General features: G+C 38.2%; 2 protein-coding genes, 2 long non-coding RNA genes and 1 pseudogene across 4 annotated transcripts; 2 read left to right on the forward strand and 3 right to left on the reverse strand.

Moving 5' to 3' along the window:
* Window positions 1–112: 112 nt before the first annotated feature.
* LOC125964964 (uncharacterized) lies at window positions 113–6,118 on the forward strand. Its single transcript, XR_007478321.1, has 2 exons — window positions 113–438; window positions 5,536–6,118. It is a non-coding gene; the product is annotated as an uncharacterized LOC125964964 (long non-coding RNA).
* Window positions 6,119–10,255: 4,137 nt separating this feature from the next.
* Window positions 10,256–15,022, reverse strand: LOC117200498 (oligosaccharyltransferase complex subunit OSTC-like; annotated as a pseudogene).
* A 48,345-nt stretch (window positions 15,023–63,367) lies between these two features.
* OLA1 (Obg like ATPase 1) lies at window positions 63,368–232,139 on the reverse strand. Its single transcript, XM_004267324.3, has 11 exons — window positions 231,939–232,139; window positions 230,568–230,668; window positions 208,103–208,246; window positions 202,640–202,767; window positions 128,646–128,821; window positions 109,827–109,907; window positions 109,428–109,525; window positions 70,139–70,279; window positions 69,353–69,449; window positions 67,182–67,304; window positions 63,368–63,883 (listed from the first exon to the last, which is right to left on the reverse strand). Exons 2-11 carry the CDS (start codon window positions 230,666–230,668, stop codon window positions 63,782–63,784), a joined length of 1,191 nt encoding a protein of 396 aa, XP_004267372.1. The 5' UTR covers window positions 231,939–232,139; the 3' UTR covers window positions 63,368–63,781.
* LOC125964965 (uncharacterized) lies at window positions 171,375–176,441 on the reverse strand. The gene is made up of 2 exons (XR_007478322.1): window positions 175,537–176,441; window positions 171,375–175,505 (listed from the first exon to the last, which is right to left on the reverse strand). It is a non-coding gene; the product is annotated as an uncharacterized LOC125964965 (long non-coding RNA).
* LOC117200487 (serine/arginine repetitive matrix protein 3-like) lies at window positions 231,880–243,079 on the forward strand. The gene is made up of 2 exons (XM_033423479.2): window positions 231,880–232,596; window positions 242,069–243,079. Exons 1-2 carry the CDS (start codon window positions 231,880–231,882, stop codon window positions 242,102–242,104), a joined length of 753 nt encoding a protein of 250 aa, XP_033279370.1. The 3' UTR covers window positions 242,105–243,079.
* The last annotated feature ends 27,866 nt before the right edge of the window (window positions 243,080–270,945 follow it).

Consider the following 270,945-nt stretch of genomic DNA (forward strand, 5'->3'; position numbering starts at 1 on the left):
GGAGGGCGTGGCCAGGAACCCTCGCCCCGAGCCCCGCCCCCCGTGGCTTGCGTTCCCTCCCCCCACCTCCGCTCCGCCTCCACCTCTCCCCACCCCTTCCGGCTCTCCCTCTTTCCCAGCGCCCACTCTCTTCCCACTCTTACTCCCTCCCTCTCCCTTCTTACCCTCCCCTCCCTCTCTCTTTGCCATGTCCCCTCCCCCTCCTTCTCTCCCCTCCTTCCTTCTTCCCTCCCCCGCGCCCTTCAGGGAACAGGGCACCCGGCGGAGCTGAAGACCCCTTCCCTCCCCAGGGAGCTAGAAGCCGTGACACTTGAGGCCCTGGCCGCGCTGGCCGCCTGTGTTTCGGCGCTTCTGGACCCGGAATCGGCAAACACTGAGCCAGTGACACCCGCCAAACGGGTTAAAGGCGAGCAAAGGTGTTTCGAGGAGGCTCTTTCGGTAAATCAAGTTTTCACGCGAATGGCTCCTCCCTTAGGGTCAGGGAAGTAAGAGGCAACATTGCAGCTCCTTAGAGAAAATGTTTGGACGCTCTCGGCCCTGAGGCATGGTGGAGAGTGGGAAAGATTTTAGGTGAAGGAGCAAAAGGCCCAGGTCAGGCCCAGCTCACCTGTCCTGGGCCTCTTCAAGGGGGTTTGAGCCCCTTGACGTCCCTGCAGGTGCCCTCCAGGCCCTCAAGGTGCTAGAACCATCGTCAGTGCCTTCCCCTGGTGATCCTCAAGGCTTCACTAGAAAACAGTATTTCAGATTGGGGGAGGGGATTACAACCCCAAATCCTAGGAATTTAGAGCCAACAGTCTGATGTGACCAAAAAGCAAAGTGGTGTGCTCAAGGGAAAAAAAAAAAAATTAGAAATACAGGAAGTTCGCCAGATCTGAAGTAAAAAGATTGACTTAAGCCCTGGCATTGCCTCAGGCTAGTTTTAGGCCTCGAATGAGTTACTGAAGCTCTTTGAGACCATTTCTAAATCTATAAAATGGAATAATAATCCCTGCCCTCAAGGTTGTTGTGAGGAGAAACTGAGGTAATGTATGTGATAATGTAAACTATAAAATTCCATACAAATGTAAGCTATTATATCTTCTGAGATTTATGGCCCAATCTAAGGAGAAAAGAAAACAGGATAGCTTAACCCCAACTTCCAGCAAGACCACAGTGAAAGCCATATTTCCCAACACTGTTTTAGCAATACCCTGGAGGAGACTCCAGGGACCTGTGGGACTGTCACAAAATTCTTGCAAAATTGTCTTTAACTGGGATACTTGTATTTCACCATCATTTTTTAAAAGCTTACCATCTGAGAAGAGGGAATGTTATGAATCAAAGATTGGGTGTCAAGATAGTGAAAATATAGTTGAGGATTAGGAAACATTCAGTTAAGCCAAATAAACCCCGTTGTTTCTTTGTTGTTTTACTACAGAATTCCTCAGAGCCTTTGGTATGTTATGCTCCAGAAAAAAAAAAAAAAAAATATTACTAATAGTTGTGCTAATGTTGATGGGATCCAAGTGTTTGCAGCTTGGCATCTTTGTCAGCCTTAAGCCTTTACCCAGAAAGACCCCCATCTTCCTGACAGTGGGCAATAACCAAAGCAGAGAGTCGTGCAGTGCAGAATCACGGGAACAGACTCTAGGGGCCACCACCTCATATAGTGAGCTCCTACCATAGTGCCCCTGAGATGGCTTTATAGGCCCGACGTGCCTGCCTCCACCCTGCAGACCCCTGACGCATTCAACAACCTTCACCCTCACTCTTCTCAGTCACCTCGCCTTTCACCCTCTTGGACCTCAGGAACCCTAATGTTTGTCAATGGTGAACAGACATGTGCCCGTTCGTGTTAGAAGGGCTTGCTGCCAGTGTCTTCTTATTTAGAGAAAACTGCCTCCAGGAAGAGAGCCCGGTTTCTCCTCTAGGCCCTTGTGCATTCCGCTCCTGTTCCCAGCCAGGCCACGGTGGATTTTTCCTCATTGAGAGGGGAGACCCCACCTAGCCATTGGCTGAGGTCACTGACCTCATGGTCACGAGAGACTTGTGGCTCCACAGATATTGTTGGTCAGGATGAGGCTAACTTGGGCATTATGTTTTACTAAAAGAAAAATAGTAAATAAATCATAATCCATATGGTTTGTGGATAAAGCAAAATCATGAGGGTTGTTCACAAATGGCTGTAGTTGAGGGAACATGCATCCAGTGAATAACTCACCTGGCATCAAGGAGTGCCCCGAGGGTATGAGGGAGGCCGGGCATGGGAGTGGGGGACTGAGACGGGTGAGAGAAAGGGGAGGGAATCCTGTGTGTCCAGCCTGAGCCAGTGGGCCTTCCCCCACAGCATCACACCTCCACACTCTTCCCTGAGCGGAGCTTCAGCTGCACTGTAACACTAATAGTGAGAAAAGCCTAACAGTTCTTGACGAGAAAACTCACTGGGGTTTTCAGCAGGAGGGCAGGAGTTTTCATGACACTGAATCCCACAGACAGAGCAGAAGGTACCTTTGGGTATTTGACTTCACGTGCTCAGAGGAGAGGGCCACGACTGTCACTCTGCAGTAATAAATTGCCAAATTAATTATCTACTAATGTCTCCTAAAAACTATCACTCTATTTCACTGTAACCTATTTATCAATAAAGACCTTCCCCCTCCCAAAAACAAGTCATTCAATAATTCGATATTTTCTCCAAGAAAATATCTCCAAACTGTCAGCAGTCTCCCGTGTGTCCTAATTATTGTGTCACTAACAGTGTTGGTTCCATTTCTTTTTTCCACAAGATGGGTCCCTCAGCATTGGCTGATCGTAGTTATCATTTTTTAATGTTCAACTCTGATGGAGTCACAAAGAGTTTCCCCAAAGCCGCACGCCATTTGAGCCAAATGCATCATCGCGAGATGAGTGTGAATTGAGTAATTCCGTCTCAGCCATTTGTGAACACCTCAGAGGAGAAAATGTCAGCAGCACATGACTGTGATTGAAATAGTTATGAATTCAAATTCAGCTATACTCCTTCTAAGGATTATAACTGCATGATGTTAACCACCTATTACCTTTACATTTCATAGTTTGTACATAGTTTAATTTTTCTACCATAATTCTTGGCCTACCAATTATGGGTAAGATAACACCAAAGGAACCAGAGATTTACTCAATAATAATAATAATTACAAAAACAATAATAGCTAACAGTTAGGGCTTCCCTGGTGGCGCAGTGGTTGAGAGTCCGCCTGCCGATGCAGGGGACACGGGTTCATGCCCCGGTCTGGGAAGATCCCACATGCCGCGGAGCGGCTGGGCCCATGAGCCATGGCCGCTGAGCCTGCGCGTCCGGAGCCTGTGCAACAGTGAGAGGGCCGCATACAGCAAAAAAAAAAAAAAAAAAAAAAAAAAGCTAACAGTTAACAAGTACTTACTATAGGCCCAGTCCTGAGTGCTTTGTGTATATTATTTAATCCAACAAAGACTCTATGAGATGGTTACTGTTATCCCCATTTTACAGACGAGAAACTGAGGTGCAGAGAGTTTTATTAAGGTTACATAGCTGGGCATCTGCCATGAGTCCATGCCCTTAAAACCGATTGCCCCTACCAGAAGCAGCAGCATCTTCATTATCATAAAAAAATATTTATTGAATACTTATGACAGGCAAGTGAACAGCTTCACATGCATTCTCTCATTTAATTCTCACACAAACCCCATAAGGAAGTGCGATTATTCCCCATTTTGTGGAAGAGAACACTGAGGATTACATAGTTGTGTGCCCAACTACTACGTGCCAGGGTAGGGACAATGATTCTGTCAGACTCTTTACCATTGTGAGAGTTGCCTGTAAGGAAAGGATTCTGATCCTGGCAAAGCAGCAGGCCCTAAATAAAGCCACTAGCATATCAGCAGGGAAATTTAAAATGCCCTGGAACACCCTCTGGAAAAATGGCAGATTCTATAGCTGGAGTAGCTGGGGCTGAAAATACAAAGAGACTGTGGGGCACAGAAAGTAAAGTACTGCTTAAAACAAAGCAAAACACAAAAAAGGATGAGGGCATGCCAAAAGGACACAAGAGCAAATCTGAAAGAGCTCCTAATGTCCAAAAGTGGAACAATTTGAGCAACAAAATAATAATATTATTAGATTATAACTCAAAGAAAAAATAAAGATCCATGAGTCCATAGTGGTATAAATAAATGATTGAATTCATTAATAAATGAGTAGAAGAGACGAACTGTCCTCACAGAAGGATTCCAAATTATAAATGTGAAAGGAATGAGGGAAATCAGAAATTACCTTTAAAGCCCCATTGCTGTAGGCAGGATCCACTGAGGAATGTGAAAAGTAGTGGGTGAAACTTTAAGGAGAAACAGGATCTTTGTATAGCCTCAACGCATGCACCCAAAGATATTAATTAATTACTGTGGTGTGTTTAACATATACCCACAAAGGTTTGCTACTCCTTCCTCCAGAGAAGGAGCTTAATTTCTTTCCCCTTGAGTGTGGGCTGGATTTAGTGACATACTGGTAACAAGGTTATGGAAAAGAAAATTAGTAACTTTATAGCGGCAAAAGCTGGCAGATACCACCTTAACTAAGTGACCAAGGTTCATATCATCTGTAATATGTCATGCTCATATCATGAGCCCCCTGATATGATGTCATGAGAAAGGCACTTTGCCTTTGGGGTCTTCTTCCCAAATATTCATAACCCCAGTCTAGTCATGAGAAAACATCAAACCCAAGCCCAAATTGAAAGACATTCTACAAAACTCCTGACCAGTGCTCTTCAAAAGTGTCAAGGTCGTGAAAGACAAGGGAAGTCTGAGAAGCTGTCACAGATTGGAGAAAATTGAGACAGGACAAGTAAATCCTACGTGGTATCCTGGATTTGATTCTAGAATAGAAAAAGTCAGATATTAGCAGGAAAACTGGTGAAATCTGAACAAAGTCTAGTTAATAGTCCCCTGTCAATGCTAGTTTCTCAGTTTTGATAAGTGTATCATGATATGTAAGGTATTAACAGTAGGGGAAGTTGGATGAAGGGCTGAAGGGACCCCTATGTGATGGCTTCAGGGAGGGGAGTGCCCAGAGGTTGAGGACTGGGTCGAGGCTGTCGATAATCCCTTGCACCTGTAGGTTGCTTTGTGACTGTTAGTGCTTCTAGATGTTCTCTCCTCAGACTGGAACAACTCACCCAGTTTCAGGATTTTCTCTATTAGCTTTTGAAAGCTTGGAGGAAGATGTGTGGAAACAGGTAGCCAGATTAGGGAGTACAGAGTAGGCATGGAGACAGCTTGGGTTGATGGCAAAAACTAAGAAAATTAGAATATAGTATGGACTTCAATTAATAATATATCATTATTGGTTCATTAATTGTAACAAATGTGCCATGCTAACAGAAGAGAGTAATAATAAGGGTAGTTGTTGGGTGGGGGTGAGGATAATATGGGAACTCTCTGTGCTATTTTCTCAATTTTTCTGGAAAATTAAAACTATTCTCAAAAAATAGAGCCTATTTAAAATGAAAACTTAAAAATTGCCCTGCCTGTGCTCCTAAGGTAAACAGAGCATGAAGATTCACCGAAGGTTCAGCAGAGCTGCCCTGCTTTGGCTCCAAGGACTTGTGACGGTGCCACAGAGAGGATGGGACAAGTGGCAGAAGAACCACAGAGATGATAGATGGACGTGGAGGAGGGGACACAATTAGTCAGAAGCAAACAGGGAAAGGAGGGCTGGTGGGAGAGTAAATGAAGGACACCCTGTGCTTCAGGGGATCTGTTTTACGTGGCTGCCCTGACCCATAATTCATCCCTCTTACCTGCTCCTCTTCCTCTTGCACCTGTTGCCTTTACTAGATACTCCGTTTGCCCCTTCAGATTCCCTCTCCACCCTTTTCCGCCCTGCTCTGTGCCCCAGGGGACTCCCCGCCTGTGGCCTCTCTGGGCCAGGTTACAGCTCCTCCCCACAGCTCTCACTGGGTTCTGGTGATCGCCTCTCCTCTCGGCCCGTCCAGCCTAGGTGTGGGTGTGCTTCCCCACAGTGGGTAATTCTGGGGTCCGGCACCATTCCTTGCTGGTTTCCTTGAAGTCAGCCCACATCTTGGTAAATCCTCCCTTTATTAAACTCTTCTCAGTTACTCAATTGAATGCATCATCTGTTTCCTGCTGAGACCACAACTGATATGTTTATTGTCTATTGTTTATCCTGCCCTTTAGAACAGAAACTCCATGAGGGCAGAGATTTTGTATGCTTCCCTCACTGCTGTGAAGAAAATATTTGTTGAGTAAATGAGTGAGTGTTCATTTTATCCTTACTGTAATTACTAAGCTGCATGTGGCTACGGAGCCCTTGAAATGCGGCTGGTGCGACTGAAAAACAATTTTAAATTTTATTTAATTCTAACAGCCACACATGGCTAGTGGCTACAGTGCTGGTCTAAGGAGACTTCCTGAGCTCAAGGCAATTGTCTGACTACTGAGGTCCACTCTGCCCCAACAGGGGTTGAACAAGAGTAACTCAAGGGCCTTGGCTGATTCCTTTGCCCGGGGTAACTGCAGCGCTGGGCTCTCCGGCGTTCTCTCTAGGCTGGCAAACTTGGGAACGTAGGTCTTGCTTTTATATATTTACATTTTTATTTCCTTGCAAACTTTCTGTTCCTTGGATAATAGAGTTATAGTGTGCTCAACAAGCCCTTGCAAACTTGCAGCTTACAAAAGAGCTCTGGCCCCTAGCCAAGGGAGTCTCCAGCTGCTGACTGACCCTGCCTGGAAAGTCAACTTGGAAGAGATGCAAATGTCCTAATCCTCTTCCAAACCACTCTAAGTAGGTTTTATCCAGTGACCTGTAAAACCAAATTAGTAAAGGGACACTTTAATTCCAGCTCATTAGAGAGCTTCTAAAATCTTTGAGAAAGCCAACACAGCAAATTTCTGTGCTGGGGGCTGAGAAACCCATCCCGGATTCAGAAGCAAAATGTCCTTGCTTTCCCATGGTTTCTCTTACATTATTCAGCATACAGAAAATATTTTCCGAGGCTTTCACAAGATCCCCGGTGAAGGTGGGAAGCAGTTCTCCAAAAGGAGACAAATATGGTGGCCCAGCGAGGTCGAGTGATTTTCCCCTAGTTCTGCCACGTTTGATCCCAATTCTGGTCTCCTTACTCTCGTACAGGGAACATTTGCACCGTTCTGATTACTACCCAGGAGCTGGCTTATTGCACAATATCAGGAAATAGTCCATATGAAATCCTGGCCCACAGAGGGTACATGTTCTGCTTTTTATTCTGCAGCTTTTTTATGAAGTGTGTTTTCCTTTCCCATAATGTCATCTGGAAGCAATCCCTCCCAACAGCTGGATTTGCTTTCACAATTGGTAAACATGTAAAATGGAAGGCAGGGGAAGATGCTGAGTGTCACTAGAGAGCCTTTTCCCCACCCGCTTGGCTCACGTTCTGAGGCTTATCTTGGGTCTCTGCACAAGCCTCATCAAAACCGAGAATGTCTTCAAACAAGCGACCCACCCTGCACTCCCTCCTTCAGAGAGTCAGCATGTTCTTTGGGGGAGAAATTTTCTGAATACTTCGCAGATAAAATGGATCAGATGCAGACCAGATTCCAGCTGCCAGGATCTCTGTGCTACATGTGGGGGCCGGCAGAGCAGCATCCCCCCAAAGTTCCCCCTGTCCTGGTTACAGTCAGAATGTCTGGGGTCCCCCGGGGAGCCTGTCTGAGAGCAGAGTGCTCCCAGCGCCGTGGTCACCAAAGCCAATAAAGGGAAGACAAGAGCCCAAAGAGCGCTAAGTGGGTCATTGAAGAAGATATGAATGTCCCCCAAATGCGCTCGGCAGGAACATTTCCACGCAGACACGAGCAGAGAGGCAGCCCAGTGCTCTGGAATGGCCTAGGCCCGGGGCACAGCTGTCATCTGGGTGTTGGCTCACACCTCTCCACTCTGTTCACCAACATGTCTAGCTCTGGTCCAAGAGGTCCAGAGGCACACTTAACGCTGCAATACCGCACTAGAGGACAAAGCTCAGGCTCCAGGCACTTCCTGCTCTCATGTAAGAAATGCTATTCTTTGGATCAAAGTTTCACATCTAGGGGAAATCAGCCTAGCATAAGGCTGAACTCTCAGAGGGAGCACGAGAGTATGCCAGTGACAAGGCAGCTGTACGAAGATGTAAGAGAGGGCCTGTGTGACCCGGCCCAGCTGCATGGATGACCTCAACTCGGTGCTGGCCAGTTTTGGGGTGGGTGAGGGGCTTCCTTCCAAGCACCGCTAACCCTCTAGGTAGCCAGGGCCCCGAACCCCATGAAGGAGCTTCCCTGTGTTGTGGGCCTTTGACTGCAAAGTTCTCCCGGCAGCTATGGGCGTCCCTTCCACTGAACACACAAGAGGAGAGTCAGGGGCAGTGCTCACCAGAGGACCCCGAGGAGGGTGGCTGCCTCGCCACTCAGCACAAGCTGCAGAGGGAGCCCCTCTGCCTGGACCCTCAGTGTGTGGAGCGCTCCCCCCTCAGTTCTGCTTCTATCCTGGGGTCCCTCTTCTCTCTCCCTCCTCCAGCTTCCTCCTCTTCCTCCTCTAGGTGGAAGCTGTATCTTGTCTGGAGCCAGGGACAGAAACTGCATCATACATTTCCCCAAATCTCATGGTCTCATACCTGGAATTTTGAAAATCTGCGATTCTGGTTCCGTGACAGGGCTGATACCTTCAAATCGTGGTCACTCTGGTCTGGTCAACTGAACTGCTCCAGAGGGGCCTCAGAGTACACTTGGAAAGAGTCACAGGAGCCTAGGACAGAGGGGTGGGTGGTAAGAACAACCCACTGGTTAGTGCTGCAGAATGATCCTCTAAATTAAAGCAACAGAAGAGAAATAACAACCAAATGCAACTGTGCACCTGGTTTGGATCCCGATTCAAACAAACCAATTATAAGAAGACATTTGGGGATAATCAGGAAGATTTGCATTTGGATTGGGTATGTCTACAGCCATACCACCTTGAATGTGCCTGGTCTTGAATCTGGACTGGGTATTAGAAAATATTTAAGAATTTATTGTTAATTTTGATATGTGTGATAATGGTGCTATGGTTATTCTATAAGAAAATGTCCTCGTCTCTTCAAAAGCATATACTGCATATTCAGGGGTGAAATACAATGTCTGGGATTTATTTTAAAATACTTAAGGAAAGAAAAAACTGATGAAGCAAATTAGCATTTTAGTCCATTTTGACTGCTGTAGAAAATACCATAGACTGGGTGGATTATAAACATTTATATCTCATATAAATGTTTTTACCTCATAGTTCTGGAGGCTGAAATTGGATTATAAGCATTTATAAGATATAAATGGATTATAAGCATTTATATCTCATAGTTCTGGAGGCTGAAAGTCTAAGATCAAGGTGCTGGCAGATTTGATGTCTGATGAGAGCCCCCTTCCTGGTTTATAAATGACTGTCCTCTCACTTAACCTCACATTGTGGAAGAGGTGAGGGAGTTCTCTGAGTTCTCTTTTATAAGGGCACTAATCCCATTCATGAGGGCTCCACCCTCATGACCTAATCACCTCCCAAAGGCCCCACCACCTAATATCATCACAGTGGGGATTAGGTTTCAACACATGACTTGGGATGGGACACAAACATTCAGTCTATAGCATATAGCAAGGTGTTAATGTTTAAATTTAGATGATGGGTATATGGGAGTCTTTTTTTTTTTTTTTTTTAGTAAAATGATTTTTAAGTTTTTAATGGCTGCATAGTAGTCTATCATATGGTGGAAGAGGAGTTTTTTTTAAATTGTATTTTTTAAATTAATTTTTAGAATTGAGATGTAATTGAAATATTACATTGTGTAAGTTTAAGGTGTACAACTTGAGATTCTTTGTACTTTTATGTATGTTGAAAATTTTCTTATAATAAAAAGTTTAAAATAGAGACTATTTTATCACAACAACTCACAGAACCAAACACCTATTTACCAACCTTGATGGTGGCTGAATTCTGCACTAAGTTTCTTAATCCGATGGTCAAACCAGGAGTCAGGTCTCAGATATAATGGGGAGATGACAGAGAGGGGCCAGTGGAAGATGACCCTTATAAGCTTTGACCAGGGGTTGTAGCATACCTCCCAGCTCGTCTGCCAGGTCAGAAGTGGAGGGAGCTTGTCTCCCAGGACAAATGCAGCCTCCTTCGCTCCAGCTCCTGCTGGCTTTTAGGGCTGTGGTTTCCTTCCGTGTGTGCTGCATTGCTACATGAGCAGTTTGGGGCCTGCAGGAGGGAAAGTAGGACACAGATCATAAGCCACTGGAACCACAAAGTAAAGTTCTGGTTGTTCCAGCTTCAGATGGCTCTTGCTGCCCTCACTCCCAACATTCCACACCATCCCATCAGTGTGCTGACTGTCGTCCTGCGCTGACTCCCTCACAGACTTGTATTCAGGACTAATCTTCTGCCTGTCTCCTCTCCTCCAGGGGCAAAGCGGGTGAGGCCTCTACTTAGAAGAGTCAAAGCAGGTGTGACACTTACTCTCTTCCTAGCTCTGGCCCTTGCCACCTTCCCAGCTTCTACCTTCCCATTCCAGGTTAGTCTACAATCTTTAGCCTTAACCTGGTCTTGGGAAGGAGATGATTCTTTGCTAGTTTCTGATCTCCTTTTTCTGGCTGAAATGCAGTCCTTTCTAGAAAACCATCTTTTTCCTCCTGCTCTGAAATATGCTGGATATTCTATTTTCCTTTAAGTCCTGAGTAAAAGGTAAGTGCATTTTCCTGGTGCCGGGCCATGCCTGGTCCTTTCTGGGTCCCTGCCGCAGACCCAGCCCTCCTGAGTAGAAAAAGGCCTGCCCGTGTAGAGGTGGTGCCTAGAGAGTGCTGTTGCCGAGAACCTGCCCAAACTGTTGCTAACACATGTTATAAGGAAGACTACTCTCACAGAAACAAAAAATACATTCTACTTTGTGAGACTCAATATGTGATATTCCTACAACATTTTAAATAGGTTCTCTCATTTTCCTTTTTTCCTTTCTAGTGGTTTCCATCTTTGTCTCAATTATAATAAGTTCACAAGAACTTATACACTTTCGTTTTTCAAATTTCTGCTCATTTTTAGTGAATAATAAGGGTACTGACACTACACAAATGGGGCTGGTGTGACATCACGCAATAGCTCAGACATTTCACTTGTTGGTGGGTACATGAAAGTCCAAATTCAGTCTACAAAAGGTGATTGGGGAAGGTCAATGGATAAAGTTGTAAGCCATTCAAAGCCAAATATACAAAAGTTGAAAATGTTGCCCCATTTTCAGCCCAGCCCCAACTAGAATATAAGCACCTTGCAGGCAGGAATGTTATCCATTTTGTACAGAGCAGTATCCCAGTATCTAGAACAGGGTCTGCCACATGGTAGATGCTTAATACTTACTGGAAGCATGAACGATCTGTGCTTTGGAATTCTTGTAGCCACCTGTCACATGCTACCATTACTATTACTATTATGTCATCATAATTCAAGATGGAAAGTTTTTCGGAAGCAGAAGTAAATCTTTCTGATTCATAACACCTACATCATCCATAATTAGGATTCAATATGGAAATTCAATATGGAAATTCAATATGGAAATATGTTCTATTGGGAACTAGCTAGTGATTAAATAATTTAAAAACAAAATCCCACATAGGTCATGAGAAAAGCCATGGGCCATGCTATAGAAATGAACGGTTGCTGGAACCCCAGAAGTTTCTAACGTACTGAGTGCCAGGGAAGTAAATTTCCTGCCCCAGAAATCTGGCGAAAGAATTCACTCGAGGATTTAAGTCTCAGAAAAAAAGACCGAGGGAAGGAAGCAGAGAAGGGGAGGTCTTTTCCAGGGCCGATAGATTAAGGGTATTTAGATACCACTTAAGAAAGGAACCAGATGCCAGCCAGGTTTGCGCTTCAGTTTAACCACATTCCCTGCAAAACTTGCTTATGGGAAGATCAGAAGCTCTGGCGATCATTACTGAAGAGGATTCAGAGAAATTATCGCCTACTCCCAGTTGAAGAGAGAACAAGTCCTGGTCTTTTTTTGGTGTCAACCTCTACTGAAATGTGCTGTTGTCAAATCAAAAAGGGGACAGATCTGGAATTTTACAACTCTGATGAAAGTGAAATAAAAGGAAATCTGTATCTTCTTGATCAAAGCGTGTGCCACCTGAGTCGGCTCCCTGTCTCGTCCCTTGGCCTTGGTGACTCTCCTGTGCTGGAGGTTAAGGATTTGTTAAAGAAGATGGGTTTTGATTAAGTGTCACATTTAGTGTGATGTGACATGCTCTTTATCATTGCAAGGGAAGGCTGGGGGCCAGGAGGAGCTTTACAGCTAGTTCCCAATATAAATTAGGAGTCTTGGGGAATGGGTGCTTTGCAGTTGGCCTTGATCTTTCTACGGCCCAGTAGAGTGTGCATGTGAGAGCGTGCACACATGTGTGTGCGTGCATGCATGTGTGTGTGTGCTTGGAGAGATGGCAGAAAAGTCAGTTTCCAGGTGCCTGCGCTAATAAGCTGGTTACCCCTCTTGGAGTTTGACTTGCAATTGTAACACAAGGCTCCAGCTCTAAATTTGTCCACGTTCTTGAGGTACCGGGCAAAGGTCTTCTGTGCCTTTCCTCCTTTGGAATTTCAGTGTTGCTTAGGGAAATCTCAAAGCCTTCACTCATCCCTCTTGGGGAACATGGCATGAATTTGAAGATGGAGAAGCAGGAGGAAGGATTCCAAGTGCTGCATGCCATTTCTAACCAGAGGCCATGGGTAATGGCTCCCCCAGTTTCACCTAGAAAAAGGAGAGTAGGCAGAGCTAAAGCTGCCTCCCTCCAAATCGAAGATTGTGCAACACACCTTCAGATTCTGATTCTGCTTAGTAAGGAGCAGCGAGAACACAAAGAAAATGGGGGCACAGAAAATCCTCAGACTGATGGAGAGGGCTCATGAGGTGGGGGACACAGGGGGTGGGGATCTAGAAAAATCTCCCAGAAGGGGCCACTCCCACCCGAAGGCACTCCACCTCCAGATTCATCTTCCTAAAATATTACGGGCATCAAGTACCTTCCCTGCTCAGAACCCGTTCCATAGTCCTTCGCTTCCCTCCCATTGTCTATGAAAGAAAATCCACACCTCTTATCCTGGTATTTGATGTCACACACCCTGGGTACCACCAAATCGGTCTACTCACTGCTTCCCAAATGATTTCCTTCCTCCTCTCTTCCAGCATTTTTGCTCATGTTGCTCCCCTACCTGGTTGTCTCCCCTGTTTCTCCTATGGAAAGCCTGCCCATCTTCCAAGGCTTGGCAAAAGCCCTTCCTGTTTTATGAAGGAGTCACAGCCACCTGGGAGAACTCCCTTGTTTTTATTCCAAAAATATGAATGGAGGGCCTGCTAGATGCCCACACGTGCTCTAGGCACCTGGAATAAGTCAGAGGACAAAATAAAGATGCCTGCCTTCAAGGAGCTTGCCATATAGTAGTCAGGGGGGAAATGTGCAGCAAACACCTAAGATAATGCATAAGTAGTATTACTTGCTTAGTGGCTATGACAGTTGCTATGGACAGTTGCTAGTGACAGTTGCTATGGAAAAAAAGAACAAAATAGAGCAGGGAAAGGGAAATAGGAGCCCCTGCAGTTTGGGGGCAGGGGGCCAGCTGCAGTATTACAGGATGGTCACAGTAGGTCTTACTGTGATGGTGGAAGACTCGAGGGAGGAGAGAAGTTAGCTAGGGAGACACCACAAGGGAGGGTTCTAGGCAATGGGCACATCTAGCGCGAAGGCCCCCAGGCAGGGCCACCCAGTCTCCAGGAGGGATGGAGGGCCCCTGCTTCCTCTTCACTTTCTAGGTGGTTCTGCAGGCCATATGGCTCTGGAAGAGTGTCTGTAGACAAAGGAAATGTAGGAAAATCCATAATGTCAAATATTGAACAGAAAGGCCCGCAGTGTTTGTTGTGGCCAATTCTGCATTAAGGAAGGAGACAGCAAAGCAATGGAGAGGTGCTTCAGTTTTCATTGATAGGTTCAGAGGTAATTTTTTTTTAATTCGAAAAAAATTATTTATTTCTGCTCCTTTCTTACTGTTGAGGAAACAGTCTTAGATACACGTCTGAAGTCATGTACTACCACCCACTGTTTAAAGGCAAAGCACCATAGGTAAAGTTGATCAGCCATCCAGGGTTCTCAGCATATGGGATCTTGCTTCCTGATTTTACCTTAACTTCTGAAAATCAGAAATGGCATCTCCAAAAAACGTTAAGGGCGTTGTAAGAAAGATCATTGTTTTTAGTAGCATAGTTGTAGAAATGGAGCATATTTTCTTTAAGAAACAAAAAACTAAGAACATGCCAGTTAACATCGTCAGTATGTCACCATAGGTCAGCAGGACAAAAACACTGTGATAAGCTTATCTCTTCCATACGCAGAAAGCATTCTAGTCCAAGCTTTAATGTTTCCTATCTTTTCACAGATGCTTCTTTTTCTGCTGCTTTTCATTCTTTCCCACATTTCATGTTAGAGGATTGATACAGCCTTTAAAACTTCATTAACAGGAGCAAATCCATTATCCACTGATTTCTTCTCAAAAGGCAGGCTAACATTCAGATAGCCCGGCAGTTTCATTCTCATGAATACTCTAGCCATGAAAAACTCAATAGGACACAAATCCAACGAATAGAACAAGAAATCTATTGAGTTTTGGAACGTTTGCTGCATTGGATCGGCCCAGGATTGTGAAACCTAAACCTCCCATTGTAAACAGGAAGCTGTCTGCAGTCCTTCATAGTATATCGTCCATTTGCTCTGTAGGCCAAGAAACCTGCAGGCCTCCGAGGCCCATGTTCATCAGTCACGGAGCCAACACTGGGAGGTTCCACAGTGATGTCATCAATTAATCCTCTGGTGATGAGACGTAAAATACCAGCGCGCAGGCCGCCGTGGCCAGGAACCCAGGGCGGCTTCTTTAGCTCAAGTTGGGACATCGGAGTACTAAGCATGGGACTCAGGACAAAGTCTCCATGTTTTTGGCAGCAGAAGCAGCTCTCAAATCCTACACACCACCCAAAACCAGCTAAGATAATTTTTAAAAGACATTAAAATTAGAAACGTATTAACTGGCAATCGCTTCTTGATAACAAACACATTCGTGAAATTGCAAGCCACCCTTCATTATACAGTCGCTTGCTGTCTCCTTGATCCCTCGCTGACTCACTAGTTCCCCTGCAGTTTGGCCGGGGCCCTCATCACAGACACTGCTCTGAGCCTTTCTAATACCTTCTCCTAGGGACACTCTTCCAGCCCCACTTGCACTTGGAGGTAATCCGGCGTTGTGATGGAGTCTGGAGCGGAGTCCCCGAGTCTTCACTTCCTTCCTCTATGTCTTTGGGCAACTCAGCCTATCTGTGCCTCAGTTCACACATCTGTAAAAAGGGGTTTATCCTAACATTGTCCTGCAGCTCACTTGAGATAATCCTCACAAAACACAGGGCTGGGGCCTGGCACACAGTCGACCCACACGAGTGCTCAGCCCTGTAACCGGCCTCCCGCCTGGGCTTCATGCCTCCTGTTACAGCTTTCTTCCTCTTTCTGCTGGAACCACTCAGACTTCACAGCCCCTGCTCTCTTTATCACGTTCCTGCCCACCCCATGAGTGCTGAGGTTTCCCAGGCTCTCTCTGCCCAAACTTCCTATGTGGCCTCTTCGCAGCCATAGCAGTGGCTTCAATTCCCTCCCTCCGCATATATGTTGGTGGCCACCACCTGATTTCTCTATCCCAGCCCCTCGCCTGCCCTCCAGACTGGAGTATTCCTGTGGACCAAGCACCTGTCTCGCAGTCCACTCAATCCAAACCTGTTTCAGACTGCCCTCGCCTCCAACTCCACATCACCAACCCCCCACCTTCTCCAATCCCTGTCTGTCTTTTCCACTCCCTCTCTCCCATCCTGTCATTCATTCATTTAATCCTCTCTGGAGTATTCACAAGGCTAAGAAAGATCTTTACAAAGTGGTCCCCACTCTCAGGGATCTCCCAGGTCAGGGGCAGATAATTACAACTCAAAGAAGAAAGAGGTTTGACAGAAGGAAGCACAGGACTTAGGAGAGAGGGCAGGAGGGGGCCTATCTAGTCTCCGGGGTCCGGGCTGACGTCTCTTAAGAGGGCGTGCTCAGCAGGAACAGACTTGAATAAATTTTCATCTAGGAGCAGGGCAAGGGTGTGGTGGAAGGCCTCTTAATCGATTGCATATTACCTGAGGGAAGAAATAAGGAGACCTCCAGGCCCTAGTCACTCTCGCCTGAGGAGACTCTGTCCTACTTCGGAACAGGCATTTATTATTCTTATTATTTTTGGTCGTGCCCCATGGCATGCGGGATCTTAGTTCCCCAACCAGGGATCAAACCCACGCCCCCTGCAGTGGAAGTGCAGAGTCCTAACCACTGAACCGCCAGGGAAGTCCTAGAACAGGCATTTAAATACATGTCTATCCCACAGGAAACAAGTATATTGCTGTTGCTGAGAGATCTCTTACCATTTTGCTTTTAAAAATTATATAGCTACCAAAAAAAGAATTTAACATTTATTACCTGTGAATTTCTCTCAAAGGTCATGAATAGTCCGAAACTCTTGGATAGGAGAGAAATTTAACCTACAAATTGATCTCAAATTTAATGACATTTTTATGGAATCAAAGGTAACGATGAAAGGAGCTGACATAATTTACATTTAATCCTCAACGCTCTGGAGCATTCACGAGGTTAAGAAAGATCTTTACAAAGTGGTCCCTGCTCTCAGGGAGAGTAGCCACTGCAATAAAAATCTGTAAATTTTAATTTTGCACTTTTCTTCTTATCTTTTTGAGTCCATGCTTTCCCCACCCCCGCTCCTCCAGATTTCAAGGGTCTTAGTAAGACCTTGGCACATTTGTAGCCCTGGTGATAAACTTAGGGAATACATGGGTCCTCAGAGACAAGCCCTCAACAGCCAGGACAGAAAGGACAGTTGGCTTTATGCTCTCCCCAGAGGTGACAGTTTTCAGTGCTGGTTCCATTCCACCCAGAATGGTGACATTAGGCACCTAAACACAGACTGGCAGGGGTGTAGGGGACCTGGGGGAAACAGAGGGCAGCACCTTCTGAAACTGAGTGGAAGGCACAAGGCTGACTTTTAAAACATTCCCTCCTTTACCAAAGTAATACAGCCTCATTAAATAAAATTTGGATAACATGGGAAAGTACATTAAAGAAATTTTATCCCACCTGAACCTGTTAGCCAAACACAAGCATTGCTCACTTTTTTATCTTCTGGTGATTTTCTCTGCAAAGAGTCATTCCTTTTTTTTTTTTTTTTTTTAATGTAGTTGTAACTGTGCCTACTATTTCATATCCTGCTTTTCCTACTTACTGTATTGTGTTTCCTTCTGTCATTACTCACTTCAGTTTACAGTAAGGGTACATAAAATGTCATCACGGGATTTATCAAAGTTTTCTTAACCATTGCCCTATAGTTAAACATTTAAATTGCTTTCAATGTTTTGCTATTATACATGTTTTTTTGTTATTTTCAGTGGTATTGCAATTTAAACCTTTTTTGACACTTAGGATTGTTCCTTAAGATAGATCTCAGAAGTGGAATTATTGAGTTAACAAATAAGAATATTTCTAAGAGTTCAAATCCATATTGCTGAATTGTTCCCCAGAGAGGACTGTATTAATGTACACTGCCTGTAGCAATACATAAAAATTCCAGCTACCTGATGGCTTCAACTGCATGGCTATTATCACTAATTCTTTTTCTTCTGCTAACTTAATAGGTAGAAAGTGAGCTTATTTCTTATGTAAACTTTATAATGTGGTTTATCACACATTCAGAGAAGTATACAAATCATGAGTGAATGTTCACCAAGTGAACACCCCCTAAGTAACCAGCACCCCGATCATGAAACTGAACATTACCAGAAGCCCAGAAGCCCCTGCTGTGCCCCGTTCACCCTCCTCTACCCCAGCCAAGGGTAACTGCTATCCTGACTTCTCACACCGTAGGTTAGTGTTGGAAAGTGGCATTATTAAGTATTTTCATTTCCTTGATGACTAGAGGAGTTAACCATTTTTCCATGTGTTAGTTGATGAACTGTAGTTCCTCTTTTGTAAATTGTCTTTTCAAGCTCTTTGTCCAGTAAATGGTTGACTCTTAAGCAATCTCCTAATGTGAGTTTGGCTGAGGTTGGACTGTAGTCATCATCACATTGTTCAAAAATGGAGAAGTGTGTGTATGTGTGTGTGTTTACGCTCCCATGATCTCACTCTGACAATACTCCTCTTATTTATTTATGCTTCTTTACTGCAAAGCAAGATGGTGCCTCTGTAGGCAACACCTGGCAGGGGTAACTTTTCGGTGACAGAGCTGAGCCTAAATAGACTCTACTGTTCTTTCGGTGTCTGTGAGAATAACAGAAATAGGTCACTGAACCTTTTTAAAAATAGAACTGACACATTTGGGGAAAGCATTTTTTCTGCTGAGATAGCACACAGTACAAGATGAAATGATCTCTAGAGGGTAGATGAATTTAGACACTTGATATTAAAAATAAATATTCTTCATGGCAGTAACTCACAGGAAATAGAGTGTCTTTCATAAGAAAGGTCTCTAAACGGTGCTACCTTATGTAAAGTTTTCCCACCTCAGTTCCGGTGTGGGCTCTTCTGAGGGGCAAGCAATAGCTGTAGATGGAGAGAAGGGCCACCTCATCAACTGCGGTCAGTGTTTGTTCCGTCACCAAAGCCAAGATCTCCTGTCTCACTGGGTTTGCTTTCTCCCCTCTTAAGTGTTACACAACCGCCTGCCCACCCTTGGATGGCTCTCCATAGCTGCAAAACAGGCAGGGACAAGGCCATCTCGTCACCTGGGTGCAGCTCCATTCCAGGCCTTCCAAGGGCTTCACTGATTGGTGGAAGGCCAGCTCCAGCATCTCTGCCCACAGGCTCCCCAAGAGCTGTCTAGGGGCCCCAGGCCTGCCCTGTGGGGGGTCCTTCTCTGTCTGCTTCTGAGACATCCTCAGAAATCTCTCTCTGGCTATTGCCCCAGCTCCCACCCCTTCTCACCCACCCACCCATCCTGCTACCTTCAGAAGCCCTGTGCACCTCAGAGGCAGACACTTATGTCTTCTCCAGGGATTACCAAGGTGCTGCCTACACCACCATGCTTGGGCTCCACTAATGAGAAAGGCAAGATCTGTTGGCTAGAAAAGCAGGGCCTGGAGTTACTGTGGGAAAGACACTTCAGTACAGCCCCCAAAATGGAGGATACACGAGGAGGTTGGCTATCGCAGGAGTTGGGGGGTGAATAGTAGCAAGGAAGGAGGATGCAGAGCTGGGACAGGGACACCTGTGTTTCAGGAAAGTCTGGCCGCAGGGAGAGAGAGACAGGGTAAGCAAGCAGTGGCTACGGGGGATTGGGGAGTAGGAGAGGACAGACAGACAGCTAGCTGTGAGGCATTTCTCAGAAGTAGAGCACACAGGCAGGACCTGATGACTTTGACATTGGCACCAAGGAAAGAGGAAGAGGAAGAAAGAGGAAGATGCTGATGCAGCCCTTGCTAATGAGAACACGGTTCTTTAATACAGCACGCATCCACTTATCCACTCACCTATCAAGTGTGTGTTGAGCGCGTCCCTATGTCAGATACTGTTGCAGACTCTGGGAATAATATGTTTCTGCCCATATCACATTTTCCCTCTGCTGGGTGGGGGGCTGGCAGTGCAGACAACAAACAAGTAAGCAAATAAAAAAGATGACTCCACATGGTGATGGTTGCTCTTGGAAGGTAATTTGGGCTGGGAAAATTGTGTGACTGGGTAGGACTTTTCTGAGGAATTGATATTCCAGCTGAGACCTGGATGATATGAAGCAGCCAGTCAGGAGAAGACCCAGGGCAAAAAGAACATTCTAGGTAATCAAAAATGCCTCTGCAGAAGGCCCCAAGATGGGCATGACCTTGGCTCATTTCAGGAACAGGGGGAAGACCGTTGTGGCATGACAAGTTTTGCAAGACAAAATTGTTTTCTGACTTATTTGCTGAGCTGTCCCTGGACCCACACTGCCTTAGGGTTTCATCCTTGCTTTCTAGACACTTCAGACCTCTTGTAGACCCTTCCTACATCTCTTTTCTCCTTCTCTCCAGACCAGCTCCACTTGGAAGTGAGACCAGTAGCTATAAGATCCAATCTGGGGCTGAGGAAAGAGCTAGAACCAGTTCAGTCCTTTCAGAGCCAAATGGGGAGAGGGCCCTGGGGCCAGCGTGGCTCCTTTTTTTCAGGTGGTTCTTAACCATTTTTCGACTAAGAACTCCTTTATCAATCTGATACAAGCTGTGAAAAATACACAGGTATGCAATTCTGCACACAATTTCAGGGGGTTTAGGGACCCTTAGGAAAGCTCATCATGGACCTCTTCTAGGGTTTCTACTTCGGCAGGTCTTTTTAAGCTAACCTTGTCCATTTTCTCATTAAGGCTGTGTCACTTCCATGAGAGGATACGTGGAAAAATCACCTTATATAGCAAAGTAGCCTATCACTACAAATTCTTTTGACCATAATATCTTCCAGAGGGATAAATCCATATATGATAAGATATAACCATGATGATAGTAAAAATGCATTTGTACAGTGTTTTTTACTTTGCACACCCATTTCCACTTATATCATTTTATCCCACTGACATCCTTGGCACACAGGTAGGGAAGGCGTTGTTGTCCCATTTTACAGATGAGGACACTGCGGCATGCTTGTGATAATAATGCCAGTTGGCAGTGGCTTTGGGCAGGAACCAAGGTCTTGTCACTCCCAGGCCCAGGCTACCAGAGAAGTACAGGTCAGGGCAGGGGCCATCGTGACCTCTCTGCCCACTGCCTCACCCCAGGGCCTGAAGATACCGAGGAGGTAATCTTTATGCACACACACTCTTGGCCCACATAGCCTTCCTGCTGGGAAACAGAGACTTGGAGGAAATGATACTTTCTAACATGAGGAAAGAAGCACGGAGCTGCCTATAGAAGTCAAGGTTGTGTGGATGGACGGGAACTTCCCACCAGAGGCTTCCTCTTGGCCAATGAAACCTAACCAGTCATTTCTTGTTTCTTCTGAAGACTTACATCCTTTCCTCCTACAGTCCCGCAGAAAAGAGTCTAGCGGAGCGCCACCTAGTGGTCAAGACCATAAGGATGGCCGCTTATTCCCCACACCGCCACCGCCACCCTCTCCCGCAGCTCTCCAGGGGCACCTTGTCGATCAGAAAATTGGACCCATACCTCTTACCAACCACCAGGAAAAACGCCAAATGAACCAGAAATCTAAATGTAAAAGATGAAACCACACAAGTATTAGAAGAAAATACGGTGGACTTATTTATACCCTGGGTGTGGGAAAAGTCTTTCTCTGACTCAGACCCCATGCAATCCAAGGGCAGCTATGGGTACCTGCTCCTCCAGTTGAGAGAGAAAATGTGAGGCAGCTTTCTCTCCCACGTAGCATCCACCCCTCCCAATGAGAGCTAAGCGACTATCCCCAACCCAGGCTCCTCGGGTAAAGGAGGGATGTGGAACTCCTGAGAGAGAAACAGATGAAAAACTAATCAGACTGTCTAGGCTCACAGACCCCATCTTCTCGGCAAAAGGGGAAAGAGGTCTCACCATGGTGACTCACAAAAGGGAGACACAATACCGACATGCACGGAAACCCAGTCCAAGCCCAGCCGAACTCCCAAATAAACTCTTTCTAATGAAAAGTAAAATATCCAGATACAGAAAAGAAAATACTAATAACTTCAACATTTTTAAAAACCCTGCTGCGTGGCAAAAACAAAAAAAAGCAAACTGAGAGAAAAGCTCTGTAACATTTATCATAGATACAGGCTAGTCTGTAATATTAGGAATATAAGGAACATTTAAATATTGAGAAAAAAAGAAAATTGGGCAAAAATGTGGATAGACAGTTTACACACATAAAAAATATGTAAATGAACCTTAAAATATGAAAAGATGTTCAGTTTCACCCGTAATGATACGGATGCATATCTGAACTACAATAAGATACTAGCCTTTATCAAATTGTCAAAAATTCAAAAGTCTGGTAATACACTCTGTTGTCGAGGCTGTAAGAAAAAGGGGATTCTCATAACGGTTGGTGGGACTGCAAAATGGTACAGCCCTTATGGAGGTAATCTGGAATATCTGGAAGACTACATATGCGTTCACCCTTTGACCCAGCGATCCTAATTCCAGAAATTCACCCTGAAAGTACACTTCCCCAAATATAAAACAATATATTTATAAATTCACTGAGACATTATTTATAATAACAAAATATTAGAAACAACTTAAATGCTTATCTGTTAGGTAAATACTAACTGAATAAACTATGATGAATTCACACAGTGGAGTAATATAAAGCTGAAAAAGAGAAATATTTCGATGAATTAACATGTGGTGACTTCTAAGATATATTAAGTAAAAATATCAAGGTGCTAGAGGGTGTTTTTAGTAGGTTACTTTTGGTATAAGAAAAAGAAACACAGGAAGAATAAATCAGAAACTAATAAAAATGGTTGCTTACAGTGGATGGATAGGAATGGAGTGGAAGGAATAAAAATGGAAGGAAGACTTCTGAGTATACTTATAGAGAGTTTTGACTTTTGAACCATGTAAAAGTTTTATAAACTTTTATAAAAAATATAAAATTTTAAAAGATTTGAAGGGCTTCCCTGGTGGCGCAGCAGTTAAGAATCCGCCTGCCAGTGCAGGGGACACGGGTCCGAGCCCTGCTCCAGGAAGATCCCACATGCTGTGGAGCAACTAAGTCCGTGCACCACAACTACTGAGCCTGCGTTCCAGAGCCCGCAAGCCACAACTCCTGAGGCCCGGGCGCCTAGAGCCCATGCTCTGCAACAAGGGAAGCCACTGCAACGGAAGCCCGCGCACCGCAACGAAGAGTAGCCCCTGCTCACCGCAACTAGAGAAAGCCCGTGTGCAGCAACAAAGACCCAACACAGCCAAAAATAAATAAATAAAACAAATAAATTAAAAAAAAAAAAAGATTTGAAGAAGCAAATCCTGAAACTAAATGCAAATAGAAACAAAGAAACCTAACTGCCTATCAGATCAGTATGGAGCCCCACCCATACACAGAGTCAATTTCAATGATTTGTGAATACTGTCCTCTGTATACCTTTAGTGGGATACATTCTAAGAACAAATAGAACAGCAAAGTCTTGAATTTTTCTTAAAAGTCTTCTTGTTGGAAATGGTATTGGGATAGTAATTCTGAAACTATTTTGAGTATGTTGTAGGACAGAGCAAATGATTAAATATACTGCTGTTGAATCAGGGTTCTCACTGTGGAGGAAGAGAGACACAAATTTGGAATGGGAAGGTGAGGAAGAACCCTACAGAGTTGGATTTGAATTGGAGGACATTTATTTTAGAAAAAATGCATTTCCTACCTCTGTCCACTAAAAGGTCTATAAGCAATGATATCCTAGTAACAATGAGCAAACCTAGGGACCAGAGCCCGGTTTCTGAATGCCATTCTCCACTAAAAGAAACCTTGGCGAGATGGCTGATTCCAGGTCTGGGGCAGGGAAAATAAAAAGTGAGCCAGAAAGTAAGAAAGTGCTCAAAGACTGATGGAAACCTGTCAAAAGGATACAGACCTCAGCTTGAAGGAACTTCTACCAATTTGGGACAGTTTGGCTATCAGAAGGAAATTATGATAGTCGATTATATCACTCAGGTGGCAGCCCTCTGAAGATTCACTTCCAAGATCACTCCTGTGGGTCTCTCCATATGGCCACCTCAAACACACACACACACACACACACACACACACACACACACACACACACAGACACACACACACACACACACAGAAGCTAACTTCCCCCAGGGCAAGTGATGCAAACAGAAAGCTCCCCAAATGAAAACCACGGTCTTTCTATAACCTAATTTCAGAAGGGACATTCTATATCTCCTGCCATAGTCTCGTCTTTAGAAGTGAGCCACTAAATCCAGATCACAGTCAAGGTGAGGGGGACACACAGGATGTGAATACCAAGAGGTAGGAACCATTGGGAACCATCTTAGAGGCTGCCCATCACTCCAAGTAATCAAACATAATAATATCACCAATAATGGGACAAACTGACATTCTATACCTCCTGATACAATACAGCAGGAGATACACAATGACACTATGTACTACTCTTGGTGAAAAAATGCAAGGGAAAAACAGAGAGACCCAGAATGTGGGACACTCTACAAGAAAATTTTCTGTACTCCAAAGTGTCAGTATCATGAAAAAGAAAAAAAAAAGTCAAACTGTTTTAGGTTACAGAAGAGCAAAGAGAAAAGATAACTCAGTTAGATCCTGGATCAAAAAACAAAAATAGCTATAAAAGGACATTCCTGAACCAGTTAGAGAATTTGAGTATAGACTATATATTAACTGTTAAGCATATGTTAATTGATTGGGTGTGATAATGGTGTTGTGACTATGGAAGAGAATCTTTCTCCTTAACAGAAGCATGCCAAAATATCTAGGAGTCTGCAAATTATTTTCAAATAGTTTAGCAAAACAAGCAAAACACACAAAAACCCTAAACCGCTAATGTGTAAATACATATATGAGTGTATATATATATATTTGCTAGCATGAAGGGTATACTCATGTTCATTGTCCTACTCTTTCAACTTTTCTCCAGGTTTAAAGTTTTCCAAATAAAAGGTTATGGGGGTGGGAGACAGGGTGGGGGAGAGGAGTGGTTACAAGGAACTCAGTGCAAATCTCTATGAAGAAGACCCTTGGTATTTGCTAGGCTGTTATGAAGATTCCAAGGAACCGATAAGCACTACAAAGGTCTCTTGGTGGTGCCCAGTGTATGTTCTTTGAATGAATCCTCATTCCATCATGTGGGTGAAAAGGTGGATTAAGGAGTCAGACAGACTTGCTCTAATCCTTGCTCTGTCCCTTCCTGGCTGTGTTAACTTGGGGCAAGTTACTAAACATTTCTGACCCTCAGTTTTCTTATTTGTAAAAAGAGAGATCATGCCTACCCTGCAGGAGTACTCAATAAATAATACTTCCTAGTCACACCTCCCAACCTGTCAAATCATTCATTCATTCATTCATGTATTCAATGACCATTTATCGCCATGCCCTGTAATGAGCAAGGGATACAAATATGACTCCAGTTACTTTAGGGAACTCATGGTCAAATGCGGATGGGGGCACATAAATACTAAAAGGTCAGTGCTGGCTGTGACAGGAGCACGTGGGTACATAGTGGGGGGTGAGGGGCTTCCCCAGAAGACTTCACAGAGGCAGTGCACTCTGGAACGGTGAGCTTGGTGGCCTGCGTGGATGATGGGGAAGGAGAGTGACCTGCACGGAGGGCTCTCAGGGACAAAGGGTCAAGAGAGTTGGGCAGAGTGGGAAGGGCCAGGTCAGGAAATGGGTGGTGGGGGCTTGTGAGCCGTGTGGGCCCTGGTCTAGGATGATGGGGTGCCCTTAAAGGATGCGTTTCCAAAGATCTTTTATTGTCACTGACCATGGGGGCCTAGATGTTTGGTTCAGAAAATAGAACCAGCAGAGCTCAGCTGTATTATATTAGTTTAAAAAACACTTGCAGGAGGACAGTTCCCCAATACAGAAAAGAAATAAGATAAAATAAAAATTAAAAATAATTGAATTGGAAGTCCCTGGTGGTTCAGTGGTTAGGACTTGGCGCTTTAATGCCAGAGCCCAGGTTCAATCCCTGGCTGGGGACCTAAGATCCTGCAACCCATGGTGGCGGGGAACACAACACTTGAATTGGCAAACAGAAGGAAGTTATGGACTCTAACCTTTTCCCTGTTGCCCTTCTCCCAGCCCTCTTCTCCGAAGGGGAAGAGAGAAAGTGATTGCCGAAGAGTAAAGCTCATCTGTCACCTCGTCTGCCGCCAACCCCTTATCCAGCCTCTGTCCCCAAGCACCTAAGACCGTTAGGTCCACGCACCACCCACCACCCAAGACAGCAGGGATTTCTACATTCTAAATCCCACGTTTCTGTAATGCATTAATATTCCCCCTTGCTGGGGGAAGCACAGAGAACCCCACCTGTGCCAGCGCTCCAGAGGGCTAAGAACTGGTCTCCTGTCCCAGCGGGTGGGTGCCTGGGCCCTGCTGTGGGCCCAGGCAGGGGTGGGGGCCAGGGAGCAGACCGAGGGCACACACGGGGAAGGAAGCTTCTTGCCTAATTCCAAATCATTTTTCTGAGAACAAAAACTATGTACAAATGAATATTTCCATCTTTACTTCAAATTCTAGGTTTCAACTGCAATATTAATGCTATTCCACAGTGTAATTTACTTGTAATACTATATCATTATTTCCATTTTACAGTTCTCTTCTTAAAGTAGTAAAGCAAATGTTTAAAACAGCACCAATCCACAGCCCCACAATTCTCCATTCAGGCTCAGAATTTGTGCTCTCCTTTCAGAATTGCACATAATTGAAAACAATGAAAACCCCCGATGTGCTAAATGCTCTAGTCATTAAAGCATTTTTTAACTCTGGAATAAAAGACCGTTCTTGTGGTTGTGGTTATTATTTATTTATTTATTTTTAGAAGCCCCAAACAAGCTGCTTCCTGTTCCCAGACTGACATCTGCTGGGGATGTCAGGCTGACCGGCTTCCCAGGCAGGCCCGCAGCCGGCTGCCAGTCAGCCCACCCTGGGAGGGCAGGGGGCTGACCCCGGGGGCCAGGGCTGTAGGGGCAGGCCAGGGGCAGGGGGCCTCTGCTCAGCACTGCTCTTCCCTTAGCTGAGATCCAAGCTCAGCAACTGGCCCCGGGGCCCCCAGTTTCTCTCCTGCTTCCAGCAGCGGGGTTAAGCCCCAGAATGGCACTGGCTTGGCACAGGGTCCCTGGAGTCGGTAGCTCAGACAAGGGGCTGATGGGCAGGAGAGAGTTTGGGGGCAAAAATAGGCAGGTGGGCAGGGTGGGTGTCCTCTGCGTGCAAACAGGCCCCCAGACTCTGTAGAGGCAAGCCCTGTTTCCTTGCTTTCTCCAGGATGTCTTCATGTGCCTCTTTCTTTTTTTTTGGTATTGGTTCTTTGGCCTTTGGTAAAACAGCTCCCTGCTTTGGCAGCCCTGGGCATCGTGTCCTCTAGGGGAGGGTCTCCATCTTTCTCCAATTAGATCCCGATTCCACTGGCATCACGATTAACAACCAAGGACCAAGCTTCCTTTTCTACCTACAATGAGGGCCCCTCTGCCTATTTCCTAATTTGTAAGAAGCCTGGGTCTCCTCCCCAATTTAAATCGCAGTTGGGGGGTGGAGGTGGGGGATGTAAGGGGTTGGGGGAGTGGAGTGCTTTTTTCTCTTTCCTGGAGATGTCCTCCAGCTCCAGGGCCCCATTATGCAGAAGGATGGCATCCATACTAGCATCTCTGGCTCTACGCTCTGACTTCCAGTCCCATGAGGGACATTTTCTGTAAGGTGCCCTTTGTCCCCTCAGAGTCAGCATCCCACCTCAACCAGCCCTCTGACACACTCTTCTACATACCCTGGCCCTGTCCCAATACCTCTAGTGGGCGTGGATCCCTACCCCTTTGAACCCTCCTGTCCTCCCATCGCTGCCCCACATCTGTCCCTTCATGACCACCAAACTTTCCCTCCCCCTGCCCAGCTTCTCCCGCTTCAGCTAAACTGTCTACCCCATTCCCAGGTGAAACTCTCAAAGGCACCCCCAAACCTACTTAACCACCATGAATGAAACCTCATCATCCACAGAAAAAGCCCAAGCCCTTGGCCTGATCTTCAGAGAGCATGGCCCAGCCCAGAGTCAGCCAGGGTTTCCCAAGGCAGGGAGCCTGCCCTGGCGATTGGCAAATCCATGGGTTGATTTTAGGTGGAATGAGGAGGGAGCATTAAAAAATGAAATGACGGGGACTTCCCTGGCGGTCCAGGGGTTAAGACTTCACCTTCCAGTGCAGGGGGTGCCTGCTCAATCCCTGGTCAGGGAGATAAGATCCCACATGCCTCCCGGCCAAAAAACCAAAACATAAAACAGAAGCAATATTGTAACAAATTCAATAAAGACCTTAAAAATGGTCCACATCAAAAGAAAAATAAATTTAAAAAAATACCCAGAAATGACTGAATGAGAAGGTGATTCTGCTTTTTATTCTCTTTCAGTTATCAATGTCAAGAGAAAGTTGACTTTTAAAAAAATTAATTTTAGAATAGTTTCAACTTTCTAGAAAAGTTGAAAGAATATCACTTAGAGTTTCTGTCTACCCTACACCCAGTTCCCGGCACTGTTAACGTTGCTGGGGGAGGCTGTGAACACCTACAGCAGGGAGGGTGAGCTGGACTTGAATCACACGGTTTCCTTTGCAATGAATATATCTTCTGTTACCTTCCATTTCCGGCAAGTGATACTACTCATCCACATTCTAAAATGCAAAAAACTCTGAAAAACGAAAGGTTGTAAGTCTGGAGCCAAAGTTGATTCAAGGCAAGCTATATATAGTCTTCATCTTAGTGTAAATATTCATACATTTCTCTGCAGAAATATTCATTGATTCTTTTGCCCCCTGGGGTGTGTTAACTAACGTTAAGTATATGCATTATATCACCTTTCTGAATCAGAAAAAAAATCTGAATTTCAAAACACATCTGGCATTTTGAACTTTCCACTTATGGCTGCGATATAAAGTTTCTTTGAAAAATAAACTGAAGTTAAAAGAGCAAGTCATTTAAAGAAAAACAGTAAGTAAATTGTAAGTACAGATGACCTATATTTTAAAGTTTCTCTTTCACTCTTTCCCACTCTTCATATAAGCACATAACTAACACCAAAAATGAGACAAAGAATCTGCAAGGCCTCAAGATCCAGACCAAACTCCTCAGCTGGTATTCCTGTGTGCTTTGCCCACTCCCTGCCCCCCATACCTCAGGTACCTCAGTTCCCCCAACATACCAGTCATGCTTTCACACAATCAGGGGGACTTCACACAATCAGCTCCATCTCCCAGAAATGCCTTCCACCACTGGCAAACTCTTGGCCCTTCTTTCAAACTCAGGTTGGATTCCACTTCCACAGAAAGCCTTCCTTCGTTGCACCCAGGCTTGACCTATGCGGTCCCACGGTACACTACGCCGTGTTGTGGGTGAGGAAGTGGTTTGACCCCTAGCTCTACCCCTTTTTAGCTGGCTGATTTTTGTCACTTAATTATAGTCACTAAACTTAATCAGCGAGATTAGTAATGATAGCTATTATTTATTGAACTTATGCACTGTTCTCAGTGCTTTACATGTATAAATTCATTTCAGCCTCACAAGCCTGAGAGGTAGAGACTGTTTTGATCCCCATTTAACACATGAAGAAACGGAGGCCAGTGAGGTTAAGTTCCTTTCTCCAAGGTCACAGTAAGCAGGGGCAGCTGGAATTTCTTCCTCGATCCCTCTTGCTCCCCACTACGGAGCAGCTGGGGCAGTACCCGAATCACAGGGTTACTGGGAGAATAAAATGGGAGAACCTTGGTAAGCTCTGTGTTTCATCCTTGCAGGGTCCTCCTGGCCGAGCCTGCACTCATACCCCAGACACAGTGGGCTCTTACATGCTACCGAGGGGAGCTCAGCGAGGGGCCTACAAGTCCCTGCTCCTGCTCTCTGCTGCTCCTCTTTGCTTTATCATCTCCTCATTGGAATCTTCTGGCCTAAGCCCAAGCTGGGTGGGGCCTGCCCACAGCTTTATACTGTAGTCAGAATTTACAATTTCGGCCTCTCCCTCTGAGCTCAGCAGAAAGCCGGACTCACATTTGTCTTTCATCTAGCGCCCCGCACAGGGTCTGAAACAAAAGAGTTTGGTAAACATGCAAAGAATAAATGATGAACTAAATGTATGGACAAATGGATGGATGAAATAACAAGAAGTGGACACATTTTTGTCTTTAGAATATCCAACACATTTGACATACCATGACTAAAGCAGAGTGAAAAATAACATTATCCAGGTAACACTGTTCCAACCAGATGTTCAGAGGCTGAAGAAGAAAGGAAAAAAACAAAAACCACCTTTCAGGGCTTCCCTTGTGGTGCAGTGGTTAAGAATCCGCCTGCCAATGCAGGGGACACGAGTTTGATCCCTGGTCCGGGAAGATCCCACATGCCACGGAACAGCTAAGCCTGTGCACCACAACTACTAAGGCTGTGCTCTAGAGCCTGTGCTCTGCAACAAGAGAAGCCACCACAATGAGAAGCCTGCGCACCGCCAGGAAGAGTAGCCCCCGCCCGCAGCAACTAGAGAAAGCCCGCGTGCAGCAGCCAAAAATAAATAAATATATTTTTCTTAAAAACCAAAAACTGTCACACTGTGTCTGCACTCTGTGTCTGCATTTCTAGTAAAATAATGTGGTAGTGATATTCAACCCATACGATTCTCACTTGAGATGGGAAGCTGTGAAGGGAACAACTGCATTCGTGATAAAGTTAAGACACATTAACTGGCATTGAATAAGTGTGATGGTATCATAACACTTGTAAGTGAATGTGAGGCAGAACCATAAATGGTAGCAAACAGTTGCAGTGGGCCAGCGGGCACTGAAATGCGCCGGGCCGCGGAGGACCAGAAGTGATGATTACCGCACTTCAGCACTGGAAAGTCGCTCCTTATGCAACAACTACATAGATGACCAGATATGATCCAAGATAGTCTGTATTTCAATGATGACAAAAGGATGAAATGTCATTGACATTTAACTTATTAGACTACTTTCCCCCCTTATCTTTTTTCTTCTCTTCTAAATGTGGCAGAGGAAGGATAACATATTCACTAATGAGTGCAGTTTTTAAAGGTAAAAGTGTCTAATTATGGGATAAGAGGAAGTTATTTTGCCAGGGTGCAGAAGAGCCTGGAGTCCGGGAATGGTACCCTCGGGCACTGCTGTTTAATCCATAAGCTATTTATCGCCTCACTTACACCTGGCAGAAACAATTAGCACTTGGTAATCTGTTGATCTTATCGAGGCCCTAGGACCTGCTATCATAGCTGCCACCAATATAAATGCTATGTGAAATAAACAGTATAGAAGTGGCCTGCTATTAAATCATGCCCGTTTAACCAGGTTTGAGTTTATTTTAGTCTGGTGGAGTCTTTGCATTTTGGCATCACTTCTAAGTCAATATGTTAATTTTCCAAGGGATATTAAGATGCTTTCAGAGCTCTGTGGGGATCAGCATCCTTTTCAAAAGTGCCATCGGCGCCTCAGAAAGCAGTACCGGTGTAAACACAAGTGTAACGGCGGCGAAGATGCAATCTTGTAAGAAAGTTTTCAAAAAGCCACCAAGAACAGCAACCTCCCCTAACTTGCCTTCTGCAGTCCTGGGACTCAGTACCTCCCGATCAACTGGGACTCCCTGGCCTCCACCCTCCCTCCTCTTTTGCACCTACTCTCCAGAATGGCCGACAGAGTCCGGAGATGAAAGCCTTCCCTACTGTCTGTGTCCGTCTGCAGACTGAGCCCTGAGGCCATCCCATGGCACTTGCTGGGCACCCGGCAGGGTACTCAATAGGCCACGTGGGAAGCTGCTGGCAGACTTTGCCTGAAATGTTCCAAAGTTCAAAGAGGTGTGATGGAGAGAAAGGTATTTTCAGACATGAACTTCTTCACCCCACCTCCCCCAATTTCATACTTTCTTACCCATATAAACAGATAGGGGGTACAGTGCCTTAAAAGAGGCTTCTGTTAGGATAGAAAACAAAACAGCCAGCCTTTATGGCTTTTGTTATTTAAAACCTAAATCCTTAGGAGAATTCAGCCGATTTTTAAGCAGAGACTGGTTGACTAGAGAGGGATTTCCCCAGCCGGGAAAGTATTTGAGTTGGGGAAGAGAGAAGGACAGGAGGAGGGAAGGAACGAGGAGAGGGGAGAGTGGTGGGGGGCCGGGTGGGGGGTGGAGGCGCGGGGCACTGGAAGGGGGAGTCGGGAAGAGAAGGAGGTAGGGAGGGATCCTGTGTCTGTGGTGTTGTGCAACAGAGCCCAGGGAGGTGGCGAAGGAAAAGGTCAGCACAGCCCGGAGACCAGGGTTTGCAGCTCAGAGGCTTTCAGGAGCCTGGAGAATGGGGGAGACCAGCCCGAGGCGACGGAAGTGGTGCTGACAGGTGAGCTGGAGAAAGTGCCTCCCGCCTACAGGACAGGATATTCCTTTACTTTGTCACAGAAGGACTAGCTCAGACCTCAGACCTGGCCGGGCTGTGGGCAGGGATGTGGGGCATCTGAGCAGTACCTGGGTGGACCAGTGAGTGAGAACCAGAACCACTCAAGGGCACCTCTCCTGCCACTTGGAACCAGTGTACAACCCTAGGGGGTAGGGGTGGTGAGGGAATTTCAGGAAGGAGGGAGGTTATGTTTTGTTTTCTCATCAATCTGAAAGAAAGGGATGCAGAATCAGAAATTAAATAGCTTCTTGTATACTTGAGCCTGTGCCTAAGATTTGTATCCATGTCATATGTTTGGGAAATGCTCATTTCACAAAGTTAAATACTTTTCCTTTTTGTAGGACTTCTCAGAATTTTAATTTTCTAAAATAATACATTCTGGACCTCAGAGAAAGGGATTCAGTAGATCACTTGTGTGCTGGTAAATGGTCAATAACCGACTCAAGGATCAGATTGGGGATTAAAAACTCTGACTTGTAGCTTTTGCCCATTTCCATGGTGTAAATACTCTGAAGGGCCATCCTAGCTCCAGAGCTCCCCTGGGCATTTGCTGAGGCCTTTGTTGTAGTTCAACAACTCCCTGATCCCAATCCTTCAGCTGGCACTCCCCACAGTGGGCGTGTGGGGATCCAGAGGGCTCTCCACAATAAAATGCTTGCATGCAAATCTCTGCCTTGCAGACCTGACCTGGGACTTGTCCTTTTATACATGTGTCATCAGTTTTGATTAAAGGAAACAGTGTCCTGATTCATTACTGTATTTGTGCATAATTGGGTTAAATGATTATACCAATGCCAAGATCTATGACCTATGAGGCACAACATAAAGAATGAATAAATGACAGGGTCCCCATGGTAGCCAGGCTTCAGGATGGCCACAAATGATTCTTGCCTCCTCGTATTCACATCCCTAAAAAGGGCTGATCTGTGTAACCAGTAGGATATTTTGCAAATGAATGTGTGACTTATGAGTCTAGGTCGTAAAAGCCTCTGTGGCTTTTGTCTTGTCCTTTCTTAGATCACTCATACTGGGGGAAGCCAGATGCCATGTCATGAAGACTCTTGAGTAGCTCTATGGAGGAGTCCACGTGGTGAGAAACTCTGTAGCATCAATTTGCCAGTCTGAGAGTGCACCATCTTGGAAGCAGATGCTCCAGCTCCAGTCAAGCCTTTGCTAATGGGACTGCAGCCCAGCTCCTGAACTTCTGACCTGCAGAAACTATGCTAGAAAATAAATGTTTATTGTTGTTTTAAGCTGCTAAATTTGGAGGTAATTTGTTATTCTAACTTATAACTAACAGAGTACTTAATCTATAGGAGCTTTATAATTAGCAGGGGAGAAAAGATAGATATGGGTATATCCAAATATGTGAAGCCAGTATGGGTATAATCATATACTGACTGTTACAAGTTCTGAAAAATGGAGGGCAGGAAGGGGAATGAGATTGTACAGTTGAAAAATAAGGAGCCCCATTTGGGAAGCTTTCAAGAGGTCAGTTTTGGAAGAAAAGGAGGTTTGACAAAAGGCAGGACCATATTTGGGGGTTTCTCCTTTTTGGAGAAACCAAATTCCTGAGGAGTTGATGCAAATGTTCTTTGCAAAATGTGAAATTCACTTGAAAATCAAGAATATAGCTTTTGGGACTTCCCTGGCAGTCCAGTGGTTAAGACTCCATGCTTTCACTGAAGGGGACCCTGGTTCCATCCCTGGTTGGGGAACTAAGATCCCAAATGCTACGTGTGGCCAAAAAATATATATATATTTATAAGTATAAATATATATTTAAAAATATATTTTAGAACATACAAGTCAACCTGTTTTTATTTTTTTAACTTTTTATTTTATATTGGAGTATAGGCAATTAACAATGTTAGTTTCAGGTGCACAGCAAAGGGACTCAGCCATACATATACATGTATCTATTCTCCCCCAAACTCCCCTCCCATCCAGGCTACCACATGACATTGAGCAGAGCTCCCTGTGCTATACAGTAGGTCCTTGTTGGTTATCCATTTTAAATACAGCTGTGTGTACATGTCAATCCCAAACTCCCTAACTATCCCTTCCCCCCACCCTTCCCCCCTGGTAACCACAGTTTGTTCTCTAAGTCTTGAGTCTGTTTCTGTTTTGTAAATAAGTTCATTTGTATCATTTCTTTTTAGATTCTGCATATAAGGGATATCAAAGGATATTTGTCTTTCTCTGTCTGACTTACTTCACTCAGTATGACAATCTCTAGGTCCATCCATGCTGCTGCAAATGGCATTATTTCATTCTTTTTTATGGCTGAGTAATATTCCATTGTATATACGTACCACATCTTCTTTATTCATTCCTCTGTCAATGGACATTTAGGGTGCTTCTACGTTTTGGCTATTGTAGACAGTGCTGCAATGAACACTGGGGTGCATGTATCCTTTCAGACCATGTTTTTATGCCCAGGAGTGGGATTGCAGGGTCATATGGTAGCTCTATTTTTAGCTCTTAAAGGAACCTCCATACTATTCTCCATAGTGGCTGTACCAATTTACATTTCCACCAACAGTGTAGGAGGGTTCCCTCCTCTCCACACCCTCTCCAGCATTTACTGTTTGTGGACTTTTTGATAATAGCCATTTTGACTAGGGTGAGGTGATATCTCATTGTAGTTTTGATTTGCATTTCTCTAATAATTAGCAAAGTTGAACATCTTTTCATGTGCCTCTTGGCCATCTGTGTGTCTTCTTTGGAGAAATGTCTATTTAGGTCTTCTGCCCATTTTTTGATTGGGTTGTTTGTTTTGATGGTATTAAGCCTCATGAGCTGTTTGCAAATTCTGGAGACTAACCCTTTGTCAGTCACATAATTTGCAAATATTTTCTCCCAATCTGTGGGTTGTCTTTTCGTTTTGTTTATGGTTTCCTTTGCTGTGCAAAAGCTTTTGAGTTTAATTAGTCCCATTTGTTTATTTTTGTTTCTATTTCCATTATTCTGGGAGACAGATCAAAAAACAGATACTGCTGCGATTTATGTCAGGAAGTGTTCTGCTTATGTTTTCCTCTAGGAGTTTAATAGTGTCCGGTCTCACATTTAGGTCTTCAATCCATTTTGAGCTTATTTTTGTGTATGGTGGTAAAGAATAATCTAATTCCATTTTTTTTTACATGTAGCTGTCCAGTTTTCCCAGCACCATTTGTTGAAGAGGACCTCTTTCTACCATTGAGTGGTCTTGCCTCCTTTGTTGTAGATTAATTGACAATAGGTGCGTGGGTTTATTTCTGGGATATCTATCCTGTTCCACTGATCTATATTTCTATTTTTGTGCCAGTACCATACTGTTTTGATGACTATAGCTTTGTAGTATAGTCTAAAGTCAGGGAGCACACTTCATCCAGCTCTGGTTTTTTTCTCAAGATTGCTTTGGCTATTCAGGGTCTTTTGTGTCTCCATACAAATTTTAAGATTGTTTTGTTCCAGTTCTGTGAAAAATGCCATTGGTAATTTGATAGGGGTTGCATTGAATCTGTAGATTACCTTGGGTAGTATAGTCATTTTCACAATGTTGATTCTTCTAGTCCGCGAACATGGTATATCTTTCCATCCGTTTGTGTCTTCTTCAATTTTTTTCATCAGCATCTTATAGTTTTAGGAGTACATGTCTTTTGTCTCCTTAGATAGATTTGTTCCTAGGTATTTTATTCTTTTTGATGTGATGGTAAATGGGATTGGTTCTTGAATTTCTCTTTCTGATCTTTGTTACTGTATAGAAATGCAACAGGTTTTTGTGTATTAATTTTGTAACCTGCAACTTTACCAAATTCATTGATGAGCTCTAGTAGTTTTCTGGTAGTGTCTTCAGGATCTTCTACGTATAGTATCATGTCATCTTCAAACAGTGACAGTTTAACTTCTTCTTTTCCAATTTGTATTCCTTTTATTTCTTTTCTTCTCTGATTGCCGTAGCTAGGACTTCCAAAACTATGTTTAATAAAAGTGGCAAGAATGGACATCATTGTCTTGTTCCTGATCTTAGAGGAAATGCTTTCAGCTTTTCACCATTGAGTATGACGTTAGCTGTAGGTTTATTGCATACGGCCTTTATTATATTGAGGTATGTTCCCTCTGTGCCCACTTTCTGGAGAGTTTTTATCATAAATGGGTGCTGAATCTTGTCAACAGTATTTTCTGCATCTACTGAGATGATAATATGGTTTTTATTCTTCAATTTATTGATGTGGTGTATCACACTGATTGATTTGTGGATATTGAAAAATCCTTGCATCCCTGGGATAAATCCCACTTGATCATGGTGTATGATCCTTTTAATGTATTGTTGGATTTCGAATGCTAGTATTTTGTTGAGGATTTTTGTGTTTATGTTCATCAGTGATATTGGCCTGTAATTTTCTTTTTTTGTGGTATCTTTGTCTGGTTTTAGTATCAGGGTGATGGTGGCCTCATAGAATGAGTTTGGGAGTTTACTTCCTCTGCAATTTTCTGGAACAGTTTCAGATGGATAGGTGTTAGCTCTTCTTTAAAGGTTTGACAGAGTTCGCCTGTGAAGCCATCTGGTCCTGGACTTTTGTTTGTTGGAAGACTTTTAATCACAGTTTCAATTTCAGTGCTTGTGATTGGTCTGTTCATATTTTCTATTTCTTCCTGGTTCAATCTTGGGAGACTGCATCTTTCTAAGAATTTGTCCATTTCTTCCAGGTTGTCCATTTTATTGGCATACAGTTTCTTGTAAGAGTCTCTTATGATCCTTTGTATTTCTGTGGTGTCAGTTATAACTTCTCCTTTTTCATTTCTAATTTTATTGATTTGAGTCCTCTCCCTTTTTTTCTTGATGAATCTGGCTAAAGGTTTATCAATTTTATCTTCTCAAAGAACCAGCTTTTAGTTTCATTGATCCTTGCTATTGTTTTCTTTGTCTCTATTTCATTTATTTCTGCTCTGATATTCATGATTTCTATCCTTCTACTAACTTTAGGTTTTGTTTGTTCTTTTTCTCTAGTTGCTTTAGGTGTAAGGTTAGGTTGTTTATTTGAGATTTTTCTTGTATCCTGAGGTTAGATTGTATTGCTATAAACTTCCCTCTTAGAACTGCTTTTGCTGCATCCCATAGGTTTTCAATCATTGTGCTTTAATTGTCATTTGCCTCCAGGTATTTTTTTATTTCCTCTTTGATTTCCTCAGTGATCCATTGGTTGTTTAGTAGCATATTGTTTAGCCTCCACAGTGTTTTTTTTATAGTTTTTTTCTTGTAGTTTATTTCTAATTTCATAGCATTGTGATCAGAAAAGATGCTTGATATGATTTCAATTTTCTTAAATTGAGGGGCGGCGTCAAGATGGTGGACTAGGAGGACACAGAATTCGTGTCTCCACACAACTAGGGCACTTACCGGGCAGCAGTGGGGGACTATGGACACCTAAGGGCATGGGAGGAACCCCCAGCAAACAGGTAGGACATGTGGCATGGGGGAGAGTGAGGGGAGAGGAGAAGTGGAGGTGGGACGAGACCAGTGCCCCTGAGGGGCGGCTGGGGGAGGGGAAGGGATCCCACGCCCAGAGGGGGAAAGCGGGGGACCATTGTGAGGGTAGAGGATCAAAAGGGAGCATGGAAAGCATTTCCCCTACTCACTTGGGCCCCTGGGAGCCTGCTGAGATCCCTGGCCTGATCCTCTGCCCACCAAGGCCCCCTCCAGCCATGCGAGTCCTGAGGCAGTGGGAGGGAGGGAAGGGGGAGCAAAAGTAAAGGCCGGACCTACAGGGCTGGCACCCCTGAGAGGAGGCTGGGGGAGGGGAGGAGTTCCTACATTCAGTGGGACCCAGCCATGGTGAGCGGTCCAGCGGCGACGGGGTGGACCCTGGGAGGGTGGGCAGAGGAACAGAAGGGAACATGGCCAGCACCTTCCCTATCCACTTAGGCATCAGGGAGACTGTTGGGTTCCCAGGCCTAATACTCTGCCCTTGGAGCCTCCCTCCTGCTGCACAGAGCCCAAGCCCTGCCCCTACACCCCCACCCAGGGCCCCACCTCTACACTTGGAGACCCCATCTGAGACCCCCTCCAACTACGCTGGGCTGAAACCCCAGCCACACACCCTCACCCAGGGCCTTACCTTCAAACTCTGGAACTCCACACTCTGGAGGTCCCCCTTTGGAGGTGCTGCCTCTCCCCTTCCGTGCAGGTCCTAAGCAGAGGCCTCACCCCACGCTTGAATATCACCCCCCCACACCTAGGCCACCCCCACCCTAAACCCCACCCTGCCTAAGTTCCACCCGCCACCTAAACTAAGACCCCCCCATAGCCAAGGCCGTTTTTTTTCTTCTTCTTTAAGTTGGGGTTCTGTTTTACGTTGTTGATGCATTTACTTTCTATTTTTTCAATAAACCTTTTATTTTTCTAATTTTATTCTTTACACTTTGTTATTGTTCTGCTCCTTTTGGCTTGTTCCTCCCCCACCACGCTTTTATACTTTTTACCTTTCTAATTTTATTTTATTTTTAATTTTTTGTTATTGTACTGCTCCTTTTTTTCTTTTTCTTTTTTGTTTTTGCTTGCTGCACCACACAGCTTGCAGGGTCTTGGTTCCCAGGCCGGAGGTCAGGCCCAAGCTCCTGTGGTGGGAGCGCTAAGTCCTGTGGTGGGAGCGCTAAGTCCAAACCACTGGATTAACAGAGAACCTCAGACCCCGGGGAAAATTAATCCAAGTGAGGTCTCCCGGAGGTCCTCATCTAAGCGCCAAAACCCGGCTCTACAACCAGTAAGACAGGAATACAGCTTCACACATCGAAAAAGAAAAAAATGAAACAACAAAAACATGTTGCAGATGAAGGAGCAAGGTAAAAACGTACAAGACCAAATAAATGAAGACGAAATAGGCAACCTACCTGAAAAAGAATTCAGAGTAATGACAGTAAAGATGATCCAAAATCTCGGAAACAGAATAAATACATGAAACATTTAACAAGGATCTAGAAGAACTAAAGAGCAAACAGTGATGACCAACACGATAACTGAAATTAAAAATACTCTAGGGCTTCCCTGGAGGCGCAGTGGTTGAGAGTCCACCTGCCGATGCAGGGGACATGGGTTTGTGCCCTGGTCTGGGGTGATCCCACATGCCGCGGAGCAGCTAGGCCCGTGAGCCATGGCTGCTGAGCCTGCACGTCCGGAGGCTGTGCTCTGCAACGGGAGAGGCCACAACGGTGAGAGGCCTGTGTACCGCAAAAAAAAAACCAAACTCTAGATGGAATGAATAGCAGAATAACTGAGGCAGAAGAACGGATAAGTGAGCTGGAAGATAAAATGGTAGAAATAACTGCCAAGGAGCAAAATAAAGAAAAAAGAATGAAGAGAATTGAGGACAGTCTCAGAGATCTCTAGGACAACATTAAATGAACCAACATTCAAATTATAGGGGTCCCAGAAAAAGAAGAGAAAAAGAAAGGGTCTGAGAAAATATTTGAAGAGATTATAGTTGAAAACTTCCCTAACATGGGAAAGGAAATAGTCAATCAAGTCCAGGAAGTGCAGAGAGGATAAACCCAAAGAGAAACCCACCAAGCCACATATTAATCAAACTATCAAAAATTAAATGCAAAGAAAAAATATTACAGGCAGCAAGAGAAAAGCAACAAATAACATACAAGGGAATCCCCATAAGGTTAACAGCTGATCTTTCAGCAGAAACTCTGCAAGCCAGAAGGGACTGGCAGGACATATTTAAAGTGATGAAAGGGAAAAACCTATAACCAAGATTAATCTACCCAGCAAGGATCTCATTCAGATTTGATGGAGAAATCAAAAGCTTTACAGACAAGCAAAAGCTACAAGAATTCAGCATCACCAAACCAGCTTTAAACAAATGCTAAAGGAACTTCTCTAAGTGGGAAACACAAGAGAAGAAAAAGACCCACAAAAACAAACCCAAATCAATTAAGAAAATGGTAATAGGAACATACATATTGATAATTACGTTAAATGTAAATGGATTAAATGCTCCCACCAAAAGACATAGACTGCCTGAATGGATACTAAAACAATACCCTTATATATGCTGTCTACAAGAAACCCACTTCAGACCTAGGGACACATACAGACTGAAAGTGAGGGGATGGAAAAAGATATTCCATGCAAATGGAAATCACAAGTAAGTTGGAGTAGCAATATTCATATCAGATAAAATAGACTTTAAAATAAAGACTGTTACAAGAGATAAGGAAGGACACAACATAATGATCAAGGGATCAATCCAAGAAGAAAACATAACAATTATAAATATTTATGCACTCAACATAGGAGCACCTCAGTACATAAGGCAAATGCTAACAGCCATAAAAGGAGAAATCGACAGTAACACAGTAATAGTAGGGACATTAACACCCCACTTACACCAATAGACAGATCATCCAGACAGAAAATAAATAAAGAAACACAAGCTTTAAATGACACAATAGACCAGACAGATCTAACTGATATTTTTAAGACATTCCACCCAAAAGCAGAAGAATAATCTTCCTTCTCAAGTGCACATGGAATGTTCTCCAGAACAGATCACATCTTGGGTCAACAAATCAACCTAAAAATTTAAGAAAATCGAAATCTTATCAAGCATCTTTTCTGATCACAATGCTGTGAGATTAGAAATCAATTGCAAATAAGAACCTGCTGTATAATAAATAAATTATTTTAATTTAATTTAAAAAACAGAAAAAAAGAATACTAAAAAAAGAAATCAATTACAGGAAAAAAACTGTAAAAATCACAAACACGTGGAGGCTACACAGTGCACTGCGAGATAACCAAGCAATCACTGAAGAAATCAAAGAAGAAATTTAAAAAATACCTAGAAATAAATGACAACGAAAACACAATGATCCAAAACCTATGGGAGGCAGCAAAAGCAGTTCTAAGAGGGAAGTTCATAGCAATTCAAGCTCACCTCAACAAACAAGAAAAATCTCAAATAAACAATCTAACTGTAAACCCAAAGCAACTAGAAAAATAAGAACAATGAAAACCCAAAGTTAGTAAAAGAAAAAATAAATCAGAGTAGAAATCATAGCAGAAATAAATGAAATAGAAATGAAGAAAACAATAACAAAGATCAATAAAACTAAAAGTTGGTTCTTTGAGAAGGTAAACAAAATTGATAAACCTTTAGCCAGACTCATCAAGAGAGGGCTCAATAAAATCAGAAATGAAAAAGGAGAAGTTATAACTGACACTGCAGAAATACAAAGGATCATAAAAGACTACTACAAGAAACTGTATGCCAATAAATTGGACAACCTGGAAGAAATGGACAAATTCTTGGAAAGGTACAACTTTCCCAGATTGAACCAGGAAAAATTAGAAAATATATACAGACCAATCACAGGTAATGAAATGGAAACTGAAATTAAAAATCTTCCAACAAACAAAAGTCCAGGATCAGCTGGCTTCACCAGCAAATTCTATCAAATATTTAGAGAAGAGTTAACACGTATCCTTCTCAAACTTTTCCAAAAAATTGCAGAGGGAGGAACACTCCCAAACTTGTTCTATGAGGCCACCATCACCCTGACACCAAAACCAGGCAAAGATATCACAAAAAAAGAAAACTGTAGACCAATATCACTGATGAACATAGACGCAAAAATCCTCAACAAAATACTAGCAATCAGAATCCAACAACACATTAAAAAAATCATACAGCATGATCAAGTGGGATTTATCCCAGGGTTGCAAGGATTCTTCAACATATGCAAAACAATCAATGTGATACACCATATTAACAAATTAAAGGATAAAAACTATATGATCATCTCAATAGCTGCAGAAAAAGCTTTTGACAAAATTCAACACCCATTTATGATAAAAGCTCTCCAGAAAGTGGGCATAGAGGGAACCTACCTCAACATAGTAAAAGCCATATGTGACAAACCCACAGCAAACATCATTCTCAATGGTGAAACACTGAAAGCATTTCCTCTAAGAGCAGAACCAAGACAAACATGTCCACTCTTGCCACTATTATTCAACATAGTTTTGGAAGTCCTAGCCATGGTAATCAGAGAAGAAAAAGAAATAAAAGGAATACATATTGGAAAAGGAGAAGTAAAACTGTCACTGTTTGCAGATGACATGGTACTATACACGGAGAATCCTAAAGCTGCCACCAGAAAACTACTAGAGCTTATCAATGAATTTAGTAAAGTTGCAGGATACAAAATTAATGCACAGAAATCTCTTGCATTCCTATACACTAACAACGAAAGTTCAGAAAGAGAAAGTAAGGAAACAATCCCATTTACCATCACAAAAAAAAAGAATAAAATACCTAGGAATAAACCTACCTAAGGAGGCAAAAGACCTGTACTCAGAAAACTATAAAACACTGATGAAAGAAATCAAAGATAACATAAACAGATGGAGAGTTATACCATGCTCCTGGATTAGAAGAATCAATATTGTGAAAATGACTGTACTAACCAAAGCAATCTATAGGTTCAATGCCATCCCTATCAAATTACCAATGGCATTTTTCACAGAACTAGAACAAGAAATTTTACAATTTGTATGGAAACACAAGAGACCCCAAATAGCCAACACAATCTTGAGAAAGAAAGACGGAGCTGGAGGAATCAGGCTCCCTAACTTCAGACTATACTACATAGCTATAGCAATCAAAACAGTATGGTACTGGCACAAAAACAGACATACAGGTCAATGGAACAGGATAGAAAGTCCAGAGATAAACCCATGCACCTATGGTCACCTTATCTTTAACAAAGAGGCAAGAATATACAATCGAGAAAAGACAGCCCCTTCAATAAGTGGTGCTGGGAAAAATGGACAGATATGTGTAAAAGAATGAAATTAGAACACTCCCTAACACCATACACAACAATAAACTCAAAATGGATTAAAGACCTAATGTAAGTCCAAACACTATAAAACTCTTAGAGGAAAACACAGGCATCACTCTATGACATAAATCACAGCAAGATCCTTTATCACCTACCTCTTAGAGTAAGGGAAATAAAAACAAAAATAAACAAATGGGACCTAATGAAACTTAAAAGCTTTTGCACAGCAAAGGAAACCAGAAACAAGATGAAAAGACAACCCTCAGAATGGGAGAAAAAATTTGCAAATTAAGCAACTGACAAAGGAGTAATCTCTAACATATACAAGCCACACATGCAGCTCAATATCACAAACAACCGAACACCAAATGGGTGGAAGACCTAAATAGACATCTCTCCAAAGAAGACATACAGATGGCCAACAAATACATGAAAAGATGCTCAACATCACTAATCATTAGAGAAATGTAAATCAAAACCACAATGTGTCACCTCACACCAGTCAGAATGGCCATCATCAAAAAACCTAGAAATAATAAATCCTGGAGAGGGTGTGGTGAAAAGGGAACCCTCTTGCACTGTTGGTGGGAATGTAAATTGATACAGCCACTATGGAGAACAGTATGGAGGTTCCTTGAAAACTAAAAACAGAACTACCATATGACCCAGCAATCCCACTACTGGGCATATACCCTGAGAAAACCATAATTCAAAAAGATACATGTACCACAATACTCATTGTAGCACTACTTACAATAGCCAGGACATGGAAGCAACCTAAATGCCCATCAAGAGATGAATGGATAAAGAAGACGTGGCACATATATACAATGGAGTATTAGTGGGCCATAAAATGGAACGAAATTGAGTTATTTGTCGTGAGGTGGATGGATCTAGAATCTGTCATACAGAATAAAGAGGCAGACGTAGAGAATGGACCTGAGGGCACAGGAGGGGTAGGGGAAGCTGGGATGAAGTGAGAGAGTAACAATGACATATATACACTACCAAATGTAAAATGGATGGGTAGTGGGAAGCTGCTGCATAGCACAGGGAGTTCAACTCAATGCTCTGTGACAACCTAGAGGGATAGGATAGGGAGGGTTGGAGGGAGGCTCAAGAGGGAGGGAATATGGGGATTTATGTATACATATAACTGATTCCCTTTGTTGTACAGCAGAAACTAACACAACAGTGTAAAGCATTTATACTCCAATGAAGATGTGAAAAAAATTATTTTTCTTAAATTCACCAAGGCTCGCCTTGTGGTCCAGCATGTGGTCAATGCTGGAGAATGTTCTGTGTGCACTTGAGAAGAAAGCATTCTGCTGCTTTTGGATGGAATGCTCTATAAATATCAATTAAGTCCAGCTGGTCTAATGTGTCATTTAAGGCCTGTGTTTCCTTATTGATTTTCTGTCTGGATGATCTGTCCATTGATAAAAGTGGGGTGTTAAAGTCCCCCACTATTATTGTTATAGGTGCTCCTATGTTGGGTGCATATATATTTACAATTGTTGTATCGTCTTCTTGGATTGATCCCTTGATCATTATGTAATGTCCTTCTTTGTCTCTTATACCAGTCTTTATTTTAAAATCTATTTTGTCTGATATGAGAATTGCTACTCCAGCTTTCTTTTGATTTCCATTTGCATGGAATAGCTTCTTCCATACCCTCACTTTCAGTCTGTATGTGTCCCTGGGTCTGAGGTGGGGCTCTTGTACACAGCATATATTCGAGTATTGTTTTTGTATCCACTCTGCCAGTCTATGTCTTTTGGTTGGTGCATTTAATCCATCTACATTTAAGGTAATTATCGATATCTTTTTTTTTTTTTTTTTGCGGTATGCAGGCCTCTCACTGTTGTGGCCTCTCCTGTTGTGGAGCACAGGCTCCAGACGTGCAGGCTCAGCGGCCATGGCTCACGGGCCTAGCCGCTCTGCAGCATGTGGGATCCTCCCAGTCCGGGGCACGAACCCGTGTCCCCTGCAGCAGCAGGCGGACTCTCAACCACTGCGCCACCAGGGACCTGATATCTATCTTCTTATTGTCATTTTCTTAATGGTTTTGGTTTTGTAGGTCTTTTTTCTTCCCTTCCTTGTTTGTTCTCTTCTCTTGTGATTTGATGATCATCTTTAGTGTTGTGTTTGGGTTACTTTTTCTTTTGTGTGTTTCTTTTGTAGTTTTGGGGTTTGCTGTTCCCATGAGGTTTTGATATAACAGTCTATATGCGTACAAGGTTTTTTGTTTTTTTGGGTTTGTTTGTTTAAGTTGCTAGTCTCTTTCCCGCCTAGAGGAGTTCCTTTAGCATTGTTGCAAATCTGGTCTGCTGGTGCTGAATTCTCTCAGCTTTTGCTTGTCTCTAAAGCTTTTGATTTCTCCATCAAATCTGAATGAGAGCCTTTCTCGGTAGAGTAATCTTGGTTGTAGTTTCTTCCCTTTCATCACTTTAAATATATCATGCCACTCCCTTCTGGCTTGCAGAGTTTCTGCTGAGAAATCAGCCGATAACCTTATGGGAGTTCCTTGTATGTTATTTGTCATTTTTCCCTTGTTGCTTTTAATATTTTTTCTTTGTCTTTAACTTTTGTTAATTTGATTACTATGTGTCTCAGCATATTCCTCCTTGGGTTTATCCAGCCTGGGGCTCTCTGCGCTTCTTGGACTTGGTTGACTGCTTCCTTTCCCATGTTAGGGAAGTTTTCAGCTATTATCTCTTCAAGTATGGGATTTGATTTTATCATGATTGTGCCCCTCCTACCGTCTCATTGCAGGTTCTCCTTTGTCATTGGGGTATCTTTTTTGTGGGTTCCAGTGTCTTCCTTTCGATGGGTGTTCAGCAGTTAGTTGTGATTTCAGTGCTCTTGCAAGAGGAGATGAGCACATGTCCTTCTACTCCACCATCCTCCAAGTCAACTTGTTTTTAGAAAAGTAATTCACTCTTATAAAAAGTGCAAAAAATGTACCAATACACACAAAAGTTGTTACCAGTTTGCTCTCTATCACCTTTTATGTTGGGTGAGAAATAATAGAATATTTATTTATTAGGTTGGCTTAAGTTAAAAAATAAAAAGATTCAGTTCTTGGTGGGTTGGTTTCCATGTTGGAGAAATGGATATAAGCTGAATTAAAGGGAATGAGTTCTATTTAGTTGAAAGGAATAAACAAATAAGCAAAAGCCCTTCAATCAACCACTGGCAAGAAGTACTTCTTTCCAGTATATCGTTTTTCATTTAGCTTAGCTTTTTTTTTTTTTTTTAAAGAAGTTTAAAACCATAGTGGAAGTCATGATGGTGTGGAATGCTGGCTGGGAAAGCATCTTGGTATCTTTTCATTTTGCCTGAGTCTTATTCAAAATAGTAGTTTCAAATCGCATGGGAAGTTTGCTTAAATCAAATAGAAAATTAAAGCACATGAATTAAGCAGCTGGAAGAAAAAAGTACTATAAATATAACATAAATGCATAAATATAAAAGAAAAAGATACCCAGCCTCACAATAATTAAAGAAATGCAAAGTAAACTGAAAGGAGATGCAATTTTTAAAAGCCTATCAGGTTGATAAAGACTAAAAAGTTGGATAATGCTCAGTAATTGGAAGTAAGGGGAATCAGGCAGATCACAGGCCAGGGGTTGGAATGTAAATTGGTACAACCATTTTAGACAGCAATTTGACAACACCTAGCAAAATGTTAAATGCATATAGCCTTTGGCATACCAATTCCATTCCTAGAAATTTATCCCAGATGTGAATGTATAAGTACAAGCTCAAGGAAATTCATTCTGGCCTTGTTAGAAATAATGGGAAAATAGGTACATTGCTAGAAATAGCAATGTACCCAATAGAGGGCAGGCTGAATAAACAAATAAATGATAACATATGGAATGCTTGCTTGTTTTGTGTTAGTACTCTTCTAAGAGCTCTACATGTGTGAAATCATGTGATCTCACAGGAACCCTGACAGTTGGTTCCCTTCTTATGATTGTACAGCCATCATACAGCCAAAAGCACAGGGGTAGGTCCAGATGTGCTGACACAAAGACTATTCGTGAAATAGAAGGGATAAAAGGAAATTTCAGAATTGTCTATAGAGCACAATCTCATTTATGATTAAAAGAATAATAAAGTATGTATATATGTTTATATTTGTGCAGAAAATGTCTAGAAAGATAAACCAGAAAGAAACAGTTCAAGTGGGATTCTGTGGGGAACTGGGACTTGTGAAGCTAGAGAGGGGAGGAAAACCTTCCATTTTTTAAATTAATACCTTCTTTACTTTTAAATTTTATTTCTTTATGTACAATGCATGTGTATACATTAATACTTTTTGCCTGGAGTTAGACAAACTGCAAAGTTTGAGGTCCCAGTTCCCAAGACTGCCTTCTCTTCTAACACCAACTGCATGTTTTGTGGGGAGTGATTCCCAAGACCACCCTCAAGTTCGATAAATCACTAGAGGGGCTCCAGAACTCACTGAGAGGTTTTATATTTATGGCTATGGTTTATTACTGGGAAAGGAGACATTAAAATCAAAGGAAGAGAGGCATTGGGTAGAGTTTGGGAGGGTTCCAGATGTGCAGCTTCCATCATCCTGTCCTGTGGAGTTAGGATCCATTTCCCTCCTGGCATCTACATGTATGCATGGAGTACTGCCCACTGGGGAAGTTCATCTGAGCATCAGTGTCCAGTTTTTATTGGGGTTCCACTATGTAGGCATGATTGAGTGCCCACATGGTTGAACTCAGCCTGTAGGTTGATACTGTGTGACCTAAGCCCTACCTTAAATTACAGCTAGTCTTTCTGGAGAGTCCAGTCCCCACGCTACAATCCAGTGTGGCCATCATGGGCCCTACACAAAGACGGTCTTATCAGGTATGACACAGATTAATCCTGTAAGCTGAGGGCAAAGGCCAGACCTCTCTTTGGGCAAGGCCAAATTCTTTACTGCACATTTTTATAATTAAAACCTGCAATAGCTATGTGGTTTGTTTCCCATGTGCTTGTCCATACGTAGTATAGTTTCTAAATTATGTTTTTATGTAAGAGGATTGATTTGCACTGAGAATTCCTGATCATGTGGATTTTTGTTCTGTGTTTTCTTAGATTCTATATTTGTCTAGTTGGCATTCATTATTCACAGGGCCAAACCGATGGCCACCATTGTTGACATCTCCCCTGTGAGCTAGCTTTTGTGGATGCACAAAAATCATATTACAAGGCCTCTAAACAATCATGAGTCCACACTCCCAACCACCTCCTTTATTTAACTCTCACACACCAACCCAACATTCCTCTCCCCTAATCACCAGAGCTAGGTAGCACAAAACCAGACACCATCCCTATAGCCCAGAGCTTGCCAACGTTATTTAAACTAGCCAATCCTAAGCTATTTTCCCTGCCTTGCTTTGCTTTTCCCGGGGAAAACAATAAAAGTTTGGGCCATGTTTTCCCTTTGCTGCTTCTGCCTTCTGACCAAACCTGGTGCTTCCCCATGAGGCCCTGCATGGTATGGCAAGCTCCCTTCTCTTGGGAAATGTAAGTAATCACAATCTTCTTTCAATGGCATTAGCCTCTCAGTCATCTCCATAAATTAAAATCCTGTGGGTACAATCAAGACAACCTTAAAATCCCTCCTCCATGGGCCTAGGTTTCAAAAGGGTGATAGTCCTTACTAGCTGGCACAAGCCTGGCTCATACATGCTTGTTGAATTTAATGAACAAGTTTACAGTTATTGCTCCAGTGATGCAGAAGATAAATTATTCATCTTGCTTGATGCAATCAGCACTCTACATGGAATTTGAAAATAAGTTCCACAAACCACTTGTGGAAATGTGCATTGGCCTACAAATTCTTCATTGAATTTACTAAGCACTTATGTCCTAACTTGGTCACTGTAGTTTTGCCACTCTTCCCTCCCCTCTCCCCCACTTTCACCCCAATTCATTTAGTTAGAAAAGAAGCTTGTACCTACTGTCAGTAACTAAATCCGACTTGGCCAACATAAAGGCTAAAACTCTGAATGAAGAGAAGATTGTGCTTATTCCTTCCAGGCTTGTTGCATGGTTTGTTTCAGGCTCTGAGAAATGTTAGTTTATGACTGTTTTTGTTTATTACAAAATGTCAATTTCCTGGAGCTGGTTTTAACCCAAACACCTCAATGGTACTCTCAGGTAAAGATATGGAAAACAGAAAACCTGGTAAACTGGAGATGTACTTTTGGTAGTTAATTATAAATGACAGTATCATCATCTTCGATTTGACCCAGCCGTCCCCAAAATGAGATTTGGCCATATTCCCACATTTTCAGGGACAAAAGGTATAAAGATATGAATGGACTGGAAAGGAGAAAAACTGTGATAAGAATATTAAATGCAGAACAAATTTAAGTCTCTAGTAATAAAAAGTGGATAAAGTGCTAAAGTTATGGACAAATAAGGTTAAAAATGCCAAGCCATAAAGGATGAAGAATATTTTGGGTTTTAATAACACAGGTGAGCTTTTATAGCAATAATAATAATAAACCCATAGTGACTGCCTTAGGCAATAGCAGAGGCTGTTTATGGTTGATTTCCAATAATTTCCAAAGGCTGGCTCAATTAAGAACTCAAATTCTGGCTTCCCTGGTGGCACAGTGGTTAAGAATCTGCCTACCAATGCAGGGGACATGGGTTCAATCCCTGGGCCGGGAAGATCCCACATGCCACGGAGCAACTAAGCCCGTGCGCCACAACTACTGAGCCGGCACTCTAGAGCCCACAAGCCACAGCTACTGAGCCCGTGTGCCACAACTATTGAAGCCTGTGCACCTAGAGCCTGTGCTCCACAACAAGAGAAGCCACCACAATGAGGAGCCCGCACACCGCAACAAAGAGTAGCCCCCGCTCGCCACAACTAGAGAAAGCCCGCGTGCAGCAATGAAGACCCAACACAGCCAAAATAAAAAAAATAAAAATGAAAAGAACTCAAATTCTGAACCAGAAAGCCTGAAAAACACTTTAAAGAAGAAAACTCTATTTTATACATATTAGCGTATATATGTCAATCCCAATCTCCCAATTCATCCCACCCCTCCTTTCTCCCCTTGGTGTCCATACGTTTGTTCTCTACGTCTGTGTCTCTATTTCTGCCTTGCAAACAGGTTCATCTGTACCATTTTTCTAGATTCCATATATATGCGTTAATATACGATATTTGTTTTTCTCTTTCTGACTTACTTCACTCTGTATGACGGTCTCTAGGTCAATCCACGTCTCTACAAATGACCCAGTTTTGTTCCTTTCTATGGCTGAGAAATATTCCATTGTATATATGTACCACATCTTCTTTATCCAATTGTCTCTTGCTGTATAGTAGAAACTAACACAACACTGTAAAACAACTATACACCAATAAAAATAAAATAAAAAAATATATAGTGATTACACTGAGGAAAAAAAAGAAGAAAACTCTAAAATGGCTATTTGGGAATACTGACATTCTTTCTTCTATAGATCAGTTAATGAAAAATCATTTTATTTATATTATTCCACTTGGCCAAAGTACATTAGAAAAATCAGAAGAATTAAAACACTTTGCTTTTTATAATACTCTTGGATCTTCAACTATATTTAATAAGTTACTCAGGAACCATGGTTTAACAGCCAAGTAGAAGATGGGGAATTGTTTTTGTTCAGTCAGGATAAAGAGTGTTAAAGATGCTCTGTGAAGCATAGTAAGTTCTGTGAAGTCAGATGTGTCTGAAGGCTTTTAGCTGCAAGTAACAGAATACTCAACTAAAAGTGGCTTAAACAATGAGAGGATTTAATTCTTGCACAAAACAAGAATCTGGAGGGAGGCTGACCCAAGATTGGCTAACAGTTAGGGATGCTTCTTTGCCCATCTCTTGGCTTTCCTTTTCCACAACTCCACACACAGTTCTTTATTAAATCAATTTTCAAATAACAAAGGAATGATGTACAGAGGGCCTTGGAATTCATCCCAAGTCCCTGGTAGCAGGAAAGAAAAGAGAGTGACAATGTCTTCTTGTCTCCCTCTTTTTATCAGGGAGGAATTTTTCCCCCAAAGCTCTGTCAAGCCCCTCCCCAGACTTCTTTACATTTCACATGTCAGAACTGGATCACCTGCCTATCCCTAACCCTGGCAGAGGAGAAACGAGATTACATGGTGAATTTAGACCAACAATAATGTACTTCCTGGAGCTAGGCACACTTACTGTCTGTTGAACAAAATTAAGATTTTGTTGCAACACACCACTGTAAAGCAATATACTCTAATAAAGATGTTAAAAAAAAAAAGATTTTGTTGCAAGGAAAAGGGGGTGTGCTGGGTATGAGAAATGGTTACGGGTAAATAATCAACAGTGTTTGTGAGATTTGAAGGCATTAGCAGGTAAAAGGTGGGACTTTGGTCCCCATGCCTGAGCTGGGCATCACTATTCAAGGCATGCATAAGAAAGGAAATAGATCTTTCCTTTGTTACACTGTTTAAACTGAGTAAAGATGTCAGTCAAACCAGACATCAGATGTACCTTTGGATGAGTTAAACCACAAGACAGGCTCCTTCCTCGGAAATAAAACTTGGCCAAATCTAATACAGTTCTTCATTACATCTATTTTCAAGTAAAAACAGGAATGATGTCCTGAGGTCCCTGGAATTCACCCCCAAATGATACAAATACAATAAGCCAAATGGCTGAAATCACTTACACACAAAATTTGACCAAAGCAAATATGCTTGCTCTCATGCTGTGATCAGAAGAGCAGCAAACTGGAGGCTTTGTTCAAAGTAACAAGAGCAGTGGATTCTAAAGATGAGGGTCTTCAAGAGGGGGCTGAAAGGGGCTTCCCTGGTGGCGCAGTGGTTGAGGGTCCGCCTGCTGATGCAGGGGACGCGGGTTCGTGCCCTGGTCCGGGAAGATCCCACATGCTGCGGAGCGGCTGGGCCCGTGAGCCATGACCGCTGAGCCTGCATGTCCGGAGCCTGTGCTCCGCAACGGGAGAGGCCACAGCAGTGAGAGGTCCGCGTACCGCAAAAAAAAAAAAGAAGGGGGCTGAAAGATTAGTAAACAGGGTTAGTTAATCCACTCAGGCAAGAGTCACAAAAGTCCAAGGGGTACTCTCTGGTCTGCACTGTCATGAGATTTCAAAGGACTGAAATGAAAGGCCCTATAGGTACTGTACACTCCTCACACCCTTATTTATATCACTGTAGCAGCAGCTGTGACTGCTATTCTCTACTGAGACAAACTTTTTTGAAGAGGGTAGTTACCCTAAACAGAAACTGCTTAGACTGGGCAGGCCTCACAAGAGAAAGAAGTGAGGAATTTTACCACAAAATAGAAAGATAAAATGCAGAGCCTCATGAGAGATTACCTTAAATGCTGGTATTTTCTATTTCCTGGAACAAGGTAAACGGCAGGCTCACAAGGAGTGAGAAGGTACCCATTCCCCCAGGACTGACACTCAGCTGGTACACTGTCCCCACTGATACTAACCCCAAGTGCTCCTCCACTTCATGATCCAATAAATAAACGGTTAATAAATGGAGGCTTCCAGGATTCTGTGCTAGCCCATGGAAACTTGGTTTAAAAAAAAAAAAAAAGAAACAAAATCAAAAAGGCAAGTTGAAGAGAGCTGTGGAAAAGCTTCTACTAACCCTTCAAACCTACTCTCTTCACATACCCTCTGCTATGGCTTTGATTTAAACATCACTGGGAAAACAAGCTACATCTCTACTCATGTTCTCACTGTCTTCTCTTCTATGCCAGTGGAAGAAGCATTCCTGCATCTACTAAAGGCCAGTCCTTCCACCTGGGTTCCAGATGGAACCCTCCCACCCCATAGCTTCTCAAAACTACACTTCTTCTGTCCTCTCCTTTCTCTCTTACCTCATCAGCCTCAAACTCTCCTCTCCGGGAGCATACCTATCAACACCCAGACATGCTCTAGCATTTTCCATCACACAAAAACAAAACAAAACGAAAAAACCTACCAACAACCAACCAACCAAAAAACCCTCCAGCCTCTACCCCGTTTCTCTTGTCTCCTTTGTGGAAAAACTTCTCAAAAGAGTAATTCAAACTTGCTTTCAAATGAAACAACTTGTCAACCAGCATTTTTTTCCAACTGCTCAGCAGCATTTGCTTTCTTTTGGAACTCTGCCTTCTCCTGGCTGCTCTGACCATACCCCCTTGTTTTCTTCCTACATCATTAGTCGCTTCTTCGAGTCTGTTTTGCTGATCTCTACTCCTTTCCTTGACCTCTGACCAGACTCATTCTTGGTCCTCTCCTCTTCTCTTTCTATACACTCTATGTAATCTGGGTGATCTACTCTAGTCCCCAGGTTTTAAATGCCATCCATATAGTGATGACTCTAAATTTATATATCTGCTGCCTCAAACTTTCCTCTGAGCTTCAGATACTTGTAGCTAGTGGCCAACTTCATATCTACCCATCTTGAACCTACCTTTAAAACATTTTTTAATTGGGCTGTTTTTCTTATTGTTGAGTTTTAAGAGTTCTTTTTATGTTTTGGGTAACAGTTCTTTATCAGATATGTCTTCTGCAAATATTTTCTCCCAGTCTGTGGCTTGTCTTCTCATTCTCTTGACAGTGTCTTTTACAGAGCATAAGTTTTAAATTTTAATGCAGTCCAGCTTATCAATTCTTTCTTTTATGGATTATCTTTGGTGTTGTATCTAAAAAGTCATCACTGTATCCAAGGTGATCTAGATTTTCTCCTATGTTATCTTCTAGCATTTTTATAGTTTTGCATTTTACATTTAGGTCTGTGATCCATTTTGAATTACTTTTTGTGAAGGGTATAATTCTGTGTAGGGATCCATTCTTTGTATGTGGCCATCACTGGTTCCAGCATCATTTGTTTGAAAATTTGTTGAAAATCTTTGCTCCATTGTATTGCCTTGGCTCCTTTGTCAATGGTCAGTTGACTGTATTTATTCTGTGCTCTCCATTCTGTTTCATTCATCTATTTGTCTATTCGTTCACCGATACCACACTGTTTTGATCATGGTAGCTTTATAGTAAGTCTTCAAGTTGGGCAGTGTCAGCTACAGTCAAAACAGATTCTTGATCCCCATGCCCCCCACACATCTTGTACCTGCTCCTCCCCCAGGTCTTTCCCATCTCAGGAAGTGGCACCATCATGCATCTACCTGCTCAGGCTAAAAACCTAGGAGTCATTCTTGATTCTTCCCTCCCCACCTCTCATCCATTCCATCAGTACGTCTTGTGAACTCTTCCTCCAGTAAGCAGGTCGAATCAAGTTACGTCTCTCCATTTCTTCATAGTTCAAGTCTAGAGTCAACTTCATTGGTACCTCTTATAACTGATCTCTCCCATGTATCCTCTACAGTCAGTGAGCCCCCTCACCCTCTTTTCTTCAAAAAAAAAAAAAGCAGGAATGAAGATTTATCATATACTTTTTCTATTCAGCCTTAAATGAAAACACAACCGGTCTGAGCAAAGTGGGTTTTTATGCGCTCTGTTGAAATCAGGTGGGGATGAGAGTTTTGGCTAAATTCCTTAGGAGGAAGGGCAAAGCCCTAGACCTGTGCTATCCACTACAGTAGCCACTAAGGCACATGTGGCTGCTGAACACTGGAAATGTGGCAGGTTTAAATTGAAGTGTTGTAGGTATAAAATACACTTCAAATTTTGAAAACAGTATGAAAGAAAAAATGGAAACCATCTTATTAGCAATTTTTAGGTTGATTTTTTTTAACATTTTAAAAACTTATTTTCCTTATTTTTTTGGCTGCATTGGGTCTTAGTTGCGGCACACAGGATCCTCGCTGAGGCATGTGGGATCTTTCATTGCGGTGCGTGGGCTCCTTGTTGTGGTGTGCGGGCTTCTCTAGTTGAGGCATGCAGGCTTCTCCCTAGTTGTGGTGCGTGGGCCAGAGCGCGCAGGCTCAGTAGTTGCAGCACACAGGCTTAGTTGCCCCATGGCATGTGGGATCTTAGTTCCTTGACCAGGGATTGAACCCATGTCCTCTTCATTGGAAGGTGGATTCTTAACCACTGGATCACCAGGGAAGTCCCCTCATTGTAGTTTTGGTTTGCATTTCTCTAATAATTAGTGATGTGGAACATCTTTTCATGTGTTAGCCATCCGTATGTCTTCTTTGTAGAAATGTCTATTTAGGTCTCCTGCCCAGTTTTTGATTGGGTTGTTTGTTTTTTTGATATTGAGCTGCATGAGCTGTTTGTATATTTTGGAGATTAATCCTTTGTCAGTTGCTTCATTTGCAAATATTTTCTCCCATTTTGAGCGCTGTCTTTTCGTCTTGCTTATGGTTTCCTTTGCTTTGCAAAAGCTTTTAAGTTTAATTAGGTCTTATTTGTTTATTTCTGTTTTTATCTTCATTACTCTAGGAGGTGGGTCAAAGAAGATCTTGCTGTGACTTATGTCAAAGAGTGTTCTGCCTATGTTTTCCTCAAGAGTTTTATAGTGTCTGGCCTTACATTCAGACCTTTAATCCATTTTAAGTTTATTTTTCTGTATGGTGTTAGGGAGGGTTCTAATTTCATTCTTTTACATGTAGCTGTCCCAGGTGATTTTTAAAATTATGAATCAGATTGCATGTCTCTCTTGTTTAAAACTCTTTAGCGATTATCTATTTAAGTCAGAATAAGATGCCAGAACTTTCTCATGCATGCAAGATCCTGCATAACCAAGAACCTTTTACTTATTACACTTTAGCCACTCCAGCTTCCTGTTCCTCCAAAACACCAGGTCCTTTCCTGCCTCACAACCTCTGCATTTGCTGTTCCTTCTGCCTGGGAATCTTGTACCCTACTTGTTTTGTTTTTGATTTTTTGCGGTACGCGGGCCTCTCACTGTTGTGGCCTCTCCCATTGCGGAGCACAAGCTCCGGACGCACAGGTTCAGCAGCCATGGCTCACGGGCCCAGCCGCTCCGCGGCATGTGGGATCTTCCCGGACCGGGGCATGAACCCATGTCCCCTGCATCGACAGGCGGACTCTCAACCACTGCGCCACCAGGGAAGCCCTACCCTACTTGTTTTGATGGCTGCATACTTTTCATTCTTCAAGTCTTCGCTTAAAGGAATACATGAAAGTTCTCAGATATGATGTAATTCTAGATGCATTTTTTACATTGCCTTCAAATCTTTAATTCAGTTATTTAAGTGAAAACATTGCATAATGATTATAATCCCATGTACGTAAAAACATATGTAGAGGTATACATATATGTAAGTACAACAATAACTATTTGGAAGGATACACACCAAACAGTTAACTGAGGGTACCTCTGTGACCATACTATGCATATTGTTCTGCAACTTACTTTTTCACAAAGCAAAATGAATACGAAATCTTTCTATGCTGCTCATATCGATGTACTTTATTCTTTTTAATGGCCGAAGGTAGTCTTTTCTATGGATGTATTATAGTTCATTTCACCATTTTCCTATATTGATGAATATTTAAATTTTTCCAATTGTTTTTGCTATTACAATTGAATCTTATTACAGCTGATATGGATTTCAATTCTTTTGACCACAGAAAATCATTTACCTTCTCATCTGTGGGAATGAGTCTTTTATCATAGTTTCTGAAATAATACCTCCTGTTCAATTGTGAAATGTGTCCATCTTAAGCATTAACAAACTTTTTTGGTCTGTGGTTTATATACTGATATCACTAGCCAACATCTTAAAAAATTTTAAGTATATAAGCACTTTACGAACACTCAATATTGCACTTTGGGCATAAGGGCCGTACCAACCAATCATTTAATTGAGGGATGCATTTCTTTTCTTTTTAAAATTGAGGTATAACTTATATACAGTAAAGGACTCAAGTCTTGACTGTACAGCTGGATGAAAATTTACATATATGTACATCTGAGTAACTGTTCCCCAAATAAAAGCATAGAGCATGTCCTCCACCTTAGCAAGTAGAGAGGGACAGCACATTTTCACTGAATAGGATACTTCTTTTTTTGCTGTGCGGCACACGCAGGATCTTAGTTCTCTGACCAGGGATTGAACCCGGGCCCCCTGCAGTGGAAGTGCTGAGTCTTAACCACTGGACCGCCAGGGAAGTCCCAAGTAGAATACTTTTTAAACTGCCTTTTTTTCTTTAAATTTCCACATTCTTCACTTATTTAGGATAAATACTCCTTTATGATTCTCATGGTAACAATAATTTGAAGGAGAAGAGGGTAAGGTGAATAGAGGCTTCACAAGGGTCTGTTAGGTATTCTCTCATCTCTACTCATCCCTAATCATTTATTTATTTTTAGAAACCGCTCGTGGATATCCTAGGCTGGATTAATGGGAAAATCATGGATTGCTGAAACCTTTTGCGTTTATATGATTCAGGCTGGCAGGATTTTCATTCTACCCTCCCAAACTTGTTTCTATTCATTAAGGCCAAAATGGGTCATTCAATGCAAATAATGCTCTACTGTACTGGTTTAAAAATTATGATCTTTTTTTTTTTTTTTGGACAGAGAAAATAATGAGCTGTGTAATTGGTTAAGGGATTTAATTTCCTTGTGCCTTTACCAAAAAAAGGAATAATGAGAGAGAAATAGGCTGTGGCCAGATCATCAATGGCCTCAATTGCCAAGTTGAGATGTTTGGATTTCCTTACTCTTTCTTTTCCCTTGGCTGTCCAAAACCCCCTATAGTATTTCAGTTACACTGTGTTGAATAGGATTTTGTGGCTACTCTGAAAATGTAATAACCATTTTCCGTGTGAAAATTAATTTCAACTTCCAAATAACAACTTTATCAATTAATCTTTGCAACAGTTTATTATTTTATGACTTGTCATTATGGTTAATCTTAATCTTTCTGCTCCTCACTTTTTTCTTTTTTTAAAAATATTTATTTATTTATTTGGCTGTGCTGGGTCTTAGTTGCAGCACGTGGGATCTTCGTTGTAGCATGCGGGATCTAGTTCCCTGACCAGGGATCGAACCCAGGTCCCCTGCATTGGGAGCGTGGAGTCTTAACCACTGGACCACTAGGGAGGTCCCCTCAGTTACTTCTTATTTATAGGATAGGTTAAGCAAGAAATGACATTTTCAGTCTCGGAATTCAATGATTTATATGAGGTCCTGGCATATTATTAGCAAAATGTCAACATTTATCCCTCAATTCAACTATTTCCTCTTTTGGAATATTCTTTAGCAACGTTAAAATATTAATATTTCTTCTACAGCACAGGTATTTAAATAACCCCAGAAAAACATGCTCTATAGTTTTCTTGAGTGTGGTACATAAGGATTGGGCCTATTAGGAGCGCTTACTTTTGGGTGATGTTAAAGGGAACAATATGGAATTTACATTTATTGTGTGGCTATTGTATATCTGGAATGCTCTTTAGTCCTTTCATACTAGGCCATTTAGTCTATCTATCTTCATTATACGTGTGAAGAATGTAAGACAGGAGGAGTAATTTGCGGAAGCAGTGGAAGTGGTACCTGATCCAGATTGGATTAGCTCTTTCCACCCAATAAAAGCTGTGCTCATAACACAGAAGGTATAAACTCCAAAGGAGGTATAATGGAGACAAGAACAGAAAATGTCTATATCTGCTAGGGTAAAAAGCTAGGCTGCTACAACAGAAATATGGTAGCTCAAATACAGTAGCTTAAAGAACCCTGCAGTTTCTCTTTCACATACCAGTCCCAAGGGAAGCGGTCAGGTTCCTGGGCGCTCTGCTCGCCAGACTCCTTCAGAGATGCGGCTTTCTGTTATACTGTTGCTCCGCTGTGCCCTAAGGTGATGTCCTTGTTCGCATTATTAACAAGGGGTTCCCTGGAAGGAAAGTAGCTCCTGAGGTGAGCACATATTCAAGGTTTTAAGGCCTTCATTCACATTCCACTGACAAGAACTTAGTCATGGAACCTACACCTAGCTGCACAGAGTCTGCAGCAGGACAGCCAGGTGTCCAGCTATACTCTATTTAAACTATGAAGAAAGAAGGACGCATTCTGGTAGAAAACTAGCATACTCTCGTATAATGTCATTTTCTCAGGGTAAAATCAACATAGGATGGATGAAATAATCGGCAAATAACCTTTTTCAAACAAATAGTTTATAGTCATGATCTGGAGAGTAAAGTGTTTTATAGAATAATATTAAGACAACTAGGAAAATGTGACTGAAACTTAATTAACTGAAGATGAGATCTACTCCTTATACTCTAAGGCAACCAAGATGGTTGATTTCACCAGAAAAAATGCAATTTGCATGAAGACCTGAAGGAGAGTGCAAGAACTGAACATATCATTATTTACCTTTCTCTCTCCAACTCCTGTGCCAAGAGACTGCTCTGACCTTACTGGATGGACTCTGTGGGCCCTCAAATGCAAGCCACATACACAGGCCCCTTATGACAGGTTCTTCCCTCCTTGGTTGCTTGCCAAAGCATGAAAGCAACTCTGCTATCCATATAAGAAAGCAGATACAGAAGTGCTCCCCGGGAATGGTATCAAAATAAACCACTCTCTGGGCTGGGAAGCATAAGTCAAAGGAACAGCTGGATCTGAGCATTCCAACTCATGTGACTTGAGTTTTTTTCATGTTTCATTAAGAACTTTGTTGCACACCCTAGAGCTTGGAGGTCTATGATGCTAAAAGAGTAAATCCCCCTATTATCTCCCATTTTTATGTGTCTTTGGAAGAAATACCATAATTATTTGTTCCCATCTTTTTACTGTGACCATACAGAGGCAGGACTAATAAAATGACCTAATGATCAAGTAGACAGAAGTATCCTCAATTGGGGACAACCACTAGAAGTCCTGGAAGTGATTTCCTAATGAACATTTACATTTCTCTCTTTTAATTTTACATTCACCAAGCAATTTACTGTTCATACTATAGTTTTGCCTCGTGGATGGATACAGATGCTAGAAGGGACCACTCCGAATATACGTTAAAAGAATATAAATTAAAAGAATTGTTAACATTGGCTAAGTACTTACTAGTCACTAAGCAGTTTTAGGTTTTTATGGGCATATCTCACTTTATTGTGCTTTACGGATACTGTGTTTTTTAGAAATTGAAGGTCTGTGGCAACCCTGTGTCGAGCAAGTCTATCGGTGCCATTTTCCCAACAGCGTTTTCTCACTTTGTGTGTCTGTGTCACATTTTGGTAATTCTTGCAATATATCAAACTTTTTCGTTATTATATTTATTATGGTGATCTGTAATGAGTGATCTTTGATGTTACTATTGCAAAATATTACAACTTACTGAAGGCCCAGATAATGGTTAGCATTTTTTAGCAATAAAGTATTTTTAAATTACGGTATGTACATTGGTTTTTCAGACGTAATGCTATTGCACACTTAATAGACTATAATGTAAACAACTTTTATATGCCCTGGGAAATGAAAAACTTGTATGACTCGCTTTCTTGAGATATTAGCTTTATTGCAGTGGTCTGGAACCCGCAGTATCTCTGAGGTATGCTTGTACATATACAAATTCACTTAATCCTCACAACAACCCCATGAGGGTGGTCCATTATCCCCATTCTATAGCAGAAGAAACAGGCTCAGAGTAGTCAAGTAACTTACCTAACTGAGGTCACACAACTAGGAAGTGGTGTCGTCAGGAGTCAAACCCTGGCCTCCTGAGTATGGGCCTTCACTACCATTTCTTATTTATATATCTGGAACATCTTTTACTGTAAACAAAAGAAATTGGCATTCTAGTTTATAAATTAGACTCATAGAATTTGGAAAATGTCACACACAGCATCAGCTGAGCTTAAAAATTCAAGTCCCTAGACATGTAAAGCCAAGGACCAGATCGGATAGGTGGTTTGAGAACTCTGTAAGTGCTACCCGGGGTGGGGTGGGGCGGGGGCGGGGGGGTGATGGTGGTCAAGTGAGTCCCCTCTTTTTTATACCTCCTAATTGCATCATGGGGCTTTCCACTGAGATACTAATTTACAAGTGGCTCAGGATATTCACAGACCATGAAGGCAAACCAAGAACTGTCCGTTTTTATATGAGGCCCCAGATTAGTTCAGAGACAAAGTCACTCAAAAGTCAAGCTTTTATTCTATCACAATCGTGTACTTTTACAAGCTTAAAATGAGATCAGTTTTCCGAGTTAATGTTCTGTGCTGTTAGAACCAACATTTCTGAAGTCTCTGGCAAAGTAACAAAAGACCATTACGTGTAGACTAATCAGAAAAATATAAGGGACAGGAAATGAAGAGATTTTCTGTCTCTGACTCTTTGAATCAGAGGGGACAGAGATGTTACAAAGGAGCTTTGAGAAAATAATACTAAGAGACAACTAGAGATAAACATCAATCTGGATTTTGATGCAGGAAAACTGATTAATCACGAGTTAGAAAATTTACTCTCCAAATGGGGCTGGCAGATTATAAGTGAACAGAAGCTTCACACAAATATGTTAACGATAAAAGCATTTGTGCTTTTTGGGGGGTTCTGACCTGAGCCATGCCCAAAGTGAAGTTATGAAGGTAATATGATAAAACTAAACTAAAATGCTATCACGGACTTTTTTCAAATCAAATTTCTCTTAACTAAAAATCTGATTAAGATGGATCTACAGCTAGGTGAAAAAATGTTCACTTATCCTAAAAATACATTAACTATCACTAATATTAAAGGAGGGAAAACATGAAGAAATAGGCATATACCCAGTTATCTATATGCAAAAGTTCTTGGAATTCTCAACTTTTGTTGATATACAAATTTGTATACATATATAGAATGTTACAGAACTTCTAACCAAATTAAACATCTTTAGCATTTAATTTCAGCCCCTAATGAAGGCAGTTACCTCAAAACTAATTCCTTTCTCTTATTAATGGTTCTGTTCTACAATATGCAATTATCACATTAGAAATTAGAGAAAGTAAAATTACACAATCTTAAAGGATTTTTAATGAGATTCCAAACTTCTTTAAGAAGTCTATGCAATTTACTTTGGAAAGGACTCAAAAGCAAGAGATTGGCTTTTTTCTTATACTGCTGACACCCCTAACAAGCCACTAATCTCTACATTCCTCCAGTATAGAAATATAACAGGAATTTTCACCGCAAACTTGGTTAACTGCACCTGTACCTGAGTTTCATTTATGTTTTACTTAGTTCTTAAAAATAAAAAAACAACTTTTCACTTCATTTTATTCTTATTTCCCTGCTGAAGTTTACTAATTTTTATGTTAGCAAAAGAATATCACTATTTGATTCTCAAAAACAACATACTCACTAAAGAGCTTCTAAACTGTATTCATTACTCAATTGAATCCTCTTTAAACAACCTTTCCTCTGTAGAGCAAATTGCTTTTAAAATCATTTCTTTTCTTGCTTTTTGTGCTACATTAAGTAACTTTCAATGTTAAATTTATGTGTGTGTGTTTTAAAACTTCCTTATCTTTAGTGTAACCAAGTAACACAGTAGAGAGGCAAGGGCTGGCCTAGGTGGGAGTCTGCACTCCACTGCAATGGTCTTCTGATCACAGAGGAGCACAAAAGGGCCATGGATGGGGACAAGGGCAGTCTTGCAGGAGTGTGAAATGGGAGAGAATGGGAGGGCTCAGGGAGGAGGAAACTCTAAAACTGTCATCATAAAAGAAGGCGGCTAAGCGGCAAATGATCTCCAGATAACTATTTTATCATTATTTTCTTTCAGAACTTTCTGCTACAATTTTAGAAAGTGCTTAACTTATACATACTAAAATTTCAACTGGTCTTAACATATTTTAATAGCAAGTATTTAAGAAGTTTTGTAATTTTCAAGGTCTAACCTTTTTAGTAATGAACTTTTTACACTCACTACTGAACTGAAACAAAAATATAACCCACCAGATATGAAAGGGTTAGTTTTCACAATAATTTCATAATTTCAAAGGAATGATTAAAAATGAACATTCTATTCAGTATGGTCAGAACAACAGCAACAACAAAAAAAATCCTTTAATTTTTGAAGCAGAATTTTTTTCCAGCATTATTTTCTTTTTGGTCACAGTCACCTATGTTATATCCTCTGTAATATCATTACCATCATCTTTTTATAAATGTCCATCTACAAATTAATTAACTTGAGACAAATCCCTGGTATACTATTCTTCTGATTCCTATGAAAGACCCACTTTTAAGATACAATTGCAGCTGCCCCACAAGCTAGTTGCTGTGTCATACACACGCCTTAAAATTCTGTAATCAGCCACCGCCAGGTGCCGTATCGCATTCAGCACACCACAGTCAGTCAATACAGACATCCCCAAACACACCAAGGCTGGTTTTGTCAAATGTTTTATTGAGTGTAGACATCTGGAGTACTGTAAAACATGCATTATCTGTAGATTCAAAACGGAGCAAGCCACATTGTCCTCACTGTCAAATGTGTCAGGCTTGGCACACATGATGGAGATTAATGAAGTATCATGAGAGTAATATGGTTCCTGAAAAGCTTCTACAATTTGGAGTAGGGTCTTAATCACGTGAAAAGCAAAGCTGTTCACATTTAGTGAACTTGCACTTCATTGGAGGTACACAGTATTTTAATTTTAAAACAAATAAAAATAATTCTGTTTGTAGAAGATTCCCATCCCCCCAACTTTATTTGCCCTTTCAGTTTTCAGAAATTTTAATTAAAAAAAAAAGTATATGCCTTTTGGAAGTTGTACGTTTATCTGAGTGATGGCTAAAATTTATTTCTTCTTCGGTTGCTGAGGTGTATTAAATTTGAAGAAGATAATATCTCCATCTTCAACAATATAATTTCTGCCTTGTTGTCTGTACTTTCCAGCAGCCTGTAAACAGGAAACACAGAGGAAATGAGTTTTTTTACAATTAAATATATAAGGTAAATGGTAGGAACACACACAAAAAGTATTATACTTCTTGGGTCATATTAAAGGAAAAAAAAAAAAAGAAATACAGGAAGGCACACAAGTTCAAGACTAGACTTGGAGAGGAGCAAAGTACTCCTGATTTGGGCAGCACTAGATTTTCCATACATACATAATCATAATGTATTCTCCACTAAATTGTTGGTACATAAATGTAATTATACCAATATCATTAAGTTTCATTACATGGTGTTTATGGTACATTTCTGATGTGTCTGCAAACATCCGGCAAGTCACTGTAACAAACAGATCAAACCAGGCAGGAAAAAAGATTATATAACTAGGTTAAAGCTGCTTTATTTGCTTAAAGAAATTCTTTGGTGATACTGGTGATGCCAAAAAGACAGCTTGCTACAAAGAAAACCATTATCAATTGTCATGTACAGATTTTAAATTATTTCTTTGTAGTTTTTAATTTGATCTTGACAATGACAATACATAGTGGTGTATACTAGAATTGAACACAAAGAAGTTTACTGACTAATGGCCCTAGTTATAAGCAGACTCTAATAGGTTGGAACTGCAAAGACAGATATACTTTCCACTTGTAAATTAGTCAGCAAAGCAACTGATTCCACCCGCTGGCATGTAGATCAAGACAGCAATCCTCCGGTAATTCTAACATAAACAAGCGGCAGTTACAGAGACCCAGGTTCACCCCGTGGCACAGCACACACACTTCATCCTCAGCACAACAGGCTCTTCAACATCTACATATTCTCACTTAACACTGCACACAACCAACCCAGTCCCACATGACCCCACACTGACCACTCAACATTGAGGACTTGATGATCTTTTGGAAAAAATTCTCAAAAGTATTTTACTTCTGTTGGAATTTACTGAGAACATGAAACCTTTGCCCAACAGATTAGTACTTCCCTTCGAAGATATTGATAAGAATGTTCAACGTCAAATGCAATTATACTAATTAGAAACAAGACTAAGAAAGATCATACATCTGAGGTTAAAATCAACAAACCAGGTCATAGAGCCCTAGTAAGCATATTTCAATTATCTAGACCACATATAAAAAAACACCTAGTAATAAGTGTTTTTAAACATGAAGCTCATTTTTAAAAAGCCAGTATACCCTAACATTCTAAAAGGCATACACACATACACATGATTTTTGTGAAGCTGTGATGTATGGAAGGCCATATGCTACTTGTTTTGAGAATCTAAAGTCCAATGTTATAAAACTATATAGACAACTTAAATCAAATACATATTGACATGACATATTAATGTAAGTTTATATACTTTGTTATCACTCAAGTTTACTACTAATTAAAGGTGACAGTGTTCCTTTAAATTCTCTAGAGACCATTTAATCCATTTCCACTGCTATCAGAAACACTGGTTGAAAAAAAAAATCAATACCCATTTGTGAATCTTGAGTATGTATTAAACAAGACACGTCTAACCAGTTCATTTGCACTTGAAAGCAGCCATCTGTAGAAGCCAGCTTTGCCTAAGCAGATATGATTGCTAATAATGTGATATCCCTGTAGACTACAAAGCCCACACAGAGCTATTCAGTATATAGTTCACAACACTGGCATTAAATTAGTTATGCTGTACTGGTGTTCGAAATACATATACATACATACACATATACACAATCTTGCTCTCAAACCTAAAATCTACTTGATAATGTGCAAGTATTTGTTGAATAAAAGAAATTCATAAATGCTTCATTTTATTTGGAGTTCAAATTTCGAAATGTTAGTTTTGGAGATTAAAAACCACATAAAATACATCATGGTATTCTAAGCTGAAAAGCCAGAGGTCAATCTTTTCCAATTTATTGTATAAAACCTCCCAGTTAGTGTTAAGCATTTCTACAAGTAGGCAATATTATTTTATTGTATATTAAAAAATTTCCCTGTATTGTTAAAGGAAGTATTCACAATTTATATATCTTCAAGTTTATTACAACATAGACATCTATTAAGGGTTGGTAAAACAGGCTCATCCCCTGAGAGTATAAAAAAGCAGCAGCTGATTTCTGAATTCTAGTAATAGAAAAATATCCTTATTTTAATCATCTTTATGGAAAAAATATATGCCAGCATCATGTAGCATGTTGAAAAATAATCTGAGATTTTTCAAGTCTAATTAGTATTCTTGACAAAGTCCAATCTTAATACACTATATTTGCATATTTATCTATCGACACAGATGACACTATTGGAAAGTTAATGACTTTGTTTAGTTGTAAATTGTAACTTCTTTCATTCCTTTTTAAAAAACAAAATAGCTCTCATTCCACATTGAACCAATTATACCAAGATTTTTCCCTTCTCTTCCTGGGGTTCCAACAATTCTATTATAGTCCTGCTGTTCAGTATGATCTTTCCAATGATAACAGTGAGAATAAACTAAACTTGAAATAAACTTTTTTGCATGCCTTTGAAATTATGAAATAGTAAACACAAGAGACCTCTTTAAATTCTTTAACGTTTTCTACAGTAGTCTTCAAATAACAAATTAAGTTAATGATAAAGAAACCTTCTTACAACGTTAGTTTAATCCCTTGACCTATCTATTTATTGATGAGAGATGACATACCCCCTGGACTTTGCTAAGTAAACCTAATAAAGTCAAACAAAATCAAGTCTGCAACAGAATTTACATTAAAAGAAATCATTTATTACTCATGTATAACACAGCTTCACTATTAGTGGATGCAAATCAAATTATACTTAATTAGCTAAAATAAAGCACAATTTTGGACCTGCCCTCTAGTGTTGAGAAAGCAAATCAAGTTCCCAAAGATCTTTAAAAAAAACGTACAACCATGAAGTTCAGCAAGAACAGGTTTTATTTAACTAAATTTATATTGCTTTCTTTGAATTAATGTTAAACATATACATACTACTTCTATTTCACATACCAAATATAATAAGTATAATTTTTCATTGGTCATCAGTGAACAAATTCTTTGAAATTATTTATAACTACTTAAAGCTAGCTTTAAAATTTTTTTTTGTTTTAGAAAAACACCACAAAATTACTGACAATTTACACATTTAAAAAATTGTCTAAAAAGCATGTAAACATCTACAGCTCTTCAATCAGTTGATGGTAAAACTAATGCTGACACACAGTTTAAAAGACAGTTATTCATTTTAATCCTGAGTATCTTCATATTAGCAAAAATTATAAAGTGTGAAACTAGAAAATAATTCCTTACCTTGACCGCATTTTCAGAACCTTCCTCTTTAAAATCTTCGTATTTCATTACTTCAGCCATAATGAATCCTTTTTCAAAATCTGTGTGAATCTTTCCTGCAGCTTGAGGAGCCTTCGTCCCTTTCTTTGAATAGAAAGACCAGAGAAAACTAATTGCATTTAAGATGACTGACTGAAAGCGTAGAGTTTCTTTTCTCTGATCTGCTGTTGGACTCAACTTAAACTTAGTTTAATATCAGTTAAGATGTCAGATATACAATTAGAACATTTTCAACACTGGGCACTATCTGTGCAGCAGATTTAGCACAGACAGATCAGTAGATATTAAAGAAGTATAGCTTTGTTTTTCCTAATAGTCATCCACGGATTTATCGATTTAGATGCAGTGGTCTGGTTTCAGCGTAGGTTGCATTTCGATTTTCTATTCTTCACAGTGGAAAAAAGTAAGGATTTTAAATAGCTTTCAAGTTGAATTATCAAAGGTTTCAAAAAGATAAAAAGCCTTGAAAATTTCAGCTCATCTAAAGAACATATAAAAATCAATATATAAAGGGATATTTTTAAGATATTTCCAACAAATCATACAATATATGTTCAGCAAATAATTTTAAAATCCTCATAAAATTTTAATAGAATTTTGAACACTTTACATAATACACCCTGCCTCTAACCATCATAAAGGAAAATTCAAGTTGATACAGGAAGAGAAATGTCTTATAATTACCCCATATGTTAAATTACAAGGACGTACATTCCAGACACACACAACCATGGAAAGAAATTTGAGAAATAATGGGTGACCTAAAGGCTGCTTAATAAAGCATGTTAAAGTGGTAAGGAGTCTGACACTATAAAGCACAGTTTTTACAATAAAAGATGTATTGGGTTAATATGGCTACTCACTGATGCTTACCTGACTAAATATCTTAGCACATTAAATCATGGATACTTACAATCAGTCTTAAAATAAACCAGCTTTCATATTTTCAAGCCCAGAATATGTTATCTTTCCTGCCGTACATACTTAAGTTTGGAAGTTTTAAGGCTTTAAAATATATAGTAAAAATAAACCCTGGCAATTTGTTTACCAACCTGGATTTGCTTTGACATTATTTTGTAAGTCTATATAAAAGGACCTTAGTTTTAAGTCAATCAAACATTTTTTTTTACAAAGGAAAGAGGAGATCAAAGAAAAGTGAATCTCACATTCACAAAACGCATTTAACATTATGTTCAACTGACTCCATGTTCATATCCATCTTAAATCAAAATAGATGTAACAATAAATTAAGGTAGTCAGTGAAAACAGAAATCAAAGCCCTAAAATTTATCATGTAGCATACATTAAAAAAGCATAATAAAAGAATGAATAAGACACTGAGTATTTCTAAAAGTTCTGACATTATTTTTATATTCTGTAACACAATTTCGGATTACATATATTTCAAAATATTTTTCAACAGTAACTACCATATTACAATATATTTTCATTTAAAAGCAAGCCATTACAGTTCAGTTTCTATTGTCCTCTGGGAATAAATTAGTCATTCTTTCTGGTGGTAATCAGTTATACATCAATATTTAAAATACATATCACATTATTAAAGAAGATTGAATATAAAACACTGCAAAAATAAACACTACTTTTATGAATTCAAATTTAAAAAGCCATGAATTATTACACATTGAGTTTAGCTCTTTGAGCCCAACTGTGTATCTATGAAGAGCATAATGATGTCATATTGCTTTTATTGCTGAAAATGTAATCCGAGCAAAGCAAAGGAGGAAAGAACCACCCGCAACCCAAACAAACTTAGCGAATACAAAATGAAAAGCAACATCAATTTCACTGCAGACAAACCCAGTCACACAGATTAAGCAAGCACAATACTGGTGTGTCTTATCTCTGACCACAGGAGGAGGGTAGACAGATTCTACAGGATGAAGAAATTCAGACTATGTAATAGGCAGAATCAATTGTTACCTGCCTCAATCAATGCCGCTCCACTTTCACTGTTCAGCAGCTCACAAATAATTAAAGTTATCCTGGACAAAAACCTCATCTGTAATGACTAGCTAACCGCCACCATGACAAACTTCAAAGTCAGTGATATCAATCTGAATTCAATAGTGTGGAACTGGATATAGCTGATGAATAAGTATGAATCTTACCCTGATGGTCCATGCACGCACTTCATCTGGGCCTGCAGTGAAAAAGTATTCTAGTTGGAGTGCTGCAAACCCAGCCTTAATGATCTTTGGCAAAGCGCTGAAATAAAATGTAACAAATTCACTCAACATATAAGTTGATTGTGCCAGAGATCAGTACAAAGCTAAAATTATTCATTTCAAGCAGAAAATGTTAGAGATATTAGTAAATGACCATTCATCTTTTATAATACACTTGAAGAAGTCAGAAAGCACATAACTATTCCTAAAAAATTCCTTCTAAAATTGGTTTTAATTGTACTAGTCTGAACATATCATTTTGAATCGTTTATTATAAAAAAAAGAAAAATTTGATCTACCCATTCTATGATTATTTTCCTCCAATATCAATTATTTCCAGGACGTGGGTCATGAAAGCAAAATTATTTGATTGAAATCCAATGTTTAAACAATATATTACTGTTACTCAGAAAAAATTAAGGCAACTGATTCACCCTTTCCCCTCCCCCACTGAACATGACGAAAGAGTTTTGGCGATCATTCCTTCTCAAAAATATACATAACTAATACCTATGTTATAATTAAAACACTGTACGGAGATGACAGATGACAGTTAAAAACTTAATTTAAAATAAATCTTTTCACTCTGTCTCATGGTAAAGAAAGGAGAAGATTCCCTCTTTATAATGGTAATTACTCTGTCATTTATTATTCTATCAGCGCAAGCAATTAAATTACTGCAAGGAAATAGTTGATAATAAAGTGTAGGGAAAATGAATGCTAATTAACCTTTGTGTCATGTTCGCTTCCAGATACTTCTGTCTCTCCTCAGCACTCAATTCTTGCAACTTGAGTTCCAAGGCCCCACTAAAAGGAATGACCAAGGCACCTGGGTCATACTTGTCCACCCACTCTTTAATTTTTATCAACCTGTAGACAAAAAAGGGCACAACATTATCTTGTAGTGCATGCATGACTGTACCACATTCATTATTATCAAGTAGCACATACATATTCATAAGAATTGCACAGTTTTATGATGCCATCTTTTTGTGTATAGCTTTCCAAGGTCAAGGCATTAACAGGCAGCAATTGCTTCAGGTATACGCCATAATATTTTACTGTAATCTAGTTTTACTTTAACACATTATCTATAGGAACTAATACAAATATTTTAAAACTTTTTACAGTTACACTAAATTTGCTCAGCATTAACAACTGTGACCTTGAAAACCTCAATGTTATGATTTATTATTCTCCTTACTTCACAAAGTATATTTTTAAAAAGCAAAAACACAAAGTTCTATATTTATAGGAATCACACCTAAAAGTGTCAGCTAATTTCGAAGAGCTCTGACAAATACAGAATTTGTTCCACCCAGATATCTATATGCCTGGTTCAGTTCCTTCTTGGACTAACAAGACTTTACAGTTGTCACTGGTTTTGAGGGAGATTTTTGTTAATTAAAAAAAAAAAAAAAAAAGTCCGGAAATATAGATTTACAAAAACCTAGTTGATTGTGTACACATTGTTCTTATGAATCTCACTTTTGTAGGATCATGAATAATAGAACTACAGAGGAAATAAAGTACTTTAATAGCAAAAGGGTTTGGAAAGCCAAATCAGTTAGGAAATTGATATCGAGTGTTACCTGAAAAGACATTATTGAGTGATCTGTTCCAAAACGTGGAGTATTTTAGCCAAGTGGTAGTTAGAACATAAATGAGATAACTGTAGTGAGTATATTAACCAGGTTCTGATCCTACCACTTTTCTAGCTTTTCATTCCTGGGCAGGTTACTAAACCTTTCTAAGCCTCAGTTTCCTCACCTATGGAGATAATAACAGTACATATTATGATGTAGGTAAAGAACCTAGAAAAGTAAAGCGAGGCATATAGTAAACAAATATTAACAGCAGTTAGTAATGTTAATTTTTATTCTCAGATAATCACAGCATATGTGCCTATGATTCTGGAATAGAGCTTAGTATAGAACTGGATATGGATTTCATAGTTCAATATATATCATAGTCTCATATAGTTCCACTTGTCTCCCATATTTAGACCAAGGTTTTAATAACTATCATGGTAAAAAAAGTGAGGAAGTTATCCATAAATAAACAATGCAAATGTCACTACAGTGGATAAGAAACACAAGAACTAAACCACAAATTCATCAACACTCACCCATCAAAGAAAATGGCAGGGATGAGAGTTATTAGAAAATTAAGAATATGGTCTACTGAGTAGAATGGGATAAAGGAATGAAAAATTCACACAATAGTTCATACATGTTTGTTATACAAGGCTAACCTATAATTTACTTATTTAATATTTATCAGTGGTTTTTGGTCTTCATAATATTTTTTTTCCTCTTTTGGTCACATCCTAAAAATAACAAACCAATCCCTAAAAATGTATTTTGGAATAAAGTATGTGTCCTTTAAAATAGGGAATCCAAACCAGCTATTTTCTTATCTAAAATTATGAAGGAAAGGTTAAAGAAAAAAGTAAAAATTTAAATTGATACTTCTTCCTATAATAACATTATGAGATTCTAACTTAGTTTATAGACTTACACTATTCAAACAAAACTGTATATTAAAATTTACCATCAATGGTTTAGTAACATACATTTATTATACAAGTCAAAATCAAATATGTAATTTAAAAAAAGGAAAATCACATACCAAATATAGATTTAATAAAGTAAAATAAAACAAGCCCATGTAAAAGGATAACATATATATAAAATACACATTTTGTTTCATAAATATGGTCAACATAACTAATAAAACTAGAACTGTTATGAGACAACAAGATAAGAAATAATTACTTTGGCTGAAACATCAATTCAGAATAACAATAGTTTTACCCTGTCATTTTAACAGCCTTTCCTGCAGATTCCTCAGAGGGATTATTTGCATTCCTCAGGTGTTCTATTGTACAATTCAGATGAATAAAGACTTACAAATCATTCCTCTACCGCCAATGTGAGACTTTGATCTGGTGAATACACCATTGTACCTTAACTATAATTGGCAAAAAACCTGACAGTGTAGAGCATCACAAGCTTAATAACAAAGGAGAATATCTCAAAGTGTTGACAGATGATCTTCATAATGCAGAAGCAGAGCTGGTACATTTTAGCAATAAATGAGCACTGAGGTCTAAAGGTCTCTAAAGTGACTGACATCAGACCTGCTATAGCCTCACTAAAAGAAAAAGGTACCGTAGCACTCTCCGTAAAGTGAGTTAGGTCTTTGCCTGCAAGCTTCACTTTTGTGACTTTCACTGTCATAGAAAACACAGGGAAGATGAAAAGTGAGTTAGGTTCTTTGGCTGTCTGCTTTACTTTTGTTACTTTTACTATCAAACAAAAGCGAGAAATGTCCCAAAGTGATTTTTAATTACATATTTGAAATAAGCCTTGAGTAATTAAAAATACGACTTGATTTCAAGATTATAGACTGAAATACATATAATATATCTGTTAGGTCTTATGGTTACAAAAGTGTGATAATGAGGCCAAGATCACAAGTTTGAACCCCATTGGGACCAGTTACCTTTTGCAGAAAGATGTCTATTCTATTGCTACAAACCATACCCCAAACTATAGTAGTCATCTAAAAAATGTGAGCTATTGGCACATGAGGGATATGGAAAATCAAAGTTGAGCTCAGTACCACTACTAGAAAAACAATTTCAAGTACATTCTGTCAAAGTGACTGAACAGTAATCTCCATACACAAATGTTAGCAAATGTCTAAAGAAAACTATCCAACTGTTAGTAACCAAAATAATAATGATATTGTCATAGAATATCAAATTATATGAGGGGAGAAGAAACAGTAAAGACAGTACACTCCTAAAGAGTTAAACTGTAAAGACTTTCAGAGCATTCGTTTTATAAATTTATATAAATAGATTATTGCACAAAGCCAGAGATTACTAATAAGGAGCCAGAGCCACACTGATTTCCCCAAAGTCTTATGAGTGACAAATGGAAAGAGGAACTGCCATTAGTTGTATTTTTCTTCCTAGTAATGATTCCACAGCAAGGAGACTAAGCAGGGACAATCAGTTTTTCAGGCTAAAGGGTTATGCTTTGAGACGCACTGGCAGGTTATGATCTGTTAGTGTCTTTGGACAAATGAGATCTTTAATATTAAACTAGCATTAGATTTCTAAAAGATTATGTCTCAAATACATCTTTGGTCTTATAACCTGACCTTCTTATCCAATCTTGAAATTCCAGATTCCATAATTTGATTTTCCTAGGGTTAATTTACATGGTTTATATTTCTCTTCCAGGTACAAATTTTATCTAAAAATTGTATTTGTTTCTCTTTCAAATCTACCTGTTCTTTTGGGGTAACATTTCACACTTGTTTACTGAATTCTTATTCTCTTTCAAGATTTCTAAAAGATTAACTTAAAAGTTCCTTTCAGACTGCTCTAATTATTTCTAATTTCTTGTGTATAACTCTGTCCCCACCGCCCCATCATATGCCATCTGCTTATGACCTCTCAAAACCGTTGGCTCCTGTGTATGTGCTGTGTTGTTCTTGGATGTGTGGTCATTTGGCAGGAGCCATTTTGTTCCAAGAGAATCTGTGGTCAACTGCTGGGTTGCTGACGTAGTTTTGTGGTTGTTTCTTCCAGGGAAAGACCTATGGAAGGTCTTGGGCTCCAGATCACTTTGACAGAGTTTCTGCACTAGGTTATTGGTAATGCAAATTGACCTGCTTCTTCTTATAGTACAGTCCCAGTCTCTCGTTTCCTGAGAATAACAGTTTCTTCCCTTTTCCAGAAGGGGTGGGAGCTGGGGGGTGCAATTTTCTAGTATCTGATCATGGAAAGGACAGCTCTTTCTAGGCTTTATGAGTGAGCCTTGTTCCAGCACCTGCAGCCTGGGCCTGTGCTCTGAGTCTTATTCCTATATGGAAACTAAGGCCTCTAAGCCATGAGCTCAGTTTTCCCTGAGGGCCATACACTGTTGAGTACACTTTCGACTATCACTGAGTTTCCTCTTTGTTTCTGGCACCTAGAGAATCCTTTTTCTTGCTTTCAAGTCCTGCCGCGTTCTAAAAATATCACATCATCATCAATACTATCTTTCCTGGTTATTTCCTCTGGTGTTTCTACATATTAGAAACAAGAAGGGAGCCCCCTATATTGGTTCAGTCTACCCTCTTAACTGGAAGCTCTCCATACTAGAGTTAAATCCTCCATTTTATTGTGTCCTAATACAACAGCTTTCAAACTTTTTTTGACCATCACCCACAAGAAGAAATAGATTTTATACCTGATTCAAACATATGGTGCACATACACACATTATTTTCATATACATATCCAAACTGAGACTGGTTTCACAAAACAATACTTACCTTTATAATGGGAATCTCAATGGTATGATGATATATCTCAATGGTATGATATTCTGCATAAAACTAAATTCTTGAAACTTAAACTCCTGAAATAGTTTTCTCTAACATACTTTAATAAGAATTTTAATTTATTCTTTTCTACACTTCATGCCCATCCAGCCATTCAACTATCCCCAGCTACTCAAATTCTGATTTTCTAAAAATCCTTTAAAGATGGCTCAATTTGGCTCTAAAGCCAAGTTATATTACCATTTATGCTATCTTTGTTGAACATCAGAACTCTCTCAAATCTGCTTATTCTACTTTCCAGCATCAAAGTAGATTTAAAATCTTTAAAATTGTTACATATGGTAATATTAGGTCCTTATACACACCTTGTATGGTTTCCTGTGTGAATCTAGGTCTTAACTTAAAAAAAAAAAATCACTGATATCTTGCTTTTGACTGAATATAAATGCTGGCAAGAGCCATATGTCAGTACTCAGAAAATGAGGCAACTTATACGTCAGAGGATCCAGGGCTGGTTCGTGCAGTGACTTAACATGATTCAGTCAATGTTATTGAAGACATGACCTTTACTAAGCCAGTTCCACTCATGTTGTTCAAGGTATAGATATACCAAAAATCCAGGGGGCACTGATAAACACTAGTCTCCTCCCTTGCAGGTTTACTCCCATTTCTATTAAAACCGCTCAAAGTCCCAAATAATGACTTTAAGATATCACATTTTTCTTTTCCATTTTCCAAACATGATCACTGCAAATTAATGTCAATTTGCAGTGTTCTAAAAGAAAAAAAAAAGAGTAAGGCTTATGGAAAGTAAGGCTATCTTCTTAAAGATGACATAAACATTATGTATTAATCCAGTTATTTTACAAATGGCAATAAATACTAGAAACCTGTACTAAAATTAATACCACAGGGCTTCCCTGGTGGCGCAGTAGTTAAGAATCCACCTGCCAATGCAGGGGACACGGGTTCGATCCCTGGTCTGGGAAGATCCCACATGCCACGGAGCAACTAAGCCCGTGCGCCACAACTACTGAGCCTGTGCTTTAGAGCCCTTGAGCCACAACTACTGAGCCTGTGTGCTGCAACTGCTGAATCCTGCGCGCCTAGAGCTTGTACTCTGCAACAAGAGAAGCCACTGCAATGAGAAGCCCACGCACAGCAAAGAAGGGTAGCCCCCTCTCACCGCAACTAGAGAAATCCCACACGCAGGAACAAAGACCCAAAACAGCCAAAAAAATAAATCAATAAAATAAATAAATTCTAAAAAATAATAATAAATAAATAAATTTATATTAAAAATTATCTTGCAATGAATAAACAGGAGAAAACATCAGGGTGAGTCCTAATTACTTTGTGTAAATAACAGAAATCCCATTCACCAGCTGGCAACTTGTCTGAGAGTGGGCATGTGAACTAGTTCTGGTCAATAGGGCATGAGAGGAAGCCTGCTAGGCGCTTCAGGAAGATTCTAAAAGGCTCCTTTGGCTCTTAAAAAGGGAAAAGAAGAGTGTCTCTGCTGGACACTATGTCTGGATCTTACCTCTAGAATTCCAGCAGCCATACTTTGACCAAAAGAATGGATGTAGGGAAAGATGAGAAAAACCCTTGGTCTTGAAACTGTCACAGGAACACTGAATTAACCAAACCTGAAGACAAACTGCCTTGGGTTTAACTATTACATGTTGGGATTGTCTTTGTTATTTGTAGCTAAAAGCATCTTGATACTGATAATGACCACATTTGGGGGTTATCTTCATTTGAGTATATGATAGCAGCTCCTCTTAACTGGTCTAAATTCAATGTATTCTTTAAGAAACCAGCCCCCGTAGAGCTTTCCCCGAGCTTCCACACAGACAGATGTTATTACCACACTCCATCCTACACTGTAAATTGCCTATTTTTTGGTTATCTCCTCCCACTATAATAAAAACTTCTTGAGGCCAGGGACTTGTCTTTGTTCCCTGATATATCTACAGAACTCTCCTAGCACAGTGCTGGTATATAATGGATGCAAAGTGCTTTGACTAATAACTAGCTGAGGGACTACGGGCAGTTAAGTTCTCTTAGCTTTAGTTTACCCACCTGCAAACTGCTGAGTAGTTTTCAAATTGTTCCGGGTTCCCTATAGGAGCTCCCAAGGTGCTAGGAGGAGAAATGGTGGAGACAGCAAGAGGGGAAGAATAGGGAGGTTCTCGACCCTCCACTTTTGCATTTTAACCAGAGCTGCGTCATTCTTATATGCTGGATTTTTGCATCAGATTTCAGCAGAAGAAATAGTTCTGTTGTTTTTAACAACTCTGAAGTTCAATGATTAAATGATCCTTTTAAGGTGGAAAATTCTACCATTTTATGGCATATGCCAGAAATTGAACAAATACAAGTGCTGAAATCTTTAGGCACTTCAGATTTCTGCTTAAATGTTACTTTCCACCACCTTAAAAAAGAAGCCTTTCCTTTTCCATTTCCTGTCACTCTCTATTCCCGCACCCTGATTTATTTCTTCATCACACATGATATATTATGTTCTTTTTTTACAAATTACTTAATTAATTAGGCCATACCTTGCAGCATGCAGGATCTTAATTTCCCGACCAGGGATCGAACCCACACCCCGCTGCAGTGGAAATGCGGAATCTTAACCACTGGACCGCCAGGGAAGTCCCATATGTTCTTAAAGTTTATTATCTTCCACCCATTATTGGTAAACCCACTTACTCAGTTATTAGGGAAAGGAACTTTTTGAATACTTTGTTCACTGCAATATTTCCAGAACCACTTATGACAGTACCTGGCACAAGCATATGCTCAATAAATGTTGGGTGGATCAATAAATAGGAAAGCTGAAAGTTAATCTAAAAGATTAGGTAATGAACACTCAGAAGTAAGTATGTACTTCCTAGCTATCTGTGTCTTCTGCCAGAGTCAACCTTTAGAAATTAGTAAGCTATAGTTGACCTGACCATTGGAGGTATGCACATTTACTAGAATGGTGAAGTGAAAAATTATACCAACATTAGGTGAAGTACACCTAATTCAGGTAAGGCTATACAAAGAAAAAAATCATAGTATAGTGGGATTATTTTCATTCCCAAGGTAAAATCTGTGGCTTGAACTACTGTAATTCAAGTCAGAACCATCAAGGTTCTCTGAGAATGTACCAAAACGAGCACCTTAAACTTCAAAATGTTCCCTGAATCTCAGGCTTCTTACCTCTTGCAAAGCTACCAGGTTAGGATTTGCATTCATATACTAAGTGGTCCCAAGCAGGGTACATTTTTTGATACTTTAGGGCAGTGTTTCTCAAAATATAGTTTCTAGGCCACCTGTGAATCTAAGGACTCTACGAAAAAACCTAGATTTATGATCGCTAGAAGTGGGATTTGCACCTAACCCTTACAACACTCTGTACTTTGATGTCTGAGAGCCACTATTCGTGAATCTCTGCCATTTCTTTGCAATTTGATATTCTAATCTTAAACGTTACACATAGAAATATTCTGTAACAATAGTTGTCATGAGGTATAAATCAATATTTGTAGCTTGAGACTATGAAACTCCGTTAGCTACAAGAAAACTTCCCAACTATATTATGATCCTATAGATGAGATTTAACTACTTCTGGCCATGGTGCCCCAGGATAAACTATCTTTTCTTCCACTTCTGTGCAAAGGTTGATTCAATCTATAATCAAAACATAAATTTACAGGGAGAGCCGCAAATCTTGATTTAACTATCACAGACACAAATTTTTTAATGTAGATGGTATCAGAAATGGGACTTCCATACCCAGACTACTTATGAAGATGAAGAAAATCAAAAAGACTATCTTTGACAGATTGGGAAAGATAGAGAAGATCCTTGGAATAAGAGAACGTGTGTATACGTGGGGGGAGAGAGAAGGAGCGCATGTGTGACAACACATGTCATCGTGGTAGTGTGCCAAAGAAATACAGTATCATAAAGGTGATGAAAACTTCAGCATCCAGTCTTTTTGAGACTGGTCTAAATTTATGAAGGGCTTATAGATGATAAATAAAACTAAACTGAGATAGGAATATATTTAACAAAAGAAGTATACTTGTAACAAAAACTATAAAGCATCATTGATAGAAATTAAATATCAAAGCAAATGGAAAGACATACGTGTTCACGGATTAGAAGACCTAACACATTGTTAATAATTCATCTACAGAGTCAATGCAATCTATCAAAATTCCAGCTGCCTTTTGTGCAGAAATTGACATGCCCATCCTAAAATTCATATGAAAAATGAAAGAACCCACAATAGCCAAAACAATCTTGAAAAAGAACAAAATTAAAGGTCTCACCCTTCCATATTTCAAAACTTACTATAAAACTAGAGTAATTCCAGACTATGTGGCACTGGCAAAAGACTAGACATACAGACCAATGCAACAGACTTGAGAGTTCAGAGATACACCCAGACGGCTAGATCAACTGATTTTTTTAAAATTTTGTAATTGTGGTTAAAAATAACACAAAATTTACCATCTTAACCATTTTTAAGTGTACCACTCAGTGGTGTTGACTATATTCACTGTTCTATAACAGATCTCCAGAACTTTTTTATCTTACAAAACAGAAATTTTATATCCACTGTTTTCTACCACCCCACCCACTCCACCCCACCTCCAGCCGCTACAAACCATCATTGTGCTTTGTTTTTATGAGTGTGCCTACTTTAGACACCTCTTATAAGTAGCATCATACAGTTTTTGTCTTTTTTTGGATTGGCTTATTTTACTTCACAATGTCCTCAAGTTTCATCCATGTTATAGCAGATGACAGGATTTCCTTCTTTTTTTAAAGCCCGAATAATGTTCCATTGGATGTATATACCACATTTTGTTTATCCATTCATTCTGTGATGGACATTTCTTTGGAGAAATGTTTATTCAGGTTCTTTGCCCGTTTTTTAAATTGTGTTATTTGGGTTTTTTGTTGTTGAGTTTATGTTATGGTCAACTGATTTTTGACAAGGGTACCAGCACAATTCAATGGGGAAATAACAGTTAACAAATGGGGCTTAGACAAGTGAATATCCACAAACAAAAGTTAAAATGGACCAAAGACCTAAATGTAAGAGTTAAAACTATAAAACTCTTAGAAGAAAGCAGGTGGAAATCTTCATGACCTTGGATTAGGCAATAATCTGTTAGATATGACACCCAAAGCACAAACAACCAAAGAAAACACAAACTTTTCAAAATTAAAAATTTTGTGCACTAAAAGACAGTCAAGACAGTGAAATGACAATCCATAGAATGGGGGGAAAAATGTTTGGAAATCATACATCTGATAAGAGCCAAGTAGAGAGACTACATAAAAAAATTAAATAACAAACATGCAACAAGGATTTACTGTATAGTATAGGGAACTATATTAAATATCTTATAATAACCTACAATGGAAAATAATCTGAAAAAATATATATGTAACTAAATTACTTTGCTGTATACCTAAAACTAACACAAGATTGTAAATCAACTACACTTCAATAAAAAACATCACACAATAATAATTAAAACTTACAACTCAATAAAAAAAGGCAGAAACCCAATTTTAAATGGGCAAAGGACTTGAACAGACATTTTTCCCAAGGAGATATACAAATGGCCAACACTTAAGATGTTCAGTATCACTAATCATCAGAGAAATACGAATCAAAACCACAATGAAATAGCACTCGACACCCACTAGGATGGGTAAAATTAAAAAGATGGACAGTAAGTGGTATATCCATACAATGGAAAGCAATTCAGTCATAAAAAGAAATGAAGTACTGATACATGCGACAACATAGATGAACCCTGAAAAACATTATACTAGGTAAAAGAAGCCACACACAAAAGGCTACATATTGTATGATTCAATTTATATGAAATATCCTCAACGGGCAAATCCAAAGAGACAGAAAGTAGATTAGTGGTTGCCAGGGGCTAGGTGGGGGAGGCAATGGAGAGGGACAGCTAATGGACAAAGGGTTTCTTTCTGGGGTGATGAAAATGTTTTGGATCTAGTGGTGATGGTGGCACGTTGTGGATATACTAAAACCTATTTTAAAAGGGAAAATTTTGTGTATATTAATTATCTGAAAAATAAAAAACCCAAAGCTGAACTGAGAATATAAAGATAAAAAACACGGCTTCCCTGGTGGCGCAGTGGTTGAGAGTCCGCCTGCCGATGCAGGGGACACGGGTTCGTGCCCCAGTCCGGGAGGATCCCACATGCCGCGGAGCGGCTGGGCCCGTGAGCCATGGCCGCTGAGCATGCGCGTCCGGAGCCTGTGCTCCGCAACGGGAGAGGCCACGGCAGTGAGAGGCCCGCGTACCGCAAAAAAAAAAAAAAAAAAAAAAAGATAAAAAACAAAAGTGCGAATATTCTGCACATTATGATCCTATAATGTCTAACCTTCCTGCAGAGATAGAAAGGATCAACAGAAAAAGCAGAGACTTTGGAGTAAAGCAAGTACTAATTCAAATGCCAGCTTAATCACATACCAGCTATAAGGTTCTGGGAAAGCCACTTAAGCTTCCTGAATCTCAGTTGAATCATCAATAACACAAATAATATATCCTCACAGGTTGATGTATTAAAGTGCCTAGAACAAAGGAGGTCTTCAAAGGTTAGCCCCCAAACTTAGCTGTCTCCTATCAGTGAGTGGGGTCATTCTCAACAGTTACTGTAGAATTAAAGTAACTGGAAAGAATGAAAGCACAATGATTGCAAATATATGCAGTAAATAACTATGTGTACTAATAAGCATTATATTAAACCTTGGGCAAGCAACTTTGAAAAAGGGGGTGTAAGGGATGAGGGAGGAAAAACAGACAAATGCATAGTTTAAAAACAGCATGATAAGCATTGTGATAGGGGAAGTAATGTGCCACAGGCATGACAAAGAGGAGGGGATGCATAATCTCAATAAAGGAAGAATTTGGCCTCATTAAAATCAAGAATTTTTAGAAAAAGAAACCAATACATTTAGTGGTCTTTTCAGTTATATAACTTTTTTAAAAAAATAGGAAAAGCAGAAAAGGAAAGGGGCTTTTGTTCATGACAGAGCTGGGATTTTGTGGGCCAGTAACAAAGTAAGAAACACCCAAGGGAAAGATAAGTATGGGTATGTATGTCAGAATCAATCTGCACAGACCTCCTTTCCCATATGGATTCTTCTTCCTGAAGTTGTTCTTAATTCAGCCTCTGGAGGGTGCTTCCATATTCTAACAAAGAAGTCCATTCCCTCATGATCCCGTTTATCCAAATCCTCTATTTACCATGTGGGATACATGTGAATTTCATAAAGGAGCAAATCAGAAGGATACAAACCCAAGGCAAATAGTCATTGTAAAAAAAGGAAAGTCACTCTTTCTGTATCTTTGGAGAACAATGATTTGGGGACAGTGGAGAAGCAAGAAGCACTAAAAAAGAGAAGAGCTCTCAATGCAAACTTCAGTAGTTGCAAATAGATACATGCACCTATTCTTATTAACAGACATTTTCACAGATGCTAAATGGAACCATGTTAGATGAGAAATGAAATGCCTTTTCCCTGACAGTGGTAAGTAATCTGTGGTAAAACTTCCAGCTGCTTCTGAAAGAAGACTTATTCTCTGTTATAGGAATATTTATTTTGACATAATTTGGTATGCATAGTCTTATACAAAGTGACAATTTGCTTAGTGGAATATTTTTATACAAGAAAAGGGATAACTAGGAAATGTGGGAGTAGAATCACAGCTAGCAAAATCTGTAGTTGGTTTCATAGCTTGTAGTTTGTCCTAGCAAGTAATAATAGGTCAGAGTCCATTATTTTACTGAAAAGACACTGTATGCAAAATGAACTTTTGTAAATAAAATACAAAAGTTAATTTATTTTAATGAAAGCAATCCTATAATTAAAAGATTCCCACATATAATCCCTTTGCAAAGGGAGGCAGTATAGAATATGATTACAGAGTACTGCAGCCAGAGAGAGGAAGTATCCTAGCCGTGTCATGGAACATTTCTAAGGTCTCAGTTTTCTCATCAACAAATGGAGATAATAATAGCATCTACAACAGAGCGTTGCTGTAAAGATTAAATAAGAAAGTTCATGTAATATGCTTAGCATAGTATCTGACACAAGGTAAGTGCTCAACATTTATTATTTATAAAGTGAAGAACGGCTTTGCCTTTTTTGAATACCTCAACGTTCAGAACAAAATTTCTTAAACAGGAGTGTGCTGTATATTTATCTGTGATCTGGCTATTAATCAAATTTATCTGAGAAGGCAGGTCTAAACACTAACCACTTCAAACTTTATTTAAAGGGATGTCTTTTCTTTCTTACTTTCTCCTTAAACTGTCCTGTCTGCTGTATAGGAAAACGGCAAGTTTTGCTACTCATTAAAATCACTGCTGAGTGATATTCTGGCAGTTTCTAAGAAGGGCAAAAAATTACCTAGGGTTGCAAATATATAAAAAATAGATTTGATGTGAACCAGTAGGAAGTATATTTGACTTTGCTATAATTTCTAAACCAATATGAATCAAAGGAGTCAGTCTAGGAACCACTTGTTACTTGCCTCTGAGTATGAAAAGCAGCTTCTCACTTCCTGTTCCCTGGCCATGTTGGGAGACACAAAATTAATAAAACCTTTATTCCTTTGTTCCCATTCTTAGTTCAAAGGTTTCTCTCTACTGCCTTTACACATTGCCTGCTACACTTATCTACTGTTTTAAATAAATTCACTTGAAAAGAAATTGCCAAAAGTAATTTTATTAATGACATATTACAGTTAAAGTATATTCTTGAGTGGTTTCTCTTACTTTACAATAAAATTTCTGCTCTTAGAATACATCAAAATAATAATTATAAGTGAGAAATTAAATGCTATGCAACTGACTTAAGCCCATGTTTAATTCTGTTCCTAGTGGAGATACATCTTTTCTCTAATAATTAGTCTAACAGTTATTAAAGGTACCCTATCTTTACATGGTAATCAAAGAAATAAAAATTAAAATAATATACCACTTTTTATCTGTCAAATTAGTAAAGATTAAAGCAAGAATAACACCCAGTGTTGGCTGGGGTTAAGGAAAAATGTACTTTCTTGGATGGCTACAAGGTTGTTCATTGTAGTTTACTCACCAGAAAAAAAAAAAAAAAAAGTCAAATAACCTCAATAGAAAACACTGGGGGATCTGGATAATCGAAAAGGGTTAATATCTAAATTATATAAAGGAATCATACAACTCAGTATCAAAAACCAAACAATCTGATTTTAAAATGGGCAGATAGCCTGAATAGACACTTCTCCAAAGAAAAAATACAAAAGGCTAATAGACACCTGAAATGATGTCCAATATCACTAATCATCAGGGAAATGCAAATCAAAACCACGATGACGTATCACCTCATATCTATCAGAATGGTTATCATCAGAAAGACAACAAATAACAAGTGTTGGTGAGGATGTAGAGAAAAGCGAATACTTGTGCACTGTTGGTGGGAAGGTAGATTGGTGTAGCCACTACGGAAAAAGTATGAAGGTTTCTCAAAAAATTAAAAATAGAACTACCCTATGATCCAGTAATTCTGCTTCTAGGTATTTACCTGAAGAAAACAAAAACACTAATTAGAAAAGATATATGCACCCCTATGTTCACTGTAGCATTATTTACAATAGCCAAGATATGGAAGTAACCTGTGTCCATTGATAGATGAATGGATAAAGAACACACACGTGTGCATGTGTGCTCACGCACGCGTGCGCGCACACACACGCACAATGGAATACTACTCAGTCATTAAAAATGAAATCTTGCCATTTGTGACAGGACGGATGGACCTAGAAGGTATTATTCTAAGTGAAATAAGTCAGTCAGAGAAAGACAAATTCCTATGATCTCACTTATATGTGGAATCTAAAAAACAAAACAAAATGAAAACAGACTCACAGGGAACAAACTGGTGGTTACTGGAGGTTGGGTAAAATAGGTCAAAGGGATTAAGAGGTACAAACTTCCAGTTATAAAATACGTAAGTCATAGGGATGTAATGTACAACATTGGGAATATTTAATAATACTATAATAATTTTATACGGTGACAAACGGTTACCAGACTTATGGTGACCATCTCATAATGTATTTGACTGCCAAGTCACTATGCTGTACAGTGAAACTAACATAATACTGTATGTCACTATAGTTTGCTTTAAGAAATAAAATATAGCACATCAATACAATAGCGTATCATACAGTAATTAGAAAAACTATTATAAAATATGTGCAAAAACATTCATGGTGTGTTAAGACTATTTACTCACACAAGAGGTATTTATTAAATATTTACTAGGTGCTAGCAAAGTGCTGGGTTGGTAGGAATAAATGAGATAAACATTGTCATTGTCTTCACAGAGCTTATCACGTCAGCCTGTTATCTCTTTAGGTATTTTAATGTATATTTGGATACAGCTGATAGGGAACAAGAAGCCATTGCTGGCTTTTTAAAAAATTATTTTTTTGTTGCAGTATAATTAACAAAAAATAAAACATACAGATGTTGGGACTTCCCTGGTGGTCCAGTGGTAAAGAATCTGCCTTCCAATGCAGGGGGCACATGTTCGATCCCTGGTGAGGGAACTAAGATCCCACATGCCATGGGGCAACTAAGCCCCCACGCCACAACTACTGAGCTTGCACGCCTCAACTAAGAGAGTCTGCATGCTGCAAACTACAGAGCCCCCACACCCTGGAGTCTGCGTGTCACAACTAGAGAGAAGCCCATGTGCTGCGAGACAAAGAGCGCACACACCACAACTAAGACCAGACACAGCCAAAAATAAATAAATAAAATAAATAATAAATCTTAAAAAAAGTATAGATCTTGTATGTTTCAATGAATTTTGAGTATTTTATATACACATGTAACCACCACCTAAAAACAGAGAACATTTCCATGTCCCCAGAAAGTTCCCTTATGACCTTTCCCAGTCAATCCACCCTGCCTCTCCATGTTGCTCTGTGTATTTTATTGGTGAGGTATATGATTTCCATCACATAAATATGCCACAGTTTATTTATCCATTTTTCTACTAATGTGAGTTGCTCCTAGTTTTGGGCCATTATGAATAAAGCTGCTATTATTACTTTGTGTAAGAAAAACATTTATAAGATATGAACATATGTTTTCATTTTTTTAGATAAATACTAAAAGTTAGAATTACTGGGTCAGAGGATAAATGTATTCTTGAAATAAACTGCCAATTTTCCAAGGTGATACAATTCCTGCTCCCCTTTCCTTGTCCACTTTTGGTGCTGTTAGTTATTTTGATTTTAGCCATTTCAGTGATTGTGAAATCATATCTCACTGTGGTTTTAAACTGTCTTTCCCTGATGACTTAAAGATGCTGAGTACCTTTTCGTGTTTATTCATGTATCTTCTTTTGTGAAGTGTATGTCTAAGTCTTTTGCCCATTCTTAGAATTGGGTTACTAGTCTTTATATTATTTATTTGTAGAAATTTAAAAATATATTCTGGATATAAGTCCTTGGTCAGATATATGTATAGTGAATATATTTTTCCAGTCTGTGGCTAATCTGTTCATTTTCTTAACAGTATTTTTTGGTGAACAGAGCTATTCATTATAATGAAATCCAATTTTTTCTTTTATATTAGTATTTTTTCTATTTCATCCGAGGGATCTTGCCTATCCCAAGTTGTAAAGATATTCTCCTACGTTTCAATGAAGGATCATGGATTGAGAAAATGTCAGCATGAATATGTTTAAAGCAAATCAGAATGCCATGCATAGGAAAACAACCTACAAAGTCAAGGATGATAAGCTGGGAGGCTGTTACCCAACTTAAAAATGAAGTGATAAAGTTTTGGTCTAGGTTGATAAGCAGTGTAATGGAAGAGGAAGGAATGAGTAAGGGCCAGATTTAGAAGAAAAAAGATGGAACTTAGTGATTAACTGAATAATATGTATGAAAGGACATATGTTAAAATGATTTGAAGAGATGAGCTTAAAAGATTCAAAGAGTACCAGTGCTACTAACAAGGATAAAAAAGTTTGAAAGTAGTTCCTACTGTGGATGTATTGTAGGAAAAAATAAGGAGTTTAGTTTTGTACATATTAAGCTTCATAATGATAATGGAATAGCCAAATGGAGATTTCTTGTTGCCGGTCTGGAATAATGAAACTTGAAAAGGGCTAAGAGGAAAAAGTAAGGCTATGGATTTGCAAATCATTAGCAGAGAGCAGCACATCTCAGAGTAACATCCGTGTACCAGGAGCACCAGCAGCACCTAGGAACTTGTTGGACTTGACGATTCTCAGGGCCCCATCCTAGACCTAATGAATCAGAAACTCTGGCAGTAAAGGCAGCAATCTGTGTTTTAATAAACCCTCCAGAGGATTCTGGTGCACACTAAACTTTGAGAACCACTAGCATATATCCAGGTTAGAGTTGAAGGTATGAGCGTAGAGGGCAAGTGAAAAACGTTAACAAGAATCACTCAATTACTAATTGCCAGGGAAGAGCCATGACAGGCAAAGAGAAAATCAGTAAAGGAAAGATATTAGAAGTGGAAGGCTAATATGTCTGTCACCCAAAAGCCAAGCAAGAGAATGTCATGAAGTTTCTAAGCACAGTTTATTCAGAAAGAGACAGAAAGACAAAATGGAGCCTTCTTCCATCTATTATATACCTCTTCTTCCCCACCTTTCCTCCCAATGGGGTCATATTGTCTAGTTTTCCTTTAAATAAGGAAAATCTGCAAACAAAGTAACGCAAAAAATACAACTGTAAAACTCCATTTCTTTTAAAATGAAAGGAGAAAATGACAGGCATCTTATATATGTAGTTTCATTTAATACTTATATAACTCTTTCCAGAGGAAGGAGAGAATGGGCTGTAGCGTGTAAGGCAAGTGCGGTCAAAATAAGCTGTTGTTCTAAAGATTGGAGAAATGACAGCATGCCTGTATGCTGATGCGAAACATCCACTGGGAAAGGAAAAACTGATGACGCGGGAGACAGAGGAGGAACTACTTCAGTAGGTGAGTGGGGATGTATAATCACCTGCACAAGTGAAAGGTTGTCTTTGGCTAAGTGCATAGAACAGGGGTCAGCAAATCATTGCACATTTTTGTATGGCCCACAAGCTGAGAAGGGTTTTTACATTTAAAAATGATTTCTCATAAAAACAACAACAAAAAAGGAAGACTATTTTGTGACAGTGAAATTATACGAAATTCAAATGTAAGTGTCCATAAATGAAATTTTATTGGCACATGCCATGCCCATTTGTTTACATACTGTCTATAGCTGCCTTTGCAGTACAACAGCAAAGGTGAGTAGCTGTAACAGAGACTGTGTGGTCCTCAAAGCCAAAAATATTTACTTTCTGACCCATTATGGAAATCATCCGCTGCCACCTGGCATAGACATCCATCTAACTGTGCTCTAAACCTTTGATGTATCTAACCAGAATAGACAGACTTCAAGTGATCTACATATTTCTATTAATGAAGACTAAAAGTCAGAGTTGAAACATAATGGAATAAAGTCAACTGATTTCATCCAGCCAGCCATTCAATCAATCACAAAATTTACTGAGTCTGGTGCCAAGCACTGGAAATATAAAATGAACAAAACAGGCATGATCCTCATTTTCATGGAATGTAAATTCTTATGGGACAGAAAGAGAAACAAGTAAGTGAGATTATATAACTTATGCCAAGTGCTCAGAAGCAAATACACACGATGCTTTGAACAAAAGGGAGTCTGGGGATTACTCTAGACAAGGTAGTCAGGGAAGGGGTTTCTGAGGAGGACAGAAGAGCCAGCCACAGTGGGGAAAAGGGGTGTGGTGAACAGGAGAAGCAGACAATTAAATGTTCTTAGATTTCCAGACACAGAAACATGCCACGATGGAGAAATTTATACATTATGAGTAGCACATGCATGGAACACTTTCCCTGATAAATTTTCCAATGATATTTTTACTACAAAGTACACACAGAGTAATTATATAATGGGTTCAAATGGTTTGGGAACAAAATACAGATTAAAAAAAAGAAACAACAACAACAACAACACTGTATAATTACTTAATTACCCGAGAGATAGGAATGGGTCCAGAAAGCCATTTCTGCTTATCAGGTATATAGAGTAACAGTCTTTTTTTTTTTTTTTAAATGGGGAGAAACATTCCACACAATGTAAGTTTTATAGGATACTGGCAAATGCAAACGTACCAAAAAAAGTATAAATGGTAGGCATTTCTTAATTGCTTAAAATAAAATTAAGCTTTTCCTACTACATCACAACAAATATCAGAAATGATCATAAAAGGACAAACAATACTAGAAACCATAGAACGTGCTTCAGCTGTAATTTATACATAGCTAATGCAGTATAACATACCAGTTGAAGCTTGACAAATGATAAGCTACGGACTTTGGGAAAGAGCGTCATTTGGTGCTTAATTCTAAATTTCTTATTTGGATATACCAAGTTAACTATTTAAAACACAACCTGTCCATTTTGTGGATTGGTTATGTAGTTTGTTCCATGTTAAAATAATCAATTCTTTCATTTTCTTGTTTTTAAGGCACAAATAACTTTCTACTTAAAATTTAAGCAGGTTGAATGAGTACAAAATAAAATGTTCAGTAATCTTTTAGGTATTTATAAAATTATGCAATTCTAGTTTATTTCTCCTCATGAAAAATGATAAAACATGACTTTCAACTATTTGAAAATCCAGACACACAGATCTATCGAAACGTAAGGTACATTCAATGTAATGATTCATAGTGTCTCTAATAGAAAGATTCAGCAGTTCTCAATCGAGACCTTTATTCCTTCTCTGAATAAATGATGCCTGAAATTTTTATTCTTGTTCTAATGGAATTTCAATGGCCTTCACTGCAAATCTACTGGAAATTTTTGCATATTAAGTAGAAAAAATTAAATGATGTTAACCACATTTTAATGTGATTAAGGCTGACAGGGTCATTATTTCTGCTAATCACTCAGTTTAAAACGCTCAAACAAAACTTTATAACAGACAAGGTTTTTAATTTTCCGTATATCTTGTTGAATTTATTTTTTTAAAAAACTAGAGCAGAAAAAGAAGGGGAAAAAACCATACTATAGTCCTTGACAAAAACCAATGAGTATTTCCTACAATTTGCAGATGGGTTTCATTATACTTAATCTGGTGATGTAAAAACAAAAATGCAAAACAATCTTATACTGCACATGCTTCCCTGGTTTCTTTCCCTTTAAACATGAAGATGGTAAGAAAATACACTTTGTAGAATTCTGAGTTCTGTGTTTCCTATTTACTGCTAAATGGAAACAAATATAGTTTTTTCTTTAGATCTTATAGCAAACTAAAAACAGAATTAATGTATAATACTGCCTCAAGCAGTTCTTCAATGTCCTATTTTTTAGATTAATCTATGCCATGCAACATAGAATATTTCAAATATATCAAAAGAATGATGCTAATTGCTGTAAGAATAATACGACTTCTCCTTACAGATAATTTGTTTTTTCTGTTTTCTGATAAGAAATTTACTTTGTTCATGGTCATTCTATACTAGAAACATAATATTAAATTAACTACGTAAGATGGCAGGTATATTTGCTGTAATTTTGGTGCTCTGCTTGCAAAGAATTGTTTTTAAAAGTATAATGTTTTTGAAGTGAAAATGACTTGGAACCTAGCCTAAAAGACTTAGCCAGTATCTTCTTTAATTTTCTGGGCATTTCACTATTTTCTGAAAAGAATAAGCTAGGTACATAACCCATATAACTATATAATGAATGAGTCAAGTATCTCACTACTTCTTTTGTTGGCTGTCAGCTGCTTAACCAACAAGAGTTGCTGAAAATCATCTTTACCTTTCAGCTATTAAAATGGTAATTTCTAAAAATGATCTGAGGACTGTAATTCATTTTGACATATGAAGGAAATATGTCTATTCCTACTCCTGGAGCTACAGTTTTTACAGAAACAAAATTAATTCGCTTTTAGAAAAATATGACGAGCAAACAATTTTTGAAAAGGAATACACACCTGAAGTTCAGACAGTCTAATTCATACTGATTCACCCCAACCTAGTAAACTTAAACCAAATTCAATGACTAAAAACAAAACACTTCATACATAAAAAAAAGATTATGTAAATATTTTTTGCATTGTAGTTTTTCTAAAGCTGCATGAAACTATGATTATTGCAAATAATAGTTAAACCAACAATTATAAAACTTAAGCTACAGGTGCAGTACCTTTGTCAAAAAAAAAAACCAACCCGAAAACCAAAACAAAACAAAACAAACAAAAAATAAACGATCATCCTTTTCATGGTAAATTACTCAATTGCATGCAAATGGATAAATGAGTTTACCTCACTGATCACAATCTAAGCAGCTAACAAAAGCAGAGCACCTGGCCACAAACAAGTCCTTTGAAATACAATTTACTATGAAGTTTGAGAAATTGCCGTTCTGCTTTCATATTAAAAATCATAACCAAACTACTTTTCAGCATGAAGCTCAGCCTCTTGTGAAGAGAAAGAGATTAGGGTCTGTAGTAGATTATTTAAATATCAAGAAGTTCAAATTAACGCTGCATTGCAGTCATAATCTTTGGTGTTTCTCGAAAGAATTAATATTGTTGAAATTCAAAAAAATTTTAGTGTGATGCTATGCAATGGTGTATCAACTAATAACCCTCCAGAATTTCTGTGCTCATCTAAAAAGAGTCCCTGCTGAATGTTCTAATGCATCTTATTGTGAATCTTCAGCAAATAAAACTTCATGTATGAGCTCATGATGTGCTTTGCTGCCGGAAAGTCACAGACTCTGTGGGAAGCTCTTTATCTTCCCAGCAGTCAGTTCTCTGAGAACATCAGCGCAGCTACTGTAGTTACCTGTAGATTACTTGTATTTTCTCACATCTGTGTCCAGCAATCTAAACCATGATGATAAAGGGTCATTAGGTTTTGAGTGAGGAAGGGGATGGACTAGACAATTTGCTCCGATAAGCTCCTTGTTGGGAGCTCCAGTTTAGAATGTGAAATGTTGGTATGTACAGTTTTACACTAAAAAGAAAAAAAGAATTTCACTTTTCTGCACTAACAATTAAAAATGATACAGTTTAACATCTCACTATAGTCTACTGATTCACATTTTACTTGGGGGATTTATAATTAAAAGTATTTAAGAGAAATTTTTCTGCTTGTAAAATGGACGTCTACGCTCTATTAGCCACAAAGAATTCAGGTACAATTACTAAGATAACTGCTGTTTGGAGCACAGCAAAGCAATTTCCCACAGTGGGACTTACAGTTCAATTTACCAGTTGGGCAAATATTTTGTGCTCTGTAGTGGCCAGAGAGTTAAAAGCTATAGGTAACAGTTGAGCCGTGTTATACCTGGAGAAAAGTTTCTTCAATTCAAATGGATGGTTTAGATTTCAAAGTAAAGAGAGTACCCCCAAAAACATTGCCCCAAATTAAAACTGTATAATTTTAAAACTAACACAAAATACAGTTGTCACAGAAACCCTGACTGACCTCTTGTCCTCCCCAAAAATAGAGTTCATAATTTGGAACTCAACACAGTATTTTATTTTCATATTTGTGTTGCATCCTAAATCATTCTGATACTTAATCACATTCTCCTAGTAATCAGCTGATAGAATATGTTATATTCTTGATTAGATTATAGAATGGGAATACTAATTACTTAATTTCAAATGGCTTAGAATAACTGTGTCAGGTTACAGAAATATAAAGAAAAAATTTTTTTCTGGCATCCTTCAGTTACGATGTGACACACCATATAGACAGGATAAAAAGAAGTGTTTTAGTTTAGCGAGAGAAAGAAGAGTTTAAAAAATGCTTGCTAAAGTTGCATTCATAATTTATTTCTTTATTTATGTATGTTTATTTTTGTACAATATTATATCTTCTACACATCTTCCTCCAAAAGGAAATTTTAAGAGATAATAGTGACTGGAATTAATAAAACACTACCCTGCCTTAAAGAACTATATTAAAATTACGAAAGTATGTGAATAAAAGCAATATTTAAAAATAAAACACCAAGTAGTGATTTGGTTTTTTGGAAATAACTTTAAAATAGTATTCATTTGGACCATTTGAAGGCTTTCCAATGCTGCTAGAGAAGAAAAATAAAAATATTTATTTTGAAAGTTGTTTGCTAGCACTAAACACAAGCAAGCAATATTTTCCAACAGATTAAAGATAAACTAAGCATTTAAAAATTCCTGTTCTTGGGCTTCCCTGCGGGCGCAGTGGTTGAGAGTCCGCCTGCTGATGCAGGGAACACGGGTTTGTGCCCCGGTCCGGGAAGATCCCACATGCCGCGGAGAGGCTGGGCCAGTGAGCCATGACCGCTGAGCCTGTGCGTCTGGAGCCTGTGCTCAGCAACGGGAGAGGCCACAACAGTGAGAGGCCCACGTACCGCAAAAAAAAAAAAAAAAAAAAAATTCCGGTTCTTCCTTTCAAATATATGAATTGTCTAAAATCCTTTTAAGAAAAATCATACGATGGAAGATATGTCACTAACACCAATGTGGAGACATTTCTTAAAATAAAAATTACCGTATGGGCTTCCCTGGTGGTGCAGTGGTTAAGAATCTGCCTGCCAATGCAGGGGACACGGGTTCGAGCCCTGGTCCGGGAAGATGCCACATGCCACGGAGCAACTAAGCCCTAGTGCCACAACTACCGAGCCTGCGCTCTAAAGCCCGCGAGCCACAACTACCGAAGCCCACGCTCCGCAACAAGAGAAGCCACCACAATGAGAAGCCCACGCACCACAAAGAAGAGTAGCCCCCGCTCGCCGCAACTAGAGAAAGCCTGTGCAGCAATGAAGACCCAATGCAGCCAAAAATAAATAAATAAAAATAATAAAGTTCCCTTAAAAAAGAATTACTGTAAAATATAACATTTGGGTAACTAACATTAACATCCTAAGGCAATATGGGAACACAAATCCATAATAATTATTCATACACCAAGCCACTGTAAACCTAAATCATTTCTGAAGACCTGAATGTGTCAAGAACTTTGACAATTATGACTGGAGCCAGGAAACTGTAGCAGTACAGAATTTCTTATGAATTTCTCCAGTTACTTTTTATAAATGCTGTCTTGGATGACAGCTTAATGTGTACCACATGCAATATTTATTCTTCTTCAGTGTCAGACTGTCTAGCCATCCAAGGGAATACAAAGAATGTCACTTATTAGGATAAAAGCACAGGGAAGGTAATCAAGGACATATGTAACATCAGCCAATCATGCCCTATTTCAACATCCTATCCCATTCATAACAGTTCAACAATTATTTGCTTACTGATAACTTGCTTTCAGGCTGTTTGTGTTCACCGTAATGGTGGTTTGCATTTATTTTGCTCTTTAGAATTGGACACTTGCTGTGCCATACGTGTTTGTCAAAACTTTGTATCTTCTGTCAGAAATGGCTTAGCATATCAAATAATTTCTATTTGTTAGGAACTACTAACACAACAATCAGTAACCCTTGATGTCAATAGGGCACTGAAATAACCATAAGACAGCAAATATATAACTAGTAAATATTTTACCAAAAAAAAAATCCTATAAAGTGATACATAATAAGAAAGTCGTTATTATTAAGCTGAAGCACACTCACATACATTCCCATGCATGTAGCTAAGAATACTTAATAGGCATTGCTTTTTCTTTTGTTTTGGTTCTCCAAAATGGTAAAGCTGTTAAGAATTTCGCAAAGTAATTTGGTGGTCTTTAAACTATACAGCCAAAATGTCTAAGTAATACCAAGTCACATTAAACCTTATACTTGGCCACCAATACAAATTTCACTTAATAATAGATTTAAAATAATGTCTCATCATATATCATAATCACGAAATGGGTAACTGTAGAAACATAATTACTTAATCATATTTAATCATTAAACTTTAACCAAATAACGACTTGAACTATTTATTCTAGTAACAATTAAAAGCTTTTTTTTTTTTTTGCGGTGCGCGGGCCTCTCACTGTTGTGGCTTCTCCCGTTGCGGAGCACAGGCTGCAGACGCGCAGGCTCAGCGGCCATGGCTCACGGGCCCAGCCACTCCGCAGCATGTGGGATCTTCCCGGATCGGGGCACGAACGTGTGCCCCCTGCTTCGGCAGGCGGACTCCCAACCACTGCGCCACCAGGAAGCCCAATTAAAAGCTTTTAAAAGTACTAATTTCAAGAGATCTAGACAACTAAGATGTTTACCTCTGAATATAGGAAAGGAAACAAATTGTTGGTATTCTCTTTTGGTCTCTTTTTCTCTTTTGTCTCAGATTTGGCCTGAAGTAAAGTTCTACAATGCAAGAAATATCCCATGCAAACTATTCCATACGATATTTTTTTTTAAAAGACTCACAAAAAAAACACTTTTAAATAATAAAAACATTATTACAAATTGTTCTTTTTCAGTCTACATCTACCTGAACTGTCTGGTAAACCACTGATTTTCTTAGCTACGTACGTGTTACAACATACCTGCTGACAAGACTAAGGAAAAATCCATTTGGGTAGAGATGGCAAGGTATAGGGATTAGTCTTGATTAATGACAGGAGAAACACAGCAAGATTTTCTAACTGCTACTGTTCCATTTAAAAGTGTTCATGAAACAGTAAAATCTCTACAAATATGAAGTCTGGTACTTATATTTCTAAATAGACTTCTAACTGGATCACAAACTTAAAAAAAAATTTTTTTTGGTAGGGGAAGCAGAGAGGAAACAAAAATACAGTGAAAGGAAGAGAAATGCAAGTGACCTTATCCTTGTAAATTTCAGAAGGCAGAACATTACAATATTATAAAAAATAAAAATATGTATAATTAGGAGAAATGGAAGGAAATGGCAAGTTGCTATCCTTTATTTCTTGAGAATTAACAGGTTAACAAAATGTTTTAAAGACTTGTTTTAACTTGAGCTCATGAGAGAAAAGTATAAAACATTTTACTGCATTTATAGCATGTTTTTCATGCAACCAAAAGTGCAAAAAAAGAGCTATGTTGGTTGTATACCACTGAAAATTACAGAAAAGCGTGCTTGTTGGAAAGCAAACATAATTGCAGTGGCTTATGTAAGCAGGAGTCAAATTAGTTAAGAGAATTTATTGTGCAATTACAATTGCCAGACACTAACTATAGATCTATCATATATACATTTTCATCAAATTATGAGAATTAAATTCCAAGACAAATGGACCTATCTACCACAGAATAATTTCACTTAATATATGTAAAATATTTTATTTAACCCTCATTATTCTGTAAGAAAGTTATTACTCTTCTGTTTCACAGGTGAGGAAACAAGGGCTATAAGGAAACCAACCAAACTATCTTGAGTCCTGCTTATACAAAAACACTGCATAAATGTTTGCTCTCTAGCTGGTAGGGGTTTCTGTGTAATGTTTACCAGGATACAACCAACATAGACAACTCTTTTTTGCACTTTTTGTTTCATGAAAAGCATGCTATAAATGCAATAAGATGTTTTATACTTTCATGAGCTTGAGAGAAAGATAGATATTTGGGTAGATATCTGCCTTGTTGTGAGGATTAAACCAAATGAGACAACATATGTAAGTGCCCCAAAGTCTGGCATATAATAGGTGTTGAACAAATAGTAGTCATTATTCTGCCCAAGACTTGGATCTATGTGTACATATACATACATACATATGAATATGCATATACAATGTTCTTTCAATTATATTGCTATGTGTTAGTGAAGCATCTGAACAGATTATACAAATTACCTGCACGCACTTCAGCTAATAAAAGAGATACATGCACATACATGCACAATTCCCTACTCCCAGAAAGGTCTCAAAAACACATCCAAGTAACTGAAAATGCAAGAAAACAGAACAAATCAGTATGTGGTTAAAAACAAACACACAAACAAAACCAAGTGGTGGAAGAATGTACTTATCTTAAAAAAGAATTGATAACATGTATTTTCTACGTAAAAATATATAAACTATTTTAATTATTGACCCGACAAAGGGTTATTAAATTGGTACAGAGATAAGTCCATGATAATAAAGATAAGGTTTCAGGTAAAATTTTTATATTACCTTCAGTTAGCATTCTCTAATCAGGTTATAGTGAAATTTTAGTCCCAAATTTTATAGTGCATGAACTATGTCTAAATGAAATGTATAGTGATAGGGAATGTGGCAAGTATGTGATCTATTTCTTAGGCCTTGTCTACCTTTCCAACATCACCAGTGCACCAATGCTGAGACATCATGGCGCAGTAGTAAAGAACGAGAACTCTGGACATAAACTGCTCAGGTTTGAAGCTTGGCACCATTCTTGGCTAAGTTCCTCAGTCTCTCTATACTTGCTTTGACTTCCTTAAAATACTAATAGTACTTACTACTCTATAAGGTTGGTGGGGGTCTTAAATGTAATGCATATAGTTAAGTGTTCAGTACATGTTGACTGCTGCTGACTACTACTAACATAACAACAACACTTTAGGCGCATAAATTATCCATTGTTGTTCTATTTCATGATATTCTCTCATTTCCCTGTTCATTTACACACCAACTTCCTTACCCCAGCAGTGAAGAATTGTTCTTAACAAACTGTATGGTATGCTAGAAGAAAGAAAAAAGGAAAATTTTGCTTATCATATTAATATATAAAAACTGATCTGTAGTTATAGCTGTTTTCTGAGGTCTAGTCTGTAGTATTATTTTAGACTTGGCAACTTGATGCAATTTTTATATCGGCTTCAATGAGAACAGCTGTATTTTCTCCATCAAAATTTTCATATATGGTATTAATATGTTTAAAAATGGATTCTAAAGCAGGTACTAAAATATTTTGCTGTAACAGTATCATATAGTTAACAAAACTACAAGGCAAGAGAAAAATAGCAGCAGCAAAAAACTTATTATCCTAAGAAGAGCAGATAGTTGTGATCTTGAGAACTGTTTCCTTTTATTAACTAAAACCCTAAACAATTTGGTGGAGATGTTATTTCCTGAGATAAAACATAGCAGAACACAAAGTTAATTAAAGCAATATTTTCAAAGATCTCTGAAGATTCACAAATATATCTTGCAGTGTCGTGTGGAACTGGCACAAACATTCAAGTCAAATGGGTCTATTTCTTCTACTACTACAAGAACTTGGGCACGTTCTGAATCTCTCCAATTGTCTTATCTGTAAAATGGGCATGATAATATCTATGGTTTCATAAATATCCTTAAATTTTTCATGTTTCATCTATTCTTCTATTAACATCTCACCAATTTCTAACCTCTAAAGGATGCCTGGCACACAGCAGGAACTCAATAATAAATGATGGTTTACTATGTATGTCTTTGGGTTTGGTACATGAAAAGCTAAGTCACTGTCACTTAATGGGAGGGTGGGGGCAGGACAGAGAAAAGAAAAATGGCACAATTTAAAAGGTAACAATTTTAAGTATAAATTATGTATGAAAACTACCAGTGACCTTCATGTTTCCAACATCCAGATATGCTCTTTGGGAAAAAATGAAACATCACTTTAAAAAAAAAAAAAGCTAAAAAACAATTACCAACGGACAGATGTTATTCGATCTTTTCCTTTTACATTTCAAAATGGACTAAACCCAAAGATAATTTCCACAGACTGTTCTTTTTAGAGAATTTCTAAGGAAAATGTTGACAATCACCTAGGAATATAGATGAGTACTCCCTTGATATTAATTACAAATACTTAAAGTACTAAAAAGGCACCTTTGTATCTGTATTAATGGAAACACAATCTTATTTATCTCTCTGCTAGCTGAACACATTCCTAAACTAAAATGCATATCTCTTAATTCAACTATGAAAATGCTTCATTTTAGTAAAAATTCAATTCGAGGCCAAATAATAGTGTCATGGAGGCCATCTCGAGATTTGTCTGAGGATCCAATGAAGTAACCTAAGTTGAAACACTGTGAAGTTTTGATAAATGTTGGTTGTTATTATTCTTAGTAAAGTTCAATCGACTTATTTGAGGGCATACATCAAGGGACTTTTAAAAGAAGTGATTTACGAGTAGTAGTGTGGGGCAGATGAAATTCAAAATAAATCTATATAATTGCAAATTTTACTTGAACACATTTAGGATGGTTTAATATGCTTTTTAATTGCAATGTATTTGAATAAAAACTTATTAGCTCTTTCCAAGTGGTTGTCTTCACATTTTATATTCTTTTTCGATGTTCCATCACATTTGTCTTTGAATTTGCTGTTCCCTCTCCCTGGACTAAGCTTTCCTCAGATCCTCCCTCTCTCATGGTGCACTCCCTTGCTTCTTAAAGGCCTTTCCTGACCACCCTAACTAAAATAGCACCCTCCTACCCTGCTTTATTTATTTATTTATTTTATTCATGCATTTATTCTTTCATTCATTTGTAAAAATCGAAAATGTTTTTTGGGAATTTACTATGTACCAATTACTACCCTAAGTGATCAAGTGTATCAATTCATATAACAGTCATATCAACTTTATGAGGAAGACAGTTATTATTTTTATTTTTAAAATGAGAAAGGTAAAATTTCCAAAAGATAGACTTTAAAAGCCAGATATAAAATTCTGGCAGCCTAATTTTCTGCCAGAATTTTATATCTGGCTTTTAAACGTCACCAGCACATTATTCATTCAACAAATATCCTCTGGCTGCTAACTAAATGCTAATTATGCATTATGCTATATGCTAGGTTTATTTGAAAAAAGAAGATAGAGTGATAGTCTTTCAGCAATAAAATTACACACAATAAAGAGGGCTGTGGCAAAGGAAATGGAAAAAAATATATTAAAATGTGAGAAATATTATGAAAAAAGTTTACCAAGAGTTAATATTTAATTTTAAAGAAAAAGAAGTATAAATCTTAAATATTAATGCTGAGATTTCAAAGATGCAGACTACTATAATGATGGTATCATAAACATAGACGAGGAAATAAAAATGATCAAGTGAAATAGTGATATGAGTTAAGCCACTGAGGTAATCTATTTCTTTTTTTTTCTTTTTTAAAAATTTTTATTTTATATTGGAACATAGTTAACAACGTTGTGTTAGTTTCAGATGTACAGCAAAGTGATCCTAATCATTTCCTGACATTATATTAAATATTTGTTTGTTGGTTGTCTATTATTCCATGAGACTATAACCCTTATGGGGGCAAAGGCTTTTTTTAATCAGTCTCAACGTTTATTTGCTTAGAAAAGGAAAAAGGAAGCATAGTACCTATCTCTTCACTGAGCTCACAGTCTTCATAAGAATACATAAACTTGAAATTTATATTCATATTGACAGTTTTTATGAAGTTAATTGTCTTCTTGATAATAAGCATTAAAAAGACTGGACCAGGGTTTCCCTGGTGGCGCAGTGGTTGAGAGTCCGCCTGCCGAGGCAGGGGACGCGGGTTCGTGCCCCGGTCCGGGAAGATCCCACATGCCGCGGAGCGGCTGGGCCCGTGAGCCATGGCCGCTGAGCCTGCGCGTCCGAAGCCTGTGCTCCGCAACTGGAGAAGCCGCAACAGTGAGAGGCCCGCGTACCGCAAAAAAAAAAAAAAAAAAAAAAAAGACTGGACCAGGTACCAATGTGCAGCCCCAAATTTATAGACAGGGGTGTACTCAGAGTTCCTAAGTCAGTTATTTTGAAACATATTTTTTAGCAGAATTTTAAAACTGGTAATAAAAATGGTCACAGATACCAAAATATGTCTCACCCAAACTGTACTATTTTTACTACATGGTGGATTAAGTAAGCTTTTGAGGGTGTTTTACAATCAAATGTTTTTGATGGGGAAATGCTTTCTAGGTCAATTTAGAATAAGGAAATGCAATATTTTGAGTAATGTAACTACCTTCAAATATAGATATGCCAATTCTACAAATAAGTTTTATTTCCACTTTGTTCTTATTCTAGACAGAGCAATAGCTACTATGAGGAAGATAAGAGCGTGGTAAGATCCAGAAAAGACTTATTTTCAAGGGGTAGAGATATGGGAGTAGGAATGAGAGGAGGGAGAAAGACCAGGTCTTATCTTCAATTCAGTCCAGAAAAGTTGCTCATGAATTATGTATCTGCCAACCTCAGGAATGCTCTGGATTGTCCCACGGTCACAAAAACATCTTACCATGACAAACCTACATATGAGGGTTGAGAAGGTACTAGACATTTGCATGGGCATCTTTTCATTGTGAATTTGCTATAATTCACTAAAATCATAAAATTCTAGCACTAGAAGGGAACCTTAGAGATGATCTCCTTTAATTCTTTATTAACCTTCACTGCCTCATCCCCAACACACATATAAACATTCAGAAATAGAGAAGCTGTGATACAATGGAACTGCTTTAAAAGGCTTTAAAGAATAAACACCATTTTTTTAAAAAAAAATTATGCTATCGTAACAGTTAAAGAATGATTTACTCTAATGGAAGCCCAGGAGTGACAATAAAATCCTCTAAGCTTCAAATGATGAAGTCACAGGGCCTAACCTGAGAGAGAGATGAGGGCAGAGTCCTATGGAAGATGGTGATATCATGGGAGTTTTATCGCTACCGCCACTGTGCAATAGAGATGGTTCTCAGTTTGTTTTTGTTTTGGATGACAACTGTTTCAAAGCATAGAATTATAGCTGTAAACATATACATGATACATTTTGTTTCTTTATCGATATAATGGAAAGAAAAACCAAGGGAATGTATCCCAAAGATACATTTAGAAGACTTACCAAGTCCTTTTTCTATTACTGTATTCTTTTTGAGTTATGTTAATTAAATTTCAGAAATATTGTTTATACAGAACACATTTTATGTGAACATTCTGATGAACTGTCTTCAATACATGAATGGCTATATAATTTGCCTGAGGTTGAAGAACTAGTTAGCAGCAAATAAGGACCACAAAACTAGCATTTCAAATTCTAAAGCAGCTGTATTCTTAATACATCAAACTTCCTGATAACATACACTACCTAATTTACAAATAGACTATATGCTCTAAGTTTCTTAGAATTCACTTTCCTTACAGAATCAATGTTATCAACGGTATCCAGCATTTTGGTCTAGCCTTCAGAAGTCTATTTAACTTATAATGTAGTTGAACTACAGTAGTATCTCCAAAGGTAGATCTAGTGACTGGGGAACAGGAGAGACCACAGAAGACAGGGGCACAGAAAATAATACTCCTCTCCTATCCTGCATAAGCAAGAGATATTAGGCAAAACATTGAAATTGCCCCAAATGGCACTTTCTCCTTTCCTTTTCTACAGCCTTCTCCCAGGAAAACACTGTTACTGAGATCGCATATACTACAGTTAGACTCCATTCTTCAGCCTTCACAAGGCCCTGCCCTATCTCTCATCACCAACAGTCCTAAGATTTCTGGGCTTCAACAGTTGCCTCTATCTATACCAACTACTACTCAAAACTCCCATTTTATGAGTGTAGTTCATCTCAACTTATAGTTTTAGAAACAAAATCTGACTCAACAGTCCTTAACCTCTGGGACACAGATTTTCAAGAATATTAATAGACCTTGCAGTATTCACCAAAGTGAGTCGGGTAGAGAGGCAGAGAAACTCTCTGTGTACATGAATCACTCGTGATTTGAGGAACATTATATAGCTGTATGCCAAAGTTTGTCTTTCATTTCCTAGGTTATATATGTGTGTGCATGTATGGGGGATATATGCTTTAATTTCATGAAAGAATCCTAGAGAACACTTGTTTTTTGTGAAAGAGCTTTAGGCTCTTAAAGCTAGAAGAAAATTTGTAAAACTTCTCCCTATTATATGCAGTGAAATTCTTCAGCCACTTTAAAAAAGATGAAAGTCCTGACACATCTCATAAATTATATTGCTCATAAATTAGTAAGTCAACAGATGGTGCTAATGAAGATAAAAACTGACTCCCAAAAGTACAGTATCCCTTTCTCAAATTCAGTGAACGATCTTGCAAAGAGAAATTATTGCCTATAAACTGTATTGGGCAAAAAGGCAAATAGGCCAGGGGAAATTCCTAACATGACGGTGGGTCAATAGCATTATATCCATATAAAAAGATGTGCTTTCTTCCATAATTATCTTTTTAAAAATTTTATTTACTTATTTTTATTTTTGGCTGCATTGGGTCTTTGTTGCTGCACACGGGCTTTCTCTAATTGTGGCGAGCAGGGGATATTCTTCCTTGTGATGTGCGGGCTTCTCATTGCAGTGGCTTCTCTTGTTGCGGAGCATGGGCTCTAGGCACGTGGGCTTTAGTAGCTGCAGCATGTGGGCTCAGTAGTTGTGGCTCGCAGGCTCTAGAGCTCAGGCTCAGTAGTTGTGGCGCATGGGCTTAGTTGCTCTGTGGCATGTGGGATCTTCCTGGACCAGGGCTTGAACCCGCGTCCCCTGCATTAGCAGGCAGATTCTTAACCACTGCGCCACCAGGGAAGCCCTATAATTATCTTTTTCAAACATGGAATCAGAGGTGTGATTTGGTTTCATTATGACTACGTGCTCTAGGGCACTAACATCTCTTGACAGGAATTATGAAATTGCTGAAAGAGTAACCAAAAACCACTTAATGAAACCAGAAAAGTACACAAGTATTATTACATGTACATACATATACAAATGCTAAAGGACATTCAAATAAAGATTCCTGAATGGCCAAAGGTCTTTTCCCTCCCACTTCTTTCAGCCTTCCATCTTTTGTAATAAAAAGATTGTCTTGCTTTAGTATATTTTTTTTCACTCTCAAGATTTTGGCCAGAGAAATTAAGAAATATTCAACTCCACAAAATCCATTCACCAGAAATTATTGAAAGCCTAATTCATAGTGCATATGGTACTGTTTCAAAGCTTTGTCATAATACAAATTAAAAAGTAAATAATTGATAATTATCCAATAGCAAAAATAAGAAACTATAAAACAGAGAAGGGGTCTTAAGAAAATTTTTTCTTTTTGAATTCATTTACAACTTACTTCAGTAAAATTAAGACAATTTGGGGGCTTCCCTGGTGGCGCAGTGGTTGAGAATCTGCCTGCCAATGCAGGGGACACGGGTTCGAGCCCTGGTCTGGGAAGATCCCACATGCCGCAGAGTAACTAGGCCCGTGAGCCACAACTGCTGAGCCTGCACATCTGGAGCCTGTGCTCCGCAACAACAGAGGCTGCGATAGTGAGAGGCCCGCGCACCGCGATGAAGAGTGGCCCCCGCTCGCCACAACTAGAGAAAGCCCTCGCACAGAAACGAAGACCCAACACAGCCAAAAATAAATAAATAAATTTATTTAAAAAAAACAAAAGAATATTTTGTATAGGATTTACCAATTTAATCAATCTCATACTAAAAAAAGAATCGCTCAGTTTAGGCTTTCAGAATATCCTTAACTTGTTCTATTACCCTTTTATATCTGGCAAAGAAGCAAATAAACACTAGTCCTCATAAAGCAATCTCCACTAAAAGTTACAAATTATAGCTTTTAAAATTTAATTCAGCTAAAAAACTCCTCACATGTTAAAACAAACTTATCAACATTACGTTGTGATTTCAAGAAGGTAGGAACACACTTACAATAAAAAATGTTTTCTCACAGCCTTCATAATGTTAGGTACTTCAAGATGAAGCTGACACAACATTCCCCCCAAACCATAAGAACCACAAGTGATTTTTTTAAAAAACAGAAATTATAATCCCAAAGAAACACTGCACGGATATTTCAGGGCTTTTACTTTGCCAGACTAGTGGATGATAAAGTGAAACATTTAAAAAAAACCTTATACATGTGAATCTTGCTTTATATACTAGTGTATGTTCCTGAAAACTTTATATGAATTGAACCTAACTTCAAATCTACTTGGGAAGCTTTCTGAACTAAAATGAATAATTTATTTAAGAATAATTAATCATTCCCATTTTATTTGTTTCGAGTAAATCGAATGTATAACAATGTGATTTTTTTCAAAGCAGCATTATCTGTGTTAAATTTCTAGCTTCAATGAATGATCTTGTCAGAAATTGATGACTTCTTATAGTAGTTTTACAGAATACATCATGGCATTCCTGAAAGGCCAAGAAAATGCTGTGGGAAGAAGGTTATATTAACCTTCTACAAATATAATTGTGAAGTGGACTTTTGCTCACATTGAGTTAAGTGTATAGCCTGAAAATAATGGAAATCAGTGAATGATAGAAATTGGTGAAATCACCTATAATAGTGAATACTGCTCCTATTGATAAGACGTAATGGAAATGTGCTACTACATAACATGTGTTGTGGAGAACAATGTCCAAGGATGAGTTAGGTAGAACAATTTCTGTCAGACCTCCAACTGTAAACAAGAAAATAAAACCTAAGTCTCACAGTATGGCAGATGATCACTCAACATTACCTCTGGGGAGTGTTGCCAATCAACTAAATACTTCTACTCCTATAGGAATAGCAATAATTATAGTAGATGTGTAAAGTATGCTTATGTGTCAACATCTATACTTATTGTGAATATATGATGCGCTTGCACAAGAAAGCCTAAGAACCAATCGATATTATAGCTCAAACTATCCCTATATACCTGAAAGGTACTTTTTTCCTGAATAGTATATAACATATATAAATATAATTTTATATTATATATACATACATTAAAAATTATATGCAAAAAATGTTCACACTTCCCCTTTGTAAATAGTTGCTGAGATATAGTATCTGTAATTCTTATATACAGTTTAAGATATCAAGAATATATTGGGCTTATTCCATGATTTTCCCCCTAGCCAGGTATACAATATACAGTATCACCAAACTACATTTAATTGTTATGTACAAATTATGTGGAAAACTAACAAAAACAGAAAAGTTGGGGTAGGGCAGACAGAATCATAGTAAAATATGCATTAATAAAACATTTTTCTATTTAAAATTCATTTAGTGAACCCGACACATTGCCCTTGATTACAAAACAGCTTAAAAGACTGCAACTACTTGTCTACCTACCTTGAATCAATTTCAACACTCAGATTAATTGACTCTTATATAATATTAGAGAATAATGTTCAGTGACCACAAGCCCACTAGGGCATATGCAAATACATGTTTTACACACACATACACACACACACACACACACACATGCATACAAGAAGTCTGAATGTCTTAAATTTTAGTTATACTTTTCAGTTGAATATGAATATGTAGTATAATAAACAACAAAATAAAATTATCCTTTATCAACAGTTTTAAGAAGGATGGGGACAAGAGAACACAAAAAAGAAACAAAATTGGAAGCTATGTAGGTGTACAAAATTAGTTCTACCAATTTCATAATTGGATAGGATATACTACTAACAGAGCAGCAAAGGTGCAAAGATTGAAATTTACACCCCTAATTAAGCAACAGTTTGGCAGGTCTAATGTCCTATACCTGCTTGACACCATGACTCATTAGGCGATCTCAAACGAAAATTAATACTACATGTAATAGGATCTTAGTTATAAGTAACTGATCATGTTTAAAATATGAAATCCTCAAGTGTTCAAAAATCATTGACATCTGCCAGAGATGATGACAACAACACAACAACAATTTCTGCATAGTTTTATTCATTCAAAGAACAACAATATATAATAATAAAAAAAATTTCTGTGGATTCCCCTTACAACATCTTGATAACTGTCATCTAATCACAACACAACTGTAACTAACCCGGCTGCCATGTTATTAGCTTCTCTTCAGGGGCTAGGTCTTAATCATAAATCAATGAAATGACTAATTCAATATTGTTAAAACCAGTGAGTAGATGCTTGGAACCATTCCGGTTTTTACATCTTTCAAAAAGGTCAATACACCTACTCAGTAACACAATAGACTTGTCTTTCAAAATGCTTCCTTATTTTCTAGGACTTAAAAATTAACATGTTTCCATTTAAATTTAAAGTGAACTTTAGTAATTAAAACGTTCATTACTTCTGAAATGGTGACCCCCTAAAATATAGTTTGTCTTCCTCTTGTGGCCAGAATCACAAACTCCTCCTCCTCTTTCCTGACCATTTAAAATAGCTTTCTAGATCTAAAAGACCCATGAAAATATTTATTACTACTTCCTGCATCAGTCTTAATTTGCTACAGTAACATTACATAATAACCTTAAAAAACAAAACCTTTTTCTTTTGCTAAAGGAGCAACTTATGCAAATGGAGCTGAGATATAAACATTACCAAAAAACAAGATGCTAACACAAATTTAAAGGATTTAGTAATTAAAATATATTTTAACTATTTACATCTGCTTGCAATGTTATAAGTGATGAAAACCTAGTGTTCATATCCTTCATAATAAAAATTTATTCTGCACTTTAATACAAAGGCTATGTTGCATAAACAGATTTAAAGCTGTAGCAGAGTGGCTGAATGAAAGGAGAATGGCAATCTTTCTGGCTCCAGTAGATGCCATTCCCTATCACACAATGTTTCCCACTCATAAATACATGACAAATACTTCCTCAATCATTTTTTACGAGCAGGGATGCACAGGGGGTAGTCAATGGCTAGCTTGAGGGAAAATAGGAACAGCAGGCGGCAGAAACTGTACAGAAAATGGCTATGTGGTAAATTCTCTTCTGGAACATCACTCAGTTACCCAGTCTTTGATCTTTCAGCTACAATTACACTAACTTCCACAAGATCTGACTCCCCCCACCCCCACCAAACATACACACTACCCCAAACCAGATCATCAGTCATACATAAAATCTAAAATTTGATTTTATAAATAGGATCATCCATACCTCTACATTTTTATAAATTAAAATGTGCTATTTAGACAAGAGTTTACTTTCAATTGGCTATAACCATATCATCATCACAACTGGTCTCACAAAAAACATGGGGTGTCTGGCGACAGCTAAATCACAGACTGGCGTCTCCCAAGCAGTCTGTCTACCATTAGGGTCTGGGAAATAGTATTTACTGTACAATTAGAGCCAGGGAGTTCTACCTGTAATCATCCTAATACAGGTGTGAGAAGCTCCTTTGGGCAAGGAAACTGACTCATCCCTTTTCATGTAAACTTTGATGTCTGTATTGTTTCACGGAGCCCTGGGAAACCTTACCATTCACACTACAATGAGATTTATTAACTGAAGTCAAATAATACATTTAAAATTCCTTCCCAAAGGTAACAATTTTTAACATATCAATCACAAAATTTATAAGAATTTTATATAAGAAACAAGACAGAACTGTTTATTTTAAAGTTAATTATCTACTAGAAGACACTGACCAGTCAGAACTGAATTTTCATGTCAGGTTTATGCTTTCTAGAACATTACAAATTAAGAGGCCAAATTCAGTTTCCTATCAGGAACACAAAATGTCTTATAGTAATATCAACAGGGCATTTTTAGTTGCAGTAATTTCACAGAATTTATTCTAATGATTTATTGGAGTTAACCATCTGACATTAATTATTGTTTTGGCTTCCAGTCTATGAATGTTTATTTTTCAGTTTAAAGCTTCTCACTCTTTGATATCATATGGAAATGAGAATTTTTAATGGAAAATTGAAACCATGTGCATCTAAGTACTTAATGAAGTACAGGGGAAAACAAATGAAAATATATTTTAGGAGAATTCAGATATTTTACTTTGGATAGTTTTGGTTTGTTTGTATGACTTAACAGTATAAAATACTGAGGGTCCAGTGAGTACCATGCCAAATGTGTACATGCCCTTATGTTACATAAACATATGATTTTTTGAAGTTACTAGTGAACTAAAGGAAACCTGGCACATTTTGGTTACATGTCAAAAATGACAATCAATACATGAATGCATAGTTTTTACCTTTGTGTATTTTAAAGTATTTTGAAACAAATACCTGGTCTTTCCCTCCACCATACCCTTTTTTTTAAATTAAAAAAATGTTTTTTAAGGGCTTCCCTGGTGGCGCAGTGGTTGGGAGTCTGCCTGCCGGTGCGGGGGACGTGGGTTCGTGCCCCGGTCCAGGAGGATCCCACATGTCGCGGAGCGGCTGGGCCTGTGGGCCATGGCCACTGGGCCTGTGCATCCGGAGCCTGTGCTCCGCAATGGGAGGGGCCGCGACGGTGAGAGGCCCGCGTACCGGAAAAAAAAAATGTTTTTTTAAGTATTCAGTCTGGATTTTAAAACTTATGCCCAGCTACAATTCCAAGTAGATATTTTAAAGTCACATATAAAATCAACAAAGCTAGAATTTCCTAGTTTAAAAAGTTTTATTGCTCTAAGTAGATTTATTCTCATTTTGCAAAGGAAATATTAATGTCTATTCAATAAATTTGATAATTAAATATGTATAATTCAATATTGCCTAATGTAATTCCTTTTTTTTCCCTCTTAAGTTCTCTCAGTGTAAATCATTAGGAGATTCATCTCGGAATGTTAACACTAGGCAAAGCTTTCTCATCCATTTTAAACTTTTTAATAATAAGGAGAAAAATTTTAAATCAAACATAGCAGTAAGTACATATGTATGTGTGTTTGTGTGTGTTCAGATATGATATGTCGGGGTACATCTGGGGAGAAAAAAAACTTACCATTTGTTTTTCTTTCTAATGTAGTCTTTTTCAGAAAGATTAACCAAGTAGACCATTGGTTTTGAAGTCAGAAATAAGTGTTTATTCAACACTTCAATCTAAAGTGGGAGATAGAAAAAGAGTCCTTTTTAAAAGTTGAGTAAATATTAAGTCACTAAAGAACTTGAGAGAAAACTATTTAAACAAGAAGCCATTTTTATAATTCTTGTTTCTAAAAGATTAGTTGTCACAAAATATCAGGAGTAGGGGAAAAGAAAAAATAACAAGCCTGGGAATAAGAAATCATTGAGAGAAATAAAGTTTAACTAGATATAATAATAAGTGTAAAATAATGACAATTTTGTTCTCTAAGAAATCGAAGCAAAGGTAATAATAGATCGCATCATATTTATAATTTACCTCTTTGTCATTCCAATCATGACAGAAGCGAACAGGTTTCTTTTGATCTATAACCCAGGATTTGACTTTGCACATTATGTCCTATACAAAATTGAGAAAAAAAGTAAATACAAGACGAATACTAAGCATTTAGATACTAAATATTAAAATTAAAAGTTTTCAAACCCTCAATTAAAAGTTGACTATAAAAATAAAGGCAACTTTTTTATGAAAGAACTAAGTTGCACAGATAACTATTTTCAATATCTCATTAAAATACGAAATGAAACATTAATGTGGCATTAAAATTTTACCATATGAAATGTGGAATACTAGCAAAATTAGTAACAATCTTAAAAATTTCAAACCATTAAAACATACCAAAGACTACAAGAGTTAATAATATCTCAACATTATCTAGTGATGTAAACTGCAAGATAAACATGCTGTTAGGAAACGGGGGTGGGGGGGAACACTGGAGAAAGACTGAATTATAATTTTTTCCTTAAAAAGGAAAACAAAATAGATGAAATTGAGCCTATTATTGATGATCTACCCTCCAAAATATTAAATCAACTGACCAAAACCCTTTTTATTCTGAATTAATTTTTTGCTGACACCTTCTCCCTGCCCACTTCTCCTGTCCCTGCTCCAACCCACCCCCCCCCAACCTGCCAAAGCCTCCATTACACAATGGCAAGAGCCCTGCACTGGTGACCTCCAACCAGCTGCATTCACTTTCAGAACATCTCTCTCTGCTGGAAATCTAAAGGCCTTTTAGTTAGCAAGCTAGTGTGCATTCAGAAGGAGTAACTGCAGGAAGAGCCCAATGTGCTTTGTTTCTCTGGCCTTTCTTCACAGAAAGATTAATCATCTGTGAAATGGAAACGGCAAACAGCAAGTGACACAAACTGAACCCTTCAAGCCTTTCCTCATCAGTTTTGTGGTTCTGAATCTAAAAGCTGCGTGTGGCAAGGTTCTCCTTACAGGCAGGTGTTAATAAAAGGCTCTTGGGTCTGAAAGGTCAAACTTAGCTCTTCCAGAAGAAGTGCGTTTGAGAGTCATCTGTTTTTTGTTGTTGTTGTTGTTAAAGATAACTTATGGGTATGTTTTAAATATGCATTTCTCAAAATTTATTGTAATACACAATTATTAGTAATAGATTTCTTAGATTTTCATTGATGTATTTTACTTTATCATAAATCATTAGTCTTCTATAAATATCCACTTGTTAAATTACCTCAGTATTTAGTATACCTTCCTTCCAAATCTTGCTGTTACCAACAGGAAAAATAAGGAAAAAGCCCTATATCCTTAGATCCTGATTTGAAACCCTCCAGGAAAAGGACTTCCCACAGACTTCAACAAGGAAGGGGCAAGCCAAAAACTTTTAATGAAATCTAACATGGTCTGCTTAAGAATAATCACTTTTACTCTTCTATTTCACTCATAAATGTTTAAAAGTGGCTAATGTAACACCATTTCCTACAAGGAGAAGATCAAAGTGCTATATTACAAATGCATTATGATTAAAAAAGCCCTGTGCAGCCTTGCTATTAACTGTTCTTTAAACCCTAAAAGGCTTCCCATAGATCTCACTTGGCACTGCATATACAACCTTTGACAAGTAATGTAGACCATTTTTATTCATTGCCTAAAATTGTAGGCAATTATGTGCGTCACACTGGCCACCTGCAAATTCTGAATGCCTGCTCCAGTTGTCAGTGCAAAAAACTAATGTCGGAGGGGATTAATCTAGGGGGAGAGAGTCCTCTTTAATGGCTCCAGCAGGTGAAATGGCCCAGCTGGTTACTATGATGAGAGGCCAGAACAGCTTATGTGGAGACACGCAACAAGATTATACAAAAGAAGGAGAAAACAGTGGTACCATCTTACATTTGGTTCCATTAGTTTTTTTCAATTAAAAAAAGAAAAGAAAATAGACAAAGGAAAGCCAAACCAAAAATAAGGAAGGAAATTAAATCTTAATCATATAAAAAGTATAAAATACTTTTAACTATAAACATTTTCACAAAACCAAAGGGCCTCAATAAATGCTGATTGCTAGTGAAGGAATTTCAGTATTTCAGTTTCATTTTAAATTAACTAAGGTACCACTTCAGAAATAGAGATCCTATCACAAAATCTTTTTGGCGTTAGTTTCTTTCCCCCTTCACACCACCATATTATATTACAAATTAGGAGCACTCAAATTTTAGATAAAGAGAATTAATTCATAATTAAAGTTCTAAAGAAGTATATTCACTGAAGCCACATTCAAATCCTTTTAGAAAAATTTAAAGATTATAACCAAGTTTTTAAACAGTTTAAAGTAAAAATATTTTAAAACTTAAAATATTTTATTTTATACTCAGTACTCTCTTAATTATCCCTACAAAAGATTTAAAAGCCAAGAAAAGACACCTTAGATTATTAAGATGCCAGTTTTACTTAAGACAAATCAAAAATAGATTGCTTTCAGATAAGATTACCTTATGTAAATGATCATTATAAGGTATAGCTGCAAAGTGCTGTCTTTCTTACATAAAGTAAAAATATTTAGTTTTAGCAAAATTAAAGATGCTACGTTCCTTACATGAAAAACTGCTGATCAAATGAACGAAAACATTTGGACTTATTTGTATAAACTACTTAATGGATTGACTGAACTTTTCCTATGCTTGTATATATAAACATATATATTAATAATTATAGTTAGAACAATATTCCATTTAATTGAATTTGGTTAACTGAAAAAACAACCTATTACGTAACTTAACCTACTTTTAACGAATTAGAATACAATAAAAGCATAAAATAGAAACACTAATGCTTGATGCATCAGAAGTTACTTTAGAATTTTGTGTCTTTAGTAACATCGTTATATAGAAATACAGATGTAGGAGGAGGACTGTTCTGATAACTTTAACAAATTCCTCATTTCCAAAATAAATTCTGTACATGATGAAGACTGTGCAAAAATTCCTGGTCATTTGAACTTTTTTGGTTATATTGCAACAACATGAGTATCTAACTTGAAGTAACCACTTTATGTTTAAATGTGGGAATAAATCCTAGATCCACCGCTTACCAGGTCTATGACCTATTAGTTCATTAATAAAATGCAGATAATGATGCTATCTACCTCCTGCGGGTTGTTGTAAAGATCAAAAGAGATAATGCATATAAGGTGTTTAGCATAGTTCTTGGCACAGAGTAAGCTCTCGATAAATATGAGTTTTGTCATTGTTTTTATGATTGTTGAAAGATTAAATACTAGTGATCTACAAAATGCCAATATAGTCTCTTGAGTACTCCTTTAAAGCACACATCTTCTCCAACTGGAATAATTGTTCATTAGTCCTTTTCTTCAAATTTCTGACGGTTACCAACAATACTGGCTCTCAGTGAAATCTCAATTCAGGCTTCTAGCCTTAACATTCTATAAGGACTAGCTTTTGCTGAACAACTACCTTTAAACTCCAAAAAAACTTAATCCAAACTCACCTTGAATACTTTGCTCTTCTGCTGTGACTCTTATTGATGATAGCCTTACATTTAACCTTTAGAAATGCTCTATGTTCTTGATATATTTTATTACTGTTGTTGTTAACAGCAGCTATAATGTATTTAGACTCAGAGAGGATGTATGATTTGCCTAAATTCCTATTGCCAGTAAGGGGCAGAGCTGAGATTCAAATTCAGGTCTAAGTGACTTGGAAATTCACGCTCTGTCCAATCACCCTGGCCTGTCTTCCTTACTGCCTTTCTAATTACTCCTGTTTAGCGTAGGCATTCCCAAGGCTGTTATTCAAAGTCCTCATTCTCTTTCCAAGGTCATCAGGAAAATTCTATATTCTTTCTATGTGGGTAAAATATCTGATTGTCAATCCATGAACCACAAAAATAATATTTTCTTTGCAAACACTAACATAACCTCGTTATGTTATATAACCCATATAGACTTTCTAAGACTACTTGACTTCTCTATTTTGGTATTTTCTAGTTCCCACAGCAGAAATTATTAATCCATGATCCATAAATGGATTTCAGGAGTTTCCTAATACCCTGAAATTGTATGTAAAGTTCTATGTTTATGTGCATTTGAGGGATAATGGCACATATCTTCCAAATGCTTTTAAAAAGGATTCACGATCCAAAAATCCAAGAACCACGGTTATGTGACTCCATGGCAATACCCAAATGCTCCAACGACAGCCAATTTAAGTATATGTTCTAGGTTCATGGACTCCCATACTTGAGGTCCAGAAACACTGACCTAAAACCTGCTTCAGCCAGACTCTGCACTCAAAATTCATCTATTCTTATCAAAACCGTGCTGATAAAAATTCTAGCCACTATAATGTTTATCTAACACAATTACAGTTAAAATCATAACAGGGTTGTTGGAAAACATTACAAATTAAATATATCATTATCCTAAAAGAATGAATTACTTGAGAGTTAAATATGTTTAGAGAGAAAAATATGTAGCTTGCTTTACTATATAAATAAATCATAAAGCTGCTACAGTAATTGGAACAGTGTGATACTAGCACAAGAAGAGAGGTATAGATTAGAAGCAACCTAAAAACCCATAAACTGGAGATTTGTTAATAAATTATGGGACATCCATACAACAGAACAGTTTTTATCCATTGAGACAAGACATATCTGTATATATATTTGCATAGGAAAATGTCCAAGATACATTGCTAAGTAAAAAAAGCAGGTTCAAAACAATGGAAAAAAGTTAAAAATATGGATTTTGTTGTCAAACAGATTTGGGCTCAAGCCCTGGCTCTATCACTTTGTAGCTGTGTAACTTTGGGGCAGCTACTTAACCTAAGTTTGCCTCTGTAAAATCGGGATAGTAACTCCAATTCAATATACGGTGATTGTGAGGAGTAAATGAGAAAATACATGTAAAGTAATTGCCACAGTTCCAGGTACACAGTAAATATTCCATAGATATTAAGTATTATTATTTATGGCAGAATGCACAACGTGATTCCATTTGTGGTTCTGAAACTATATATAATACATATAAATAAATGTACTCATAAAATGAAACTGGATAGATGCCTTAACAAATTGGTAGCAATAGAAATCAGGAAGATTGGATCCCAGAGAGACTTTCCCTTTCTGCCTTCTTTTTTAAAAATATAATGCTGTTTTATTTATTTTTAACCAATAAATATCATCTTTAAGATAGGAAAAAAAATAAAGGTATATTCACAGGGTGAGGGGGAAGGGAGGACTTCATCTATCCTCTGCCCACCATCTGTAATCCTAAAATTTGGTGGCTAACTGGATAGGCTTGGCAGTTTCTCACTCTTACTCTGCAATAATGATAGCTTCCAAGCCTGGTACTTCTCTCTAGACAAACCCACTACCCTAATACCTGAAGTTAACACTCAGATGAGCTGACCTATACTGGTTGGGTGGCTTTAACACACACAGCCAACAATGCACTCAGACCAAAAGAATGGCGGGCAAGGCCTCCAGCTCAAAATAGTCTGGTTAGAAGTCCACTAATACAGCTTCCACCTGCTCCAACCAAATACCCCCTTTAAACAACCCAAATAGAGGAAAATCCTAACTACACTTTCACTCATGAAACAGACCTCCATTGCATTCTAAGTTGAAATTAAATATCTGCCTGAATCAGAATATTAAGCATTTGTTTCTCTACTAGATGAATGCTGCTGTTTATGGAGACCAGAGTAGCGATCACTGACTACCATCTTTCTACATACTTCAGTGACTAAAAATTCCAGAAAAGAGTCAGGCAACACAGAAGCAAACTAAGACACTGGCAGCAATGCTCTGATGGCTGAGCGAGTATGTGTGGGAGGGTGGGAGGGAAATGTCCTCTAAGAATTAAAATGATCGGTTAATTCTAGCAATCACCTGTTAGAATGTATGTTGGCAGTTGTTGGTTTTCAGTTATGTGATTCACTGAAGTAAACAGTGGAAACTTAAAACAGCAATGTTCCTAGCCCATCGGCTATAAAGTGGCAACCGGGATGGACACCCATTTATTTCTGAGGTATAGATCTCAGCGGAGGATTTGACTATTACTAAGAAGAAGGCAACTGTCCCTATGATTTCTATAAATAAGTCTGAATGGATTTCACCATGTTCAAGGAAGGACAAAGGGAAGAGGAAAAGCCCACAAATCTGATTTTAATAAAAAGGCTACTGAATAAGGAGAGTCATAAAGGAAGAGGAAAATGATCATACACACACACACACACCACTCTCTCAATGAATTATTTGGCATACTTGGCAGAATGCAAAAAGAACACCTATGAAACAAGAGCATGAGGCCATAAATAGAGAACAGAGTGAGGTTAGGAAAAAATGGATGAGATGTCAAGAGAGTTGATGAACTAAGACAGATTTTTAAGGAAGCAAAATCAAAGCCTGAAAATAAAAATCCAAATTGGAGATTCACCTGATATGGCAGAATATAATCAGTGGTTTGAAGGTCAAACTTGAAAAGGGGTTATACTGAAGTATAGCATATACTCAGTGTAACATACATAAGTGTACAGCTTAATGAAGTATCACAGAATCAACATATGCATGTAACTACCACCTGATCAACACACAGAATATTACCAGTAATGCAGTCACAATGTGCCACTCCCCTCCAGAGATAGCACTATCCTGGCTTTTTTACACTACAAATTAGCCCGTTATGGAAATTTATGGAAATAGATTCATAAAATACGTATTGTTGTGTCCAGCTTCTTTCATTCAACATCGTTCGTGAAATTCATCCACGTTGTTAGATATAGTCGTAGTGTGTTCTTTCTTTGCTATGTAATATTCCACTGTAGGAATATACCTCAATTTGCCTATTCTACTATTGGTAGACACTGAGGTTGTTTATACTTTAAAACTATTACAAATAAAGCTTCTATAAACAGTCTTATACATGTACTTCAGTAAGTTTATGTATGCATTTCTCTTGAGTATATACCTAAGACTGGAATTGCGCCAGTCTCAGGTCACATATTTACTCAAACTTCATATACACTGCTGGTCAGTTTTCAAAAGCAGATGTACTAATTTACACTCCCATCAACACTATCTGAGAATTCCATTTGCTTCACATTTCCTCCAACACTCAGTACTGTCAGTTTTCTTAATGGTAAGTGTGTAGTATCTCATAGTTTGAATTTGCATTTCCCTAATGATTACTGGGGGATTTCATCTCTTATGAAGTACTTGTTCAAGTCTTTTGCCTATTTTTCTATCGGGCTGCCTTTTTCTTATTTATAGTTCTCTGCATATTCTGTAGACAAGTTCTTTATTAGATACTGCAAATATGTTCTTTCACTCTGTGAAAGATGATTGCTGATTTTAATTCCATAGTGGTCAGATAACATATTCTTTATGATTTCAATCATTTGAAATTTGTTCATTTGCTATATGGCTAATAATATGGAAAATTTTGGTAAATGTTAAATTGGTACTTGATAAGAACGTACATTTGTGGTTGTTAGGTGCAGTATTCTATATGTCAACTGGGTCACACTCCTTAATCACATCGTTTAAGTTTTCTATATTCTTACTAAAATTTTGTCTGCTTGTTCTATCAATTACTAAAAGAAGTATTAAAATATTCTATCATGACTGTAGATTTGGGTCTTTTTAAAAAAACTTTTTAGTTCTATCAGTTTTTGCTTTATATATTTTGAAGTTATGTTATTAGGTATATACAAACTTAAAATTATTTTATCTTCCTGGTAGATTGAACATTTAGCATTATGAAATACTTCCTTATAACTCCTTTAAAGTCTATTTTGATATTACTATAATACAGTGGCTTTTTTTTTGAGAGGGGTGGTATATATTTCTCCATCCTTTACTTCCAATTTTTCCATGTCTTCATATTTAAGATGTATCTTATAAGCAGCATAGAGGTGGGTTTTAAAAATCCAATCTGACATTCTGTCTTAACTAATTTTTTAAAAATTTATTGAGATGAAATAAACATAAAATTAACCATTTTAAAGTAATTTAGTACTAAGCCTTCATACTGTGATGCGACCACTACCTCTATAGACTTCTAAAACATTTCAATCACTTTAAAGTAAAACCGTGTACTCATTAAGCAGTTTGCCCCCACTTTCCCCTCCCACTAGCTCCTGGCAACCACCAATCTTCAGTTCTGTCTCTATGAATTTACCTACTCTGCATATTTTACACATATGGAATCATACAATATATGTGACCTTTATGTCTGGGTTCTCTCACTTAGCATAATATTTTCAAGGTTGATCCACATCTGGCATCTGCATTCATTTACTTTTTAAGGCTGAATAATATTCATTGTATGCATATACCACAATTTGTTTATCTACTTAACCCCTGATGGACATTTGGGCTGCTTCTATCTTCTGGCTATTGTGAATAGTGCTGCTATAAACATGCATGTACACGTATTTGTCTGAGCACCAGTTTTCAATTCTTTTGGAAATATCAATCTGGGAGTGGAACTGCTGGGTCACATGGCAATTCTATGTTTAACTCTTTGAGAAACTGCCAAACTCTTTGTCTTTTAACTGGAGTATTATATCATTTTAAATTATGTCATTATCACCCCCATTGTGCTATTATTGTCATGTATTTTATTTATTTATTTAATTTTTTTATTTTTTGCGGTACGCGAGCCTCTCACTGTTGTGGCCTCTCCCATTGCGGAGGGACGCGCAGGCTCAGCAGCCATGGCTCACGGGCCCAGCCGCTCCGCGGCATGTGGGATCTTTCCCGGACCCGTGTCCCCTGCATTGGCAGGCGGACTCCCAACCACTGTGCCACCAGGGAAGCCCTGTCATATATTTTAACTGTACCTCTATACATTAAAGTCATAAGACATTTTAATTTTGCTATGTTTTTACCTTTTATTTTGAAATAATTTCAAACTTAAAGAAAAACTACAATAATAGAGAATGTCTGTACACATATTCATTAAAGTATCATTTTGCCGTATTTGTTTTATCCTTTATCTTTATATGTATGCATATACACAAGAAAATATAGGCATATTATTACATCTGTATATTGCCAAACGTATTGCCAGAATTCAGTGATAGATTAGATATGAGAAATGATGGAAAGAGAATGTGTCAAAAACGATTAAGTTTTTGGTTTGCATAATCTAACAGACAGTGGTACAATTCACTGAGCTAAGAAACCCTGAAGAGAATCAGGTTTGAGGGAGGGAGTTTGATTTCAGATGTGCTAACTTTTGAGTTGTCTTTGAGAAACACATGAGATGTCAAGTCAGGAATTAAATATACTAGCCTGGAGTTCAGAAGACAGATGGGGTTAGAGATACAAATCTGGAAGCTATTTGTATTTAAATAGTAATTGTATCAATGGATATGGATGCCATCACATAGAAAGAGAATTGAGAGAAGAGATGACAGCCTAAGACTCAACTTTAAGTAATGCCAATATTTAATAGCAAAAGGTATAAGAAGATGAGCCTGCAAAAGAAACTGAGAAGTTGCTAGAGAAGTAGGAGGGAAACCAGGAGAATGTGGTCATGGAATCCAAGGGAAGAGTAGTTCAGGCAATGATACAACAGTGTCCAATACTACTGACAAAACAAGATGACTGAAAATGTTCCTTGGATTTAACAATGCAAAAGCCACTAATGACCCTGGTGAAACCTGTTTGAGTTTAATGAGCAGATAAACCAGATAGATAGAACTGAGTTATTAGGAGGTAGAAAAAATAACTCTTTCAAGAGGTTTTAAAGAAGGAGAATAGAGAAAATATGGTAATTGAAGGATGAGGAGTGTGGTATTCAGTAAGAAGTGTTTTTTAAGATTAAAAAAGACATCTTTAAATAGTTGATGCAAACGGTCTAGTTTGAGAGGGACGAGTTGTATATACAAGAAAGAAGGAACTACTGGTGAATGAAATACAACTTTGTGAATACACTAAAAACCACTGAATTATATATATGAAAAGGATGAACTTAATGCTATGTTAATTTACCTCAATAAAATCACTTAAAAGCAACAAAGGGGAAAAAAACAAGGGATGACTAATAGTGTAAGATTTCTAGAAAGTTAGTAAGTGATAAGATTCAAAGAATTGGAATAACTAGCCATAGATAAGAGGAATGAACAGTAGGCTTTAGTTTTGGCTAGTGGAAAATTAGAGAGAAAATGAGGGAATTCCTATGTCTGATGGCTTTTATTCTGATCTTTGAAATAGGAGGCAAGGTTGTCTGCTAAGGGTAGGGATGGATGAAAGTGGGGAATGGACATAAATAAGAGGTTTGAGGAGAGTAGGGAAGCAGTTGCAGCAGAGAGCAGGGGAGCAACTAGGAAAGCTGGATATAGCTGAGGACCCACTTGAGGCTGCTAATAATGAGTTTATGGGGATACTAACATGTCGTATTTTTAATTTTCTCCATCTGTGTTCCATTGGCGACAGGCAAGGAGAAAGTGGACAGATAGAAATATCCAGGAAAGTATGCCTATAGCATATGCACCAAAACATCAGCTGTTATATGAATTTATTCCCCTCAGCGTATATATAAATTGATATACTACTAAAGTAGTTTGGTCTCAAATGAGCCTAATCCTTGTGAGCCTTGCCCCAAACACAATACATTCTTTGTGTTATCACGCTAGTCTTAAACAGCTTTGCACTTCCTAATTGCTGTCTTCAAATAAATAATACTGAGAACTGAGGACCTATAAGCCAGATACAGAAAGACAAAAATTGTATAGTTCCACTTTCATTAGGTACCTAGAATAGGCAAATCCATAGAGAAAGGAAGTAGAATAGATGTTACCGGGGCTGGAAGGAGGAGGAAATGGTGTGTTATTATTTAAAGGATACAGTTTCAGTCTGGGATGGTGAAAAAGTTCCAGAAATGGATAGTGGTGATGATCGTACAACATTGTGAATGTACTTAATGCCACTGAATTGTACACTTAAAATGATTAAAGTGGTAAATTTTATTTTATGTATAGTTTTCCACAATAAAATGTTTTTTTTAAAGAGTAAGAAGCTTCTGCTTTAGGCTATGTCTCAAAGGATGACTAGGAAACAGGACTGAAGGGGCAGCAAAAGGGTAGAGTTGTAGTTAATGAGCTCATGTGAAAGCAAAATGTTTAGTTCACTGTTAGGAGAGCTGAGAAAGTATAAGTCAGGCAAAGTCGGGTCACAAAGAAATTTGTAAGCCTTGGACTTTATGTTGGCAGTATCTTACAGGAAGATGGTGAGGTATCTTAATCAAGGGAATAACATAGTGAGATCTGCAGTTTCTAATTGTGGAGAACAAAAGCAAGAATGGAGGTAAAGAAATAAGTTTAAGCATAAATGAGGCCCAAACTAAAGAAGTTTTTAAAATAAGGAGGAAGGAAGAGATACAAGGAATATTCAGGAGATAAAATCAACAGGACGGGATATAAATTGTACACGAGAAAGAGGAGTCAAAGATACTGATACTCAGTTCAAACAATTTGGGTCCACTGAGTTGCGAGACCACGAGAACAGAGAGGATATGGGGAGAAAGGTGAATGAATGCAATTCAGTATTTTTAGTATCTTGTTCTTTTAGAAACGATCTTTGTAAGTCATGTAAGACTAGTTCTGGAAAGATACATAAGAATCTAAAGAGGAGAAGAGGGTAAATGAGAAGACAGAAGTGGGTAGGAGAATTATGTTTTTACAGTATACTCTTTTTGAATCTTTTGATTTTAGTGAAAAACACGTTACATATTTAAACATTTTTAATGTTTTTTAAGTTATGTACAAAATCAACTTTAAAAACTGCCATAAGAATAATGAGAAGAAATCTGCTAATAGCCATATGTTTGGTGGACGTTAATTATTTCATTCAGAGAGACTGAGAGGAAAAAAAGATCCATTAATTACAATTCCTGGTTGCCTTATTTAGTTGTTTAATTAAGTAACTATTAGTTCTATAAATATTTTTTAAGTATGAATATTTCCAAATACTTATCAATACAAAATAAAATTTTTCTTAAAGCTTTCTACCTTCATTTTCCAAATTTTGTTTTTCCAAATACAATGTATACACACTTTAAAATCAACCTTGAACTTGATGCCTTGTTATGGCTTAAAGTGTCCTCCAAAAAGACAGGTTGAAGTCCTAATCCCTCAGTAGGACCTTAGCTGGGAATTAGCTAAAGATGCCTATCTGGAGTAGGGTGGGCCCTTAATCCCTTATAAGAAGAGTGATAGTATCCTTATAAGAAGAGTGAAATTTGGACAGAGGAAAGGTGGCCATGAGAAGATGGAGGCAGAGATTGGAATTATGCTGCCATACACCAAGGAATGCCTGGGGCTACCAGGAGCTGAAGGCGCAAGAAACGATTCTCCCCTAGAGGCTTCAGAGGGAGCACAGCCCTGCCAACACCTTGATTTCAGACTTCTAGCCTCCAGAACTGTGAAAGAATACATTTCTATTATTTTAAGCCATCTAGTTTGTGATACTTGTTATGGCAGCCCTAGGAAACTAGTACACCTAGCTAACAACACCAATAGTAAATATTTATCCCACTCTTCCCTTCTTTAGTGCCTCCGTTTTAACACAACACCAAGACCCACTTTATAAAAGGTATCTTTATGACAGAATATATGAACATTGTAGTCAGGAAGATTCTGTTTTAGCATTAAAAAGTTGTCTCATGTTTTATGCTAGAGTATATCTAATTCACGTTTTTCCTGCTTATTTACATAAAAATACATAACAACCAAATCTAGAAAATGGAAACTTCATAGGAAGAGAGGCTTGAGTGTTAAATTTCTGAAAGATTACCCAGAAAATAAAGACACATTTGAACAAGTATTAAGGAATAATTAGTAAATACCTAGTGACCAAAATACCTATTTTTCTTATAACTTCCAAGTAGCTTTTATAGCCTAGGATCTACATCCAATTAAAGTCCCTGATTCTGTTAGTCAAGATTACAAACATAAACTGAAGAAAAGAAGACAATCACATTTTATACCTTTAGACCATTTGTTAGAGAATACAAGAAAATGTTAAAAACAGACAACTCCCCTACAAGAACTAGTTGGTACCAGAATCACATAGATACCCTCGTTGTATTAAGAAAACTAAAGATAAATCAGAAACAGGGAATATAAACCACCACAAAATTAAACTTGTGATACTAAAGGACCACCAAAACTAAACAGAATGATTAGGATACAAAGTTTAGATGCACATTGGATGAAGAAATGTTGGCAGAGACTGTTGGTGCCCTGCCCCTATGCCCTTTGCCCTCACAGATCCGGTACATGCTGAATGGCTTCTTACTCTAAGCATCTGCAACTGCCTAAGCACCATGCCCAGACCACACAGGCATCAGGCGCCAGGCAGGTAGTTAACACTCCGAGGAGCAGCCCACAATCAATGACTGATGGAAGTTAGTTAATAATTAATTACCCCAGCTTCCTCATCCTTCCAGTAGAAAAACTACAAGACACTTTCTACACTGTTTTCTAGAGATCCCTGGAAGGGCTGATCCCCTTCTGCTCAGGGTTTTCCGCCTGCTCATATACATAACTTTGTATTGGTTTCCTTCCCTTCCTGGTCTTAATTCCCCACTCCCTGATGTGTGCCTCCTGAGTTAACTCCCAAGAAAACTACCTGCACTCCAATTCTTGCTTCAAGGTCTACTTCTGAGGAGACACAACCAAAATTTAGATTAAAAGGCAAAGAGTTTGAGATATGACTCAAAATGGCTTTGTAACTCAAACTGTCACAGTGTTAAGAAAACACATAAGGAGCTTCTTCTTAATCTTCATAAATTACATTGCCTATCCCAATTTTCACGTTAGTGAAGATGAAATTGATCCTAAAGCCTATGACTTCTCATGTATGCATCTATTCCAGCTTCACATCTCCTACCACATTCCTTTTCCAATCTCAGATAGAAACTTCAAAACCCTTTCTCTAGTGCAAAGCTAAAATTATAGTTTGATGAATATAGGTCAGAAACAGCTAAGGACAATATATATGCATTTACCTCTTTATTTGGAGGCCACCTAAAGGAAATAATTTCCTTAGACCTTTTTATTTCCTTAAAAAAATTAATAACACATTGCTATGAAAAAAAGTCAAGTAACAGAGGTATAGAGGGTAAATAGTCAAAGTGCCCACCCCAATCACTCACTCTCTCACAGCCACTAGTCCCTTTCCAAACACTTTACCGTTAAAAACCTTTTTTAGTTTCCAAATGTTTACTGTTAAAACATAACAATTGAGCATATTTCCATACCTCTTTGGATGCACTTATAAAAATACAGCTATCATTTTTTACGTAAACCGGATTATACTATAAATGTTGTTGTTTGTAACTTACTTTTTTTTAAGGCAAAAGTAGTTATAATGTAAAAATATTCACTAATAAATAAACTACTTAAAATAACTCATCCTAAAATGTCTTTCCCTGCTTAACATTGGTCTTTATCCCCATGAACTGTCAGATTGTTATATCATGATATCAAGCAAACTGTTGGTAAAATTGTATCGAGGAGACCTCCATTTTCACTACTAATGAACTAAGTGATTCAGAGTAACTGTGCCTATAAAGACAACAATAAAGCAGGCCTAAATAGAGAAAAATATTATCTTCTTAATAGTACCAAGGACCTAAAAAGGTAGTGAGGCATTACTAGACCAAGAAAAGGGTAGGGGAAGGCCTAAGACTCTTCTACCCTGGAGTGGAGGGTAGAGGGCTGGCGGCTGCTCTAAAGCAGTGATCCTCAAACTTTGTGTAGCGTGCATAACAGGAGAGCCTGTTAAAACACACCCCCAGAGATTCTGATTTAGTAGATCTGTAGCTTGCATTTCTAAGAAGCTCCCAGGTGATGGTGATGCTGCTGGTGTGAGGACCACACTTTAATTGTGCCTGATCTAGACAAGAGACTGGGACAGCAGGGGATGAGGAAAGTATAAAAATGATGTAAGGAACACACATAAGACCATAGAATCCATGGGATATTAACCCCTCATTCCATCTTCCCTTCTCACCTTCACCTCAGCAGGTTTGGGATCCCACTGCTGCTCTTGGCCACTTTTACCTAGACTCATCTGCCGATCCTCAGGAAAGAGCTAGGACGCCAAAGCTCTTTGATTTATGACAGAGGAGGCACCTCACTGGAGTAGGGAAAGGACAGTCTTTTTTATTTTTTTTTTGGCTGCGTTGGGTCTTTGTCGCTGCGCACGGGCTTTCTCTAGTTGTGGCGAGCAGGGGCTACTCTTTGTTGCAGTGTACGGGCTTCTCATTGCGGTGGCTTCTCTTGTTGCAGAGCATGGGCTCTAGGTGTGCAGGCTTCAACAGTTGTGGTGTGCGGGCTCAGTAATTGTGGCTTGTGGGCTCTAGAGCGTAGGCTCAGTAGTTGTGGTGCACGGGCTTAGTTGCTCCGTGGCACGTGGGATCTTCCCAGACCAGGGCTCGAACCCGCGTCCCCTGCATTGACGGGCGGATTCTTAACCGCTGTGCCACCAGGGAAGCCCAGGACAGTCTTTTTTTTAAGTGGTGCTGGACCAAGAGGTTTTCCATATGGGGGAAAAAAGTCCAATTGGATGCCTGCCTTAAACTACTTACAAAAAATAATTTCCAGGTGGGTTAGTGAGCTAAGTGTGAAAGATAAAACAATAATGCTTTTAGAATACAAGAGATTATCTTGATGACCTTAAGGTAGGAAAGTTTCTTAAACAAGACAGGAAAACACTAACCTTAAAATTAACACCTGTTCATCAAAAGATACTATTAAAAAGATTAAAAATAAAAGCCACAGAATTGGAGAACATATTTGCAATCCATTCAAAGCAAATGACTAATATCCAAAATATATAAGTAACTTTCACAAATTATTGAGAAAAAGACACTGATCCAATAGAAAATGAGCAAAATAATTAGAACAAGCACTTCACAAAAGAGGAAATCCTAAAGGGCCAATCAATACTTAAAAAGGTCTCCAATCTTACATAACTAGAGAACTGCAAATGAGAACCATAACCAAATACCATTACACAGCTATCAAACTGCAAAAATGAAAAAGTCTGATAATACCAAGTACTGACAACAGGATAAACTCTCACAGACTAGGAAAACAGTGTTATCTAGTAAAGTCGAAGATATACATATACTACTGACTTCTATAATAAATATAAGACTTTATCCTTACATGCATCAGGATGTAAAAGAATGTTCACAGCTGCATTGCTCATGATTATAAAAAACTTTGAGGGAAAATTCAAATGCCCACTGACAGTAGAACAGATCTTAAAATTATGGTATTTTTTTTCAATGAAATATTTTACATTAAGAAAAACAAATGAATTAAAGATAAATGCAACATAAATGAACCGTACAAAATAATGCTGAATGAAAATGCTCATATAAATAGATACAACATGATACCATTTATATAAAGTTGGCACTTTATATACCATTTATATAAAGTTTGCACTCAGGAAAATAATTCATATCATTGCAGGTGGCACATACACCGATAAGGATATTATTATAAATTTCAGGATTATGGTTAGCTGTGGGAAGACAGAAAGTTTTAAGACTGGTAAGTGATGGAGATACTTTGGGGTGCTAAACAATATTCTATTTCTTGACCTGCAAGTAGGTTTTACTCCCATTTGTATCACAGCTATTTGTTAAACTATACATATGAGGTTAATGCTTTACAATTTTTAAAAGCATAAAAAAAAAAACCCAACATATTGGCCCTGTAGTTGGACTAATATGGTTGAAAAACTTGATCTACAATTTACTAAGTATGAAATCTTGAGCAATTCACAAAACCTCTTGAAACTTGGCCTTCCTCAGTTTTAACATGGAGATAATAATATATACCTTGCATGTTGAGAGATTTAAATAACATATATAAAAAGTGCCCAACAGTGCTTGGCTCAATAAATAGAAATATAAGATGTTCCTACACTGAAGGATTCTGTATTGTAAAGATGTTAATTCTTTCCAAATTGCGTTATAGACCCAACCAGAATCCTATTTTTGCTAACAACAAACTGAAAAAAAATTTCTAAAAAGCCATCTGTTTTACCACACTTACCAGTATTGGCTTTGCTACAAGATAATCTATAGCATGAATCCACAATAGGGGTAATATTACTCCCAGAGGGACAAAAATTGGTTCTTGGGGGTGAAAAAAAACTTCGTTATTAAAATGTTTTGTGGCCCTCCAAAGCTCAAGTCTATCCAACAAATTCTTACTTGTTAGTATTTAATTTCTCTCATTAGGGAGAAATTTAATTAATTGAAATTTAATTCAATTTTTTTCCTTAGGGACAGTGATAATTTTAAAAAAAAGGTTGAGAAACATGAATCTATAATTTATTCTGAAGCAGCTGAATCTAATATTAGGAAAGAAAATGATGAAATAATCACAGTTTGGGGAAATAAGGAGTAATAACACTCAGCATTCTAGTTTTCTTTGAGAAGAAAGGCCAGGAAATGGTAGCCCAAGAATTTCAGAAGAACGTGATGCCTCTTTTCCCCATTTAAGTAAAAGTAAGATCGACAAATTTATTTTGAAGACAGTTAATGCTTCTGAAATATATATGGATGTCAGTAAGTTTCAATTAACTAAAGGATGACTGCATAAGGCTTTACTCTAATCAGAAACCATGCTGTTTGGGGCAAAGGAATTGCCTTCAATCCCAACATCTGTCTCAGGACGTTTTCCCCCTTTACAGAAAGGGATATCTTTCATACCCACATGTGAAATCCCCTTTTCCATCCTAAATCTTGTACAATTTCCTCAGACAAATCGCTCTCCCTTCTCCATTCTATTTGAACAGGGAAAAAGTGAAGTAACTATGATGTTAAGAAAAGTAAAATGACTTGGGCTCACTCCAGACTCTCAAGGAAATCAGTAGCACAATACAGGTCTCCCTGTTCCAAGACCAGGCACTTTCGACCATAATTCATTGGTAGTGTGACTGTTTAGAGGTTGATTCTGTAATTGATTTCTTCCTATTAGAGTTCCCTAATCAAAGGTATGTTTTCCAAACTTATTAAAAATAAATGAGAAAGCAAAAAGATAATCAGTTTCCAAAAATGAGAAAATAAAAAATAAACATATTAAAAACACATGAAAAGTTAAAAAGAAAAGAAATCTCTTCCTATAACAAAAAAACATAAAAATCAAGAACAGTTTGTGGAAGATGTTAATTAATGAGAAAATATATAATTAAGGCTGCTTTTTTAAGGTAAAAGACAATTTGATGATACTTAAACTAAAAGCTTCAAAACAGATTTTGAAACATTTCCTACAATATTACTAATAATTATTCACTACAATGTGATAGAAAACACATTTGAATATTAAAGACAATGACATGTGTTTTCACACCATAAAAGATTATAATTATCTGTCTACTTTAACAGTGCATTCATTCGGTCAATCACTGTGGAAGACCAATTCCTTATGTAAATCACTTCTTCCAAATCCACAAAACTCATATTCAGTCCTTTATCTAAATCCAGTAAGTTTTCATCATAAAACCCCACATCTCCAACACCAAAACTTGAGGATATACATAGTAACCATAAAATACTCAATATTACTGCTATATATGGTCTCCTAAGAACACCTTAAACAGCCTGTCACCACAATCCTTCGCTGCCAAGAGAAAACAAGGTTTCTCAACAATTTTTTAACAGAAATGATCCTTGAATCCTAAAATTCCATAACAATATTAGTTATTGTATGTGCTTTATTTTAAAAATTTAATCAAGGAAAATGAACTCAAATATCTAAAGAAGCTGTAGATTTTACTTACATATTCAGGTTTTAGTTTTTTATCTCCTCCTCTCACAGCCACTTTTTCTAGTTTATCTATAACAGGCCCAATCATTTCCTCATCTTTAAGCTGAAGCTCTTCATGTATAATTTCTATATCTCGAATAGGATCTACACTTCCTTCAACATGCGTGATATCATCATCTTCAAAAGCACCTAAAATAAAGGGAAGCAATTCAATAAACAAATAACACAGAAGTTCATTATTAGAGTGAGCCAAGATTCCTAGAAGGTTAACAATTTATTCAAGTTATTCTGAATTCTTACAAGTAGGACAGAGTATTTTTTTTCCTATTTAGTACTGTTTAGGGCACTAGCAGCAAAACAGTAATTCGAGAGCCTCAACGTTTCAAAAACTGATTGAAATAAATAAAATTATGATCTTTAAAGAAAGAAAATTATGCTCCAGAACTACTGGTATTTTCAGGTTTGGTACGTTAAAAGATACCGTATTCCAGGCATGAGAGCCTGAAGTTCTAAACGGCACTATTAGGGTTTCCAAGGGAAACTGGATTTGGGGCGGGGGGTGGTGGTGGTGGTGAAATCATCTGGCAGACCTCTTCCCTGCTTCAATCTACTTTATCACTGTGGTTCTGACGGTGATTAGATAATGAACCACTCAGACACACAATTTACACAGCAGCTAATTTCATCGGCCTGATTTGAGGGTATGGTTTTTAGGGGACTATCAAAGAAGCAGATGAAGGTGCATTCGTCATATATGAGTGACAACCATTCACACTATCTGAACAAAATGGTGCTGGCCCTTATTAGAAACACATGTTATTATCACATATTTAAAGTGCAGTTGAAGCCATAATTTCAAATTGCCAACTGGAAACATAAGGGTAAAACAACCAGACATTACTCAAGCATGTGTACTGACTTTATGCCCTTTTGAAGACATAATGTTGCAACATAATTCAACTGGGATTTACTCAAATTATCAGATAATAGTATCACAAAAATGAACAAATACTAAGAAATATTATAAACAGAATGCAATGATATACCCACCAAACAATAAACACATTTATAAACAAGTTAATTTAATTAAAATTACCAATTAGATTATATTCCCAAAATGAGATGCTTTCAAACATACAGTATCTATTATTTTAGATAGAGGTATCATAGGAATCATGACAGTTTGATTGAGTTTGATAAGAGAAAAACTGACTACAGCTCATTCTTACATACAAAAAAATCAAGACATTCTCATTACAGGTTGCAAACTTTTTAAATATAATTCCCCAGAATTAAAATAATTAATCTGTTCATATCTTAACGTGGAAATATTTGGTAATAATAATTATAAAAGTAAATTATTACAATTAAATATAACTATTTAAAATAATACTTAAGTATTCTTGGCAAACAATCGATGTTATATAGTACCTGATTCATATGAACAAAATTAGTAAGAAATGAGGAGGTACATTATATCTTACTAGTAAACACAACAGACAATGGTTTAGGTAAATTTTTTGAATATCTGAAAAGTACGAAAAAAGTTTCCCTGGAAGCACAATACTATTTACTTCTTATCATGATGAGGCAACTTACACAAATAGCACAATAAAACAGGAAAACTGAAAATAAAAGTTAGTTTCCTGGCACTCAGATCAACAAAGGAAACGTGGTCAGTTCAGTTATAGAAATAAAAAACGTTTTATGACACTTAGAATGAAAAATTTCTTATATAGTCATCTTGATGTAGGGGCTAATGAGTAACTATAGTGATGTCCTCAACAACATCCCTACAGTAAATGCATCAGCAGATTTTAAATGGCAATTTCTTAATTTCAGCCCTCCTTTTAAAATTTATTTTTTTTAATTAATTGATTTATTTATTTTTGGCTGTGTTGGGTCTTCATTGCTCTGCATGGGCTTCCTCTAGTTGTGGTGAGCAGGGGCTACTCTTCGTTGCGGTGCACGGACTTCTCATTGCAGTGGCTTCTCTTGTTGCAAAGCACAGGCTCTCGGTGCACAGGCTTCAGCAGTCCCAGTACATATGCTCAGTAGTTGTGGCACACGGGCTTAGTTGCTCTGAGGCATGTGGGATCTTCCTGGACCAGGGCTCGAACCCGTGTCCCCTGCACTGGCAGGTGGATTCTTTTTTTTTTTTTTTAACATCTTTATTGGAGTATAATTGCTTTACAACGTTGTGTTAGTTTCTGCTGTATAACAAAGTGAATCAGCTATACGTATACATACATCCCCGTATCTCTTCCCTCTTGAGTCTCCCTCCCACCCTCCCTATCCCACCCCTCTAGGTGGTCACAAAGCACGGAGCTGATCTCCCTGAGCTATGCGGCTGCTTCCCACTAGCTATCTATTTTACATTTGGTAGTGTATATATGTCCATGCCACTCTCTCACTTTGTCCCAGCTTACCTTTCCCCCTCCCCGTGTCCTCAAGTCCATTCTCTATGTGGCAGGCAGATTCTTAACCACTGCGCCACCAGGGAAGTCCCAGCCCTCAATTTTAATTAAGTGGATAACAGAAACTGAATTGCGTTGTTGTTCCTAAGCCTGAAAGTTAGTGTTCCTATTTTATTCATTTGTATATGAGGTGGTAACATATTATGCAAATAACTTAAATTTATTTTTAAAAATAAATAGTGCCAAAAGTTAAGATAAAAATGAACGGAAGGGAACATTAAAGTTATCCTTCAAAACTGAATAGCCCTGTGATCAACTGGGGCCTAAAAGAGCTGTAAAATGTAAGCTTACAGAAAATTTGGCGGCCATTTGGGCAACTTCCCATTTCTTACAACTAAAAAATCAGAGATTAATTTCCAAAGACATGCTCCTGGGTCAACAGACATCACTGTACACTCATATCATAACATTCTTTCATATCTTTTTTAGTACAAGATTTACTGGTTAAGAATAAGGGCTTTAGGGACTTCCCTGGTGGTCCAGTGGTTGGGACTCCATGCTCCCAATGCAGGGGGCTGGGGTTCGATCCCTGGTCAGGGAAATGGATCCCACATGCCACAACTAAAGGTCCCAAGTGCGGCAAATGAAGATCCCGAGTGCTGCAACTAAGACCCGGCGCAGCCAAATAAATAAATAATTTTTTTTTTTTTAAAAAAAGAATAAGGGCTTTAACAGCCTTGCTGGTCATAAAATCTTAGACAAATCACTGAACCTCTAAGGATCTCATTATCATATCTTTAAAATAAAATATTTCTACCTTTCAGAGGATGGGTATGATTAAATTGGATAATATATGTAAAGTGCTTAACAGAGAACTCTTTCAGTAACTGGGGCATATACTATTTTTTTTATGATGTAGAATTAGTAATTTAGAAGAAACTCCATAGTAATATACTCAAACATTAATTTTGAATAATATCATTTCATGTCACTCAATTCACCTTGGAACAGTTTATAATAAACTTTGTGAGTTTACAGGTTTTCCCCCCACTAATTCTTACTAGTTCACCACAACATTTTTACCCTAGTCCATGGCAAAAGTTATTTATTTCAACTTCACATTAACTAAAACAATTAGTATCATAAATGTTACAATTATTATCACAATTCCCTTTTGGGGGAAATACTTTACTGATAAAGAAGATGACTAGAGTCATCTTGAAGACTATATCATACTGAATTGCTTGATGAGAAAGTTATTTCTCTTTCAATTCTCGTTTAGTCCTGACTATGTCAAGGAGAAAATGTTGGTTTGATGCCATTGATCTTTAATGTTTAACATTTATAAATTTATAAATGTTGATAACTTTTTTTTGATAACTTTTTATCAACAGAACAGGCCTCAGCCTCAGAGCTTCTAAAGGCTAAAAAATTAAATATGTAGTTTTCATTGTATTTATTTTCATTATCTTCAATTTTGGCAATTTCCCACTTACATTAGTGAAAACATTTCCTATTTAAATAAATTAAGTCAAAAATGTGAGATCACAATTTTTTTTTTGTAAAATCAAGAAATGTCTGAAAATATTAACTATGGTCATTTTGGTGGTGGGATGTCATCTGATTTTTAAAAACTATTTTGGTACTATTCCGTATAAAATAGGATAATGTGATAGAGCATGTGTGTGATGGGGGGAGGGGGTGGCATCGCTAGGCAAACTTTTTTTTTATCTTTATTGGACTATAATTGCTTTACAATGTTGTGTTAGTTTCTGCTGTACAACAAAGTGAATCAGCTATATGTATACATATATCCCCATATCCCCTCCCTCTTGCGTCTCCCTCCCTCCCACCCTCCCTATCCCACCCCTATAGGTGGTCACAAAGCACCGAGCTGATCTCCCTGTGCTATGCAGCAGCTTCCCACTAGCTATCTATTTAACATTTGGTAGTGTATATATGTCCATGCTACACTCTCACTTCATCCCAGCTTCCCCTTCCCTACCGTGTCCTCAAGTCGTTCTCTACGTCTGTGTCCTTATTCCTGCCCTGCCATTAGGTTCATCAGTACCGTTTTTTTAGATTCCATATATATATGTGTTAGCATATGGTATTTGTTTTTCTCTTTCTGACTTACCTCATTCTGTATGACAGACTCTAGGTCCATCCACCTCACTACAAATAATTCAATTTCATTCCTTTTTATGGCTGAGTAATATTCCATTGTATATATGTGCCACATCTTCTTTATCCATTCGTCTGTCGATGGACACAGGTTGCTTCCATGTCCTGGCTATTATAAATAGTGCTGCAATGAACACTGTAGTACATGACTCTTTGAATCATGGTTTTCTCAGGGTATATGCCCAGTAGTGGGATTGCTGGGTCATATGGTAGTTCTATTTTTAGTTTTTTAAGGAACCTCCATACTGTTCTCCAAAGTGGCTGTATCAATTTACATTTGCTGGGCAATACTTATACTAGGATAGTCAGAGAAGCCTCTCTGAGGAGATGGTATTGGAGCTGAGAATAGAATGGCCAGAATGAGGGAGTAATGAGAAGACCTGAAGGAAGAGAGTTCTAAGAAGTAGAAATAAGGTCAGTGTAGGTGAACCACAGCAGAGGATAGTAAATAAAGTTTAAGTTGGAGAAGTAAAGCAGTTCACAAACATTTGTAAGCCATGGATGTTTGGATTTTATTCTAGCTATAATGGGAAGCCATTGATTAGGGAGCTTTAAATAAAGGGAAAGTAGGATGATGATATACGATTTATGACTTAAAGAAGCCACTTTGGTTACTCTCAAAAGAACAGACTTTAAGGGAGGGGACAAGAGTGATGGCAGAAAGACTAAGTTAGGGGGTAGTTGCAGTGGTGCAGATGAGTGGTAACCTGAAATAAAATTGCTGCTGTAGAGAAGATGAGAATGTTTGTACTGAGAATATATGATAGAATGGACTAGATGTAGTTTGGAAGGTCATTACTGGAGATACAAAATTGGGAATTATCAGATGTGTTTAAAGTTATGGGTCTGGATGACATCATACAGAGAGAGCACTAAAAACTCAGGTGTCTGATAGGGAAGGATTTGGCAAAAGAGACTATGAAGTGGTGACAAAGTCAGTGAAAAACAAGGAATATGCTCTTCCAGGAGTAGGGGAAAGAAAATGTTTCAAGAAGAAAGGAGTATTCTCCTTTCTCCTAGAGAAAGATGATCATTGCTTCTGGCAAAGAGTAGTTCTTTGAGAAATATTTTATAATAGTTATGTCCCTTTCCATTAGAGTCTATTTCTTCCATATGCCAGAGATGAGAATACTATGACTCAAGGATGTAAACATGGACCTCTTCTCTTATTTCTTATAACTGAAGAGTATGAAAGAGCTAAATTTTAGCATTGCTAAGCTCATTCTGGTTTTGAAAATATTCCTCTCTATATATACTCTGAGTGGATTAATTATACAAGGTAAAACACCATAAGATTTCTCAGTCTTTGAAAGAGATTCTATCTGTCAAGAAGGCCTTTGAAAGAGATTCTGTCAAGAAGGTGGCCCACTTAGAAATCATAGCCACTTTCAAAGTTTCACATTCTAAGTATGCCAGCATAAACAAACACTAAAACAAAAATTGACCAACCTCAAGTTGGTCAACCAACTGGTACAGAATCATTAATTTCTTCTGTATTACTTCAGTTCTTTTTCTTTCTTTCCAACTAAATATAGTATTCTATTTAAAACAGTATATACATTAATGATCACATTTTAATAAAACTGTTTCTCTCTTTTAATAACACAGACCAAATGCTAATAAAAGTAATTCCTAGGCAAGGAGGTGTTGAGTAATTTTTAGATCTTCTTTATCAGTTTTGTCTTGCTTAAACTTTTTATAATGAACATGCATTGTTCATAAAAACAAGTCATTTTAAAAAGTCATTCTTTTTTAAACACAATAAACAAGTTTAACTTGTAGAAAAATTTACACAAATTTTAGTTAAAATTTTGGTTTTGCAGTGACTAGCCACAGGGAGAAAACCACCATAATCATGAAAATTATTTTATATCTGTACATTTCTTTATATACATATAAAAATGGTGACTGAAAATACTAACTATAATAAAGTCTCATTATTAAACAATGTGTTATAAGAGAAATTTAACCATAAGCTAGGCTCAGACTGGATTCCATCACAAAGATTCTTCACCCAGCAATCCTGCAATGTTTCCTTTCCCAATAAAGCACCTTTTTCAAACCTTCTTGACTTCTCTCACATTTCCGATCTTTCCTCTTCCCTCCTGCTACCCAGGAGACCTAATCTTTCTCACTTCACAGAGAAAATGCATGTCACCTTGGAATACCAAACCCCCTTTTTGTTTTTACCCAATCTTTCCTTCTTTCCAGCAGTAAACTGGAAAGCATTACCTTCTACTATTTATGTCCAATCTCTACTATCTCTGCTCTGGATCTTATCCCCTTCCAAGGAAGTTTGCTCCGCAGACTGTTCTTTGTATTTCCTGAGACCTCAATCTATTATGCCTCTCTCTCTCCTATATTTGTATCACCACCATTTCCATCAATACTTTCCCATCAATATTTAAGTAGGCTTAAGATTCTATGTTAAATCAGTCAGGTCAGTCACCCTCAGACATCAATTCCCTTTCCAGCCAAACTTCTTGGCTCCAAGCCATTCCTGCTCTCGCCACTTCTTTACTTCCTATACAAAACTTAACCCACAACAGTTTGGAGTGTGCCCCCACCAGGCTATCAGAAATCGATCTCAAAAAGAACACCAATGATTTGCCTTCATAATGCTAAATCAAACAGCCATTCTTCAGGAATCTTGAATCACCTCTCAGTAGCATCTAACTTCAGAGCACTGACGATGTCTCTTTCATTTCAACTGCATTCTCCTGATTTTCTTCTATTTTCTCTGGCCATTTCTTCTCAGGCTATTCCTTTCCTTGCTCTAACCACCACATAAATGTTGATATCTCTCTTAGCTCTCTCTCTTAACCCTCTATTACACACTCTTTCACAGAATTTCCAGCCCCAAACTCGCTTGATTGACTCCAGTATACTTTGAGGTAACAGCAAATAAAATGAACAAAAAATGTATTTTTAGTTATTAAATAAATCATTTCTATTATAAAATGTGTTCACTAAGTGAATGCAAAATGTCAATGCTCATATTAAAGCTGTGACTTTTAAAATTTGTGTACCTCTTTACTGAGAGCCAGTCAAAATACAGACTTGGTGAGATACATTTGACTATCCACGGGGTATTGAACACTCTGCATCATATTTATTTCTTGGGATGATTTGGCAGAAATGAGTTGGCTATTTTCAATTATAAATGGACTGAAGATTGACCAACTTACTCATTAATTAATTCATTCAAATCCTACCTTATTCCATAAAGATTTGAGTAAGACAGATAAATCCATACTTTTAGGATGCTTAATCTAACTGGAAAAGACTCCAGAAATAAAAATATACTTTGAAAATTCAGCACTTCAGTGAACTACTTTGCTATATTACTACTTAAATTTGGGTTATATTCAGCTTTCAGAAGCGAAGCATCCCTAGCTATACAGAAATAGATTTTAAAACACGTGATGTATTTAAGTGTACAGGCTTCACAGCGGTACTTTATAAACTACCTGTCATGGAAAACTTGATATTCCAAATTGTATGTCTAGAATTTACTTGGAAATAAGAGGGTATGTGGTCAAGATGGGCCTATTTTACTTAAGTTCTTTCCATCCTCTACCACTATACAATCAATGCATAAACTGTCACCTCCTCAACCTATGCAGACCACAATGAGCCTTGCTAAACATAAGTTCCCCACTTAAAGAAAGTTTGCTTATACATAACAACGTGCTAAATCTTAAGAATTAAAAACAAAAATCAAAATATGAGGACCTTAGTCCTAATAATTAGACAATTGGTTGGGAAAACAAATCTAAGCCAATAAAAAAGGAGAACAATACTCACTAGCAAGGACCTTAAATATAGGTTCAATTAATAATAACTAATCATCAAGGCCTTTAAATACAGAAATTTGGTATAGGTAAAGAAGATAAAGAAAGGCATGACAAGTAACAGGAAAAAGCATCAGATAAAAAAATGAAGGTTGAAATAAAGAAGGCTTACTGGAAAGCCTGACTATAGTGTGACGCTGTATTGAGGAGTGGTAGGAGACAAAAACTTAGTACATCCAGTAGGGTAAAGAATAGGGAAGTTCAAACAGCAAGGTAAGTCTGGATTGCATCTGCTACTCAATAGGGAGGCAACATTGGTTTTTATGTTATTGAGTAACAAACAAAAAGTGGCATTTTAGAAAGACTAACCAGAAGTAGGGAACCAGCTAAAAGAGAACTGCTGTACTCCAAATATCGTGATAAAGAAGTACACTAGAATACTGATGGGAGATATGAAGGCAGGATACATAGTGCAACTTTAGCAAAGAAAATAATGTCGTCTACATAAAAGCAATGAGAAAGAGAGAGAGAGACAGAGAAAGACAGAGAGAGACAGTGAGAGGTGTGGGGGAGATATCATGACAAGGTTTCAAGTCAAAAGATCTTTATTTGCATCTAAGGTAACATCGGTACATGTAAGATTTAAGAGCCCAAATCAAGTATGGAAGCAAAAAGTATTATATAACCAAAGACTCTAGAAATACCCACAAATCAATCAATGTGATATACCACATCAACAAGTTGAAGAATAAAAACCATATTATCATCTCAATAGATGCAGAAAAAGCTTTTGACAAAATTCAACACTGATTTATGATAAAAACTCTCCAGAAAGTGGACATAGAGGGAAACTACCTCAACATAATAAAAGCCATATACGACAAACCCAGAGCAAACATCATTCTCAGTGGTGAAAACCTGAAAGGCATTCCCTTTAAGATCAGGAACAAGACAAGGATGTCTACTTTCACCACTATTATTCAACATAGTATTGGAAGTCCTAGCCACAGCAATCAGAAGAAAAAGAAATAAAAGGAATACAAATTGGAAAAGAAGAAGTAAAACTGTCACTGTTTGCCGATGACATAATACTATACATAGAAAATCCTAAAGATGCCACCAGAAAACTACTAGAACTAATCAATGAATTTGGTAAGGTTGCAGGTTACACAGAAATCTCTTGCATTCCTATACGCTAACAATGAAAGATCAGAAAGAGAAATCAAGGAAACAATCCCATTTACCATTGCATCAAAAAGAATAAAATACCTAGGAATAAATCTACCTAAGGGGGCAAAAGACCTGTACAGTAAGTCCCCTACATATGAACCTTCAAGTTGCAAACTTTCAAAGATGCGAACATGCGTTCGGATAAGGAGTTGAAAGAGGTCTTCAGCAACTTAGTGACCCTCAGCAAGAAGCTGGAGCTAGATCTGCAAGAGTACGGCTTCACTGAACTCCTTGCTGTGCAACATGAGGAGCTTACTAATGAAGACCTGATGGAATTGGAGGCCCACAGAAAGGACGAAGAGAGACAAGAGGAAGAAGTAAATGATGAACCGAAGAGATTCACGAAGCAGGAAATGGCAAGGGGATTTTCTTTATTTGAGGAGGCACTGTTAGTTTTTGAGGCACAGGACCCAAACGTAGAATGGTACACGAAGGTTGCAGCAGCCATTAAGAATGCAATCCGGTGCTACCGTGTCATCTATGACAGGAAAAAAAGAGATATTACCCAGACATCACTGGATCATTTTTTCAAGAGGGTAGATAGAATTGAATCCAGCAAGGAACCAGAACCCGTGCCATCAATGTCAGGCATGAGTGAAACTGCAGCTTGCCCTCCATCTCCTATTGCTGATGATCCTTCAGCTCCACCATCTCCCACCTCCACTTCCTCCTCCAGTCAGTAACTCTTCTTGCCTGTTCACTCGATGCCGGCCCCTGTATGCCAGCTGTTGTACTGTACTACTGTACTTTTCAAGGTACCGTACTGTAAGATTAAAAATGTTTTCTTTATTTTTTGTGTTTGTTTTTATGTATTATTTGTGTGAAAAGCATTATAAACCTATTACTGTACAGTACTATAGAGCTGATTGTGTTAGTTGGGTACCTAGGCTAACTTTGTTGGACTTACGAACAAATTGGACTTAAGAACATGCTCTTGGATTGGAACTTGTCCCTATGTAGGGGACCTACTGTACTCAGAAAACTATTAAGATACTGATGAAAGAAATAAAAGATGACACAAACAGATGGAGAAACATACCATGTTTTTGGATTGGAAGAATCAATACTGTGAAAATAACTATACTACCCAAAGCAATCTGCAGATTCAATGCAATCCCTATCAAATTACCAATGGCATTTTTCACAGAATTAGAACAAAAAATTTTACAATTGTATGGAAACACAAGAGACCCCCAAATAGCCATAGCAATCTTGAGAAAGAAAAACGGAGCTGGAGGAATCAGACTCCCTGACTTCAGACTATACTACAAAGCTACAGTAATCAAAACAGTACGGTACTGGCACAAAAACAAATATAGATCAATGGAACAGAATAGAAAGTCCAGAGATAACCCATGCACTATGGTCACCTAATCTATGACAAAGGAGGCAAGGATATACAATGGAGAAAAGACAGTCTCTTCAATAAGTGGTGCTGGAAAAACTGGACAGCTACATGCAAACAAATGAAATTAGGACACTTTCTAAAACCATACACAAAAATAAACTCAAAATGGATTAAGGACCTAAATGTAAGGCTGGATACTATGAAACTCCTAGAGGAAAACATAGGCAGAATGCTCTCTGACATAAATTGCAGCAGTATCTTTTTGGATCCACCTCCTACAGTACTGAAAATAAAAACAAAAATAAACAAATGGGACTTACATAATTTAAAAGCTTTTGCACAGCAAAGGAAACCATAAACAAAATGAAAAAGACAACCCACAGAATGGGAGAAAATATTTCCAAATGAATGAACACAAGGGATTACTCTCCAAAATATACAAACAGCTCATGCAGCTCAATATCAAAAAAACAAACAACCCAATCAAAAGAAAAAAACAAATGGGCAGAAGGTCTAAATAGACATTTCTTCAAAGAAGACATACAGATGGCCAAAAAGCATATGAAAAGATGTTCAACTTCACTAATTATGAGAGAAATGCAAATCAAAACTAAAACGAGGTATCATCTCACACCAGTCAGAATGGCCATCATCAAAAAGTCTACAAACAATAAATGCTCGAGAGCGTGTAGAGAAAAGGGAACCCTCCTACACTGTTGGTGGGAATGTAAACTGGTACAGCCACTATGGAGAACAGTATGGAGGTTCCTTAAGAAACTAAAAATAGAGCAACCATATGACCCAGCAATCCCACTCCTGGACATGTATCTGGAGAAAAATATGGTTCAAAAGGATACATGCAGCCCAATATTCATTGCAGTGTTGTTTACAATAGCCAAGATGTGGACAGCTGTCCATGGACAGATGAATGGATAAGAAGAAGTGGTACATATATACAATGAAATATTACTCAGCCTAAAAAGAATGAAATAATGTCATTTGCAGCAACATGGATGGACCTGGAGATGGTCATACTAAATGAAGTCAGTCAGACAGAGGAAGACAAATATTATATGATATTGCTTATATGTGGTATCTAAAAAAAGGGTACAAATTAACTTATCTACAAAACAGAAATAGAGTTACAGATATATGAAACAATCTTATGGTTACCAGGGGGTAAGGGGGGGGAGGGACAAATTGGGAGAGTGGGATTGACATATACACACTACTATATACAAAATAGATAACTAATAAGGACCTACTGTATAGCACAGGGAACTCTACTCAATACTCTGTAATGACCTATATGGGAAAAGAATCTAAAAAGAGTGGATATATGTATATGTATAACCAATTCACTTTGCTGTACACCTGAAACTAACACAACATTGTAAATCAACTATACTCCAATAAAAAATTTTTAAAAAGACTCTAGAAAAAAAGAAATAAAATTATTATACAAATATACTGAATCTTAAATCACAACAGCAAAACATCCTGTGTCCTATGTGGTAAATAACAAATGTTCTGAGCATCTATATTCTAATCCAGAGTCCCACCAAAATCACTGAATGGTTAAGGGCCACAATCCTAAACCAGTAAAAAATAAATTATTAAATACAATGTTAGAAATCAAGACAAGGATATCCTCCTCAAAAAAATCTCTATCTTTTCACATTTCTAATCCGTTCTTTAAAACAAAGTCCTACCTTGTGTCAGAACTATGATTCCCAACTTACTTATAATTCTGTAGCTCATTACTATTTAAAGAGAAGGGAGAGAGCTAAACTTGCATTGGCAATTCACTTAACATCTACAGCTTTATTCATAAACACTGAAAAATGCTAGTTCCTATTTATTTTTTATAAATGACATGACAAAAATTCTTTATTGTATGGGGGAAGAGTAGTTTAAAGGGGTAGTTATGGCCATAAATAAAATAAAATAAAATCTTGCCATTTGCAACAACATGGAATAACTTAGAGGGTATCATGATAAGTGAGATAAGTCAAATACCATATAACCTCACTTATGTGGAACTTAAAACACAAAACAAATGAACAAACAAAACAAAATGCAAATAGATTCATAGATACAGAGACCAAACTGGGGCTGCCAGAGGAGGGGGCTGGGTGGGTGAAATAGGTGAAGGGGATTAAGAGGTACAAACTTCCAGTTATAAAATAAGTAAGTCATAGGAATGTAATATACAGCATAAGAAATATGGTCAATAATATTGTAATAACTTCATATAGGGACAGATGGTTGACTTATCATGGTGATGATTTTGTAATGTATTTAAACATTGAATCACTATGTTGTACACCTGAAATTAACATAACATTGTACATCAACTATATTTCAATTAAAAAAAAAAGAAAAGAAAAAATGTTGCCTGCCTGCCGCAACTAAGACCCAGTGCAACATTTTTTTTTTTAATAAATTTTATTTATTTATTTATTTTTGGCTGTGTTGGGTCTTTGTTGCTGAGCACGGACTTTCCCTAGTTGCGGCGAGTGGGGGCTACTCTTCGTTGCCGTACGCTTGCTTATTGCGGTGGCTTCTCTTGTTGTGGATCATGGGCTCTAGGTGCACGGACTTTAGCAGTTGTGGCACAAGGGCTCAGTAGTTGTGGCTCACGGGCTCTAGAGCGCAGGCTCAGTAGTTGTGGCGCACGGGCTTAGTTGCTCCACGGCATGTGGGATCTTCCCGGACCAGGGACCAAACCTGTGTCCCCTGCATTGGCAGCCGGATTCTTAACCACTGTGCCACCAAGGAAGTCACATACATGTGTTGCTGATTAGAAGCAACACATTACAATATTTTACAATATAATTCTTTTAAATGTACAGAACACCAGAAAACTCTACCTAACGGTTACTGGTATTGTACTTATATTGTAGATAATTAGATAGTCACACCATTAAGGAATCCTTAAAGTCACTTAAAAGTTATGAATTATAACCCAGAGTCAACACCTGTACTTAATTATATTCAACTGCTCAAGGGTTTTACATTTTTAGTTGCTGCCACATATCAACTCTTTCCAAAGAGGCAGGCAGAAAAGTACCTTAATGAGAACTAACATTCATCTCTGAACAAGATTTTCACTTCTTATTCTATATAATAGATACTTAGATGTATAAAAGCTAAATTTAATCAATGGTATTTTGAATTAATATTTATTGAGATTCTGCTCTACTTCCAATGTTGAGCAAGCTGCTTTTGCTGCATTTAATCTTACTAACTTCCTAATTTCTAAAACATCACTTAGTCTTCTGTCACTAGAAAAGGTGCTCTATAAACTGACCTTGCCCTACCCTCACTCTCCACAAATCCTCAGCTAAAGTCAAACTCTTGTACTGACTCCCTAAGCCCTGAAAGTTCTTAATATTCAACTGTCAGTAAACTTTTGCCCACTCCCTTCCCTGGGCCTCAAAGATACATATTCTTTCTTTCTATTACAAATCACATCCATCCCTAAAATGCATAGCTTAACTTCCCCTCATCAGCACAGCAATTCTAGGAGTCCAGGTCTAAGAGATCTCTACCATCCTTGGGTCAGAATAGGAATTGAAGACACTTGTTTGGAATAAGGTGTGGTAAAACTGGTGATTTAATATATTACCCTAAATATGACTCCTGGGAAAATCCATTTTTGTATCGTTTTAAAGAATAATGTTGTAAGGAGAGAAAATGCAAATGGAGTAATGAACAGAACTAGAATTCTAACTTTATTACCAGTACTGTAAGCAATGAATAAAAGGAGTCATGTGAACTCTCTGCCCTTTAAGAAATAAACTAAATGACAAATCAGAGCTTTAATTTTTCTAATGTTGGTGCCCATTAATATCCCACACCTTTCAATCAAACTGACCTACATTCAATGCTCTCATTTTACATTTTCAGTGCTGTTACTCATCATTCTGCATGGAATATTCTTCCTCCCCATTTCTGCCTTTCAAAAAAAAGTTACATATCTTTCACGACCTTAATTAGATGCCACTGAAATGGTATCTCCATGATGATGCCTTCTCTAACTATATCCTGACCTGTAGCATGTATATCTAATATTAGAATATGTGATTCTATCTTCTACTTATTTAAGTTCTAGGATTTTGTCTTAAATGCCTTTCTGGTTCCTTCCAGTGCCTTAATCAGAGCTGATATACAATTAGGTACAAGGTGAAGTGAAGAGTAAAGGAATCAATGAATGAATGAATGTCTCGAGCACTTTTTAGCACTCAGAATGAAAAACTGTTAGAGGAGAACGACAGATTCTAGACGAAGTTAGACATGCAGCACAACAGCAAAGGATCAATTTCACAGCACACAAGAAGATATTTAGCAAGTACTTCAAAGAAACCAGTGCTAAGCATGTCAATCACATAAAGTAACAGGGTAAGTAACGCACAAAACATGGCAAACTGAAATAACAGATGTGAGACGTTTCTTGTGTTTCATCTCTTCACCTCTGAATTGCTTGGCTATTAGTGACGATATTCACTTCATTATTTTCTGAGGACTTCTTGGGCACTGGATTACATATTATGGCATAATTTTTTTAATGTATAAATCAAATTAAGAAGAGGGCAAACCTATACACTATAACTAAGACAAATAAATGCAGCCATAAAAGAAAAAGAGAGAGAAGGGATTGATTAGCGTGAATCAAGATTGAGGAGGGAAGGCTTGAGTACAGATTAAGACTTTTAGGGACAGATATTAGCAAAGGGAAGCAGAGAGTCAAGAGGAAATTCCAGGCAGGATAGAAGTATAAATAGAGCAGAAATGATGCAGGGCACAGACTCTGGAATCAGATTACCTGGATTCAAATCTGGATTTCAGACTGTTTGATTCATTAGTTGTGTGATTATTTAATTTCTCTGTGCCTTAGTTTCCTTGTCTAAAATCTAGAGAATAATACCTACCTCATAAGATTGCCCTGAAGATTAAAAGTGGTAACATATGTCAAGATCTTAGGATGTAAACACTCAAAATATGTTAGTTACACTTATAAATGAAAAGCTGAAGACAAGGTGTATACCAGGGTTTCTCAACCTTGGCAGTCCTAACATCTGGGGCCGGGTAATTCTTCTTTGCGGGGGTTCGACCTGTGCATTGCAGGATGTTTCAACAGCACCCTTGGTCTCTCCAAACCAGATGCCGGTAACACACACACACCCACACCACCCGCGTGAGTGTGCGTGCACATGCACACAGGCACACGCCCCAGCTGTGAAGATCAAAACTGTCTCTAGACGTTGCTAACTCACAGTTGAGAACCGCCGGTGGACACGAAAAGACAAAGGTTGTGCTATGTATCGACCAGAAGATGTTGCCATAGGTTCAAATGTGTAGTGTCAATTGATGAAAAGATTAAATTAAAATTTAATCTCCTTGATTATAAAATTCCTATGTAGATTTTCAGAGGAGTGCTCTTGTGATCTTGCCCTTGCTCGCTTATTCACTCACACTCTTTAAACGATTCTATCAGTTATATACAAGATCTAATAATAGCTTGGAAAGAGACTACTAGTCACAAACAGTGCAGCTGACTGTTGGGTACTAGTTATAGAAATAACAAGAAAGTGGTTAAATCTAAAAAAAAAATTAAAATCTTTACAAAGATTTTTTTTTGTCTAGTGGGTAGGAAGAATGACATTAAATTGAGAAGAAATGAAATGTGGCCAGTCATAAAATTGGAGATGTTTAAGATGCATATTTTAAGAGACATATTTGACAAAAGTGTACTGAATGTTAATCACAAAGAGAATGATGCCAAGAGCTGGAAGGCAAATTTCAGAGGTGAGAGAAAGCTGAATAAGATTAGTTTCTGCCTTTAAGATGTTTAGGAGAGAAATAGTTCAGCATATAATAAATACAAGAAAGTAAATCCAGGATGAAGGGAAGTAGGGAGGGGGTCAGTATTCAGTACAAGCTGATGGAAAGTCAGCCTTAAGGTTTCAAACTGGAACACTGGTGTTAACATAGACATCATTTAAACTTTAAGATATGTGTGCAGGTTTTGATGGAAGTATAAATTATTTTTTAATCTCATATTTAAGTACATGGACGCTCTGATAAGAGATAATATTGCCTCTGCTAGAGTTTAATACTGGTGTTTAAATACCTGAAAAATGTAAACATGTGACAGGTATTAATCAGTTAAATGAATGACTGGCTATTAATTTTTTAGATAACCATTTTTAGCTTTATCTATAATATCAATGAATTATAACTTTTATCAAGTTTTTTTAAGATATGGTGGGGTGGGGGTGGGGATAGAAGGAGTGGAAAAGTAAGGACTCACCAAGAACATCTGGTGTTAGAATAGGAAAATAACGGTTTGACTAAATCCACATTACATGATAGGGATCATTCTTGGGTCCAAACTGCGAAGGTAGATGTCATAAAACCAAATAACATACCTCATAAAATAATTATGCTCTTAAATGCAATAATCCACAGTTCTAAAATGAGACCAGAAACACAGAAGGAAGATTAAGGACAGGAAAGCAACTGAACCTTTTGAAGCAGATTGTGTAAGGTAGGTCACTGTATACCCAGTAGTCTTCCAACCCAATCCACCCGAACTGGTTCAACAAAATTGGTACCAGCTACCTGAGAAATTCCTAGAATTCTACTGCTACCCTAAAGATCACCATCAATAGTTAAGTCAGAGCAAACAATCACCACCAGGTGGTGCCAAATCAAAGCCAGTACCAAAAGGGATTTGGCTGGGCCCGCACCTTGCCACACCCTCAGCCCCTGCAACTAGGTGTGTGGGCTCACCCCAGCCATTCCATTCATCTGGCAATAAACTGCCCTCGTATTTTATGCAGCTGAAACTTTTGGACCCCAGCAGAACATTATAGCAGAGGAGGGGTCGTTACTGTAATACATTCTTTGGGGTGGGGGGAAGGGGGAAGATGAGAACCAGGACTTATTTAAGAAGACTAGTTACAAAGGAATAAATTCGAAAAAAAAATTTTTTGTTTTATGCCAGTTTTCATTCATGTAAACTCAGATAAAGCCTTAAAATAATCAGGAAATCATAATGCCATCTACAAAAAGTTCTGACTAATCAAGACTTTAAATAGTTAAATAGCAACACAATTAATGCTTCAAGGCTTTCCCACATGGCTCCGCTAATGAACCATGATATTCAACAAGAGTAAAAAGATATAATATTGCTGATGCCCCTAAAGAAAGTTAAATGATCCTACAGCTCTTCTGTCTTTAGAGCTATTTTGTCTTTACAGCATAAAACATGGGGACTCTAGTATTAAAGTAAGACAAATCTCCCTACCCCTTCCCCAATGTAAAAAAAAAAGTTAGTTCCTCTTAATTCCTTTAAGAATCACCTTAAAATTTCTAATAAAAGACTTCATGGCAAACTTATTCCCCTCCATCTCCACCTTATCCCCACTACCACCAGATTTTAGCACTGCTTATATGTTATACCTGTCAAGATCTGATGACTGTATGTTATGTATTCATCTGAACAGAACCACTACACTTAGTTACAGGCTATCATCAACCAATTCATTCTCTTGCTAAAATCAAGTCATCCAATTACTCCTTGACTAATCAAGGCTGTTTTGGCTTTTTCTTTTTTCAAAAGGTACTCAACAGCATAAACAGTTCACTTACAAGAAATGGAAAGGGGCTAATCAGCAGAATTATTGTTTTGCTGCTACAATTTGCAGTATTTAAATTTAGTTGCTGATTGGACTGAAAGTTTTATGATATAGCGTATGAAACTAGTTTAATACAACTGCGAAGCTGTGTAGCTATATTGTCTTACCATGGCTATACTGGTCTACTTTGTAGGGTAGACTGCTTTCTTTAAAATAAAGATATTTTAAAAAATAAGTTTCAGTATACTTTCCCACATACATTCCTTTTATAAAGGCAACAAGCTATTATTTCCTGAGCATTATTTTTAAAGTTAGCAACTCTGTGCACGCATGCATATTGTGTTTGTTACATGTGCATAAAACCCACAACTGCTTAGGTTTTTTTTTTTTTTTTGCGGTACGCAGGCCTCTCACTGTTGTGGCCTCTCCCGTTGCGGAGCACAGGCTCCGGATGCACAAGCTGAGCGGCCATGGCTCACGGGCCCAGCAGCTCCGCGGCATGTGGGATCTTCCCGGACCGGGGCACGAACCCGTGTCCCCTGCATCGGCAGGCGGACTCTCAACCGCTGCGCCACCGGGGAAGCCCTGCTTAGATTTTTAATCTACATTTATTTTGGCTTCTAAGCAATAAACTAAAGAGGCATTATTTGATTATTAGTTCAGAAAATAAGGATTATCTACAATAGGTACATGCTTTAAATAGATACATGTTACCCCTCATATAATAAATAAAACGGTGGACGTGACATTTCTAGAATGGGTGTATTTCACTTACATGAGTAATTCTGGGTGCACAAAAGCTGTAAAAAGAAATTATTATCCATCAGTATTGTTATTCTTATCTATACAGAATTTCTGAGAGAATACTTAACGGAATGGCCAAAGAATAAAATCTAAATACTAAACTAAAACCTTGAATTTTATTTATTCACTAAAAAATAAGAAAAGATTTATATGTCAAAACCTGGACCGAAAATTTTGAAGAGAGATGCGATCCAGTCTTTTAACTCAGATTTACCTTGCTAAATATGGAAAAACATTAACAAAAAGGACACATTTTATTTTGCAGGAGGAAGACATGCTTTTATAGTAAAATGAATAGTCTGATAAAATTATACTTCCATCATATGTCTGATAGTACCATATATTCATACACAAACATTTCAGACAAGTCTTAATTTCACAAATGCGTTGACAAGGTATGTAGATGCCAGTACATTTCAAACCAATTCTGCTTAATTTCAAAAAACATGCTATTATTTTAATATTTTTTAAAGAAGATTCAATCTTGTTATCTATGCTGAAATTCAAGGAAGCAAACAAAAACTAAAATACATTAAACAACAGGGAACTAATATTCTTTAAAGCTGAATATTTCTCAGAGTAGGCACACCTGCCAATATGTTAAAAATAAGTAAAATCAACTACAAAAGTGATAAATCAAATGCCATGGTAGACTTGACTTCTCGAGACAGCATTTTCAGCCGTCTTTTGTGGCTTTGTTTGGCGCCATAGTCCTTTAAGTTTTGTCTTCATAAAGCCCTAACTAGTTGTAATCATTTGCAGCCTAATTGTGGACATTTATCTGCTTTTCTTATGCATAGAACATAGCTATTAAAGCTGAATGGTGATGGTGTGAAGTATAGGTTAAATTGGGTGAAATTAAAGCAAATTACTCCGGGATGTGGAAATCTGAAAATAGAAACCACCAATGATTTGCAACCCTCTTGATGATCAGCTTCACAGAACCCTAAACGACAAGAAAACTTACATATTTTAAAGTTAACTAGGTTTTTAAAAATAATATGTATAAATGTATACATATTTTTAACTACATGCACTTCTTAGCAATGGTAGAAAGATTATTTGTTTAACTCAGCTGCAACGTGAAAAAGATCTCAGATTTCTATTTGAAATAGTGCGGTTCATTTCTTAAATAAGATTTCCTTTCCGTCATATAAATTTTTACCTATAAGAATGCATCCAACGATATTAAACACATACTACATATATTATCATATATTATTTTGCTAAGTTTTAACCCTGAATAAAAGTATTAATACTAGAGATAATATAACACTTAAGTATAATAATAAAAGCAAATTTTAAATATAGACATGAATGTATTATATGTATAGGCTTATTTATACATATGCCATATATAAATCTGCATGTGTGACTAGCATACAGAAAAAATATACTGAGGCCTAGCAATAAATGTAAACATTAAAATACAAGAATTTTATTTTCATTTATCTAAAATCTTACTGCTTAATCCACAGTTTGGATAAAAACAATAAAAACATATCCATTTGCACTTTGCATATTCTCTTAGGCCTTCCCAGCCTTCTGGATCACCAGGGTCCCACCTAGGAGTCTGCATTTTAAACAAAACATGTCTGACACAAATGGTCCCTGGGTCACACTGATCAAAATAAGAGAGGCCCAGCAAGAATTTATTAGAAAGGACAGTTATAACGCATAAGAGCCTGAATTAGGAAATAGTAGTGGAAATAAAATGAAGTAGAAAAAGAGAAGATGCACTTCCAGAAAAGACCAACTGAAGTGATTCTGATTATAGCAATAATATAAAATAAAATATTACCTCTAAACAAAAGTATGGGTGACTACTAAGGAAGCTGATCAAAAATTTAAATCAAAAGAAAACTTTTAACCTAAAAAAGTGGGGGGAAAAAAAAGGTTTTCATTTGGAGAACAAAATTCTGTTTAAAAATAAATACAAACAAACAAAACTTTTAAAACATGGAATTAAATAAAATATGCACTAACCGATACAGAGCACTATGAGGAGGCTCTAATAACACCATTCTGCTTTATGTTTGGTGATCTCACAAAGTAATATATCAGTTTCATTTTCATGAATAATAAACTTCACATATTTAATGAAGAGGAAACATTTTTATTACCACTCTAGTAATGAAATTTCATCAGAATTATACTGCTTTAACTCATAATAATGGGATGTTTTAAACCAGTATTATGAGGTATTACCATGAAAAGAACGATGATATGAGCCAGTCAAGAATCAAAGTATCAAAGTGAATTAATTCCTAAAAATTTTTTAACTTAAAATTTAACAGGTATTTTCTCTCCTCTCCAGTTAACAAAACTGCAAATAACAATGTTCAAGTTTGACACTGGAACATACAGATTTATTGTCAACTCCCCGACATCTATCTATGCCCCCTCTCTTCTAACCACTTAGGAGTTTAGGGAGTTTAGATGATTCTATCTGCCCACAATGAACGGTCAAAGATCGGACATGTCCAAAGCAGGTCCAAGTGGAGTAAATCTCAAAGCTTTTTACTGGAAGGCTGGGCCAAAGTCACTCTTTTTCCCTGATGGGTGTGAACTAGAAACCACGTGGCCAGTGAGATGCTGGAAGCCATCTTCAGACCGTGAGAGTAATCAGCCTTAGGATAAAGTTGGTCAAGGCAGAGGGCAAAGACAGAAAGAGATTAAGTCTTTAGGGACAGTTTTGAGTCAGTGGATCAAATACTGCCTGAAACCATATCTTACCTGCTTAATAGTACAAGCTGAGAGATAATCTTCATTTTTATGCCATTTTGAAATGGAATTCTATTGTAACGGGAAATATCACAACTCAGATATTATGCTTCCTACCATAGGTAAAGCATTATAGAATAATGAGTATCTATTACCCCATATTTAAAAATTAATGCATCCACTTGGTATAAGGTGTCATCAGGCCAACAGTCCCGGCTTCAGAAATTATGAGTTCTGCCATTAACTTGCCTAAGGTCATGTAGCTAACAACAATCTTTCTGGCTCCTAGTTTCCTCCTCTCTAAACAGGGATGCTATCTACTGAAAAAAAAAAAAAATTTTTTTTGCATAGCAAAATTTTTGATACACAGAAGGTACAGAACAAGTGTTGGTACTATCCCCTTTCACCTAGCCAAAGTCTATCCAGTTCAAGTTTTACTTCTCCCTTAAACATAAGACAATTCACTTGGGCTTCGCTGGTAGTGCAGTGGTTGAGAGTCTGCCTGCCGATGCAGGGGACACGGGTTCGAGCCCTGGTCTGGGAGGATCCCACCTGCCGCGGAGCAACTGGGCCCGTGAGCCACACTACTGAGCCTGCGCGTCTGGAGCCTGTGCTCCGCAACGAGGGAGGCTGCAATAGTGAGAGGCCCGTGCACCGCAATGAAGAGTGGCCCCCGCTTGCCACAACTGGAGAAAGCCCTCACACAGAAACGAAGACCCAACACAGCCATAAATAAATTAATTAATTAATTTAAAAAAAGATTCACTTAAATGAGTTTAAGCCCTCATCGATTGTATGTAAGAGTACCTCCTAACAAAGAAATTGGATTAGCTTGTCAAATAATTTCAGTTAAACTGTACCTTATAAGATACTGAGAATGTCTTTCCTCTTTTCATTGTCTAGCAAATAATTTATCACTCATAGCTTAAATGTCACCTCCTAATATTTATCAGAAGATAATATCTGATATTTTTTAAATGTACCTGATGAACATTTTACTTTTGACCCAGCTTTAAAAATTTCAATTCATATACTAAAAATAAGCCAATGTACTTACACAACTGGAACCTAAATTTCCCTCCTGCTGAATAGGAAGATATAACAAAGCCTTTGAGAAGCAATTTCCTACACAGAGTGAAGACAGCTATCACTATTATCACTTATGAGCACACAGACACAACAGAAGACTAGGAAGCTCTGACAAGAACCCAACTGTGGGAGTGGCAGTGCCAGTTCACATACCTGGGAAACATGATCTGAACATGAACTAGAAAATCTCAAACCAAACAAACAAACAAACAGACGAATAGCTTATTTGAATGGGGTTCTGGTTCCCAAGAGGAAGGTTGTTTTTATTGCTACTATTACAGAATACAATAGCAGTCCTTTATCATTTTGTGAAGTATCTCCATCCATATAATTTTAAATATCTGCAAAATTCTGTTCTGCAATAATACAGTCTGCTATAAAACTTCTGTGATGATCATCAGTACTACCTTTAAAATAATGGGCACAAAGATGCAGTAAAATTAATTTCTTGTACTACTGATTTATCTACCTACTAACTCCAATTTATGGCCCAAATTTACCATGCTAAAAGATATTAATTTAGACTTTCTTTAAGGGAAAAATATTTTAAGGTTCTCTTCCCTTCTCCTACTGTGAATATTTAGTTAAGAATGTACTTACTATGTCTTCTTTTATAATACTGTCATTTTAATTGTTATACAAGCTCACATTAAAAGGTATCAACAATCATGTCTTGAAGAATCTTAAGTAATTCTTTTTTAAACAGGGAAAAAACCCAGAAGTCAATACAATATTTAGCCTATCCCCAACAAAAATATTCCCATCAGTAAATATAAATTAGTTACCATTTAGTCACTAACACACTGGACTGAATCTTTTATATCTTCTTCAATTTAGCCCCAAAGGCTATATGAGAGATAACACTGCAGCACAAGTAAATTCAGAATCCTCAGAAATGTAATACTTATAATTATCAATTATTCACTCGACAGAATTTTATTATATAATAATCAAGGTATAATGATAATATATTATTACTAAGGATAAATACTGTATAATAATCAATTCAGGATTCAACTATATTTTGGTAAGAAGTTGAATTTAACTATAAATCTCAAATACGTTTTTCTTAAGGTTCAAAACCCACTGCCTTAATATGCATGCTATCACTATAGGAAGTGCTGGTGTACAAATCTGAAAAGAAATTGTATTCCAGTTTTGGCGTGCCACTGAGTTATTAGGTAGCCTAAAACTCTACCCACAGGGTTTCCATTTTCAATAATGGCATGGTAAAACCTCACTGGAAAACTACCACTCCCCACTCTAGGGGGGAAAAGTGCTACAGAACAAGACAAGATACAAAAAAAGCAGCTACCTAAAGGCACTAAACAACAAAGACAGACTAGTTGAGAATACATTCTTAAAGGAGAGGAGTTATACGAAGTGGATTCCTATTTTCAAGACTTTCTCTGGAGCCAAGTGTAGGCAGCACAGCACAAGAAGCAGATAAATTGTCTGGTCTGGGGAACCAGAAAAGTAAAGCCAGGGAAACTATGGCAATGAAAGAATGCAAAGGGACAGGAGACAGCAAGGGAAAATAGAGGGAATCCCCAAATTCTGTACACACATCTCTTTACCTGATGCCAGAACCATGCATGGGCAGGGCAGACTCAAAGCAGACTAGTTAAAGACAAAATATCTGAAGTGAAACGGGAGGTACAAACTGAGAAATGCAGTTTGTAGTTCAAGTTCAATTGCCTACTAATACAAAGGAAACAACACACAGCAGAGAAAAACAATGGAATCCAGAATCATAACTTAATATTCACAATGTCCAGGATACAATCCAAAATTACCTAAGGAAAATCAAACATATTGTTAAGAGAAAAGAAACAAGTGAAACTGAACTTGAGATGACTGGATATTGGAAGTAGCTAAGGAAAATTTTAAGTGCCTATTAAAACTATCTTCAGTAAATAAAAACAAATATGCACATGATGAACAAAAGTCAGGCACTGCCAGCAGAGAAATAAAAATGATTAAAAAAAACATCAGAACTGGGCTTCCCTGGTGGCGCAGTGGTTGAGAGTCCGCCTGCCGATGCAGGGGACACGGGTTCATGCCCAGGTCCGGGAAGATCCCACATGCTGCAGAGTGGCTGGGCCCATGAGCCATGGCCGTTGAGCCTGCGCGTCCAGAGCCTGTGCTCCGCAATGGGAGAGGCCACAACAGTGAGAGGACCACATACCGCAAAAAAAAAAAAAAAAAAAAACCCAGAACTGATAAGACAATACCTTAAAAAAAAAACCCTGTATGGACATAACAGCCAAATTGAGATGAGTTAACTTTTAGATAAATCAATACAAACTATCTGGTCTGAGTAACACAGAAAAATAGATTAAGCAAAAATGAACAGTCTCAGAGACCTATTAGATTATATAAAATGGTCCAGCATGCATGTAATAACAGTCCTAGGAGGGCAGAAAAAATATTTGAAGAATTAATGAGTAAAAGTGTATGTACACTTATTGAAAGACAGAAATTTACAGATTGAAGAAGTTCAATGAATACCAATAAAATAAACTCAAAGAAGTCCATGAAGAGACACACTCAATGGCAGACACAATAGAAGAGGTACAACACAAATGTCAAAAATAAAGAGCAAATCTTGAAAGCAGAAAAAGAAAAATGTTTCAATTAATGGTTGATTTCTCATCAAAAACTAAGGCCAGAAGAGTGCAATAGTTTTAAAGTACAAAAAGGAAAACCAAAAAACCTGTCAACTAAGAATTTTATACCCAGCAAAAATATTCTTAAAGAATGACACTGAAATAAAGACATTTTCAGATGAAAGAAAACGGAGAGAATTCATTGCCAACAGCCCTGCACTTAAACATTTGGAAGACGTCTTCAAGCTTAAGGGAAATGATAATAGGTAGAACCTCAGGAGACACATTTCAAGATGGCAGAATAGAAGGACATGCAATAGATAGAACCTCAGATTCTCAGAAAAAAAAACAGAGCATCAGAAATGGCAAATATTTGAGTAAACGCAACAGACTAATTTTTTCTGTTTTTGTCTTCTTGATTTATTTATAATACAAACATATGTTTAAAGCAAAAGCCGTTTGTGGGATGTACTAAAGGCCACTGGAATGTACATTTTTAAATGGTTAATTTTATGTGAATTTGATCTCAATTTTTTAATTGTTGCATTTATATATGTAGAGTATTACATACAACTATAGCACAAAGGACTGGAAGGGAGTATGGGTTTATATAGTTGCAAGGTTTTTATATTTTACATGAAATGATACGATATAAGCTATGTAAACTGTAAGAAACTTACTATCAGTGAAAAGTTAAGGATGCGTATTGTAAATGAAAAAGCAACAACTAAAGAAAAAAGGTGAAGTCTAGTTAAAAACCAAGATGAATACTAAAATGAAACCCTAAGAAATCTTCAAATAATAAAATAGTACATAGAAAGAGAAACAGAGGAACAAAACACAGAAGCAACAAAGAGAACACAAAGAGAAGCACACAAATCTAAACCTATCAACAAGTACATTACGATAGTTGCCAACTATCAAAATTAATAAAACAGGACATAACTATATGCTCTGTACAAGAGATGTACTTTAAATATAAAGACATTGATCGGTTGAAAGTAAATGAATGGAAAACAATAAACATAAGATAGTTATAGTGGCTCTAACTATCTTATGATTTCAAAATTAAAAGTATTCCTAAAGATAAAAGGATATTTTATAATGAGAAAAAGTAAATTCATTAGGAAGGCACATATTCATATATGTGTATATACTTTATAACAAAACTTCAAAATATAGGAAATCGAAATTGACAAAATTAAGACAAAATAGACAATTCCACAATCAAGAGTTGGAGATTTTTTATACCCTTCTCTTAACTAAACTGATAGACCAGACCCCCAAAAAAAAAAATCGATAAATACACAGAAGATATGAAAAATGCTATCAATCAACTTCACTTAAATGATTGATATTTATCAAACATTATACCTAATAATAACAAAGTATACATTCTTTTCAAGAGTACACAGCTGAGTTGGCCCATACTACACACTGAGTCAAAAAACAAGTCTCAATAAACATAAAAAGACTAAAACTAAAACCATACACAATATGATCCTTGACCACAAAGAAACTAAATTAGAAATCAGTAACAATAAGCATAACAGGTAAACCCCAAACATTCAGAAACACACATACTTCTTAAGAATTAAGAAGAAATTACAAGAGAAATAAGAAAATATTTTAAAATGATAATAAAAATACAACATATCAAAATACGTGGAATGCAGTAAAAGCAGTACTTAGAGGAAAGTGTAACTTTAAATGATTACATTAAAAAAGAAGCTCTAGGGACTTCCCTGGTGATCCAGTGGTAAAGAATCCACCTGCCAGTGCAGGGGATGAGGGTTCGACCCCTGGTTAGGGAACAAAGATTCCACATGCTCAAGGCAACTAAGCCCATGCACCACAACTAATGAGCTTGCACACCTCAACTAGAGTCCGTGTGCCACAAACTACAGAGCCCACATACTCTGGAACCTGCACTCCACAACTACAGAGCCCACGTGCCCTAGAGCCTGTGCGCCACAACTGAAGAAGAGAAAACCCGTATGCCACAACTAGAGAGAAGCCCGCGCGTCGCAACGAAAGATCCCGCATGCCTCAACGAAGATCTCACGTGCTGCAACTAAGACCGGATGCAGCCAAAAATAAACTGGAAAAAAAAAGAAGCTCTAAAATCAATGATATGGGTTCTCACTTTAAGAAATTAAACAGGAGGGACTTCCCTGGTGGCACAGTGGTTAAGAATCTGCCTGCCAATGCAGGGACACAGGCTCGATCCCTGGTCCAGGAAGATCGCACATGCCCCAGAGCAACTAAGCCCATGTGCCACAACTACTGAGCCTGCGCTCTAGAGCCCAAGAACCACAACTACTGAGCCCGCATGCCACAACTACTAAGCCCACATGCCTAGAGTCCATGCTCCACAACAAGAGGAGCCATCACAATGAGAAGCCCATGCACTCCAACGAACAGTAGCCCCCGCTCGCCACAACTAGAGAAAGTCCATGTGCAGCAACGGAGACCCAATGCAGCCAAAAATAAATAAATAAATAAGTAAATTTATTTATTAAAAAAAAAAAAGAAATTAAAGGGGAGAATAATTCCCTGGCGGTCCAGTGGTTAGAACTCTGTGCTTTTACTGCCAGAGGGCCCAGGTTCAATCCCTGGTCAGGGAACGAAGATCCCACAAGCCTCTTGGTGCGGCCAAAAAAGAAATTAAATTTTAAAAAAAAATGAAAGAAATTAAAGAGGAAAAGCAGATTTAAACCAAATACGTAGAAAGAAAATTTGACAGTCTAGATGAAATCATCAAAATGCTGAAAAGACACAAATTACCAAAAGGGAACCAAGAAGAAACAGAAAATATGAATAGCCCTATATCAATTAGAGAAACTGAATTTGCAAACAAAATTCTTCCCACAAAGAAAACTCCAGGGTCAGAAGAACCCAGGGGCAAGACGGGAATAAAGATGCAGACCTACTAGAGAATGGACTTGAGGATGCGGGGAGGGGGAAGGGTAAGCTGGGACAAAGTGAGAGAGTGGCATGGACATATATACACTACCAAACGTAAAACAGATAGCTAGTGGGAAGCAGCCGCATAGCAAAGGGAGATCAGCTCAGTGCTTTGTGACCACCTAGAGGGGTGGGATAGGGAGGGTGGTAGGGAGGGTGGTAGGGAGGGAGATGCAAGAGGGAAGAGATATGGGGACATATGTATATGTCAGTTTCTTGTTATAAAGCAGAAACTGACTCACCATTGTAAAGCAATTATACTCTAATAAAGATGTTAATAAATAAATAAATAAAACAACTAAATAATAACAAGGAAATGAAGGGAAAAATGTTTCTTTAAAAAGACAGCCAAATATCTAAGGATGACCATTGTCATCTTTAGATGACACTTTCTGATGATGTCTTAAGAGCTTGTTTGCTGGCTTTCCCCAACCACACTGTCAGGATCTTGATGTAGAAAGCTTGCTCATGCTCAGTGTTCTCTAAGAAGTGCCTTTCACCAGACTTATTTGGCAACTCCTCCTCTAAATCATCTCATACAAAGTTCTGAATTGTTGTATCTGCTCAGAGAGAGTCATTACCTCTGAATTCACTCCTAAACGTTGCTCTGCCCTGTATCACAACTATAATTCACTTTAAGCCAACTCAGTGTAATAAAGTATGGATTTACACACACACATTAAAAAAAAAAAAAAGAAAACTCCAGGCTTAGGTGGCTTTACTGGTAAATTCTATCAAACATTTATGGTAGGGCTTCCCTGGTGGCGCAGTGGTTGAGAGTCTGCCTACCGATGCAGGGGACACGGGTTCGTGCCCCGGTCCGGGAAGATCCCACATGCTGCAGAGCGGCTGGGCCCGTGAGCCATGGCTGCTGAGCCTACGTGTCCGGAGCCTGTGCTCCGCAATGGAAGAGGCCACAACAGTGAGAGGCCCGCTTACCGCAAAAAAACACAAAACAAACAAACAAACAAAAACATTTAGGGTAAAAATAACACTAATCCTCCACAAACTCTTTCAGAAAATCAAGGAAGAAATACTTTCAAACTCAATTTATAGGGCTAATATAACCCTCATATCCAAATCAGACAAAGATCTGGAAAAAAAGAAAGAAAGAAAAGAAAACCACAGAACTGATGACCCCTCATTAACACAGATGTAAAAATCCTTTAAAAAATATCTTAGCAAATCAAATCAAACATAATGCAAAAAGGATTATTCATCATGAATAACTGAGTTTATTCTGGCAATACGAGCAGCTTATTATCCAAAAATCAGTCTATGAAAGTCACCATATTAATACAATAAAAAAGAAACACCATATGATCATTTCAATAACAAAAAGAAGTACATTTGGAACAGTCTGACATAAATCACAGCAAGATCCTTTTTGACCCACCTCCTAGAGAAATGGAAATAAAAATAAACAAATTGGACCTAATGAAACTTAAAAGCTTTTGCACAGCAAAGGAAACCATAAACAAGACGAAAAGACAACCCTCAGAATGGGAGAAAACATTTGCAAATGAAGCAACTGACAAAGGATTAACCTCCAAAATTTACAAGCAGCTCATGCAACTCAATATCAAAAAACCAAACCACCCAATCCAAAAATGGGCAGAAGACCTAAACAGATATTTCTCCAAAGAGGATATACAGATTGCCCACAAACACATGAAAGAATGCTCAACATCACTAATCATTAGAGAAATGCAAATCAAAACTACAATGAGGTATCACCTCACACCAGTCAGAATGGCCATCATCAAAAAATCTACAAACAATAAATGCTGGAGAGGGTGTGGAGAAAAGGGAACCCTCTTGCACTGTTGGTGGGAATGTAAATTGATACAGCCACTATGGAGAACAGTATAGAGGTTCCTTAAAAAACTAAAAATAGAACTACCATACGACCCAGCAACCCCACTACTAGGCATATACCCTGAGAAAAACCATAGTACAAAAAGACTCATGAACCACAATGTTCACTGCAGCTCTATTTACAATAGCCAGGACATGGAAGCAACCAAGTGTCCATCGACAGATGAATGGATAAAGAAAATGTGGCACATATATACAATGGAATATTACTCAGCCATAAAAAGAAACGAAATTGAGTTATTTGTAATGAGGTGGATGGACCTAGAGTCTGTCATACAGAGTGAAGTAAGTCAGAAAGAGAAAATCAAATACAATATGCTAACACATATATATGGAATCTAAAAAAAACAATGGTTCTGAAGAACCCAGGGCAGGACAGGAATAAAGACGCGGACGTAGAGAATGGACTTGAGGACATGGGGAGGGGGAAGGGTAAGCTGGGACGAAGTGAGAGAGTGGCATGGACTTATAAATACTACCAAATGTAAAATAGATAGCTAGTGGGAAGCAGCCACATAGCACAGGGAGATCAGCTCAGTGCTTTGTGACCACCTAGAGGGGTGGTATAGGGAGGGTGGGAGGGAGACACAGGAGGGAGGAGATATGGGGATATATGTATATGTATAGCTGATTCACTTTGTTATAAAGCAGAAACTAACACACTATTGTAAAGCAATTATACTCCAATAAAGATGTTAAAAAAAATACAAATTTAAGGAGAGCTTGCCAATTACTTCCTAGTTTTAGCTGCTATCATGTAATAATATGAGGCTTGGAGAGAGGATATCATGGAAATACTAAGGGTGGAAACATGAAAAGATAAAAATAATCTGGGCTTTTATGACATTGTTGGGTTGCTGAACCAACCCTTGAATTTTTTCATATGTAAGACAAATAAACTCCTTTTGTTAAGCCAAAAAAAAAGAAATGCATTTGATAAAATCCAGTACCCATTCAGGATGAAAGTCTTCAGGCAACTATGAATAGAAGAGAACTTCTTCAACCTGATTAAGGGCATATACAAATAACCTACAATAGCAAGAAAAAAATTTTTAAATACTTCAGGATAAATTTAAAAAATATGTACAAAACCTGTATACTATAACCTATCAATACAAAATATTGTTGATAGAAAACCTATGTAAATTAAGAGATTTACCATGTTCACAGAGTGGTAGTCTCCATACTTAGTTTCAATACAAAGTCAAAAATCAATAAAAACTCAGCAGGCTGGTTTTTTCTGTTTGTTGTTTTTTTTGGTTTTTTTTTTTTTGCGGTACATGGGCCTCTCACTGTTGTGGCCTCTCTTGTTGCGGAGCACAGGCTCCGGACGCGCAGGCTCAGCGGCCATGGCTCACGGGCCCAGCCGCTCCGCGGCATGTGGGATCTTCCCGGACCAGGGCACAAACCCGTGTCCCCTGCATCAGCAGGTGGACTCTCAACCACTGCACCACCATGGAAGCCAGCAGGCTGTTTCTTAATTTGCAGAAATTAATGCTGAATCTAAAATTTGTATAGAGAACCTAGAAAAGCCAAAAGTATCTTGAAAAAGAACATAGTTGGAAGACCTATACTATTTGATTTTAAAACTTACTGAAGCTACAGTAATCAAAACAGTGTGGTATTGGCAGAATAGACAAACAGAACAATGGAACAGAATAGAGTCCAGAAATAGACCAATATTTGACCCCAAAATGTGGTAAACTGATTTCTGACAAGGTGCCAAGTCAATTCACTGAGAGAAAATATCAGATGTTTCTGAAACAACTAGCTATCTGTATTGAAAAATATTAACTTTAACCCCTTACCTCATGCCATATGCAAAATTAAACGATGACAGACATAAATTTAAGTACTAACATTATTAAACTTTAATAAAAGAAAACCTTTGTGACACTGAGTTGGGTAAAGATTTCTTAAACAGGGTACAAAAAGCAATGAGTCACTGGAGAAAAAAATGATAAAATGAACATTGTAATGAAAAACTTTTGCTCTTTGAAAGACAAAATCAAGAAAACAAAAAGGCAAGCCACAGTCTGGGAGAAAATTTCACAAACATATATCTGATAAAGGACTTGTAGCCAGAACATACAAAGAACTCTTTCAGCTCAAAATAATACAAACAGTTCAATTTAATACAGGCAAAAGGTCTGAACGATATTTCACCAAAGCAGACATAAAGATGAGCGTGAAAAGATGTTCATCATTAATCATCTGGAAAACAGAAATTAAAGCCACAATGAGAAACCCTTTAGAATGTCTAAAGTTTAAATGACTGACAATATCAAGTGTTAAAGAGGATGAAGAGTATCTGGAACTCACATATTGCTGGTGTGAAATGAAAATTGCAGCCACTTTGTTTTGTTTTGGCCACACCGCACAGCTTGAGGGATCTTAGTTCCCCAACCAGGGATTGAACCTGCACCCTCGGCAGTGAAAGCATGGAGCTCTAACCACTGGACCACCAGGGAATTTCCAACAGCCACTTTGGAAAACAGTATGTGGCAGTATCTTATAAAGCTAAACATATATTTACCATATGTTTCAGCAAGCCCATTTCTAGGTATAATATTTATCCAAAAGAAATAGAAATATATGCTCACACAAAGACCTGAATACCTATATTCATAACAGTAAAGTTGGAAATTTGAAATTCAAACATCCCCATCAACTAATAAATGGATAAGCAAACTGTGATATATCCATACTATCATTACCATAGCAATAACAAAGAACAAAATGTTAACACACAATATGGATAAATCTCAAAAACATTATGCTAGTTTAAAAAAGTCTAACACAAACATACCATATGATACTATATGAAATTCTAAAAATGATAAATCTATAATGATAGAAAGCAGACTAGTGGTTTCTAGAGCAAAAGGGTTGGAGGAACTGCAAAAGAATATGAGGAAACATTCTAGGATGATTAAAATGTATTTATTGATTGTGATGGTGGAAACATACTGTATACAATAAACAAAATTCATCAAGCTGTACAGTAAGAATGGGTGATTTTATTATATGTAAAATATACCTCAATAATGTTTGGGGAAAACTTCTTATCTAGAGAAACAATATATAAAATTATCTTTGATAAGATTTCATACTTGATTACAGAAGCTCAACATTATAGGCTCTTAGGAAATTAAGATTGAATTTCACATATTTTGAAATCTTAATATGGGAGAAAAGCAGTTTACAATGATTTGTTGTCAAACGAATTTCAAAAATTATTCTGGTCTCAGGTTTCTAGAAATAAAAGTGAAAGGTGATTAAAAATTTTTAGTAAAAATCATAGAAGAAAAAATTGTAAACAATATCAATTTAAAATTGTGTTGCCCGGGACTTCCCTGGTGGCGCAGTGGTTAAGAATCTGCCTGCCCAATGCAGAGGACACGGGTTGGATCCGTGGTCTGGGAAGATCCCACATGCCACAGAGCAATTAAGCCTGTGAGCCACAACTACTGAGCCTGCGCTCTAGAGCCCGTGAGCTACAACTACTGAAGCCCGTGCGCCTAGAGCCCATGCTCCACAACAAGAGAAGCCACCGCAATGAGAAGCCTATGCACTGCAAAGAAGAGTAGCACCCGCTCGCCGCAACTAGAGAGGGCCCGTGCACAGCAACAAAGACCCAACACAGCCAAAAATAAAATTTAAAATAATAAACTAAAAAATAATAAAATAAAATAATGCTATCACAAAAAATAAAAAATTTGAGGGGATCAATTTGCTATAGAGGGATTAATTGCATTCTACTCCTGATAACTTAGGGACTTTCCTAGATTCATTCTCTACGATTTGGGGCTTTTCTAAACTCCTCATGTGACCCTGTGGCTATACGAAGAGACTCTTGACAAGGTACTTAGGATATTAAAAGCTGAATATTTCACCACGGTCCTGGGCCTAGAGAAATAAAGAGCTTCTTATCACAAAATGGGGGTGCAGGGTGGAAGAAAACAAAGTATGTTTCTGCAAAAAACTTTATTTTAAAAAGGAACCTTCTTTTTTTTATGTCAAACTCATCAATGCAAAATTTTGTTTTCAAAAGATTTCCTCAATGAAGCAGTTCCTTTCTGTGCTATTTAGTACTGTATTTTTACAAGCCCCAGGCTGAGCAAACCATGATTGAGAGAAGCCATCTTATGCACATTGCTGTTGTCCCACATCATTCAGAACAAACCTTTTTAGATCGTTAACTACCACAGGAATGCTGATTACACAGGCACCAGCAATTTCCTAACCAATGACCACCTGAACAATGATGTGTTCAGCTCCTCAGACCCTGCAGCCTTTCAAAGGTGAATCATTTCAGTTTGGAACTAGATCTCCATAGCAACTTCCCTTTGAGGGTTTTAGAATCACCATACAGTAATTCTATGATCATCAAGCTCAACCATTCCCAATGGTTCTTTTCACAGCAGATGGAAAAGGAAGCCTTGAAATTTTACAGTCTATTTCAAGCAATTCATCTGGCAGCCTATTAGAATTCAAAATATTTCGACCTTCAATCACAAAGCATGTTATCTGAAGCTGTGGTGATCTCAAGTCAAGACAAGCAGACGTTTTAGTCTAATCATCCATGATGAGAAGAGACTGACAAAAACTCTTAATTCAACCACCATCAAAATGCTTATTTTAACTGCATGAAAGTCTTTCAACAGGCAATGAAAACATACCATGTACCATTTTAACACAACCTTCTGTTCAAGGAAAATATGAATTCTTAATATTGACATGGATCTCTGTGCTTCTTAGACTGCTTGGAACAAATATGTTTCTTAAAAGTCAGCATAAATCCAATTTAAGAGCACTATTATTCACCGCTTGTAAAAGCCAGAAACCATAAGCAAATGGCAATGGACTTACGATAAAGTCAGCCAGTTTAATAAAATCAAGTACATCTGGATCATTTAAATTTTTTTTCAGGCAAACCCTAACATGCTTAATCAGAAAATATGAATTCCTCAAGAAATTAATACCACTTAAAAGAAAAAGACAGATCTTAAAGAAAATCTTAATTTACAAAAAGTCCTTGACTTACCCCAATTTAACCAATTCTCTAATGGGTTCAGAATATACTAACCTTCTTTAAAATACTGGATTCAATCACATTAAAAAGCTGTACATTTCAAATTGCTAATAAATTCACTTCAGTTTTATCCAAACCCTTTTATACTTGAAATATCAACTATACGTAATAATTTCATTAAATAATTTTCAGAATTTATTATACATGTAAACCAAATATAGGTATTTTTCAGTATTCTTAGAGATATTTAGTGGCATTTTAGAAGCCTATGCAAAATTTTTAAATGCCTATTTTCTAATTACTAATCAAATCAAAACACAGTTCCCTGTGGCTTCCCTGGTGGCGCAGTGGTTAAGAATCCTCCTGCCAATGCAGGGGACACGGGTTCGAGACCTGGTCCAGGAAGATCCCACATGCCACGGACCAACTAAGCCCGTGCGCCACAACTACTGAGCCTGCACTCTAGAGCCCACAAGCCACAACTACTGAGCCCATGTGCCACAACTACTGAAGCCCACGCACCTAGAGCCTGTGCTCTGCAACAAGAGAAGCCACTGCAATGAGAAGCCTGCGCACCACAACGAAGAGTAGCTCCCACTCGCTGCAACCAGAGAAAAGCCTGCATGTAGCAATGAAGACCGAACACAGCCAAAAAAAAAAATTAAAATAATAAAATAAATAAATTTATATATATAAAAAAAAACACAGTTCCCTATGAAGAACTAAACTAACTTTAAGGATAAACTAAACACCGGTGTAAAAAAGACAAACAAAAAACAACACAACAACTATAATCTATGAATCACTAAATCAATTCAAAGCAGATAATTTTTTTAAAATATCAGAACATAAATATTAACTACTTTTGCATAACCTCAAATGTAAAATAGAACATGGAAATATACATGGTTTTTCAAACTACCACTATTGAACTAATAAGCCATTATTAATTTATGAATCCACCTCCTTCCACAAAGGAACAAATACCAGTTCCTCAGCGCTCTGGAAAAAGATCTAAATTTAATTATTTAAATTTAGCAAACAAAAATTTTAATAGACTTACTCTACTTCCTTAAGACAAACAGAAACACAGACGTAAACACACTTCATATGATCAAACTGTTATTACTTTCTGCATAAATTGTGCCAGCTAATTTAAATTGTCTTTATATGAGCCTATGAAATAAGTATATTTCAAATCAAATACATATATATTTTATTTTCTTCCTAATATCTTTAACTTAAATTTTATACTTGGTTTAAATATTTAATCACAAAGAGAAAAGATAGCAAAATTATTTTATGTTGTAGAATTAGTTCCCCAAAACTTGTACAAGCTAGATAAACTCCTGACTTCTGAAAACTGGTACAAAGTTTTAAAGGAAAAATAAGCAACTTAACTTATTTTAAATAACAGCAACATTAAAATCTCCTTCTAAGGAATATCTCCTCTTATTTTCAAAATCTCCACTTCTACCAGGAAATACAGAAGTGTAAGGAAGATGCCAGAACATTATGCCTTATTTGCCTTATTTTGGATTGGTTTAGTTTATGATCTGAGGTATATGACTTAAATTTAAACCAAGGATAATGCTTAAACTAAAAGGATAATGAGGGCTTCCCTGGTGGCGCAGTGGTTGAGAGTCCGCCTGCCGATGCAGGGGACACGGGTTCGTGCCGCGGTCTGGGAAGATGCCACATGCTGCGGAGCGGCTGGGCCCATGAGCCATGGCCCCTGAGCCTGCGCGTCCGGAGCCTGTGCTCTGCAACGGGGGAGGCCACAACAGTGAGAGGCCCGCGAAAAAATTTTAAAAATAATGAGCAGATTATAAGCACATACGTTCATGCATTTTTCTTTTTTCTTTTTTTTTCTTTGCGATATGTGGGCCTCTCACCCATTGTGGCCTCTCCCGTTTGCGGAGCACAGGCTCCAAACGCAAAGGCCCAGCGGCCATGGCTCACGGGATCCTCCCGGACCGGGGCACGAACCCGCATCCCCTGCACCGGCAGGCGGACTCCCAACCACTGCGCCACCAGGGAAGCCCTGCATTTTCTATTTTTAACTGTAAGTATTGACAGTTTATTTTACCCATATCGGGGGTGGGGGGAAAACACAACCAAGAGGATAATTTAAAAACTTACTAATAAAATTCTCACTAATACCCCAAATTCTCAAAGTGCAACTTAATGGCTACAGTATGACAACAATGTGAAAAACTGCAGGCTATTAGTACTTCAAAGTTTAAAAGAACAGAAACTTCTCAAAGTAGTTACGTATCAACATTGTTACATAATACTGAGTTCAGTTTATTAAAAATTCTAAACTTCATGTCGATATGCTAGATATTCAAATATATATCTTTGCTGGCCTACAAGGCTCTTTTAGGGGCACCCTACCTTAACTAAAGGAATACTTTAAAAATCTTCACTATCAGTAATTATAGAACCTCTAAATATTTTTACTCAATTATCTGTAAAACAGACAGAAGCTCACGTGGGATGCCTGACAATATGTAAAGGTTAAATAGACATTTCTATTGGTGGTAACAACATTATAATAAACTTCCATTTATTGACTAATTCTGAGTTATTATGAATGCCATCATTTGTCTTAATTTCCCAATTTGGCTGTGAATTTTTTAAGGACAGATATATTATGAATTTTATTAACCTAGCCCTAAGGGCTTTACATTGTAGGTATTTAATAAATGTTTGCTATCACTTGTTAGATAGCAGTGATGGTTATAATTCAAAAACTCCATGTTCCTAAAACATTCTGGACTGGTAACTAAACTTACATTTCACTTGCCAGTCACATAACAAGAACCAGAAAAAGAAAATTAATTTGTTGTGAAAGATTAATGAAAGAGAAGATATCTTGATATCTTTATTTTTCACATTAATTTTACTCTTCCCTTCCAAATTTACAAGAACCCTATTCCTAACAATAAGCTAACATGCAACTATTGAGTTTAGCAGTCCAGGGCAAACTTAAGTTTATTTTATAACATATAATCAAGCAACAAACTGCACACTGAAAACAGCAGCTACTAGCTAATAATAGCAGAAACATTTCTTTCAATGAAGGAAAAAATCTAAAGATTCCATAATAAAATATAGTTTGTTATAAATATAATATTTACATGGAAAAAATTTACATTCAGTATAACACTACAACTATAGAACAAATGTATCCATTTTTATTCTTATCAATAGCCTTATCAATATTCTTATCAAATGCCTACATTTTAACAACAAAGTATTGGGAATATGTGAGTAAAATCAAACTATTCGACTTTTAAGTCCAGAATCAGAAATCCACCCATATGATCAGAGTACAAATTTGCTGTGTGTGTGTGTTAGTGCTCTGTTTCTTCAATCAATATAGCAAAAGTGTAGTTACCACAGTACTTGACCTCTGACTGGGGCAGCAATCTAAAGGAAAATACCTCTAGCAAATGTGTTACTCCTCAGATAAGACAACAGGATGCAGTATAATGGCTAAAACTTCTTTCCTAAAGACAGTCATACTGCTTCGATGATATTCTAAGTCTCCAATACTCTGTGGACACAAAACTTCAGGAGCACCTTTTTCTATTAGACTATAGACAGAATATTAAAGTAAGAAACTGTAAGTTACCCTGGAATTTTGGCTATCTGGGAAACCATACAAATCTAAAATATTAAAAGCATTTAAGAGGTGTTCATAATAAATGCTAAAGCCTTAAAGATAAACAAATACTAACAGTTTGTTCTGGTTAAGGAGGCAGCTTACTAACAAGCCTTTAAAATGTGTACACTCTTTGGCTCAGTAATTTCTACTTTTAGCAACTTACCCTAAGGAAAAAAAACTCAGGCAAGTGGACCATGGTGTATATAAGGTATGTACAAGGACGTATGTAGCAACACATACCCACACATTCAACAAATATCGAGGGGCACCCATGTGCATACTGTCATGGAACTTACATACTAGAAGGAGAAACAGATAATAAATGGATAACTGGCTATTATTTACTCAGAGAGAATGATGAAAAAGGAGCATTTGGCAACGTGCAGGTTATTGATGACCTAGACAAGAGCATTCTCAAATGCTCTTTTGGGGGGCAAAACCTCACTGAAGTTAAAAAAAAAAAGAATGGAATGCAAAGAAGTGGACACAGTACAAACAACCTCTTTTCAGTCTCGTTGCAAAAGAGAACAGAGAGTAGTAGCTGGACGGGGTCATTACCCCATGTTTGCACGGTCATGGGAACAAATCAATAGAGAGGAAACATGATACAGGAAAGAGGGCAGGGCAGCAGGATCACAATCACATGTGAGAGGGAAGCAGATTTAACAAGTTGGCCTTGGCAGGGACAATTCATCACCTGTTATACTAAAAGGAAAAGAAGAGTATATGATACAGGTGGATATAGAAGAACAGAACTCAAAAACACCAGGCCCTACTCCACCTCAGGCCCCTTGCATTTCCTACTGTGCCCCCAAAATTTAAATAATTTGATCCCTTACCTCCTTTAGTTCTTTACTCAAATGACAACTTCTCAGTGAAGCCTTCCTTTGCAGTGTTTAAAACTGCAATCCCCACCCAAACACTTACTATTCTCTTTCTGTACTTTATTTTCCTTAGTATTTATTACCATCAAATATACAGCATAATTTTACTTTTTAAACATTTTGTTTATTGCCTATAACAAATCTCTAAAGATACCATTAAAAACTCTGACATCTCTTTAAGAAAATGGGACACTACTTCAACAACCACAAAAGGTCAATCTTTGCTAATATGACTACTATATCTGCATATTAACATACTCTCAGAAAAAGTTTACCATCATCAGTTCTGAGGGAGAAATCAGTTATATCAGCCACTGGCATCAGAATGAACTGGCCAATGGCAAAGTCAAACTATTGATAATCCAACCATCAGCTGTGCAACAGCAAGCTGGAACTGAGACCAGGAGAGCCCAGTCTCTTACGGGTTTCTTCAGGTATTCAGGAAGTATACACTAGGGCAGAGAAAATAGGGCAGCACATGACCTAGGTTGGGGAAAAGAGAATCCTAACTTGAAAATCTGATTACAACACACAGCACTAATAGTTTTCATCTTTTCATACTACCTGTTAAGTACACCAAATAGCTATCATATACCTATATTTAATGATAACTAGGTTGTTCTTATTGATGTAGAGACAAAAGAACTGGTGGCACTGTGATATATAAGATGGAAAAAAAGGAGGTGGGGGAAGAAATGGTTTTGACCTAGATACTACCTCTTATAAGCTGAATGACATTAGGCAAGTCAAAATCTAGTCTCAGTTTCTTTGTGGTAAAATGTACTTTCCTCTTAAGATTGTTCTAAAGATTAACTATGATTCATGTGAAAGGCCCAGCACAGTACTGGCCCTAAATGGAACTCAATAAATGGTACTCAGTTAAATCTTCCCATTGTACTACCAGAAATGTTCAGATCTCCAGAGATAGGGAATTTAACTTTGATTTCCAGATCAAGATGACAAATAGAAAAAAATGAGGCATTTGGGGAGGGACACAAGTATATTCTCCAATCCTATTTATTCCTCTCTTGTTCCCAACTTGTAGGCTATACAATGTGCAATTAAAGAAGGAAATTCAAGCCTGGTTCCATGCTGATTGGTCAGCTGCCCACAGAAGCAAAGCAGAAAATTTCAAGTATCCAAAGCTGGTCTTTGGACATCAAGTTTGATATCTATCAAATTAAATTCAGCCTTCAAAAATGGGTATTTTCCCCTTTCCCTTTTATTGTGGGCTAGATTTGACTTGCTTCCAAAGAAAAGGAAAAATATGAAAAGGAAAAAATAGTAACTTTACAGTGAAAATACCTGGCAAACACCACCTTCATCGAGTGATAAAGCTTTACATATCCCTGATGTCATGTAGATACCATGTATTCCTGGATATGATGTGAAAGGCACTTCACCTCTGTGGTATTCTTTCCAAAAACCCATAACCCTGGTTTAATCATGAGAAAAACATCAGATAAACCCAATCTGAGGGAACTACAAAACACTTCAACTGTCAAAACTGTGAAGGTCATGAAAAAGAAGGAAAGACTAAGAACTATCAGAGGAGACCAAAGAAGGCTAAGGAAACATGACAAGTAAATAAGATGTGGTCTCCTGAATTGGATCCTGGAATAGAAAAAGAACTTCAGTAGATAAAATGGTGCAATCCAAATAAAGTCTGGAGTTTAGTTAATAGTAATGTACCAATGCTGGTTTAATAAATGTACCATGTTTTATGTACTTAGTTTTTACAAATGCACCATGGTAAAATAAGGGGATATTGAAACAATGATAACATAAGAGGAAACTGAAACTGGGTGAGGGGTATATGAGAACTCTCAGTGCTATCTTTGAAACTTTCCTGTAAATCTATAATTATTCCAAATAAAAAGTTTATTTACACAAAAAGGGGCATTTGATGGCATGGAAAGATATTCAGGATATTTTAAATGAGAAAATCAAGTTTCAGTAAAATAAGTATAGTATGATCTTACATTCTTTGAAAATGGATTTTTTAATTATAAAAGTAATGTGTTCACATATTTAGAATACACAAGTGTATTTTTATTTTTTTAAATGATTGTCTTTATGCCTGTGGTCTTTTACCAACTCTGTTTGGTTTTTTGTTTTTTTAATTTATTGTATTTTTGGCTGTGTTGGGTCTTCGTTTCTGTGCGAGGGCTTTCTCTAGTTGCGGCAAGCGGGGGCCACTCTTCATCGCAGTCTGCAGGTCTCTCACTATCACAGCCTCTCTTGTTGTGGAGCACAGGCTCCAGATGCGCAGGCTCAGTAGTTTGTGGCTCACTGGCCCAGTCGCTCCGCGGCATGTGGGATCTTCCCAGACCAGGGCTCGAACCCGTGTCTCCTGCATTGGCAGGCAGATTCTCAACCACTGCGCCACCAGGGAAGCCCTACACAAGTGTATAAGCCACAGTAAAACTAGAACACAAAGAGAGCCAAAATTCGAGTGAATTAACAAGCAAAAAGTTTATTTCTCTTTAATTTCAATCTTGAAACAAATGGTCCAGCTTAGCGAGGCAGCTCTGCTCCTTGCAGTCATTCATGGATCCAGGTTCCTTCCAAGACATGACTCAACCATCCTCTAAGGCACCACCATCATCTGCATGGTCTAAGCGCTTCCAATTAAATCAGCATAAAAGGAGAAAAGCAACTACTATAGGAGGCATAGTCAATGCCTTAAAATCTAGGACAAGTATCACCTATCACTTCTTTTCACAATCCACTGCTAAAACTGCAGACACATGTCCATTCTCATGGTGGATTTGGAAATGTAGTAAAGATGAACAGACATGTACAAGGAAGGAAAACATGGATTTTTGTGGACTAGTAACTGCCACCAGAAAAGTTATGCAAAAAGAAGAAATTATCTAGCAATCCCCAAAAAACCATTGTTAACATTTGAATACATTTTTGAGACTTTTTTTCCATAGGACTTAAACAAAACCAGAATACCTACTTTCTCATTTCATGAGTCACAGGCACCTGTCCACTTTAATATAAACTGCACAGTATTCCACTGAATTAATGTGCTATATCCAATTTCCCTTAATCTATATTTTATCCATTTTTAAGACCTTCCTACAGTACCTAACAAAGAATCACGTGAACAGGTTGATTTTTAAAAGTATTCTTAATATACAAACAACAACAGAAAACATAACGAAAGAGAAGACCACATTTATAATACCAAAAGCAACAAAAAAGATAAAAAACCCAGAAATTAATTGTACAATAAATGTACAAAACCAACACAAAGAGGACCTTTCCAAACACTTCAAAAGTAGACATGAACAAGTAAAAGAACACGCCATGTTTCTGAACGAAAAGATTATAAATTCTTTTAAAATTAACATAAATTTAATGTCATCATAATAATGCCAACGAGATTTCTTTTTCAGAGATGAGGAAAGCTGATTATTAAGTTTATTGAATGTCATCATAATAATAATGCCAACAAGATTTCTTTTCTGTGATGAAGAAAGATGATTATTAAGTTTATACAGAAAAATAAATAAGCAAAACTAGCCAGGAACACTATGAAAATGAAGGGAACAGCCCTACCAGATACTACAATATGTACAAAGTCTTGATGATTTTTTAAAAAGTGTCACATTAGGAAATGAATAAACTGACACACTGATGAAACAGAGAAAGATTTGAAATAGACCCAAGTACTTACAGGAATCTAGCATATGCCAAAGGTGTCAAGTCAGTAAAGAATAGACTTTAATAAATATTATTTGACAACATTATGAAAGGAATACTTAAAAAATATATACACATAGTAGAATCGATGTGTTGCAGTGTACACAAAGATAAACTCTAAATGGATTAGAGATTTACAAGTAAAAGATGAAACCATAAACATACTGAAAGAAAATATGATGAATTACTTTATAGCCCTGAGTTGGGGAAGGCCTGTTTTTTTTTTTTGGCCGAGCCAGATGGCTTGCAGAATCTTTGTTCCCCAACCAGGGATCAAACCCATGCCCCCTGTAGTGGAAGCACAGAGTCCTAACCACTGGACTGCCAGGGAATTCCCTGGAGAAGGCCTCTTTGATAACAACTGAGCTCAACTACCAAAACATATTTGTATAGCAAAACGGACCATAAAGAAAAAGACAAATGACTAATTGGGAAAAAATATCTGCAACTCATAGATCTAATATTCCCAACATAAAAGAATTCTTAGTTATTACGGAAAAGAAAGAAAGAAAGAAAGAAGGAAAGAAGGGAGGTAGGAAGGGAGGGAGGGAGGGAGGAAGGGAGGAAGGGAGGAAGGGAGGAAGGGAGGAAGGAAGGAAGGAAGGAAGGAAGGAAGGAAGGAAGGAAGGAAGGACAACCCAATAGGAAAATGGGCAAGCAACATAAACAGGCAATCTGAAGAAAAACACGAACAGCTATTAAACATTCGAAGAGATGTTCAACTTCACTTATAATGAGAACAGCAAATTAAAACTACACCCACATACCAATTCTCTCCTAACGACCTGCAAAAAATCTGTAAGTTTAACACACATTCTGCTAGCAAGGTTATAGAGAAACAAGTATTCTCATACATTGCTGGAAGCAGTACAAAAACTGCACAACCCCTATGAAGGAAATCTGGCAGTATCTGCCATAATTACCAATGCATTTTCCCTTTAACTCAACAATTCCATTTCTGGGAATCTCTCTCATAAACTTACACATTTATGAAATAACATAAGTACTAGATTACTCATTGTGGCATTATAACATAATCACAGCAAAAAACTAGAAATAAGCCAAGTATCCAGCAATACTGAACCTCCTGAATAAATGATGACCCAGCCACACAATGAAATACAATGTATCTGTGAAGAAAAATGAAAACAATCTCTGTGCACTGATATGGAGAGCTCTCCAGGACATTTTAAATATCAAAAGCAAAGTGCATCACAGTTTATATGGCAGGCATTTTGTTTAGGAAAGGGAAAGAAAAAATATTTAACTGTATTTGCTTGTAACTGTATAAAGAAACTATCGAAGAATAAGCAAGAAACTAGTAAAAATAAATACTAGGGACTTCCCTGGTGGCGCAGTGGTTAAGAATCTGCCTGCCAATGCAGGGGACACGGGTTCGAGCCCTGGTCTGGGAAGATCCCACATGCCGCAGAGCAACTAAGCCCGTGCGCCACAACTACTGAGCCTGCGCACCAGAGGCCGCGTGCCACAGCTACTGAGCCAGTGTGCCATAACTACAGAAGCCCGTGTGCCTAGAGACCATGCTCGGGAACAAGAGAAGCCACTGCAATGAGAAGCCTGCACACCGCAACAAAGAGTAGCCCCCACTCGATGCAACTAAAGAAAGCCCCCATGCAGCAACAAAGACCCAACACAGCCATAAATTAATTAATTAATTAAATACTAGAGTTGGAGGGGGCATGGTAGATAGAGACAAGGTGAAGAAGACTTTTCAGTGTTTATCTTTAGATATCATTTTACTTTTAAGCCACATATATAATTACATATTGAAAACAATTAATTTGAGATTTAAATTTAATATTTCTCAGTATTTAGTGTTTTACATACATTATATCTCATTTAAACCTCACTATGTAAACGAGGTATGATAATAATCTCCACTTTACTCAAACAGCCTAACTGTTACTGCTTGTACAAAACTAGTTAGTAAGTAACAAAGCTGGAATTTAAAACCACAAATATCTTTCCAAACATTGGATTATTTTCAAAGGCAAGCAGTATTGCTTCAAGTTAGTTACATGAAAGTTACCAACAAAATATTAAGCACAGATTTTTTTTTTTTTTTTTTTTTGCGGTACGCGGTCCTCTCACTGTTGTGGCCTCTCCCGTTGTGGAGCACAGGCTCTGGACGTGCAGGCTCAGCGGCCATGGCTCACGGGCCCAGCCGCTCCACGGCATGTGGGATCTTCCCGGACCGGGGCACGAACCCGTGTCCCCTGCATTGGCAGGCAGACTCAACCACTGCGCCACCAGGGAAGCCCTTAAGCACAGATTTTAACCTACAACACATTAGTATTTATCAACAAGTAATGTGTAAGCATTCTTACTGTAGTATATATAGTCAGCGATATTCCAAAGGGAAAAGTATAGCTAGCCCTAGAAATGGATGTGTACCTAATAACAGATTATAGTTCACAAATGAATTTTGAAAACTTCCTACATTAAAAACTAACTCCTAATCCAATGTCATTTAGGTAACTGATAAGACAGAACAGCTTTAATGTGTATTTACTGTAATGCTTTTTTTCCTTTATTTCAGATTGGTGTTTCTAAAGTCTGGAATACAATGTACCCTTTTATCTCTAGTCATACCCAAGTCAATTTTTATTCCCTAAAATGAAAATTACTCCTTGAAGTAAATTACCATTAAACAGGTGGGTATCACAGGACAGTATCTGAATTCTTCCTTATGCAAGTAAATGAGTATCTAAATTCTAGATGCCCAATAGGTCCAGGAACTTCCTTTATCATGGCACACATGTACAAAGAAATGAAACTGTGGTTGGAAGTACTTTGCCATTCCCTGGTTTAGACTATCCACGTTTAACGTGATTACTGATATGACTAGATTAAAATCTACCATCTTAAAAAAAAAAAAAAACACTACCATCTTACTATTTTCTATTTGTTCCATCTATTCTTTGTTTCTTTATTCCTCTTTCTCTAACTTCTCTTATGCTGAGGATTGTTTACAAGTCCATTGCATTGCTTCCATAGATTTATTATTTATGCCCTTATTTCAAAATTTTTAGTGGTTGTCCAATATACATTTTTAATTAATCTGAGGGCACCTTCAGATATTATACCATTTCATGTGTAGTACAAGGACTTACAGAAATATTTCCAATTCCTTTCTTCCATCTTTTATGCTATTGTTGTCATATCTGTTATAAATGCTATAAACATATAATACTACTTTTGTCTTAGTCAGTTATCTGTTAGAGCAGGGATGAGCCAACGATAGCCCATGGGCCAACTCTAACCCTCTGCCTGTTTTTAGAAATTGTTTTACTAGAACACAGCCACATTCATTCACTTATATATTTCATACTACAATGGCAGAGCTGAGTAGACGCAATAGAGTGTATGGCTCTTAAAACCTAAAATATTGTCTAGCCCTTTATATAAAAAGTTTGCTGACCTTTATCTCAAATAAATTAAAAATAAGTAATAACTTTTTTTTCCATGTCCAGTGGTCTTTATGTAGATCTAAGTTTGTGTAGATCATATTCCTCCTGCTTGAAGAACTTGCTTTAACATTTCTTATACAGTAAGTCTGCTGTCAATGAATGCCTAGTTTTTGTTTGGTTAAGAAAAACGATTTCTCCTTCATTTTTAAAAAAATTTTCATTGGGGCTTCCCTGGTGGCACAGTGGCTGAGAGTCCGCCTGCCGATGCAGGGGACGCGGGTTCGTGCCCCGGTCCGGGAAGATCCCACATGCCGCGGAGCGGCTGGGGCTGTGAGCCATGGCTGCTGAGCCTGCGCGTCCGGAGCCTGTGCTCTGCAACGGGAGAGGCTACAACAGTGAGAGGCCCGCGTACCGCAAAGAAAAAAAAAAAAATTTCATTGAAGTATAGTTGATTTACAATGTTGTGTTAGTTTCTGCAGTACAGCAACGTGAATCAATTATACATAACATATATCCACTCTTTTTTAGATTCTTTTCCCATAAAGGTCATTGCAGAGTATTAAGTAGAGTTCCCTGTGCTGTACAGTAGGTCCTTATGAGTTATCGACTTTATATATAGTAGTGGGTATCACCTTTTTTTTTTTTTGCGGTACGCGGGCCTCTCACTGTTGCGGCCTCTCCCGTTGCGGAGCACAGGCTCCGGACGCGCAGGCTCAGTAGCCATGGCTCACAGGCCCAGCCGCTCCGCGGCATGTGGGATCTTCCCGGACCGGGGCACGAACCAGTGTCCCCTGCATCGGCAGGCGGACTCTCAACCACTGCGCCACCAGGGAAGCCCCGGTATCACCATTTTTGAAAGATATTTTCATTGAGTATATATTTCTAGGCTGCCAGTTTTTTTCATTAAGCACTTTTTAAATGTCACTCCAAAAAGTAAAAAAATAAATGTCACTCCACTGTCTCTAGACTCCCATAGTTTCTGATGAAAAGTCAACCATCAGACAAAATCCTACCTTTGTTTCTTGCATATGTTTCTTTAGTCTCTGGGTGCCTTTGAGATCTGTTCTTTGACTTTTGTTTTCTAAATATTGTGTGTGTGTGTGTGTGTGTGTGTGTGTGTGTGTGTATTAAGTATCCAAGTTGTTATTCTCTGAGCTTCTTGGATCTGTGTTTTTGTGCATTAATTTTGGAAAATTATCAGTCGTTATTTCTTAAAATACTTGTTTTACCCCATTGTTTACCTTCTGGTATTTCAATTATGTGTAAGTTAGACCTTTTGATGTTTCCCCACTGGTCTTCAGTATTCTTTTTTCTTTTTTGTCTTCAAGTTTTCTTTTCTTTGTGTTTCAGTTTTGGTAATTTCGATAGACCTATCTTAAAGTTCACTGATCCTTTCTGCCACTGTGTGGAATCTCCTAATGAAACTATTGAAGATATTCTTCTCTCTGTTACTATGTTTTCCATTTACAGCATTTCCACTTGATTCTTTTTTTCCCATCTCTGCTGAAATTACCCATCTTTATCATGCATGCTGTTCACTTTTTCTGTTAAAGCCTTTAACATATTAATCATAGTTATTTTAAATTCCCTGTCAGATCCCAAAATCTGTATTACATCTGAGGTTAGTCCCAATGATTGCTCTTTCCCTGAGTGTGATTTTTCTTGCCTTTTTGTATGCCTAGTAATTTTTTTGTTGAAAGGTGAACATCTTGTGTAGGACAGCAGAGACTGAGGTAAAAAGTTTTTATGCCTGAAAAGGGGCAAGTTTTTTCTTCTCCTAGGCCTTTCAGGTGGGGAAGGTGAGTCTATTTAGTTAGGTGTTGAGCTGGGTTTGACATTATCACTACTGTGACCCTCAGTGCACTACAGGCTTCAAATTCCTACAGAGATGGGAGTTTGGCTTATCAGAGTAGTGTCTATTCTATTCTGAGTTTAGGTCGTTCCCCTGCACTATGTCTCTTTGTCTATTCTTTTTTCCTCTCCTTTACCTATTCTGCTATTATTCATTATTAGAAACTTCTTAGTTCGGTGGTAGAAAATTGTTGGGGGAGGATCCATCTTCTGTTCTGAGTAAGCCTCAGCCTTAGTCATGTATTGTGTCTCTGGGTCTTGAGGTTGTAGTTTTTTCAGTTCTCCTTCCCCTTGATCTAACCCCACAGTTGTGGGTTCAGCATATTCCTGAGAAAGTAGATGTTCCCCCTTTCCCTTCCCCCAGCTGCAATGAATTCCATCAATGCCCTAAGGCAGAGGTGCTGGTTGCCTCCTTCTCCACCACTCCCACTGTCCATAGATTAAGGCTTTTGTTTTGTAGTGGAGAGAGAGGAAAAGGATCCTGTCACTGCTATCCTCCTCCCTAGGGTGTGCATCACAATACTTCTTAAGGCTCTTTCCTAACTCCTATCTCTTGGGGTTCTTACCCACCCCACCCCCCAGGGTTAGTGGAGAAAGAGCACACGTGAAGGTACAAGGTTCTCCAAGTTCTGATGTCCTCACAGATTTCATATGCTCCTGTCAGCCTCTACTTGACCTTCCCTAATTTGTCCACAATTCTAACTGAACTGTTCTTACTGCTGTCCAGCTGTGTCTACCTCAGGTGAGTGAGTGTTCATGTCTCCTCTTTCCCTGCAGGTACTGTGTATCCTCAGGTTTTGAAGTTAGCCAGGTTGTTTTTCATTGTAAAGTAGGAGTAACACTCCTTCCAGCTCTCTACATCCCAGGGCAGAAACTAATGATAACTTTTTTAAACCTTCTTTTGGAATAAAAATATTTTGTAATGACTGTTCTCTATTTCCAAGATTTAAAAATCCCAATGTGTAAAATAACATGTGCCCAATTCTTATTCAAACCCCCTACTCTAGGGCTTCCCTGGTGGCGCAGTGGTTGAGAGTCCGCCTGCCGATGCAGGGGACACGGGTTTGTGCCCCGGTCCGGGAAGATCCCACATGCCACAGAGCGGCTGGGCCCGTGAGCCATGGCCGCTGAGCCTGCATGTCCGGAGCCTGTGCTCCGCAACGGGAGAGGCCACAACAGTGAGAGGCCTGCGTACTGCAAAAAAACAAAAAACAAACAAAAAAAAAACCCTACTCTAATTACACTTGTTTCTCTCTTGTTAAAAAGGATTAATTGGGGCTTCCCTGGTGGCGCAGTGGTTGAGAGTCCGCCTGCCGATGCAGGGGACACGGGTTCGTGCCCCCGTCCGGGAGGATCCCACATGCCGCGGAGCGGCTGGGCCCGTGAGCCATGGCCGCTGAGCCTGCGCGTCCGGAGCCTGTGCTCCGCAACGGGGGAGGCCACGACAGTGAGAGGCCCAAGTACCGCAATTAAAAAAAAAAAAAAAAAAGGATTAATTGAATGGCTAAGTATAAATTTTCTAAGGGAAGAGGGCAGACTTCTACTTTAGATCATATCCTTTAGTAAAATTAAATATGATCATAAGAATTCATCTTCTGTGGCTTGTTGATTATAAGAATAAAATACACATACATATACCACAATTCTCTGTATGTCATTATCATCATCTGGTATTCTACAGTGCGTTTGGTTAGAAGTTTTTACTTTGTATGAAACACATGAACATGCACATACCCTCCCCCTCCTTTGCCCACCCTTCCTCCCCCCGCCACCCCAACTCTCTCTGGTGGCAATTTTAAAACTATAGGAATTCTCCAGTTCAGAATGGACCCAAAATACAGGCTTCTGTTTTAGTTAAATATCCTTTCTGAATCCTGCTGTGCTTCAGGTTCCATCTGGATTTCTCTCCTGTTGTAACATCAGTATTTGCAAGAAAATTTCCTCCAGTAAGCATCTACGGGTCTAAAATGTAAAATCCTATCATAAATAACCACTTTAAGGCAGGTAAAAGTAAAAGTTTATATGTTCATTGCCATCCCTTAATTATTACTATGCTTAAAAAAAATCACTGTTGGGCTTCCCTGGTGGCGCAGTGGTTGAGAGTCCGCCTGCTGATGCAGGGGACACGGGTTCGTGCCCCGGTCTGGGAGGATCCCACATGCCGCGGAGCGGCTGGGCCCGTGAGCCATGGCTGCTGAGCCTGCGCGTCCGGGGCCTGTGCTCCGCAATGGGAGAGGCCACAGCAGTGAGAGGCCCGCGTACCGCAAAAAAAAAAAAAAAAAAAAAAATCACTGTTAATTTTTTATTCAGATATCACAGGCACAAATTTTCCAGTTGCATGCATCAAAAAAAAAATTGTTAATATACTGTCTTCATATAGTAACTAATCCAAAATAGAAAACTATCCTTGCACCACTGAAGTCTCAGGGACAGATGCACTGATTAGAGACTTCAACGGCATAGCTTATGCTGTCTGAAAGGGCTTCTGAGGCAGATGTTCCATCTTATGACTCATTTGATCATTTACTTATATACTAATGTCCACTATATTACATCATTTACATCAGAGCAACCATGCAGTGAAAAAGAAATTCCAAATTTTGTTCCTGCAAACATAAAGTTCCCATTTAGTTTCAGACTGTTTCTGAAAAGAACAAAAAAGTCTTATTTGTGAGTAGTTTTCTGTAGTAGTTCATGTAGAGTTTCTGTATACAAACTATTGTCAAGGTGTAGGAAGCCAATTATATTGCAGAAATATACCACTGGCTACCTTGGAAAATGTATTTATACTATACTTTACCTTTATAATATAACTGAATAGTGGCATTCCTACCTAAGCTTTATACAAAATACAAGATAAATTTGCTTTAAGTGAGTAATTTTATTCCATTAGTTCTGAAATCTGTTCACTAAAAAAATGATCTGGATAAAATATTTGTCATTTTAAATAATGTCAATGTATCAGTGCTGTTAACTTATTTTAAAAAATTATAACCAGGACTATTAACAAGACAACAAAAAGGAAATATTCAGATTACTTAAAATCCACTGGTAAAGTTATCTAAGCATCCAGATTGCTGTGTAGAGTTAATGTTACTGTAAGTATATGAGAAGTTATCTAACAGTCTAAATATTTATTCTAGTATCAATCTTAAGTCTTAATCAAACAGTTATACTTTGTTCTTTTTTAACAGAAGAAAATGAATAAAAATGACTGCAAACACTTTTAACTGGGAATTTAAAAATTAGAACAATACTATTAAAGTGATCATGAATATATCATATCAGAAGTATTAAACTTCATTTGAAAATCAAATCATATGAGAAGGATTATCCACACACGCAGGGTTTTCAACATGTTATCCCTTTATGTAATATTTATTGAAGGCAAATTTTTAAATTGAGAAAAACCTTTAATAATATAACCACCTTATTTGCTACCAAAATAGGGGGGAAATTTTTATGAATCTGTCATGTTAAACAGTAGTCAATAGCTACATATAATCAGTAAACAAATTCAGTTCAAGGCAAGAAGAATTAAATCACCGTTTAGTGGTTGCAATTTAGATTATTCTAGCGTGTAATACTTTAATTGTATAAAACAAAGCTGATGTCACAAATACAAAAGAACTTCTTGCAAAGCAAGTACCACAAGTAATTTCTATGCTGCCACTGATGGCTGACAAGTGATGAGCACTTTGTTCAAATGTATACACTAGGCACATAAGACAACAGGTGGCTTATAAAAAGAAAATACTGAAGAGAAGCTCTTAAATTGTTCATAATCAACATTTTTATAATGTTTTGCCAGAATATCTGTTTTAATCTTTGAATAGCCAAAAGGTTTCTTCTACAGGGAAATACAGTATTCCCAACATAAAAAAGACGTTGAACCAGACAAACTAGGATTAATACTGGGCTAAAAGTATTTATATGAGACAGTATATTAATATATTGCCAATGTGTTAATATATTACCAGTGTATTTCATAGTTTAGTAACTTAGGTTAAAATATTTTCAAAATTTTTTAAAAATCTATTCTTATTAGTTGATATCGGAGTACTATTATTCAGTGCTGGACCAAAACCTCCCCATAAAAGCAAGAAACAAACACCCAAGCTCTTTAGGCCTAATTAGCTATCAGTGTTAGAGGTGTTTTCTCATTGATGGAGAAAAGTGAAACAGATGGCGGTGTCCAAAATGACTAGCATTCCTCACTACCACCACCACCCAACCTAAAAATCTAAACTTTTACTGGAGCACTAGAAGCTATGTTGTTTTTGATGTTGTTTCTTAAAAGAGAATAAGGCAAAGTAGAATGAAATAAAACTTCAAGTTTAAGACATACTCACTACCCCAATTCTGCCACTGCAATGAACTAATCACAGAAAAAGATTTGATTAGGAATGGATTATGATTAAAAGATTTCTCCTACTCCCAAATATTCCTGTACACAAAGGATCCTTATTCGTCTTAAATGATTTTAACTGTTCTAGTTTAAAGAGCAACAACTGGAGATGGAGAGGGTAGACTTAAGTCACTAAAAAATGAGGAAAAAATAAACAGGCAAGTGTGATCTACGACATCCCTTATAGTCACATTAATATCAATACAACCAAGGAATACTGAATTATCTCTAAAATTCACATTACAACTGTTTAATTCTAGGATATATATGTAACATCCAATTTATTTACACACAAATATTTACATACAAATATTCATTTGTAGGCTGATATACACAATGTCTATTATTCAAAGCCCTTTCAAATGACCATGTAGCTGAACATCTGCACATCTGCAGTAGACTTTTGTATGTGATGCTCACAAAACGAAAATGATAAAGTTGAGTGATAAATTACTTACATTTACCTGGAACAGTGGAACTTGAAGAAATCCAGGCTGTATGAACAAAAGATGTAGGTAGATTCATAAAGACTAACGAAGACTTCTGGGCATTTTCAAAGAATTTAGAACAGTGGTTCTCAAAGTGTGGTCCATGGACCCCTGAGGGGTGTGCAAGTTTAAAGCATTATGTCATAATAATAATAAGATGCTATTGGTTTTTCTCACTGTGTTGACATTTGTAGTCATGGTACAAAATCAATGCTAAGAACTACCAGGATGTTAGCATGAATCAAGGTAGTGATGCCAAACTGTACTAATAATCATTGTTTACTTCACACACACATACAAAAACAGTAATCAAGTTTCACTTAACAATGTCCTTAATGAGAGTAAAAATTATTAATTTTATTAAATCTCAGCTTTGGGTACACATCTTTTTAATATGCTGGGTAAGGACACAGAAGTACACATAAAACACTTCTGCTACATACCAAAGTACAATAGTTGTCACGGAAAAGCATTTGAATTGCCAGCTGAACGAGCCACTTTTTCCATGGAGCACCATTTCTACTCGAAAGAACAACTGACATTCAAACCATGGTTATTTAATCTTTAGTATATGGCAGCCATTTTATTATAAACGATAAAATTCAGGCTTTCAAATTAAAATTAAAATTTTGGAAAACTTGTAACTGCCACCATGACCTTGACAGCTTCCCAATATTTTTTTTTAACATCTTTATCGGAGTATAATTGCTTTACAATGGTGTGTTAGTTTCTGCTTTACAACAAAATGAATCAGTTATATATATACATATGTTCCCATATCTCTTCCCTCTTGCGTCTCCCTCCCTCCCACCCTCCCTATCCCACCCCTCCAGGCGGTCACAAAGCACCGGACAGCTTCCCAATATTTAAAGACTTTTCTTATGAGATCTGTGGCGATATTAACATATGTGATTTTGTGCTGTTGTATAATAAAATGTGTCATAATTTAAAAGATCTGCATCACTCACTGAGAACTGGTATTCTCCAAATGACTCAAGGCATGCATGGGTAGGAGAGTCATTCAAAGTACAAAATAGACCAATGGACTTTAATGTGAGAGAAAAAGAGTCCATTGCTATAGTTGAAGATTCTACATTTCAATTAACTTTTAAGAAATTTCTATCTGTCAAGCTTTGATGTAGTATCAAAGAATAATATTCACAATTATCTGAAATGGTTATTAAAGTACTCTTCCTTTTTCAAACCACATATCTGTAGAAGGCCAGATTTTCTTCATCTCACCCAAATCAACATATTGCAAAAAATTAAGTGTACAAGCAAATATAATCCAGCTATCCCCTATTATGCCAGATATTAAAGAGATTTGCAAAATATAAAATAATCCCACTCTTATTAAATATTTTGTTTTAGAAAATATAATTATTTTTCAAAAATATGTTAACATATAATGGGTTTATCACTGTTATTTTAAAATGCATTAAGAAGAAATTTTTTAGTCTTAGTTTAAATTTCTAATATGGTAAATATTGATTGATCTTAACCTACATAAACACAAGTTTTCGGTATATTTAATAATTTTAAGAATATAAAAGAGTCTTCAGACCAAAAAGTTTGAGAACTGCTGCTTTAGAGGTTATTAATCCCCACTCTTTTAAAGATAATTTTCCACCTTTCCACATGGAGACAAGTGGCTGGAAAAATTGCATTCTTTTTTAAAAAAATGAATTTCTCTAGGGGATATAAAGAGAGATAGCTGAGTGAGAAAGACTACAGCAGTTAGAAAAAGGAACCAGCATTCTTTGGACACTGTGCTGTTTCCAGACCTGGGGCAGGAAATAGAAGAGATAAGCCAGGAACATCCTTCATATCATACCAGATAGCATAAAACTATCAAAGACTACTAGTGTGGTATCAAAAGAGATCCAAAAAGTATCACCAATTGCCTTTAGAGGATGCCAATGAACCATCTCACTATTGTGCCAACTTTATCCTAGGAAAATGCCAATATAGCCCATTTTTTTGTATTCCACCCAAATGCCCAAGAGGGGGGAAAAAGCTCAAGTCAGAAAAGTGTTTCAATGGAATTCTTATTTAGTAAAAATAAGATCCTGTAACCTTTAAATACATTTTTTAAAGTCCAGATAAAATACTGATACATTGATGCTAATAAACAGTAAGCATGCACTTTCCAACCGTATTTCCCTTACCATACATAAATCACCTTCAAAGAAACCCACACAAAACATCTATCTTTACGAACCAAGCAAAATCACAACTTCTCTGACTAAACGAGATCTCTCTTTCCCTCTGAACTCTATCCCTAAGAAATGCTTGTGAACCTCAAAGTAATTACCATGAGTACTTTGTTCAAAAACAGAATGTGAAGATTTCCTTGAAATAACTAGGTTCTAAGGCAAAGGAGACTAAAGACTTGAAACATGGGACCATTTATAGTCAATTTAACTAAAAATGTACACAACACATGAGATAATGGTTAAAAGGAAGGGCTTTAGATCAAAGAGCCCAAATTCAACTTCCAGTTCTGCCATTTACTAACCTGAGTTATTTAACCTCTCTAATTGTTTCTCTAGTATGTAAAATGGGAATAGTAGTGCATACTTCAAGTAAACCTTGTGAAAAATTAAATGAGGTAACAGATGTAATAATAAAGCTTTCAGATGCTGCCTATAACATATTAATCCTCAATAAATAAAGCTTCTGGTAATAGTACTTGTAATTCTTCATGTCATGTAAAGGGAAAGAAAGGAGATGACAGGAAAATGCTGGGCAGAACAGTTCCTTCCACCACTGTCAAGGGATATCATCATCAGTCCAGTAAAGATTAGCTACCACTCTGCCTTAGCTGGTATGGGACAGTTATCAAAAATGATAGGAAAATACAATATATAAATATGTACATATATTTTCACAGACACCAGGGTTAAGTATACCATCTGAAATAACATTAACTTTGTTTCCTTCATTTATTTCCTAATAAAATATTACCTAACAAGTCATTTAGTGAAAAAACATAGTGATGCTTATAACATAATCCTTCTATGTAAATACTCAGTCTAAATCTTCTATTTGCAAGTAAAATATGCCAGTCTCCTAATGCCTCTCAAGTCAAACGAAGCAAACTTTAAAATTCTCATCCACGAATTACAATGTTAGCAAAGAAAGGCTGACAGAAAGAACAAAAACGGATTATAACAAAGAAGGATTCAAATTCAAATTCAAATTATAGTCTGGTCTTAATTTACATCAAATTTAACTCAGAGATTAACCACAAAACCCTGCCAAGAAAAGCAAACCAGGTACAAACCAATCCCCTGGTAAATTCCAGTGCGTTCAAGCTCCTCCATTCTCTTCCAACAACTGTTCTCTAGGAACAGTCCCACTCTTGGGGCTTCGCCAACTGTTTTCTTATCAAAGTCACTCAGCTTTTCCCCTTTACTCTCCATAGGGTAAATAGTTACCATGTAATCTTATTTCACTGATTTATGTACACTTTAAGTTGTTCCCAATATACGCTGTACAACGGGTATTTACAGTTGGTTAAATGGGGTATGGTAATCTCTACAAAAAGCAAATTCAAGAAACCCTATTGAAAATCAACATGGCAATGGCTAGCAAGAAATGAAATGTAAAAGAAGTGTATCCTTTGATTCATTAATTTCTCTCCAATAAATATTTCTTAAGCAAATAATACAATAAAGGCAAAAAGACATGAATATTCACTCACTGAGAGTTATCTATCATAGTAGAATAACTGAAAACATATTCAGTATCTAGGAAATGATAAATCATAGATCACTGACAATATTATCCTCTCATTAAAAATTATTAATATTAAAGCTATTCTAAAACAAGAAAAATATTTTATGATATAATTTTAAGCAATAAAATAGCTTTAGGAAGTAAACATAGGGTAGCAATTAAAGTATGGGTTTTGCTAAAAATCTTCACTCTGCCACTCAGTAGCTGTGTGATTTTCCAAAGTTATTTAAACTCCCTGAGACTCAGTTTCCTCATTTCTAAAATGGGCTAATAAGATCTAACTCATAGGGTTCTTGGGAGAATCAAATGAGAGCACTGTAAAGCGCCTCCTCCTAACTCAATAAATTCCTTTCCCTGTTCAACTGATTCCTTCCTATTAATACAACCATGAGTTTATAAATAGCAGATCATATCTAAATGGTGATTATAATAAGACTGGGGTTCTATATTTAAAATCAAAACCTGCAGTAAAGTTCCTTAATGGGGCTTTATTTTCCTCAGTTCTTTAAAATAAAATATCAGCACTTGGTCTGACTGTAACCCTTAATATACCAAAGTTTCAATTGTTTTTAAAAATTGTATTCAAAATAATTTAAATTAGTTTTTTCCCAAACATTTTACTCATAATACACAAATCAGAATTCAGTCTGAATATACAAAAATGGAAAAAACAAATTAGGAAAATGGGTGGAGTACATTCAACCCCCTACATTTTCACACTAAAGCTTTATTAAAATGTGAACAATAAATTTAGTTGCGGGTGAGGGAGAACACTATTCTCAGAAAGCTATAAATTAATGTATAACCATTGTTTCAGTTCTATCCATCTGACACCCTGGCATACAAGAGAAGACCTTCACAACTGGCCTAAAGAGAAGGTGGACACAGTTGTCCCTTTCAACTCAGGGAAGGGGGAAGAGGAACAAAACCACCTTCACCTGACCCAACTCTTTTCCTATGTGATGTGCAAAATATCTAAACGTCTGGTGGAACAACGGGGTCTTCTTTAGGTCCCAATGGCAAGAACTGAGTCAGTCAAATCCAGGCCAGCCAGGCAACGTTCCTTCCTCCCTCCTACACTGGGAGCAAGGACAGCAAAGACAGGGTTAGGGTGGGAGGAGAAGATGCACCAGGAAGGAGACGTCACAGACCTGGACAAGATAATTCCAGGTTCACGGGCAGCCTGGGGGTTCTGAGGAGACACCTTGACCTCACCAGTGGAGAGAAGAGGAATCTTCCAGTTCCAAAGGACTAGTGCTGCTACACAACCTACAGCCCTTAGAGGAAGCCCTGCCTTTCCCTCAACTGCCTCGGCTGGCAACCCGTAACCTCAAAATTTTAAGTCACTGATGCAGGAAAACTGTATCAGGTCCACAATGGGCGGTTATGGGTGTCAATGTCAAATCTGCAGAGGGACAAGTTATGAGGAAATTGAAGACTCACACTGTGATAAAAAACAAGTGTTCATCTGATTTCATTCATGCAAGTCAAGTATAACAATGAATACACTGGTTTTCAAAACCAAATCAGTCTCAAACTTACATTTTTAACTTAACATAATGACAATGTTCTGACAACTAAGAAAAATGTGGTTCAAAATTTAATGTTTAAAAGATCAAGAGACTCTCCAGGACCTTAGAAGTTGCCCTTCCATCCCTGAGTGATTTCAACTCGTTAGTGAGAGAAGAGTTTTAAAAAGAATCCATATAGTTGCTATTTTGAGCAGAGGACAGGAAAGGAGACCTCTAAAACATGTCGGAAAAGACAATCTAGAAAAAAAATGAGAACGCCTCAAGCACCTAAAGTAGATATAAGACCACCATGAATATGAGGATATGTTCAAGCAATTAAATTGTAAACAGCTAGTAGATTACTGCATACAACATTACAATGTATACAATATTACAATGCAAACTAGAAGGAACTGTTTCCTACTGCTGCATTATTTCCACAGTAAACAGAAGTTGATTATTAGAATGCATTGTATATGTAGATGAGAACCACTGCATAATTACTTAACCCATTGAATTTGTACCGAAGAAACAAAGGAAACATATGTTTTTTGGTCAGATTGTTTACTGCAATCCAATACTAGATTAATTTAATAAATACTGCTGAAAAAGAAAATTACAGGACCCAAAGGAAAAAAAACCCATTATTTTAGGATACAATCAAAGACAGCTTTATATTGGCAATTTGTGTTTAGGCAAAAATGCGTGACTCATTTTAAACTCTTAAATGACGTGCTTATGAGGAAGGGGGGAGGTGGTCTCTTGAAAAACAGTAATTTATGTTCATGGTAATTAAAGGTGATTTACAAAACATATAAACACCTAACTTAACCTAAAAGGGGGGATGGCAATTAAATGAAAGCCTTTTCACCTTCTCATTTAGCAGTTCAATAAAGTGGTAGTGCCTTGAGGGTTACAACTAGAAAGGCAACTTAAAACCTATTTCTTCCATCAATGTTACCTTCATCCCTTTTTAGCAAACACAGGCAACAAAACTATAGGAGCCCTCTGGAATCTTACTGTTAAAGCTCTAACTAAGCAATTTAGGCATATGAAATTTAAACAGATATCGAGTAACTGCAATACAAAACTGAGTGAAGACGCGTCTGCCATTGATAACAAAGGAGAAAGGATAAGGCTTTATTTTTCCTGGCCAAAAATTCTAACCATCTGCACAGAAATCATCTACATAGATTAATCTTAATTCTATCCCGTAAGAACTTGTCTGCCCAGTTTGAGAAGGGTAAGCCCAAAAGAGAAGTAAAATCAGTCAAGGGTTTAAAATCATCCTGGGGTGTGGGGGAATGACAGACACACTTCCTAAGAATTATAAAACTGCAGAGATCTTTCAAAATAAAAAGAAATGACATCAAAAGCGAACTACAATTAGCAATTATTCCCTAAATGGAAATATTCTACTTACTGACGTAGACTCCTTTTTTTAAGGAAAATAAACATTGGAAAGTAAATTCAAATAGAAACTAAATTCCTCCCTGTAATCAGGAGAAGAAAATAAGCATATATCCTTTCAGATTTTAAAGAAAAGAAAAGAAATAGAGTGAAATCTGATAAAACCAAAACTGCCTTCTTATTAGAGATGATGGAAAGGGGGTGAGGATAAATACATAATTAACTTACAATTTTATGTGGACTATGGAATGACACTAATTTTTTTCTAAAGCACAAGTTTTTGTACCTAAATTGCATATAATTCAATCTATTTTAAGGGAATACTTTTTGATATCAAGTAGATGGCTACTGATTATATCTCAAACAACAATGGGCTGGCATGGCTAGCAAGGGTTTCCCTTTGCTTTGACAAATTAACAAAGGAATTTTGTTTAGAGGACTGCACTGGGCATATTAAAACAACTGGTGTAAAGACAATAAAAATGTTAAGAATCTATTTAGAAGACTATGCTTCTTTTCCTATTATCATTCTTACTCTTGGGGGGAAAAAAACCCAGATGAAATGAAATAATGAGCTCTCAATGACCTTAACCCCATCTTTTCATCGTTCAAAGCCCAGCTCAGGTTAGGGGGCCAATTCCTGGCTCTACCTGGCAAGGGCACAGATAAAGCTCCCACAACCTCCCAGGGTAGAAGGAGGAAGCTGGATAATATCGCCTTACCAAGAATACATGGAATGGGGGAAGAGATACCTGCACAAAAAGGAATTAGTTTGTTATTAGAACAAAAAGGTATAAAGGCAGTCCTGACTTCCCCACAGCCTCCTCTTCTCCCCTCAACACACACACACACACACGCACGCACACACACACACACAAACACACACACACACACACTTTCACTACATAACAGTAAGGTATCTTAGAAATGCACATTTTTTTTCTTACCCAAAATGTATTCACTTAAAGGTGACAGAGACAGTAGGATTTGTGGAAAACATGAAAGAAAAAGGGAGTGATGGAATGTGGAATTAGTATATAATGTAAACAAAATAAAATAAAACTGGAAAATCTTAGGTATTTTTACTCTATGAAATTCTTTCATTTTGTTTTCCTTCTAAATTACTTACAGGAGTTTTTTGTCTGCTAAAGATTCAAACAGAGAAAAATATTTTTGAAAATAATCAAAATTAATTTTCAGAACTACATTATCTTTCTTTTCTTTCAAAATAAAACCAGGCTTACAGGCTATTTTTCTAATTACAAAACAATACCTGGCCAGAATATATTTAGTTTGAGAACATTTGTGACAACAGAAAGGCAGGAAAAAAAGCAGTGAAAATTACTTATATTCCCTCTAACAAAATGTAACTATTGCTAGCATTTTTGCATATATTTTTGCAGATTTTCTATGTGTTTGTATTTTACTAAAAATAAGATCACATTATAAATGTTCTTTCGCAGTCTTATGTCTGCATGTAATAATATATGGTGATGGTATTTTCATTCAATGACCACAGAGTTACATTAACATTTTTAAAGACTGCAAAATATTATGCAGTATAGATGTTGTATAAATTATTTTTCTAACATCTTTATTGGAGTATAATTGCTTTACAATGGTGTGTTAGTTTCTGCTTTCTAACAAAGTGAATCAGCTATACGTGTACATATATCCCCACATCTCCTCCCTCTTGCGTCTCCCTCCCACCCTCCCTATCCCACCCCTCTAGGTGGTCACAAAGCACCAAGCTGATCTCCCTGTGAAACGCAAGTATTTTTATGGCAGAACAGACCATACAAATATAATGTGTGGGAGCTCTCAATGAAATACTTCTTTAACAACAGAACCCACTAATTTAGTTACCTGAGAGTAAAATTCTTAACTAAATCATCCTGGCAGAACTAATTTGATTAGCCCAGCTTAAAAATCAAACATTTTACAGAGATGGCAGAAGATCACTGACAACTCCTGAATCACAGCATTCTAAGCCAAAGCCATCTTCTCCTTAATTTAATACAGAACTCCTGAGAATTTTATTTGAATCATTTGTGCATACCTTATATTGGTATTTAAATAAGAAAATTCCTCATGTTTTAAAAATCAGAGTAATACATGCTCACTTTTTAAAAAGCCAAGGATCTAAAAAGGGAAGTCACCCACCTCTCTCTCCATCCCAATTCTATTCTCCCAAAAACCTATGAACAGTTTGATGTATCTCTTCAAATTTCTTTCTATGAATATAGTGTAGAGCTGAGCTATCTAATACTATAGCCACTAGCCACATGAGGCTATAAAATACTTGAAATGTGGCTAGTCCAAACGGAGATGTGCTCTAAGTATAAATTACACACCAGATTTCAAAGACATGGCACCAAAAATATATCAATAATTTTTCATATTGACTACATGCTGAAATAATATTTTTGATAGATTAAATATATGTTATTAAAGTTAATTTCACTTTTTACTTTTTTAATGTGGCTATCAGAAAATTTTAATTAGATACGTAGCTCACATTATATTTCTATTGGTCAGCACTGGTACAAAGGCTAATGGTGCAGGTTTTGGAGTCAGACTTGCCTTACTGAGTACTACTCCCAACTATACCATCTACCAGCTACGTAACCTTGGACAGATGTTCTAACCCCTCTGTACCTACTTCTGACTTGTTCTGAGAATTGAATGAAATTCCTCACAAAAACCACTTAGCACAGAGCCTGGCACATAGTAAGTACTTAATAATATTTCCTGGCAACAAAAGAATAAAACTATAACCTAATTCTTTTAAAATCACTATACGGCACCTGTCTCTTCAGAAAAGTCTCCAGTTATACCTGTAGGTCACTACTGTGCAGAGCAGGTAGTCTCTGAAAAACAATGTATACCAAGCACTTGAATTTTCTTTCTCTCTCTTTCACACACACACACACACACACACACACACACACACACAAATACATGGATCTTGAACATGTTTACTATATAGATCCTAAACGCTTTTTTTTTTGGCCGCACCGCGCGGCATGCAGGATCTCACTTCCCCCACCAGGATTTGAACCTACGCCCCTTGCAGTGGAAGCAGAGTCTTAACCACCAGACGACCAGACCAGATCCTAAACATTTAGATCTAAAAATGTACAAAAGCAGTGTGGTATGGTGAAAACCTGGAAAGAAAAAAGGACTTAAAGAAGAAAGATGGGGGAGTTCCCTGGCATCCCAGTGGTTAGGGCTCGGCGCTTTCACTGCTGGGTCCGGGTTCTATCTCTGGTGGGGGAACCAAGATCCCAGAAGCCACGCTGCTCGGCCAAATAAAGAGAGAGAATAAGGATGGACTCTATGTGCAGTATACTAGCTATGTACCCTAGCAAAACTGCTTAGCTTCTCTCTCTCAGTATCCTCATCTGTACAGCTGGGATAACACCAATCCTGCAGAATTGTTAAGATTAAATAGAATAATATATTAGAAAGAATCGACCATAGTACCTAATTCATACTAGGTACTGAATAATCACGTCTCTTCTTCTGGACATCAAAATAAAATGCCAAAACAATTCAGACAGGCTAATAATGTTAATGCTGAAGTGCTTGCCATGCCATAACTGCCTGTTCATACCCTGAAGAGGTAGTTTAAAAACATGCTGGCTGTATAGTCATCCCAGGTTCCCTACATTTTATCCCTTTAACAAGCAACTGGAGAACAGAACTCTGGAAAGAACAGGGCACCACATACCCCACCCTCCCATCATCACTACCAACATAATACACGCACACGCAAACACATACCAATTTAGCTGAAAATAATCAAGTTGTATTTGAAATTTTCTTTCCTATAACTATAAATGATTACATACTTTATAATTAGCAGTTCTATAAATCTGGACCTCCTATATGTTTCTAAATTGGGAACAAAACTGTCCCATACCTCAGAAAACAGAACCTTTGTTTCCAGTCTACAAGGTCTTATCTCTAAGTAGCTGCTGAGAAACTAACAAGTTTTATCTATAAACAGCTTGACAGTAGGTGCAACGATAGAGCCAAAGGTGCTGTCCTTCAGATAACACACAAACACCTTAGCTTCCTATTGAAAAATCACTTCAAAACTTCTAATGCCAGCTTTAAAAAGCTAAGGATTCAGTGAAATCAATAGCCTCGTCATGTTCAAAGCTTTAAAAATTTAACAATAGGAAGTTACATTGCTTCTAAAACAAGTCATACGGCTCACAAAACCCTAGAGAAAAAAATAATCATTTTTCTAAATAGAAAACCTGTTACAAGTTACTGCATGTATATGAATTTTAAAAGAATTTGCTTCCCATAATATTGTCACTGTTTCCCTATTCTGCACTGAATCTTTGGCAAACAGTTTTATTTGAAGAGACTCCTGTTTACGCGAGATGTAAGAAAAGCCTATCCCTTCTTCACAAAGTCTCTCAAACTTGCTTTCCCTTCAACTGTCACTGACAGTTTTCTGAAATCCAGTCCTCATTATTTCTTTCGTGAAATACTATAAGAACCTCCTGGCAGTTCTTTTTGCCCCAAACTTCTTCCCACTAAAATCTGTTCAGAATGTGTTCATACATAGTTGATAGAGCATCAACTCTGTTAACTAAGTGACATAATCCTGTGTATTATCCATGAAGTGGATAAAATCCAAATTTCTAACTTAACAAAACTACAAATTATCAATATCGATATACCCAATAGGGATGAATCTCACAGACATTATGGCGAGAGAAAGGGGGAAGGCACAAAAGAATACAGAATGTGCGATTACATTTATAAGAAGTTCAAGAATAAGCAAAACTAATCAATGATGATGTAAGTCAGAACAGTGATTACCCTGAGTGGGGAACTGACTGGGAAGGGTGACAGAAATGTTCTCTACCTTGATCTATGTGGTCGTTACACAAGTGTATATACATGTACAAATGCATCCAGCTATGCACTTCAGATTTGTGAATTTTATACTTTACTGTATTTTCTATCTCAAAAAAAATAATGGAAAATCAACTAGAAAAAAACAGTTGTGAATATTTACCTGATTATGAGAAGGATAAGAACTTTCTAAGTATAAAGGTAATAGAAGAAATCAAAGGAAAAGACTGATAAAAGTATTTTCACGAAGATGACACATATAATATATCCCCATGTGTCTGCATTGTATGAACAAACTCTAGAACAGAGATCAGCGAACTAAGGCTTGTGCCCTATTTTTGTATGACCTTAGAGCTAAGAATGATTGTTACACTTTTTGAAGTGCTGCAAACACACACAGACACAAAGAACATGCAACAGAGCAAAATGTTTACTATCTGCCCCACTAAAGAAAAAAATTCCCCAAGCCTTGCTCTAAAAAATAACACAAAAAACTAATAAATGCCTCACTTATAAAGGCAAGACAGAGGAATCAGAATGTGAGTAGGAAAAAGATTTCTCAATGTATACCCCAATGTTACATCAATTTTCTTTTTGAACCATGTAAATGTTTTACCTATTCCAATATATGACCTGTCTAAAATTATTCAAAAAATTAAAACACTATTATCCCCTTGGAGATAAAAGAGGAGAATTTGGATGTATCTGATAGAATTCTAAGTGTATATACCCATTGGCCTAGTAATTACACTTCTAGGCATCTCTTAGAGAAATACCCAGACATGTACCAAAAACAAACAAAAAAACCTGTATAAGAATTCCATTAGCAACATTCTCTGTTAAAAAAAAAAAAAAGTCAGAAATGATAATGCCCATACAGTATGCTAAGTGAAATAAGTCAAAGAAAGACAAATATTGTATGATCTCACTTACATGTAGAATCTAAAAAAGCCAAACTCAAAGAAACAGAGAGAGTAGACTGGTGGCTACAGAGAGTAGACCCCAGGGGCTGGGGTGGGGGAAATGGGGAGATGCTGGTCAAAGGGTACAAACTTCCAGTCACAAGATGCCTAAGTTCTGGTGTCTAATGTAAAGCATGGTGACTATAGTTAACAATACTCTATTGCATGCTTGAAAGATGCTAAATGAATAATCTTAAATGTTCTCAACACACACAAAAAATGTTAATTATGTGATGTGATGGATGTGTTAACTAACCGTACTGTGGTAATCATTTCACAATACATACATATATCAAATCATCATGTTGACAATGTTATATGTCAATTATATCTCAATAAAGCTGGGAAAATAAATAAATAAATGCCCACAAATAGGAAGTACTAATTCAATAAACTCTGGTACTTTCATACTGTGGACAATGGTGCAGCAGTTAAAAAATAATAAAGCAGGGGGCTTCCCTGGTGGCGCAGTGGTTGAGAGTCCGCCTGCCAATGCAGGGGACGCGGGTTCGTGCCCCAGTCCGGGAGGATCCCACATGCCGCGGAGCGGCTAGGCCCGTGAGCCATGGCCGCTGAGTCTGTGTGTCTGGAGGCTGTGCTCCGCAATGGGAGAGGCCACAACAGTGAGGGGCCCGCGTACCGCAAAAAATTAAAAAATAATTAAATAATGAAGCATGAAATAAGCCAGTCACAATAGGATAAATATTGTATGATTCCATTCATATGAGGTACCTAGAGTAGTCAAATTCAGAGACAGAAAGTAGAACAGTGGCTGACAGGGGCTGGGGGAAGAAGGAATTGGAAGTTACAGTTTAATAGGTACAGAGTTTCAATTTGGGAAAATGAAAAAGTTCTGGAGATGGATGGTGGTGATGGGTGCACAACATGTGAATGTACTTAACATCACTGAATTGTACACTCAAAAATGGTTAAAACTGCAAATTTTATGTTATGAACACTTTACCACAATTTTTTTTAATTTATAATTTAAAAAATGTAGAAATTAAAAATCTAAGTTCACAAGAAAAACAATGAAGCAGCATTAAAAATAACAGTCTATTTGCACTCACACAGAATGATCGTTTATTTAAACTCCAAAATAATTCTTTAAGTACAGTATTACAATCCTCATTTTACATGAGAAAACTGAGGTTCAAAGACAAGGTGTTACTTTTTCACAGTTACACAGCTAGAAAGTAAGAACTGACAGTTACACAGGTTTGATTCTAAAACCCACATTCGTTCCACTTTACTCTAGGCACTAGACTGAAATAGCAGAAAAATAAAATAGTTGCTTTATGCTAACATGATTCTGATTTATTTTCCCTTTCATTATTATCTTTAATGTCATTTAAACAGTAACTAATTTTTAACAGACCACTTTGAAAAGTATATCCTGAACGTCATACCTCTGCGTTTCTGCTTCAAAGTGAATGAAGGCTAGTTTTTTTGGTTCATAAAAAAGCTAACTCAGCTTATGTGAATAACTAACCTATTAAGGAAATGTGGATAGTTTGCTTCAAAAAACTTTTAAAATAAACAAACACGGTATTTAGCTTTTTAAAACAAAATCTTCACAACAAAATTTTCCATAAAAGTGATATATACTAAGTATAATGGGTATCTGTTTTGTTTTCAAAAGCAGTTAATCCATTAAGTAATTTTTAGAATGTTAATTTCTATTTATTTTTTCCCAAACACTGGAAACTGTTATTTTTCTTTCTCAATGACATGATCAAGTAAGGAAAAGCAAAAACAAAAAAAAAAAAGGAAAATTATGAATTCATAAAGAATTTCTGTTCTATAGTTAATACATATAACTAGCAATGTATAACATACCCATATCTAGTCAGAGTTGTTTATCCAAAATCATAGGTGCCACACGGCAAAAGTATGGAGAAATTCCCACTTTTTAAAAGTTTTTAGTTTTTTAAATCATGCAAACCATTAAAAAAATGTTCTGTATGGTTCAAGAAACCTGAAAAGCAGTCAGCTGAAGAGTAACACATCTGGATCAAGAAATAATTTCTGCAGAATTTCAAAAGTTCAAAATACTTTGGGAAAGGGGGAATAATTAAGTAGGAAGATGATTATTTAGAACATCATCAACATTCAAAAACAGTTTGACACTTAGACCAAAGAAAGGAATATATACCTCAGATAAATAACTGCAGGCACATGAAAAAATGCTCAACATCGCTAATTATTTGAGAAATGCAAATCACAACTACAATGAGGTATCACCTCATTCCAGTCAGAATGGCCATCCTCAGAAAGTCTACAAATAATAAATGCTAGAGAGGGTGTGGAGAATAAGGAAACCTCCTACACTACAGGTGGAAATATAAACTGGTACAGCCACTATGGAGAACAGTATGGAGGTTCCTTAAAAAACTAAAAGCAGAGTTACCATATGAACCTGCAATCCCACTCCTGGGCATATATCTAGAGAAAACCATAATTTGAAAATCTACATGCACCCCGATGTTCACTGCAGCACTATTTACAATAGCCAAGACATAAAAACAACCTAAATGTCCATCAACAGATGAATGGATAAAGAAGATATAGTGTATAGTATCTATGTGTATATATATATATATATATATGTGTATATATATATATATGTGTGTGTGTGTGTGTGTGTGTGTGTGTGTGTGTACACACACACACACACACACAGGAATATTACTCAGCCGTAAATAAAGAATATTGCCATTTGCAGCAACCAACATGGATGGACCTAGAGATTATCATACTAGGTGAAGTTAAGCCAGACAGAGAAAGACAAATATCATATGATATTGCTTATATGTGGAATCTTAAAAAAAAAAAAGATACAAATGAACTTATTTACAAAACAAAAATAGACCCACAGATAACAGAGCAATGCAAAAAGTTTCTAAAACCAGGGATTGTGAGACCAAAGCTATAGTCACGTGAATTTTAGACCAAGAATTTTCAAACTGTTAAATGTTGCCTTTATGTTGGAAATAAATGTCTTCAGAAACTTGAAAAAAAAAAAAAAGATCAACAGACATAGGAAACAAACTTATGATTACCAAAGGGGAAGTGGGGTGGGGGGAGAGGGATAAATTAGGAGTTTGAGGTTAACATATACATAAAACAGATAACCAACAAGGACCTACTGTATAGCACAGGGAACTATACTCAATATTCTGTAATAACCTATAAGGGAAAAGAATCTAAAAAAGTATATATATATACACACACACACATATATATACATGTATATATGTATGTATAACTGAATCACTGTGCTGTACACGTAAAACTAACACATTATAAATCAACTATATTTCAATAAAAAATTAAAGAAATTTAATGAGACCTCAAAAAAACTTTAAAAATACAATAAAACAAAAGTATGAAAAAAAACATTAAAAATGCAACTCAACTGAATAACTCCTGTAAACACTTTAATCTGCCTCCCTGCCCCAAGTCTCCATTCAAAACTTTATACTTAAGTCATCAGAGAAGAAAATCCTTAATATAGTGGACATGGTGAATCCCCAGCTACCTCCCAGGATCTTTTCCATCACTTCTACTCCTCGTTATTAATCCTATCCACGCTGACAATTCCTTCATTGTGCTAGGGCCTTTGAAACAAGCCATTTACTCTGAATAATCAATCTCTCCTTCCCTCCTGCTGCTAACTTATTAGCCCTCACCCAACCTTCACCTCTCAGCAAAATCATCACTTCCTCAAGGTAACACCACACACACACACACACACACACATACTGTCTCTGTTCTCTGTACGCAACTGGAGAATGACATCTAGTGTTCATGTGACCATTTATTCAATGTCTGTCTCCTCCACTGGACTGTAAACTCCATAAAGGAGGGTCATTTTCTTTTTACTCACCATTACATCCCTTAGAATCTAGCACACTGAAAAGAGAAGCTCCACAAATAATGTGTCAAATGAATAAAACAGAGTGGTCTAAAGATTCAAAGTCATTAAGAGGTACAAACAACTAGGTATAAAATAAGTAAGTTACAAGGATGTAATGTACAGTACAGGGAATATAGTCAGTATTTTATATCTTTATATGAAGTGTAATACATAAAAATATTGAATCACTATATTGTACACCTGAAACTATATTTTGTAAGTCAACTATACTTCAATTAAAAAGAGTGCTTGTTAAAATAACTAGATTTAAAAGTTAAAAAAAAAAGATTTAAAGCCAACAAACCTGTCAGAATAACTATTTACATTTAAAACAAGTATAAATTTTTGATGCAAGGTATATATTTACATCCATCTAATAACCAAGGGAAATAAACAAGGTGAGGGGAAAATTAACCTTTAAGAATCAAACTAACGGAGAGAAACATAACATTAATAAATTAAAACTCTGTAATAACCACAACTTACCATTAAAAATTTTTTCTCTCTGTTTTCAGAAGTTCTAATGAAAAGCTTTACAGTGCCCTGAACACACGAATACATATCATCCTACACTGTCCCTTTCCTTAGTAGTTTAAACCAACTGTATAAAACAAAAATAGATGACTTCCCTAGTGGCACAGTGGTTAAGAATCCGCCTGCCAATGCAGGGGACACAGGTTCGATCCCTGGTCTGGGAAGATCCCACATGCCATGGTGCAACTAAGCCCGTGCGCCACAACTACCGAGCCTGTGCTCTAGAGGCTGCGAACCACAACTATCGAGTCCACGTGCCACAACTACTGAAGCCTGCATGCCTAGAGCCCGTGCTCCGTAACAAGAGAAGCCACTGCAATGAGAAGCCCTCGCACCACAACAAAGAGTAGCCCCCACTCGCCGCAACTAGAGAGAGCCCGTGAGCAGCAATGAAGACCTAATGTAGCCAAAAGTAAATTAATTAATTAATTTTTAAAAATAGAGAAACTAAAAGATATTAACATAAAAAATGGATTTTTCACACCAAAATTAAAATGAAGTAAAGAAATAAAACAAGTTTCAAACATGCTAATAATAAGCAAATAAGTAAACAATTCACAAGTACGTCTTTTTTTAAGTCCAAATACAATAATGTAATTACACATTTATTAACATTATTAATCAATATCTGTTTCCACCACTAGACTAGAAGCTTCATAAAACGAGAAACTGTATTAGATTCTGCTACCCACTATATATTTCCAACACCCAGAACAGAAAAAACATTTACTATTTAATTAACGAATATTAAATAAACAAATGAACTGCATTTCTGGTGACTTTAAGACGTTTGAAGAAAATAACCTTTATAAAGAGTAATATTAAAGATAAAATTTTATTTCACACTCATATTTAATAACCAGTTGAAGATGAAAATATACCATAATTTGGAATTAAAGAATTCTCACTTTTCATAGCTTCAAAGTAATCACTTTATCCTTTTATTCTCTTCAAGTCTTTGTTATTGCCTGTAATTCTACAAAGGTTTTTAAAAAATTCTTGTTATAAATGTATCATTCTGTGTTCTGTGCACTATACAATAATATATACTGTATTTCATCAATTCTAAGGTGCATATTTTCACAGTTTAACATATTTCAAATCAATCACTATAAGAAAGCATGTTACCTAGTTTAACTGGATTTTTTTCCCTTTCTTAACAACAATATCTTTAGCCTGAATGAAATACAATAAAGTATGTATGCTCCTAACCAAATTCATTTTTCCCCTAAAGGTTAGAAAAACATATCAGATGAATATTATACAAGAGACAACAAAACCAAAGACTTTATTACATATATGAATGGTTTCAGGCTATTCTCAGGAACTTATCATCACCCGAAACTGCTCCAGCTCTGAAAATTTTAAGTCAAATATCCCTCTCAACCACACACCCGCTTACAGCCAACATACCTGTTCCTGAACCTCATCAGGAAATAGATCCTTCCACTTTTCAGTCCCTTCCTACCTTCACTGCTACCCTATGGTAAGCTCTATCCCACACATCAGTTCAATCACTCACACCCCAACCTTCAGTTCTCTTGGCCCCCATCCTCCTGTCATACCTGCCCTATCAAGACTACTTCCTTAAAGACATCCCTATCTGGATGTCCCTGGTACACATTCAAAAAACTGTCCCAAACTGAACTCTTTGACTCTGCCAAGACTTGCTGCTCCTTCTGTATTTAACATCTCAGTGAGTAGCATCAAGAGTCATTCAATTGGCCCAGTCCAGAAACCCAGTTGTCACACTTGATTCTACCCTCTCTTTGAAACTCTCACATCAGTCACCAGAACCAGTGAAAAAACAAACTGTCAGGAAAACAGAGGCTCCCGCCAATGTACAGACATTAGGTAACACTACTCAACATAACTGAAACCCCACACACACAAACATATAACCTTATTCTTTGCCTACATTCCAAACCCTTCCAGAAGGTGTCTCCAAACCTTCATCCAAGTAAAGCTACCTAGACCAGTACTTCTCAAACTACCTGTTATGGGCTTTTGTAAAATACAATAAAAATGAATTACTAGGCAAATGAATTTTTTAAAAGACATACATAAATACTAGCACAATATTTTAATTAAATTCAAATGACCAAAAAATTACTCAAATTTTCTAAATGCTCACTCTCAATTGTTTATAGTTATCTGTCAAGGGCCAGTAACAAACAAAAGCACTGAACCAGACCCCACCTCTAATTTATGTTTCCTTCATTTGCTCATTATAATATTATTAATATTATTACCATAAAGTACAGTCTTGACCTGACCCTTAACCTAAAACTTTCTATTTTGTCAGAGAATTACTTTGTTCTTGGTTCACTTCTACAGTCAAAAGAACACAAACCAACATATAGTTCTACTTATTTTCTCTCTGCTTTATATCCCTCTCTCCATCAAGGACTAGCTGATCTATAGTCTCTCCTTAATCCTTTCATCTTTAGTAAATAACCTGGATGATTTTCTTTCCTCTGAAGTAACGGTATCCCCTCCTCTATCAATTCTGCCTTTTCAACACATGGAAAAGCAAAAATGCAGACAAATTCCACAAGTTAAGAAAATTTCAAAATGCCTTTACAATCAACAAAAGTACTTCTGCATAAAAACACTTTTCAATGGGTCTAATCCAGAATGGGATAAAATTCAATTACAAAATGACAGCAACACAGCATATTACTATGGAATAAGCCTTCTCATATGGAGATGATACTTAATCACATTAAGTCACAATCAACAGACAAATCCACAATTCACCTTGTGAAGCTAAGCAAACTTTATTTTATTAATTATTTATTAATTTTACTTTCACAATAATGGAAAGAAAACACGGATCATAATGAAATCAATCAATTAAATAAACAACTGTACTTACGTGTTAGATGAAAGATTCCATCACAGGCACTAATATGAGATAAAAAGGCATTTCCCAGGCCTTGCCCATTGTGAGCTCCTTTCACAAGGCCAGCAATATCCACTACATTTAGAAAAGCAGGAATTTTGCTGAAAAACAAAAGATGATTTTAATATAAAATAGTACTAAGAACCTGTTTATTAACCAAATGGCTTTCCCAAACATGTTACATGAATTAATTCTTTCCTTTCTAGAACAATGTTTATTAGACTCTCAAATGAATTTAAAAAATTTAAACAAGAAATAATCTTTTAAAACATTAGGACTTTCTGGGGCTTCCCTGGTGGCGCAGTGGTTGAGAGTCCGCCTGCCGATGCAGGGGACACGGGTTTGTGTCCCAGTCCGGGAAGATCTCACATGCCGCGGAGCGGCTGGGCCCGTGAGCCATGGTCGCTGAGCCTGTGCGTCCGGAGCCTGTGCTCCGCAACGGGAGAGGCCACAACAGTGAGAGGTCCGCGTACCGCAAAAAAACAAAACAAAAAAAAATTAGGACTTTCGGGCTTCCCTGGTGGCGCAGTGGTTGAGAGTCCGCCTGCCAATGCAGGGGACACGGGTTTGTGTCCCGGTCCGGGAAGATCCCACATGCCGCAGAGCGGCTGGGCCCGTGAGCCATGGCCGCTGAGCCTGCGCGTCCGGAGCCTGTGCTCCGCAATGGGAGAGGCCACAACAGTGAGAAGCCCGCGTACCGCAAAAAAAAAAATTAGGACTTTCTTACCTAGGAAAATGAAGGGAAAACATTTTAAAGCAGAACAGATGTTTTTATTGTTACTCTAAAAACTAAAACTCATATCATTAATTTTATTATACTGCCACATGCACACATACACAAAAGCAGAGAACATTTAAACAGTATACTGATACAAGTCAAGGTAATCATCATAGAATGAGCCAACGTACTCAACAGATACTTTGTGCCAGGAACTGGACTAAGTGCTTTACATGTATTATCATTCTAAAGTTCAAACTTACTCTATAAGATGGGTGTTATTTATTAAACCCACTTTACAGATGAGGAAATTAAGCCATAGAGGAGTTAAGAAATCTATTGCACACAGGATCACTCAGCTAATAGTGACCAAAACTGCTATTCAAATATAGGATATCTGGGTTTGCATTTAATCACCATATAGGTTTTACAGCCCCAAAATGCACATGTAATGATGTGAACCAATTGTCAGCATTGTAATAACGTAGTTGTTAACAACAGCAGCAGAATTAGACACAGTAAAGTAACAGTTAACACAAATTAGAAAACAAGAAAACCAGTCAGCCATGTAGAAATGGAGATTAAAGCATATGAGTAAATAAAGCTACTTTCAATGTCATATGACAAAGGTGTACGGTATATGCATTTATGTATCCTTTGTCAATTTTCAGAGTATTCATTTTTCAGAATGTCAATTTTATTACATGATAAAATACAACATAAAAGTTCCACAAGGGCTTCCCTGGTGGTGCAGTGGTTGGGAGTCCGCCTGCCGATGTGGGGTACATGGGTTCGTGCCCCGGTCCGGGAGGATCCCACGTGCCGTGGAGCGGCTGGTCCCGTGAGCCATGGCCGCTGAGCCTGCGCGTCTGGCGCCTGTGCTACGCAGCGGGAGGGGCCACGGCGGGGAGGGGCCACGGCGGTGACGGGCCCGCAAACCGCAAAAAAAAAAAAAAGTTCCACAAAATGCTTTCCTATTATCTGCATGGAAACTGAGTCCTTTTAAAATAACTGTTCTATAAAAAATTTTTATACAAATAGAAATTACTTCATAACTGTTACCAGCAAATCCACAGAAAACATACATAAGATGGGGTTAAGTTTTTGGTGACTACTGTGGTTGCCTCTCCAGCATCCTTTGCCCCTTCTCTTGATGACTATTGACTGTCATTTGGCTAGCCATACCTCGCCAGTGTAGCCTGGAGCTTTGAAAAAGCTGGCTCTACACCTAACTCTAGAAGGGGGCATGTAGCTTGGGCCTATACTAAGCAGCTTAATCTCATTCCGTAGGCACAATTAATGATTCTAGGACCTCTGCCTTGCCCCATTTGCCTAGAAAGGCTTAAGGAGAGATTTGCCAGAGAGGGTTAAGAGGATTCTTGAATAGAAGATCGTCAGTCCTCTGACAGGGCTTCTAGAAGCAAACCGCTCTTCCTTCACTCTGAACAAGGATGAGAAAGTATACAGTTCCAAGATTTGAGAGTTCCAAATGATTTGGTCATTTGAGATGACCAAAGGGGAAGGCGATCTTATGATCAAGCTGATAAAGTAAGTAAAATGGAGAGGGGAACAAAGCCAGGTCCTTGATGACACAACTGAGGTGCTGAAACCAACACAAAATACCATGCTACCTGTTACTAACTCAATAAATCAATTTTTAAGTCCATATGTTAGGTGCAACCAAACTCATCTAAATAATATAACTTCTAACAACTAAAACATATCACCCATATGATAAATACAAAGTACAGTAGCATAGATATGAGAGGAAAGGCCCTGAAGTTGAAGGAAGAAGTCTGGGGTTCTAGCCCTGGTTGACATTAACTATCTGTATGACCTTGAGCAAATCATTTCACCTTTCTGGGCTTCCGTTCCTTTTATAAGGAAACCACACAGGACAATCTATAGCTCTGAGATTCTGTTTTCTAATGAAAATGAGCTTCTTAATTCTGATTCTTGATTTAAGGCCAGGATAAAGGTTTAAACCATTAATATATCTCAAAAAATAAAAACTTGAGCCCTAATTCAAAGATTTTCTATATACTGTACCAATGATTTTAAGACTACTTTATGTTTTTAGACCTTATGAAACTTTCTTGAAATTAAAATAAGGTTTAAAATCTTTTTAATCACTATGATATAATGAACACAGAATACCAAAAACATTTATAAGTCTTTCTTCAATAGAAACAAATGAAAATGATGAGGAGGATTTTTCTTCCATCAAAAAAACAAACAAAAAACCTGGAAACTTGCAATATAACAGGTAAGTTTGGGGTTGCAAGAAGAAAAACTATGAATTACTGTCAATTCTTCCTTATTTGCTTGACCACAAAGAGGACAAAATTAAGTTATGGAAAAAATGAAGATGGGTTCCCATTCAACTTTTGTATTTCCATAAAGGTGTTTAATCAATGTTTACCAGTAAAGCAAAAGAAATTTTGAGAAATTAATTCCCTCACTGCCTAAAATTTCAATAAATTTGAAGTCCATGAGCTTTATTATTGATTTTTTTAATAACATGACATTTATTTATTATTTATTTGGTTGCATTGGGTCTTAGCTGTGGCAGGCGGGCTCCTTAGCTGCATCTCACAGGCTGCTTAGTTGCGGCACGTGTGTCCCTTAGTTGTGGTAGGCGGGCTCCTTAGTTGCAGTAGGCGGGCTCCTTAATTGTGGTATGCGAACTCTTAGTTGCGGCATGCATGTGGGATCTAGTTCCCTGACCAGGGAGCAAACCCAGGTCCCCTGCACTGGGAGCTCAGAGTCTTAACCACTACACCACCAGGGAAGTCCCTCCAAGAGCTTTATTATTGTTGTTGTTCTCTTCATGTCTCTGGAGAATTTCAGCAATGTCACATGACCACACAGCCCCTCAGTGGCAAAGGCTCACACAAGGAGAGAGTCAGAGTGGGCAGAGAAGGCAGCACAACAGCAGCTGGGGCCTGGACAAGGAAGGCATCTGGGCAGGAGAGCAGCCCAGCAACAGGCAGGGCCCAAGCCAGGAGAGTGTCCAACCTGGGCAACAACCTGGTGGGTTCAAGGGATTTGCAACATATAAAGGGACTGAGCAAATAAGCACATTATGGGGACAACTGGAGAAAGCTAAATGGAATCTGTGAATTAGATGATAATATTAGATCATTGTCAATGTCCTGATTATGATGGTTTACTGTGGTTATGTAGGCGAGTGCCTATACTTAGCAAATACAAACTGAAGAATTAAAGTGCAATGTGGCATCATGTCTGCAAGTTATTTTCAAAGGTTCAGAGAAATTTGAGTGAAAGGCATACAAACATTCTACATATAATTTTGCAGCTTTTATATAAAATTGAAATCATTTAAAAATAAAAAGTTTTTAAAAAGGATTCAGAAGTCAGCTTGAGGAGCCAATTTGAGGGATATAATTTGAGCTATATCCAATGACTGTGACATATTATAACCAAGTGAGTAACACTGATATGAATGAATAAATGAAAACAAGAAAGCTCTTCTTACAGCAGAATGTCAACTAATAAATGAAGAAGAAATGGTGGAATTACAAAATCATCATGTGACAATCATCACAGTAATAATTAATTCATAAAAAATCAATAGATGCTAAAACTAGAGGATGAAAGTAAGAGAAGTAAATAAATTTGGTATATATTCTGTAGTTAGAACTCATAGGAATTGCTGATAGATTGGATGTAGGGGTGAGGAAAGAAAAGAATCAAGGATAGATCTTGGGCTTTAACTTAAGCAACTGAAGAAATAATAGTACTATTTATTGAATTATAAACGTCTTGAGGAAGAACAAATTTGACACAGGCAGGGTGAAATCAAGTCCATTTAGGACATGTAAAATCGGAGGCACCTGTTTAGCCTTCTAAGTGTCAGTGTCAAGCAGGCGGTTAGATACACATCTAGAGTTCAACAGAGTTCAGGGCTGGAGACAAAAATTGGGGATTTATCACCACATTCAAAATAGTGAAAAACTAAAAGCAAACTAAATTCTCAATAATAGGGAAATGGTAAATAATCTGTGCACATTCATATAACATAGTACTAAACATTATATTAGAAATTATTATTTATTTAAATCTGTACTTTTTAATCTAGAAAAATATTAACGATACCCCAAGTAAAAATATATCAAAAGTATGGAAGGATCTACCTCGAAAGTATTTATATCTATTATATCAAGGTAGAAGTATAGGTGATTTTTACTCCTCTCTTTATACATTTCCATATTGTCTGAACTTCCTACAATAAAACTGTATTATCTTACTTTTTCTAATTAAAGATATAATACATGCTGTTATAAAAACTTCAAACAGAGAGAACTACAAGAAATGAAGAAAAAAATGACCTAAAAATTCCATTCCCCAGAGATAACCATCAATTAGTTTGTGATCTTCAGTTCATACATTTTCCTATGAATACACACATACATGTATCATTTTACATGAATGGAATCACATAATACAGACTAATTACTCCCTCTACTTCACACTCCCCAGAAAAAAATAACTTCAATGTTAACAATGGATGTATCCTTCCTCACCCTTCTCCAGGTTCTAGGTTACTTTTATAATCACCCAAAACAATAATGCTACATTAATTTTGAAATAAACAACACAACCCTTCTACATAATTTTAAATATATCACTTATATATATTTACTCAATCTATACAGGGCCAACCACATGAACAATGGCATAAAGATTCTTCTTACCTTGCTGGTTTGTGGTACTGGCAAAGAAAGTCAAACCTTTCATCTGGCACAGGTACTCTGCTCTCATTAGGATCAATAGTGCAGAATGGGAAGTTTTCTGCTGAAGCTTGACTATTGGTTAATACATTGAAGAAAGTAGATTTCCTAAAATGAATAAAAATGATTTCAATCAATTCTTAGGCTAACACTGAGAAAAATCTATCTCACTCTAATTTCAATGCTCAAATAAAATCCATAAGGATTATAAAACCAATCTGGGAATGCAGGGTGGGGGGTAGGGCGGGGAATACATTTTTACTAACAGAAACAAATGAAATTTACAACAATGCAGCTCATGATTTACAATTAAGTTATGCTCCTCTCTCAGTGTATTTGGAACGTGAAAAGCATCTCCCCAAAGAATCTTTGTTATAAATGATAACTAGTCTCACAACACACCACCAAATCTATTTTACTCCTAAAGTACCTGGAATACCAGTATCATTTCACCTGTATCTAGTATAATCTTCTCTGGCATAAATGTAGAGAGGTGTGCATTTAGTTAGGTCAATCACTTCACAAGCATTGGCTAATTGTCTAATAGGAAATGGGAGTTTGGAGCTCAGACTCCCTTCTAATTGTTAGTGCATAAGGATTACTGGTAATCTAGAACTGTGAATGGTGGATTGTGAAAGTCAAAATGTGAATTTTTTCCAAGGTATAATTTTAATCAAGAAAAAGCTATTAAAAATGAAAGAACTGTTCACTAATTTTCTGTTATCTGATTTTTATCAGATAATACACACTCAGAGAATGCCAACTCGTATTACTATTCTATCTTTTCCAAACACTTTTTAAGGTAAAAATGTCTCCCAGATGAGCTCTAACCCTATATTCATCAGAAGTTTATACTTGCTACAGTTAGTTCATCTGACTGAATTTTAAATCAGAGAACCAGTCCTTTTTTTTTTTTTTTAAATTCTGAGACCCTTTTAAAAGAGTAATGAACAGGGACTTCCCTGGTAGTCCAGTGGTAAAGAATCCACCTTACAATGCAGGGGACGTGGGTTCAATCCCTGGTCAGGGAACTAAGATCTCACTTGCCACGGGGCAACTAAGCCAGCACGCCACCACAACTACTGAGCTCGCATGCCTCAACTAGAACCCCCAAGCAGCAAACTATACAGCCCACCCACTCTGGAACCCGCACACCACAACTAGAGAGGAGAAAACCCACACGCCACAACTAGAGAAAAGCCCGCGCACTACAACAAAGAGCCTGTGCGCCACAACTAAGACCCAACGCAGCCAAATATAAAAATTTTTTTAAAAAGCCATCTCTGGGCTTCCCTGGTGGCGCAGTGGTTGAGAACCTGCCTGCCGATGCAGGGGACACGGGTTCGAGTCCTGGTCTGGGAAGTTCCCACATGCCGCGGAGCAACTAGCCCCATGAGCCACAATTACTGAGCCTGCGCGTCTGGAGCGTGCGCTCCGCAACAAGAGAGGCCACGATAGTGAGAGGCCCGCGCACTGCGATGAAGAGTGGCCCCCGCTTGCCACAACTAGAGAAAGCCCTCGCACAGAAACGAGGAGCCAACACAGCCATAAATAAACAAATAAATTAATAAATTAAAAAATAATAATAATAAATAAATAAATAAAATAAAATAAATAAAAAGCCATCTCTAAGACACCCTCTAAAAATAAAATAAAATAAAATAGTAATGAACAAAAGGCAACAAGGAAGGCTTACCTAAATACTACTGGTGAGAAGGATGGTTTGGCAACGATATATTAACTTGAACCTGCCCATAGGTCTTTAAGATATTGCTCTTATATCACATTCAGACTAAATATTTAGGATTAAAGTAGAAAAGTTTCCAAAAACAGACACTTAAATCATTACTGGTTACTTAGAGTACCAATGGTCAAATCAGTAGCTTTCAAATGCTTGCCTATAACAGACTCAGCTGAGAATTTAAAGGCATGCACTACCAGGCCTCTTTCCAGATTTGGTGTAGGCCCCAGTATTTTAACTCAGCTAACAACTCACTGAATAATACTGACTGTTGTAGAATTTATATTGGTAACCTCTAAGAGCCTGGTAACAATCCCAGAACTCTAGGAATGATGATTAAGAGGAAATTACTAGTTCCTATAGAGATAGCTTTTCTTTTCAATCCTGTTAAGATAAATGTCATAGTACTTAATTTAAAATAGTCTGTATATTTATCAAGTTATAGTCCATCTATTTCAAGAAAGACACTGAAGATTAATACAATTTTAAAAATTAATATATAAAATAAGGCAGATAATTTTTAAAAAGAAAACTCACATTCAAATTATGAGCTTTAAATGCCATGTCCATTAAAAATAACGAGGACTTCTTGGAGAAATTACTAGTTCCAGGTCTGGGACCAGAAGTATACAAGATGAATCTCAAACAATTTTTCCCCAAGGGAAAACAAGGAACCTACTGAAGGCCATAGAGTCCTATCAAAAGCACTCTGGAGCCAATCTGAATAGGCCCACAGGCCAAAGATGGGTCAATCTGAGCATCTTTAAGGATAGCTACAATGAACTATAACAAATCAAATAACTTCATATCCATGAGCTGTTAATAATCCTCAACAAGACAAAATCAAAAAAAAGAAAAAAAAAAACCCTCTCTGGCTACCTTTTAATGATGCTAGGTGATTGATTCTTCTGATAACCGTTGAGTAAAACATTCATTGTGTCTTTCCTATATAAACTGCACTTTTAGAGTAACAAAGAGTTGATGAAGAAAAGAGTCTTTTATAGACATATTCCAGCCAATAAATGAAAAAAGAATAAAAAACTTAGAATACCACCATTTTGCAACCACTAAGGAACTAATGAATTGGGTAATTATCACCAATGATCATTAACTGTCTCCCCCCCAAAAAGTACCTCCTAACAATTATGTACACCATCTTTCAAGTATTCCTGACATAAAAAAATTATATGATCAAAAATTATCTGAAACTTACCTGATCAAGCCTTTAGATATTACTATCACTTAACAGAAAATACAGAGGACAGGAGAACATATTAAATGACACCACATAGATGCAATTAAGAAAATTTGGACTTTGGAAAATTCTGTAAGACTAACATCCAGATTTCTCTAACAAGTCAACTGGTGGAGGGAGGAAATTCTGCTTCTGGGTGAGATGCAAAAGCTAACAGCAGACTAGAACTCTCACCCAAAACTAGAAAAGCCATTTAAATGCAGGATACAGAAAGTATCTGTTTGAAGGGGCTAAGAATCTGGAAATGGGACATTTGCCCATTCTAGGCAAAGTAAGGCGGCCAAGAATCCAGGGATCTCTCTTATGCAAGAACAGCTTTACTCGCGTAAGCTGATGCTGAAGTACAGGGAACCCAGCAAAGAATTAGAAGACTTGGAGGATGGACCTCAAGAACACGACCAGTTTTCCCCTCAGGATATTGCTCACAAAAGGGAGAATTACAAAAGTGTACTGAAGTAAATGAACTGGAGAGTAATATGCTCCATACCTTATTCCCCTCCCTACACAAAAATAAAACATAAAAAGTGATACTTAGGTTGCCAAAACAACCCATAAGTCCTTATTTACCGAAAATGTAAGTAAAGGGAATTCCCTGGCGGTCCAGTGGTTACAATTCCGCGCTTCCACTGCCAAGGGCGCGGATTCAATCCCTGGTCAGGGAACTAAGATCCCAGAAGATGCGCAGTGCAGCCAACAAATAAAAATAAAAAATTAAAAAAATAAAATGTAACTAAAATATTGCATACCTGCAATAAAAATATTACAAAATAATGGTACAATAAAAATACTTCAAGGAAAATTTAAATATATTAATTAATCCACTTACAAGACATTTGTGCCTTTCTTGGGGGACAAAAAAAGTGCAGTTGTATTTTTGTACACTGTAGATAAAAAACTGCTCATTGCTATTACCACAGTCACAGTAATTGCAATATAAAAAGTCCAGGGGCTTCCCTGGTGGTGCAGTGGTTGGGAGTCCGCCTGCCGATGCGGGGGACACGGGTTCGTGCCCCAGTCCGGGAGGATCCCACATGCCGCGGAGTGGCTGGGCCTGTGAGCCATGGCCGCTGAGCCTGCGCGTCTGGAGCCTGTGCTCTGCAACGGGAGAGGCCACAACAGTGAGGGGCCCGCATACGGCAAAAAAAAAAAAAAAAAAAAAAAGTCCATAGGGAGTTCATGGAGTTATTTTCAAATTTATTGGTTTTATTAAGTACTACATTTTTGACTGCCTACCTGGACAAAAATATGTTTAATACTAAAGAAAAAAGTTTATCCCTTAAAACATATTATACAGTAAAAATATAGAAAAGAAAGTCCCATTATCTCTTAGGCTAAAAAAATTCTTACATGCAGTCAAACTAAACATGGACGACATCTCCATTTTCACAGATCAACTCATCTTGGACAGGATTTTAAATTTCATAAAGTCCAAGTAATCTGTACCTTCCAATAGCTTTGTAAGTACAAAAAAGTAAAAAGGAAGAAGGAAAAAGAAAATTTTCTAAGGATTATTAGTATAGCCTTTAGCGGCAAGTTAAGACATTTTGATCTATTCAAATCTATTAAAGAAAAGCCTTGCAAAAGCAAAGAATTTTAAAGTTTTGGCTTAAATTGGAGTGGTAAAGCCCATAAGGCTTTCTGTGAAATGAGAATTTTACACACACACACACATTCAGATCCCTTATAAGGTTATTATTGAAGCTTGAAAGTATAAGATTCAAAATTGTAGGGATCTCTCTTATGCAAGAACAGGTTTACATAAATATTATTTCAGCAATGATATCATTAAAAAAAAGAGTGGCTAGACTTAATGTATGCCCCCTCCACTTAAGACCTAAATACTTTATTTTTGAAATTATATATTTTACTATAATAAATAAATCTGACTGAATATATGTTTTATCTAAAACCTTATGCAAAATTACAATATGTATAGGGAAGTCAGGATACCAATGCAAACTCCCCCAGCATTCTGAATTAACCATTCATACAACACACAACCAAAAGCATGGAAAAAAGAATATTCTTTCGAAATGTTTTGAATTTACATATAACTAAACTGTTAAAAAATATCTATCTGCTAGATACAGAAAACAGAAATGACAGGAATAAATACCAATGTGTGTATACATAAGTTAGTATAACCACATATTTTTCCTAATTCTATCAGGTGAGAGGGCTTAAAAGAAGTAACACCCCAGCAGTAGGATCACATCTAGAGCCCAGATCTTAGTTTCTAAATACCATTCTTCGATAAAAGAAACCAAGGCTCTCTGGAGACAAGGTTAGGACACAAAAAATACACTATTAGCCAGAAATATCTTACAGTGTCAGAGAGTAAGGAAATGCTTGAAAAGAAAAAAAAAAAAGGAAAAAAAAAAGAAAGGGAAAAAACAAAAAGAATGGAAAAAAAAGATGGAGGCATGTAAAAAGGACATAAAACGCAACTTAAAGGAGCTCCCAATGACCAAATCTGAACAATTTGAGCAACAAAATAAATACTGATAATATTGGATTAAAACCCAAAGAATAAAAAAAATTTCACTGAGTCTAAATAGAACTATATAAATGATTGAATAAATAACTAATTGTAGGGGGAAAAAAAAACATTCCATACAGAAGAATTCCAAATAATAAATGTAAAAGGAATAAAGGAAGTAGAATATCACCATTAGAACACCACACTAATAATTGCTGCAGGCAAAATCCACCAAGAAGTGATAAAGTTTAGCTGGGGAAACTTTAAGAAGAAACAGAATATTTAAATAGCCTCAAGATACCTTTCCCCCATAATACTAATTAATTACTGTGGTGATTTTAACAAATGTCCACAAATTCTTTGATACTTATTCCTTCAGGAGGTGGAGCTTAATTCCCCTCCCCTTGAGCATGGGTTGGACTTAGTGACTTGCTTCTAAGGAACAGCCTATCAAAAAGAAAAAGGATAATTTTACAGTGGAGAAATCTGGCAGACACCACCTTAACCAAATGATCAAGGTTAACATCACCAGTGACAAATCATGTTGCTATCATGTAGCCCCTCAATATGACACAATGAGAAAGGCACTTCACCTCCACAGTGTTCTTCCCAAAAGTCTATTGCATGATTTCTGATACCAAAATATATTATAAAACTACAGTAATCCAAATAGTGTGGAACTGACATAAAGATGCAGAGGCGGGGGTGGCTGTGTCGCACCATGAGAACAAGGACACTAGGAGCAGAAGTTCTGGGAAGTACTCCTTGGCAAGAGCTCTCCCAGAGCCCGCCATTACCCCACCAAAGAGCCAGGGTAGCCTCCAGTGTTGGGTCCCCTCAGGCCAAACAACCAACAGGGAGGGAACCCAGCCCCACCCATCAGCAGAGAGGCATATTAAAGTTTTACTGAATTCGGCCCACCAGAGCAAAACCCAGCTCTACCCACCACCAGTCCCTCCCATCAGGAAACTTCCACAAGCCTCTTAGATAGCCTCATCCATGAGAGGGCAGACAGCAGCAGCAAGAAGAACTACAATCCTGCAGCCTATGGAACAAAAACCGCATTCACAGAAAGATAGACAAGATGAAAAGGCAGAAGGCTATGTACCAGATGAAGGAAAAAAATAAAACCCCAGAAAAACAGCTAAATGAAGTGGAGATAGGCAACATTCCAGAAAAAGAATTCAGAATAATGATAGTTAAGATGATACAGGACATCGGAAAAAGAATGGAGGCAAAGATCGAGAAAATGCAAGAAATGTTTAACAAAGACCTAGAAGAATTAAAGAACAAACAAACACAGGTGAACAATACAATAACTGAAATGAGAAATACACTAGAAGGAATCAATAGCAGAATAACTGAAGCAGAAGAACGGATAAGTGACCTTATCCGGAAGACAGAATGGTGGAATTCACTACTGTGGAACAGAATAAAGAAAGAAGAATGAAAAGAAATGAAGACAGCCTAAGAGACCTCTGGGACAACATTAAACACAACAACATTCACATTATAGGGGTCCCAGAAGGAGAAGAGAGAGAGAAAGGACCAGAGAAAATATCTGAATAGATTATAGTTGAAAACTTCCCTAACATGGGAAAGGAAATAGTCACCCAAGTCCAGGAAGCACAGAGAGTCCCATACAGGAAAAACCCAAGGAGAAACACACCGAGACACATAGTAATCAAATTAGCAAACATTAAAGACAAAGAAAAATTATTGAAGCAGCAAGGGAAAAATGACATAACATACAAGGGAACTCCCATAAGGTTAACAGCTGATTTCTCAGCAGAAACTCTACAAGCCAGAAGGGACTGGCATGACATATTTAAAGTAATGAAAGAGAAAAAACTACAACCAAGATTACTCTACCCGGCAAGGATCTCATTCAGATTCGATGGAGAAATCAAAAGCTTTACAGACAAGCAAAAGCTAAAAGAATTCAGCACCACCAAACCAGCTCTACAACAAATGCTAAAGGAACTTCTCTAACTGGGAAACACAAGAGAAGAAAAGGACCTACAAAACAAACTCAAAACAATTAAGAAAATGGTAACAGGAACATACATATCGATAATTGCCTTAAACGTGAATGGATTAAATGCTCCTACCGGGCTTCCCTGGTGGCGCAGTGGTTGAGAGTCCGCCTGCCGATGCAGGGTACACGGGTTCATACCCCGGTCTGGGAAGATCCCACATGCCGCGGAGCGGCTAGGCCCGTGAGCCATGGCCGCTGAGCCTGCGCGTCCAGAGCCTGTGCTCCGCAACGGGAGAGGCCACAACAGTGAGAGGCCCACGTACAGCAAAAAAAAAAAAAAAAAAAAAATGCTCCTACCAAAAGACACAGGCTTGCTGAATGGATACAAAAACAAGACCCATATATATGCTGTCTACAAGAGACCCACTTCAAACCTAGGGACACATACACAATGAAAGTGAGGGGATGGAAAAAGATATTCCATGAAAATGGAAATCAAAAGAAAGCTGGAGTAGCAATACTCATATCAAATAAAACAGACTTTAAAATAACGAATGTTACAAGAGACAAGGAAGGACATTATATAATAATCAAGGAATCAATCCAAGAAGAAGATATAACAATTATAAATATATATGCACCCAACAAAGAAGCACCTCAATACATAAGGCAATGGCTAACAGCTATGAAAGAGAAAATTGACAGTAACACAATAATAGTGGGGGACTTGAACACCTCACTTACACCAATGGACAGATCATCCAAACAGAAAATTAATAAGGAAACACAAGCTTTAAAAGACACAATAGACCAGATAGATTTAACGGATATTTATAGGACATTCCATCCAAAATAGCAGATTACACTTTCTTCTCAAGTGCTCATGGAACATTCTCCAGGATAGATCACATCTTGGGTAACAAATCAAGCCAAAGTAAATTTAAGAAAATTGAAATCATATCAAGCATCTTTTCTGACCACAACGCTATGAGATTAGAAATCAAGCACAGGGAAAAACATGTAAAAAACACAAACACATGGAGGCTAAACAATATGTTACTAAATAACCAAGAGATTACTGAAGAAATCAAAGAGGGAATCAAAAAATACCTAGAGACAAATGATAATGAAAACACGATGACCCAAAACCTATGGGATGCAGCAAAAGCAGTTCTAAGAGGGAAGTTTACAGCAATACAATCCTACCTCAAGAAACAAGAAAAATCTCAAGTAAACAATCTAACCTTACACCTAAAGGAACTAGAGAAAGAAGAACAAACAAAACCCAAAGTTAGTAGAAGGAAAGAAATCATAAAGATCAGAGCAGAAATAAATCAAACAGAAACAAAGAAAACAATAGCAAAGATCAATGAAACTAAAAGCTGGTTCTTTGAGAAGATAAACAAAATTGATAAACCATTAGCCAGACTCATCCAGAAAAAGAGGGAGAGGACTCAAGTCAATAAAATTAGAGATGAAAAAGGAGAAGTTACAACAGACACCACAGAAATACAAAGCATCCTAAGAGACTACTACAAGCAACCCTATGCCAATAAAATGGACAACCTGGAAGAAATGGACAAATTCTTACAAGGTATAACCTTCCAAGACAGAACCAGGAAGAAACAGAAAATATGGACAGACCAATCACAAGTAATGAAATTGAAACTGTGATTAAAAGTCTTTCAACAACAACAACAAAAAAGTCTTTCAACAAACAAAAGTCCAGGACCAGATGGCTTCACAGGTGAATTCTATCAAACATTTAGAGAAGAGCTAACACCCATCCTTCTCAAACTCTTCCAAACAATTGCAGAGGAAGGAACAATCCCAAACTCATTCTATGAGGCCACCATCACCCTGATACCAAAACCAGACAAAGATACTACAAAAAAAGAAAATTGCAGACCAATATCACTCATGAATATAGATGCAAAAATCCTCAACAAAGTACTAGCAAGCAGAATCCAACAACACATTAAAAGGATCATACACCATGATCAAGTGGGATTTATCCCAGGGATGCAAGGATTCTTCAATATATGCAAATCAATCAACGTGATACACCATATTAAGAAACTGAAGAAGAAAAACCATATGATCATCTCAATAGATGCAGAAAAAGGTTTTGACAAAATTCAACACCCATTTATAATAAAAACTCTCCAGAAAGTGGGCATAGAGGGAACCTACCTCAACATAGTAAAAGCCATATACAACAAACCCAGAGCAAACAACATTCTCAATGGTGAAACACTGAAAGCATTTCCTCTAAGATCAGGAACAAGACAAAGATGTCCACTCTCACCACTATTATTCAACATAGTTTTGGAAGTCCTAGCCATGGCAATTAGAGAAGAAAAAGAAATACAAATTGGAAAAGAAGACGTAAAACTGTCACTGTTTGTAGATGGCATGAAACTATACATAGAGAATCCTAAAGATGCCACCAGAAAACTACTAGAGCTAGTCAATGAATTTGGTAAAGTTGCAGGATACAAAATTAATGCACAAAAATCTCTTGCATTCCTATACACTAATGACGAAAAATCTGAAAGAGAAATTAAGGAAACACTCCCATTTACCATTGCAACAAAAAGAATAAAATACCTAGGAATAAACCTACCTAGGGAGACAAAAGACCTGTATGCAGAAAACTATAAGATGCTGATGAAAGAAATTAAAGCTGATACAAACAGATGGAGATATATACCATGTTCTTGGATTGGAGGAATCAATATTGTGAAAATGACTATACAACCCAAAGCAATCTACAGATTCAATGCAATCCCTATCCAATTACCAGTGGCATTTTTTACAGAACTAGAACAAAAAATCTTAAAATTTGTATGGAGACACAAAAGACCCCAAATAGCCAAGGCGGTCTTGAGGGGAAAAAAAAGGAGCTGGAGGAATCAGACTCCCTGACTTCAAACTATACTACCAAGCCAGTAATCAAGACAATACGGTACTGGCACAAAAACAGAAATATAAATCAATGGAACAGGATAGAAAGCCCAGAGATAAACCCACACACCTATGGCCAACCAATCTATGACAAAGGAGGCAAGGATATAAAATGGAGAAAAACACAGTCTCTTCAATAAGCGGTGCTGGGAAAACTGGACAGCTACATGTAAAAGAATGAAATTAGAACACTCCCTAACACCATACACAAAAATAAACTCAAAATGGATTAGAAACCTAAATGCAAGACCGCACACTATAAAACTCTTAGAGGAAAACATAGGAAGAACACTCTTTGACATAAATCACAGCAAGATCTTTTTTGATCCACCTCCTAGAGTAATGGAAATAAAAACTAAAATAAACAAATGGGACCTAATGAAACTTAAAAGCTTTTGCACAGCAAAGGAAACTACAAACAAGATGAAAAGACAACCCTCAGAATGGGAGAAAATATTTGCAAATGAATCAACAGACAAAGGATTAATCTCCAAAATATATAAACAGCTCATGCAGCTCAATATTAAAAAAAAATAACCCAATCCAAAAATGGGCAGAAGACCTAAATAGACATTTCTCCAAAGAAGACATACAGATGGCCAAGAAGCCCATGAAAAGCTGCTCAACATCACTAATTATTAGAGAAATGCAAATCAAAACTACAATGAGGTATCACCTCATACCAGTTAGAATGGACATCACCAGAATATCTACAAACAACAAATGCTGGAGAGGGTGTGGAGAAAAGGGAACCCTCTTGCACTGTTGGTGGGAGTGTAAATTGATACAGCCACTATGGAGAATAGTATGGAGGTTCCTTAAAAAATTGAAACTAGAATTACCATATGACCCAGCAATCCCACTACTGGGCACATAACCAGAGAAAACCATAATTCAAAAAGATACATGCACCCCAATGTTCATTGCAGCACTGTTTACAATAGCCAGGACATGGAAGCAACCTAAATGCCCATCGACAGACAAATGGATAAAGAAGATGTGGTACATATATACAATGGAATATTACTCAGCCATAAAAAGGAACGAAATTGGGTCATTTGTAGAGACAGGGATGGATCTAGAGACTGTCATACAGAGTGAAGTAAGTCAGAAAGTGAAAAACAAATATTGTATATTAATGCATATACATGGAACCTAGAAAAATGGTACAGATAAACCAGTTTGTAGGGCAGAAATTGAGACACAGATGTAGAGAACAAACGTATGGACACCAAGTGAGGAAGCGGTGGGTGGGGGGTGGTGTGTGATGCACTGGGATATTGGGATTGACATATATACACTAATATGTATAAAATGGACAACTAATTTTTAAAAATGCAAAAAAAAATTATGAAAATAGAAAAAAAAAAGTGACCAGAATTCTGAAAAATAAACAATGAAAATTAAAAGATTTAACAGAAAGTAAATTATGAAGTACTTTTAAGGTACACAATTACTGTTGATAACAGGAAAGAGTGAGTGGGAGAGCATATCCATTGTCCAAAAGATTATTCATAACATATTAAAAAAGAAAACAAATAATTCCCAAGTCACGAATTTCCATGAAAGAGGAGGCACCCTGGAATACTGAGAAGTATACAATAAGATTTAAGTTCATTTAAATGTTATTGGGGAATTTTGCTTCCCCTTCTATTTATGGAACTGCCCTCCTGACACAGAGCTAGGAAATCAGATAAAACATGAAATAAACAGTTTTCAAACAGGGGACAGTATGTAGCACAGGACTGTGTTCCCTGTGAAAACAACCAATGAACTAAGCTCTAAAACTACCCTAGCTTACTGCCTAAAGGTGGTTTCAAAGCCACAGCACAGGGAGGGGGAACCAATAGAACCCAGCAGTCATGCCAAGTTAAAGAGACTGAGATGAGAGTTTGAGCAGGCCAAAGTAGCTAAAATTTACAGGACAGTATACTAGAAAGGAAGCAGTTGCACAGAGAGAGGGCTCTGGAGATAAGCAGAAGGTATCCTCAAGAATATGGCTCAGTAATATTTGTACATGAGGAAGCTCAGTCTCCAAAGGCCAGGAGAAAAAAACACTCAAAAGCAGCACAGTGAACAGTTCTCAGGTTCACACGGAGGTTGGAACAGTTCACATCCCCACCAGCCAGAGCAGAGAAAGATATAATAATATAAGGGAACTTGGGTAGAGTCCTCAAAGAGTCACGTCTTAGTATCAGAGCTAAAGTAGCACCAGAGCAAAAAATATTATGAACTCATCATAAGAAAATATAATAAACAGCCTCAAAACAATCAAAATGATACACAAAAACTAAATGCCAGAACAAAGTCCTACACTCGTTAAAGGAATACTATAACATTCAGCACTCAACATAAAATCCAGCATCTGGAATCCAATAAAAATTAACAGGCACGAGCTTCCCTGGTGGCACAGTGGTTGAGAGTCCGCCTGATGATGCAGGGGACACAGGTTCGTGCCCCGGTCCAGGAAGATCCCACATGCCGCGGAGCGGCTGGGCCCATGAGCCATGGCCGCTGAGCCTGCGCGTCCAGAGCCTGTGCTCCACAACGGGAGAGGCCACAACAGTGAGAGGCCCGCGTACCATAAAAAAAAAAAAAAAAATTAACAGGCATGCAAAGAAGCAGGAAAATATAGATCCAAAGCAAGATAAAAGTCAATAAACACAAACACAGTAATGATAGAGATGATGGAATTAGCAGACGAGGACCTTAAAATAAATGTAATAGATTTTTTAAAATTTTTCTGAAGGATATAAAGGTATATATGAAGATAATGAAAATATGAAAACCATCCAGACAGAACTATTGTATAAAAAATACAGTATATGAAAAAATTGAATTGAAATGAAACACACTGGATGTGACTAACTGTAGATTAGACACTGCAGAAAAGATCAGTGAACATGAAGACAGAACAACAGCAGCTATCAAATGAAGCACAGGGGAAAAAAATTGGACAAAAACATAACCAGAGCTTCAGTAGAATATTACCTAGCGGACTAACCCATATGTAATAAAAGTCTCAGAAGGAGAGGAAGGGAAAGGAGGAGAGGGGGAGAAAAGAGCATTTGAAGAAATGCTCTGGCCAAATATTTTACAAATTTAATGAAAATCATAAACTCACAAGCCTAAAGTCTCAACAGACCCCAAGCAAAAGAGGCATAAGGGAAACCACATCAATGCATATGAAAATCAAATTTCTGAAAACCAGTAGTAAAGAGAAAATTTTAAAGAAAGTTATAGGGAAAAAAAAAAAACACATTATGTACAAAGAAACCAAGATAACAACAACAACAGACTTCTCATTAGAAAGCTGGAAGAAAATGGAAGATACCTTCAATGTGCTGAAAGAAAAACTGTTCGTGGAATTCCCAACGAAAATCGTTCCAAAATGAAGGCATAATAAGCACATGAAAAGATGCTCAATATTATTAGGCATCAAGGAAGTGCAATTCAAAACCACAATGAGATACCACTTCATGCCTTCGCTATAATTAAAAAGATGATAACAATCAGAGACCACAAATAACAAATATTGGCTAGGATGTGGAGAAAAAAGAACACTGTACACTGTTGGTGGGAACATAAATTGCTGCAACCACTGTGGAAAACAGCACGCAGGTTCCTCAAAAAACTAAAAGTGGAACTACCATATGATCCAGCAATCCAACTTCTTGGGTACATATCCAAAGAAAATGAAAATACTAATTCTAAAAGATACATACACCCCAGTGTTCATAGCACCATTATTTACAATAGCCAAGATATAGAAGCAAACTAAGTGTCCATGAACAGATAAAGGGATAAAGATAACATGAGATACACACCACACACCACACACACACACACACACACACACACATACACAAAATGGAATACTACTCAGCCATTAAAAAAGAAAGAAATTCTGCCATTTGCAACAATGTGGCTGGACCTGGAGGGTATTATGCTTAGTGAAATAAGTCAGGCAGAGAAAGACAAATACTGTGTGATATCACTTATATGTGGAATCTAAAAAACAAAACAAACCAGTGAATATAACAAAAAATAAACAGACTCACAGGTGAAGATAATGAGGAATGAAAAAATATGAAAACTATCCAGACAGAACTATTGTATAAAAAATAAAATATCTGAAATAAAATGAAATCAAAATGAAGATACAGAGAACAAAATAGTGGTTATCAGTGAGGACAGGGAAAGGGTGCAGTGGCAAGATACGGGTAGGGGAGTAAGAGGTAAAAACTAATATGTATAAAATAAATAAGCTACAAGGACATATTGCACAGCACAAGGGATATAGCCAATATTTTATAATAACTATAAATGAAGTATAACCTATAAAAATTTTGAATCACTATGCTGCACACCTGAAACTACTATAATATTGTAAATCAACTAAACCTCAATTTAAAAAATGTTTAATAGGGCTTCCCTGGTGACGCACTGGTTGAGAGTCTGCCTGCCGACGCAGGGGACACAGGTTCGTGCCCCGGTCTGGGAAGATCCCACATGCCGCGGAGCAGCTGGGCCCGTGAGCCATGGCTGCTGAGCCTGCGCGTCCGGAGCCTGTGCTCCACAACGGGAGAGGCCGCAACAGTGAGAGGCCCGCATACCGCAAAAATAAATAAATAAATAATAAATAAAATTTTTAAAAAATAAAAAATGTTTAATAAAGATAATTACAAGCACTGGTGAGAATGTGAAGAAAGTAGAACCCACATACATTGCTGGTAAGAACACAGAATGACACACTCGCTTTAGAAAAGTTTGGCAGTTCCTCAAATAGTTAAATATACGGTTACATACAACCCAGAAATTCCACTCCTAAGTATACACCCAAGAGAGATGAAAACATATGTCAACAGAAAAATTTGTTTATTACAAAGCTGGGACAGAGAAGGTACAAATAAGCCTGGAACATAATGTGGAGCTAGAAACCAGAAAATACTCAAAAAATAGAGGACACATCAAAAGTAACACGAGTGAACAGGAAGGCTCCTGATGGCCAAATGTGGGCAATTTGAGCAACAAAATAAATAACAATAGTAACGCATTATAACCAGCAAAGTAAAAACTGATCCTGATATAAACAAATTATAAGTAATTTACATGAGAAAATGGGGGGTTCTTCTTTACAACAGAATTCTAAACAATAGAATTCTAAACAATAGAATTTCCATTGTTTCTTCTATAAATTGTTTCCTCTATAAATGTAGAAGACCAACAGAAATTTTTAAATCTCTATTTGGTAAACACCACAATAATAACTATTTCAAACAAGAATCATTAATACACGCCAAAACTGGGGGGCAAAAGTATGAGAAACACAGTATTTACATAATTTCAAAGTATCTCCCTAAAAGATATATTTATTAATTGCAACGGAAAATACAGTAAACTTTTCAGTGAAGAAATTTGTCAGACACCTCCTTAGATAAGTGATCAAAGTTAAAATCACTAGTAACAGGACAAATCAACATTGTGTGCTTCCTGATATAATGTACTAAGAAGCACATGTCACTTCTGCATCCAAAAATGCATAATTTGAATTTAATCACAAGGAAATATTAGATAAACCCCAAGGTTTAAGAGCCTACCATAAGAGGTCAGCACTCCTCAAAAGTGTCAAGGACATGAAAGACAAAGTGAGAAACTGTTCTAGGTTAAAGGAAACTAAGGACACAGCAACAATTAAATGCAACATATATGTAATCCTGTATTAGATCCTGGACCAGAAAATGGACATTAGTGAGACAACTGGTAAATCAATGCTAATTTCCTGATTTTTATAACTGTACTATGTTAACATTTGGGGAGTGTTAGCAGACCTCATATAGGAATTTTTTTAACTAGCTTTGCAAGTATGAAATTTTTTAATTGCAAAACTACTTCAAAAACAATTTTTATTTACTCTTAAGCAAAAAGTCACACAGACTAGGAAGAGGTAGTTCTAATGCATATCCAACAAGGAACCCATATCCAGAATAAAAAACACCTAATTATTACTAAAAAGAAAAAATATCCTTCACAAAAAATGTCCAGTAAACATATTAAAAGATGTTCAAAAGCATTAGCTATCACAGGTATGCAAAACGATCATGATACTGCACACAAGTATGGCCAAAATGAAAAAGAATGATAATACCAAGTGCTAGTGAGGATGAAGAGAAATTAGAACTCTTTTTTACAATACCAGCACTATAAATTAGAATAACCACTTTGGAAAATTATGTGGCAGTATCTAAAGCTATTTAACTCCTAGAGGTGGGGAGTTCGGGGGACAGGGTGAGTGGGGTAAGTGTATCCATTCACCCAACAGAAATGAGTTCTTATATCTACCCACCAAAAGACATGTACATGAATGTTCAAAGCAGCTCTATTCATAATAGACAAAAAAAGGAAACAACCCAAATGCCCATCAATAGCAAAAAGGGTAAATATAGTGTATATTCTCTCAGGCATAATGACTTGTAAAAGATATAAAGAGTGCATAATGTGGGCTTCCCTGGTGGCGCAGTGGTTGAGAGTCCGCCTGCCCATGCAGGGGACGCAGGTTCGTGCCCCGGTCCGGGAAGATCCCACATGCCACGGAGTGGAAAGGCCCGTGAGCCATGGCTGCTGAGCCTGCACGTCTGGAGCCTGTGCTCCACAACGGGAGAGGCCACAACAGTCAGAGGCCCGCGTACCGCAAAAAAGAAAAAAAAAAACACAAACAAGAGTGCATAATGTGTGATTCCATCTGTATCAGGCAAACTAATCAATGTGGTAATACAAGTTGGAATATGGTTATCCTAGGAAGGATAGTACCAACTGGGAAGGGGTACAAGGAAGTCTTTTGTGGCACTGGATTTGTTCTAGATTTTGATGTGGGTACTGGTTACATGGGTGAATTAAAATGTAAAAATCTGATATGTACATTTAAAGTTTTCGCATTTTACTGTGTATGTTATACCTCAATTTAAAACACAAAAACAAAAAAACACCTGGGCAAAACAAAAAAAGATTTACTATAGATAATGCGCTGACAGAAAGCCCACTTAAGAAGCCTCTAGAATAATTCAAGTAAGAAATGAGTGGCAAAAAGATGTGAAGAAAATAGATCAGAGAGATATTCAGGTACCAGGTTTGGTGCCCTACTGAAAAATACAGCTGAGGGGAAAGGATGAAAAGATAAATCTCTCAAGTATCTGGGTGGAAAGTAGTATTATTAACCAAGATAGGGAATGCAAGAGGCAATAAGTTCAGTTTTAGACATGTAGGGTGTAGACATTTAACTGGAGATATTCAGGGCAGTTAGATATATGAATCTGGAACTCAGATGCAACCTGAGCAGGACATATAAATTTAGAAAAGAGAAGCCAACAGATGATTAAAATTAGGAGAGGATGAGACTGCCCAGGGAGAAAGTATAAAAGAGAAGACAGCCAAGGACAGAAACCTAATATAGAGCGCAAACACAGGAAGTGTAGCAAGCACAAAAGACTGAAGGAAGAGTTGAGAGAGGTGGGGAGTTACTAACAGTGCCAAATAGGGCAGAGAGGTTAAGTAAGTTAAGGACAAAAAATGCGTACCAGCTTTGACAATCAGATCATTATTGCCTTTTGCTATAGTTTTTGTCAAAAGCAAACATTTTTAAAAGGTCTTAAATGACCTACAAAAGAGTTAAAATACACAATCTGTACCACGCTGTACCTTCATTTCCACATCAATTTCAAACTAGTTCATGTAAGCAATCTGCAAAAAACAAATTATTAATAGTCATCAGTGGAAGATTACTATTAAGACTTTAAAATTGTAAAAGAAAAATATAATCTATCCCAAGGATAGAATATACATAATTGCTTATTGTTTCCTATATATAATGTATATATAATAAACACTATTCTGTATAAAAAGTGAGTGGCTTTTCTGTACGTGAAATTTTTTATAATCAAATATTGGGGAAAAAAAAACTGGCCAGCATGAAAAATAAATATATGCATTAAAAAGAGCATTATTAATTGAGCACCTAGAGATTAATCTTCCTCCAGTGAGTTTCTCGAAGCAATCAAGAATGGAGCCTCTTCAGTAAGAACAAGAAGCTAAGAACGAGCCAGGAAGACTTCTCCAGGGAACAAATGGGTGTCATATAAAACTATATTAGGAAAATAGGAAAATAGTAGAATGCAATGGATTAAAGATGGCCACATGTTCTTTTCTACTCCTTCCCTCAAGAGGGTGAGTCTATTTCCCTTCCCTCCTTATCTCTGGGCTGGTGTCACGACCTGCTTTGACTAAAAGAAATAGGTGGGAGTGTTTTGTACCACTGGCACATTTTCACTCTCTTGGGCGTCAGCCACCATGCTATAAAAAAGTTTGGGCTGGAGACCACTTGGAGAGAAAGAAGCCAAGTAAGGGAAGATAGAAATGCCCTAGACTTCCAGCCTGATAAGGCCCCAGCCCTGTGGGTATGGCCATCTTGGACCTTCCAACCCTCACTAGCCATCAGCTGAATGCAGCCACATGAAGGATCTCAAGTGAGACCAGCAGTAGACTCACCCAGCTAACCCACAGAATCATGAGAAATATTATTATAAATATTTATCGTTTTAAACCACAAACTTTTGGAGTGGTTTCCTACATAAAAATAGATAACTAAAACATTGAACATAATTACCCTGTGATTTTTTTTTAAAGCATTTCCTACAATGTTTTCCTCAACAACAGTACATAGCTTTGGGGTTGGACTCTGGCAAATTGGGAAAAGGCAAGCTGTAGGAACAACCAAAGGACATTCCCAGAAGTATCAACTAAGCAAGACAAATACTCTCCTGAGGCAGTTGCTGAGTAATGGAACAGAGTATACAGTTGTCCCCCAATATTCATTCTTTCCTCCTTTCATAGTAACAGAATTTTTAACTGAACATATGTCCATCAAAATAAAGACTACATATCCTAGCCTTCCTTGAAAGTAAATTCTTATGACTATATCTGGACAAAGGAATGTTACCAGAAGTATGGTGTGGCAGCTTACAGGAAAAAAAAAAATCCCTCTTAGACTGCAGGGCAAGTTGTTTGGTCCTTTCACCCCTCGGATAACCAGTTGTCTGGAATTCACAACACTTTGGTCCATGAGAATGAAAGGCCATTCCCTTGGGATTGCTGAAGCATGAGGTGCAAGGAGCTGGGGTTTCTAAGATTTCATAAAGCAAGGTCAATATACCAATCTATGACTGCAAAATTTACATTTTTACATAAAAAAGAAACTTCTGGGCTTCCCTGGTGGCGCAGTAGTTGAGAGTCCACCTGCCAATGCAGGGGACGCGGGTTCGTGCCCGGGTCCGGGAAGATCCCACATGCCGCGGAGCTGCTGGGCCCGTGAGCCATGGCCGCTGAGCCTGCGCGTCCGAAGCCTGTGCTCCGCAACGGGAGAGGCCACAACAGTGAGAGGCCCGCGTACAGCAAAAAAAAAAAAAAAAAAAAGTGGCCATCAAAACGTGCCTCCTTATCATTAAACCTACACATGGCATCAAGGGCAGAAAAACTATCCATTCACAGATAATTACTGAGTGCCTACCTACTAAGTTCCTAACACCAGTCTAGGTGCTAGAAATACAACAATAAACAAGAACAAGACAATCCTTGCCTTTACGGAATTTAAATTCTAATGAGAAGGGGGCAGGGACGTTAAACATTGATTAAATTAGATAATACACATAAAGTGCTCAGAATAGTGATAGGCATACACTAAATAAGTGTTCAAATAAATATCAACTATTGTTAGCTATAAATATCCCTCTATGTTTCTAGGTAATCAGCAAACCTTCTTATTCACCCAGTTCTCTAAAAACCAAGAGATTCTTTAGATGGTTTCAGCACTAAATGTCCTTATTTTTGATCAGCAGGCCATCCTTCAGAGAACTGTCCCCTCTCCCCAATCCATTTCTTGTGGGCCTATCCAGAGGTAGACATGCCCAGTAAGATTTCCTTACACAGGAATCTATATCACTGGAGAGGCAGCAGGTGATGAGAAACACCCAGAAGTTCAGTTCATATGGCTGAGCTCCACGTGGACCCGTCTCTGCCAGCACTACCCAGGTTCCTGTCCTTCCTGAGGCCTGGCTGTTCAGCTTGTCCTTCAATGCTCTCCTTCCAATAAGTCTCTTTTTCTTGCTTAAAACAGCAAGAATGTGTGTTGCTTACGAAGAACCCTACCTGATACAGTTAGGCAAAGTAAGATCATTCTAAAAAAGAGTGTTCATAACCAAACACAATTGCCAAAACTCATTGAACTGCACATTTAAAATGAGTGAATTTTACTGTTTATAAAGTATACGTCAATAAAACTGGGGGAAAGTGGGAGGAGTATTTAATTTAAAAGCATAAATAGCACATTTATACTGGATAATAAAATATTCTAGGTTATCTTCCTATATATTGACTTTATTATGCTCTATGCTAAAAAACTCATACAGGAAACATTTTTTTTTTTTTTTTTTTTTTTTGCGATGTGTGGGCCTCTCACTGTTGTGGCCTCTCCCATTGCGGAGCACAGGCTCCGGACGCACAGGCCCAGCGGCCATGGCTCACGGGCCCAGCCGCTCCGCGGCATGCGGGATCCTCCCAGACCAGGGCACGAACCCGTGTCCCCTGCATCGGCAGGCGGACTCCCAACCACTGCGCCACCAGGGAAGCCCAGGAAACATTTTTTAAGATGGCCCATTTTAAATCAGTCCCATGTAAAGTCAAGCTGCAATGATTCTAGAATGAGAGAAGTATGTTAATATCTAAAAACTATGTCTTGCTTACTAACGCAATAAATTTCACAACATACATAACGATCATATCTTGCTTTCAAGTTTATTGACAGCACCCTACAGTACTTTGCTTAATTATTTGTTTTGCTTATATTCCCACTCTCTATTTAGTCTTACTTTTCAAGCAGCCTATATCACAGCAGGAAACCCCCTCAAAATGCAAACCTCTCCAGCTCCAGACTGAAATTAGGACAGCCCCACTTGTCATGTTTTACATTACAAGAATTTCAGAACTGCCTTACTTGGTCACACCATGCTCCATTCACTAAGCAATCTCTATGACAGAGGCTCCTAGGAACACGTGAAAGAACATAGTTGTCCTACCTGCCACCAATCTAAAAGCCTAAAGCACATTCCAAAATACTTTCCGTCCTCTTAATAAATCCACATTGGATCTGTTACTCCTTAGTACACCCTAATCACTTCTGAGACATTTTACATTTTAAGGTTAGTAAAAGGTATTAAAATAGAAGGGCAAAAAATGAAAAAAGTAGACTTTGAACAACCAAGTTGCATGTGTACAGATTTATATAATAAACCCCACAAATATTTCCTAATTAGTCTTATTTGCAGTAATAATTCACTTTAATTTTAAACATTACAAAACTCAAAATTTTATTCTCACAACATTCAGATTTAGCCACTTTATAAGATACCCTTTTAGCACACAACTTCCAGTATTAAGTTCAAACTTGTCACCTTCTTTTCTAGTAAAAATTCAGCCATCTGATCCCTGATCTCCCAAAAATCTAATCAAATTTATAATGGGGCTTTTAAAACTATTTCCTAAAGTATCCTACTGCATGGCCTCTGGTAGCCAGCCTAAGTACCCTACGGAGCCAGCCAGCATGAAAATCTAATTTAAACTACTCTAATTCCTCATAAATTCAATACTGTGTATCTCCCAACAGTGTTTCTGGCGAACCAGAGCTGATCTGGTTCAACTTGATGTTTAAACTCCCACTGCTTCTTCCTCTGAGTTTAGCAAAACAAACAATATAAGTAACTCAAGTTTCAACCCAATATCTGTGTAGAAAAGCAAAAATAAGATAAGTGTAAATGAAAACCTTGTTTTCCAACATATTAATAGTCCAGCTTCCTAGCCTCTTTTCTTCAATTTAAATTTTTATTACCTCATGAGTTCCCATTTCTACAACAAGACCCAAAGTATTTACAAAACGAAAATGAGAAAAGCCCAACATTCACCTACCCAACATTTGGCAACCCAACAACACCAATTTTCAAGGAAGTTCCAAATCTTCCAATGATTGGGGGTGGTTTAATTCCATCACCTCCCTTTTTGGGGGGCATCTGAAATGTCAAAACAAACACACATATGAACAAAACTTTTTACTGTCCCCATTGACCAAAAACACATTTCATCACACACAATATATTATTGAATAATAGATTAAGAATACAGCATACTGTATATATCAATCTAAAACTGACATTTATTTTTCAACAAAAATGAAAACAAAAAAGTTCTGTTAACAGATCTGATTCTGATAGTTGTCAAAGCAGTCACTCCTGAGAAGTCCTGGAAAACTGATCTAAAAATATGTGGCACCAGAAATCAAAAATAAAATTTAGCTGCCAATCTTACATCCAGACTGTTCACAAAACATTTTCTTAACCTGACATGTGGTTATATGAATGAAAGCATTTGGAAGCAGGAGCACAGGTAAGAGTGTCAAAGAAAATCCATTCTAGAACCACTAGCAACCGAGTCACCTCCCACCAAACCATTCCCTCAATCTGGAACCTGTTCTTTCCCATTTCGCCCACAAGCACCATTTTTCGCATGAATGAACACACGCCGGTATCAAGGTCTTTCCAACAAGTCTCTTTCACCTTTGGCACTGTAGTTACGACTCATCAGTCCTCATAAGCAACCTCCTGAATCCACCCTTTGGTTACTTCTAGTCGTAAATGGATCTACTAAGCCTTTTTATTTACAGGTCGAAACTTTCTCGGTCCCTGACAATCTGGCTCTAAGTTTCTCCGGGCAAAATTGAGCCGACTGCAAACTGAACTCATGAGGACTGCTAACCTCACGTTTTATAAGCTGGGAACTAACACTATCCCTGTCTTCTGGCTCCAATTGAACCTCCCGGGGCCACGCTGACGCCCTGCTCATGAAGTGATAGCCTCTGATCCCTGACCCCGAGGGCCAGGAATCTCCCTTCTCAGGGTCGTAACTCACAGCTGTTCCCAGCCAAACCCCAGGTCTCCGAAGCACAGCTGCACGAGCAGAGACTTTCCAGTCCTCTGGCCTCCTACCAAGGAGTGGCTGGCCGCCCAGCCAAAGCGAGGTCCCACCCAACATCTTCCCCCTCTGGACTGGGCCACTGGCCGTCCCCGCCTCCGGAGAAGGCTTTCCCCATAGCGTGCCGGGTGAGGCGTGGGCCGCTCCCGGGACACGCGGCCTAGTCCGAGAGCGCCTCATTCATCCACACGCTCCACGCCGCCCTCCGCCCAGGCCGGCCACCCGGCCCTGGCGGGACGCCGGCCTCAGACCAATGGGCCAGAGTCAAAGACGCGGCGGGCGTCGCGACCACAGGCTCCCTGAGGACCTCACCGTGCTCAGGGCGGACGATGACACAGGCTCCCAGCGGCAGCGGGAAACGGGTCCTACCGGCAGCCGGAGGCCGGGAGGAAGGAGGAGAAAGCGCAGGCCCGGCCCCTCCGCCGAGCGGAATGCACGTCGGCGGCAGCGGCGGCGGCGGCGGCGGCGGCGGCGGCAGCGGAACAGGCGGGCCAGGCGCCGGGCTGCACCTGCGCGCAAGCCGCGCGCCCCACCCCGCTCCGCCCCGCGCTCCCCCCATCCCGTCCCGCCCATTGGTTTGGCCGCGGGAGGCGGGAGAGGGTGGGAGGAGTCGCGCGGCGCCCGAGCTGGCGGGAGCTGGAAAACCATCCTTGCAGGCCTGAGCCGGTCACGCAGGAGCGCGCGTCTTCCGCCATCCCTATACGTGGGGCTTCTCGGCCCCGGATCTCCGCTTCCTTACCGGTGCGCGCCCCCGTGTTTCTCGCACACGCTCGCTTGCCGCCTTCCAGCCCCACACTTCACCCGCCGCTTCACCTCGAAGCACCCTCGGCCTGACCGCCCGCGCGGAGGCGGGTCGCCTGAGGTCTGGCGATCAGCCGCGCCAGCCCCGCTTGGCCGCCAGCTGAGTCCTCGGGGACCACGGCCCCAGCTCGCCTCCTTTTCCTATAACGCTCTTCAGTCAATCCAGATGGTGAGAAGCTGTTAAACTTTCTTAACGGAAAAAGGGGTTAAGGGTATGATCTAAGGAGTCCTTTGTCGCCTTATTTTTCAGGCGTGTTACAGGCACTGGATCCCAGAATGCGTTTAACACAGCCAGTTTCCACACACATCCCGCTCCTTTTCCTCTGGAAGGTTAAGAGCAGAAGCCTTTGGAATTTGGGAAACGTTGGTTCCAATCTGGATTCCACTACCCATTAGCCGTTTGACCCTGACCAAAATAATCTCTCTGGACTTCAGTTTCCTCTGGGATAAAATGAGGCTACTGAGACCCACCTTAAGAGGTTATTGTGAGGATGAGGATAAATGAGATAATGTGTGTAAACCTTGTAGTAACAGTACCCAACACAGATAGGAAAGGCTCATAAATAGTAATAAAGGCTATTGTTAATATTAGGGTTTCATCTCATCTCACCCCTACCTGACTACACCATGAGCTCCATCTGTAGAAGGAATTCATTCATTTAGGTCCTGGCCTTCAGTCAGCATTCAAGTATTTGTTGCAGTGAATGCAATACTTGTCCAAAAATTGTGACACTTTTTTTAGGTGCTTCTTTCAAAGAGACTAGTTTCTAATAAAGGAAAAGTTCTGAGTTGGCTGGTATGGGTATGCCCATTTTACAGATGTGGGAACAAGATCAGAAAGGTTATATAATTTGGATAGAGTCACACAACTAACTGGCAAATGGCAGAAGCCAAATTTCAAGCCCCAATCAAACGGAAAAATCTGTTCCCTTTCAGCCAAAATTCTAATAGGGACTTTTTATAAGCAGCAACGGAGCCATTATTGATAATAAAATTGCATAACATTTTCCTCTTTCCTATGAGAGTGATCTACTGAGATAAGTTAAAAAGCTTTTTCTATAAGTTTGGAAATTCTCAAGGACATGGGCAACTTGATTTGATTTTGGTTTTGTATTATTTTTTCATTATGTCATTGGTAAATATGCACCGTTTAAATTCTCCCAATCTAGCTCCCTTGTCACCAATACCTTGTATTTATAAAAATGGGTGTGAGTACACAGTAGGTACGAAACAGAAGGAAGCTAAATAGCCCACATTTTGTACCGAGCCTCAGTATAAACGGTTATGAATAGTCCTAACAAAGTAATTCCTAAATTGTTTACTGTTCAGTAGTGAAGTTCTATAGTTGGCTTTCACACTGCTGCTTGTGAAAAGAGAGGAACCATTACCTGAAAAGCTCAAGAATCCCAGAGAGCCCAATCTGCCCAGCAACCAGCCACTCCAATAGTAATTGAAAATGTTCCCCAGTCTTGGAGAAGTAGAATTATCTTCAAGTTATCACTGTCTTTTAGCCAGATCTTGCTCTTTCTTCAATCTCAATATCTCTGCGATCTACCTGTTCCCTTCAATTCACACTGTCAAGTCCTTGAGTCAGTTACCTGTTTCTCTATTTGCAGCTACGTCTTTTACTTGCACTTTTCACCACCTTTAAAGTGCTTTGACAAAGCAGGTCACACAGATGTCAGTGAGCTAGGAAGTTTCAGGAGTGGCCAATAGCTGCTGCTAACAGTTGCCCAATAATAAGACTCCATTTCCAACTCACTGGGGGAAATGCCACGCACTCGCACTCACTGGGGGTCAATTCGTATTCATGAGAAAGAGGATCTGATTGGCCTGGTTTAGGTAAAGTTCTACCAAGGGTCCAGTCAGCCTTGGTCAGGTGGGTAGAGGTCACATAGTAGAAACATCTCTGTGCATGACCTCCCTCTACTAATGAAGCAGGCATGTCTCAGAGAAAACCCTAGTAGGTATCTTTTATTCTACATGATAAATGAAGATTCAGTGAGACAGACAGGATATTAAGAGTTAACACTAATGCCAAGCCTAAGAAAATGACTTTGAACATAGGAAAGCTTGTCCTTGAGCCTTTTGCACAAAGGGAAGTCTATTTAGTATCTGTTGGGCTCAGTGATTAAGTGAAGCGTAGAGGAAAGAATCAGAAGTGGTCTAGAATGGAAATTTTTTTTTTTCTTTTTTTGGCTGTGCTGGGTCTTCGTTGTGGGCTTCTCTCTAGTCGTGGCGCACAGGCTCAGTAGTTGCGGCGCGGGGTTTAGTTGCCCCACGGCATGTGGGATCTTAGCTCCCCGACCAGGGATTGAACCTGTGTCCCCTGCATTGGAAGGCGGATTCTTAACCACTGGACTACCAGGGAAATCCCTAGAATGGAAATTGAGCAAAAGATCTCTGTCAGAGGAAGGATGAGAATAGGCCATCAGATCAACTCAACATAAGGATGCTGCCAAGGAAATATCAATGGGATGAAAATAAGTAGAGCTCATATTTTTTGTTCTTTGTTATTATTAGCTTTCAGAATTTTTCTTACCTTACTAGGGTAAGAAATGACCAGGGATCAAGTAAGTTGACCAAAGGTCACAAAGGATCTAGGGAGTGGTTTGGAGTCAGTAATTTATACAGACTAGCTCAGTTGGAAATCCAGAGATTTAATGATCTTGTAGAGAAAGCTAGGGGACAGGAGACAGGAAGACTTTAGAGAGAGTCTAAGGAGGAAAGGAGGAAAATGGAGTAGTGACACATTCATCATGGGCTGGCAAGGCTGGACTACACGTATTGGTCAACTTCATCCACATCTGTTACAGGCATAACAGATAACAAAATAATAGTAATAACTACACTAAGAGGGAAATTGAGTCCTGAGAATAACTTTACAGGGGAAGGGAACAGCTTGCAAAAAAAATAAGTACCCTGGGGGTGGGGGGGGAGTTGGGGACATGTTGGTCAGAGGGTACAAACTTGGAGTTAGAAGATAAATAAGTTCTGGGGATCTAACGCACAGCATTGTCATTATAGTTAACAATACTGTGTTACATACATATACTTGAAAGTTGCTAAAAGACTAGATTTTAAATGTTCTTATCACAAAAAACAATGACAATTGTGTGATGGAGGTGCAGTGAAGAACAAGATAAACATGGTCATTGCCCTCAAGGAGCTTGCAATCTAACAGGGCAGGCAAACAAGTAATTACACAAATAACTATCTAAGAACTTGGTAAAAATCTATAGAATACCTAAGTACTTTGATTACAGTTTCACGATTTAAAATACACCACCACCTTGATTTTCACTTACTTGCAGGACTTCTGATATTATGTTCCAGGCAGTGTTTAATCCTTGCCTTTCCCTGTTCTATTACCAGCAGTACCCAGACCCTGTCAGGCATCAGCAAAGAAACAGATTTTAAATTTTCATTCTTCCACTTGACAGAACATTATTTTGAATCTTTGAAATTTGACCATAAGCTACCTGTGAAGTAAAACATGTTTAATCATCTGCTCTGTATTCTGGAATTGCTCATAGTGTTTGAAAGAATGCTGATTGATTAAAGAGTCCAGTTATCGCAGAAACTACTGGAGTTTTGTTATCTAATCTCTATCGTAATTCATGAATAAAGATTTAGGAAGTCTTAAAATTTTACATGCTGTTTTCTCAGAGACAACATAAAAGGCATATGCTAACCTAAACGAGCAAATATATTATTAATGTATTAGCCAGGATGCTTTTAGCTGCAAGTAATAGCAATTCTGATTCAATGGAAATTTGTCCTATGCAACAGAAAGTCCAGAGAGGAAGAACTTCAGGATTGATAGATTCTGTAGCTCAACACTATTTTCAGGGATCCTGGTTCTTTCTGTATCACAGCTCTATCTTCTCTGGGCATTTTCTGGATTCATCTTCAGGCTAACAGCAAAAAGACTGCTGTGGCAGTTCTAGGCAACACATCCTGAAATGACAATATTCAGAGAGGGTAAGGGGAAGAAACCATCTCTTCCTGTAACTCTTTCTTAGAAAAAAGGAAATATGCCCTAGAAACCCTCTAGCAGACTTCTTCTTCCACTGGGCAAAGTAGGGTCTCATGCCTGTATTTGAACCGAACACTGGCAGGGGAAATGGGGTTAGCCTGAGACCATTCAGCCCAACCTTGGGACTGGAGTAGAGCTCAGCTTCCTCTGAGGCATCTGACTGTGAGGGCTATGGATAGGTCTCTGAGCAAAATCAGGGTTGTATAAGAAAAGCGCACCTATGTCCACTTACACTTCCTGAACCATTTTTTCAAGATAACAGCTTGAGTACAGAATGATAATTCTGAAACAAATCAGTGGCATTGGTGGTCATCTGATTGAATGTACATAATTGTCATAAATGTTGATACACCTAGTTCACTGAGAAAACACTGAAGAAAATTGCTCCTCTTCTGATAACACTTAATGGTGTTATATAATGAGAGTATGTGAAAATAATATTTTTATTAACCTTCACAAGGATACTTAAAATTCTAGTCATGAGAAGTGAAGATTACCAAAATGTATCACAAGAGTCCTGTCAATTGAACTGGAAACTGGGGAATCTTGTCCATAGGCCTAGGTCACCAAACTTATGGCCTCTCAGATTAGCACCAGCTCAGGATAATATTTCACCTTCATTACATTGTTGAACCTGTGTGGTTCATTTCAGGGAATATTTGTACTAGTCAGGATAGGCTAGATTATAATACAATAACAGACAACTCCAAAATGTCAGAGGGGTTACAGAATAAAATAGTTCTCTTACAGGAAGTCCCTTGGAGCTCTGCTAGCTGTCCATGAGTTGGCTTGGCACTTGCAGGCTGCACTGGTCTCTAAATCCTTCTATATCAAAGTATTTCCCCCCACGAAGTGACGTTTCATTGGCCAAGTGAAGTCACATGGCACATCAAACTTCAAGGGGCAGGGGATCTGTACTTGTACCCAGCAGTAGAGGAGAATTAGTTATTAATAAATAGTGATAATGCCTGACACAATATTCATAATAGATTCACAAATAGATTCTATGAAGCACATTCTTTCTAAATCGATTTGCTATTGTCAGTATATGATATACTGCAATCAAGGCTGCCCTTCTTTCTAAAATGATTCTTATAAAGAAGTCATGACTAATGTTACTTTGGTGGTGCCTACTCATCCCATGGCCCCTTCCTTCTAAGAAAAATCCATCCCCCTCACCCAACTGAGGGGCAGGCCTAGACCTTCCTATTTATAGCACATGAATTTTAGCCTCAACAGGTTGTTTCTAGGGTTGGGTGAAAGCCCAATCCAAGCTGGGCTATCAAGATTCTCTTTCTTTTGAGAAGCTGGACTTAGGACATAGCAATAAATAATATTGACAACTTAACGGGAACATAGAACGGGACATAGGCTATGTCACACACTTTCTTGACAATATAGACAAAGCTCTTCAAAAGAAAGAAAAAAACAGGCAGGCAGGAAAAAAGCGTAGGTAATCAATCACCCACATGGTCCTTTAATCACAAGTTCTGACTTTCAAGTTACAGTCTAGTCCTCCTAAAACTCTGTATACTTTCTGACTTTGGACTCTGTGCGAAAGCGCTGTGTTCTACCAAGACTTCCATCTTCTGTTTAAATTGGTTTGCAATGGGTTTCTATTTCTTACAGCCAAACAACGGTTACAATAGTCAAAGCAAAGAATAACTTATACTGTCCTGAAAATGATTAATGTACATTAGGGGCCCATTGGTCCAATGTTCCTCTTACCTGTAGTTTTAAATTATAGGACATTATTTCCCAGAGTGTATTCTCTGCAACAGTGATCCTCCACACTGCTCTGTGGAACAACAGATCTAGGATCAGATAAATTTAGGAAGTGCTGCATCCTGCATACCCCCTTAGGAGCCTGTAATATACATTAGTATATTTAAGGGTCTGAGAAATTCTGCAATAAAGAGACCTGTTAAATCTCCTTAACCCAGCATTACCAAATGGGTACATGCATTTTCATATAATACACATTAAAACCTCTTGGAGCATGTGCTCTGAGGAGATCAACTCTTTGAAAGTTGCTATTAAGTAGTGATTTAGGAGGAGTACTTTTTGCTGCAGCAGAAATCTGTTGAACAGTGCTCTCTTCCCTTGCTTTTTTAACAGCTACCTAATGACAAAAATGATTATTTAACAAGGAAAAAAAAAAGTGAGTACCAACCTAAGGAAAGCGTTGCTCCCACCAGATGTCTCACTACCAAGATGAAGTTTAGAATGAATAGTCTTATGCTTCATTTTACTCTGGATGAAAAAATGCCTTTTCACAAGGAGGGCAAGATCTCCAAAGAGTGGGATGAAACATGTAGGTTTTCTTGAGTGACCTTGGAAAATTACTGAGGAATCTCCTTCTAGAAGCTATCTTTGGGATATCCTGTCTGACAGCTGATAGGAGAACCCGTGACTAGGACAGCCACTGTTTTATATTACCTCTGTGCCTTATACAAATTAACAGGACTTAAAAGACTGCTTAACACTTTGCCTTCCTGGCCAACTGAAGCAATAACAGCTCATGTTGGTGCTCCTTTAAAGTAGAGCCAGATTACACACAATGATCTAAGAATCAAGAGAGGAAGTAGCACTGTACTCACAGTCATCTTCAAGATCAAATGATTTTTTTTCTGCTTTCATTTGTCCTAAGAGGTTTTTAGGTAGAGAATGAAGATAGTTATTAAACCCTGATTGTGTGCCAGATACTGTCCTAGCCACTTTATATTTGGGACCTAATTTACTAACTCTATAGGTAAGTGTTACTTTTGTAGCTAAAGACACCAAATCCATAAAAGTTTAGGCAATTTTATTACAGTCTCTTTGTTAGGCAATAACCTAACTATTAGGCAAGAAAAAAACCAATTCCATCTGATTCCAGATGCACTTTGTATTTAAACATGCTTGTCACACAACAGCCAAATGATGTCTTACATATAGTAAATGATGCAGTGGAACAGTATAGATAAAGAAGAAAGGGGTGTGTATATGTGTGTTCGTGTGCACCCATGTCTGTGTGTGCTTTTAACTGGAGCAAAAGATTAACTCAAATAGTTCATGTAAAAAAAATTGACCTCAAAGGGAACTTCTGGCTAGGATTTCTTTTTTTAATCATGAATATTTCAGTTCAGTAAATAGGACTATTAACATTACTGGAAGACATATTCAGCATATCTGTAGGCTTTGATATTCAAGGACAAACAAGAGCCTGAAACATTAAGGCTTCAGTGGTTATGACATGACCAGAATTATCTAAATTGATGCAGTGATTAAAATGTTCCATCAGGAAACAGTATATTCAGGGAATCCTGGATGAAATGCTGTGAAATCATTGGTGAACTATTAAATGATGCATATAAGTAGGAAGATGAAATCCCAGAACTGTGCTTCTTCCCATTTCATCTGTCTTTTAACTTCAGTTCTCATTACAGCTTGAAGAAAAGTATTTTTTTTAATTTTGATATGGTCCAATTTACCTATTTTTTTCTTTTGCTGCTTCTGCAGCCTTTGTCTTTTTTTAATTAATTAATTTTTTACTTATTTTTGGCTGCGTTGGGTCTTCGTTTCTGCGTGCGGGCTTTCTCTAGTTGCGGCCAGCGAGGGCTACTCTTCCTTGCGGTGCACAGGCTTCTCATTGCAGCGGCTTCTCTTGTTGCAGAGCACAGGCTCTAGGCACGCGGGCTTCAGTAGCTGTGGCACGCAGGCTCAGTAGTTGTGGTGCATGGGCTTAGTTGCCCTGAGGCATGTGGAATCTCCCCGGACCAGGGATTGAACCCATGTACCCTGCATTGGCAAGTGTATTCTTAACCACTGCGCCACCGGGGAAGTCTCTAGAACATAAGACTTTGAGTATATATTCTTAGAAATAGGTATTCTAAGGACAAAAAGAAAGATAAATTTTAAATTTCATCTAGTAGTCTAATTAGTGAAAAATACTTGGATTACTCTGAAACTATTTTATGGACATTATAGAGCAAATGATTACGTTAATGTGTTGGGATCCAAAATGTATAAAATGCGCCCAGGATGCCTTCTACCTGAAAGCAAGGAAGTTATCAAAGACTGTTGGGATCATATCAAAATGACACAAAAGTCAATTTCCTCTAGGCTCCCTCTAGCCAAATACAGAACAATTTAAACATCCAAAAGAAAAATGATTGCAACAAATTGAAACATGTTGGATGTATAAAATCCATGCATTCATAATGATATGAAAAAGAGAAAGAAAGCTAATTAATTAATTAGCTAATTAATTACATAAATATACAAAAAAATTACTGGTCACCATTACAAGTAGCTAGGGCATTGTATGCTCACTAGGGCTGCCATAACAAAATACTACAGACTAGGTGGCTTCAACAACAGAAATTTTTTCCTCACAATTCTGGGAGCTAGAAATCCAAGATCAAGGTGTCAGCAAGGTTGATTTCTTCTGAGGCCTCTCTTGGCTTGCAGAGGCCCACATTCTCCCAGTGTCTTCACATGGCCTTCCCTCTGTGTATATCTGTGTCTGAATTTCCTCTTCTTGTAAGGACACCAGTCTTGTTGTATTAGGGACTACCCTAATGACTACGTTTTATCTTAATTGCCTTTTAAAGACATCTCCAAACACATACTGGGGCTTAGGACTTCAACATATGAATTTGAGTAACAACACAATTTAGTAACAACAGGCACCGAGTCCTTACTTTGAAAATTAAAAACTAAAGGAAAAGAGGAACTTCTCTGGCAGTCCAGTGGTTAGGATTCCATGCTTCCACTGTAGGGGGTGCGGGTTTGATCCCTGGTCGGGGAACTAGGATCCTGCATGCCGCACAGAGTGTGGCCAAAAAAAAATTTGTTTTTAATTAAAAAATTAAAAAATAAAGGAAAAGAATGTATCCTGCCCATCCTGTACAAAATACACTAAATCACCCTAATTGAGGAGGAAAACCCAGTTAATAAATTTAAACAGAGGGACTTCCCTGGTGGCACAGTGGTTAAGAATCCACCTGCCAATGCAAGGGACACAGGTTCGAGCCCTGGTCCAGGAAGATCCCACATGCCTTGGAGCAACTAAGCCCACGCGCCACAACTCCTGAGCCCGCGTGCTGCAACTACTGAAACCCATGTGCCTAGAGCCCATGCTCTGCAACAAGAGAAGCCACCACAATGAGAAGCCCGCACACCTCAACAAAGAGTAGACCCCACTCGCCACAACTAGAGAAAACCTGCACGCAGCAATGAAGACCCAAAGCAGCCAAAAATTAATTAATTAATTTAAAAAATAAAAATAGATGTAAACAGAATGATTGAGTTAGAAAAACACTATTTTGTGGTATAGGCAGTGCTTATCAATGGATGATTAAAACTATTAAGGAGAAAGGTTGGTAGTTCACTTTACAATGATTAAGCTGTTACCACTTGAATCTACCAATCAATGTAGCATCACTAAAAGTAGAATAACCAAAAAAAAATTAAAATAAAATAAAAATAAAAGTAGAACAACCAGATGTTATATGCCTCCTGATGTGATTCAACATAACTTATGTGGCATCGCCTACGAGATATTCTTGCTAAAGAAGCTAAAACTGAATCTAATTCAACCTTTAGTACTGACTTCCAGTTTACAGGAAATACAGTGGATGGGAGGACAAGTTGAATTACACTATGAAGAAACAGTTATCCAAATCCAGAAGGTAAGACATTCTACAGGGTAACTGACCTGATTTTGTCAACAAGTCAATGGCATGAGAAAATAAAGGGAAAGACGACTGTTCTAGATTAAAAGAGACTTAATTACAACAAAATGGAATGTGTTAACCTTGTTTTAATGCTGATTTGAACAAACCAACCATAAAAAGTGTTTTTGAGATAATCAGAAAAATGTGATCATTATCAATGAGGGATATTAATGAAGTAGTGTTAACTTTTAGGTGTGATGATATTATAATATGTTTTTTTAAGTCCTTATTGTTTAGATATATACAGAAGTATTTAAGGGTGAAATGATAGAGAAACGTCAGACATTTGCTTTTAGAAATACAGAAGAGAAAGGAAAGAGGAAGGAAGGGAGGGAGTGATAAATGATAGATATGGCAAAATGTTGATAATTGTTGAGACTGCTAGGCCAAAAGTTCTCAAAAGTAGTCCCCAGACCAGCAGCGGTAGCATCATTTGAGAATCTGTTAGAAATGCTAATTTCTAAACTCTGAGGGTAGGGCCCAGCAATTTATAGTTTAACAAACCCTCCAGTTGATTCTGATGCAACTAAAGTTTGAGAACCACTGTGCTGGACAAAAGGAGGTCTGAGAATTTTAAGTGTTGAATATTTTTCAGTATGTTTGAAAACTGTTATTATAAAAAGAAAGTTAAAAAAAAAAACACAAGCATTTGTGGTATATGCAAGAGTCTGAAGGAGAATAAATTGTAACTACCTGCAGGGGTTTGTCATAGCATAAATAACCCTAAGAAGTGAATTACAGGGCATGTGAATTATCTCTCAATAAAGCTGTTTGACAGAGAAAGTAAGTTAGTGTGTTTTTCTGTGGATCTCCTTGAAGGTGCCTTTCTAAGGCTTGTATTTTATTTTTTTTTTTAAGACAGGCTTCCCTTTCATTCTCTCCTTTAATAAGCATTTATTTATTTATTTATTTTATTTTTTATTTTTTTTTGCGTTACACGGGCCTCTCACTGTTGTGGTCTCTCCCGTTGCAGAGCACAGGCTCCGGACACACAGGCTCAGCGGCCATGGCTCACGGGCCCAGCCGCTCCGCAGCATGTGGGATCTTCCCGGACCGGGGCACGAACCCATGTCCCCTGCATCGGCAGGCAGACTCTCAACCACTGCGCCACCAGGGAAGCCCAATAAGCATTTATTGAATCTAATGCTGTGCCAGGTACTCTGCTGAGGGATGGGAAGATAAAGATGGATAAAATGCAATTGCTTTCCTCAGTGCTTCCATAGCATAATGGGGAAAAGAGACAAAGGAATCGCAGTGTAATAAGTGAGGGTTAAACTGGGGGTGAGTAAATGCGGTATGGCACCAAGACCGACAATGATGGAGGGCTTACTGGAGTAGGGGACACTTGTGCTGAACTGTAAAGGCTGAGTTGAGATTAATGAGATGGGGAGCAAGTCTCAGAGGCATGCAAGAATACCACTCACTCACAAAGTCACAATAAGGAGCTGCCAGTGGCTAGGACAGAGCAAGGGGTTCATGGCGGCCGTGGACAGAGACAAGACCCTAAAGGAACCAGCCTGCCAGACTTTTCACCACTGTTGTCTCCATCAGTATTTCTGTGAATGTACACAAAATGTAGTAAAATCCCTAGCAACTGGAAAATAATCCTAAGAGCCAGACTATGAAATTGTGAAAGTCTGGAGCAATCAAATAAAAGGAAAAATTTGGCCTAAAACCATTGCTCACATTTGTATAGAACTATACTGCTAAAAAGAATGCTAAGAGACTCCTTTGTATAGAATTGTTAGCTAAATATAACTACCTAATCATTTGTGAATAAATTGAAATGAGCTATCTTGGGAAAGAATAGAAATGTCACTATTCTTTAACCACAGATTCCATCTTAGATATGGGGCTTTGAAGCAGGTATTTCAAGCTCTTTGAAGATTTTTTTAGTGTTATTGTTCTAATCCACATTATTTTTTTAAGTCAAAATCTCAGGAATGTTGTGCCTATCAAATATAACTATCTTCTGTTGCATTTTCTATATTAACTTTAAAGAAAGTGAAATGTAATGAATATATTTTTTTTTTTTTTTTTTTTCTTGCGGTACACGGGCCTCTCACCGTTGTGGCCTCTCCTGCTGCAGAGCACAGGCTCCGCACGCGCAGGCTCAGCGGCCATGGCTCACGGGCCCAGCCGCCCCGCGGCATGTGGGATCTTCCCAGACCGGGACATGAACCCGTGTCCCCTGCATCGGCAGGCAGACTCTCAACCACTGCGCCACCAGGGAAGCCCTGAATAGATTTTTGACAGCATTAAACCAATCGAAGAATTCCATAAGTAACAAAATGAAAGATTTTTCCATAGAAATATAATTAAAATGTATTACCAATATAAGCAAGGAACATATCTCCCTGTTACTTGAATAATACATGCTAAAAGAGGAAATTAAGTTCAATAAAAGTCTATTAATTGAGACTATGATAAAGCAAAGATTTGGCTTTCTATGCATTAGCATGGTATATAAAATAAGAATTTTCTAGGACTTAATATAAACAAGGTTTCCAGAGTAATATTGTTTAAAATCACCAATCATATTTTTCTCTATGTTAAACCTGAGGTTTGCCCATTAATTATAAAATATTGTTGAGTGTCACAGCATACTAAAAAGAATACAGGCTTTGGAGCCAGATAACCTAGACCTGAATTCTGGTACTACTGCTTACTAGCTATGTCATTTGGACCATCTTATTTGTCTCAGCCTCAGTTTCCTGATCTTACCACCATCTTCCTCACAAAGGTTTTATGAGGTCTAATGAAAATGGTGTGTACAGCAGCAACCAGGTTACCTGGCACAAGATGAAAGCATTCTTCAGATATTATTAGTTCCCTTCAACTATAGTCTCCTGTACAAACAAAACGTAGTGCCTTAACACAAATATTTAGTATTTCTCACATTTCTGTGGGTTATCTGGGTAGTTCTGCTTTGGGTGGAATTGCTAGGCTAGGCACTGGGATTGCTAGAAGATCCAAAATGACCTCACTCATTTGGCTGACATTTGTTGCTAGTCAGACAGGGCTGTTGCTTAGGGCACCTCAGTCCTTCTCTACATGGCCTTTCTCTGTCACTCAGGCATCTCAGAGCGTGGCGGCTGGGTTCAAAGAGGGAGCATTTCAGTAGCAATAGGCAGTGGAAGCTGTCAGTTCTCTTAAGGTCTAGTTCCAGAAGACCTAGAATGTCACTTTGTCTATATCCTACTAGTCAAAGCTAGTCTAGATTCAAGGAAAGGGAAATACGCTCCATCTCTTAATGTGAAGAGTGGCAAGTATACTTGTAGGAGAAGTATTTGTGGGGGACAATCTTTGGAAACTAGCTACTTTAGTCTACCCTCTGGCCACAACAATTCACATCCTTCCAATGTGCAAAATATACACACTCTTCAGAGCTCCTAAAATCTCGTACTTTTATGGCATCAGGTCAAAGTCCGGGACTTTGTCAGTTAAATAAGGTCCAGGAGCAACTGAAGCTCTTCAAGGGAAGTCTCTCAAGTGCAGCCCTTATTTGCAAAGACCTGTGAAAAAGAAAACTTATCTGTCCCACCTGCATCCAGCAATACCATGGTGAAAAAGGGACAGGATAACCACAATAGACACCTCCATTCAAAAAGAGGGGAATAGATATGATCCAGCGATCCCACTCCTAGGCGTATATCCAGAGAAAACTCTAATTCGAAAAGATACATGCACCCCAATGTTCATAGCAGTGCTACTCACAATAGCCAAGACATGGAAGCAACCTAAGTGTCCATCAACAGATGAATGGGGACTTCCCTGGTGGCACAGTGGTTGAGAGTCCGCCTGCCGATGCAGGGGACACAGGTTTGTGCCCCGGTCCGGGAAGATCCCACATGCCGTTGAACCTGTGCGTACGGAGCCTGTGCTCTGCAATGGGAGAGGCCATAACGGTGAGGGGAGAGGCCACAACAGTGAGAGGCCCGCATACCACAAAAAAAAAAAAAAAAAACAGATGAATGGATGAAGAAGATGTGGTATATATACATATATATATATATATATATATGAAATGGAATATTACTCAGCCATAAAAAAATGAAATACTGCCATTTGCAGCAACATGGATGGACCTAGAGATTATCATACTGAGTGAAGTAAGTCAAAGACAAATATATCACTTACATATGGAACTGAAAAAAATAATACAAATCAACTGATTTACAAAAGAGAAACAGATTTGCAGACATAGAAAACAAACTTATGGTTACCAAAAGGAAAAGGGAGTAGGGGAGGGATAAATTAGGAGTTTGGAATTAGCAGATACAAAATACTATATATAAAATAAATAATAAGGTCCAACTGTATAGCACAGGGAACTATATTCAATATCCTGTAATAAACCATAATGGAAAAGAATGTGAAAAAGAATATGTATGTACATGTGTGTACATATATATTATCTATCTATATAATTGAATCACTTTGCTGTATACCAGAAACTAACACAATGTTGTAAATCAAATATACTTCAATTTTAAAAAAAATTTTTTAAGGGGTGGGAGGGATAAGAGGTACATAGCAGTCACCAGACTATAGTAATTCTGAAATTAGGCCAAGCACATACTATCATTTCCTCCAACTCTGAGATCAGAGAACATGCCTTAATTAAGGCCCAGTTCCACGTGCTGGGAGTATCAGATTCTCTAGGCCCTTGGCTCTGCCCTCTGAGTCATTCTTCATTTTCCATAAGAAATTGTCCAGGGACTTCCCTGGTGGCACAGTGGTTGAGAATCCACCTGCCAATGCAGGAGACACGGGTTCGATCCCTGATACAGGAAGATCCCACATGCTGTGGAACAGCTAAGCCCGTGCACCACAACTACTGAGCCTGCACTCTAGAGCCCTCGAGCCACAACTACTGAGCCCATGCACCGCAACTACTGAAGCCCGCATGCTCTAGCGCCCATGTGCCTCAACTACTGAGCCCACGTGCTGCAGCTGCTGAAGCCCGCGCACCTAGAACCCATGTTCTGCAACAAGAGAAACCACTGCAATGAGAAGCCCGAGCACCGCAACGAAGAGTAGCCCCCACTCGCCACAACTAGAGAAAGCCTGTGCGTAGCAATGAAGACCCAGTGCAGCCAAAAAAAAAGAAACGGTCCATGTTTGCAACTGAGTAGCAGTCTCTGCTTGCTTCTTGTCCAGAGGAAGTTGTGGGCTCAGAGGCCTCTTTTGTTTTTACACTATCTCTGTCCCTTCCGGCCATGCTTATATAATTCCTTTTTTAAAATCTTTAAGGGCTTCCAGTGTATCAAATTTTAATCCACTCTATTCGATAAAAGCCACACCCTCAAATCTCTGTGAGACAGGCTCCCTCTATCTTGGATTTAGAGTCAGGTGCTATGGGACAATGCCTTTAAGATTATCAGGGGTCCTTTTGTCTAGCAAAGAAAATCCAAGAGGTGTGCACTTAAAATTCTTAGAAGCCCTGTCATCTAGCTGGCAGCACCTTGGATTTGATTCTTGCCAGCAAAGTCCTGGCTGGGACTCTATATTCCTGTTTCATCATATGCAGCTTAGAGAAACCAACTTGCAATATTCTGCCTGCAAATCTCCTTAGCCATGTTGACAAGTTCATGAGGTATGTTTTCTATCTTGTATTGATGTATTACTATAGTCAACAGGGTTGCCAGACTTTCCACCACTACTTAACAAGGGTTGCCTTTTCTCCAGTATACAATAACATTGTTATCACCCTCCTTCCAACTTCATTTACAGTTTCCTCAAAGCCCTTCTGGCCTCTGCCCTCCAGCTGGTCCCAAAGCCAATGCCACACGTTTTTAGCTTTTTATTACCATAGCACCTCACTTCCAGATTCCAATTTCTGTTGTAGTTTTCTATTGTTATATTAAAAAGAAAAAAACAGCCCCAAACTTAGTGACTTCAAATGACTGCAGTCATAGTGGTTGGATCTATAACATACACACGCTTCTTTACTCACGTGTTTGGTCCCTCAGTGCTCTTCCTGTGGCCTCTGTCTCCACATGATAGCTCATCCTCCAGGGTCACCATATGAAGCAGACATCTCTCCAGCAGGATAGTCAGGACTTCTTACATGATGGCTCAGGGTTCCAAAGTGCAGGAGGTGAAGTACCAGCTCTCTTAACCTGCGAGCTTGGAAGTCCCGGAAAGCCACTTCTGTTGTGTTCTGTTGGGCAGAGCAAGCCACGAGACCAGCGCAGATGGAAGGGGAGTGGAAATAAACTCCATGTCGTGAACTGAATGTTTGCATACCCCTAAAAATTCATATGTTGAAATCTAGTCCACAGTGTGATGGTATTAGGAGGTGGGGCCTCTGGGAGGTAAGTAGGTTTTGAGGATGGAGCCCTCCTGAATGAGTTTAGTGCTCTTCTGAGAAGAGGCCAGAGAGCTAGCTCTCTCTTCCTGCCATGTGGGGAGGATACCACATGAAGTCAGCCATCTACAGCCTGGAAGAGGGCTCTCACCAGGACCCAAACATGCTGCCACCCTGATCTCAGGACTTCCTGTCTCCAGAACTATGAGAGATAAGTTAGTTTGTGCAGTGTTGCTATGGCAGCCCGATCTGACTAAGGAATGACTAAGCTAAGAAGTGACTACGCTTCACTTCTAAAGAGGAGGAACAAAATGTGCATTCAGGGAGGGGAGGAACTGTTGGGGCTCAATTGTAGCCCCAATTTTATCACAACAGTTAAGTCTAGCGCTGCCTTGTTTAGAGTAAATTGCAGGAAGTCTGGGGTCTGACTTCTTATATGTTAGTGCATGTACGTGTGGAGGTAGATCTCTGACTAGAATAAGCGCTGCCACTCTCACCCTCAAACCCTGATTCAGGTCATTGGGGAATGTTATGCCAGACATTAGAAGATTGCTGAGTTCCCCCTCCCTTTTTCTCTTTCCTTCCCTCCCGCTTTTTCTTTCTTTTTTCTCTTTCCTGTTTTTTTTTCTTAAAGAGGCCATGATCTTGGTAAAGAAGTTAATCTTGCTTCTAAGTCAAATTAATATTTCCTTTGACTCAATCACCTTTTCTTCAACTATAAAATGCTATTTCAATCAATTACTATTTGACTGGTTTTCCCAAAGCAGTATAAGAGAGTGTGTCAAGTAGTACATTACTTATTACTGGTAGATTCCACTCCTGGCTGTTTGACTTACAGACTAGAGACTCAGACTCACCACTAAGAGTGCAGTATGTGTAATGAGACTTTTAAACAATGGGCATAAATAAGAAATGTTCAATGCATGTAGAACTCTTAAATTCAAACAAAAAGGAAATAAGACCAAATGATTAAAAGATTAAGTTTGACTCTGTTTTTTAAAACCTTAAGTCAGATAACTTCATAGCTTAAGGGTGATAGACAAGTATAGCAAGGCAAAATAAACTAGCCATGGGGCAGAAAATTGTAGTAAATGGTTTATTTCTATGTAGCATGTCCACTGTGTCATATAGACCTTACTTTAGTCTCTAGTAGCTTTATTCACTTTATTTTTTTGTTGAGATATATTTCACATACCATAAAATTCACCTTTTTAAGATGTACAACTCACTGTTTTTTAGTATATTCACAAGGTACAACTATTACCACAACCTAATTCTAGAATATTTTCATCACTCCCAAAAGAAACCCTATACCCATTAGCATATACCCATTGGCTCTTTGTGTCTGGCTTCTTTCATAGCAGTACCATATATCAGTAATTCATTACTTTTTATGGTCAAATGGTATATAATTATACGGATAATACCACATTTTATTTATTCATACATCAGTTAATAGACAATTGGGTTTTCACTTCTTGACTATTACGAATAATACTATGAACATTTGTTTACAGCTTTATTCACTTTAAAGATTCCTATAGAATATCCTAAGTGAACAAGGTTAATGCTTTTTCTTTTTTTAGTTTTTATTTTAATATTATAGAGAGTTTGGAAAAGAAAGCTGTCTAAAAGAAAACTGATTTCTGGAGGGAGAAATTAGGGCAAATAATGAATAGTTAGATAAAGTGCAGAGTGTGAAGTTAGAAATTACAGGTCCACTTTACTAATCAAACTCATAACCCCAGGAGGATGACAAGAACATAAAAGAGAATTCAAGCTGTTTTTCAAGGGTAGGGGGGATTTATATAACAAAACTTAAATAAAAGTTCTCTGGTTTCAAGATTTACGGGCACTATAAACCAAATAAAATTGCCTTATTATGAAGATTTAGGCAAAGAATTCTTTCTAGCTAGTTATTTAACATCGAAAAAGGCAGAGTGCTTACCTCTCCTGTCCTGTTTCTTGTTTTGAGGGTGTTTTTGTTTTTACATATAATTAATGGTCCCCAGATGTACTTGTTTCTCAGAGCTCTATCTTTTCACTTTCGTCTTCCTTAGGGAACAGAGGTTTCCAATATTCCCCAAGCCCAAAGTTTAAAAAAGACCAAACAACAGAGCCATGTTGACAGCATTTTTAGGAAATGTTCCTTTCGGGTCTAATATCAAACTCTCCTGTGTCATCTCAGCACATATCTCCACTCATTAACACTGACTTCAGGACACTGTCGCTACCTAAAGCTTCTCTTTCCCCTGAAACTTTTCATTAGAAACCTCTTTGTCTTCACCACCGCTTCCTTTCCACCTGCACTTCATGTGTCCTCTCTTTCATTAAACCAGCTCTTCAGCCTTATCTCTACCTCAAACGTCCTAAGTTGTCAGATTTCTAGCCTCTCCCGGTTCCTTTTCTCTCCCCTGGCCTGGATCCCAAAATATCAGCCACTCTCTCACCAGCCCCCCCAGTTCCCTCAGCCTGGGGCTTTGGCCTCATCAACTCTCTCAGCCATCCAAATAGAAACTCACCTCGTTCAATTTCTCTGTTCCAGGACTACTACCCTCCCGCCCCTCCACACTCCTGCGAAAGCCATGCACTCCACTGAGTATAGCTCAGAAATTATTTTATTCCCTTTCTATTCACGGTGGTCACTCCAAATCTTTACTATTCTCCTCAAGTCCCAGACTTTATCCACCATCCTCTTAACAGAAGCAGAAACAAAAGCAAAAACAGAGGCATCAGGCAGGGACTCCTTTAATGCCCCTACATCTGTTAAGCTCTCTGAATCCTTCCTCATCCTTACATCTTTCTTCTTTTCTTCACTGACCGCCTTCTCCGTGCCTTTTGTGCCCTTGGCTTCCTTCAAGACCTCATCCTGTCCACTTGCTCATAAGAGCTTTGGGTTCTTCCACACCATCTCCTCCCCTGAAGTCTCTACATAGCACCCTGAAAACCTCCTTCCAGCTTCCTCATCTCTCTGGATTCACCCTTAACTTCCTAATTAGTTTCCTTGCCTTCAAACACTTTCCCCCTTTACAATCCAATCCCCAGTGCAGACAGAGTATCCAAAAACACAAATGTGGTTGTGCCATTTCCATAATCTAAAATTTTCAGGCTTCCCAGGTGGCGCAGTGGTTAAGAACCCACCTGCCAATGCAGGGGACACGGGTTCGATCCCTGGTCCAGGAAGATGCCACAAGCCGCGGAGCAACCAAGCCCGTGCGCCATAACTACTGGGCCTGCACTCTAGAGCCCACGAGCCACAACTACTGAGCCCGTGTACCACACTACTGAAGCCCATGCACCTAGAGCCCGTGCTCCACAACAAGAGAAACCACTGCAATGAGAAGCCCACACACCACAATGAAGAGTAGCCCCGGCTTGCCGCAACTAGAGAAAGCCCACACACAGCAACGAAGACCCAATGCAACCAAAAATAAATAATAAATAAATAAATTTTTAAAAAATAAGATAAAATAAAATTTTCCATAGCTTCTCATAGTCTCCAGGATAAAATCCAAACTCCACAGCCTGGTAGACAAGACCCTTCATCCTGTGAGCCCCATCTACCTCTCCAGCTGCATCTCTCCCCACTCCCCAAAGAGCACGTTACACGTCTTCTACAGCAAACACCCAGTCATCATCATATACTTTTCATGTCTTCATGTCCCTGCCTAGATTGCACTCTGTTATGGGATGAATGTGTCCCTCCTCCCAAATTCATGTGTTGAAGTCCTAACCTCTAGTACCTCAGAACTGACTCTTTGGAGACAGGGCCTTTAAAGAGGTAATTAAGGTAAACTGAGATCAGATGGGTGCTCCCTAATCCAAAATGACTGGTGTCCATGTAAGAAGAAGAGATTAGGACACAGACAAACAGGGAAGGCCATACGAAGACACAGAAAGGTGGCCACCTACAACCCAAGGAGAGAGACCCTCAGAAAAAAACCAACCCTGCTGATATCTTAACCTTGGACTTCTAGCCTCCAGAACTGTGAAGAAATTAATTTCTGTTGTTTAAGCCACCCAGTCTGTGGTACTTTGTTATCACAGCCCAAACAAACTAATATACTTCCTATGTACTATACCAGAATCTCCTTCTAAATACCTACTGCCCCCTTCAAACTTTGTGAATCCCATCTCTTCTCTAAGATACTTTTCGTATTAGCACACAGCCCCTCCTACCTTGAGCTCCATTCCTCCAGGGAGTCCTGAGCTACCTACAGGCTCCATTACATTGTCACCCTCATCAGTCATCAAGGTTCTATATGCCTCAGTTGCTTCTTTAACGCAGAAATAGTGAGAGTAGCATCTATATTACCGTGTGATCAAACTCTAGACACGAAATATTAGGAACAGATATTTCTTTTCAGAGACACCAGTAGCCTAGAAACCATCATAATTTCACATCCATATGAAAATTTCTCAGTATCTCCTAGTAGACCAACAACCTGACGTGATCTGAAAGTATATTGTGTCACACGGATGTTTGTTCAAGAAGTTTCTGTGTATTTTAAAGATTCTTGCCATGTACAATTAATGACATTTAATGATTTTTAACATTGAGCTTTTCAGATCTTACCTGTAGTATTTATGCCACCTAAAAGTGTGTTTTAAAGCATGGGGGTAAAGGATATGGGAGAATTTTATGTAAGGAAACAGGTAGTTGTAGAGTGTTGCTTTTTAAAGACACCCCCGAAAAAGAGTAATCCTTGAAGATGTGAAATAGGTTACAACCTTTGCCAGACCAGCTGGAGTTCTTACAAGACTGCAAAAGCCATCTTCTTTTAAAGATGGCACTCTCTGCAGTAACGATGGAGACAGAATCTGGCTGCATGCTATCCAAGGTCAAAGGAGTAGAGAGAAAGGAGCAGTGACATGTGTCTATATCCTCACTCATTAGAGCCAGGAAGAGCATCTTAGGCAGGCAGACAACAAAAGAGACTACAGGAAGATCACCTCTGTCATGATGAAGGCACTGGGAGAACTGTGTGCTTGCCATATAGTTGGAGGTTGGAGTCATCTCAGTAAGGCTTGCTTCAAGCACTTTTCAGGGTTATTGTATGACTATCCAGCTTTATTATGACTCAGTTCTAACATTTTAAAGGAAATGAAAATGTGGTAAACACTTCAGGTGCAGAATTTAAGGGCAGAAATTGTATTTTGTAGGTAGAAGATAACACCTCCAAAAATCTAGTCTGAAAAAACAAACGCAAAAAGACAGCCCAGGGAATTATGGAGGAAGAGTCGCCACAGACAGTATAATGCACGGAAGACTCCATAGTCTCATTTTCATTGCTGCCAGATGCTCTGCAGCAATAAAGGAAGATAGTCCCATTTCTTGGCTGGTACCTTCCTCACTGATTGCTTAAGTCACTATTCTTAACTGCTAGAAAAAATCACAGTCAAAATCTAATCTGGTCCAGTTTGCAGTAACTCTATTTCCTTGTCTGTTTCCAACTTTTCTTATCCATATTCCATCCTGTATAGACAATGACTTAAGCAATAGGAGAACTCATTGGCCAAGAAATGGAACAGCCTCCCAGGGCTTTTTTCCAGTGATGGGAATGAAATTGTAGGACACTGCTCCTTCCTGCTCTGGGGTTATCAGTGTCAGATTCCTCTCTTTCCCACCGTTTCTGGCTCTTACTCACCATCAAAAGGTATCTTGGGCTTCCCTGGTGGCGCAGTGGTTGAGAGTCCGCCTGACGATGCAGGGGACACGGGTTCGTTCCCTGGTCCCGGAGGATCCCACATGCCGTGAAGCGGCTGGGCCCGTGAGCCATGGCCGCTGAGCATGCGTGTCCGGAGCCTGTGCTCCGCAACGGGAGAGGCCACAACAGTAAGAGGCCCACGTACCGCAAAAAAAGAAAAAAAAATAAAGGTATCTTATCTCAGGTGCACTGAAGTCCCACTTTAACTCCTAATTGCCAGAGGCATAGTAGCTAATGTTTAGGTGTGAGGGAAGGAAGGGTATCTGGGGCAAAGGTACCAAACAATGGTACTACCTACCAACTTTTCACGTCATCTTACGGTCTGCACATTTTCCCGTCCTGTTGATCATTTTGTACTGTGTCTGTGGAAAAGATCTTGGGCTCCAAACCTGAGTTTAAAGTTTAACTTTGCTTCTTCACTCTTCCACTGTACTAAGCACCGTAATTGCTGCCTTGCTGTAGGTTCCTGGTGGTTAAGAACAGCAGTCTCACATATGCACTACTCATTCTGTTATTATGACATTCAGATGAGGTGATGTATATGAAAGGTCTCTGTGAACTCTAAATCATTATGGAAATATTAATAGTCATTTTTATTGTCATTGTTCTAACATTTCGAATATACTGGGGAAAAGTGCGCTGCAATTCATTCCTTTCTTCACTCATTCAACAAACTGTTGACCTTAGAGATGGAGAGGTAAATATATATATGTGTATATGTATACATACACACACACACACACACACACACACATATATACCATTTCTTCACTTTTACTTTGTCCAGAAAAGCTGTTTAAATACTTTACATAATTTATCTCATTTAATTCTCACAAAAGCTCTTTCAGGTAGGCTATGAGGTAGGTATTATTATCCCTATTTGCGTAGGAGGAACTTTTGGCTTCTATACATGTATAGCTCAAGATCTCATAACTTTTAAGTGGTAGAACTGGTTCTTAGCCCAGGCTTTAAAAAGGTAATTTATTTTTATTGTGGTAAAATATATACAACCTAAAATTTACCATTTTAACTTTTTTTTTTTTTTTTTGCGGTACGCGGGCCTCTCACCGCTGCGGCCTCTCCCATTGCGGAGCACAGGCTCCGGACGCGCAGGCCCAGCGGCCATGGCTCACGGGACCAGCCGCTCCGCGGCATGCGGGATCCTCCCGGACCGGGGCACGAACCCGTGTCCCCTGCATCGGCAGGCGGACCTTCAACCACTGAGCCACCAGGGAAGCCCACCATTTTAACTATTTTAAGTGTACAATTCAGTGGCATTAAGTACATTCACATTGTTGTGCAACCATCACCACTATTGATCACTAGGACTTTTTCATCTTCCCAAACTGCAACTTTTTAGCACCGACTCCCCATTTCCCCTTCCTCCCATCTCCTAGTAACCACTATTCTACTTTTTGTCTCTGTGAATTTGACTATTCTAGGTACTTCATGTAAGTAGTATCATATGATACTTGTCCTTTTATGTCTGGCTTATTTCACTTACAGCATGTTTTCAAAATTCATCCATATTGTAGCGTGTATCAGAATTTCATTCTTTTTTAAGGCTGAATAATATGCCTTTGAATGTATACCATATTTTGTTTAACCATGCATTGCTTGATGGACATTTAGCTCACGTCTTTTGAATGGCAAACATCTTAACCACTAAACCAAGCCCAATTTTTATTTTAATAGCTATTACGTTGTCAAAATATACTAAAAGCTAAACTGTTGCCCTTACGATTTTACTCTGGGTGATTCTAGGAACCATTTAATTTCCCTAGCATAATTAGACATTAATAGGATTTCTTGCCTAATGTAATAGTACCAACTCAGATTATCAAGGATGATAGAAAAAGATATCTGCATGAATTGTGTCATTCTAAAATTAGAATTTATTTTGAAGAATTACTTTTCTCATTTCAAAATTAAAAATCTATTCTTTAAAAACACTGATAAGAGAAAAAAAATCTATTCTTTTAGCAAAAATGACAGTTCTGATCACCAATTCTAATCCACTATAGTAAGAAACTTTTTAAGTTTAAAGGAAAATAATCCAATGGCAGTATCTTAACGTAGCCTGGTGTGAATTTACCAGAGCAGAGGGTTGCTCTCTTGTTATGTTTATCTATCCATAGGAGATCCTAACCCAGATGGTATTCCACTTATGATTTGGGAGACATCTAACAACATCATCTGAAAAGTTATACATTGGTTTTTCAGAAATAAATCTTAATGTTTTTTAAGCAGCTAGATTGAGGTATAAATGCAATGAATTATGTATACTTAAAGTGTACAACTTGACAAGCTTTGACATATGTATATATCCATTCACTGTCATGGATGTGGATATCCAAACATGTCAGCACCATTTTTTGGAAAGATTATCCTTTTTTCATTGAATTACCTGTATACCTTTGTCAAAATATCATTTGTTCATATACATGTGGCCTATTTCTGGACTCTCTATTCTTTTTCATTGATCTGTTTGTCTATCTTTGTGCCAATATACCTCACTGTCTTGGTTACTGAAGCTTTACAAAGTCTTAAAACCAGATAGGGGACTTCCATGGTGGAGCAGTGGTTAAGAACCCACCTGCCAATGCAGGGAATACAGGTTCGAGCCCTGGTCCTTGAAGATCCCGCATGCCGCAGAGCAACTAAGCCCATGTGCCACAACTACTGAGCCTGCACTCTAGGGCCCGAGAGCCACAACTACTGAGCCCACGTGTTGCAACTACTGACGCCCACGCACCTAGAGCCCGTGCCCCACAACAAGAGAAGTCACTGCAATGAGAAGCACGTGCACTACAACAAAGAGTAGCCCCCCGCTCACCGCAGCTAGAGAAAGCCCTCGCACGGGAATGCAGCCAAAAATAAACAATAAATAAAATACATAAATTTTTAAAAAACAGATAGAGTTAGTCCTCCAATTTTGTTCTTTTTCAGTTCTTTTGGTTATGTTAAATCCTTTGTATTTCCATATGAATTTTAGAATCAGTTTGTCAATTTCTATAAAACAGCCTGCTGAGTGTTTTATTGGGATTGCATTGAATGTATAGATCAATTGGGGGAGAACAGATGTCTTAACAATATTGAGTCTTCAACCCCATGAACAAAATATAGCTCTCCTTTTATTCAGGCCTTCTTTCATTTCTCTCAGCAATGTTATATAGTTTTTAGTGTACAGGTCCTGTGCATCTTTAATCAGAAAATTATTTCATATTTTCAATGCTATTGTAAATGTTCTTTTCTTAAGAAATTGGGTCTTTAGACTGTATTAATTCATCTTTAACTATAGAATATTTGCATATACTAGAATATGGCTGTCTGTTTTGAGTATACAAATGTTTTAATGTAAAGAATCTGTAAAACTTACCATACTTCCAGTTCTGTTTCTTATTGACTAGGAGTAGAATAAGTAGTCTTTGTGGAAAGGCTTCATCCAAATAGCTAAGCATTTCAGTCCTTATTTATGGTTATTCCTTCCCAGCTACAAAGAAAACATGCTTCTCTCTCTAACTTTCTAATTAGGAAACCCATGAAAAGTATATATATTCAAGTTGCAATTTTGGAGCCAAGTTCTGTTTTTCTGGTGAACGAAAACATTTCCAGCTTTCTGCCACGATCCTGGAAGGTGCTTAACAAATATTTGTTTTGAAGGAATGAATAGTTAGCATATGGGGCACAGAGGCTCTCTGGGAAGATGCTTTTTGCAGTTGAAGGAGTCAGGATCTTTCATTTAAGCTCTGCCTGGGTTTTATAATTTCACTCAACTTGTTTGTACTCACTACTTTGTATTTATTTCAAAGAACTTCTACAATGTGACCCTTGAGGATGCTTAAATGTGGATGGATGGGAAGGAGCCAGTAGAGGTGTGTTGGTTAAAGTTGAGAACAGGAAAAAGCAGTCATAGTATAAGTGAATTCTTTGAAAAATCAGAAGAGAATAGCGTCCAGGGCACAGACGGAGGGTTGGCCTTACACGGGAGCAGGGTAGGTGCCTCTTCCTCTGAAACTGGAGGAATAAAGGTTACAGTGTAGGCTGAAGGGGTGTTGCCAAGACATTGAGGCAGTTGGGTGTGATGGCATCCACTTCCTCTGAGAGTGAGAGGTGGAGCAGTAAGAAAGGAGAACAGGAAGGTGTAGTAGGAGGGTCCCAGTAAAGAATCATATTCTAGATCATCTCCTATTAATGATAACTATATCTTTAGGCTACAAAATTATTCCTTTTCTACCCTCCCCTCAACAATCACACCCCAAAACTTTGCCAAACCCTTTCCAAACCCTTGCTAGTGCCACTGAGGGCCCAGTGATGTTAGAGACCATGAATAAATGAATGAAAAACTCATCTTTTAAGAAAAAAAGTTGTATGTATATAAGCAGTGTGATTTTTCTGATGATTTCCAGTTACGTTGTAAGATCATAAGAATTAAGTATTAGGAATCATTTTTGTTCCTATGATTTTAAGCACAAACCAATATAATAATTCCATTAGTAGTTTAAAATTTCAGTATTACTTTCTATCAAATCTTTAGCACTTTGAAACTCAAAGGTGAGAAACAGTTTCATTATCTAGACTCTCCTCTACCAGTGATAAGTAATTGATAACCACTGATGTCAGCCATAAAATTACTTTTATTTCATCTATTCTAAGATACATATTTTTTTCACATTTTAATAGCTCAGAAATCAAAGGGTATCTTACAATTGAAGACATCTTCCAATTATAATTGGAAGTATTTTTTTAAAATACACCAAACATAGGTGGCCCTTATGACTGATAGCATCATAGATTCCATGAAATAGACCTTTTTTTAAAAAATTAATTAATTTATTATTTATTTTTGGCTGCATTGGGTCTTTGTTGTGGTGCACGGGCTTCTCAATGCGGTGGCTTCTCTTGTTGTGGAGCACGGGCTGTAGGCGCGCAGGCTTCAGTAGTTGTGGCTTGCAGGCTTAGTTGCTCCGCAGCATGTGGGATCTTCCCGGATCAGGGCTCAAACCCATGTCCCCTGCATCGGCAGGCGAGTTCTTAACCACTGCGCCACCAGGGAAGCCCCATGAAATAGACCTTTTTTCTCTCCACTCCCTTACTCCTTTCTAAGCCTGACAGGAAAAAATAAATAAAAGGCTTGATGCAGTCACTCTTTTTGAGGGACTGATGGTTAAGAATGTTACCTATCCCCAAAGTATTTATGTTTAAAAAGAGATGGTTGAGATAAGAGAATGACTCTATCTTATCCTATGAGACTAAAGGAGATTTCTATTGGGGAAAGGCCTTTGGACACCCTCAGATCTACATGTTGGCAACTCTCTGCTCCTCTGAGATGGTTCTGTCTTTATCTCCTAAAAATTAGATAAACTTGCGAGCAAAATGAGGCCTAGGTTTTTGCCTATAGAATAAATAAATGCAACTCCAAAATTCCTTGGGGAGTACAAGTATCCCACCCAAACAAATCTTTTAAAGGGTCTGGTTTGGGGAATTGTTGGTCTCCAAAAATACCTTCTCATCAGGGTACGCCATCTCCCTCTCTTTCCAGAAACTCCATACAGTCTTTGGGTAGTATTTTTAAAATAGTAATATAATATTTTTTAAAAAGGAACAACATGCCCAGAGAGTCTAATTTAAAAGATGTGCATTTTCTGAAGGAAAAGGATAAAAGCTGGAAGCAATATTTCTCAAATAGTATGCTCTAGCCAACTGCATCAGAATCACCTGGGAAGCTAGCTAAAATACAGATTCATAGGTCCATGTTAGGGAATGAGCCACAGAAAATAGCATTTTTAACAGGCTGATTCATACCCGTATGGAAATTAGCAATCTTAGACCTCTTTAGAGAAGCTCATTATCTTACAAGAAGTTTTGTCTGGCAAACAGAGCCTGGCACATAGTTACCATAAGTAAATGGCAGGGGCTTGTATTAATTATCGATTGCCACATAGAAAATCACCCCCAGGGAGTTCCCTGGTGGTCTAGTGGTTAGGATTCCAGACTTTCACCGCCATGACCCAGGTTCAGTCCCTGGTCGGGGAGCTGAGATCCCACAAAACGCACGACGTGGCCAAAAAGAAAATCACCCCCAAATTTAGCATCTTAAACAATGAACATTTATTACCTCACAGTTTCTGTGGGTCAGGAATTTGGAAGAGGTTTAGCTGAGGGAGTCTGGCTCAGGGACTCTCACGAGGTTGCATCCAAGACAGGGTTGCATTCAAGACGGCCTTGGCTACAGCCATCTGGAGGCCGACTGGGACAAGAGGATGGCTCACCCGCATGGTTCTTGACAGTGACGTCCTTTTACTCCTGTTGGCTGCCGTTTGGAAGGCTCAGTTTCTCAACCAGTCGGCCTCTCCATAGGATTGTCTGAATGCCCTCAAGATTACCTCATGAGATGGCCCGTGCTTTCCCCCGAGTGAATGATTCAAGAGAGAGCAAGGAGGAAAACTTAATGCCTTTTATGACCTAGTCTCCAACATCATGCCCCATTATTTTCATCATATTCTATTTGTCACTAAGTCCAGCCTAGTATCAGGGAGAGGAGAATTAAGCGCCAGCTCTTGAAGGGAAGAATACCAAAGAATCTGTGGACATGTCTTTAAATTACTACAGTGCTAATATTTCTTTATGGTAGTACAGAGAGCAGATCCGTGTGAAAGGGCGCCTTGGTTTAACTTCCCCAGAAACGCCCACAACTTCCCACCCATTTTTTAGGGGGAGACTGGCAAAGAACCCAACCCTACAGAGGCAGTTTTATGCCAGACATGACTTGCTTTTCTAATTGTGGATGGGAAATGAAACCCCCTATACTCTTTCTTCCCCTGCAAACAGGCTTTGGCTCAGCTAGTGGTTAAAATAGCTCAACAACCTGCAATCATAAATGTTACAGAGCTATAGGAAGAGAGAAAAAGCTTGAAGTGGGTGTTATTTTCTCCCTCTGTGGTACCACATAGCAATGGAAATGCCAAGTGGAATTGCCACAACTACTCTGAGACATAGCCCCTGGACCTGTCCATCTGGAGGACAGCACTCCATAAAACCAACAGGGATATGATAATTGACAACTTGCCTTTTAATAACAAATCCTTCATTTTATAAAAATGTGGACTGTAACATTCCTTTCAGTAACCAGCGCTTAAACTATTTATTTTAAAATTTGATCTACAGGGATGCATGAGACCTCTGCAGAACTCTAGAAGCCTGTCAAAGTTATACAGCTTCCAAAAGCATTTAATTTACAACCAGCAAGTGGTTTAAGCAGTGGAAGCATTGGGCTGATTCCAGGGCTGCCTTAGCTAACAATTTGAAGGGAAATTGAGTACATTACAAGACAGAATCAAATTCTGATCTTTCTTTGAATGTCTATTGTCTGTTTTATCAAAGACATTCGATATTGACACAGTGCAGGCTATTGAGTCTCAATAAAATCTATTCTTCACTTTCTTTTACCTCATCTGCAGACTGTTGACATTTTCTTTTATTTCACCACTGATGTTTTTCTTTTACATTGGAGATTTTAGCACTGATGTTGTAATTGCTTATCACACAGCTGGCCCTGTTATGATGTTCTTGTGAATGTCCCTTCATTTTCCTGATGGTCCTGTGATCCAATCTACAATCCATTTAAAAACAAAACATTCATGTGCCATTTTATGCTGTGGCTCTTTTGGAGTTCTATTTCAGCTTCATTAATATTGATGCTGTCTGTCTCCTTGCTTATTTCAGAAGATTCTGAAATTAATCTTCAGAATTTGCTGTGATTTGTTGCTGTTTGGTACATCAGCCCCAGTACAGCTTGTCTCTCGTTAATTTTGTTTTTCTTTATTTTTATGCCTCTGCTATGACTGTTCTCCTACTTGTACTACTGGTGTGTGTCAGGTCCTTTATGGAATCCTGGTTTCGCCTCTGCCTTTCACTGTGATTTTCCATCATTAGGGACCTCTTGAATAAAAATGTAGTCCTTGTTTCTGACAGAGTCCATGTTCCTTTTCTTTTCTTTCTGTGTGATTTTCCTTCATTATGGTTCTTAAATTTCTTGAATAATGATATATGCTATGAACAAATGGACAGAGCAGTAATGCCTTCATCGGTGTTTTCTAAAATGTACCTGCAGCCTTTAGAGCACACAGTGCCACAGCAGAATCTGTACTATGTAAGTAAAAGAATTTTTTAAATAGATTTTGTGGTCTGTTGGTGACAATGCTATGTTGCATTAATAATTCACATTCTTGCTTACAGCATCTGCTTGTTAGAATGGCAGTTCCACAGAAGCCATGTTGGAGAATGGCCTTAGGTCTGAATGTCTTTGAGGAATATAGGTGCATTGCTTTTTTTTTTTCCCATAAATTTTCAAAGGCAGTCAGTATTTCCTTGATCAGGAATGCTAAGTTGGAAATTGCACTAATTTCAAAAATGAGGTAGATGAAGCCAAACTTTACTCATTTGAGTTATTTTTGTCTGCCAGGATGAGTAATTTCATTGACCATTTCTGAATAAAATAGCTCCATACTTCTCATTACAAATAGGCAAGGGAACATTATAGGTGATAGGAGAACAGAATTTAAATTTAACAACTACAATTGACTAAAGCCAAGTCAATAAATGCCAAGAAATAAGAGAGTAAAGCTAAAAATATTGGCTGTCTAATCATTAGTGTAAAATGATAGAGAGAGAGTAATGCTAAAATAAGATAACAAAATATACTGTTCACTATTGGTTAAAAACTATCCTTGCTTCAGAATACCAATTACCAACTGAAGAATTCAAAATCAACAAGCAGTTTGATCTTTGAAAATGCCCTATAAGAAACTACCAAGGGCTTTCCTGGTGGCACTGTGGTTAAGAATCTGGCTGCCAATGCAGGGGACACAGGTTCAAGCCCTGGTCCAGGAAGATCCCACATGCCGCGGAGCAGCTAAGCCCATGCGCCACAACTACTGAGCCTGCGTTCTAGAGCCCACAAGCCACAACTACTGAGCCCACGTGCTACAACTACTGAAGCCTGTGCACCTACAGCCCGTGCTCGGCAACAAGAGAAGCCACTGCAATGAGAAGCCTGCACACTGCAACAAAGAGTAGCCCCAGCTCACCGCAACAAGAGAAAACCGGCGTGCAGAAACGAAGACCCAATGCAGCCAAAGATAAATAAATAAAATAAATCTATTTAAAGAAAAGAAACTACTAAAACCTATACACAGCTGATATTTCAGAGTTTTACAACTTTATGATGCACAAATGATTTCAAAGTTAAGCAAAAGAAATCTGGTGGTTTCCTTTAGATGAAAAGCACTGTAAATTGGACATAAACCTAGAAATCAGAAATTTTGAGTTCTCAGTTTATTGTTAATACATTTCATTAGAATTATATCAGTTCCTTTATCAATACTTTCCATATTTTAAAATAGAAGGAAAAATGCCTAGAAAATGGAATAGAAATCCACATGCAAAATCCACATGAAGTTGGACCTATATCTCACATGATATTCAAAAATTAATTTAAGATGGATCAGAAAAAACTAAAAATAGAACTACCATACGACCCAGCAATCCCACTACTGGGCATATACCCTGAGAAAACCATAATTCAAAAAGTCATGTACCACAATGTTCATTGCAGCTCTATTTACAATAGCCAGGACGTGGAAGCAACCTAAGTGTCCATCGACAGATGAATGGATAAAGAAGATGTGGCACATATATACAATGAAATATTACTCAGCCATAAAAAGAAACGAAATTGAGTTATTTGTAGTGAGGTGGATGGACCTAGAGTCTGTCATACAGAGTGAAGTAAGTCAGAAAGAGGAAGACAAATACCGTATGCTAACACATATATATGGAATCTAAAAAAAAAAAAAAAATGGTTCTGGAGAACCTAGGGGCAGGACAGGAATAAAGATCCAGATGTAGAGAATGGACTTGAGGACATGAGGAGGGGGAAGGGTAAGCTGGGACAAAGTGAGAGAGTGGCATGGACATACATACACTACCAAACGTAAAATAGATAGCTAGTGGGAAGCAGCCGCATAGCACAGGGAGATCAGCTTGGTGGTTTGTGACCACCTAGAGGGGAGGGTGGGAGGGAGGGAGACGCAAGAGGGAAGACATATAGGAACATATGTGTATGTATAACTGATTCACTTTGTTATAAAGCAGAAACTAACACACCATTGTAAAGCAATAATACTCCAATAAAGATGTTAAAAAAAAAAAAAAAAGATGGATCAGAGAGCTAAATGCAAGAGCTAATACTGTAAAACTCTTAGAAGAAAACATAGGAGTTAATCTTCATTACCTTGGATTAGGAATTGGTTTCTTAAATATGACACATAAAGAAAAGCAACCAAAGAAAAAAATGGATAAATTAGGCTTCATCAAAATTAAAAATTGGAGTTCTTCAAAGGACACTATCAAGAAAGTGAAAAGACAGCCCACAGAAGAGGAGAAAATATCAGAAAATATTTACGAATCATTTATCTGATAGGGCTCTAGTGTCCAGAATATATAAAGAATTCTTACAACTTAATAATAAAAAGACAGCCCAATTAAAAATGAGCAGGGACTTCCCTGGTGGTGCAGTGGTTAGGAATCCGCCTGCCAATGCAGGGGACACAGGCTTGAGCCCTGGTCCGGGAGGATCCTACATGCCGCAGAGCAACTGAGCCCGTGTGCCACAACTACTGAGCCTGTGCTCTAGAGCCCACAAGCCACAACTACTGAAGCTTGCATACCTAGAGCCCATGCTCTGCAATAAGAGAAGCCACCACAATGAGAAGCTCGTGCACAGCAACGAAGAGTGGCCTCTGCTTGCTGCAACTGGAGAAGGCCCACACGCAGCAACGAAGAACAAATGCAGCCAAAAATAAATTAATTAATTAATATTTTTTAAAAATGAGCAAAGACTTGGATAGACATTTCTCCACAGAGTATATACAAATGGCCAATAAGCACATGAACAATGCTTACTCAACATCATTAGTCACTAGGGAAAAGCAAATCAATACCACAATGAGATATCACTTCATACCCACTAGGATGGCTACAGTGAAAAAGATGGACAATAACAAGTGTTGACAAAGATGTGGAGAAATTGCAGCCCTCATACATTGATGATGAGAATGTAAAATAGTGCAAATGGGCTTCCCTGGTGGCACAGTGGTTGAGAATCTGCCTGCTAATGCACGGGACACAGGTTCGAGCCCTGGTCTGGGAGGATCCCACATGCCGCGGAGCAACTAGGCCTGTGAGCCACAACTACTGAGCCTGCGCATCTGGAGCCTGTGCTCCACAACAAGAGAGGCCGCGATAGTGAGAGACCCACACACCGCGATGAAGAGTGGCCCCCGCTTGCCACAACTAGAGAAAGCCCTCTCACAGAAATGAAGACCCAACACAGCAAAAATAAATTAATTAATTAATAAACTCCCACCCCCAACATTGAAAAAAAAAATAGTGCAAACACTTTGGAAAGCAGTCTGGCAGTTTCTCAAATAAACACAGAGTTATTATAGGACCTAGCAATTCCACTTCTAAGTATATACCTAAGAGAATTGAAAACACATTTTCATACAAAAACTTGTACACAAATGTTTATAGCAGCATTATTCATAATAGCCAAAAACTGAAAACAACTCAAATGTCCATGAAGCAATGAATGGATAAACAAAATGAAGTATATCCATAAAATGGAATATTATTCAGCCATTAAAAAGGAATGAAGTAGTGATTCATGCTAAAACATGCACAGATCTTGAAAACATTATGCCAGGTTAAAGAAGCCAGAAACAAAAGGCTACATATTATATGGTTCCATTTATATGAAATGTTCAAAATAGGCAAATCTACGGAGACAGAAAGTAGATTAGTGGTTGCCAGTGGTTCTCATTCCATGAGGACACAAGGGAACGGGAAGTTACTGCTAATGGGCACAGGATTTCTTTTTTGGAGTAATAAAAATATTCTGTTACTATATAATGGTGATGGTCACATAACCTTATGAATATACCAAAAACCACTGAATTGTATGTACACTTTAGAAGGTGAATTTTATGATTTTTTTCTTTGATTTTTCTTTTTTGAATTCTTTATGAATTTTCTTTTTAAAAAGAATAGAAAAATACCAGAAAAGTGTCTTTATCAAGCAGATTATTCTGAGAACTGAAATACTCTATTAATATGGATAACATGGATTTTTTATTTGTGTCAAATAGAGGTGATTGTTTAAAGCTGGAAGAATGTAACAGAATTGGGCATTGAGTGTAAATCAGTATTTGAAGGCCACATTCACACTGTCCCATGAAGATAATACTCTGATAAATTTTCAATTTGTAAACATCTGGATGTTGGACATTACAGTTTTGACATTTCATCAGAATATTTTGATATTTAGACTTAATCTCTTTCCCAACCGTATCCATTATTTGATTCTTTTCAAATACTATATATGCAGTAAATATACGTGGAGTTATAAGTGTTGACATAGTCACTGGCTCATCTATATAATACTGAGTTCCAATTATCACTCAAAGCAAGAAACCCTGGGAAAAGACATTTTTACTTCTGACTCTAGAGTGTAATAATGCTACAATAACATTGAATGTTGAAATATATTTCAGTTAAACTAAAAAAAAAATCGGGCTTCCCTGGTGGCGCAGTGGTTGAGAGTCCGCCTGCCGAAGCAGGGGACACGGGTTCGTGCCCCAGTCCAGGAGGACCCCACATGCCGCGGAGCGGCTGGGCCCGTGAGCCATGGCCGCTGAGCCTGTGCGTCCGGAGCCTGTGCTCCACAACGGGAGAGGCCACAGCAGTGAGAGGCCCGCGTACGGCAAAAAAAAAAAGAAAAAAAGAAATCACTAAGTTCTGATCAGAACTGATTACTTAGTTTACCTGAAGTAATCATATCCATAACTCATATTCTGAGAATTCTTGGATTTAAATCATGTTATAAATCAGGTAAGAATCAGAAAGTGGCAAATACTCCCAGTTCATGATCTTCCTCTGAAGTCCCCAGGAATGCTCTCAATTCAGTGTTACTTTGCTCTCTTCCTGCTCCCAACAGACAAGGCCATCAAATTACCAGGACAATTTCTGGTGAGCAGCTTAATTCTAAGGTTACATCTGGTCTCATGGATCTTGGCAGAAGGTGATAGATTCCTGATGGATGTACCTCCAAAGATCCTAGCAGTTAGCTCCCCATCATGATAGCCTATCTTATTGTTTCCTACCACTGTCTGAAAGCCTGAAAGCAAGTTCCATATCGTGCTGCTATCCTTCCCACACTTTTTTGTTCCCATTATGACTTATGGGTCACCTTCTGGCCAACACAGCCTTGTTCCTTGAGGGAGCAATATATGCAGAGAGCCTAAACACTTTAGTGATTTGATTTACATGAAGCTGGTCCTTTCATCTACCACAAAAGAGTCTGCAGAAGGCCAGCAGCAAATTGCCATCCGGTGCAGCACTTCAAAGGGGACAGGATAGTTGTGTGCAACTTCCAGAAATTCAGCCAAATTAATTTGTAGTATTCACCCACCATCAAATGGATTTTCTGGAATCACATGCTTCCTGGATACAATCTTTGTGACAGCAGAAATAGGAAATATGCAGGGAACTATATACTTTCATTATTCTTAAAAAGAAAAGGCCTGCTGAAATAGGGGCTGTAGAACAGCTTTCTCCCCAGTTTCACCCATAAAAGACTCCTATATGTAAAACACCTGTAGAGCATGGATTATCTGATATGTTTACCTTAAGTCCACTATCCAGTATATTGCTTGTCCAGTCATGAACCTGTGCAAACATTCGAAACAAATGAAAGCCAAGCATCTGTAGACCTGGAATCTGAACACCACTGAACACATTTGGTAGCCCTGAAAATCCTGCCTGTTTTTTCTTTGATGTTGCCCATGAAGAGTAAATTAATTCTCTCCAAGCAATAGAATGAAGCAGGGTTGGAAACAGGTTCAGGCTGGTGTATCCTGTTTTTCACAGAAATTTCCAGGGCACAAGAAAGATTTCTTTTTTCCTTTTTTAAAGAATCCTCCTGGATTTTATTTTACACAGAATACAAAATAGCTTCAGGAATAGAAAACTGAAAAGACAAAGCAGAAAAGACATGGTTCTACATAATTTATAATTATGTAACAGGAGGGCAAGTCATTAAATGCATAACAAACAGTTGAGCTTAATGGAAGAATTCTCGTTTCCTGGCACACATACTTTTGGAATTCCCACTCTCTGCTGTCCAACAAACACACCTGTTATGTTCTGAGCCCGCGGGAGATGCGATGGAAGTGAAAAGAACGTTACAGACTCCCCATGCAACAGCACACTGTTCAGAAGTAGCAGATGCCTGGTTAGCTTGACATTCTATGCAAAGAACCATAATGTGGTTCCTGCAGGTGGCACAGTTATCAACCACAATATCCCAGGCCCAGATTTTCCACTTTTTCATTGCATCTTTTCACTTCAAATCGCTTCTCACCCACACCACTGGTGGCGCTGCTCAGGATATCCACAACCAACACTGCTGCTGTCTGGAAATGCACAGTCTGTCTTCTGGCCACTACAAGAAATATTTCTTAAATTGCTTAAGAATATGGGTAGTTTTACCTGGACCAAGCAAGGCCACACTTCCCCTGCAGGAGACTTAACCCAGGAACTAAAACATCTAATGAAAAAGGAGAGAGAAAGATAACCCAGCCTTCCCTAAGGAGGCAGGCTCCAGGTCATCTGATTCCTTCTGCTGCATGAGCCAGCAGAAAGTACCAAAAAGGAGCAAAATATCTGAATGGGTTTTTTTGGTTGGTTTGTTTGTTTTAAATTTTATTTGGTTTTGGCTGTGTTGGGTCTTCGTTGCTGCGCACGGGCTTTCTCTAGTTAGGGTGAGCGGGGGCTTCTCTCACTGCGGTGGCTTCTCTTGTTGCGGAGCACGGGCTCTAGTCACGCGGGCTTCAGTAGTTGTGGCTCACAGGCTCAGTAGTTGTGGCTCACCGGTTCTAGAGCACAGGCTCAGTAGTTGCAGCACATATGTAGTTGCTCTGCGGCATGTGGGATCTTCCCAGACCAGGGCTCGAACCTTGTCCCCTGCATTGGCAAGCAGATTCTTAACCACTGTGCCACCAGGGAAGTCCCTATCTGAATGTTTTGAGCAGAGGCCGTGTCATCTCATTACATGAAAGCGAGGAAGAGAAGAAAATCCATGTCTTTAATCACAGTGACCCTGCCCACAGGTAATTGTAGTCTGATAAGTTTCTTGACTTCGGACAAGAGTATCAACTCCTCATCCATGGAGAAACGGACAGATTTCCCTTTCCCTTTTTATAGTTTACAGAACACAAAATCATTATCTAAGAAACTAGCTTTCAGCCCCAGATAGGCTTTGGCTGACAGAGCGCCCACCTCCATGCCTTGCTCCAGTCTGAGTTAGATACTTGGTGAGGTAGATACTTAGCAGTCAGAGTGTTACCCTGAGCAATATCTGGGCAGGCACCAACACCAGAACTGACAGAACTCTTGTCTCTTCCAGGAACCATCTGCTGGTTCTTATCACAGGATGTGGGCCCAATGCCCTAACCGGTACCATCAGACACTCTGCTTCTTGAGTTCTGCCTTTTCCTAATTGCCTAGAGACAGAAGAGAAACTTCCCTCTCTGGTTTCAGAATTCCTTGCAGGAATCCTGTATTGATTGACTAGTCATCTCTTTCACATCGGTGAAGATGGGGCCTTTAACCTTGACCTTTTTCTCAGTCCCCTATAGGATTTCTGAAGCCCTTTTGTTGGTGAATTATAAAGGCTTTTAAGAAACATTTGCAAAAAAAAAAGAAAAGAAAAGAAACATTTGCTTTTTCAGCAATTCCATTAATCGTAGTGCTCAAAGCATGAGTTCCATCTTATGGCAGCATCCCACCAGGGGCAAGCAGAAGAATTTCTGACTCTTCAAGTTCAAAGTTTATGCCTCTCTGTTGGATCTTCCACTCAGTTGATGTGTTTTTCTTTTGGAAACCTCGAACTCCCCACTCAAGTGCCTGGCAAAGATAAGAGGCGAGTTCTAAACAAAATGAATAATCTTACCTTTACCTATATACACTATCAGATCTGCCCATTATCCAGAATCTCTTTGATGACTCAGCTCATCCAAAAATAATGACCAATTTCTCTATAAAGGCAGCAGGGTGCGGTGGGATGGCGATAATTCTTTTACGTGCACTAATAAAGAAAATTTAGCAATAATATCAGGAAGACCATCATATAATGGAAACTGAAAAACAGGGCAGCATCAAGCTACAGACAAAAATTAAGGTCTTTGAAATTCTGGCAGAGCTCAGTCTCTCTCAAAAAAATATAAAATTCAACATCACGCCAAAATACTTGAATCACAAATGAAGACTTACAAAAACCATATGGTAGCAGAGCTCTTCAAAAACAGTTCCCTGCCCAGGACATGTGTGTGGCATCAGAACAAACTAGCTCCTACATGATGAGCCAAAGTGAAGGTGTGGGGATGATTACAAGCCAGAAGAATTGTTGGAAGGATATTCACTGACATTTTGCTTCAAACAATGTGGCCTCTCAGTGGAATACTGGAGAAAAATCAATGACAGCTCTTCCTGAGGAGAGATTTTGAGTAGGGGACAAATTTTAAAGGACAGGGTTATAGACAGTAATAGGAACTGTGAATGGTGATGGCTGCCATACATTTTAACAAGAACATGTGAGCCTGGGCTTCGCTGGTGGCAC

This window comes from Orcinus orca, chromosome 7 (genome assembly GCF_937001465.1).
Source record: "Orcinus orca chromosome 7, mOrcOrc1.1, whole genome shotgun sequence".
Lineage (NCBI taxonomy): Eukaryota > Metazoa > Chordata > Mammalia > Artiodactyla > Delphinidae > Orcinus > Orcinus orca.

Bases quoted from the DNA above. Each gene is read 5' to 3' on its own strand.
- LOC117200487 (XM_033423479.2), top strand. From the start codon at position 231,880: ATGGGCCAGAGTCAAAGACGCGGCGGGCGTCGCGACCACAGGCTCCCT. The intron at 232,597-242,068 runs GTGAGAAGCTGT...ACTGACTTCCAG, and splicing joins CTCTTCAGTCAATCCAGATG to TTTACAGGAAATACAGTGGA.
- OLA1 (XM_004267324.3), bottom strand. From the start codon at position 230,668: ATGCCCCCCAAAAAGGGAGGTGATGGAATTAAACCACCCCCAATCATT. The intron at 202,768-208,102 runs GTAAGAAGAATC...TTTGTTTTTCAG, and splicing joins CAGTACCACAAACCAGCAAG to CAAAATTCCTGCTTTTCTAA. The intron at 70,280-109,427 runs GTAAGTTTTTTT...TTTTGTCTACAG, and splicing joins ATTAGAAAGAAAAACAAATG to GTTGATAAAAATTAAAGAGT.